General features: G+C 42.4%; 2 protein-coding genes across 5 annotated transcripts; one reads left to right on the top strand and one right to left on the bottom strand.

The window, feature by feature from the left end:
* Positions 1–5,586: 5,586 nt before the first annotated feature.
* SAR1B (secretion associated Ras related GTPase 1B) lies at positions 5,587–36,452 on the top strand. 2 transcript variants are annotated; one of them, XM_063120748.1, is made up of 7 exons: positions 5,587–5,686; positions 21,418–21,493; positions 24,282–24,401; positions 26,400–26,465; positions 27,648–27,751; positions 30,059–30,190; positions 31,744–36,452. In XM_063120748.1, the coding sequence occupies exons 2-7, from the start codon at positions 21,436–21,438 to the stop codon at positions 31,858–31,860; spliced, it is 597 nt and encodes a 198-aa protein (XP_062976818.1). In that variant the 5' UTR covers positions 5,587–5,686; positions 21,418–21,435; the 3' UTR covers positions 31,861–36,452. The 2 variants fall into 2 exon arrangements, with proteins under 2 accessions (XP_062976818.1, XP_062976817.1); XM_063120747.1 differs by lacking the exon at positions 5,587–5,686 and adding an exon at positions 10,491–10,640.
* Positions 36,453–89,124: 52,672 nt separating this feature from the next.
* Positions 89,125–275,767, bottom strand: JADE2 (jade family PHD finger 2). Of its 3 annotated transcripts, XM_063120745.1 has the most exons (13): positions 274,921–274,978; positions 273,879–274,297; positions 254,221–254,278; positions 247,912–247,997; positions 222,661–222,818; positions 175,832–176,001; positions 149,009–149,220; positions 142,764–142,931; positions 142,017–142,133; positions 131,701–132,162; positions 115,374–115,491; positions 97,478–97,606; positions 89,125–95,080 (listed from the first exon to the last, which is right to left on the bottom strand). In XM_063120745.1, the coding sequence occupies exons 3-13, from the start codon at positions 254,276–254,278 to the stop codon at positions 94,191–94,193; spliced, it is 2,568 nt and encodes an 855-aa protein (XP_062976815.1). In that variant the 5' UTR covers positions 273,879–274,297; positions 274,921–274,978; the 3' UTR covers positions 89,125–94,190. The 3 variants fall into 3 exon arrangements, with proteins under 3 accessions (XP_062976815.1, XP_062976814.1, XP_062976816.1); XM_063120744.1 differs by lacking the exons at positions 273,879–274,297; positions 274,921–274,978 and adding an exon at positions 275,696–275,767; XM_063120746.1 differs by lacking the exon at positions 273,879–274,297 and having other exon boundaries at positions 274,921–274,972.
* Between the last annotated feature and the right edge of the window lie 260 nt (positions 275,768–276,027).

Raw genomic sequence — 276,027 nt, 5'->3', positions numbered from 1 at the left:
ATTTACCAACAGAGTGTTTACCTGTATGTGGAGATGAGGGCCAGCCCTGCCTATGAGAGACACTGCTGTTGGGATAGGGATAGTGGTGTAATAGAGCCAGGGCTCAGAGGGATGCCATGCTGGCACTTTTTTATTAGCAGGGATGCTGACATTATCTGCCTTTAGTGTTCCTGGTTCCCTCTGAGTTAGCTGCAGTCTTCACAGTAGCTGGGGGCGGAGGGGGGGGAGAGGAATTATTCTTCCCTCTTGGAATGCAAAGTATTTTGGGGTGGCTTGGTCTGGAATAGGCAATTAAGACCCATCAGCTTTACAAAAAGACCTGCTCCTGGTGGAGATGCAAACTGCTAGAACTACTTTGTCGATATGGATCAACAGAGCTGCCTGAATATTTGGATTCTCCTTGTGGGGAGGGGTACTGTCATGATGAACACCTGCACTTCAACATTTACCACTGCAAACGTGGATGGGTGTATAGGGTAGAGAGATGAGTATTAGAGCAATACAATTCAGACAAGGCACATATGGCAAAAGGGATGGTGGTGGGGAGATATGGGACATAGTTGCAGCAGCTGTGCCCCCCCCCTCAATTGCTTGTCTGTGTGGGGTGCTCTGTTCTGCCAACCTCAGTTGTTGGCATGGTGTGGGCATGGGTGTTTGTGTCTGATGCCCCAAACAAAAGTGCCTGTTGTTAGTTGTTAATCTTTAAGGTGCCACAAGACTGGTTTTGATTGTACATGTGGGATTAAACCAACACGCTCTGAAAACGGAAGTCTTTGCTTTTCTAAAATATCAGATTGGATTAAACATGTGTTCCTGCAACAAATATTTGGCAAAGACAAAAATATAAAAAAACCACTTAAAAAAAAGCAAAGGTTTTCATTTTGATACAACTGCATTTTAAAAAATAGTATTGGAGGTCTATACTTGCATTTCCCGAAAATCTAGATCTCATTGAGTTTGGTGTCCAAACATTCAGTAGAACTTGCGAATATGTATGCTCTGAAGATATGAAAATACAAATTGCTTGTACATGTTTTTTATAATTGTGCAGTTTAACGCCCTGCCAAAGGTAAAGCACGAACGGGTTTTGAAATTCAACTCACATTTTTCAAAACTTCTGCTCTAAAGGCATGCAAATGTAGACCAATGTAGCCTAAGAATTCCTTCTTCTTTTTAAGAAATGAAAGCTACTTCTAGAGGGGGTGATCAGGAGTATAGAAATGATAGGGTGGAAAATGTTTACCATTTTATCCACCCCTATTTCCCTGCTCCATTATATTCACATACCTGAAGTGGCTTCCACTCCAGGAATTCAAAAAGACGTTTGCTTCTGTTTTCTCAGTAAGATCACAGCAAAGGTCATAAATAGATCTATATTGCAAATCACACCAAAAATGGATCTCTCCACAGAGGGCAAGACCAAGCAAGAAGGAGAATTTATCTCCAAATCTGTGGATCAAGTCCAAGTATTTCCTCGCTCAGTGTATTCTGGTTAATAGCTCCCTTGTTTCATACTGACAACAAGAGGAGAAATTGTTTCTTTACATTGCTGCTTGGGGAAAAAATGACTCTCACATTTACGTTAAATTCTAGATCTCTAATAATAAGAGAACAGTTTAGGACATTATTCTGAAAGCAGAATCACAAGACAAAGAACTAATGCAGACTACCACAGCACTAACAGGAACAACCTCAACATTTGAGCTCTTTGTCAACAAACTTTTTCATAATCAACTTACGTCTATTACAGAAAAAGTATCTAAACTACTACTAAGCAACTCGGAAGGTCTATACTGCTCCTTAGTTTTCTGAAATAAGGACATATACAGGCTGTTCGCATATCATGGCAAATTGTGGGTTATTTAACCCAAAATTTGCTGTGGCATCAAACAGGCACATTCTGCAGCCTTTTAAAATGTTGCTTCCCAATCAGGCTGATCATGAGTTGCTATGTGACATTGGAACCCAGACGCTATGGGCAAGTTCACATGATTTGGGAAGGAAAATTAAGTCACAGTGGTTTATTCCCCTGCCTTGCAAGTGCATGCCATGTAATTTCCATAACTACCCTCAATGGGTGTGGGATGCTGTGTCATCCGAACCTGGCGAGAGGGGGTGGAGGGGGGGGCTTACAAACCACCCTGCATCCCTAGAACAAGCCATGGGTTGTAAGGCACCCTTCTCCCGACACTCTGGGTTCAGACAACATGACAAGCTGTGACCAGCAAGGATAATTATGGAAATTAGGCGGCGCACAAACCCTGTCTATAGGTTAATCATGGATTAAACAACCCACAGTTAACCTAAGTACTAACTGTAGGTTAACTCTGACTTGTTTAACCCACAAATAAATTGAAGTGTCCTGGTTTGGATGTCATATAGCAACCCCATTATTTGTCCTAATACATCTGAAAACTCTCCTCTCCTCCACAAAATATTTTCATAAAAATTTTCACATTAAAAATCCATACGTCTTTATACCCAGTAGTGTACATCTTCAGATATAAAATTGTAATTGGGGCAGACACCTTCATATGCCAGATTCAGTGACCGATGCAAAGGATATAGAATACAACTAGCACATTTCTTATTACCAAATAACAATACCAGATAATGACCAGAACATAAGATCTATCTTAATACCAATAGTAATAAACATACTTAAAATTTGTTAATGCAACCATATTTCAAAGTAGAGATTTACAGACTGTTGTTCAACTACAAGTACGTTGTGAAACTGATAACAAATGTTATCAGATGTTTAGTTGCTGAACAAGTCCATATAATGAAACATTGTAGCTGCATTATAATTGCTACCCATACTATCTTCTAGAAGAAGCATAATTTTCTCAATTGTTATGTATCCTGATTTGCCAATAAAGACTAATATAATGGGCAATGCACAAACCTTGAGGGATATTTTCTATTCTTCTTTACCACTTCAAATACATTTACAAAGTTGACTCAAATGGGCGTTCTGTCCCAAATGGACCTATGAGGTCATAGAATTTGGAATGTTTTTATTTTTGGGTGAGTTCAATACTACCCTATTTCTTTGATTCTAAGACACACTTTTTCCCCATATAAACATCTCTAAAAATGGGGTGCATCTTAGAATCGCGGGTGTGTCTTAGGGTTTTATTTTCTGTTGGTGGTACTGAAATTAGTGTGCGTCTTACAATCGATGGTGTCTTACAATCAAAGAAATACGGTATATGCCACAGAACTACTCTCTATTACAGAACATCAATGCTTCATAGCACAACCAAGATAGCATCTGGTAATACCTTAGAATAACTCTTTACAACTGCTGATTTTTTTTATATGCAGATTGGTTTTTTTATAATCTGTAAAATGGCCAGACATCTTATTATTTTGCCTCTACTATATCTTCTATAGAAATATTTAACAATCCAAACCTTTCATTATTGTTCTGATCACAAAAATTATGCATATATTTATTCTGAGGTAAGATTTTGGCAGCCATTTTGGATTTTTAAATTTCTATTTTCTCAGGGCTCCATCTGACCAGTGTTTTATTACACGCTCATTACTGGGCACTCACGGATTTTTGCAGGTCCCTCACATGATGTTGTCTGCCTCCTGTGCCTTCCGCCCCTTCTGGCCTTCCTTACACAAGAAAAACCGCAGAAAGTCCAAAATATTTTTAAAACCGTAAGTTGCTGCTCATGCGGTGTGCAGGAGAAGTACCTTGATTAGAAGGCTCGACTGAATGGGCCTCGTGCTTGCTGTTTACTTCCTGTGTTTTTCCACGTGTGATTGAGCCCTCAGCATCACCGGGTCACAGAAGGCTGTTTTATACACCAGCTATGTGTCATTAATCCTTTACGACAAACACAATTGATTTCACAACATGTTTTGTACATATTTTGCTCAAAATGTATTTCAATTAGTTGCTATTTTGTATTTTTTCATCTTAGGCTTGGCCTCAACATTTCACCAAACTTGGCTAAACACTATGCCTGCAAAGCAGTTGACTTTAGCTGCTTCCCTTTGTTTTAGGGTAAATGCTGCATTTGGCAGGTGGAAAAACATAATAATAAAATAAGAACTGGTGAACTAATTATTTAATTTCATTTATTTCATTTCTATACTGCCCAATAGTCAAAACTCTCTGGGTAATTCACAAAAATGACAAAACAAAATATAAAAAACCTTAACACAAAAATGTAAAAATAATTTAAAACAGTTGTAAGACACTGGGACCTGTTAAAATTACCTTTCAATACACTCAAAAGTATGAAAATCTCCCAGACTAGACAAGCAAGTCATGAGGTGGCAAACAACCCTGTGTATGGATTAGTTCAATTGCAGAGGTGGCCAACCTCTTTGACAAGTGTGCCCCATAAGAGATAGCAGAACTTCAGTATATGCCACATTATGTATTTAATTATGGCATAGATGTCTGTGGGCGAGAGCACATGAAATCTTTTAAGAAATCTGTCTGAGGTGCTTTTGCTGCAACAGGCTAATTTGACTATCCTAGAATGTAGGTATGATTACTTGCTTTGCTATAGAGCTATATAAAAAAAGTAAAGCCCATTTCATTCATAAGAATAATATGAGTTGGGAGTAAGAGTGGCCAGTAGGACACCATTTAAAAAAAAGAGAAAAGATGGAGCTGATTTGCATATGCTAATTTATGTATTTATTATTTATTTATTAATTACATTAATGTAATGGTGCTATATAAATAATAATAATAATAATAATAATAATAATAATAATAATAATAATAATTTCTATACCGCCCAATAGCCGGAGCTCTCTGGGCAGTTCACAAAAATTAAAAACAAAGTATAAAACAACAGTATAAAACCATAATATAAAATACAATATAAAAAGTACAGATACAAATTTAGAACTAATTACTACAATTTAAAGACATTGTGTTCCTGCTCATTCTGCTGTCCAAGAGCTAACTCTTAATGGGTAACTTTTAGGGTCATGTGCTCCTGTCTTAGTTTTTTAATCTTTAAATCAGACTTGGACAGGTGAGCTCTTCAAATAAAGGACTGTCCTCTGTAAAGTAGGGCACCTGGCCACTTTAGGAATATACGATTTTACCACTCAAGTCATCACGATGATCATGCCTGAAGCAGTTAATAGACGTTAAGCGTTGCTTCTGGGGCCTTGGTGTAACATACCGGGGGTGAAGCAGGTAGGCCCTGAAACTCCCACCATAAAGGAGCAAGTGTGTAAGGTGGGCACACACAACCCAATATGGGACGGGGGCGAGGGTGGGGTCTGAAGGCGCCTCAGCAGTGATTTTGAGATCGAGATCTGGGGTGGGGAGGAGGGAGAAGGCATCCACAAAGACTATGTTGAGGCGACTAAGAAGCGCGTCGTGGTGTGTTCTTCCGCCCACTGGGCTACTGGAGTGGGCTGGGGGTGGCGGGGGGAGGCAACCACCCTCAATGGCGGATCGGCCTGGGCGCCCTGAGAGTCCGCCGCAGAAAACCCCGCCGCTCCGCTAGCTGCTCTCAGCGCGCGTGTGCCACGCTGCTGCCACTGGCCGGCCGGGCAGCAGGGCCCGGAAGGAAGGAGCCGGGGAGGGGCGGAGCGGAGGAGAAGCCGAGCAGAGCGGAGCGGCCTCCGGGCTCCTGTGTTGGTGCCGGGCGGAGTTGAGGACGGAGCGGCCCGGATCTCAGGCACTTAACAGCGGGTGAGTGGCGCTGGCCGTGGCGCTGGCCCGGGAGCGGGGGAGGGCTTGTGGGCAACGGCGGGCTAGAGCCCTCTTTCCGTCTCCCTCCCGGCCTTTCTTCTTTGCTTCTCCCTCTCTTCCCATAGCTTCCCATGGATCCTTCTGACTGTCTCTCTCTCCCCTATCTGCCCTTCTGTACCATGAACCAGACTCTTCTCCAACGTTTGCTTCTCCCTCCCCATTCCTCTGCCTCCTTCGTAGGCAGCCCACCCACCCCTGGTCCGGCACCTTTACTTTACTTCTTTCCCTGTATCACCTTAAAAATTTGGCTCCCCCCCCCCCCAAATGAAATTCTTTCTTTTCCCACTGATTTCTCACATCTCATGTTTTTTCTCCCTTTTGTCACTTGCCCGCAGTACACCTTCCCTGGCTTTCTCCCCATTGCCTGCCTGTCCCTAGATGTCTTTCTTCATCTCCCCAGCCCCTGCTTTGTTTGGTGGTAGGGTGTTTGTGTGTGTGTATTTAACTCCTATAGGCACTAGTGAATACATGATTTATCAGTCCTGCTTATAACCTTACCTAAGTAAATGATAGCCCTAATTTAGAAAGGAAACTAGAAATTAAGTGACTTGGCCAATTGTCACACCATGAGTCACTTGACAGGTAGTCAAGAGAGCTCAAAGGGTGAAACTAGGTTGGCGGGTTGACCTTTGTTGCTTTTACAATTCCCTATGCCATTATAAGTCACTGCTATAGCACATTTAAGCTGTAATCATTTATTTATTTATTTATTACGTTTCTGTACTGCCCCATAGCCAAAGCTCTCTATACCCACTTACCTGGGAATAAGCCACATTCATATCAGTAGGCTGATTTCTGAGCAGACATTGCACTGTTCATGTGCTAAATGCTTCACAGTTTGTCTTTTCCGTTCTTGCAACAGTCCTGTGAGGTAGGTTGTTACACCTTCCTTCTACACAAGGGGAAAACCCAAAGTGACTTGGCCATGATCACCTAATGAGTTCCCACATAAAATAGGATTTGTATATAGATTCAAGACAAGCATTCTACTTCTGGCCAAGCTGGATATGGACATTCTCATGGAAAACATAAAGTTCTCAATTACTTAAAATGTCTGTTGGCAACTCCTTCTGGTTCATCATTATTAAGAAATGTGTTTAATAGTCGTGACTTCTCAGTGGTGGAAAGCTGAGAACAGATATTATTGGTTGTATGGGAGGAGCATGGATTAGTTGAAAACTAGAAATTGCTGCCTGGTTGCTGGAGGACTATTATAATGTAATTGTATATTTTGGGTGAGGTGGGAACGAAAGTTCACTTCATGCTTTCTGTTGTACTTCCTTGTCTAAGACAGCAGATTTATAGTAGAATTCAATATGTACTTGAAGTAATAAATATCCCTTTGCCTTAGGTAACTCTACTGAAACTCTCTTAAGCAATGAAGGTTTTTTATTATTCTCTTTGGCTTGCTATGTCACTTATAGGGGCATCTGAAGTGACTAGGGACAAGTGTAAGTTGCAAATGGGCTGTAATCTTAAAACTACTTACACCAGGAAATCAAATCAAACCTGATGATAGTTGCTTCTAGTAAATATGCTTATAATCAAGCTACTAATATATGCCTCCATTGAAATGTCGTACTACATTTAGTGTTAAAAAACCTTTTGAATTCCTAAGGCATATATTTAAAATGTTCTCTTCTCATAAATATGAAAGTGGAACAAGGTCTGTTATTCCCCTTTTTTTTTTAAAAAAAGTGTGGGTATTAAAGATTGTTTAATACAAATTAGTTCTCCTGGAACCATGCTTTAACTACGTTGTCGCTATCAGGGTTTAGCGGATTTTTGCCTCTTATGTTTATCAGTGAAGTGGGGATGCAGATGCCACATTAGTGGGAGCGAATGCAGAATCCGATGTTGGTGTAATAATATTATTATTATAAATAAATAAATAATAATAATAATAATAATAATGGTGGTATGTATTTATTTATTGCATTTTTATACCGCCCAATAAGCTCTCTGGACGGTTTACAGTTTCGGATTAATGCATTTAGAACAAACAAATGTGAGCTTATGTATGTAGCATAAAGGTCTAAAAAGGAGTTAGGTCTTTCTGGATATGGGAAAACCAGAAGGTAGATTTAAAAATATTCACTGATTTTATCAAGTTTTATGCATTTCTTAGAGACTTACATACTGTACTTTGTGTGGAAAAGGAAACAGGCAGTGGGTTGTATTCAATGCTAATCTATCTTGTCCCATTTATTTCAATGGGTTTACTAAGAATGGATATAACAGCATTGCGTCATGCTGGTAGAATGAACAACAAACGTAAACAAGAATTTTCTGTTTGGTAACTTGTAGAATGTAATACCTACAAAATGAGTACGGTACCATTTAAATGAACTCCAGAGTGCACTAGGTGTTAACCTTGGCTCTATTTAAATGTATAAATTCTGTTTTGGGGATTTTAAAAATGATGTTGGCTGGAATTTGTAAAATGGGCCCTTTCTACACCTAAGGATTATCCCAGGAAAATGGAGGGATCATCCCAGCCTGCTCCCGGGATCCCCTGTGTGTCATTTGGATGTACAGGGATGATCCTGGGGGAAAAGGCAGGTGTAGAAAGGGGCTTAGTTAAAGTAGGAATTCTAGGACTATTGCAAGCACTGCAGGTCAGGCGTGGAAGTTTCACTTTGATTGCCTAACCTTCAAGAATTTGATGATGTACTTCACTGCAGATTGTTTTGTACTGCTAACTCCGCCTTTTGCGGGGATTACCCCCCAGGTGAAAATTCACTAAAACAGCAACAGAAGTTGAAATTCAGCAAAGCTGAATAGAAACAATGTTGTTCCTACTGTTCTAAATTATTTTTTGTCTCTTGAGCTCACCCCCCTCTTCACATAAGAAACACAGAAAGGACACTATTTGTTCCAAAAGATTTGTGATATCAAATGTAACTACATTATAATCATCATGTTTTATCTATTACAGGTATAAACAAATACAAGCTTCTTTGAAGTCAATAGGTGTGTGTAATCTAATTTAAGTCCCATTCATTTAAGTAGGTCCACTCTAAATTGAATTAATATTGGAGACAACCCAGGAAGTGTACAAAAGAGGCTGTGTCACACAAATGCTTATGCACTTGCTCAGTTTTAGAATTAGACTTCCAATTTAAATGAATGACGCTGCTTACATGACGAAAGATAGGCATGCAGTTGTGTTAAAGGTTAGGGCAAAGATGATAGCTTTGCCCAGGGCTGTTAACCAAGGCAGTCAAGCAATTGCAACACCACTCACAAGGTATCCCTAAAACCTCAGATTGCTCAAAACTGTTGAGTGAATGGTAGGGATTGGATTACTTTGTAATTGCCCTGAGACTTCTGGTATGTTCTAAATCATCCAGGACTAACCAATGTCCAAAAGGGACTATAGAAAGTAAACATGCCATTCAGATCAATGGGAATTAAGAGGTTTGAAATGAGACTTGGATTTGAAATACATATTTGTTGGGTTGTGTGACTCTTTCTAACCTTCCAAACAAATTTTCATAAGAACATAAGTGCCATGCTTGATCAGTCCAAGGATCCTTCTAGTCCAGCACTCTGTTACCACAAGTGGCCAACCAGCTGTTGACCAGGAATCTGCAAGCGGAACACGGTGCAACAGCACCCTCCCATCCATGCTCCCTAGTAACTGGTCTACATAAGCTCACTGCCTCTGATACTGGTAGACTCTCCTACCATACTACTTGGTATCACCTAATATAGATAGGCTCCTAATTTGTTTATACTGCGATCCTGTATCTATTTACCTGGATGTGAGCTCAATCGGATTTACTTTTGAGCAGACATGGATAGGAGTGCAGGCTTAGAAGCTTTTTTTAAAAAACTGTATTGAGAGTGAATGGAGAGAGATGTATACAATAGCAAGTCCAAAGTAAGGTCTTTAGTAATGTCCTCCCCCACCCCTCAGCAACATGGTCTCACAATAGGTTACATAATAAAATATAGTAAATAGATAAATTGAATTTACAGTGCAGCAGATTCACCCAACAGACTGGTATCCTCAGTGAACTGAGCCAAATCGAAATAAATACTGAAAGAAAATATCTTTGAGCTTTGAAGCCCTTAGGTGATAGGTTATCATGAGTTGACAATTTCCATTGTGTTATCACAATATTAAGAAGGAATGCTAATCTGTGGCCTTAGCTAGACCTAAGGATTATCCCAGGCAAATGGAGGGGTCATCCCTGCCTGCTCCCGGGATCCCCTATGTGTCATTTGGATGCACAGGGATGATCCCGGGACAATCCCTGGATATAGGCCTGGTCTAGCCATGGCCTATAAATAGTGGAAACAATGAGAATGCAAATAGAGGAGGTAAGAATGCATCTACCACATTTTAAAAGGAATCTTAAATTTAAAAGGCGTAAACTTGTGCTGCGTCCAGGCCTTGAAACTTATCTTCTAACAAAATGGGAAACTCATGACACCATCAGCTCAAATATCTAACTTGATACAGTGCGTCACATCATTACTCCCTCCTGTATATCACACCTTTATGTTTCTGTGCTTTTCATTATGAAAGATCTTTATCAAGCAATAGGCGTCTAACCATAGGACCTTTTTGATGAAGACCGGGGTGGGTGGGATGTGTCTTCACTGCGGTGGGTTGGCGCCACGTCCCTCACCCCCCCTCATGCTTTCCCTACCCCGGGGTGGTATCAGCTAACCTCGATGCTGACGAAGGAGCATTGGGTTTTAGGGCAGCCATCTGGAGACCAGAGCCACCCCCACCATCTTCCTGGTGGAAAGTGACCAGTTGCAGGTCGCCCTCCATTAGGGGCCACCCAGCTGAGCCTCCACTGCAACTCCAGAGTGATGCAAGGGGCTGCCTTGATGCCAATTTGTGTCTTCTCACCTCACTCTGGAGAAACAAGTCAGGGTAAGTCCCCGATTCCCACCCCCACCCCTGCAGCTTTGGCAGAAAGCCCCGAGGTGGGTGCGGGATTGCAGCAGCAGCAGCGTATAATCGACGTCTTGCCACTGTGCACCCACCCCGGGGCTTTTCAGTGTACCTTTTTGGATTGTAATTTTATTTGCCTGGCTGTAAGATTTAATTAAGCAGGAATAGTCCTACAGAGTAATCTCTTTGTTTCTTTTTCTTACTACCAAAATGAGAATTAACCACAACTATTAGAAGAAATGGGCAGCCTTTTTAGACTGTTTGACTCGTTATAATAAAGTATGGGGAACTGGCTGGTTTTGGATCGTGAATCAATTGCTGCTCAGGATTTAATGTGACTACAACATCACAATTTCCTAGTATTTTTAGTTACTAAGAGTAAGCCCAGAGTTTAGTTATTAAGTTCAAATGGGTTGTTGCAGATTGCAGGACATGAAGAAATTATAGTTTTGATTTGATAGGACTTTCAAATTGTGTTCCATAGAGCCCTGGAGTTCCACAAAACCAGAGTATAGGTTGTCATTGAATTGTATGCTGTTATTATGTGTGAACCCTACACTATGGTTTAACTATGGGTTGTTAAGCATGAACTATGCAGAAAAAGAACCCATGATTTGTTGTTGGATTGTGAACTCAAGAGTTATTTGTGGTGAACAACTCTTAGTTAAACCATAGTGCAGGGTTCACACATAACAACACACGATTTCACAGTACCCCATATTCATTTCATTTCATTTATTGCATTTTTATACCGCCCAATAGCCGAAGCTCTCTGGACGGTTTACAAAAATTAAAAACTACAACAATATTTAACAATGTACAAATCAACAATATCACAATAATATTCAAAATATACTAAATACGCATGTACAGCAAAACAAACCAGGTAAGGGGGAAAAAAGCCTTCAGCTCCAGTCTTGCTTTAATGTCTCCAGGTGGGGGGGGGGAGCAGGTGGAATAGCTCACCCTTGATGGTCCAGCATTTCTCCCCCAGAAGCAGCACTTGAATATGCTTTGACCAGCATATTCAACCCATATGTGTGAACCATGTCATTGTTATTGAATCAGCCTATACTGTCAAAGGAACATTCAGTTACAGAAGTCAGGTAAAGATGCCTGACTGAGTTCTGTTGCATTAAAAATTTACAAACTCTGACTGACACAAGCTGATCTAATAATAGTGCTCCATAGAACCAGATAGAAGTAGAATTTTACAGTTCATAAAAGTTAGCATTTAGATGTTTACATTTTTTTTAAGGGGGGAAAGTTTTCATGTATGTGGCTTGGTTCATCTGGAAACATTTGCTGATTCTCATAAGCGATCAGACAGTATTTTGCTGACACGGACCATCATACTTTTCTGCTTTACTTGTGAATGGAATTTACTGAGGAATAGAATTCTATCACACATAGAAAATTGTTTAAAGTACAAACAGTTCTTTGAAGTATTAAGTGAGGGCTAAGTTAAATAAAGCTGATCTGAATTTCGCAGAGTCACATAGTAGACTTTAAACTTTCATTTGCCAAGCTGTTTCTAGGAGAGTGTTGACCTAGAATTACAAAAATTCAAAGTACAAGGGTTAAAGTGCACTCAGGTTGTATGTTATCTCTTCCAGCAGTTTTCTTACAAGAGTTTCTACTTGTTATTCCAGCATATAAAGTTGGCATTTTTCTTGAATGAAATCTCTCCTCCTAGTTATTTCTGTGTCTTCTAAATTATGCCTCAGTAGAAAAATAGCAATAATCGGAACAGTTATAAAAGGTAGCAATTAATAAAATCATTACTTTAGAAATTACCTTCCTGTATAATGTTCTACATTAATTAGCAAGTCTGGCTATCTTCAACTTCAGAAACATTTTACCAGTGAAGGTAGGAAAGGTACATTGTTAAGCTGATCTCTGCACCCTAGGAATTGCAGTGTGTGTGTGGAGGGGAGACCCATAGCAAGGCTGCCTATGCATGCAGCAGACCAATCCCTTCCCTTCTCTCACACATTTGCACATTTACTCTGAGTTAATTCGAGTTGTATCAATCAAAGTGGCCCTCTCTTCAAATTTATCTGCTGACTTGCTTGGTTGAGCATTATGAGCCCTGCCTAAACCTGTAGGTGCTTTCCCAGAGGACTAATATAGGGTATTTAGAATTAAAACCACTGATTAAAATGTATACAAAATCTTGTAGACTCGAGGCAGCTGAAATCTAAAACATTGCCTCCAGTTCTGATTGTGGAAGGCCAGGAGAAGGGAAAGACATTGGGTACATCTAGACCAAGGAAAGCCAAGTGTGTGTGCGTGCGCATATAGACAGCGCATAACAGCTGTGAATTTGTGGGACTGGATAGAAAACAAGAAGGCCCTGCATACAGGAGAAAGGGATGTTGGCTACTCTTGCACAATATTACTTTCTCTCCCCCCCCCCTTTTTTTTTTTTGCTGGGCAGAGTAGTAGCAGCAACAATAGCAAAAGGCATTTTCTGCAGGCCTCACCTGTTCCTAGGTTACATTTACATACCCTTTGCCACTTTTTAGTGGCCATCCTCATTGCTATCATACCATGTTCTACACCCATAGCTATAGGTGTTTAGGCAGGGGTGTATTAGCTGCATCAATTTCCTTGGCCTGAAATGAGACATTTTAAAACCGACATTTTAGAAAGGATGGTGATATCTTGATTTGTCTCTGGCAAAACCACGTAATTCTGAAACGAAGGACATCAGCTATGTTTTGTGGGATTTTGATACTCTAGAGCAGGGGTGGGGAACTTCAGGCTCGGGGGCCAGATCCATGTGTCCCTCTGAAGTTCCCCAAATGGCCCCACCTCCTTTCCCACAGATACCAATCATTTGATGCTTTTCCAGCTTCTGTGCAGTTTGTTGAAATGCCTATCTGAAGGCTTAGTAACTAACAGTTTGAACTTTAAGCTACATGCTGGTATTTTTGGCCCCACCCCTTTTGCTTTTGGCTCCACCCACCACTGGAATATGGTCCTCAAGAGTATCCCTGAAATTGATTCCAGCCCTCAGGCTGAAAGAGGTTCCTCACCCCTGCTCTAGAGTAAGTGACGTCCATCATTTCTACCTGGGTAAGCTCTGTTAATTTTATTTATTTGTTATGGGCAGTATCCAATGCTGCCTGCATGCCAGCAGGACCCACCGCGAGTGCAATGGGTAGCTAGGGGCTTCTTAAGCAAATGGAAATGAGCAGAAACGCTTATTTCTGGAACTGAGTAGACCAGTGGAGTTGGTAGAAGAGAGCTCTGTTGACATGTCTGATTTTGGAAACAAGTGTTTCTGCTCATTTGTGAGGTTGCTTTCGAAAGTTCCTGCAGCAGTAGAGGTAGGCAACAGAAACAGTAGGAGAGCAGCAGCATTATGAGATACTGCCTTATGTTTTTAATCCACCCAAACATTAAAAGGAAGAGTGTAGCTATGTTGGATCAGACTGATTAATTTCTTTGGCTGATCTCAATCCCTACTGAGTCAGAGAAGGAGACAATAATTTACCTGGATTCATTTTTCCCACAATGTTTATAACTTTTATTGAATCTCTATATTGTCCCCATCTGATAATGTTAATGTATATGTTCCGGCCACCATGTGGAGGAAGTTTCATATAGTAATGTAGCCATGTGCAATAAAAAGTTAGCCTTGGCTTTTTCTGACATGAGCGGTGGTGTGGTTTAGTTTGCCACACGGAGCGATCTGAAACAGCCTCCATATGGCAACCATACTATCTAAATTGACCTTCAGTTGCTTTCCTGCTTTTAAGTAAAGGCCAGAGCTATTTAAGCTCTGTCTTCATTGGAAAGATGTTCCATCTTCTGGATCGATTTTAATTGCCCTTTTCTATAACTCCTTTAGTTCTACAATATTCTTCTTGAGATGCTGTGTATCCAGAACCGCACTCAGAATTCCCTAACAGAAGTTCACTGTAGTGATATATGTGGCTTGCTAATAATTTCAGTTTTATTTTCTGTCTCTTCATTAATAACTGAGCTGTCCTTTTTTTTGCAACTGGGCTGGCAATTTGCAAAATATGGATTGGACATCTAGACCAAGACTCCAAGTCCCTAAAGCTCATCTCTAGGCCACGTTGCACCAAATGCATAATAATGGGCATAGGGATGATTATGTGGCTAGCAATCGATTTTGTAGTGAAGTGTGCCATAGGTACTAGACAGTGAAATAGGGGATGGTAGTGGTAGTGGCCGGAGTGATCGAGTGACCCATCCCACTCCCTGTCCTTGAAGCATGGAAGATTCCTCATCTTTCAGGCCCGCCCATTCTCCTTGTTTAATCTACTGTAGCTTGGATAACCAAATGATAGAGTGGTGGCCGAGAGCTCTCAACCTGTACTGCAGGCTGTCTGTCTCTGTACATGTTGGAAACTCCGCCGTGGGCCATCGGTGTGCCTCTTCTCACAGCTGCAGCTGCCTCCCCGTTGTTTGGGATACACTTGAGTGTCTCTGTGATGGAAGTCCTAAGCAGGCTTTTGTATAAAGATTCCTGATAGTAAACCTCTAGCTCTTACATGACAATAGTCATATAATAACAGCACACACTTTAGTGAAGCCCTCTGAATAAGCCCACAAAACTTACTAGCCTGCCAAAAAATGTATTAGCCTCCTCCAGCAGCCTGCTGCATTTCTATGCTAAGTAAGGAGAAGGAAACTTCAGTCCTTTGGCAGGGCACTTGGTTTTTGTACTGGGTACTGGGCACAGAGCAGGGCTGCAGCGCTCGGCTCCTCTTCTGCCAAGCTGCTCTTTCACTTGTATGCAGTTCTTTCCTTGCTTACAACTACCAAGCGAGTATTTAAAAGCAAGGCTGCCATAAGATTCTCTGTACTTCCTTCCCCCAGTACGTTCACCATTGCAGTCACAGAGCATTATTACTATCATGAAGCGAGTGCAGAACTATTGGGATTGGAAAGAGTAGATGTTATTATTCCCTGCTGAGTATCACATCAGGTATTTCCCCCTTCTATAGTATGTAAATCCTATATATTAACGTTGTTTTTCATGTCATTGTAAAGAAAATCTCCAGATGCCTATGTTTTGGTCCATGGGTCTGCTTAACCTTAAAGGATCCCTCCAGCTTAATATGACTAGGCTTTAAGAAGTTGTTTTCACCTCTGAAATCTGAGCAGTTATTTTGCCTCATGCTCTGTGCACTGATTTGCCTGTTACATGAGTAGATAGGTTTTCTAAGCCTCCTGGAAGCTTTTCCTGACTGGTATTTTGTTCAAGCAATAAATAAACCTGATGACGTGTCTGTACTGCTGTGTTTGCTTGTTCATGACCTTTGCATTTCAAACGTGTAAGTGACAGCTTCTACACATGATGTTGTGTAACCTAGAGTTCATGTGACAAGTGTGTTCTGTCTTCTTTCATCATATGTCTTATATCTGATCTGTTGTTTAGTGGACCAACTTACCCCTTGACAGCATGATCCTGTATCCACTTACTTGGGAGTAAATCCTACTGAAGTCAGTGGGACTTACGAGTTAGTCTCTTCTTCTGATGGGAGGCAAATGTTAACATCACACATCCTAATCTTTCTTTTTCTGGACTTCATGTCACAAATCTCTGCTTTTATGTTAACACCTGAAGATTCTGCAGTCTTTGGACGCTAAGTAAAAGTCTTCAGAAGGCTAGAAAAACATCACCACCCACACCCCACCACCCATGGATATAGCTGAACAGTAGTTGTAGGCTTTGATTAGTTGTTGAAATGTACTTGGCTGCTCTGGTGAAAATGTTATTCCAGGTTAGAGACACTTGCTAGATCACCTGTGGCAGCTTTTCCCGACCTGGTGCCCTCCAAATGTGTCAGGCTGCACATGGGAGTTGAAGTCCCATACATCTGGAAGGCATCAGGTTGGGGAAGATTAAGCTGTGGTGACTATTCTTTGTTTCCAGGTGAACAGGGAGGAAGTTCTTGTAAATGGTCCTCCTTTTGTTCTGGCTGTTAATGATCACAGATTGCTAATTTATATCAATCAAGTGGGATACCAATATGCTTGTTGCAAATAACTATTGTGGCAAGTCTGTGTTATCCTAAAACTGGAGTACCCTGCCATATGAAGGGCCATCAGGCTAAAGGGCAATCTCCTACCGACTTTAGGACCAAGTGACATATTATGGAGGACCCACGGCAGCTGCTGAAACAGCCTCCCCATGCAATGTTCACACTTTTCTGCTTAGTTGTGGGATACATTTCTATACTACCCCCATTTCACATTATTGGGTGCCACTCGCAGGAACAGGAGGCGACAGAGAAATTTTCAACATAATGGCATTATGTCATAAGTAAGTGAAATGGCTTGGGGACAAGGTTCACATATCACTTTACATCAGATACCACTCGCTTGTTTAAGCTGCAGCATATGCCAGGTGCTATTTGCATAATCACCTGCTTGGGCGTGGTTTGTTGTGTCATCTGAACCCAGGTGGCAGGGCTTGTTGGAGGAGGAAACAACCCTCTAATAACCCAACAACAGCCTATGGTTATTCTTGACAGCTACTCAGTGACCAGGTTTGCACAATCACAGATGGAAACTGGACCACGATGGCTTATTTTCCCTCCCTGTGTGTGCCGGTCATGAGCTGCATAATTACCCTCGGTGGGCACGTGTTGTTGTGACATCCAAACCTGGCGAGGGTGGCTGGCTGGGGTGATTTAGAAATCATCCTGAAACCCATGACTTGTTCTAGGGTTTCAGGGAGAATTGCAAATAGCCCCCTCCTCCCACCTCGCTGGGTTTGGAAGACAACCTATTCCAGCAAGAGTAATCATGCTAATTAGGCAGCTCATGACTGGCACATGCAGGGAGGGCAAATAAACCACCATGGCTTATTTTCCCTCTGTAATCATGTGAACCTGCCCACTCCCTGATGTAATGTACCTTGGTGCTAAGATCCCAATATATTGCTGGGAGTGAAAGGATGTGACTGACACCTTTGCAAATTCTTTTTTGGTAATATAAAGTACTGTGTAAGTGCAAAGTGTGTCCTGAATACATTTGCAGTATCCCTGTGTTCTAGTTAGAGCGTTGCAGTGATTTAGAGAGACTCCATGAGCTCAAGAGACTTGCGTAAGACAAAGCAGCAAGTCAGAAGCAGTTGTTCTCTCCTATCACAATCGTTTTCACGCATCGTGCACAATACTGAGCGCTGCAATCCTCACAAAAGAAAATACGGGTAGTGGCCCTGTGAGCTAGGTAGAGTTTCTAGCTGCCTTGGAAAAGCTATTGACCACCTCCATGTTGCGAGAATCTGTTAGGTAACAGGTAATAGAAGGGTTTCAGGCTTTTCTTGTGCAGCTTAAAAGTTTTATTGTGCATTACAAAGATGAGGTTATTTGAGCCAAGGGCGTCTTCTCTGAGGTCTTGACCACAGCGTAGCAACGTGCAGGGCATTGAACTGGTGTCCTTCAACCTGCAGAGCATCCCTTATCCATTCGGTCTTCATTAAGGATGTTACTCTCAAGTGGTAGCCAGACTCTTGTGTTCTCCAAGGAGCCTAGAGAATGCTGATCAGTAGCCATCTTGTTGGTGTTGCAGCCTGTTTCCAAGCCACATATGCAGCATTTTAACTAGCAGGAGACAAGTTTGATCTTAACTGGAGGTAAGGCAGTGCAGTGATAAGGAAATAGGATTTGTTCTATAAGAGCTCTAGAGTCCAAGTCTTTGAATCCACCACATGTTTCCATAGACATGTTCCTGGTCAACCAGTCAACCAGTGCTCCCAGCACTGGTGCTCATAATAGGCATTCAAATTGACAAGAATGGGCGACTGATGCTTCGTGCTGATGAGCATAGCTTGAGCACTGTGTCTTGCTATTAGATTGTAAGCCTATGCGGCAGGGTCTTGCTATTTACTGTTTTACTCTGTACAGCACCATGTACATTGATGGTGCTATATAAATAAATAATAATAATAACAATAATAATAATAATGGGTGCCAGAGTTTTCCAGGAAGAAAGGGACTTTTGCTCTGGTCTTCCTCCTGTGCAGACATGCACTTAAACTCCACAGCCCTATTCACGTAAGCACACCAATCCCAGGCAATCTAAACCGTTAAAACCTATGACTGCATAGTAAATTTTGTCCATCAGATAATTGTGAGCTACAGTTTTGCTTGGGGCTTACCTTGTGCAACAGCAGAACTTGCTTTGTGAGTGATGATGTATTCTATTCTACTTACTAGCATAACAAACATCATCATCATCAATTTATTTGTTACCCGCCTCTCCCTCTGGTTCGAGGCAGGGTACAACCCAAATGCAAACGCCATAAAAAACATATGACTGATTAAAACATTTAAATCTAATACATTATTAAAAGCAGCACATTATTAAAAAGGCATCTTAAAATTCAACTGGGTAGGCCTGCTGGAAGAGATCAGACTTTATGGCTTTCTTAAATTCTGGAAGACTGTTAAGTTGATGAATCTTTCCTGGCAAGCCATTCCACAAACTGGGAGGGTTAGAAGAAAAGGTCCTCTGGGTAATGGTTGTCAACCTTGTTTTTGTTGGCTGGAGTAAATTCTTCCCAGAGGACCTGAGTGTGCGGGGCGGATTATACGGGAGAAGGCCATCCCGCAGGTAGCCTGGACCCAAACCATGTAGGGCTTTAAAGGTGATAACCAACACTTTATACTTTGCCCAGAAACTAATTGGCAGCCAATGAAGAGATGTTAAAATTGGTGTAATGTGGTCAATAAATTGAATCAACCAGCAACTGAACCGAAGAGTACAGGTACCACTAACAAAGGAAGAATCAAAATGTTTGCTGGCCAGTAGATAAGAATCTTTAAGTCCTGTAGGCTTCCTGAGGAAAGGAAAGGAACCTCTCATGCAAGCACTTGAGTCATTGCTGACTCCTATTTATTTATTTATTTATTTATTACATTTCTATACCACCCAATAGCCGGAGCTCTCTGGGCGGTTCACTCCTAGAGGGACGCCTGCTTTCGATGACTTTTTTTGGCAGACTTGGTAGTGGAGTAGTTTGCCATTGCTTTCCCCAGTCGCAGTTACCTTTCCCCCAGCTAGCTGGGTACTCATTTTACCAACCTCGGAAGGATGGAAGGCTGAGTTGACCTGAGCTGGCTGCCTGAGAACCAGCTTCCACTGGGATCGAACTCAGGCCGTGGGGAGAGTATCTTAATTTGCTTGAAGGACATGCTCTTTGCTCAAAACTATGCACAACTTGATTACATACATACTGCAACAAATGTTCTGGTTTTTTTTGGGGGGGGGTTAAAAAGGGGTTTTGGGGGGAGCTGAAATTTTTATTAAAAGATGCCAAACATGTCTATTTTGACTGTATACTCATTCCCATAGTGATTGTGATGCCACTACATTGTGGTGGCTACACCATGTAGCCAATTAAAGTTGGCTATTGGGTGATGTCATGGAGGGCAAACAAAGCCCTTGCTTTGCTGCCATATTGAATGGAAGGGAAGAAGAGGGTACCTATGTTGGCTGGGAATGATGGGAGTTGCAATCCAACTGATCTGGAGGGCAATATGTTGGGGAAGGCTGGGATACACATTGACTATATATCTACTGTATACTGGGATACACATTGACTGTATATATATCTACTATATATCTACACGCTTCTACTGTGAATACTTTTGTGCCCTTACAAAGGTCCTCCAAAAGGGTTCTTTTTTTCAGTGGGTCTGAAAATGTTAATGAAACTCTCCCACCCACCCCACCCTTCACTTATGCTCTCCACTGTTAGCTTTCTGAGAACCTTCAGAGGGCATATCACTGCTGTAACCTCTGGATTTTATTTGAACAATATGGTATGCCTTCTGTTCTGTTACCTGAACAGCTGGAAAAGACCACTTTGCTAATCTTTTAAGATGAAGGTGTCCCCCACAAAATGGCATGAATTCCAGTTCTGGAAGAGCTAATTTATATATTTTGCTAGCATTGTGAGCTTGTTTTCCCCACCTCTACCCTCCCATTATGCTGTTCCTTCACATGTCATGACTACTCTGTTTTTGTTCTGTTTTAAACCCTGGGTGTAGTTGTAAATGAGCTGGAGTGCTGGCTGAGCTAAAAAATGCAGGGATGCTCTGCCTTGGGTTGCTTATTGCGACATCTGAACATAGAACTATGGATTGTCGGGACAGAGACAACCCAGAGTTGGAACCCATGGTTAAGCCATTCTCTCTCCCCCAACAACCCAGATTACTGCATTTGGATATCACAATAAACATCCCCAAGATGGAGCTTCCTAGGGTTGTTTAGCTTCTCCCATTTGTATTGGGAGCCATCAGGGTAGCTGGAAGCCAGCATGCTCCCTCCCTCTCGCTTGTTCACAACTACCCTGGGTAGTGGTGACGTGTGAAGCAGGCATGTGTATATGAGCAGGTTGTGTCTTCCAGCCCCCATTCCAACAACTGGAAGGTTGGGAGAAGTATATAGTGAGTTTCCGAAGCAGCACAGGAGAACTGATCTCTGAGAAAAACCCACTTCAAATACTGTTAGTCATGAAGAGCTGGTTATATGGTTGTTTTGAAGTTGGCCTGAGCTTTTTTTAAAGCATTAAAATAATTGCTTGTCTAGGATAGTCTTTAAGATTTCAGTCAATCACAGTTTCGGTGGTTTCACAACATAAGAGCTCAAGTGATGCACCTGTGGATAGGTTGGGGTTCCCCTGCTCCCCCTGACTCCGTATGCTATTTCAGTAGAATTTAAATGCCATTTCATGCGTATAATTTCTTCTGCTTTCTTTCAGAACCAGTAAGGTTTGGACATGTCCTTTATATTTGACTGGATTTACAGTGGTTTCAGTAGTGTATTGCAGTTTTTAGGTAAGACACTTACAGTTCCACACTGATGCTCTCATTTCCATTCATCCTTCAGTGTTTTCTGTAAAGATCCTCTTAACAAGCTTCACATATTTCTGCTACTAAAAGCTCTTTTTATGACATAGCTTCAGCACTCTTCTCCCCTTTCAGTACCCTACACTAATACTCATTGTATCTCTGAAGTTCCTCATATCATACAGTGTTTACCAGAGAAGTATGACTTTAGTTTATACTGTCATCCATTGTATACTTAAATGCCCAGCAATAGAGGCATTATTATACTGGGCCTGGATATCCCTGAGTAGTTGTTATTTATATTGAAGTGTTTGAAATGTGGTCTCCTAACCCAACACTTATGGCAGTACAGGAGATACTTGGACACACGTTTGTGATTGGCATAGATTTTTTTTTCATATATCCTCACCTAGTAGTTGACTGTAGTATTACTAGCTAGGAAGTCGCTTGTTAGTGAGTTTGTATCACTGAGTAATCTCTCTTCCCGCCACTCCCGCCACCACAAAAGTACTATCGTCAGCGCTAGGCATTTGGGACTGCCAAAAAGTACTCATCCCTTCCATTACCATCACACTGTTGAGGTATACCTTTGGCGAGTCCACTTCACTAGCTCCCCAAGCCTGGCTTAATTTTTCTGTATGTTTTGCGGTGCCATGCAAGCCATGTTTCCTAACGATTCTCCCCTTTCCCTTGCATTCCTGTCTGTTGCATTAGTAAATAAATAAGCCTGCTTCTGGCAGTTGCAGTGAAGGATGAACTGCAGGAACTTTGGGGTTTGTTGTAACATCATGTGTCAGGGATTTCTTTCTTGCTCTGCAAGAAAAGGAAGCTGCTAAGTCAATGGCAGCTGGTAGAGTGGGTAGGCGAGCAGAAGAGTATATCCAGTGGGTAATGTGAGGAAGTTGCTTGATAGTTGCCAAAATCAGGCAGCAACCTTCAGAGGGTTGACATCTTTTTCTGAAAAATCCCAAGTGCCATATCATTAATGTTTCATGTACACACTCAAAATGGTACCCATTATTGCCACTAATTAATGTTTCATCCATTACAGCCTGACTCCTGGCTCACTAGCTTTTGTGTTACTACAAAAATAAATCTTGAATTGGGAGTATTAATAAAGCCCTTATTAGAAAGCTTAAATGTAGTGGCATTTTAATTCAAGTTGATAAAATGGCGAAACAGGCATCCCACTTAGCAATCACATGTTAGTTTTAAGGCCTCGTCAATGTACTTTATCATCAGGTCTCCCTGGAGGGAGAGCACTGCTCTTCTAATTTATTGAAACTGTCACTGATTCTTGCAAAACCTTGTTATCCCCACTGAATTGTCTGCAAATGACTTCTTGTCCAATTGTCCAATTGGAAGCAATAAAGGCACTTTTGTAGAAGGGATGAAGAACTCAAGGGATGCTCAGCCAGCCCTGCTCCGGGATCCAGCCTAGCTGAGTGCTCAGTGAAACACCTCTGGAGGGCCTTAAAGGCCACGATTGGCATCAGGGGACACACACATGATTTCCCCCCTCCATTCTAAAAGCGTCCACCGCCATTAGAGTGGAGGGGGAAAATACGTGATTTCCCCCTTCCGCAGAGATGTATGAAAAGCATAATTTGTGAATTAGGATCCACCTTCAGAGCACCCTGGGATGGCCCACCACTGACTCTTGGCAACCTGGTGCTGAAGAGGAACATTAGTAGCTGCTACCACCTGCCCCTGTTTTTTGTTATCCATGTTTAGGAGGATTGGGTCCCCTTTGGTGGGATCTCCCCTCCTCAGCCCCAGTTGCTGCTTCTGGTCGTGGTGTCTCCTCTGCCCTCTTCTCCACCAAGCACTTACCCGAGTGAGCAAGTAACAGTGGCAGCTAGGAGCATCAGCCATTTGCCCTCTGCCTCTGCCTGGTAATGGCAGGCGCTGCTCTTAACTGCCATTGCAGCTTGCCTGCCTGTGTAGGTGCACAGGCAGTGATGGCAGCAGCAGCAGCAGCAGCAGCAACCACCAGTGCCTGCCCTGTGCCTCTGTGCAGCAGATGGAGGAGAGAAGAGGAGCTAGTGGCACTTAGCGGGGCTGGGGGTCACCTGCCAGCACTCATCTTGCCAAGGGCTCCCATAACCTGGAGCCTGCCATATGCTATTGGATACTTAAGGGGGTCAAAAAGCTGTTCCCGAGGACTTGCCCAGCAAAATTTCTGAGTACCCACTCTAGTCCACCTTGGTGTCCAGTGGCAGAATTTACCATTACTGAGTAACCTGTTGCAGCAACCCTTGCCTTGAAATATTTTAATATATTAAATAAAGCATGTGTTTGGGGATGGGGGGGTTTAGAATGTATTCCTTGTAATCCTAAAATACATGCTTGCATTTTCTATTATTTCTGAGATTACTCATACTAATGGAAAGTGTTTTTCTGTTTTTGTTTTAAAGCCTTTTGGGTTGCATTTTGTTACTATGAGTAGGGGAAATCTTACTCCAAACTGACTTACTGTAGACCTGATTTGCATGTAACAACAATGAGAATCTGGGTTGAGTCTGGGTTGTCTTTGAATTGTGAGTTGTTGTCGTTACATGCAAACCCTGTGGTAAGGTTTAATTCTGGGTTGTTTGTGGTTTGTTGCATTTGCATGTTTAAGATGTTTTCAGATCATGTGGTAATACAGCCATTGGTCTGTTGTGTCGTAAATGTTTTCTCGTGTAGCAAATTTTAGCATCAGTCTTACCACTCTAGCATTATTACATTTGTGGAAAATAGTCCTTATTGACCAAAAAGTTTTATCCTTTTTCAGGACTGTACAAGAAAACTGGGAAACTAGTATTTCTTGGATTGGATAATGCTGGGAAAACTACGCTCCTGCACATGCTTAAAAATGACAGACTGGGGCAACATGTCCCCACACTACATGCAAGTAAGTCTATGTTCCCTGTCTCTGCTATACGCTTAGTGAACTTCAAAGCTCTGATGTGTTTCATTAACTTCTGTGCCATGCAATTGCTTGTGGAGAAGGAGATGAGTTAGAAGCACAACATTTCTCAAACTCTGCGATGGGCTCCCCATGTGAGTTGATGAGAGACAGTGTAAAGCTGCAAGGACAGGTGTCTTCCTATTCCAACAGCCCAGATCTGAGTAGACTGAATGCTCCCAGGCAATAGACGCTCGCCTTAATGCCCCAGAAGTCTGACGTGATTTGAGAAGAAGGAAGTTCAGAAGAGCAGCTGCTTTGTTCTTATGTTTGCCTGTGTGTGGCTTTAGGAGAGGATCAGAGAGAACTATTTCTTTTAAGAACATTAAGATGTTTGATAAAGTTTGATTGGAGGCAAAGGCTATCAATAGCTACTAGCCCTGATGGTTGTGTTCTATCTCCAGTAAGCCTGTGTGTACCAGTTGCTGGGGAACATGGGTGGGAGGGTGCTGTTTCACCATGTCCTGCTTGTTCATCCCTGGCCGATGGCTGGTTGGCCACTGTGTGAACAGAGTGCTGGACTAGATGGACCCTTGGTCTGATCCAGCATGGCCCTTCTTATTTTCTTATGTCCATCTAGTCCAGCTTGATAAGGTCCATCTAGTCCAGCAGAATTGTGTTCCCACAGTGGCCAACCAGATGTGCATGGGAAGCCCACAAGCAGGACATGAGTACAGCAGCACCCTTCTTGTAACCTTAAACATACCTTAGACTCTATGGTCGTGTTTGGACATCCCTTTAAGCCATGATGGATTCATAAGCTACTTTTTGAAAATAAGCTATTGTTATCCCCCACATGGTCAGACAAATAGGCTACTGTGAGTAGCTTATTAAGCTACTGTGTGTAATTTGACTCAGCCTCTCTGTCTTGCTGTAGCCCTCCCACTTGAACAGTGGCGCTGTTTCACTTCTGAAGCACTTGAGGTTTGCAGGATTGGAACCAAACTCCACATACAGCATCTCCTAGATAGGAGGCACTGAGAGGAGTGAAATCCCAAGTACCCCCAAAAGGGGGAAGTGGCTAGAAAACTTTGGCGGGTTGCAGGGTTGGGACTGAACCTCATAGCCAGCCTCCTCTACTAAAGAGGCACTAGATGCACTATGAAAACCCAGCACCTAACTCTAAAAGCAGTGAAAATCCCAACTGCACCAAAAAGGGGGAGATGCTTATAACATCTTGGGGGCAGGGGTTGCAGGATTGGGTCCAAACCTCATACCCTGCCTCGTCTACTAAGGAAGCACTCACAGTGCACTATGAAAACCCAGCACTAACTGTGAAAGCAGCGAAAATCCTAGGTACGCCAAAAAGTGGGAGATGTCTATAACACTTTGAGGGGTTGCAGGATCAGGACCAGATCTCGTAACCTGCCTCCTCTACACTGCTGGCTTGTTCCCTTTAACATGTTTCTAATCAGTAAGCCAGTGAACAATAGAGCGGCAGCTGTTTTGGCACACAGTTCTATAGCATAAATAACCCATTGTGACCACCGCACAACACAATAACCCATGGTGGATTAAATAACCCACTCTGTAGACTGTGAATTATCAGAATGGGTTATTTTGGACAAATAAGCCATCAGGAGTTTTTTAAAAAACTCCAGACCACATGATAACTCATGATAGGTTAATTAAGCCAGGTTAATATGAGCTATCGTGTCCTCCCAACCCAGTCTATAGCTCTAAAATGGCCAACATTTACAGGGCCATTAAAGTAAAATAATCTGATCGAGCTCTTGAGTTCAATAGGAGTATGGTTTCAGTTCTGTGCAGGTGTACTTGAGAAGTCCCACTGACATCAGTTGATTTTACTTCTGAGGAAGCATGCTTAGGGTGAAGAGAATTAGTTCAATTCCAAACTTTCTATAATGAAATATGAATGTTTGTTAAGTTCATGGTTTGCTGCAAGAGTTGTATTTTTAAAAAATCTATTTTCGGTTTCTGCAGCTGCGGAAGAGCTGACAATTGCTGGTATGACTTTCACTACCTTTGACCTAGGTGGACATGAACAAGGTAAGTGATGGCCATAAACAGGCGGGTTGTTTTGCTCATATGGTCACAATAACATGGATGGGTTAAATGAACATTTTAATCTTTTTTTGCTGCATGTCAAAAGTGGGATACTGCAAGTGGGGTATTTTTACCCCCAGTGTTGAAAATCTTCCTAATTTCATTGGGCAGTAGACATCCCTGCCCATGCACGAGCAGGACCCACCTCAAATGCAAAGGGGAAGTAGCGGTTTTAAAAGAAGCCCAGTGGAGCGTGCAGGGACTACGGGGGTACTTTTTGATCCACTCCGTTTCTGTTGAGTGAGCAGTGGGTCATGCTTGTGCAATAAATTGAATGGAGCATTAGATGCTACCCATTGTAATTTGACAGTAATCTTTGGTCTAAAGATGTAAACCTCTGCTACTTTTTAAATATAAAATGTACATATAACTGTGACTGAAAGGATGCTTAAGCCATTGTATTTGCACTTAATGGGATGATAGCAAGTTAAATATTATATCACATTAAGACCCAGTTCGTACATCATCGCAACAATTCCTGGGTTGTTTAACACAGGAATTGTGGGGATGAGTGGAGTGTGCAAGGTGCACACTTGTCATTTCCACTTTTAATTAATACCTGAGGAAGTCCCCATTCTTGAGTTGTTTTGTGATTTGCAAACCCAGAAACAGCCCTAACCTAACCCAACAACAATCATGGGCAATCATGGGCAAATCATGGACAATCACAAAACAATCCAGAAATGGGGCAGTAGAAACAATGAGCGTGCAGCTTGCACATTCCTCTTGTCCCACAATTCCTAGGTTAAACCCAGAAATTGCTGCCATGACATGTGAAACACAGGTGGTTTTTTTTGAAGTTCCACCTCTAAATGTAATAATTGCTTCTTTTTTTAAGTTGCAAGCTGTTTTCCTCTAAATGTCATGTGCTATAGCATAGGTTTAGAAATGGATGTATGAGACTGTTCCTTCTAGTAAAAATAAAATAGTTTTTAGTTTTAGACCCAGTAGTTCAAGCTGTGGAAGGAAAGAGAGTGGGCTTTTAAAAAGCTTTTTAAATATAGCTCCAATTGCCCTTTTTAGAGTTTTTGCTGCTTAATGAGATGCTATTAGCGCCTATGAATAGAGCCATGAGGGTAACAGATGATTTCCTCTTGCAGTTTCTTTATAACCTTCTTTTGTTAGCTCGCAGGGTTTGGAAAAACTATCTGCCTGCCATCAATGGCATTGTCTTTCTGGTGGATTGTGCGGATCATGAAAGATTGGGTGAATCTAAGAAAGAACTTGATGTGAGTTTATAACGTATTTGGTGTCTATTAAAATACTAACAAAATGTATGACATTCTGATGCGTAGAAGGAAGGCCTGGGACTTGCAGGGATGCTAGGAGGGTGGAAGGCACGAAACTCTCATGGGCTCCTTGTTGCTTGTTAAGGTCCAAGTTTCCTCCTACCACAGTTGTGTCCTCAACTACATCTTTTGCCATATTAGTAGATATTAGTATAAATATGAATGATAAATATAAAAACATTAATACAAGATGTTAAAGATGTGCTGATACCTTGGGCTTAAGTTCTGCCATGTTCTAAGGTGATGTTGGCCTGGCTTATTCTGGAGCACTTTGGGAAACTCGTGCATAATAGAGCCTAATAAACAAACAAAGATACTATAGCTGTGCTGGTCACCAGTTGCTGGGGAACATGGGCAGGAGGGTGCTGTTGCACTGATCTCTTCCTTGTGGATTTTCCGTGAGCAGCTGGTTGGCCACTTTGTGAACAGAATGCTGGACTAGATGGGCACTTGGTCTGATCCCGCAAGGCTCCTCTTATGATCTTATGGGCCACGAGAAGAAGATAAATCCACAGTTGATCAATACTTTAATACTCCTAATACAGGTACTGCTCACCTGTGGATTTTGAGTAATAGATCCATGGTTCCATTATTTGTTAGCCAACCTAAGAGAAATCTTCATGAAAATCAGGGTATATACATTTCATAACATAAGAAGTTAAGTTTGACTTAAAAAAAACACCTCTTCCTTCACTTTACTCTGGACAGTGTCTACATAAATCAAACAAATTTTCACTAATTCAATGGAAAAATAAAATTAAAGCTTTAGAGAATTGAATATGTAAAGAACCAGAAAAGTGTCAATTCCATTAAGGCATCTGAGGTAAATTAGGTAGATATCCTGCTCACTTCTTTTACTTCCTCTTTAGTTTATGGCAGGGCCATCCATTCAGTGATTTTTGGAATTTTATCTAAATTTGTGTTTCATAGAAGTGCAGAATCTCCTGGAGATATTTTATGGATTCATACAGAAAAGAAGCAATATTCATAATCAGTATCAAATTAATTTATTGTAAGTCTGTTTTCACAGGAGACACTGCTGAGTGTTAGCCTTGCAGAAAATGTGGGCTTATTTGGGTCTTTGCAGTGTAGGTGCAACTAACATTTATTTGCGTGCAGGAGGAAAAATGTTTTAACATGCCCTTTGAATCTTTGGAGGAAACTGTCACATCTGAGGAATTGATTAATTATTGATTATACAAATTATCACTGCTTTTTTTGTATGAGTCTACTAAGTGCCTCCATAATTAAAGAACAATTCAAATACAGCTGAATGGATTGGCTTGGTGTGAAATGAAGAGGGAATATGATAACATTTACAAAATATTATCTTTTCAACTTGAAGTACCCAAGCGTATGAATTTGGGCTATTGATGGTATTACTTTAAGTTGATTCAATTATTTCTGTACTCATTTTATCTTTGTATCCTAGTGATAAACTTAATAAAAAGTATTATAATAAAAAAAGTACAATGGTGTGATAACATGATTGTTTTGGTACTTCTCTTGCATATCTAGTGTATTTTACAGATCTATATAATGCTTTAATGGTATGACACTTTTACTGGTTTTATTATTTGTTTCTTACATACACTGTTATCTAAAGTCTTTTTTGGGGTGGGTGGGGGAGTTGGTCCTAATCCCAAGATCTGCTAGCTAGAGGGGGCTAGGATGAGGCAGTAGCGTCCTTTTAGCAGTGGAAAACTCTGTGGGCATAGATCTGCCGCCAGTGGTGTTTCCACTGTTCCAGGGCAACCTTGGGTTCACTAGCTCCAAGGCCACGTCATTCCTCAGGAACAGCCAATCACCTACGGTAGCCTAAGATATCCCAGGAACTATGCTAGCCTGGAGTTGCTGTAGGTATTTTCCTTCCATCAAAACCAGCAGAAGGGGAAACAATTCAGTGCTGGAGAAGAGAACATGCAAGACTTGTTGCCCTGACCTGTTGAAGCCCTCCACCCCTGTGAGCCCTCATTGGATATTTATTTAGTGTTTTAGGTTCATAGTATCCTCTTTTATTCTTGTTTAGTTTCATAACATGTAACTTGAAAGAAAGCCACATTGTGGTTAATGACACGTGATGTTCTTTGTATTTTGATTTTGCAATGCAAAAGAGAGGTTGTGCTGTAAATATGGTGATTTAGGTTTCTCTCTTCTGTAGTGGACTTCTGGAGTCTCTTTGTTTGGCAGTATCTGTCTGTGGCTGTATAAAATCTAAAATATGTATCTTTCCTCCTCTCTTCATAGGGACTAATGACTGATGAAACTATTGCTAATGTGCCTATCCTAATTCTTGGTAACAAGATTGACAGACCAGAAGCCATCAGTGAAGAAAGGTTACGAGAGATGTTTGGTTTGTATGGCCAGACAACAGGAAAGGTATTAATGCTTTTGTTTGCATTTGTCCCAACTACCTATCTCCACTGTGTAGGTCATTTTCTTGCTCAAGAGTTTGAGTTCTGCTTTACTCCTAGGTTACATAAAATTCTGGAACAGTTCCATATTTAGTGGTGCCTTTGTTCACAGAGTTACCTTGTTTTGTCAATTTCCTTGTATGTTATCTACTCCACTTTGCTGCTCCCTTTGACAGCTGGAACATAGAAGGAAATTGACCAGGTAAGAAGACTGCACATATAGGACTTGTGAAAGACCCTTAAAAAATTAGAAAAAACATTACAGCTTCAATTACATATTTTTGAGGCTCTAATTTTTTTTTTAAAGCCAGGGGATGAGTGGCGATCTTTCCAAAATGTCGTTTCAGCATCAGTGGAAAGGCAGTCACTGGCAAGATTGAGACAAGCGAGTGGCACAAGATTTTTTTCCCATCTTGCCGAGTGGCTCTGTAGCCAGTCACCACAAGCCATGATAAAATTGTTCTCCTGGGTTTAGACAACACAGCATCCTATCATGGGCAAGAACAACCCTACAACAAGCCATACCTGGGTTCTTGATGTGGCTTGTTCCTGAAAACTAAGTCACCCCACAGAAGATACTCCCCAAGTTTGGATGACACGATAACCCATTGGCTGCCAATGGTGGATTGTCAAGTTATGTGAACCCATTCAATAAGAAATACAATAATATGAAGTATACAAACTAATACTAAAACAGCAACAGACTATTCAAACAGATGATAAAATAAAAAATGTTGTAAATGAAGGATGCGGCTGGTAGAAGTTCTTAAAATCTGGGAAAGCAAATGTTCTTACCTAGTACCTTAAAGTAAGTAATGATTGTGCCATGCAGACCATCCTGGGGAGGGCATTCCAAAGCTGAAGAGCCACCATTGTAAAGGCCCTCTCTCCAGTTGCCATCCACCAAATGTCCAATGGTTGGGGCACCTGGAGAAAGGACTCAGGTGACTATCTTAGTGGATGGGGAGACAGTTGGGGGAGAAGGTGGTCCAACAGGTATTTGGGTCCTAAGCCTTGTAGGGCTTTAAAGGTTAAGTCAAACAATTGACTTGAATGTGGAAACGTACTGGGAGCCATTTGAGTTCAACACAGGCAAGAGATTATCTCCTCACCTGGTCTTTGTTAATGGTCTAGCTGCTGTGTTCTGGACTGGTTTAAATTTCTGAACTGTCTTTAATGGCAGCCCTACGTAAAGCGAATTGCAGTAATCCAGGCTAGAAGTTCATCAGGGAATGGATAATTGTGTCTAGGCCATCTCTGTCCAGGAGGGGGCACTGTTGGCATATCAGGCTCAATTGATTGAAGAGGCTGTATCCCATCCAGGCTCCTTGAGCCTCAAGTGACAGAGATGGATAATAGCACTCACAAACTGTGCATCTGGTCCTTCAGGGAGAATACAATCCCCTCCAGAATTCCCGGAAGCCCTCCTCCCTGTGCAGACAAACCTTCCACCAACAGCACCTCTGTCTTGTTAGGGTTGAATTTCAGTGTTTATCCTCATTCTTATCTCATTTTCAGGGGAATGTTGCAGTGAAGGAACTGAACACCCGACCTTTAGAAGTCTTCATGTGCAGTGTGTTAAAGAGGCAAGGCTATGGTGAAGGATTTCGTTGGATAGCACAATACATTGATTAATGCCAAAATCACATTAGTACATACTATCCAAACTTGTTCATTATTTGATCACTCAGTGTACATAACTTGAACTCAATAGACTTTGGTTACAAAAGTGTATTTTTTTTATTATTGTATCAATTGTGTTAAATTTTAAGTGTAAAGACTGAATACAGATTTTAAGCAAGTTTGTCAATTTGGATCTTGTAACATTAGTCTCTAGTCCTATAGAAACCACTTTCTTTTGAGATTTATAGCTTGTCTGTTGTCTGCAGCCCCCTTCTTTTCTTTTGTTATTTCCCAGCTCAGTATGTTTTTTGAATGCACTTTTTAACAGCTCAGCCCTACAGACTTGTTGGTCATATTTAATGCTCATCATGTTAAATTTTTATGTACTTTTTTCAAAACTGGTTTTATAAACGTAGAGTGTAGAACCGCCTCTCAAAGAATAGTAATGAATCAGCTTATGGATAATTGCATGATGCCTTACAGTTTTCAATAATATACTTTCTTATGCAACGTCATGCAATAAAACTAAATCCCGTTTCTTGGCATCTTTAATGGGAAATGTTTCATTTTAATGTGTCTTAACCTAGTAAAGATGTTTCAAGATGTGAATATGTGGGGTAGTTTTCTGAAATGCAGTATAATTTCAGTGCACTGTAGACTTTTTAAATTATTTATCTGATTACCTTTATGCTGGGAATGAATCATATTAATGTTAACCATGTTTTCTGAATATTAATATTCACTCACAGTTCATGTTGTACAGTAAGAGTTACCATGGTCCCACCATGTAATATACCCCATAGTGTTGATGAATGCCTGATGCATTAATTTGGAGAACCTCCAGGTCAACAACAGGCTTTGCATCCCCTACTGCAGGGGTGGGATAGATGTCGCCCTCCCGATGTTGTTGGACTGCAACTCCCATCAGCCCTAGCCAGCATAGCCAAGGCAAGGGGTGATGGGGGTTGTAGTCCAACAACATCTTGGAGGCCGTGCATCAGCAGTGCATTTTGCACAAGCTTGTGTGCAGGGCAGACTGCCTTATTGGGATTCCTTGGGTAGGAGTGAAGGACAAGACACATAATTGCCATAATTCTGGAGGCAGTTTGTCCTAAGCAGAGCAGGCTTTTATGTACTCAGTATTGCAAATATTCAGTTAGAACTCCAGTTCCCATGTAGCTTGGTTCTCTGTAGGTGGCCAGCTAGTATGCCCATTGCTCTGAGCAGTTGTCACTCCTCTTAGCATTCATGCATTCTGTAAGGGTTAGCAAAATGGTGCATAGAAAGCCTCAATCACTGCCTTCCAAAGGTTACTTAGAAAAGGCCAATTCCTAATTTCCTTTTTGGGCTACAATATGATACTTTTTTATTGCCCCTGTGTTAGTGAAGTGATAGCAGTGACAAAGAGAAGGAGCCTTGCAGTTGCCTTGTCCAAGTGTTTTCATTCAGCAGTGCCACGAGGTACCACACTGTGATTCTGAAACCGGTTTAGCAAATAAAATAGTTTAAATAACTTGATTCTGCCAAGATGCTTAATGTAGAGCTTCGGCTATTGGGCGGTATAGAAATGTAATAAATAAATAAAAAAGTAACCAGGTATTGTTATCTCCTTTGCAAGCCAAGCTTTAACATGGCCCAAGGAAACTTTTTGGGACTTGGTTTGAAACTCCTTTCCCTTCTGATCACTGAGATTCATGTGCAAAGTTAACATTCGGTGAACTCAGTTGAGGCCTTGTGTAGGGTTGGTTCATTTGTTTTGTTTCTAGCCAACAATGTCATGTAATGCCTTGGATATAGAGTGTGCTTGTTTTTTGAGGTATGATTTGGAATTGTGATATGGGATTATGAGGATGTCAAAACTCTGAGTGTAGCTTTCCCATGTATATGCATTCATATTCTTTCAGAAGAAGAGTAAATTAAGACAGCTGGCATATTTTGGCGTGGCAGCTGCTAGCTGCTACCAACTTTTGAGTCTTTGGATAACACTACATACTATAAAAGTAAAACATTTTAAAACTTGTTCAACTGTATGGCTTCTAGGCAAACCTATGAATTATACTTTTGTGAGGGTGCTAAGAATTTAGGTTTCCCCCAACTTCAACACACACTTTAGAGTTTCTGCAGCTCCCGAAAGGGCTATTACCAATTTCCTTATACTGCCCATAATCTCCATTGTGCTTACCTGATTTGAGCTTCTTCAGTAGCCTTGATCAAAGTGAGTGTTCCAGTTTGCTTTGTATGCAAAGAGGAATTGCAGCTCATTCGGCATGTTTTCAGAACTTGAAGACAGCTTTCTCTCTCTCTCTCTCTCTCTCTCTCTCTCTCTCTCTCCAAGCTGTTTCAAAAAGGCCGTTGCTGAAATCAAGTGAGGACTGAAGTAGTGTTTCTTACAGAAAAACAGGTGTCTGAACATTTGTTGTTGTTGCAGAAGAACTGGAAATATGGTCCATCACTGTTAAGTGTGTTCTAAATTTTTCTTTCTTGGTTTGTCATTTAAAATTTAACAGTGCCAGGTTCGTAAAGGAGAGGCACAGTAATTCTTTCCATTACTTGGACTTGTATTACCCATCTCGAGAGTTCCAGTATCATACTCATAAGGTTAATTTTGGGCTTTGGATGCAGTAGTACAGTTTATTATTAATACTTTTTCTGAATGTCCTGACTTTGTAGGAAGCCTATTTCCAAAGTCAAAGCATTGTATACACACAGTCTGTCTTAGATGTGTGTTTACAGGAACAAGGAAGGGGGGCACTTATCAACAGTGCTTCAGTCTCCTCAGGACCATAGTGAATTTGGCACAGTTTTCCATCTTCCAATTTACTACCCAACCTAGATAGGTTTTGTTTTCCTTGTAAATTAAATGGATTAGTGTGAATAATTGTACATCACTTTTCATACTGCTGGACAAGATACCCTAGCAATTTGTCTGCTGACCTTTCACTTTCAGCCAGGGCAGGCATAGCGAACTGGTGGCCTTCCAGATGGCATTGTTAAATTTAAAATGTTTTACTCCAGTTGCCATCAGCCCTAGCCTCCATGGGTCAGGGATGTCATTCAACCACATCTGGAAGATCACAGCTTCCCCGCCCTTGAGCCAGGGAGCACATGCAGAACGTCCCTCTTGGCTGAGACATTGGGTAGGACTTAAAATTTAAGTGGGTGCTTGACACAAGGTATTTCAAGCATTTGCAAGGAAATGCAACAACTCAGAGTTGTCAGTTCTTGATCCATTTTTTTTATAGGATCTTAAAAATAGCTGCATAGCTTCAAGAGGTTCAGAGAAGACAGATTCGTCATGTCTGACAGAAATATTCGGCCCTCTCAGAAGACATCTTAAACCCTGGCTTTAACCCTGGTGGTTAAGCCAGAAAGCAAGGCCATGTTCAGAAGACACCTTAAACCACAGTTATAACCACAGTGAATAACACTTTTTGCTTTATTCACCATGGTTAAAGCCGTGGTTTAAGATGTCTTCTGAACACAGCCCAGCTTTCTGGCTTAACCACCGTGGTTAAAGCCAGGGTTTAAGGTGTCTTCTGAACGGGGCCATTGTTAATGCACAGGAACACCCTACAAGACTAGCGGTTACCAGAAAGTAGAAGCACTATAATTTTATGTATTATATTTTATTTAGTGTTGTTCCCTGCCTAGATCCAGAGGGAGAGGCGAATAATAAATTATTATTATTATTATTATTATTATTATTATTATTATTATTATTATATTCAGAATTAAAGCAATAGGGTTTTCATTTTCAGAAGCATTTTGTAGAACAGCCTTCCCCAACCTGGTGTCCTCCAGATGTGTTGGAGTACACTTTGGCCATGCTGGCTGGAGATGAGATGATGGGGATTGTAGTGCAACACATCCAGGCGCCAAGTTGGGAAAGGCTGCTGTAGTATTTTGAAAATAGGACCATTTTGTGCTTCATAACCTGTTTCGCACAAGATGGTAATTTCCTATACAGATTTCTCTTCACATAGGAAACTGCAAGGAATCCCATATGTGGAGGATGTACATGGATCCACAACTGGCAGCAATGTGGGCCTTTGTTACGTGGGGTGCAATAAAAAAGAGAGACAAAATTATCCAGAATTCATATAAATTCCTACTCAGAAGTGACTCCTGTATAAGAAATTCATGTTGCAGCTCTAAATCCTTATTGTTATTCGGGCATGCACATTATACAGATCTTCTTCTTTCTTTTATCCCTTAGGTATTTACAGTCATCTCTGTCAGGGTAACTTACCAGTATTAATAGACAGAGAAATTAAGACACACTCTCCTGTTACAAAAGTACAACAGTACTTTTATGTGGCTTAGATGGGAATGCCTATGTGATGGGAAGAAATCCCCCCTCTTTTTCTTCCTTTAGCATGGGACAATTTTAGTTGATTTCACAAGTTAAGCGTTGAATTTCAGGAAGCAGTCAGTTCCTGAAGTTATTCAGACATTAATTTTCTGTGTGTGGGGATGTGAGCGTGTGTGGCAGTATTTCACATTTTGTTTCCCCACTCTGAGGGGTGGCTTGCTAAATAACGTTCATTTAAAAGAACCCTAACGATGACTTGTGTGCTGAAAAAATAAAATTCACTAATAAATAAGTCCATATGAAGTGTGTCTAACTTTAATGTCTACTATAAGAATTTCATGTTTCCATACTTGCTAGGACCTGTTATTGAGGCCAAGGCGTACACACTTTGGAGCCATAATTTGGATTTAAAATGTAATTGCACAGTGCTGATGTATTTAATTCTGTTCTAATACCTTAATATCAGCCTTGGATTAAGGAATTCTAGGTAGAAAAAGTGACTGGGTGGCCATTAGATTTTTAAGAGTTAGGAGTGCTTCTCACAAGACCCCACACTTGAGGCTAACGTTTAGAAACCGAGCACTTGTACATTAGAAATTGTGTTAGGAACTTGTGTGTTTCCAATGTATGCATTTATTTATTTATTATAACATTTATATCCCACCTTTTTCCTCTTGCAAAGAACCCAAGGCAGCTTATATGGTTCTCCTCCTCTTCATTTTATCCTCACAACAACCCTGTGAGGTAGGTTAGACTGAGAGTCAGTGATTGGCCCAAAATAACCTAGTGTGAGCTTCATGGGTGAATGTGAGCTAGAACCCTGATCTCCTGAGTTCCTGACTAGCACTCTAGTCACTGCACCTCACTGGGTCTCCAGATACGCAGATTTCTGTAGAAAAGACAAGAAAATTCCTGGAAGAGAAGGCTATCAGTGGCTACAGGTCCTGATGGCTATGTGCTACCTCCAGTACCAGAGGCAATAAGGTGGCAAGTTCTTAATCTAGGGCCAAGTCCTTTCCCCTTCACCCCTTCAAAGTATTTTGTGAGAAGTAGTCCCCAACCATCTTTAATCCAGATCACTAATAAGCCTGTGTTACATGTGGAAAAATGAAGCAGAGAAATCCTCTAAATCAACCTTCCCTAACAGGGTACCTCGATTCATGGCTGGCTAGAGGATGCTGGAAGTTGTAGTCCAACACATCTGGAGGGTGCCACATTGGGGAAGGCTGCCTTAAATTCATGAGCTGCCATTTGCACTTAGGTTTCCAACACTTAACACTATCCATGGTGCCTCTCCATTGAATCAAGTGTTGGCTGCTGCCAAGATTCTCCAGCATTTTGAGACTGAGGAGGTATCCTCAAAGCTGTGTGTGCTCTGAAGCAAAAGTAGCATTCCACACATTGCCCTAGGAAACCCCGGAGCAAGTGTCATGCTCTAAATGTCATGCAAATGATGTGAATTTGCACACGATTCTACTCTTCTAAGGCTTCTAAGGCTTCTACTCTTCTAAGGGTGTGGCATTATTTACCAAAGACTGTAGTGATGGTAGAAACACAGTCTGAAAGGTAGGGCAAGAGCACTAAGATGAACGGCTTGGGAACTGTAGCTATTTAAGAGAGAGAGCAGTGTGTTAATGCGCCACTCACCAAATAGAAATTCTGCAGGCCCCCATTTAGGTTCTGAAACATTTCCTTCTCCAGACACCACTCACAAGCATCCATTTTGCAACGCCAGGCAGGTGTTCCACTTGTATAGGCTTAATGTGCAGCTATAGCAATGAAGAAACAGAGCCTGTTGAGTGTTTGTGTGACCAGAAGCATAGCAGAAACAGAAGGGACTCCTATACATGAGAGGTATATTTTAATTGCTTTCAGAAGAGTTTTTGCCCCCTTGGCTTGTCCTGTGTTTGCATACTTCCTTTGGATCCTCCTATGAGGCCAGGTGGGGAGTTAGTGTGCTATGCCATTAACAACCCGAGAGAACTCTTGCCTCTGTCTAATGGAGAACTTTTAAAGTCGGGTTGTTGTTTAAGCTGGTGTTTGGAACTGTGACAGAACAATCCTGCTAGACAGAAGAAAAACCAAGTTCTGCAAAATCAGCTATAGCACAGAGTATTTGCCTGTAAAGAACACCTTCTTGATTTACATATCCTTCTCTAACCTTGTGCTTCTATTCCTGCTCCTCTTCAGCTGTGTAACGTAAAGATGTTCAAAGTTGTTTTTCAGGACCTTGGCGATTCAGCCCTTTTCTCACATTGGGAAATGCTAGCAGTGAAAGAACCTACTATCTGCAATTTATTGCAAGGTAGGGTATATGGGAGACCATCAAACAGATGATTCTAGATCTGGAAATATAGGTGTAGTCCTTGATTTAGAAAAAAATCAATGCTGATAAAATCATCGCCTGATGGCTGCACTGTCATTCATACTTAGTAACTTTCAAAAGCAGCAGTAAGTATATGTTAAACATTGTGGGAATGAGATTTGCCTGCTATTCCAAGAATATGAAGCTGATCTTTTCCCATGTGACAGCAGCATCAGATCTATTTATATGTCTGTAAACATGAAATCATCCATGGAGATTTACTGGAGACCTGACCTGACCTGGCTCAACTATTACGAAGGTTGTCTTTCAAAATACAGTGTACAAAGAGTTCACCTAGATAGTAGAGTTGCAATAAACAGTAATTCACTGTAAATATTATTTCCAATATATTCCTGGAAAAAAGGTTAAAGGCTATGTGCTTTGGACTTGGCTCTAGCTACAGATTTGACTGTTCAATCAAAAGCTTCAGAATGGCCTGGTTCACACATAGCCCTAACCCATGGCATGGGTTATTGAATTCTGAGTTGTCGTGATGTTGGTTCACAAACCATGGTTTGTTAACACAACAACCCAGAAAGAGAAGTCATGGGTTGTTGTTGGGCTGTGAATTCAGAGTTGTCATTCTGTGTGAACCCAGGACCATGGATTGTTCATGGGTTATTTCACCAGGCTACAGAGGTGGCAGGCAAGAGTGTTAAACAAACACAGTTGCTCTACATGCCAGTGCTACAAAGACATTTGGGATATTAGGAGGGAGTGGGCAAAGGAGGAGGGAAACAATCCAGGGATTGTCTGACAGACAAATCCGGGATAGGGCAACAAGCTATGGTTAAATAAACTGTGAGTTAACATTATGTATGAACCAGGCCACTGACAATAAATGGCTCCAAGTTTTACTAAAGGTCAATTCTTGTAGACCTAATTTTATTGTAGTTTTGTCTCAAATTGGTTGAGAATTATCTAACTTTGTTGTTTTGTCTTGTAACATTTTTTATGCAAACCAACTTGACAGTAAATAACAGAGAACCTGGTGGCTTTTGCCTTGGTTGTGGTTTTTAAATAAAGCATGCTTCCATGGCTCCAGGTAGCAGTTTGAAAAACTATACAGTAAAAGACCCAATAAAAGTTGTGAAATTAGGCATACTCTACAAAAGTAACAATGGAGTTTTCCCCCCAGCAGAAACCTCATTTCTAAAACCTAGATTTTCAAGCACAGGTTTTATCTCTTAAGTTTGATTACAAACAAAAGATAACCAGGTTATCTATGGGTAAACTGAACTATCTTCCTGTAACTTCCTAAAGAGTTAAACTTGAGCATTTTCCAATTTCCTAGACAGTTTTTGCTTTAATTTATGCTAAAGATTTTTAACTAGCCTTTCAGGCTGCACTACCCTTACAAAGCAATTTACAATATTACAAAAACATGAACATACAAATTACAATTAAGTGTGCAGGCACACCTCAGTAGCTGCAAGTGCTAATGATTTTTAGGCACCAAATGCACACTGGATTAAATATATCTTCAGGCTTTTTTTAAAAAAAGAAGCCTGCAGTGATGAGACCATGTGTCTCTGCTTGGAGATGGCATTCCAGTGGGCCACCACTGAGAAAGCCCTATCCCTCATAACTGCTAGCCTAATGGCTCTTGAAACATTGTGATTCTCTTAAGATGACCATTCTGGTGTTTAAAGAAGCCAAAATTATGCTCTGGCTTTTAAAGATGCATATTATACAAAATTATTCAATTGAGCCTTTCCCCTACAAGTGCATTTTGATGTATTTTTCATTGTCAAGGGCGGGACCTAGATGATAAATATCATGAAACGTGCATGGCTAAGAGCCAGGAAGTCTATCCCCTAGGAGGAAAGGAAAGGAACCTCTCGTGCAAGCACTGAGTCATTACTGACTCTTGGAGGGACACCAGCTTTCGCTGATGTTTTCTTGGCAGGCCTTATAGCGGGGTGGTTTGCCATTGCCTTCCCTGGCTGTTATTACCTTTCCCCCAGCTAGCTGGGTACTCATTTTACTGACCTCGGGAGGATGGAAGGCTGAGTCGACCCGAGCCGGCTGCCTGAAACCAGCTTCCGCTGGGATCGAACTCAGGCCATGGGGAGAGTTTCAGCTGCAGAAACTGCTGCTTTACCGCTCTGCGCCACACGAGGCTCTCTATCCCCTAAGACGAAGGCAAAACTGAAGGCAATTTAGTCCCTCTAGAGCAGCTTCCAGACCCCATTCCTTCCAGATGTTTTGGCCTACAACACCCATCATCCCATGCTGGCTGGGCCTGATGGGAGTTGTAGGCCAAAACATTTGGAGGCAGCAAGATTGAGAAGGGTTGACCTAGAGCAAGACGCAAAGTGAATCAAGAGTGAGCCTGGATTGTTAATCAGGGAATCTGTGCTAAGGTGGCTGGCAAGGAAGACAAAGTAAAGCCTAGGCCTACCTTGGGGGTGAATCCAAGCTAAGTGCTGACATGGCTTGCCAGGCATGTAGCTCAGAACAGTGGATCCCATGGCAGTCTCTGTTTCAGAGTCAAGGTTCCCAGTCTAAGCCCCTGTATTCTGGTTGCTGAAAATTATGGGCTGATACATATGGAAGCAACCTTTTGGATATTGTCCCCACAAATCATATAGGGATCTGTCTTCCAGGATGGGGCATAATTGATGCACCAGCCAAAATGTGGCTTGGGCACTCCTAGCTACAGCAACCACTTGCCCTCCAGGAGCAATGCTGGGTCCAGAAGCACTCCAAAACTGCAAACCAGACCATTCAAAGGAAGTCCACCCCATCCAGAACAGACTGTACCCCCAATCCTGAATTGGTTTATTGACTGACCAACAGAGTCTCTGTCTTGCTTGGGATGAGACTCAAGTTGTTCACCCACCTCCAGTATGCAGATCATGGTTATTCCAAGCTACGTGCCTAACCCATGGTACATTCCCACTTATTGATTGAATATATTTCTATACCACTTATATAGGCTCTCTGAGTAGCACATGGCCGCACCTCACCACAGGACTCCCCCACTTGTTACTGACCATATCAAATAATGCAGGTGAAGATATTTAAAGACCTTTTCAGGTTGTTATTATTTCCCATCTTTAGGTGGCAGCAACCCATAAATACTGTGGCCTTTTTTCTCCTTTCCTTTCCCTGTAGCTTACTTCAGCTAGTCATCAATTATCAGAAAATAAGTGTATAGCTTCCAAAGTATTTTCTGATCATTATTTTTTTGTTTCCATAGATAAAAGAAAATATGCTCATGTCGAGATTACAGATATATAGCAGCATGTTTTTGAAGTTTGATGAGTCATTAGAAGGATAGATCCCTACTTTCCATACAACTGTTCTTGCTGCTATCCCTCTGCAAATGGGAATAAAGCATAATTAGCATATTCTGGATCCAATCCAGTGTATATTTCACCAACTAGCCATAGTCCTAGAAGTAGCAGATATCATAAGGTTGGATCCAAATCTGCTGTTCTGCTGGCAGAAAGATAACACTTGCAGACTGCAACTTCTGCATCCTCCCTCCTGCAGCCCATCTCCCTTGATCCCACCCAAATCTGCTCCGGAGGGATTGCAAGGGGGTGGGGAGGATGTGGAAGCCCCATTCTGCAAGCAGTACCCATTTGCTGGTGGAACGACAGACCTGGATCCAACCCATCATTTTTGGTACCACAACGAAAATCTAAACCAACTCTCCCTTCCTTTGAAGCCGTACAGCAATCTGGCAGCCAGCGGATCCCTAGGCCCATTGACTGCCTGCAGGGTTGCAAGACACAGCATGGAGCTGGCTTCTCCTCCAATTTAAATAATTCTTTATTGCGTTGTTAAAGGCAGAACTGTAATATTATCTGGTGTCCCTCATTAAAGATCGATACTTTGCACTTCACTGTATATTATAGGTAATAGCTACGTTTAATTACTTACTGACCAAAACAGATTGATTTGAAAAATCAGCACCCAAACAAATATTGAGTAAACTTCAGGCAAGCAAAATATTTAGTTGTGTGTTAATGGTATTTTCAAACTAATTGCACCGTGACATGAAAGACACCCCTTACGGGCATTCTGCAACCCAGGATCACTGAGGCTCATTCTCATAGTGATAAGTCATAGTTTAGCAAGATGTTCAAACTTCTCTAAAGAGTCAGAAAAGTTGGTGTGATTCTTAACCATTTTTTCTTAACCATGATGTGGAAGAAGGGAGGGTGTTAGAAAAAATTGTTCAAATGAGTCACTTTGTACATGTGAATAAATAGCTGCACCATTAGTGAGGAATCTAACCCATGTAATGGCTTGGGTTAATACATGTTGCCTTGGCCAATTACAAGGATGCCTGATCTAAAAGTTCACCTAGCACAGTAAAATGACAGACACAGTTTGAACATCAGCACCTATCACAAGACATAGATGTCTCATTGAAGCTTGGTGGTCCCTGAAAAGTTCATGAATTACAACATGTTCTGTCTAATTGCCATAAGACTCACCTATTACAACAGCTGCACCAGCTTCCAGTCTGTTTCTGAGCACAATTCAAAGTGCTGGTTGTGACCTATAAAGTCCTATATGGCTCGAGGCCAGGTTATCTATATTCTCCCATATGACCCTGCCCATGCAGTGAGATCTTCAGGGAAGGCCTTTCTCTTGGTCCCACCATCATCTCAGGCACACCTGATAGGAACGCAGGAGAGGGCCTTCACAGTGGCTGCTCCAAGGCACTGGAACTCCCTTCCCAGGGAGGCTAGACTGGCTCCTTTCTTGTTACACTCTCAGAGGCAGGCTAAAACCTTTTTATTCTGGCAGTTACCCTCCTCAATCTTTTTGCCACCCAACAATTCCACACACCCAGTGCTTGTACTTCTGTTTCCTTCTCCAATCCCAGACCAGCAGACCCTGCCAAGCTTCCAGTTCCAAAGGCCGGGGAAAACTGCCACCTTGTACTTTATAAACAAATTACTCTAATTGTCTTAATGTGCACAATATTGATTAGTTAAGTTTTTTTTTAGGGCATTAACATGGAATTGTTGGTGACCCGGGCCTCCCTACTATTTTCTGTTATGTGGTGAATAGGCTATTCCTGTTGCACTCAAATATGCTTCTTATGTTACATATGAGCTCTGCTGGATCAGACCAAAGACCCATCTACAGTTATTTCCTCATGGTTTCCTCTTATCTTGAGGAAATCACCCAAGAGGGAGGCACGTCAGCAGCTACTGGGCTACAGAGAATGACAGTAAAGTTTACTCATGGTAGCAACAGTGTTGGCTCCACGTTTCTGAGAGTCCTTGGGCAGCTCCTCACCGCCACTGTCATCAATTACCATTGCTCATCTCTTTTTTTCCTCATCACTCTACCACGTATTTGCATGACGGGCAGAGAGCCAGGGAGCAAGTAGGCAGAGGCATCTGATGCTCCTCCTTCTCACCACCGCCATTTTCTGGGCCAGACAGAGCAAGAGGCAGGGGAACAAGCAAGTTGCAATGCTCAAGAGGAGGAGCCAGTCCAGTGGGCTTTTGCCAGTGGGCCCCTGCTGGGGTGTGGGCCCTCAGCAAGTGGGCTTAGGCACTCACTATCCCCCTCTTCTCCTGCAGTGCAACAACTTTTGCTTTTAGATTAACCACACTTCGATGCAGCCTTCTCCGTCCTTGTGCTCTCCAGATGTGTTGGACATAACTCCCAGCATTCCCAGTGCATCCGCCTATTGGCGCCAGGTTGGGGAAGGCTGCTTTAGTGCATCATACAAAACCTAAACGCTACGTGATCTTAATTGTGGCTAGCTGAAGCATGCCAACTTGATAAACTGTGGTTTGAAATTCATTTGTTTCAATACCACATAGTTAAGATTAACCAGAGTTTGTCCAGATCCAGATGACACACAACACGCTGGTTAATCGAAAGCAGAAGCAAAAGCTTCTGAACTCATTGTGGATGTACCAAATTGCAAGGCGAAACCGAGGCTTATTCTTGTAATGCTAAACCACAGTTTAGCATTATAACCCAACGAACCCACTGAGTGGTTGTATGTGGCAACACAGTGATGTCAACCCAGTGATGAACCTAATTGGCTAATTCTGCCATTGATATTTATTTATTTATTACATTTCTATACCGTCCTCTATCCCCCTCCCCCAAAAGGCATTTTGCAATACCTTTTAACTCAGGACCAGCACTGGCAGAATGTGATGGCAGCAGAGTTAATGGGCAGCTATATGGATAGTGCTGCTCCATCACTTCTGGAATGGCAGACTCTTCCGTTAAGATTTGCAGGTAGAACTAAAAATAACAAGAAAATGTCGCACAGTTCTGATAGCTTCTATGAAGTCCTCCTCTGCTCTTAAAGACACACTTGAATGGGGTGAATATGGATGGGCATCTGAATCCACGTAAGTTGTGAATACAAAGGTCAGTGCCCACATCTGCTGCTAGAACCTACCCTTCCTGTGCATCTGCATAAAATGTGCACACAGAAGCTGGCACGTGGATGGAGATCTCTTTTGTTGGAGTGGGATATAAAAGATTTTCTGCACATTTGCTTACACCTATTTACGTATTACATTATTTTTATGCATAGGATACTCTACTTTGGTGCTAAGGAGCTACAGTAATCTGACTCTGGCCAACAGATACCAACCTGTGAAGAGAACAATTTTTCCTAAGGTTGTTAAACAACTTCGGCAGTATCCAGTTCTGCTGTTGCACCTGCGGGACCAACCACTATTGCAACAGGAACTAGTGTTTCCTAAAGCAACCTGGAAACCAGCAGAAACGTTAATTTTGGAATGCAATAGGACAGTGGAGCTCCCTTCTGCAAGGTCCACTGACCTGCCTTTACATTTTTATACTGCCGATCAGCCAAAGCTCTCTGGGCAGCGCACAATTAAAAACCATAAAATATAACCAGAACAGATAAATTTAAAACCTAAATATTTTAGTCATGCTCATAATGGAGTCATACGTGCCCTGCTTTGGTCAGAAGTATAATCTTTTCCCCTCGATCAAGTTGTGTTTCTTGCCCAAGCCAACGGTTCGCAGCACTGATTGGATGGGAATGGATGAGATTACTAATTCACCTTTTTGTTGCTCCACAGAGCCATTCTTCAACATTTTAAAATTTGATTCTGCTCTTTAAAAACAAGCAGTGGATGGTGAATTTGCATTTAATCGAATGCTAGTACATACGGTGCTTTCAAAATAAGAAGGGGACAGGCTGCCTGAAGGATGGGGCAAGACGGTATAAGGCATCAGCATGGCTGTCTAATGGGTTGCAAAGGCAGAGTGAAGCTGGGCTGGAATTAGGTGAGGGAAAAATCATAGTGGGTCGTGATTTCTACATACATCTCTCTAGGCAAACTTAATGTTTAGGTTGATCCATCACCCACAAGTTGCTGTCCAAGGCATCTGGCTCTCCAATGAAGCCCGGCCTATTTGCTACATAAGGAAAGAGCACCTTGCTGATGCCTAGCCAGTGTGCAGACTTCCTTTCCTTGTCACAATTAATTCACTTACAACTGTCAGCTTCCAGAAGATGGCATCTTAGTACATAACTTGCATGCTGCAGTCTGTTAGCAGAGTGTGAAAAACAGCCGGCAAGAAAGAGCAAATGTCTCTGCCTTCCTTGGCTGAACTCAAAGTCCTGGGTTAGCAGCGGCTGCTGCTGCCAACAGGACGTGGAGCAAATGAAATGGGATGACTCGACAATCATCCCTCTCCCACCCCTTTTACTTTTCTTCTGCTGACTATGCAAAGCAGAAACAGACCGGGATATCAATGCAATCCATGGGAGAACGCCTCCTGGTGCCCTTTGGATGTTTTGGACTGCAGCTCCCAGCAGCCCCAGTCAGCATGGCCAACAGTCAGGGTTTATGGGAGCTGTAGTCCAGAAATCGAAATGAGAGCCACTAAGGCAGGGGTGGGCAGAAGGTGCTTGTCCATATATTTTGGACTTCAACTCCCAGACTCCCCTGCCAGCATGGACAATGGTCAGGGATGCTGGGAATGGAAACTCAAAGCATCTGGAGATCTACCTTCTGCCCACCCCTGTATTAAGAGATGCTCATAGCTCCACATCTCTGGTGAAGTGGGCTCTAGCCCACAAAAATGGACTTATGGGGCTAAATCCAATGCTATGTGAGTAGACTTCCCTTCCTCTCCTCTCCTGGCAGCCAGACTGACAATTTCTGGACCCACTAGAATTCTGTAAATGAGGCAGATCGATTTCACAACAAAAGCTTTGTCCAGAAACATCCTGAGTCATCACTGGGATCTCAGGGCAGCATACAGATAAAATCAGAACAATGTAAACATAAATAACATACACAGCTAAAAACGTATTAAATCGCTAACAAATTAAAACCAATTTTAAAAAAACACCAATAAAAACAATAAAAAAATTGAAACTATATGTAACCATGGAGAATTTAGCCCACAAAGGCTTTGATAAAGAGCCATGTTTTAACTTGGCGCTGAAATGAAGCCAGAGTCAGTGCCAGTCAGGCCTCCAAGGGGAGGGCATTCCACAGCTGGGGTGCCACGACATAGCGTATGTCTCACATCGGTGGGACACAGAGGAGGGCTCCCCCAACAGATCTCAAATCTCAGGTAGAGAGAGAGAGAGGCGCTCCCTCAAGTACTGAGGTCCCAAGCCAATTAGTATGTGGTGGTAGATTCCATACCAGTGTTTTAATGGATGTTTAATGGCCCAACAGTCACATGGACAAGGGCCAATCATGCAGGTCCTTACTACTCAATGGTTGCCTGAATCCTTTTAGAGCAGGATCCTGTACACCAGGTCTGGAGAACCCCTTTCAGCTGAAGTATCGAATTCAATTTCAGAGAAGTTCCCAGCTGCATTCCAGTAGTGGGCAGGATCAAAGACAAAGGACATGGGGCAAGAATGAAAAAGAAAAATGCCAGCATATTTTCGTGTAAAGCTCTCACTGTTAGTAATTTAGCTATAGGAGAGGAATTCCAACCTTCTATAACGGAGAAAGAATTGTACAGAAGCCAGGAAATTGACAAACTATTGGTCATTGGAAGACAGGGGGTAGAGCTAAGGGAAGGGGGTCGGCCATCTGGAAACCCATAATCAGGACATGAGTCCAAGCGCACCCTCCCGCCTAAGTTCTTCAGAGACACCAGAGGGTTGGACTGGGGTTCCAAGTGAGCCAAATTTGACCTGGAGGCCTGTGGTTCAACACCACCCATCTAGCCCAATATTGTCTACTCTGGCTGGCATTAACACCCCCAGGGTCTCCGGTAGAGGTATTTCCCTGGCAATTTAACTGGTGATGCCAGGAAATGAAGGTGGGACCTTCTGCATGGAGAGCAGGTGCTTTACCTCTCAGCTATGGACCAGACGTTACGTTGCACTCATTTCCCTCATTGACTGTTGTGTCCTGATGTTTGGTGTTTCCTTTTTGAGAATGGAATTGAGTGCAACTGGGCTATCATATGATGTAGCCTTTCCCACACATTTTTCTAATTAAATTATGAGAAATGTCTATCTAATTGGTTTGTACATTTCCTAGGAATAAAACTCACATTAAGATTTAATAAGACTCTGCTACAGTCACCCCAGAGCAAGTATCCAAGATGATTGCCTCTCCTAATGTTCTCCCCTGTTTCCTCAAGAGCCAATTGAAATGATCATTAAGAAATAAAGGCCCTTCCACTGGGTATTAAATATACCTCTGTGCACCTGGTTCCTTGCAAATGATCTACAACGATGCAGTACCTAAGGAATAATAATAACAAGGAAGCTAATTACCCTGTGGCTGCTCCTGCATCCAGAGAAATGGTGTCATTGATGCTTGTGGGAGGAGGCTCAAATGGTAGCATTTTAAAGAAAGGAGCCACACTGAAACGTTGCTCTTTCCAAGTAGCTCAGGCACATGCATGCATCCTATCGTTCTTGTGAACCTGCCCTGGGTGGCATCTACTCCTGTTCTCTGCCACATACATGTACTGTATGAATATCCAGTCATTGTTCATATAAAAGAAAAAATGAATGATCCAAGGCAATAATGCAAATGGGCATTCTGGCCAATGTAGGATTTAGATCTGCATTACAAACTGATTTAAGCAAGAATTTCCCTTGCGTTTCATGAGTTAAAATGCCTTAAATTGTGATCTGTGTCGTAACTGCCAATCACTTTCTTTTCTTATGCACAACCCCCAGCAGAGCATTGGTCTCAGACTGCACACTGCAGGAGAAGTGCCCATTCATGAAAAAATAATTGTTATCTCCCTTTGGGAAAATGTCAACTGCTTTCAGCTACCTAGATTTCGATTAAATATAAGAAAAAACTTCCTGATGGTAAGATCTGCACAACACCTACGGAGTTTGTGGGTTCTCCATCTCTGGAGGTTTTTAAGAAGAGTCTGGACAGCCACATCTCACAGATGGTTTAACTGGTTTTCCTGCACATTGGACTAGATGATCCTTGTAGTGCTTTCCGACTCCACAATTCTATGATTATCTCCCATTATTAGCAAGCAATCTCAGTTCAGCAAAGTATGGTCATCCACAGGATCCACCTAGAGAGTTTATAGGTCCTGGGGCAGTTGTGATGTTGGGGTCCTGCCACTGCCCCCATGAAGGATCTGTGCCTGGAGGGGGCTCTAGTGAGGGATCTAGCAGGGCCAGGGCAGGGCCAGCAGTATACACAGGAGTCGATGTGGGAATCCGTAGTTTGCAGGGGGCCAGGGCAAATTGTCCCAGTTCCTTCCCCAGCAGCCGAGGTCATCTAAGCAGTCAACACTACTTCCCCAGGAAGCCTTACCTTGCATGATAAATTGGCTTAAAAGGCTTGTGGCTGAATCTTCTGATAAAAGACAACTGAATATGGTAAGAACATGGAGGATCATACATAGTTAAGTATTTAACAAATATGTTTTCTTCCAGCTATGCACTTCATTATTTCCCTAATCAGTAAATGTGTTTTCTCACCTCTAAACTAAACTATTTGCATTACAGACAGCATTTTCCAAAAAGTTGCTCCTTAGGCAAAGCTACTGATCCCGATCTGAGGTTCACAATTGTTTATGTGAAGATAGATGTCCCTTTAGCTTCTCTGTCTCCCAATAAGTAAACCAATTTTCTAAGACAAAATGGAGTTTCAACAAGAGTAGGCAAGGACAAAATCTGCCTAAGTCATAAAACTATATAAATATACCAAAATATTAACACCCCAAACATATAAGACTTTAATTCCCAAAGATCTCAAAATAGCCCCATCTCTTTGCTGTAGGAAAGTTACCCAAACACTTTGCTCCAAACAACGACACATCTCACTGCAAGATAGGTTAGGGCCAAATCAGCTATTATTTTAAATCTGTATCTAGCAACTTACTTTTACTCTAGAGTAGAAGCATGGGACCCAATCTGGATCTTAAAAGCCTTCCACCTTATCCTCATGTTAGGGCCCAAACAATATTATGCTCCCTGCACCTACTCTTGAGTAAAAATTTTTTTTAAAATAGTATGTTTTGGCTCTCACTCTCTGTTGGCACATGTGAACATTTATCCTGCTCCACAAAAAGTTAACAGTAATCACCTATGGCCAATCTGTGTTAATTCACCCTTTTTGTGTGTTCCAATCATTAAAGTCTTTCCAATCTCAGTTATCAGACATTGCATTAGATCATAGCATATCCCAGTCAAATTGCACAGACACACACACACACACACACACACTTAGTGCCATTACCTTAACAAGCTGTGTTCTCTTTCGCCTGGCTCGCACATAACGACAACCCAGTGCGGGTTGAGTATCATCTGGTTTGCACATGACAGTGGCAAATCATGGGTTAATTAAAGGCCCAATCTAATTGTCCCTCAATGAAGTGGTCCTTTGCTGAGATTTCCTGCCTTGCATCAATTTCAGTATGCCCAGCTTACAAGTCTTTTCAAATATGCTGCCATTTCTTTAGAGGGGGCCTCTTCTCTTCTCTCCCCCTCCCCCATTATATTTATTCTGGTTTTGGAAAGAACCAATACCATCATCAAACACAGTCAAATTGAGAAGTAAAACATAAACATAGAGAAAATAATCAACCCCATCTAAAACACATTATTCAACATTATCAGTAGAGGTGCAGCTATCCGAACTGATCAGGGTACAAAAGAGAAAAACATAAAGCATGTATTGGGGGAAATAATCACACCTATTTTCCTGATAGTGCTTCCAGATTCAACAGCCAAGTTTGAACCATGAGCATCCATATTTTATTAATCTATCTCTTCGCTGTGGAATCACTATGTTTTTCCACATGTCCACTCTCAAAGTTTTAGTAGCAAGGAAAACATTAAGGAGCAAATGAGAGTTAGGATTATCTCCATGATATGCATGGAGATAAATTTTGAATCTTTTTCTAACACAGAGAATACCTTCAAATTTCCTTTATATTATGACCCAAGTTTCCTGCACCTTCAGGGATTCCCACCAAACATGACAGAGAGCCAACCTGTCCATAGAGTTCCCAGCATTGGGGAAATACGTTGCATTAATTCTGTGTATTTTAATTGATGTGATATACCACCAGGACATTAATTTATTTGGAGTTTCTCCAAAATTACTATGAACTGTTCACTCCAAAATATTTTGCCATGCCCTTTCACATGCCTCAGTTTCTATTTGCTTGTCCAGATCCAGATCCTAACCAAGGTTCCTCCTTCTCCTTGTCACACTTATGCTTGTTCCTGGTCCAAACTGCTGACCAAGGGTATGTATCATGTCTTTGAACGGGTTCATACAATCACTGCAGCCCACTGTGGCTTATTGTCCATGGTGGATTGCAGCTGACACTGCAGCTTTTCATTACATGTGAACACAGTGAAGATGGGTTGTTGGGGTGGTTGTCAGACCACTCAGAACTCAAGGGTCGTTTTAGGGTTGTGGGTGGCTTGTCAACCCACACACCCCAACAACCCCACCCCATGCCCCAAATATTTAAAATGGTGGCAGCCACCAGATCAAGAAGCTCCATGGGGAAATTCACCCACTATGGCCTCTAATTGCACGAGAACATTTATTCTTAATGCATTCTATTAACCATTTTGTGGTTAAGCAGCATGGTTTAGCATGTTGTCTGAACCAGGCCAATGTGAGCTACCACTCTTGCTTCTATTCCTGCCCCCTTTCAGCAGTGGATACACATGGGTAAAATAGTCTGAAATGCATCTTTCTTTCCACTGGGGTAGCCCATGTACGTCCAGGAAACGTTTCCTGGGTCTTTTCCTCCTGTCACTCTTGGCAGGCTCTAAGACAGCAAAGCCTGTTTATCCTCAGCTCCTAACTACCGTACTCCACAGTCCAAGCTCTCCAGCTGCTCATCTGCTTCATAGGTTTCCTCAGCCAATCTCAGTTGGGTGCTCTGCAGCTGAGCTTCAGTCAGCTTTGACCCATCTTCCCACTCGTTTGCTGCTGAAGGGGAACTACTCTCACTTCACTTTTAAAGCTTTTGCACATCGTTGCTGTTATTCTATCATTCTTTGCTGGAATACTCTGATTTCTATCAGGATCGCTAATTTCACCAGCTCACTCGCCAGCGCACATTTTCTCCCCAAATCCCACTCTTGACATACGTTAAGTGCATCCCACACATCCCTATCCAGTGGAAATCCAGGGGCATCATTACAAGCACTTATGATGCTTTTGTAATCTGTTTATTTACAAATGTACAGGCAGAGCCGAACAGAAACAACTGGGTTCCTAAAAATAGGTAGCACAATTGCTATTCTTGCTTTGAGATCCCACAAGCATAGACCGCCCCACCCCCATCACTGAGCTGTTTTCAGTCCAGTTAACAACAGCTGTAAATATTCAGTTCTCTCGGCTTTTGTCTGTATCTTAATTCAAACCACCGACCTGTTTCTTTTCTCACCCTACGCCTACCCCAGCCAAGCGCTGGTCTCAGACCCCATACTGCAGGTAAATTGTCCATTCATGAAAAAAATCTCCCCAACCCTTCACTCCCACTGAGGAAATACCGAACGATCATTCTTGAAAGGTAAGAAGCAATCATCTTAACAAAAATGGGTCTCTAGTGCCCCTGTGTGTCTCTATGCCAAGGGCAATACCTCTTTGCCTTCCACTGCTTTGTAGCGGCAGCCGAGCAAGGCTTGTTGAACTTTCCATGCCAAGAGCCAATGGTCTTACCATTTTGTTTATTTTTGGTTGGTCTTAATAAAGGTGTTGCCTGACTGTGGATTTTGGAATTGTTTTCTCATGGACCACGATGGCTTACTTTGTTTTATGTGTCTTTACTTGGACTCTCATGCTTAGCAATGCAGAAGCTTGCAAACGTCCATTGCCCCTGGCTCTGCAGACTTCACCAGCTGCTCAGTAAAAAAAAACTGGAGAGGAGACAGCTCAATCTCTTTCCCTTAGTGTGCTGACTCATCCGTCTACATTTGCCTGTGTGGGTGGGGGAGGCCAGATAGAAATTGGTGGCAGGGTGAGGTGGCAGAGGGATATTATTCTTTTCTCAATCCTCAGAGCAGGGAGAAAATGTCCTTCATCCTTGCCTTTTCTGAAGCCAGTTGAGCCAAGAATTGCTCAGAGCTTTGCAGCTGCAGTAACTGCAACTAAAGAAGTTTAGCTTGATTTTGCACACACACCCTTTTAATGTAGTCTAACAAGCAGGCTCTTTTTAATTTAATAATAACAACAATAATTTAGGCCCTACATGTGTCAGGCCTTTAAAAGGCACAAAGAACCTCTCCCTTGAATTGATTAGTTTAAACCAAAAGCGAACATCATCTAATATGTAGGCTATATGAGTCTTTGAGAAAAGCTTCTGGCCATACAAATAAAAGAAGCGGCACAGTTATTGGGAGGGAGATGGAGTGGTGGGGGGAGGAAGGAATGGCTGTGCTGTCGAATTGATGCACATTTGGGCTGCTTCCTCAGGCAGGGAAATGGGACCCTGTGTCTGTGGCTGACAGAGGCAAAGTGCGTTGCAGAGATGACTCATTCATTTCACAGGGAAGATGATGCTATCTGCTGCGAGAGATCAGTTCTCCCTCTTTGCTTCCATCCTCCTCCCCCGCCCCCTCAAGTGAACTTGCTACAGCATTTGCTTTCAGCAGTTATGAGCAGACAGATAACAGGGAGGAGGTGGGTAAGGGGTTGAGATTTAAGATTTGAGCAGGGAACTCTAAATGTTGTTAATCTTTATTAACAAGAAAACTGTGCTCTCTCACTCTCTCTCTCTCTCTCTTTCTGGAGAGCAGCATAAAAATGCAAACATTACTGAAAATAAAACACAGAGAAATGCATTACTATAGGGAAAATAGTTTGCCCAAAAGGCACAGATTAGCAAAACGTGCACACAAAAATGTGTATATTAGAAGTCTGAATGAAAATACATATGAATTGTCATGCAGACTTTAAAAACAAAAAAGTACCGTGGTGCTGAATCCGGTCAAACCTTACAGTGAGATAAATGAGAAAATCAATGGCACTGAAGCAAACAGATTTGTCCATCCTTAGTTGAGTGCACCGGCTTTCATTTTATAAGTGTTGACATCTCGAAGGGCATAGGAAAGAGGGAGAGCCCATCTCTCCCACATCCATCTCTCTCCCTATTTCCCACCGATCCCCACCACAAAGTACCCCCAATTTCTTTATGTCTGTCTGTCTCTGTGCTCCTAACTCAGGGGCAGGGTTTGGAAAATTACTTAGGCTGCTGGGCCCAAAGCCAAAGTGACAGAACGTCTGTCAAAGACACAACTAAGAACAGGGACAAGAGCCAGCATGCCAATACAAACAAGCCCACTTCCTGCTTCTCCAGTTGGCCCCACCAGAAGAGACCCCTCCTACTCAATGTCAGTAGATTTGAACATGGTTCTACATTGGGGCCTACAGAAATGACCCTTCTCATCCTTTCTTCCTGGAGTGGCAGAGGAAAAAGCTGCCGCCCATTCTTTATTCCTTTTCGCTTTCTCCGAATGCTTTGCTAGCAGAGCCGGTGCCAGACTATTTTGTGCCCTAGGCAAGGCAAGCTACTTGCACACACACACACCCCAAAAAATTGCCAACTTCGATTCAGCTGTTCAAGAAGAGTTTCTGAACTATTAGATTTCCTTTTATTATGTTTTTTTCTTAAAACTGCTAATTTGTATAAAACTGTGACCCTTAAAAGGCAGTACTGCGCCCCTCTGAGGTCTATGCTCCAGGCAGCTGCCTAGTTGGCCTAATGGTAGCGCCGGCCCTGTTTGTCAGAGTCAAGCGGATCAAAAAGGGGTGCCTCAGGGCAAGTTATGTGTTATATGGTTGTCATCTGGAAGCTACTTTAAATTGCTTTATGTCTCATTATGACCCATGTGTAGCTTCTCATGTGACCTAGTGTTCCCTCCCCCTCCCCTCCCCTCCCCTCCCCATGCAAATATATCAATATGCATGGGAGGCGAACGGGAAATAGAGAAGTAATTCATCAGCATGGAGAAATCTAACATTTTTTCTTTATCTAGGCCCCTCCTTACTGGTCTGATTCTTTACTGATAATATCAGGGTTTGTTCACCTGCTAGTCTTCCAGTGCAATATATGCAGTGATTATCTGTTAGCAATGCCCTTCTGCATTCTACCTAGGACAAATGGGCCAATATCTATGCAAAAGAACTAACAGACACAATTGTGATATCAGAAAGGACAATTCTGTAACTAGCAGCAGAACATCTCAACTTCCCAAGATACTATTGGTGACCTTAAAAGTGATCGTTCTTGAATAAATGAACTTGAAAGCGAGACTTCAGTGTGAAACATATGAATTATAACTTACCAAGAAATTCAATTCTATCCCCTGTAACCTGAATTGAGATAATGGGTTTTTACCCCACTACATGTGTTTGTTAGCTTACTCATGCCAGAACATTTCTGTTATTATCAACACTGCTCACTGTAGTTAACTTACATACATTTATGCTTTAACTTAATTGACACAGTCTGTACTTTTTTGTATCTCATTTCAAGGGCTGGGCCAAGACTTTTTGCTGCCTGAGGCAAAGGACAAGATGGTGCCATTCCACATACTGAAGCTGAATGGACTGCCAGTTGAATCTTATTGAATGCGAGAGCACTCCGCTCAGTGGTGATGGAATAGCATCCTCCACCAAACATGAAGGCAGCAGCAGGTCTGTAGACAATCAGGACTGTTCATGGGGCACACACAGCTTTGTCCTCCAACAGAAGTGGAACACCCAGGAACTACCGTTGCTGTCCCACAGCACCTGCTGCCTGAGGCAACTGCATGATTCGGCTTAATGGTAGTACCATCCCTGTTCTTATCCCTGCATTCTCACTGCTCATAATCTCCCCCCTCCCCACAACTATGTGTATATGCCAATTTAGATTAACACTTCATGAAATGGATTTTAGTCCACGAAAGCTTGGTCTTTAAAGTACCACAAAACTCTTTGCTGCAACAGATTAACATGGCTACTCCTCTGGAATGTGTTGCGTACAACTATCAATACAGAATATCAACAGAACTGAAAGTATCCCATTGAGATACTGTTGTTTTCTGTAATTCTAAAACATCTGAAGTATCGGGGAATAATAATCACATGTTTTTACTCTCGGAGTAAATGTAAATATTGCAGCCCCCACATGGAAGCTATAAAAAGAAAGCTGTGATTATACAGTGTTCAGTACCTGTTACAAATTACAGCACCAGCCATTCTTTTGTGGGATGAATGGGTGTCACTGATGTCATGTTTAAAGGCCCCACAGGCACATGGATAGGTGGATGTTCTTATCACCCAATAGCTGCCCCAATCCCATTGCAGCTGTACCTACAGAATACCATCACCATTTTTGTGAACTGCCCAGAGATAGGGTGACCATATTTTGGAAACCAAAAAGGAGGACAACATGGTCGCCCCCCAAGGGGGCGTGTCCAGCACCAAGGGGGCGTGCCCACCCAAACATAGCTTTGGTCACATGTCTGATTTTACAGCACACATTTAAGACAAATCTGTTCTACATAGCATCTTAATGTTAAAGATTTAATGTATCTGAAATTAACTTCATTCACTCCTACTTTTGTAGGTTTTGCTGTACTTTGAAGCTTTTGCTATGCTTTGTGTGATACAGTCTCCCCTTCCCTCAAATATCTTTTCTGACTGTGTCTTCACTCATTGCAAGCTGCCGTTGTTGTTTACAGGGTTTGCTACTGACCGGCCGGTTGGCTGGCTTTTTTAAATTTCAATTTTTTAAAAAAGCTTGTGTATAATTGTCACAAGTTTCTATACTCTAACATTAGGGTGGGTGTTGTGGCAGTTTACCTAAAGACTGGAGATCCCCTTAATGCCAAGGGCTGAAACTGCTCAATATGCAAAACCCCAAAGAGGAGGTTTGACAACCTGAGTTTGAAGGATATGGCTCCAGCAGTTTTAAAACACAATAATTTTAAAACTTTGAACTTTTAAAAAAATCCTAAAAAAACAATGGATGAACAGATCTGATTCAATCCTGGCATGGTTAAATCTCTCCTTAAGAGATATCATGGTGCCAACTTTCAGCCCTTTATCTTTTAAAAATGTCATTTTTAAAAAATAATTTTAAAACCTCAAACTTTTTTTAAAAATCCTAAAACTCAATGGATGGACAGATCTGTTTCAAACTTGGCATAGCTAAAGTCCTTGTTAAGAGCAATCATGGTGCCAAGTTTCATCTCTTTATCTTTAAAAATAATGTTTTTTTAAAAAAATTAAATCCTCAAATTTTAAAAAATTCCTAAAAATCAGTGGATGAACAGATCTGTTTCAAATTTGGTATGGCTAAAGCTCTACCTAAAAGCTATCATATTGCCAACTTTCAGCTCTTTATCTTTAGAAATGACAGTTTAAAAATAATAATTTATAAACCTCAATTTTAAAAAACTTCCTAAAAAATCAATGGATAAACAGATCTGTTTCAAATTTGGTGTGGCTAAAGCTCTACCTAAATCCTATAATGGTGCGAAGTTTCATCTCTTTATCTTTAAAAATGACGATTTTAAAAATAATAATTTTAAAACCTCAATTTAAAAAAAAATCCTAAAAAATCAATGGATGAACGGATCTGTTTCAAATTTGGTATGACTAAAGCCCTCCCTAAGAGCTTCCGTCGTGCCATGTTTCATGTCTTTATATTAAAAAATGACGGAGTTATAAACATTGTTGTTAATTCCCATTAGAGCTGCTCTTTGGAAAAATCCAGATTTCCCCTCCCGGATTTGTCATCAAACCCCCGGACAAATCCAGGCAAATCCGGTCATATGGTCACCCTACCAGAGAGCTTCGGCTATTGAGCGGTATAGAAATGCAATAAATAAATAAATAAATCCCTGTACACCAGGACCGAGGCACCTCTTTCAGCCCGAGGGCTGAATTCAATTTTGGAAAAGCTCTCGTGGGCTGCACTCTAGTAGTGGGTGGGGCTAAAGGCAAAAGGGGCAGAGCCAACATATTAAAAATGCTAGCATGTTTTAGTTTGAAGCTCAGACTGCCAATATCTAAGCCTTTGGAGAGGCATCCCAACCTTTTAGAATGGGGAACAACTGCACAAAAGCAGGGAAACCACCAATCAGTGGTTGTTGGAGGAAAGGGAGTAGGGGGCTCTACACATGGGGAAAGCCCTGCAGTGGCTATGGATCTGTGCCCCATCGATTAGACAACACAGGTGCAGGATTGCAGCCACCACATGGCTTCCCTGCGATGGTGTGTTTTGAAAAAGTTACGAATTTACCCCAATTTTTTGTAACTTTGCTCCGTGGCCAATCTGGGGCCAATCCAGGGGCAGAGCCTGGTGGAAGGCAACCAGCAATTGGTCATCTTCCACCAGGAAGAGGGGTGGCGGCTCTGGGACCTGGATGTCCGCCCAGAAACCCCACACTCCTTCCTCAGCATTGGGCTTAGCCGACACAGACCCAGAAGAGAGAAAGTGAAGAGGGAGGTGGTGCCAGCCCAATCCCGTGAAGACAGCCCCTAGGCCCGATTGGGACCTCAGGCCTGAGATTCTCCATCCCTGCTGTACGCCCTACTGTAATGTGGAAAAAGGTAACTTAGACAAAAGATGAAATGCATTTTGATGCTGAATATTCTTCAGAAGTCCCCCAACTGTATAATATCCCATGTCTCTATGTCTTGGATTTTGTGAGAGGAATAGACAACTATAGTATAGAAATACATATATATATATACACACACACACCCCTCCTGGAATCCAGATTGCCTCTCAAGAAGTTGCTTTTCTTGTTTATAAAAGTTTGTGGTAAGCATATTGTTGTTTAATGTCAATAATAATAATAATAATAATAATAATAATAATAATAATAATAATAATAATAATTTATTTCTTACCCGCCTCTCCATTCTGATCAAGGTGGGGAACAATAGTAAATATAAAATACATAAAACTGAATTAAAACATAATATACATTGTTTAAAAACATCCTAAAAACATTCTAAAATATCTTAAAATCCCACTGGATAGGCCTGCCAGAAGAGATCAGTCTTTATAGCTTTCTTAAATGCTAATAGACTGTTAAGTTGACGTGTCTCCTCCAGCAGGCTATTCCACAGTCTGGGAGCAGCAGAAGAAAAGGTCCTCTGGGTTATACCTGTCAGCCTAACTTTGACTGACTGAAGTAGAATCTTCCCAGAGGACCTGAGTGTGTGAGGCGGATTGTACGGGAGAAGGTGATCCTATTATTATTATTATTATTATTATTGTCCCTACATGGACCCAAACCATGTAGGGCTTTAAAGGTGATAACCAGCATTTTATACTTTGCCTGGAAACTAACTGGCAGCCAGTGAAAAGATTTTAAAACTGGATTATGGGGTGAAAATACAGGTGATACTGTGGCACCGGGATCCTCACATACAATCCCCACTTGCTGTATGTATATAGAGAGAAACGTGTCCAGAGTAGGCTTCCAGGCCTGTTATGAAAAGGCAACAACTGCTTGCCTTCTGTGTGTCAACCAGACATAAGACTTCCAACCTTCCATGTCCCACCACAATGTATGTGCCCCTTCCATCAAGGTAGGGAACAAGCGCTTGGAAGTCCAACAGACCACAGCAGAGACCACTGCCATTTCACCCGCCACTCTGCCCTCTGTTTCAAAAGGCAACAAGAAGGGAGACTGAAACCTCACTCACTTCATGGACTGCTTGTGCATACTTATAACTTAATCAAGGTCTTTCCTCTAATCTAAAGTTAGATTAGATTAATCTAATTATTAGATATCCGGTAAGTTATGCTAATGAGTGTCACCACACTGGGAAAATTGTGTTAGCTTACCATCGCTTCTCTGCCTGCACGTTTGTCCCTCCTTACTTCCTCTTTTGAAAGAGGAAGTAAACAACATGCTCATAAGCCCATTCAGTGGGCCATTCTGATCGTGCTGCTTCTATTGCACACAGCAAGAAATAGCGACTACTTCCATCTTTAAAAATAAGTCTGACTTACTGGGGTGTCTTTTGGAGCGCAAAGAAGGTTAGAAGGGGAGGGAGGCGTGCAGGAGGCAGACAACGTCGTGAGAGGGACCTGCAAAAATCCATGCGTGCTCAGTAACCTGTGCAATAAAATGCTCATCTGACAGAACTCCATGAAACAGACTTTGTGGGTGTGGAGGGCCCCTGAATGTTTTTTCCTACTACTGCAAACCTTAGGGTTCCCTCAAGCACACTGATACCTCCCTCTCAGTAGTCCTGTTTTGGATACCTAGTAGCCATCATAACTCACTACCTGAGTTTGCTAAGAGCACAAGCACAAAGGTGAAGTGTACATCACATGTGTCAATACACAGGTGATACTACCAAACATACACCTCGATCCTATCCTCCTCTTGAACTGCTCTTAGCACAGGCAGAAATCTTATGTGTGAGAAGTACAAACATCCAAGCTTGTAAAGCCCTGTTTCATACTAAGTCGGATTAACAGTCAATCCAGCATATTACTGACTATTTTAATTGGTAAAGCTGACTAAATTCTTTTCCAGATCTGCTGATTAGGAGATCCAGCAGGTACTGAAGTTAAGATCACATATATGCATATATGCAAAGTGCAGCTGCCAAAGACAAAGGGTTGGATCTCCAGTATCTGTCTTCTGTGTGATGAAGGGACCTTCTGCAACAGGAAGGGCTCCACTCATGGAAGGTCCCTCTGCTTGATTTTGGGGGATCCCCACACCACAGCTCACCCTCTAACAGAGTCTCCTGACTGTGCAGCATTTTCATGGAGCTGGAGAGGCCAGAGAAGTCCACTTCCACCAACGCAATTGATCCAGCGTAAATGTAGATCCAACACCAACAATGCTTGATGCCAGGCATTAGACATAATAACTTCTAATATTGAAAGTGATGTGCAAGAATCATCTTTCCACTGTTTTTTTAAGGTGACCAACCAAAACTAGGAGACTTCAGTTCTATTTTATGACAGTAGAAATTGAAAACATAGTCCTGGAAATCAAGGGATACTGACTTTGCCAAGGGAAAAAGTATTTTGCAACCCTTACCCACATTACATGATTGGAGCCAAGAATGAAAGGTCAATTCTGAGATCAAGTGCTTGCTATGGTTTTATTACACAGATCTCACACTGTTCAAGAATTTCTGATATAATTAAGAGAGCTATCATAGGTCTACAACAAAGCAGCTCATTGGATTTCATACTTAACAAACTATTTAATCTGATTAAACAAAGGAAGTGTTTCCAAGGCAATTTAAGAACTTGAGATCTAAGGTTGCAAGATTAAATGAAAATTAAACTCAGACTAAAAAGACTGTCAGCTAGAATAATAGCCAGTATGGGAATAGTTATTGTTTTTTAAGGGTCTCCCTCTGGTTTGTTCCCAGAGCAGCAGACATGGGGTAGACGACAGGGGCGTTGTGGAGGAATCCCTGAAGAAGCCACCCAACGGAGAGGCAAAGGGGAAGGTTGTTAGTGGGAAGGTCCTAGAGCACTATGAAGCAGTTGTTCCCAAAGGCTTCCCTTACCCATTGCCTCTCCCGCATATTGGGAAATGCAGGAATATGGGAAGCCTTCAGAGCCACCACCTCAAGGCACTCCAGGCCCTTCCTGATGGAAAAAGCAAGGGCCACGGGAAACCCGCTCCCTCTCCCCTATTGCTCAGCTATTTCCCCCTCCCCTGCTCAGCTGAGCAGTGAGGAAAGTACCCCCCCTTTCCTCATCCTTCAGCTGTATTTGTTGCAATCAGCTGAGGACCTGTGTGTGTTATTTATTAGCATTTATACACCACATCATTTGGTAAAATCAATCAATTTAAACCAATAAAACTATAAGACAGCAAGAATATTAAAGGTGGTAAAATGTTAAAATATTGAACTACACAGTTTAAAAGGCTGAATTGAAATTCTAAAAGCAAAGGGAGTAGGGCCAATTATAGTTCATGAGGGAGCACGTCCTAACATTTGGGAGCCATACAGGAGGAAGGCTTTTCACATGTGTCCAATAAACAGGCCTCTGTGGGTAACAGGCACCCTCAAAAGTGTCTTTGCTACAGATCCTAATAGCTGTACCAGTTCATCGCAAAAATAGGCAGTCCTTTAGATAGCAAGGCCCTAAGATGTTTAGGGCTTTAAAGGTTAACACCAACACCTTGAATTGCACCGGGAAAGCAATTAGCAACCGGTAGAGGTCTTCCAGCTCAGGTGTGATATGGTTGCAATACTTTACACCGGTTAACAAATTAACTGCTGTATTTTGTAACAATTGAAGCTTTTGGACACTCTTCAGGGGTAGCCCCATGTAGAGTGCATTGTAATAGTCTAAATGTGATGTCATCAAGGCATGAATAACTGTCACAGACTGATTCAGGTAGGATCACAGCTGGCACCCCAAGCGTAATTGCAAATGCATTTCTTGCTGCCGCCGCCGCCCCCACCTAAAGATCCAAGGGGAGCACAGGATTAAGGAACGGTGAAGAGTGCATGAAACTTTAAATTAAAAGGACTTCTTTAATCCCCACCACCACAATGCTTCATGCTAGTCTGAGGTGTACGTCATTTCTACACCTAAGGATTATCCCAGGCAAATCGAGGGATCGTCCCTGCCTGCTCCTGGGAACCCCTTTGTGTTATTTGCATGCGCAGGGATGATCCCGGGACGATCCCTGGAAAAAAGGCAGGTGTAGAAACTGAGAGAGAGAGAGAGAGAGAGAGAGAGAGAGAGAGAGAGAGAGAGAGAGAGAGAGGCAGGCACCCTGTTCAGAAGATACCTTAAACCACAGTGAATAAGGCAGGGCCAGAGAATGTTTGCCTGCCTGGTTTTGCCTCTGGCCTGGCCTATTTTTGCTGCTTCTACTTACCGTTAGCTGTCCTGTCTTTTGTGCCATCAATCACAACCGGCACCAGCTGCTGCAGGAGCCTGTTTGATGTACTGAAATCTGTATGAGAGAGTTTGGATGATGACATTTTAGTCAACAGAGGGGGGGGGGGGAATAGGCAACTCACAGTACGTTATTTTGCCACTACTGGCCAGAAGACATGTTGCCTCACCCCCGTCGAACTGCTGAAAATCCCATTAAGTTAACATGGTGGTTGAGTGATGTTCTGGCCCCCTGTTGCTGCACCCTCTCTCCTCCCAGTGCTATCCCAGCAACCATTGCAAGTTCTGCCAGCTGTAGAGGAGTGGCTGGGGTGCTTTTGGCCACTCTTGCCAGAGGACTCTACGGGCAGCCGAAATAGCGCACTCGACACATGAACCTAAGCAATGGAGCCCACAAGATGACATGGGAAGCAGCAGTTCTGTGGATAAGCAACAGAGCAGCTGATTGTTTTTCTCCATTGCTTATTTCATTAAAATAGACTACTGTGAGTTGTGTGCCACCCCCAGATGACACAACAAGCAATGCAACATCTAAACCCAGACAATGAGTCCAAATTGTGACCTGGCACATCCTAAAGAAATTTGGAGACCAAGTTGAGCCAGGTTGCAGTCTGGGATCATGAGGGAGTTATCACAAACCTGATTCAGCTTGCCAAAATACTGAAAATGCCAACTTGTGTTGACTTCAGCTCCTAAATAATGGTCCTCTATCAAAGAACTTGCAGCTGGTTCCACTCACCAAAATCCACTGAAAAACTCAGCCTCTGTGGATGGACATAAAATAGCAATATAAATTGATCCCAAAGTTCCCTCTCTCACTAAGATCACTGTGTTGCTATATTCAACCTGGAGGGGATCTACACTACTGCTTTAAAGCGCTTTATAACAGTTTTGACAACTGTTGGGGCCCGGGACACACTGCATATACAGTTTTCAAAACATTTTCAAAGTGCTTTAAAGCACTTTAAAAGCAGTAGTGTAGATCCCCCCCTGATCCAGCTAATTACTAAAGGGCCCAATTCATACATTACTCTTGTATTACAGTTGGTGTCATAAAGCTGCTGCTCTGTGGCTCACTCCCACATTGCATAGATAACATGTGAATATTTGGATTACATGGGTAAGGCAGATTATATGTAATTTTTACCTTTCAAAGCAAACACCAACAAATAAGTCATGGTTACAGTGAAATGCCTCTCCAGTCTCTAGATTATTCCAAGTTGGTTTATTTTGGTTTCTTGCATCTTTTTCTAAAGCATAATTGTTGATCAAGCACTTAATTTGATCTTTTGTAATGTTCTCCCTTAGCTATTTTAACTGGATGCTGGGAGTCTTTATGCAGAACTGAACGGTATTATTTTGTTTGGTCCAGAGAAGATCAGTTTGTTACACAGGAAACGAATGCCTTCTCATTTGTAATGCACCACGCCCTAAGTACCAACATTCCTGTAACGAAACTCGGGTACCTGGAGTAAATGAAGTGAGAAATGGAGGGTTTCGAAAAGTGTGATTGGTTTTGTTTCTGCAATCAAGTTGCAAGTGTTTGGTGGACCAGAGAGCTTTCTATGTACCTTAACTTGACACTATCAAGTGGCCCAAATTAACTCTTGCATTTATGTGTGTACAGTAGGATTTAGAAGTACTGAGATGGTGCACTGAAGGGGTCCCTGAAATCAGAGATACCAATTCATGCTTCTAAATTAACCTGGATCCTAATATTATGAGATGGGGAAAGATATGCAATGGAAAGCATTCTTACATCCCCCCACAAAACCCTCTTTGTTCCCCTCTACCCTCAAAAAAAAAAAATCTGTTTACTTTATTAACGATAGTAGGTCAAGTTTTAAAATGCTATCATCACAGTGGAAAAAATCAGCAAAAGCCACTTCCATTTCTGTATTTTCATGTGCTTATTTTTATTATATGATGGTAAACTAGTCTTTGGAAAGTTTAAAGAGATTCTAGAGAAGTAGCCATGTTAGTCTGACTGCCGGTAGCAAAAACTACAAAGAGCCTTTAGTTGCCACAGAGCTTTGTTGCTCTTAAAAGAAACTGGGACAAATAAGCCTTTCAATGACCTCACCAAATTCCTTTTCATTTGACAAGGAGCCTGGTATCAAAACGGCGACTTGGATGTGAAGATTCCCTCCCCACCTTGCAATATGATGTTGAAAGCTTGGAGGGGCAACATGGGCGCACAACAACGGGAAGCAGCCCTCGGGTTTTTAAATGTCAGTGCTGTCTTGACTGTAGCTCTGGCTGATGGATTGGTCTCCTTGGCAGTGGGAAGGCCTTGGCACTGCTAGGGCCCGATGAGTATTAATGGAGCAGTGGCGTTACTCAGCCGTTTGCTGACTCATAGACAGAAATTGACAGACAGCAGCTGCCAGAAACTTGTTTTCCAGTCCAATTTTCCCTCAGCATGTTACTTCTAAAATTTTACCTTTTAAGGATGAGTAATTTTACCTTTTAAGGATGAGTAATAAAGTGTGTGTGTATGTGTGTGTGTGTGAGAGAGAGAGACCCTGACAAGAGCAAGGTGATAAAAAAAAAGGTAATCCAAAGCAACTTAATGGCATTTCAGGTTAGACAACTGTAAATATCCAGAGGGAAGTCTTTCCCTATGTAAACTTCATATCCATGTTGCATACGAACCTAGATGGGCGTCTGCCACTTGAACTCATGATTTAATTTGTCTGGGAATCTATGGGTGGGAATTGTGAGTGAAGTATGAAGAATTGTATTTAAAGTACCACAGCTGCTGCTCATTCATGTTCAGGTAGGGTGACCATATGAAAAGGAGGACAGTGCTCCTGTATCTTTAACAGTTGTATTGAAAAGGGAATTTCAGCAAGTGTCATTCATATATATGGAGAACCTGGTGAAATTCCCTCTTCATCACAACAGTTAAAGCTGCAGGTGCCCTGCCCTCTTTTAAATTTGTTCACTCTAGTATAGCTCCTGAACTTTAACTGTTGTGATGAAGAGGAAATTTCACCAGGTTCTTTATATATACAAATGACTCCTGCTGAAATTCCCTTTTCTATGCAACTGTAAAAGATACAGGAGCCCTGTCCTCCTTCCCATATGGTCACCCTAGTTCAGGTCAATATGATCCTGTCATCAAGGGCTTCAATATTATTATATTTACGTATATTAATGCATTCAGTTATCGAGTTTTTTTGGTTATGGAACTATTTATTTCACCACCATTGTTCATGGTTCTTATGCCAGTGTAAGAGCCTTGCCCGTTCCTATTCTATCGTTCCTTATTCTGACAGCCTAGCCAATATCAACAAGCCTTTTCAAGTGAAGGCCTTTTGCTTTATTTATTTATTTATTTTTGCCACGTCTAACCCGCCTTTCATCCTGATAGATTAGAATAATAAAAATATAATATAAAAAGAATACAACACATTATCAGGACACCGCTGGACACCTTTCTTGGAACTCACCAAGGTGCCCTACCCCGCCCACTTAAACACACATGCACGCACAAGCACACACACATACTCACACTCTTATCAGCAGCTGGGTTTGCTGTGAAAAAGGTTTCTGTTGGTGCTGTAAACTGTGGTTTCTAAGGAGTTGTTTACAGTGTTGGGGCTCAGACTGCATCACTGCCTTGTATTCAGTCTTTTGGGAAGGTTACTTGTCCTTTGCCATCTTTCCCATAGAAGCCATTTTGTGTTGGTGCCCAAGACAGTTTCTCAAATTGTCAAATGTCCCTACAGCCTAAAAAGCTTGCATTATTTATTTATTTATTTATTACATTTTTATACCGCCCAATAGCTGAAGCTCTCTGTGCCCAATTGGGCTTACTTCTAAGGATTATATCTACCTTCATATAACAATCAAACTGAAAAGCAATCAGACCACTCTTTACTGGTGCTAGCTGTGTCCAGCAGTATCCTCTGCAGCTGTCCGGAGCCTTCCCATGCTGCTGCTTCTGGAACCAAAATGGATTCTTGACCCAAAAGGTAAAATCCAACGCAAGTCCTACTTAGAGTGGACCCATTAAAATGAATAGGATTTAAGTTAGTAATGACTAACTTAAGACCCATTCATTTCAATGAGTCTACTATAAGTAGGACTTATGTAGGAGTTTACCCAGAGTGTTAGGATAATGTCAGTGAAAGGCACAACACAATATATATAAGTTCAGAGAGCCAGGATATCTGAGCAACTCTGTCTCAGCGTTGGGGTGAGGTAGTAGTTTTAAACTGAAAGGATATTCAATGCCGCATGGAGAAGGGTCTTGTTGTGATGGGCCTCTCAGAAGTTAAAAAGGATTATGTAGATTCTCTGTGTGACAAAGGCAGATTTGCTTCTTGGTCAAGCCATATATTTTGTGTCCACCATGGTCAAGTGTAGATCAGTCAAAGCTGTGGTTCTTTTCCAAATGCAGACCTACACTGTGGGAAGATAATATTTTTGACTTCACAGGCAATTATCCAGGACTGAAACATAGGTAGCATGCACCAGCTACTACCTTCTCTGCATCAACACCAAAACTCACTTTTACAAGGCTGGAAAGACAAGCAATTGTTCAAGTATACTACAGAGTGCTGCTCCTTTATAAGGATTAAAACTTATAAAAACTAAAAGTTAAGCAACGGGTTGCATTGCAACCAGCAGTAGGTTGCACAGCGAGTCAAACGGCTTTGTTACCCCAGGTCATTAGCGTGTGCCTCTAGCTATTCTGTGGGTAAGAGAAAGTGAAGCATTCATGAAGAGTCATTTTTAATCTAGACAGATCGTGGCACAAAAGGGAATTTATCATAACGTACATGGCTCAGCTCACAACCATGCAGTTGTAATTGTACCAATTTAGTTCCCTTGGACTCTGTGGCTTATATCAAAGCTCTACTTAACTAGGTTATGAATTAGCATGGAAGAAGCTATCCTCCAGTTTGTATATGGAAAAGGAGTAGTAAAAAAGCAAAGTGGCCAGCGGCAAGGTAGATACAATCACCATCATTTTTTGACAGCAGTAATAATGCTTTCAGTATGACGGAATTCTGTTAAGAGTATCTACTTGAACAAAAATTGCCACTTCACAAATGATGGTTTTCCTCTGTGGCAATTTTGCTGTGCGGAAGCAATGTGCGGAAGCCAAAGACAATGACCCTGTTCAGGTGACATGCTAAGACGTGATGGTTAAGCATTGGTTAAGCATTCTGGTTTAGCATGTCGTGTGAACCATTCCTAACTGTGGTTGCTACATAACCACAGTTTAAACAAGCACACTATCCATTTGCTGCAAAAGGGTTAGCAGCCTAAACATGGCTTAGCGTGTCATCTGAACAGGCCCAATGGTAGCTTTTCACTGAATGGCCACTCAATGAAAAAGATATTGGAGCATTCCTCACATATTACTCATCCATTTATATTTAGGGTGACCATATGGAAAGGAGGACAGGGCTCCTGTATCTTTAACAGTTGTATTGAAAAGGGAATTTCAGCAGGTGTCATTTGTATATATGGAGAACCTGGTGAAATTTCTTCTTCATTACACCAGTTAAAGCTGCAGGTGCCCTGCCCTCTTTTAAATCTGGTCACTCTAGTATAGCTCCTGCAGCTTTAACTGTTGTGATGAAGAAGGAATTTCACCATATTCCCCATATATATAAATGACACCTAGTGAAATTCCCTTTTCTATGCAGCTGTTAAAGATACAGCAGCCCTGTCCTCCTTTTCATATGGTCACCCTATTTATATTCCCCCCTCCTACATAGCCCTGTTGGAAAATATACATATATGAAACAGCCCTTGGAAAAAATATTCACAATGATAGGCTCATATGTAAATCCCAATACTCTGTTGGATAATGAAATCGTTACAAAATATTAGGCTGCTGCAATCCTTAGAAGTCAGCCCAATTGGGCACAGTGGGATTTACTTCTGAGTAAATATACTCAGGATTGTGCTTTTAGTTTGTTTACTTCCACTGGCAATGAAAAACACAAGCAAGCTGCATTAATAGTGTGGATGGAGATAAAATCTTGCTGATTGTGTGAATCCTTAAAAACAGCCTATAAATCAAGAGTGGGCAGAAGATAGATTTCCTTCCCACATATACACATCTCAGCATGCCCACTGAGAGCTAGGGATCACTGGAGACTCTTCAGAGGTGATTTGGAAGGTATGTGGGGGCTGCAGTGGAGAGGAGAGGCCACGGGAACTTCAGTTCCACAAGCAGTAGCCTTCTGCTTGTGGAAGAACATTTCTGGATCTAAACCATTGTTAAGGGCCTTTTCGTTGTCCTTTTCAGTGGTGGCACCCCAGTGGTGGAATGCCTCAGGGAAGCTCACCTGGAACCTGCTGTGGTCCTTTTGGTGCTGGCTGAAGACCTTTTTTTATTTTCCTCAGGCTTTTTAGTCCTTCAGTTTTAAAAATGGTATTCGTGCATTTTTAGTTCTGCTGCTGGATTTTATTCTATTTTCTTTTTACATTGGTTCTGCTCTTTCTTTTTTAAAAACTTAAGGCTTTTATATTATGTTTTTACTGTGTTGTTGTGTTTTATGATTTTGAGTTTTGCTTTGTGAGCCACCCAGAGGCTGTGGCTTTTGGGTGGAATAGAAATGTAATAAATAAATAAGAACTAGTTCAGTGAAGAGAGAAGAGCAACTAAGCCACCATCAATCTGTTGAGCATATTCAGTCATTTGATTTCACTTGTAACACCAGCAAATACTTAGACCAACTGCAGTGTGAGCACTGATGATTTAGGGGGAATGACTTCAGAGCACCAGCTAATTTCTCATAGGCTAATAAAATAGTTTCCGGACAATTAATCTCCACTAACCTAGGATGGACCTGAATCAGCCATCAAAAATTAAATTGCTCTACAAAGATTACAGCTTTAAAAGGAAAGGATTGATGTTCCTGTGCTGCTTGCTGGGTTTTTGTGTTGCTGTTTTTAAACGTTTTGGATGTTTGAACATAATCAAGTGATTCCTAATTTGAATATATTTTAGGCGTACCTTGGTATTTTGTGTCAGATCAAATCTTATATTTTCACTTTTGTTGATTTGTTTTGTTAATATGGAATGGTACTTACATTGTGCTATTTATATATGACACTTTGAATGTACAAAGTATCTTTGTTTTTATTTGTCCTCAGAAATATCTTGTGGTCACTGACATGCCCATTATACAGATACTCAGCTGTCCTCACCAAGTATATGAACACAACATGCTAACCCACCATGGGTTAGTGCGTTGTCTGAATGCAGTGCTTTTTCTGTAGGGTGGCTTATTAAACATGCAGTTTGGTTCATTTTTCTTGAACAAGCCACCTTGAGAATCCATGGCTTGTTGTTGGGTTGTTCAGGGTGGTTAACAAGCCACACTGCATGGTTAATGAACAACCTTGCAGAAAACACGCTATGTTCAGACTACATGATAACCCATGGTTCAACAACAACTCACACTGGGTGGGTTAGCATGTTGTGTGAATCCAGACTGGCGAAAGGAATGGGGCAGCAGGTTCCACCTGCCTTGCTCTCCCTTCGGGACAGTCGTGTGGATTGGGACCAGAGGGAGAGGTATAAAAGGGGCAGTGGTGAAAGTAGCAAGGAGGAGAGCTCAGTTCAAGAGGACAGCATCTTGCAGAAAGGCTTCACAAAACCTGGAGCTAGTGTAGCATTATTTTCCCTTACCCAACCACATTTTTTTAACCATATGCTCAAGAGCAATGGAGCACCTTCAGAACTACAAAATGAAGCATAGTTTCCTTTTTCTGACAACATCTCCTGTGAAATTTCATTAATGACCAAGTTCTACACCTAGAAAAAAGACACCAAACACGCAATTACAAAATGGGGGACACTTGGCTCAGCAATACTACAAGCGAGAAGGATCTTGGAATTATTGTAGATCACAAGCTGAATGTGAGCCAACAGTGTGATATGGTTGCAAAAAAGCTGGGCTGCATTAATAGAAGTATAGCTTCCAAATCTCATGAAGTACTGGTTCCCCTCTATTCGGCACTGGTTAGACCTCATCTTGAGTATTGTGACCAGTTCTGGGCACCACACTTCAAAAAGGATGCAGACAAGCTGGAGCATGTTCAGAGGAGGGCAACCAGGATGATCAGGGGTCTGGAAACAAAGCCCTATGAGGAGAGACTGAAAGAACTGGACATGTTTAGCTTGGAGGAGAGAAGATTGAGGGGAGACATGATAGCACTCTTCAAATACCTGAAAGGTTGTCACACAGTTGAGGGCCAGGATCTCTTCTCAATCACCCCAGAGTGCAGGACACAGAATAATGGGCTCAAGTTAAAGGAAGCCAGATTCCGGTTAGACATCAGGAAAAACGTCCTGACTGTTAGAGCAGTATGACAATGGAACCAATTACCCAGGGAAGTCGCGGGCTCTCCAACCCTAAAGGCATTGAAGAGGCAGCTGGACAGCCATCTGTCAGTTATGTTTCAAGGTGGATTCCTGCATTGAGCAGGGGATTGGACTCGATGGCCTCATAGGCCCCTTCCAACTCTACTATTCTATGATTCTATGCTTTTATGATTATACTGATGTGCCTATTGGAATCCATTTACAGAGAGTCAAAAGGTCATGTAGTTTTTTCCTGCACCTAAATGCTGTTTCAAGACACTGGAAATTCTAAAGATCTCCTTTGAGTCAACTCCAGATGTGTTTCTTCCTGAAAGAAGAAAGTCAGGGCATATCTTTCCCTGATTCCTATATGGGATTGCTAAAAACTTAAGCTTTGATCAGCTTCAGTTTTTAGGATGTTCTAAGTGTGATCAGGAAATACATTTATTTCTATTTCTTTATAGTGCTAACGGTATAATACTTATATGCTTACTCAGAAGTAGGTCCTATTGTGTACTCATTGGTGTGTTTAGGATTGCTGCCTAAACTAAAATGCCAGCTTCTATTAGACAAACTATCTAGGTTTCCTGGTCTACCAGCATCACTTGGAACCACAATTTCAAAATAGGCATTTTCCTATAAAGATAGAGCCAAAATTGCTTCAAGCTGTCCTTAGTGGAAACTAGACTGGCAGAATGACTGTGTAGGATTTGGCAGAGGCAGACAGCAAGGGCTGACTGCGTTGTGACACCCATCAGGCCAGTTCCAAGGGGGAGGGATACTAATTGATCCAGTAGGTATGAGAATCAAACGTGACCTTGGATCCTGGCTCTTTATCTTCCTTCACTCTATTTGAAGCTCTAGCAATTGGGAACACTGTTGGATAGCCCTTAACGAGGGATAATGAATTGCTTGGGTACATTTGGATCAACGTCTCATTTATGTCCAGATGGATTTGCCGAGGGAAGCTCTGAAAGCCGTTATCTTGTGTATCTTTTTGGCAGGAGTTGCAACATTATAGGCATGTGTTGTTTTGCTACTTAACTTGATTGACTTTCAGGGAAAATTCCATTTTATTGATCCGACAATTTCAACCTCAAGAGCAAAGCTGCTAATGGCCAATCTGCATGAGTGCTCTTTTAACCTCCGTCTTTTTGGAGTGTTTGTTTCCCTAGTACCTGTTATAATGGTGGCAGGATAATTCATTCTTTCAAAAGTGAAGCACATCTGGCTGGCTATTATGTCATCATTAAAACCCAGTGTACAACAATAATTCTCCTCTTTAAAAGCTATGCCTTCCTTATGGGGTTTCTTTTTAAATTTCCTTTAAATTTCCTCCTTGGAGCCAACCCCAACGCTGACTCACAAATATAAGATTTATTGATGTGAAGTCATACTGTACCTTGATCGGATTTTTTCTTTGATCATAGCATGTTAGTGTTAGATATCTGTCTCAAAACCAAACTCTCCAGTGAGCACGAACAGAACCTGCCACAAACAGCCCTAAGAAACATAGTAACCACAAGTAATTCATTGCCAATGGGGTCTACCAAATAGAGTTACACATTTGCATATCACCACATTTGAGCCTTTCTTGCCCTATTTATGTTAATGTTTGATTGTGAAGGAGAGGCATTCATCATGAAAATAGCGCTGTGGACAAGGTTAGCTCAACATTCACATTATGAACCCAATTGAATTAAGAGCCCCTTTAAGCCAGTGGTGGGCAAAGGCCAGGTTTGAAGGATTTAAATTATTTACTTTAAAAAACAGAACCCCAAGATACACAAGTTGGACCTACAATAAAATGTTACACTTCCATCCATGCACTGTGTATCCAAGGCACAATTCTTCTTCTTCTCTTCACTCTGATTTAACCTTATCTCCAGCCTCACAGTTCAGCAGATCTTCCCCCAGTCCTTCCTATTGGCCAGTTTCAAAGCACTTTTCTGCCCCACAGCTACTGCCCTCCAGGCTCTGTAGCCCCTTCTCAGATCCAGCAGACTAAGGGTTAGGGTTGTATCTAATGTTTAGAGTAGAGGCTGAAATGAATGGGACTTCAGGCTAATATTGGATGCAACCTATTGGATATTACTCCTTAATTTATGGTTTCAGCCCCACCTTCCTAGTTCCCATTTAGAAAAGTACACTGTCAATACTGTCAACTACACACACACGCGCGCGCGCACACACACACACAGGGCTGCCTTTGGAATTTGCTCAGAAACTTCAGCTGATCCAGAATGTTGTGGCCAGACTGTTGACCTGTGTTGGTTACAGGGAGCATGTGACTCCCTTGTCATGATAGCTTTGGTGGCTACTGGTCTGTTATTGGGCAGAATTCAAAGTGCTGCTTATATCTATAAAGCCCAATATGGTTTGTGGCCAGGCTACCTGAAAGACTGCCTTCTCCCATGTGTCTGCCCAGTCCTTAAAATCGGAAGAGGCCCTTCTTTCTAGACCGGCACCATCAGAGGCACGTTTGGTGCCTATGTGGGAGGGGGCTTTTTCAGTGGCTGCTCCCAGGTTGTGGCGCTCCCTCCCAAGAGAGGCCAGGTTCACCCCCTCTCCATTATTCTTCCGACAGCAGGCAAAGAACGCCCTATTCAAGAAGGCATTTGGCCGGTCTTGTGGGTCTGTGGGCTGGGTGCTGTTTTCATTCTGTTGTTGTTGTTGTTGTTGTTGTTGTTGTTGTTGTTGTTGTTATTTAGAATATTTATATACTGCTCCCCATTGAAAAATTTTGGAGCGGTGTACAAGGAAAAATGAAAATAAAAACAGAATAAAACAGTTAAAACAAAATTTAAAAGAAGCAAAAATCAGAAATCCAAGGCTGCATGTTAGAGAAAGGCTTCTTGGAATAAAGATGTTTTCAGGAGGCGCCGAAAGGAGTACAAGGTTGGCGCCTGCCTGACCTCCAGAGGCAGGGAATTCCACAGGAGGGGCGCCACCACGCTGAAGGCTCTTCCCCTGGTGGATTCCAATCGGAGGATGGATCTAGGTGGAACCACCAGGAGCAGGCCCTCGGATGACCTCAGTGACCGGGCAGGTTGGTAAGGGAGAAGGCGCTCTCTCAGGTATCCTGGTCCCAAGTTGTTTAGGGCTTTGTACACAAGTACAAGAACCTTAAACCTGGCCCGGTAGCGAATAGGCAGCCAGTGCAGTTCCCTCAGCAGAGGAGTTACATGCTGGAAAGGGGCAGCTCCAGACAACAGCCGAGCTGCAGCATTCTGCACTAGCTCCAGCTTCCGGAGCAGCTTCAAGGGCAGCCCCACATAGAGCGCATTGCAGTAATCCAATCTTGAGGTTACCAATGCCTATACCAACGTGGTCAAGCTATCCCTGTCCAGGAGAGGCCGTAGTTGGCGAACCAACCGAAGATGGTAAAAGGCACTCCAAGCCGTGGCGGCTACTTGAGCCTCCAATGACAGAAATGGGTCTAAGAGTACACCCAAACTACAAACCTGTTCTTTCAGAGGCAGTGCAACCCCATCCAGAACAGGCAATGAGCCTGTCTCCCGGACTCGGGAACCACTCACCCACAGGGCTTCCATCTTGCCAGGATTCAGTCTCAGTTTATTGGCCCTCATACAGCCCATTACTGAGTCTAGGCACTGGTCCAGGACCTGCACAGCCTCACCTGATTCAGTTGTCACAGGGAGATAGAGCTGCGTGTCATCAGCGTATTGATGGCATTTAGCTCCAAATCCCCTAATGACCGCTCCCAACGGCTTCATATAGATGTTAAATAACATTGGGGACAAGATGGTGCCCTGCGGCACTCCATAGCTCAATTGCCAGGAGGCCGAGGACTGGTCACCCAATGCTACTGTCTGTGTGATATGTGGATGTATATACCTTTAAGAGGCCTGTATCCCTATGCCTGAGGGATACTACAGTCTGAAAATGACCCCGTGGGTGGGATCGGAACCACTGTAACACAGTGCCTCCGATGCCAATCCCACGGAGTCGATCCAGGAGGATACCATGGTCGATGGTATCAAAAGCCGCTGAGAGATCGAGCAGGATTAACAGGGTTGCATTCCCCCTGTCCCTCTCTCGATAAAGGTCATCCATCAGGGCGACCAAGGCTGAGTCAGTCCCGGAACCAGATCGGAACCCAGACTGGAATGGATCTAGATAATCAGTATCCTCCAAGAGTGCCTGCAGTTGCTCTGCCACAACCCTCTCAAGTACCTTCCCTAAAAAAGGAGTGTTAGCAACTGGGCGGTAGTTGCCTAATACCATCGGGTCCAGGGTGGGCTTCTTCAGGAGTGGTCACACTACTGCCTCCTTAAGGACAGCAGGGACCACCCCTTCCCTGAGAGAAGCATTTATCACCCCCTGGACCCACCCAGTCAGACCCCCTCGGCTTGCTTTTATAAGCCAGGAGGGACAGGGATCGAGAGGGCAAGTGGTCGGTCGCACTGCTGCAAGCACCTTGTCCACATCATCAGGCCGCAATAACTGGAACTGATCCCACAAAATTGGGCAGATGGTGGCATCGGACACCTCAACTGGAGCTGCACTAAAAACAACGTCAAGCTCGCTGCGGAGAGAAGCGATCTTGTCCTCAAAGTGTGATGCAAAAAGGTCACAGCGGGTCCTTGATGGAGCCAGGGCCCCATTTGCTGGGGAGGATGTTAGCAGCCCCCGGACCACCCGAAAGAGCTCCGCTGGACGGCTACTCGAGGACGCAATGGAGGCAGCAAAATAAGCCTTCTTTGCTGCCCGCACTGCCACGCAATAGGCACGATTATGCGCTCTACAGCGTGCTCGGTCATCTTCGCTTCGAGTCTTGCACCATTTACGCTCCAGCCGACGTCCAGCCTGTTTCATTGACCGCAACGCAGGTGCAATCAAGTCAATGGCCCTCCGCATCTCACCATTCCACAGTGAGGCTTGGGCCTCGGCTGGATCACCAGCTCTCTCCACTGGAAAATCCCCAAGAGCATTCAGAAATCCATTGGATTCCATTAGTCTCCTGGGGCGGACCATCCGAATGGGTCCCTCACCCTTGCAGGAGGGTAGTAACGCCGTGAGTTCAAATCTCATCAGGAAATGGTCCGACTATGACAATGGGGTTACTTGGACCCCCCCAATCTTCAGACTACCCATCTCACAGCTTGGAGCAAAAACCAAATCAAGGGTATGCCCTGCTTCATGTGTTGGGCCAATGACAAACTGAGACAGCCCCATGGTTGTCATGGAGGCCATAAAGTCCCGAGCCGGAGCCCCAGAGACAGCCTCAGCGTGAAAGTTGAAGTCGCCCAGAACCACCATCCTGGGTTCCTCCAACACCACACTTGAGACTGTTATGACTGATAACTGATTGTTATGCATTTATTGTATTTTAATGTGTTTTGTTGTTTTGATCTATTTTAAATTGTTTTGAAAGTTGCCTTGAGTGCCATTTTTTTAATAGAAAGGCAGGGTATCAATCAATCAATCAGTCAAATAAGTAACTAAATAAATAAATCTGCTACCGGCATGGCAGGGAACTGTTGTGCCTCCTGCTTGCACCTTAAGCCCTTTGAGCCTGGAGGGCCAGTGGCTGTCATTCTTCATGCTGGGGTTTGGGAATGTCAGCCCTTTCTCTTTCTGTGATGTTCTGTCAGGCTGGTCTAGCTGACTGAAGGGAAATATGCACTGAAATTGAGCCCCACACACAGTCTAGAGAATTCCCAGAATTCAGGGAGCAGAAACGATAATCAAAGAAGACAGTCAGGCTGTCACATTCATGCATATTAAGCTATTTCCATTGGATGGTTTGTTTTGCCCCCTGCCTCTGTTCATAGGGCTTTGTTTCCAGACCCTTGATCATCCTGGTTGCCCTCCTCTGAACCCCCTCAAGCTTGTCTGCGTCTTTCTTGAAGTGTGGTGCCCAGAACTGGACGCAATACTCAAGATGAGGCCTAACCAGTGCCAAATAGAGGGGAACCAGTAATTCGCGTGATTTGGACACTATACTTCTATTAATGCAGCCCCAAATAGCATTTGCTTTTTTTGCAGCCACATCACACTGTTGGCTCATATTCAGCTTGTGATCTACAATAATTCCAAGATCCTTCTCGCTTGTAGTATTGCTGAGTGAAGTATTCCCCGATCTTGTAACTGTGCATTTGGTTTCTTTTTCCTAGATGTAGAATTTGGCATTTAACCCTATTAAATTTCATTCTGTTGTTTTCAGCCCAGCACTCCAGCCTAGCAAGATCTCTTTGAAGTTTGTTTCTGTCTTCCAGGGTATTAGCTATTCCACCCAATTTTGTGTCATCTGCAAATCTGATAAGCGTTCCCTGCACCTTGTCATCCAAATCATTAATAAAAATGTTGAAGAGCACTGGGCCCTGGACTGAGCCCTGCAGTACCCCACTCGTTACCTCCCCCTAGTTTGAGAAGGTACCGTTGATAAGCACTCTTTGAATCTGATTCTGTAGCCAACTGTGGATCCACTTAATAGTTGTTCCATTTAGTCCATTTTTAGCTAATTTGTAAATCAGAATATCATGGGCACTTTGTCAAAAGCTTTGCTGAAGTCAAGATATATTATGTCCACAGCATTCCCACAGTCCACAAGGGAGGTTTCCTGATCAAAAAATGAGATCAGATTAGTCTGACAGGATTTGTTCTTGACAAATCCATGCTGGCTTCTAGTAATCACTGCATTGTTTTCAAGGTGCTTACAGATTGACTTCTTTATAATCTGCTCCAAAATTTTCCCAGGGATAGATTTCAGACTGACTTGTGTGTAGTTCCCAGCTTCCTCCTTTTGCCCTTTTTGAAGATAGGGACAATGTTAGCCCTCTCAGTTGTCCAGCACCTCACCCGTCTTCCATGATTTTGCAAAGATAATGGACAAAGGTTCTGAGAGTTCTTCCGCTAGCTCCTTCATTACTCTTGGATGCAGTTCATTGGGCCCTGGAGATTTGAACTCATTCAAAGAAATTAGGTGTTCCTTGACCATTTGTTTATCAATCTCAAACTGCAATCCTGCCTCCTCAACTTGTGCTTAATTTTTTTCCAGGGGTGTGTGTGTCATAGACCCACTTTTGGGGGAAGACTGAGCCAAAGTAGGAATTGAGCACTTTGGCCTTTCTTTGTAATCTGTTAACAATTTGCCATCCTCATTAATACTTTCCTCTTGTTTTACAGTGATCACATTTTGGCAATAAAGCCATTGGTATAGGCCAGGTTCAGCATTAGAAGAAGTGATGACGATGTTACACACAACTCTTTCTGAACCATTCACTTGCACGGGAAAAGACCCACACCTGAAAGTTGCTTTCCTTCCATCTTGTCACTGTAATCAAGGACAAATAATCCTTTGGGTTATAACCAGGGATGGATTGCAATCCACTCTATGGGGTCAATTCCCTGGGAAGTTCTCCTGCATAAGCCCCATTGACATGAATAGGAGCTTGCATCGGAGAACTTGGCTGTGGGTTGGAATGACTACTTGTGTCCCCCAAAATAATGTTTTGGCTACCTAGTAGTCTTAATTCATTTCATCAGTAAGGCAAACAAGACACAAGGCTGCTCATGCATTCAGGCATCCTATGCAGCCTTTTCTCTCCTCTGGATTATGGGTTTGTCATGAAATGCAGTTGCCAAGAGAGTGAGGATACTTTTCCCAATAGTGCCATTTAGAATCATAGAATCATAGAATAGCAGAGTTGGAAGGGGCCTATAAGACCATCGAGTCCAAACCCCTGCTCAATGTAGGAATCCACCTTAAAGCATACATGACAGATGGTTGTCCAGGTGCCTCTTGAATGCCTCTAGTGTGGGAGAGCCCACAATCTTCCTAGGTAACTGGTTCCATTGTCGTACTGCTCTAACAGGAAGTTTTTCCTGATGTCCAGTCGGAATCTTTCTTCCTTGAGCCCGTTATTCCGTGTCCTGCACTCTGGGAGGATCGAGAAGAGATCCTGGCCCTCCTCTGTGTGACAACCATTCAAGTATTTGAAGAGTGCTATCATGTCTCTCCTCAATCTTCTCTTCTCCAGGCTAAACATGCCCAGTTCTTTCAGTCTCTCTTCATTGGGCTTTGTTTCCAGACCCCTGATCATCCTGGTTGCCCTCCTCTGAACACGCTCCAGCTTGTCTGCGTCCTTCTTGAAGTGTGGTGCCCAGAACTGGACGCAATACTCAAGATGAGGCTTAACCAGGGCCGAATAGCATGGATCTTTGGCATACAGATCTCAGGTCTGTGGTCCTCCTTGTTGTTGCTTCTGGCTGTGTCTAGTTAATTAAACAGCTAAGGGTGTGCCTTGTATCCCTGGATACAACTTCTCTTTCATTCTTTAGCACAAGCCACCTTTCTTCCTTGTTTGTGAGTGAAGCTAGGGCTAATCCCCCTCAAGAGCCCTCTGTGTGTGTGTTCAGGCCTTCTTGCAGGTGATGTGCCTGAGTGACAAGAACTTTGCTTGCTGAGTCACTCTGTACAAACAGCAGGAATAAGCAAAAAGGCTGCTGTCTGATTTCCGTCTCAAGATTATTACAGTCCCAAACATAGCCACTGGCTGACTTCCCTAACATTCTTTTGCTGTAGATAACCCTAGCATTTCTCTCTCTCTCTCTCTCTCTCTCTCTCTCTCTCTCTCTCTCTCTCTCTCTCTCTCTCTCTCTCTCTCTCTCTGTGAAAGAGAACACATCAGTGCCTGCCATGAATGGGAGATTTCACTCCTGTGCACTCATTCTTATTTGTCCTTGTTGCTTTCCCATCTGATGATATCTACATGCACTTACTAAAATATTCCAAAGTACGCACCTGGGTTTCATTTTGAAATGCTGCCCTCCATTGATAAACAGCAAGTGCATTAAGCTTGTTCCTCCAGAGATTATAAAGACTTGCAAATTGTCACATTCAGAAAGGGACTGCTGAAAACTTGCATGCAATCACAACACGATTCCTTCCTGTTGCTACTGGCAGAATTGGCAGACTCGACAAAAGCTTAAGTTGCAACACATGTATGTGAGCCAGGGTCTTTGCTTTCCCCAGACAGAGATATTTCCTTTGGTTCTGTGCCGGTTAATAGTAGATTTGTTTTCAAATCATCTCTTGCAAATTGCGGCAGGTGCACATCATTTTATAGCCCTACATGGACATCTAAGAGAAAGATGCTATTTTAGTACCCAGCATGGCTGCCCTAAATGGATTAACTTGGGAAGACTAAATCTTAAATACATACTCATCAAATTAGAAGCATTTATGCACAAGAGCAGCACCATCTTTTAATATTTAGGGAACATGTTGCTACAACACTCACATTTAATAAATCATGCTATAAAAGATCCTATACTACTCATTTTAAGATGTGTTGAGGACACATTAATTAATGTTCATTTTTTTGTCAGTTGCATCTTCCTGAAACTGAACTGAACCATGTTTACCCCCCTAGGGTTTATTCTAACATTTCCGTTCCAGAAGCATTAACAGGAGCTGAGTATCTTTTTTCCCCCCTGGCTACTCTTAAATTAGTAAATGTAGCAATATGCACAATCCAGCCGGTTGCTGTATGCAAAATCACTGCCAGACACATAGAAACTGTAAACATAACAACTGTTGTCTGGATTTTGTTTGCTTTCTTTACAGCAGGGGAACTCTCCTGCAAGACAGCATTTCACGAAACATTCCTGGTTGTATTTTAGAAGCCTTCCAAAATCTAAAAATGCAGTAGTGAATGATGCACATAGGGATGGAGGGAGAAACAGAGGGGGGGGATCTTTCCTTATGTCTGGATAGTTAGGTGATTTTCTTATGATAATATTTTGTTGTGACAGGGCCATCTCCCAGTTGTAACTTCAGTATCAAAAAGCCTGTGATTATGACATGTGGTTGGTGTGTGTGTGTGTGTGTGTGTGTGTGTGTGTGTGTGTAGGCAGGGCCTGTATATAGCAAGCACATAAGTGTACATATGAAGCAGCCTCATATTAAGCCCAATATGGTTTAATCAGGAGTAGGCAACTTGGTGCTCTCCAGATGTTTTGGAATACAGCCCCATCATTTTTTATCTTTGGCCATGTTGGCTGGGGCTGATGGGAGTTATAGTCCAAAACATGTGGTGGGCACCATGTTGCCTACTCCTGTTCTACCCTGATAAGCAGGGTCTCAGGAAGAGGCTCTTTCTCAGCACTTGCCACCACTTTTCAATGGTAGACGCCAGAGACTGACTGCATGCGAAGCATGTGCTCAACCCTGGTGCAATGCATCTCTTTGTACTCTGCCCGGCCTGGTGCCATGGTCAGTGGAGGCTGGGCCTTCCATGACCAGGCGTAGTTGGGGCTTTGCCCCACCCCCCACTGCAACATTGTTCCCAATTACAGAACTGTAGTCTAGGGCCACAGTGATTTCCTTCCCTGTATGTACATAGCAGCCATTCACTGATATGGGAGAAAGTAAAAGGTTAACTGTGGGTTAACTGCAGCCCCTGCCCCTGCCCCTATTGCCTTTGAAGTTTGGGGAAAGTTGATCACCCTCTCACTTATGGTCCAAATTGTAGTCTGCTCACTTCCAAGAAAACACCAACCACTTTCTTCACAGCCTCACTCCTCATGTGTCACTTTCCAACCCCAGGTTCTGCTTCTTGGTATGATAGTGAAAAGTGAGGCTACAGTATATGTAATGTAACCCAGGTAACGGGATGATATTGACACTGGTGATGCATGAAAATTTTTATTGATGCACATTCTGATAGATCCCTCTTCTAATCACCCTGTGCATACTCCAGAGCTAACAACATATAACATGTGTGCAACTGAACCTGAGTATTCCCTACACACACACAGACACACAGACACAGACACAGACACACACCCCGTTCAGGGAAGGAAAGGGCCAATTTTTGAGTAGCGAACAACAGGGGGATGCTTGGATAACCATTTCCCTATTTTATTTTTTAACAATTATTCTTTTAAATTGTAAATTTCAACTATTCAATAAACTGGTTTGCGGTTGTCATGTTGCGTTTCGTATATTTGTTGCTATTTCTATTGCTGGTTTTGTTGTTGGTTTTGATTGCTATTTGGGTTGTGTTCTTACTGTTTTTATGGTACTTTTATCAGTCTTAATATTGGACTAGTTTTGTGGATTTATTGCTGTACGTCACCTTGGGAGGGCTTCAGCCCAGAACAGCGGCCAAGAAACCCCCCACTCTCCAAACTCTGCTCAGGGGTTGTCATGTTGTGCAAACTTACATGAGTTATGTGAGGATAGAGTAGACCTACTGAAAACAGTTGGATTGACTAACTTAAATCCTATTGCAATCGATGTGTCTTCTTTAAGCATCACTTAGCCTAGAACCAACCCACTGTTTGTTCAGTGGTATTTGTCTTTTAGGTATTATTTATACCTTTATTGTTAGTGCTGCTTTCATGTAAAATCAGACCGAAATTATTTTGCTGATGCTTGAAGAGTTGGAGCCAGACTTAGTCAGGCTTATAGCAAGTCCTTAAAAGAGTTAGTTGTAATGAATTGATTTTAATGGTTTTATTTGAAGCATAACTAAGTATGGATCTAACTCATTATATTTTGGAATTGAGATGCTTATTGTGATATGCACATTTTTAAAATTGAATTTGTATTTTTGTCTCTGCGTGTTGTGAACTACTTTGGAAACATCACAAGTATTCCTTGTGAAATACGTAGTAGCATATACATATATAACTTAAAGGCCCAGCTCGTAGTAGGTTAAATTCTAATCTACCAGGAGCAGGGTCTTTACAATGGTGGCTCTGGCATTGGGAAACACACTTGTATTCTCTCCTGGTCTGCTTTCATACGCAAATAACTGCTGGGCATTTGTGGATTAGGGGAGAACATATATATATATATATATATATATATATATATATATATATATATATATTCATTCATTCTCTGGTGTTGTTATTTGCATGGGTTGTTTTTCATTTTTAAATTATTATAAACCACCTTTAGCTTTCTGTTGAAAGGTAGTCTATAAATATTATCAATCCAGAATATTTGCCAGAAATAAATCATTCAATATTTTTCATGTTTGTTTTATTCAGTTTCAGTTTTTAGATGAACAGATATTTCCTGCTGCTTGTAATTAGAAATAACATAGTTACATGTATAGCAGGGGTAGGGAAGCTCTTTCAGCCCAAGAGACAAATTTAATTGGGGGCTGCATTTCAGGGCTAGGCAGGGCCAAATGTAAAGGGGGCAGAGCTAAAGGCAAAAGGTATGGGCCCAACCCCCCTCCCGCCAATTCTAGCATATTTCAGCTAAAAGCGCTTACTGCCTGTACCTGAGCCTTTGGAGAGACATTTCAACCTTTTAAAACATGGGGGAAAGCTGCACAGAAATCCAGGATATTGCCAAATGTTAGGTGGTTGTGGGAAAGGGGGTGGGACTGTGGGAAGGGGGCATGGCCATCTGGAGACCCCCTAGGGCCAGATTGGGACCCCAGGAGGGCAGATTTTGTTCCTGCGCCTGATGTTCCCCTCCCTGATATATAGGGAACTATAGGACTATTCCATTAGCCACGTTTGGGAATCAAGTCCTAGAATGTGTCTGCGACCCTTCCACCGTGATTGTTCTCCAAATCTATAATGCTGTTATTGTTGTCTTTTTGTTAACCAGTTGATGATGCAGTTATCACAATGCAGCATCTATTATGAGAGTGCTGGTCCAGAAAAACGATACAAAGGTGTGCAGGGTTAGTAGGGAACCAAGATTAGCAACTGGTGGGAATATTTCCTAAAGTCTGACACTATCAAAGGCTGCCTATATGTTTTAAAAGACCTGCAGTGGCTGTGGGGTAGCACTGTGTCGGTTATACAACGCAGCAGCCACCTTGAAGCCACAGTGGGACTTTCCTGCAAAGTTCCACATTTAATAAGTTGGGGACTTACCCCAACTTTTTAGGCTGGAGTGAAGTTTATACAGCTCTTCTGTCGTCTAACCTTGCTTCAGCATAGATGTAGAGGTGTTCCTGGGTGGAAGGGACCCCTGATTGGTCGCTGGAAGCCTGGGCAGAGGTCAGGGGGTGGGTGGAAAGTGAGAGCACGAGTGAGGAAGGGAAGGGCGCATGTCAGCATCAGTAAGGAAACCAAACCAAACCAGGCCTCATGCATCACACAAAGGACAAAAGCCAAGGTATGTTAACTGCTAACCCCGCATCCTCCCTCTGTGTTGGGATTAGCGTCCACCACCCCGGAGCGGAGATTGTTGTTTTTAAAGGTGGAGACAACCTGGCGCTGTCAAGGCAGGGCCTCAGGTGATCTTCTTGTGACCTGATGAAACAAACACAAGCTTGGCAGATTATCCTTAGCCCATGTGACATTTGATTTCTGTTATGAATGGAAACCATATAACTGCTGATAGATGGCCATTTATCACTTTTTTAAAAATACACTGAAAGAAGACAGCAATTGTCTTATGAACATTATTTATGTTTTCAGCAGGAGTACCCAATATTTCATCTCCAATATGAGAGTGTGATTGTATTGTTATTTTCTTTGGCTTCTGAGCAACACTGACAACAATTTACATGTTGCAGCTGTTTTGTTTTGCATTTGAGTATTAGATTAGCAAAATGTTACTATTTAACAGATTTTGTTCCATTTGCCCTGCTGTGTAGCTTCAAAAGAAGGTGACAGGATGGAGATGGGGTGGAGAATATTTTTCTTTTTAAATAAAAAGCTTATTTGATCTGGTTGCTAAGGCGCAAGAATGTGAAAGATGAGCAATGTGCTGTTGAATTCAGAAGTACATGGGTCTAGCTATGAGCTCAATCAGTGTAATTCCCTTTAACATCTACAGACATACATTCTAAATATGGTAGAAATAGTTTGAACACATATTTGCTGCTTACAGGTTAAAGAATGTCCAGTTCCTCCACACTTAAAATTGTATGTCTGTCTTTATCCAAAGATACCCCAGTGGCCACTTAGATTAATTACAGGGCCATTTTAACCTGGCCCCCATCTATATGACAATGGGATTGCTCCTCATTAAATATAAACCCGAATTTTCATTAATTCGAATGTAGGTAAAAAGCGTCACTCTGCAGCAGCAATAGTGATTTATTTCCTGAATGTGCACATGCGCATTATCGCATACAGGAAGCTATGGAGGAGAGAGTTGCGAAGCTATACATTTTATATGGGGAGCTCCGCAGATTCGTAGAACAGACAAACTGGGAGCAGGGGGGGGGGAGGAAAGATGCAGCACAAGGAAAGGAATGAGGCCACAGAGGAAAAGGAACGAGGCAGCAGAACATGTCTCTTTTGTCTGGCTCCCCGTTTCCCCCTCTTTGTTTTTGTGAACTTCCCAGAGGTTCACATATTGGGCAGTACAGAAATGCACTAAATATATAAATACATAAATAAATTTGTTTTAATAAGCTTTCTCTGCGGAGCTTGGCAGAGAAACTTCAAACTAAAATCGGTGTGAACTAACAAGGCAGTCGATTGGTGTGAAATCATGTTGTCCTACCCTCAAAGCTCTGCCCACATGTCAAAATCTGATTTAACTCCCCCAAAGACACATAGCCATAACACGGTGCAAACTCAGACGTGATCTAAAAGTCGCAGTAAATTGTGAATGCGAAAATGTGCATTATCGCAGTTAAAACCCATCACTGCGGCGAATGGACGGCTGCATCTTGTAACCTAAAACATGAATATGCGCCTTTAGGTCGGGGTAAACAAGCCATATAGACAAGCCCCTGGTTCACATGTCTCAGCCAATTCCTGGGGTGTTTAATGCCGGACTTGTGTGTGTGTGTGAGAGAGAGAGAGCTTGCTTACCTCTTTTTTCAATTAAGAACTCAGAATGGGGTGTTCCTGGGTGGTTTTGTGATGTTCAAATTTGAAAACTCTGGGTTGTTCATGGATTAAACAACCCAGAGTTAACCCAACAGCAAACCCGGGGCAATCATTCTTGAATTGTTAATTGAATATGGAAGTGGTGAGCCGCGTGCTTACTCACTCCCATGCACTCCCAGTAATTCCTGAATTTAAAAACTCTGGAATTGGCTATGATGTGTGAAGTGGGTCACAGTGATGGTTTCTCTAGAACTGGGGTTGGCAAACTTTTTCTGTTGAGGGCCGCACTCCCTCTGGGTAATCTGTCAACAGCCACATGTCAGTGGTAAGCAGGACTGAAGCCAGCGGTGAGCAAGGCCAGAGCCAAAAGTGGGTGTCACCCCTTTTCTTTCTCCCCCTCTTCCTTCTCATGCTGCACGCTGCCAGGGAAATGTTAGATTGCTCTTGCCAGAGGTCTCTTGCACCCAGGCTCATGTTCTGTACCAGGAGATGTGAATTGGGTAAATGCTGGTCAAAAACCAACTGAAATAAATTTCTCCGACATCCTATTCCATGTAACTAAACTTAAGATCAGGACACTCCGTTTACCTGTCGTTATATATGTGACACACCCAAAACTATTTGTGTATAGCCAGTATTTGAATAGTATATTTCTGGATCCAAAGTCTTATTTTTCACTCATTGGATGCTACTCCTGAAACTTGAAAGTCAAAAGGCATACAAGAGAACATATAAATTCAACTATTATAAATGACTATGATTTAATGCCTCAGGGTTTTTGGTATAAATAGGGAGTGAAGAGCTATGCCCTTCAACTTTTGTTATTTTGCTTTTTCTGTTTTATAAGCCTTTGTCAAATGAAAGTCTTCTCCTTTGCAACATACTCCACCTTGCTTTTGACTGGCTTTCATAGTGCAATATTAGAATATTTTGTTGACGTGCCAAGTTATATGTTCAAACTATATTCATGCACATTTGTGAGAATTTGCGTCTTTCCTGTTTAGCACAGGAAGATGACAAAGGTATGTTTATGTCTCCAAGGGAAATGGATCCAACTGGGAATTCAAAGATAGCACAAAACCTACTAACATAATTCTGGGTTTTTATAGAGATTGATGTAACCGGTTGAATCAGACAATGAAACAACAATTCACAAACAGAGTGGTGCATTTTATAATAGTACCTTTTCTAGAGATAAATCAGTAAAAGGATACATCAGAACTCACTTTTCTTGGTTATAAACACTTTTCTCCAGTGCTTAATTAACTTGCTGCGATTGTTATAATCAGCTATTTCACTGTGTGTATATATACACAGGCAGGGAAACGGTATATATAAGCACAAGTGAAATCAAACTGAGTGTACTGGCCCATCAAGATGAATGTCACTGAATATCAGTTGCTGGGGAGCAGCAGCAGCAGTACTTTTCCAAAAGCATCGGCCACTGTAGGAAACAGGATCCTGAGTATTATGGACTTTTGGCTTGATTCAGCAGACCTTTTCTTATGATGTACAATATGTGAATTTCCAGTTTGTTTCCTAGTGATCTGCTTTCTGCATAGGAATTTGAGTCCTCAAGCATATGGTTAATAAACAACTTATTGCATTTTATCCTCTTAGTTTGTACAAGGTTATTGAGCGCTTTTCAGGTGTACAGCACCCAAGCTCTGCAATGCACACACACAATATTTTTGGCTTGCATTGCTCCCTGCCAGCCTGTACTAGGGTATAGGCTGTGAGTGGAAATATTATGGAGAACAAAGTTCACACAGCAATTCCCTACCCTCTTGGTTCTGGTTATAGGCTCAATTGGGGGAATGTGAAACCACTCAAGTGTCCCTTGACCTAGGGAACTGATGAAATATATATATATATATATATATATATATATATATATATATATATATATATCTCCCCACCTTGTAATGGCCTGCTGCCTAAAGTTTTTGTTCAGCAACTCCTCTGGCTTCTGGAATTTCAGCAGGAAACAGTACTCACATGCTTCCAGGTATACCTATATATGTAAGAGCTTGTAACTTATTCCAAAAAAAGAATACAGTCCTTTATATTCCTAGAATACTGAATTCTACAGCTAATACCACGTTGATCATTTTTGTACTTTCATAGAATTGTAGCAAATGCACAGCTCCACTATTATGGGATTAAAATCGAATTATGCTCCCCAATCTTGATGGAAACGAATATTGCATAGATGCTAACAAGTCACAGGCCCTTTTCAGACAATACACTAAACCATGCTGCTTAACCACAAAACGGTTAATGGAATGCTTAACCATGATTAATGGTGTCTGACACACGTTTTCCCTAACCATCTGCCCCTGCACTAACCATGGCTAAAAGTGTTGTCTGACACGTGACTGTGGTTAAGGGTTTAAGGCAAAGAGCTTCCAATATAGAGTTGCCTAATTAGGCAGGGCCGCTCTAGCCAGCGGGCTCTATGGCTGCTCTGGACTGCTGATGGATACGCTTGCTGTGACTGCCATTTCGTGTTTTGCATTAGTTTTTTGGAGTGATTTTGCTCTTCTTAGCAGAGCATGCTTACAGTAGAGCTTTTCAAATACCCACTTGCAATTTCCCCATATGAAGCATCCATTTCTCCCTCCTTTTTGAAGCACCATTACACCCCTCAGGTTCTGATTACTGTGGCAGCACTGCCTGATGATGCAGCTAGTGCAGCCGTCCAGGAAGGCTTTCGCCTCCCCTGTGATGACTGTAGATGTATAGCAGGCATAGCAATGCAGAAAGCAAAGGAACTGCTCACTAAACGAGGCAATGCATGCATAGAATTGCAGATTTCCTTGGTGCCTGCTCTAAAATGACGGCCATAACTGCCAGGGCTCCTAGCGCTAGGGCTGCTGAGATACAGGGTGATGAGTTGGAGGAATCAGGTGTTCCACTAACAACTTTGTGGTTAAAGAAAACTTAACCACAAAAGGGTTAAAAGTGTTGTCTGCAAGTATTCCGCATGTGGTTTGCATTAACTACAGCAGAACATGGTTAAGCTAACCACAAAGCCCAGAGTGTCGTCTGAACCAGGCCTAAGGCTCAGTGTTTCTGAGGACTTATGAAAGTATGAAAAAATGGCTCCTCTTGATGCGGAGGTGAATTAGTTCTACTGAGTACTCAATATTCAGGCAAACATACACAGAAAACACGGCTTTATTGACTGCATTTGCCAACACATTGAAGAATGCAAAGGTATTTCTTTTTTCATAAGCAAATGGGCCATGGTCCCAATGTGTATTAAAGCATACACTGAATCGAAACATGATGAAAATTATGGCAGACAGACCTAGTCCAAGGCAACACAAACAGCATGCATAATACAGCTTTCACACAGAACAACTTTGATACATTATATTGCTTTAAGGATTAACTAACATGAAAATGTACAAAAAGGAGAAATAGGTTTTTGCCTTAATGAAAAATACATTTTTCTCTACAAAGGAATTTCTAATACAAGAAAATAAATATTGCAACATAAGCCAAAAATAATTTAAAATTGCTCTTTTCAATATATTTTCAATATTTCTCTTTTATATTAACAAATGGCACATCACTTTCTTTGAAACAAAGAAAACCAGAAGGGCTTTGCCTCCTGTGACATTCATATCGTTTCCTGTAACTGATATGTGGAGTGGGCCTGTTTTGTGTCTGTGTGGAATGGCGCAAAGTATAAATGAGTTTCCTTAAAGAACAACCAAATGAGCACACCTACCTGGTAACAGGAGATGGAGTCTTTTTGTGACTGGTTGCAAGACTTGATTTTGAGGAGTTGAGGGAAAAAGAATAGGCGGGATTAAACTCCTTCCCTTTCCCTTCTGTAGAAATGGCTAATTCCCCATTGTGCTTTGAAGAAAAGCACTACCAAATATTTGTTTCATTTTAAAATAATAATCATCACATCAATTTACAAACGATTCAAAATGTATGCCACGAAACAGCTACCTCAGAAAACCTAAGAAGGCAAAGTGAGTGTGGAAAATCCAAATTGTCTCTAGGAAATTCCATTCAACATTGAGGCTTTAAAAGCAAAGTGATTTTTACTGATGAACCAAAAAGGAGTATCATTATTACCATGTTAATACCTAAGCATGATGCTGCTTCCCAAAGGAAATGGGATTCACCCTTTACAGTGCAAATGTCAATGCTTGAAGTTCACACATCTTCTTAAAGACCTTTGTTTAATAAAATAGACCATTTATGCTTTTTTCTGTTCATCTCAAAATACATTTACAGTGCATCAAAAATACTTTCCATGTACAATTTCTTCTTCTTTTATGCAAATCTTTCTTGTTGTTTCTGAAGGAAAAATATCAGGTGCTAAACAGCAAAAGAAGATTGGAGTTATTCTTAAAAGAATTTTGATTAATATTCACATAACTGGCCACTGAGCACAAGCTAATATCCAGGATCATAGTGACACTATTGGAAACCGTATAAAAGAATCAGTGATGGAAATTATTTAAAATAAACCAGAGGCGGATTTTCACTATCAGAACATAGTCCCTTTTCATTAGAAATGCCATTTGCGTAGAGCAACCTGTTAGCGTAGTCAGCCAGGTATACCAAAACTCAGGTGCTGGAGAGGAGCTTGAACTAACCCCAGATCTGGAGCACTTGCTTCACTACACAGTTGCACCACATTACACTAGTGAAGTGGCAGCTTGCAGGGCTTCTTCTACAACTCCAGAGACTGTAGCTTGGATCCAAGGCACTCGCTGTCCTTCAACATATCGGTAGAGACCAATTGTCAAATTAGGAACAGTCTTGATAGTACAAGCACATTGAAGAATCCAAATCAAGACATTCCTTAGCAGTTATGCAAAAATATCATCACTTTATCATAGCAACAAGGTAAAAGGCGTATGTATCCTATTGTATGGTTGTCCACGGGTTGGATCCAATGGGGCTTCAATGACTAGATGTGTGTGTGTGTGTGATTTTTACTGATTCACCCCTCACACAAAATCTGAAGAATAGGAGGTGCACAGCTGTAGAGGGAATCAGCAAAACTCCCCTCCCCTGACTTTTGTTTGTGGAAGCCTCCTCTGGATCCAAGCCATTTCAGTGAACAGAGGTACCTTTGGATACAAATAGAGATAATTAGACATTCTAGTTAGAACTAATGCTGAATTCCTGTTTCCTAGTAATTCTAGTGAAGTCTTTTGTATCCTTTTCTTCCATTTTCAGCTTTAACTCCCCATACAATAAAGCCCCACCCAATAAATGTGGCTCCCTTTTTATATTCTGATTGCAAAATCATGATAGCTATGAACATAAGCATGACATACAAAGTGTGTGATCCAAAATTCCATTGAGCTCTGTAGTTCCATGTGAGCAGTAGTTCCATCCTTCTCCTCAGTTCTGAAGAATGCTCCAGGTATGAAGCTCCATGGTGTGTACGGAGCAGTTCATGAGACTTTATGAACAGAGCCCTATGAATGCAGTGAAGATTCTACAGCAGGGTAAAGTATTTCTTCTTTTTCATCTTTTAAATTTTTTAGTTTTGGTTCACAATTACTTATTCACAGTAACAATGGAGTGTCTTATAGTTCTACATATGATCCAAATAAAGAAGATAGGTGCTGGTTTAGTTTGGTTGTTCTTTAAAGTTTGCCATAAAGTTTGTCCCTTTTGCTGTCCTGTACTAAGTGAGCAGGCAAGTAATGCAGTAGCTGATGAATGAAGCTGTGTACAGTGAGATTTCTGATTTTTTTCTCTTTTTTTAAGCTATAGTTGAACTGAAGCACACGGAAGCAAGATCCATTAAAAGGCAGCATATTGATTATTTGTATGACATAACTAGGATATTGTAGCTAAAGCCTAGCAAGCTTGATAAGATAAAACTAAGTCCTATTTACTGTATTCAACATTATCTGAACATACCAAGCCTTAATTAAAAGTAGAATTTACTTACCAACCCATATGGGTTAGGCTAATATCGAATTGTTCAATTTCAGTCAGTGTTTTTGAAAAATAATTTAGCAAATTAAACTTCACAAATCATGGGGAAAACCACGTGTATTTGGCTCTTGATTTTGGTTTCTTTTCAGAATAAAGATTTTCCAAATTGTAGCTCAACTGGAGTGATATTAAGGACTTGGAAGGCTTGTAAAATGACTTGATTCTCAAAAACAAAAACAAAAACAAGGAGAGCCAGTATTTGGCATCAAAGAACATAAAACCAATATTGCTCAGATTGGAATGAGCAAAGAGCATCAGAAATCAAAATAGTGGAAGGTGGTCCAAATGATAAAAGCATCATCTTCAGCAAGCTTGCAATCTAATGCCTCAGCTGTGTCATGAACACGGATTTAGTCCTTTTGTAGTTAAACAACTTTCATTCATTTTTTTGTTTTCAAATAACAAGTTTCCTGTTTCTGGCTGTGCTATTTTATTCTCAAAATATTCTTTGGCATCCATAAAAGAATTTGACTGATTCATCTGAACAACTGCAAGGTCTTCGTCTCCCCCAGTTTGACAGTGATGGGTTAACAAGCAGAAGTGTCCCAGTATATAGATATAGATATAGATACACACACACATATTTAAAACAACATACCAACAACAAAAAGTATTAGTGAACTTCACTTTTCTTTTTGTTTTTGTTCCCTGAGCTCACACTGGGGTCACTCCCATAAAGCATGTAGCAAACCTTAACTGTGACCTTTGAAGCCAAAATTGAAGTAATGGTGTAATTAAGTGCAAACATGGAGATCTGTGTGACTCATAGGTAACATGGGCTTTTGAACGACACTTAAGGCTTATTAAAGACAATTTCTGCACAACATTACTGAAATATTTAGAATGCGGAATTCTGTGAATCACCCTCCTATGATGAGTCAACGGCTTGCTTTTAGGATTTTACTTTTGAAATGGAAAGATAGAAAGGGGAGAAGCTCATCAATTTAGTTACAACGTTTAGAGAAAGAAACAAAGTGGCAAAGGCAAATAGCCTCTCAAGGATGTCTACAACCAAATGACCATTTCTGTACAGAGGAAGCTTATATGTTTTGCTCCCAGAACAGGTAGAGCCATTATTTGCCTGTTTATGCTGAAAGTACAGACTTGACCTCTTTTTCAAGGTTGGGAACTGAACCCAGTTGGTGACGATTTTTGAAAACTTTGAACTATTTCCCTATCTGGTTTATGTCCCCCGCTGATCTCTATTTTGGCCCAAGTGTTTTGGTAAAAGGCTACTTTAATCAACCTGAGGAAATTATGGGAATTGCTTCAAATAACCAAAGGTTTATGTTTTACCAATAAATAATATCCAAAGTTACTCAGGAGAGATACTGATAGACAATAGAGCAGCTTTAACAAAGATATGCAATTCTTTTATCTACTGTGAGCCTTGGATGAGTGTTTATAGTGCTGCCCAGCTGATAGTTGGAGTGATAGGGCTAAATCTTGGTTCTTGGCCCTTTGGACGGACTCTGATTGAACTGGAGAGGTGAGAAAGAAAAATCAAGGATTTAATAGACCATAAATACAATGTTGTTTTCCTCCACCTATTAAGTGCTTTCTTCAAATAAGCTTGTTGTGCTTCTTTAAAAAAAATTCGCTTATTTTACTTCATAGTTGCTAACACAGAGACATACATACATGCTGACAAATCCTACAGACAAGCGTGTGCGTGCAAACACACACACGCATACACACACACACACACACACACACTTACTTTTCCATTAAGTTCTGTGTATATAGTTGGCTACCTTAGTAGTACTCCCATTCTGTACCCTGCCAAACAGAGGCAATAACACCAGGCAGACCATGAAATCTATTCGCTTGGTTTAAATAATGCCCATAAAGCTGTCATCCCTGCATGAACAACAGGTACTGGCAATCTCACACCTCCTCATTAAAATTCTAAGATGTCCTGCTCACTACCAGCAAGCGATAAGTCCCTAATAATGCACATGCTTGCGTTTTGTTTAACCAGGAAATGCAAGATTTGACTAAGAAGGGCTAGCTACTGTTACAGTATATAAGTCTATGTTGGTGGTGCTTTGAGCTGTGTCTCAGGCATATAGAGAAGAGGAAAAACAACAGTGCTCATTTTTGAACTATATATACAAATTAAAAACAAACAAATAAACAAACTGAAAACCTCTGTTATGCTACCAGGCGGAAATTGGACATGGCAGTTGTAACTGTATTTAGGCCTCACAAGAGCTGTCACAATTGGTCCGACTGGCGTATTACGATGCCAAAATACTCATTCTGAAATTATCCTCATTTCCTGAATCTAACTGGCTATGGTGCCCTCTGCCACTACCAGATTCTGTGTCAGAGTCACTCATTTCTGCATCCGAAAAGTAACCATCAGTCTCATTGTCAAAATGGTGTAAGATAACCTTTGATTTTTCACTTCCTGGAGGTCCATTAACCATCTCAGGCTTCTCGTTCTGTGATCTCCGTGTCCCTCTGCCGTCTTTTGGTAATTTGAATCTCACTACTGTTTTCGGACAACCTAATGAATCAGGCACTTTAACCAGGGAATTGGGATCAGAAGCAGCGTATTTCACTGGTTCCCCATCATTGCTTAGGTTAGTTATCAGACTCTGGGAGGCTTGAGAATCATTTGCTTTTGGAAGAGGAGGTGAAAGATGAGAACAGCTCTTCCTAGTTGTCCTTTTGACTTCACACATCACTTTGTGTTCTGGCTGAAGTTTGTCCATACCCTTCTCTGCTTTGCTGTTCCTTAAATCGTGGGATGACGTTTTTGTGGTGTTATCTGACACGTAGCTCACATTAGTCCACTGATTTGAATCCTCTTCCTGGTGTCGCTTAAATACATTCAAGCCATTTCTTGCAGGTTTCTTCTTAGTGTGTGTTCTCATTTTGCTCTTTGCTTTCTTTGTTGCGTCACCCTGCTTCAATGGAGACTTCAAGGAATGATCCATCATAAAACTTAACAAGGTCTCTTCATCTTGTAAAAGTTCCTCAGAAAGGCCTGGAGTGGTATCTTCGTGATGGCCATTGTTCAAGGACCACTCACTCATTGCCATATTCTCTGTGGTAATCTGTACAGATTGAGCCAGCCAGTTGTTGAAGAAGGTCCCATCAATGGGGAAGGAAGTTGACAAACCTATAAAAATAACGGTAGAAAAGGCACAAAATGCATTGTAAGTCAGACATTCAAACGTTTTTTCCTATAAATATAACCACAGTTTTAATGGGGAGCTAAATATTTGGGGAGTTAATTAGGCAGGCAGAGGTTGAAGAAATATGTAGCATTACGTTTTATTTAAGACTGATTAGTCTGGGAAACCCTGAATGTGAATTACACTGCCACCTACTTGCATCAAATACTTCATAATGCCTAAATACAGAAACCTAATATAGTAAGTTAAATGGCAGGGGGTCAACAAAATATTGCTTGAACTAACTAATGAGCCTAGTGCCCCACACAAACCCACATTTCTATGTGTCTCCTTTCCCTTCCCCACATGTCATTCCTCTTCCTCTCTCCCTGCTTGGTCTCCCATTTTACATGTCTCCTTTTTCCCTCCTGGAATTTTCCCCTCTCCATCTCTGTTCTCACCTGGTCTTCACTGATTATTCACCTATTTACTTATTTATCAGATATAAATATCACTTACCATATTTAAAAGTTATCTCTAAATGGTTAAAGTCTCATTCAGCTTCCAGTTCTGTTTTCTGCTTTCATTGTCCTTCCCTTCCCCTGAGCTTCCTCTGTTCCACCTCCTTCCATCTTGTGTCTCTCTGTTATTTGTTCATCTCCCCCCTTGTCCTGTTCCTCCTCCTGTTTCCTTCTCCCAACACACTCAGCCAGGATCCTGGGCAATGGCTTTTGAAGGTCTGCTGCGTGAACCCTGGAGCCATTTCTCTTCATGACAAGGGACCTGGGTGAGTCAGTCATGTGCTGCATGCACGCACAGTCGCATTTTAGCTTTGGTGGTGGTTGACTCATTCGGGGGTTTTCTTCTCTAACTTTTTTTTTTTTTTGGTACTTCTGCAAACCTCAGGGCACAGCCAAGCCTGCTGATCCCTCCCTTTTGTTTGTGGGCAGTGCCAGTTTTGCTATGTAAATACTGGCACTCCATGCTGAGCATCAGAAATAGGGGAAATGATGAAGTTCTACAGTTTGGGCAAGGTGAACAAGAGGAGAATCAGAAACTCTACATGGACGGGAGGGGCCGTAGCTCAGTGGGATAGAGCACACGCTTTGCATGCAGGAGGTCCCAGGTTCAATCCCTAGCTTCTCCAGATAGGAAAGGAATCCTGCCTGAAATCTTGGGAGAGCCACTGTCAGTCAGTGTCGACAATACTGGGCTAGATAGACCAATGGTCTGACTCAGTATAAAGCAGCTTCCTATGTGCCTATGGCAACATAGAGTGACCTGGTTTGCATGAGCAAAACAGCTGGGCAGGATTTGTATATTCAATGCCCAGCCACAGCTTGTGGTATCATGCAAACCCAGGGATTGCGGGTTATGTGAGGTTTAAACAAGCCTCACATAACCCAACAACAGACAATGGGTTATATGAGGGTTGTTTAACCCTTGCATAACCAGCGGTCACTGGGTTTGCATAACAAGACAAGCTGCGGCCAGGCACTGAATATTCAAAATGGTCTCCCATATGTGCTGCTGCCATGGTGGGCTGTTCGACTCTATGAGCTGGCTCAATGACTTGGGAGGGTAGGTGATGATCAAAATAACCAACCAACATAAAGTAAATGGAAGTTCACAATTATGCTAGTAATTCCTCATCCTCATAATGTATCCTTTTTGTATAATGTATTAGTAGATTTGAGGCTCAGAATTCAATAAACGCTATGTCAGGGTCAGCAGCAGCAAGAAATGCCTGTATCAGTTTTTAGGGCCTCTATGTCACAACCTGACAGGCAGTCCTGCTAAAAAAAAAAAATCCTTTATTACAGAGTGAAGAAGACTTCACCAAGCAGTAGAGGATTTCTTTCTTTCATAATTTCAAGCATTATTTTGTTCTGTAATACATAGTATTCCTAAGGTAGTTAAACAGTACTAAAAACACATAATCATTAAAACACATAAAAATAATACAAAAGACTACAATAATAAAACCCGCATCATAAAAAGCACCAGTACCCAATGTAGTGGTCGATACACTACTGAGATATGCTCCCACTACAGTTAGCCCCAGTTAGTAGCTTAGTGACTGTGCTTTGAACTGCCGTTTCCAAACAGTCTTTGGGGGGAAAATACATTTCCCAAGTCCAACCTGGAGGTTATAGAGCAAGGATAACTGTGGGCAGGCTTTTCCTGTCCAAAGAGTCATCAGTTGAGCCTCCAATCACAAACCTGGATCATCAAAGACCTGAAAAGGCCCTAAAATAAAGTGGAATGAGACTGCAGAACTACATTTATTGTTAATTCCCCCTGACCGCCCCCCACCCCCACCCCAAAAGCTCTTCGGAAACATCTGAACACTTTAAACAACTTTATGGTTTTTTAAGATGTATTTTTGAAGCCTAACTTACCTAGCTGTCCCAATACCAATTCATTTGCTGGTTTCCTTTTTTCTTTCTTGTCAGTACTGCTTTTCCTGTCATCGCTTCCTTTTCTTTTTGGGTCTTTTCTCCTTCCCTTTGTTCTCTTCCCAGTTTGCTCTGTTCAAGTTAAAATAAAAATAATAACATAATAAATTAGGAAAATAATCTACAGGTAGATGTTGGAAGACAGATTAAACTAATAGAAAATTTGGAAGACCGACAAAACTAATAGAAACAAAGAACACAATCCTTAATAAAATATTACAGTGGTTCTTGGTAGAGTATGATGTTCTGTGGAGATGGTTTACCACCCATTTAGGCAAATGGACAGTGCAAATTCAGTCTCAGATCCTATGAGCTGTATAAATTGCAGGCTGCAATTCTATGTATACAAATAATGGAACCTTCTTCTGAGAAACATGCATACGATCACTAGCACTTTGGTTGACCTGAATATTTAAGATTTAAGCCAATTTAGTACCCTTGAAATAATTATATTATTATTATTATTGTTATTATTATTATTATTATTATTATTTACATTTATATACCGCCCCATAGCTGAAGCTCTCTGTGTGGTTTACAAAAGTTAAAAACTGTAAACATTAAAAAGAAATATACAAAATTTAAAACCATAAAAAGCATAAAATACAAACAAAAACAGATAATATCCATTTAAAAACAACTATTCTGGGGTCAGTTAAAAAACTCTGCATATGCCGTTAAATGCCTGGGAGAAGAGAAAAGTCTTGACCTGGCGCTGAAAAGATAATGTTGGCGCCAGGCGAGCCTCATCAGGGAGATCATTCCATATTGAGCGGCCACCACTGAAATCAAGGAAATACTTGGTTAAAAACCAATATAACCTAATTTCAGTTTGGCTTAAATTCAAGTGTTCCTCCTATACTGAGTTAAGAATCCGAGTATCAGTCTGAGACTCTCAAGCCAGTTTGCTGCTATCAGCTTTGTGGATTTCTAATAAAGACAGGTTAGTAAAGGATTTCAGTTTTTGGAAGACAGTGCCTTGTGGTTCTTATCCCATAAAACGCTTGCTTACCTTTAGTCCCATTCAAAACATTCCAGTCAAATCTTAGCATGTGTGTAAACATTTCCTGGGCAGAGATTTGGGGTAATCAAGGACCAAGGTAAGGGAGATATGCATCGTACAAAGCTTCACAGGGAATGCAGTGGGGAAGGTCCATAGCTCAAGACTAGAGCACATGTTTTACCTGTGGACAGTCCCAGGTCCAATGCCTGACATGTCCAGTTAGAAGGATCAGGTAGCAGATGGTGTGAAAGACCTCAGCAAGTCAGAGCAGACAATACTAAGGGGCAAACAGTCTGACCTGGTATAAGGCAGCTACCTAGGAATAGGAGCTGCCTTACACCGAGTGGAACCCTGGGTCCATCTAGCCTAGGATTGTCGACACTGACTAGCAGTGGCTCTGCAGGGTTTCAAGACAGAAGATTTCCTGCGGGCAGAAGCTGGGGAAACTGCATGCAAAGTAGCTGCTCTACCCACTGATCTATGACTCCTCCTGAGTTTTAATCTGTTTTGATGTCATTGGCTAACAGTGCATGTGGCCACCATGTTATCTTATAAATTAAATTTGGGAAACACGTTTGCCAAGGTAACATTGCGATCAGTTTAAGACCAGCATTCTGGACCAAAGTATATAGAAAGGGCAGATTTATTATTCTTATATCCCATCACATGGCTTGAATGGGCCCTCAGGACAGCTTACAACATTAAATAACAAAATAATTGAAATCAAATTTTAAACTGTCACCAAATATCAATAAGTGCTTAAAAATTAATTTTAAATACCAACCTAATAAATCTACAAAGCACCACAGAACTAGAAAGCAATAAAACAGGTCAATTTAAAATAACAATCTGCCCTGGTCTCCAGCTGCCTACTGGAACAGAAATGTTTTGGCTTATTTTCGGAATGTGAAGGCAGAGTCAGCCTGCTGGTTTTCCCTGAAAAGGGAATTCAAGAAGCTATTCTCATTCCTGCCAATCTATATAAAGACAGGAATGGATTCTCCACCAGAAAGTAGGGAGGTAGGCAAGAGGATGCATCACCTTAGTTAATTGGGACCCAGAGTATTTGGGGCTTTAAAGGTCAAAAATAGCACTTCAGTTCGTGTCCAGAAACAAATAGAGAGCCAAGACAATTGTTCTGGCAGCACTTTAATGTGCTCCCTTTGGCTCATTGCCATCATTAACTGTGCAGACACATTATTAGCTAATTGAAGATTGCAGTGTACGTATTACAGTTGTCCAGCCTGGAACTTACAAAGGCATGTACCAGTGCTAGGTTGTTCTACTCTAACAGTGCAATGCTATACATGTCTACTCAAAAGTAATTCCTGTTCATTTCAATTGGTCTTACTTCTAAGCAGTCATAGGATTGCAGTCAAAGAGTGACTACTGCTGATGAACCAGCCTAAGCAAGTAAAAGGCACTTTGGCCCATGGCCACCAGATTGGAAATGTGACCCCATCCAGGACAGGGCCAACTCTCAGCTAATCAAATTCCCCTACCATTAAAGCAGACTTCCAAAACCTGGTGTCCTCCAGATGTCAGAGTAGCCACAATGATGGGATTTGTAGTCCAACCCATCTGGAGGGCACCGGTTTGGGAATGGCTGCATATCTGTTTTCTTTGTTTTGAACTTCAGTTTATTTACCTTTATCTAGTCTATCATTGCCCTCAGATAACTGTTCAGAACTTGACTGCCTCACCTGGCTCCACCAACAAGGAGAAATACAGCTGAATGTTAACAGTATACTGATGATCCCTCATTCCAGATCTCCAAACCACCTCTCCCAGGGATTGAAAAGTACAACGTCCAAAAGCATGGGAGACAAGATGGATCCTTGTGGAGTGCCAAAGCCCATAGGATGGAGCAGTCCAGTCCAGTTTCTCTTTCTAGGATCTAGCTGACAGCCAGGAGTGGAATTGCTGCAACGTTGTGCCTCCAAATAGTAATCACACACTAATCGGACTGTCCCCTTCCCCTGTCACACAACCCAAACTGTAACACCTGGACGATATAACTACACTGAATCTGATTCACAGGGAGTAACTGAGCATACATGGACAACTGAAATCCTAGAACATAATTCCAAGTCCTTTCTGGAAATATATTTAAAGTTAAATGTATACAAAATAATGTGAATTATCTATTGGATTTAATTCTCTTGGATGAGTCATGTAACGTAAAGACATACTTCGTTAAAATATTGCTGTTTCTATTAGCAGAACAACTACTCCAAGCTTTTAACTTAATCATTGGGAGGCTGAGCCTTCTCACTGAAGTCCTGTTAACTTTAATGGGTGCACCAGGAAGAAGGATGCTTGATGAGGTTAAAAACAGAGCGTGAAACTTTTAACACCTAGGACTGTATTAGGGTGCCAGGGTGGGACTTGAAATACAAATATGAATGCTTGATTCTGCCCTTGGTCATTGTAGGAAGATCAATAGCATTAGGGGAATGCAAACATGCTGTGGTTTTGTGTCATTTACACCAAGGGGCCTCTACCTGTTTTGATATTATGCTGGGGGTAGCAATTTGCAAATTGCTTACTTTTAGGCCTTTTTGTGGGTGCTTAATGTAAGTGAATTACCTGAAGCTACTGCTTTGTGGTTTGAGCTACCAAGAGGAAAACACAGCAGTTGCCCCACGGTACACTGTACAATGGCTCATGTCATTATTAACAGATTCCCAAGCCTCCAGAACTGGCTGCTGTTAGAGAAGGAATACTGGGGGTTACACGCACTATTGGCTTAAACCAATTAGGCTGTTCTTGGTAGCCACTTAATAAACCACTACTATAGTTTTATAGAGGATTTAGATTTCCAGGCATGCCAATCAAATATTTTTCTCCCAAGGACTGAACTGACTTCCAGGAAGAAAGAAAGGCAAAATTGATGTTTGCTCAATTCCTGCCAGCTAACTGGAGAAGGGCAGACACATTTTTCACTTGACTTAACAAATAAAATATATGGCTTTGTTTAGATGGTGCAATGCTTCCAAACAGCCATATGAATGTTAGACTTTTTGACAAAGAAGCCTGTCAAAAGGAACAGCTGCATTTCAAAGCCTGACAACTAGAGGGTAGCTTTTCGGTTCACAGAAGAGAGAGAGAGAAAAGTCCCACTTTAAACTGGCAGCCCCTTCCAGCTCTAAGAGACATTTGCCTGCCTAAATGATTATTCGTCAGTTGCAAAATAAATCACCAAGCTCAAGTTTACGAAGAAATCCCTCCAAAAGTAGAAGTGCATGCCAAGTGTATTCTACCAAGGTTTTGTATATTAACTGCCACGGCATGCAGTAATTAATAACTGGACTGGGCCAGTGATGGATGGGTAAGATGTTTTCCTTTTTCTCTGTGTGTGGAAAGAAAAGAGAACGGAGGACAAAGACATCTTGGGTCAAGCATTTTATACGGAAAGCATGCTGTTCTGTGCAGTGATACTACTACTAAATGGATATTGTTGTTTTTATGCTTTTGATGGTTTAAAAATTTTATATTTGTTTTTAATGTTCACTGTTTTTAACTTTTGTAAACCGCCCAGAGAGCTTCGGCTATGGGGCTGTATATAACTGTAATAAATAAATAAATAAATACTACTGTGGGATTATCCAAGCCACTGATTCTTGTACATGGGGCTGATGTCAAGGGTAGGCATGGTTGGGCACCTACCCAGGCCCCACACCCAGGCAGGGGCCCACAGACAAGATCCCCCTGGACTTGCTCCTGCTCTTCACCATTGCCACCTGCTTGTTCACCTGCCTCTTGCTGTGTTCTGAACTGTGGTGGTGGTGAGGAGGAGGAGCAGGCGATGCCACTGCCTGCGTGCCCCCTGGCTCTCTGCCAAGCAAGCAAGTGGTGGCAATGATGAGAAAGAGGAGGGCAGGCAATAGCAGCCAGTGTCAATGGTGGTGAGAAGGTAGGCTCACTGAGGGAGGGAACTCATTGAGGGTGCCTTGCCCAAGTCCCCTCAAACAACACGACCCGGCATGCTTGTACACTATTAAAATCAGTTGGAGTTGAGGATGCTCAGCCAATTTCCAAAGGCTACCAACACGATGCAGGCTTGCAATTCCAAACAATGCTGTCTGGCAAGGTTATATTCCAACAACTTGCTGATGAAATGGCTACTAGTCCTGATGGCTATGAGCTGCTACCTCCAGTATCAGAGGCAGTATACCTATGTACAACAGTTGCTGGGGAGCATGGGAGGGAGGGTGCCCTGCTTGTGGGTCTCTGGTTAGCAGCTTGTTGGCCACTGTGCAAACAGAGTGCTGGACTAGATGGATCCCTGGTCTGATCCAGCATGACACTTCTGTTTTTGACTAACTGACCATGATAAGAAAGCAAACCTCTTCTGTCCCTTGTCCCCAGGAATTGGTTCAGACATAAAGATATTGTGAAATACAGTGAGCAACATATGGCCCACAGCACTTCTTCTTCCAGTCCATTAGACTCCTATCAGGGGCCCTTTATAGAACCTGTCAATTACTGGTTTCAAACTTGACCTGCTCTGGAAATCAGAATGCAAGTAGCAATTCCTTGATCTAGTCCCTGGAGCCAGTAGCTCCTAAACTTTGTGCCCATAATTATTAGAGTAGGGACTTGGTTATTTTGTGTATCTGAGGGCCAAACTAGACACAATAGCGAAGCTTCATGACTGGATCTACATTTTGGCAAATAGCATCTGGCGTGAGGGGTGGTGGTGGAGGCTGACACAGATCAGGGCTATGGTACTGGGGGACATTTCTCCCAGAGCCATATTTCTGATGAAAATCATCCCTGCACGCTTCTGCTTGTCCCACTAGTGAAAATGTATATAAGCAGGGTGGGTGTATACACACAGGTTCTCCCTTATGTGATTAATAGCAGCTTTGGGGAGTGGCAATTTTCTTTGGGAAAATGGCATGGGGGTGGAGAGAGGAAGGTTACCCCGCCCTTTAACATGAAATATGTGGCAGGGATCCATTGGAATCATCCAGATTCCACTTCTTTCCTTCTAGGACAGTCTTCCACAACTTGGGTCTCTCCAAAAATTGTTGGATTACAACTCCCATTATTGCTGACCATTGGCTGGGGCTGATTGGATCCTGTAGGCCAAACACATCTGGACAGACTCAGGTTGGGGAAGACTTCTCTCTAGGGTTTCTAGATGACACACCTCCCACTCTCCCACCCATGTTGCTGGGGAACATGGGTGGGAGAGTGCTGTTGCACCATGTCCTGCCTTGTTGGTCCCTGGCCGATGGATGGTTGGCCACTGTGTGAACAGAGTGCTGGACGAGATGGACCCTCGCTCTGATCCAGCAGGGCTCTTCTTATGTTCTTATCCAGTCTATCCTGGATCCAATATAGTCTCCCACCCCTGCCATAAAGCCTAATATTTTCCTGTTTGTACCAGCTTGAACTGTTGGATTATCTAAATTTGTTTTCAGTTTTTTGTGAGCCTCCTTCGGAAAGTATAATGGAAAGGCAGGATATAAAACTCTTTCTAAATAACTCTTTCTTTTGCTTGCAAAGTGGAGGAGGCAGGGAGGGCTGGCCAGTAGCAAGGGAAAAGCCTATTATGAGCCAGTATAGACTGAAATGGTGTTTGTATTCTGAACTCCCCCAATTCCACATTTTCCCCCATCGCTAGCTCTTAGTAGCTGCCAGCCCGTCTTAAGAGTATCACGTAAACATATAACCTACACTGTAGTATATAGGACAAACTCAAAAAAATTCCATAACTTCATATTTCACAAGCCAAACTTCCAAAGTGACCACAAGTGACAGTAAGAAAGGCCACTTTAAGCACATTTCCAAGAAAGCAGATTTGTTTTGGAAGTAAAGGCTTCTGGGCTACAGATCAAAAGAGCAAAATGTAAGTCTCATGCATTTCTTGGGGTTATTTAATAGCCTCTGTGACCGCTGGGATTACAGAATGATATGCAAAAATGAAACTCCCAAGGCGAAAGCTGTTATTTAGCCAAAGACATTGTAAATAGTAAGTAAATATGAAAATAATTTTCATAGGCCCATCTAACGAATGCCAAAGCAGGTTGATGTATATCTGAATTAACTGCTTATCTGTCTCAGGAAACAGAAGAGAACAAAACCTATCCAATGTGATTCCTACACCATTTAAACAGAAGCTTTTAAGGAGTACCTTCAGATCTGTAAAAATATAAAAGTGAAGATCAGAATGAGAAATAAAATACAAGTTCTGCCAACAGATTTATAATCTGACGTAACTACTGTAAATAAAGATATAATATCATGGCTGTGTTCATTGCTGCATTTTTTTTTCTTGAATCACAGGAAATGATATTTGTGGTTTAGTTCCGTTTCCAAATTTGTCACTGGGAAAGCTCCACTTGACTTATCAGGAAGCCACAATGAGCTTCTTCAGTGTCAAGTCTCTCTTTCCCACTAGCACTATCCCTTTTGTGGAAGTCTGTATTACCTGAGGCTAGCAGTCAAACCTAGGGTGACCATATGGAAAGGAGGACAGGGCTCCTGTATCTTTAACAGTTGCATAGAACAGGGAATTTCAGCAGGTGTCATTTGTATATATGGAGAACCTGGTGAAATTCCCTCTTCATCACCACAGTTAAAGCTGCAGGAGCTATACTAGAGTGACCAGAGTTAAAAGAGGGCAGGGCACCTGCAGCTTTAACTGTGGTGATGAAGAGGAAATTTCACCAGGTTCTCCATATACACAAATGGCACCTACTGAAATTCCCTTTTCTATGCAACTGTTAAAGATACAGGAGCCCTGTCCTCCTTTCCATATGGTCACCCTAGTCAAATCTCAACTTCAACTGAAACAGAAAAGATAACTCAGCTCCAGTCAGTTTAGTTCCTGTAAAAAATAAGCTGGCAAACGTGAAGCATTTGGAGTAGGAGGCCAAAACAAGACACCTGCACCAAAACATCCTGGCTAATTATGAAACCAGCATGGAAGCTGCCATGTGAATCAAATGAGTAGCTGCAATATTCTTCTTGATGGGTTATTTTGGCAGAAAGAGCCGCTACACTAGCAAGTGGGGACATTCTTTCCCAAATATACCCATAATATTCATACACACAGAACACTGTTAATTCAAATGTGGCTTATGCATAATACACTTTGCTTAAAATCACAAGGTTACTCGAAACAACAGCCCCTTTTATCTGGTGTCTCAATACATGCAGCACTGTGTATATACCCTGTGCAAAAAAACCCAAGAAGACAGAAACACCAATCCAAATTCTGCAACCAGGACAGGAAAGACCAGTAGAGAGATGAGTCACAGACTGGATAAGGGCTCTCTGTCTAGTTGTGGGTGCACAGGCCAAGTGCAGAAGAAGTAGGACTAAAGGGATGCTGTGAACTCCGTGGTGCATGCATATTTAACAGGTGCCATATATTCCTTATATAAGAACATACATTGTTGACATATATTTAATGCACAGAGCAATTTCAGGCAAATCCCTGTTGGTTCCCAGGGTATTCTACACAGTATTTGTACTGCAGTTACTACCTAAGGCTCCAAGAGGCTCAAAGAACTTGGACACATCCTCTACATTACTGAGAAACTGCAGCCTTTAGCTCTAGGTGGCTGTGTTTTGAAAGTCTTTCTTGTGATGGCTAGAGATGGATCAGATAAACCTCCCACCCCCACGATAAATGGTCAAATTTTCCCTACCAGGCTGGTCGATCCTGCCCATGGGGTCTCAGGTGAGGCCCCTCCCCAAAGCCCTGTCCCCTAAGAGGGGAGAGGGGGTGGGAGGTTTTGCTCCTCCAGCAAGCTCTTCATGTGGGAAAGGCAACGGAGCAGCAAAGCTGGCGCCTCGGCAGGCTTTAGTCCGCCTGGCCTTTTCCCCAAGCTGGGAAAAGCCCACAAGGAGCAACGGAGACTCCCTGACTGAGGTGCAGCTGGAAGAGATCAATGATGTCAGGCCAGGGTACTGCCCATCAGCTCAGTTGGTGTCAATGAATTCAGGAATTTATTGAAGAGATTTAAGAAAAGTACAGGGTTGGACTTCATCTGCTGAGTTTTAGAACAGACGGTATCACATTAACTTCTTGACAGATTGTAATCTTTATTTTAAAAGGTTAAAGTACGTATTTATAGCAGTTCCCTTCCATTTACATTACATTTGTGTATTTACTGAAAATTCTGCATGCCATGAGAATATTCTAAATGGGGAGGAGTGTTGAGACGATACTGCATTAAAAATTTATGTAGTAGCTTAAGCTATTGGCATTCTGTAAGTGCACATGGTCCTTTCATCTCTTCTTTTTGGTGGCAACCCCCCAGTGCTCCTGAAGGTTGGAAGAGGCTGATGCCAAAAGCAAAAAACAGCCGTACGTGTGCGTAAGGGCTTTGCATGAATCCTTGGGCATCTCTAGATCCCAGCCATCTTTTGTTTTTATTATGATATAGGAAATTCAAGACTTGCCAGAGCGACTGCATAAAAAGTGCATTTTTAATATACATTTCATACAGCCATAGAACATATTCACAAAGAGGGACTGTAAATTAATCAGCACGGAATACATTTGTATTCCTGAAGTCATGGGTTCTCAACAAGGGGGAAATTCCTCCCGGGGGGGGGAATTTTAGGATTCCAGGGGGGGGAATTTGGACCACTATTCAGCAAAGTATGATGTCCTGTAGATTATGTCTTCCTACACGTTATTAAAAATGTCCCAGAAAAGTGTCATGTCGTCTGCAAAAGCCAGGCCTTTGCTCTCTTTTCCCTCCCTCCCTCGCAATCCTAGAAGTTTCAAGCTTCCCATTTAAAGGAGCAATGCAAAGCACAGGAGCTGAGAATGTAAAAGGGGCCATGCTTTGCGTTGCCCCTTTAAATGGGACTAATATAGGAAAAAATAAAACATTTTCAATATTATATGCATATTATTTGGAATGCACATTTTGAGTTAGACTATCTTGGGAAGGGAGGAATTATATTCTGAACAATGGTGAAAGGGGGAATGGAGCAAAAAAGGTTAAGAACCACTGCCTTAAGTCATAGTGAAACCTACTAGGGACAAGCAGCATTCTTGAAAACACTGGACATTTTTATGGCCACTCCTGCTGTCTCCCTGCAGATTTTGTCCTTCCTCCCCACCTGCAACAATTCCTCTACTGGTATTATCCTCTGGACTGAGAATGTCCAAACCCCAGCCCTCTCTGGAATCCCTCCCATATCTTGTTAATTGAGCTACTATATTTCCCCTAAACAATCTGGAAAAAAAAATCAAACATAAACAGAACTCCTTTTTCTGTTATGCATTCTCCACATTTGACACCTGGTCCCAATCTATTCTGCAAAGCTACATAAATTTGTTGAACTGAAATATTAGTTGGTGACAACGTAGCCTCCTAGCAAATTAATCTGTGATTGAGTTTGGACCATCAGCAGAGGAAAAGAAGTCACTGTGGTTTCTTTTCCCCACCCCGTACCCGCATCTTGCATGCCTGCCTGCTTGCCAATATTTGTAATTAGCCGTGTTGCAACATGGTTCCCATGTCATCCAAACTTGACAAGTGGCTTCCAACCCCCCTAGCCTTGCTAAATCTATATAGAGGACTAGATTGTAACTTGCCAAGTAAGAAATTAATAAGCCATCTACTGCTAGCAGCTAGATGGTTGATAGCCAAGCATTGGAAAGATGGTAAAGGGCTCCAAATTGATAACTGGTACCACAGGGTATTGCACATTGCTGTTAGAAAAACTGATGCAAAAATAAGGATAATACGAGGACAAATAAGCGAAGGCAAATTTGAAGGGGTATGGAGGAAATTTATGGACTTTGTGAATAAAGAAGAAGATGGGAGAAGACCTCCATTGGCATATACAGAATTATGGAAAGTATAGGTGGGGGGGGGGAGAAGGAAATTAAATATATTAAGTAAATTAATGGCTAATAATCCTAAATCCAGGCGGAGCTGTATTGAAATCTGTATTGAAACTGAATGTTCATGTATGATGTAATATTCGACTTATGAAAGCATCATCATCATCATCATCGGCTTCTTTTCCCCTCCTCGTACCTGCCTCTTGCATGCCTGCCTGCTTGCCATTTTTGTAATTAGCTGTGATGCAACATGGTTCCCATGTCATCTGAACTTGACGAGTCAGTGGCTTCCAAACCACCCCATAAACCCTACAACAAGCCATGGGTTACAAAGTGGTTTGGAAGCCACTCCGCCACGCACCTTGCCCAGTGCGGATGACACCGCAACTTGCGCCATGGCAAGGTCAATTAGGGAAAGTATGGTGGGCACACAAGTGGCACGTGCGGGACAGGGACAAGAAGTCATAGTGGCTTTTCCCTGGTGACTGTCCAAACCTGGTCTCTGAAATGTATGACCCCACAGACGGTTCCAGCAATATCATGACCTGTACCATTAATGATGGGGAAATACATTGGCCACAATTATTATTATTAATAATAATAAGGAAGGAACGCCTCCTCCCATATGTACCTACCCGGACCTTAAGATCATCTACAGGTGGCTACTAGGAGGAGGGCTTTCTCCGCTGTGGCACCCCGGTTGTGGAACGAGCTCCCCAGAGAGGTCCGCCTGGCGCCTACACTGTACTGCTTTCGTCGCCAGCTGAAGACCTTTTTATTCACTCAGTATTTTAATACTTAATTTTAACTTAAATTTAAATTTTACTGTTTTAACTCTGTATTTTAATCTTATATCAACTTTGCTGTGTGGTTTTATCCTGGTTGCGCTTTTTATACTGTATTTCGTAATTGTGTTTTAACCTGTTGGGTGTTTTACTGTGGTTTTAATTTTTGTGAACCGCCCAGAGAGCTTCGGCTATTGGGCGGTATAAAAATGTAATAAATAAATAAATAAAATAAATAAATAAATAGCACCATCAAGGCACATGGTGCTGTACAGAGTAAAACAGTAAATAGCAAGGCCCTGCGCATAGGCTTACATTCTAATAAAATCATAGTAAAGCAATAAGGAGGGGAAGAGAATGGAAACAGGCACAGGGTAGGGTAAACAGGCACAGGGTAGGGTAAAACTAACAGTATAACAGTATAACTAACAGTCTAAAGTCTGAGCAACATCAAGTTTTAAAAGCTTTAGGAAAAAGAAAAGTTTTTAGCTGAGTTTTAGAAGCTGTGATTGAAGTTGTAGATCTCAAATGTTCTGGGAGAGCATTCCAGGCGTAAGGGGCAGCAGAAGAGAATGGACGAAGCCGAGCAAGGGAAGTAGAGACCCTTGGGCAGGCGAGAAACATGGCATCAGAGGAGCGAAGAGCACGAGTGGGGCAATAGTTTCAGATGAGAGAGGAGAGATAGGGCGGAGCTAAACCGTGGAAAGCTTTGAAGGTCAACAGGAGAAGTTTATATTGGATTCTGAAGTGAATTGGAAGCCAATGAAGAGATTTCAGAAGTGGAGTAACATGGTCAGAGTGGTGAGCCAAGAAGATGACCTTAGCGGCAGCGTGGTGGACAGAAACCAACGGACTGATGTGAGAAGAAGGAAGGCCAGAGAGAAGAAGGTTGCAGTAGTCCAACCGAGAAATAACCAGTGCACAAGCCAGCACAGAATTAGGTACACTTAAACTCACAGCAACCCTTGAAGCTTACTTAACTCAGGGTTGTACTGTGACCATTCTCTTTTGGTAAGAAATGCAGGGTAGTGAAAAGAACACTCTTGAATTTTGATTTATTATTAATAGGAGCACCCTCTTTTGGTAGAAGGGGAAAAAAGAATCTTGTGGCAGTTTACCACCTAACAGATTACTTGTGGCATAATTTTTTCTGGGCTAAAGTCCATTAGATGCGCAAACATATGATCCTCAGTTGGCAGAAAGATATATGTATGTGAGTTCTGAGGAAATTGTAAACAGCAGGGCAAAAAGCTCATGAATTGCAAGGTTAGCAGTAGGGCTCTGACATTTCTGTGTAGATCCCAAATGTATACAATAGAAGAACAGAGTGATTCATTCACAACAGCAGTCACTATGATAATACTATCTTTCCAGATATGTTATTCTAATTTAACAATTTTAAAGTGTGTCAAACTAGAACAGTATAGCTAGAAAGATAGTATTATCACAGTGACTGTTGTTATGTTTGGTGACTCTGCTCTTATCTTGTATACATTTGGGATCTACACAGAAATGTCACAGGCCCCCTTTTTATATCCCCCCTGTACTTGTGTGTTTGTGTTTCAGTGCATATGCTCCTCCATCTGAAGATAAACTCTAGACCACAAAAGCTTATGTCACAAAGGTGCCACAAAGATGCTACAAGAGTCATTTTTGATTTTTCTGCAACATCTTTCAACTAAGTTGAGCAAAACTATAGATATCTGCCTTGTGATGAAATTACATTCTCTCTGTTTCATCAATGACAATAAAATCATTTCTAAGTTTGGATGTTGATTTAATTACAGGAGGAAAACCTTGTCCTCTTCACTGGAGCAGCTTTCAGTTCTGAAACCAAATCCAGAGTTCCTAAGAGAATCGTTTTAATTCAGCCCTTCCCAGCACGGCCAATGCTAGCTGGGAATGATGGGAGTTGCAGTTCAACACATCTGCAGGGCACCAGGTTGGGGAAGTTTGCCTAATTCATGTTGAAGCTAGGACAGGAATGGGTTTACTATCTAAAATGTGAATGTACACTGAATTCGCAGAGACTTAAGGGCACAAGGATTACAAGGATTCTCTAGGATTACAATATTGAAGCATTGGATGATGTATTCTGCTGCTACCATCCCACTGTAAGGAAGAATGCAGAATATGCAAACTCAAGTTCTCACATACCAGTATTTTGGGTGTATCAACTTTGCAGCCCATGGGTTATTTTTCCACAAGGTGATTTTTTAACTTATCATTTTAAGCAAGAAGGACAAAAGGCAAATGCTGGGCCTGTTCAGATGATACACTAAGCCATGGTTAGGCCATTAACCCCTTTGCAGCAAATGGTTAGTGAGCATGTTTAAACCATAGTTAGGTAGCCGCCATAAAATTTAGCTCAAAGTGCTTAACCACCATGGGCTTAGAGTGTTGTCTGAACAGGATCAATATTTACAAACTGAAAAGGCTGCATTTGTTTCAGCTCTGCCTGTAGTATAACCAAACCAACACACAGTAAGCTTAAATGGCTTGGTAACTTTGAAGGATCTTTGATCCAAATCTAAACTTTTAATGTGAACTCTGAGATGTTGCTTTACGCAGTGAGTGATGAGATTTTTCTAAACTAATTTTGCCTGCCTCTGATTTGGGCATAATAAATGTGGTTATAGGATTTTCCTTTCTGTGCATTAAGGAAGTCTGTATCATGATCAACACCTTCAAAGCCACACATTTTTCAATATACACATTTCATAGGCCCTCAAATTTCAACGCAAGCAAAAGCTTTCAGCAAAAGAGAATGCGGTCCAGACAGTCCTAAGGAAACCCTAACCATGTGATGGATTCTGAGGAGGCTCCAAAGCCACAAACACAACTGACTGAAAACTCTGCCAAATAGGCAGATGCTCCTTCTGGAGAAAATGTTACACAGCTCTGAGTTTCAATTTCTGTATTTTTGTTGCAAAAAACACACAATTTTTTTTCAGAAGATGTGGATTCAATTGTGTGCTTTTAGTTTTTAAATAAAATAAAATAAAATAAAGGAAAGCTATTGAGACCATGTTCACTTAAAACCATCTTCAGATTTTTTTTTATGCATTATAAGCCACACACACTTTATTAAGAAGCACAGCAACTTATTTTGCAGATAAAGCTAAAAGCACAGAAGCGCAAAAGATTGTTTGGCAGCAGTTTAACCTTTGATCCTTAACAGAGCCAAAGGCAATTGCCAAGTTGCTAATGCAACTGCTACTAAGCAATGCAAGCGAGCCAGATGTGCCCATAAAAAACCCTAACATTGTAGAGCCTTAAGGGTAAAGATTAGCAATAAGAATGCCTAGAAGGTGGGAGTAAACAGCATGCTTCTGCAAAAAGATTTCATTACAGGCTAAACAAAAATTTACTATCAACAAATGTGTTAATAGTGAATTTCTAGTTAATTTCCTACTTGGAGGAAATTATATTGTTTGCACAAGGTCAGCAGAAGCCACATATCAGGTTCTCATGTGAACTATGAAATTAAAGGAGTTGCCCTGATATCTTGCTAACAATTATAGGATTATTTAGTGCATGTTCAGAAGGAACAATTACCACCTACGACAAAGATAAGATTGCATATTTGTTTCCATTAACAGATGGGAGATGAAGGCACAAATCCCATACTGGTTCTCTTTTTAAACAGCCATGGCTTTTGAAGTGGCAGTTAAGAGATGGTCTTCTTTGTGGCGGCATCCCAACTTTGGAACCCTCCTGAGGAAGACATGATTGTCACTGACTCTGTATTCTTTTTGACACCAAATTAAAACATTTGTGTTTGCCCACACGTTTTACATTTTAAATTCAGCCTATATGGATTTTAGATTGATTGTTTCTTGGCTGAATAGATTTTATGCCTCTCACTGTAATGTTATTGCTGTTGTTATAGTTTATTTGTTTTTATAATTTTATGTATACTGCCCTAGGATCTATTAGAGATGAAGGAATAGTTTAGAATTTTAAAAAATTAAATTTAAAAATAGTGAACTGCAGACAATTTAGTCCAGAGCAGTCCCTTTGCAGCATCACCCCACAGTTACAGGACTGGAGTTATAAATAAATATTAATTAATTATATGAGCTGACTTAAGTGATAGTGCCCCATTATAACACAAGGTGTTTTATATTGTGATGTCATAAGTAATATCATGCCATAATGTCAATAAAACTAGGCCGTGAGACAACCAAATGTGGAGTTGAATGCATGGTGACTACACATTAGTCAACCTCTGATTACTGGATGGTATAGAAATGTAATAAATAAATATCTGTAGAATGCTAAGTCTCAAGATTTTGGAATTCATATAACCACAAAAGCATATGTAGATTCAGCAGTAGCTGTTGCAATTTTTCACACAGAAACTTGCAGAACACTTATAAAGAAAGGTGTCCCTTTAAACATGTGCAGAATGCCTTGGTCTTTTCACTGAGAAACTTCAAGTATTTCCCTCAAATCTGTAGAAAGGGGAATAGTTTCCATAAAAGAGGGAATGAACATGACATCCAATAGAGCTGATCTCCAAGATGTCTTATTTAGAAATTAAGCTATGCCACATGGTACAAGTTCTTGAATTCATTAGGATTTATGAGAACACATACACATGCATTGTCAAAAGCAAAACAAAACATCAAATACATCAAAGCTTTTAAAATTCCAAGGAACACTTGTTTCTGGTTGCACATAGTTTTCTCAACTCATTCAACCTCTTAATGACTGTGGAAGGGGAGGGGAATAGGATATTTGTCAAAGTGAGCTACAATTTTCATTTTAGAAATTCACTGACAAATTGTCCCTCAGATCTGGAAGAAATCCAGCCAACGCAAAGCAAGCTGCAAAGTACATGCCTTGTGTGACACTTAAAAAATACAACTCAGTTTGTCGTTCACAGGGGCTTGGAGGAGTTGCGACACCACTCCTTGCATCACACTTGGGAGTTTCAAGGCCGAACTAACATTACGTTAAATGTGTTTAGAACGTCTGATTTTTCTAAAGAGAAATAATTATAATTGAGGTGGGGAATTTCATTTGGGACTGTGGCAAACGGTGAGGGAGAGTTTAATCCTGTCCCCTGCTGTGATCCTGATGGCCCCATCCCACCCCACCCCACTATTTGCATCAGGAGACAAATAAACAAGAGGATGAGTTGTTTTTTTAATGTCATTTTGATTTCTTTGATTACTTCTGGGATCTGCCCTTCATCCCATTATGGTGGAGCTGTCCTTGTTTAACATCTGAATTAGTTCTCACTGAGGCCATAGCTAGACCTAAGGTTTATCCCAGGATCATCCCGGGTTCGTCCTTGCCTGAGCGCTGGTTGCCCTGTGTGGCACTTAGATGAACAGGTTTGACCCCAGGACAACCCTGGGATAAACCTTAGTTCTAGCTACGGCCTGAGTCTAAATTGGGAAGTCCTAGCTCTGCATGCTATTTTGTTGATATCTCACTGCCCTACTAAGGGCAGGGATAATGCATGTTAAGCAAACTCCCTCCCCAAGTCAGATGAACCTTACCAATACATTTTTAACTGTAAGAAGAAAAGAAAATATATATTTGGATATCCACCTGTGCAGCCCAATACACCTTTTCTGAACAGATTTAGGGAGTAATCCTAAGGCCCCTAGACAACCTCTGGGAGGCCATAGGATAGTTTGGATTCCTGGATCTGAGGCTGGAGACAACACTCCAACCTTAGACCCAGGAGTCCAGCACAGAGAGAACGGCATCGGCTGCCTCTCCAAGGTCACAAAGCTGACCAAGGAGGAAGGGAAAGAGGGCGTCCCCTGGGCAGAGAGGACAGGAGAGGGCTTATGCTGTATCCCCAGGCCTCCCCGGTCTCCTTCCCCCACCCCGATACCATAGCTAAATGTGTGAAAGCCCAACTAGCGAAAATACAGAGTGGGAGGCGTACAGAAGCAACAGTTGCCTTCTCCACACCTCCCACTTTGCTTTGGATGGCTGTAAGCCTCCAAGTTTAGAGGCTTACGGCCAACCCTATAGGATTCAACCCTTAGTGATGTTGGAGCCAACAGAGTTGAAGGGCTGTATTTCTTTCCAAGTCCCACCCAACTATTGTATGTGTGTGCATGTGTGTGTATAAGAAAACAAGTAATTGGGAAAAAAATGGCTTGGCTCTTAAACTTTTACAACCTACAGCAGAATCAGGAAGATGCAATAATCATGTTTATGGCAGCTGGTTTTCTAAGCCCCAGCAGGACCACTTACCTGGGTAAAGATCCTTCTCAATAAGTTTCATCTGGAGATGGAAGATCTGTTCCTGGAGTTTGCAAATGGAGTGCTTCATTTTCTCTCGCCTTGTCACCATGTAACAAAGATTTCTAACCTGCAAAACAGAATAAGAAGAGTCTCCATTTTAATAGTGAATTCTTAAGAGATCCACTGGTAGATCAGCTTCTCAAAGTACTTTATAAATTTCCTGCTTATCTTTACCCTCTTACTTGACTTCATCAGATCTTTCCATTCCCATCTGTCATGCTGCAGTACCCAAGTATTCCAGAGGCAGTACAAATAATAAAAAGACTGCAGGCTAGAAACCCCCAATAACCACATTCCTTTTGGCTCAGATGTCATGCTGACTATTATGATTATGACCAACAATAAGCTACAGAAAAATGTGCAAAGGTCTGAAGAGGAGCCCACTCATGCTGGGATGTTGGGAGTGGGTTTTGTGTGTGCCCCCTCCCACTTTATCCTTTACATGTTCAGGTAAACAACTGAATGTGTTCTCTCAAGTACGTCTCTGTACCTTCTTGTAAGTTCATAAATTTACACCTTCAATACATAACTTACAATTCCAAGTTATGCTAACTGCAGTTCTGGATGGATGCTATCACAAGGTTCCATTTCAATGCAGATTATGCATCTGTGGCCAACATCAAGTGTAAGACATTGTTCACTACACGTTAATTTGCCCTCTGTACAGGGACCCAAGAGAGAGATTCCAGAAACACTTGTTAACACATGGATATAGGAATGCCCTTGCAGAAACGGTTCATTTTCTTTTGAGTGATAACAACAGTTGTGTGACATATAAAGTGGCTTCATTTGCTCTGGCAGCAAAAAAGATTAGGAAGAGAGAACTAGACAAAATTGCCATAAACTGCCATGGAGATTCAGATTGCTGAGTGAAAGCTGAGTTTCAGTTATGGTAAATTCTAAGTTATCTGTATAATTTTCTACTGTTCGAAATATTTATATTACTGTATATATGTATAAATATTTTCCTTTGATGTATTTGTCATAGCCTTTGGTTAGTACAATAATCTTTGAACTACTAAAAAAATAATATAAAAAACACTTTTACAATCTATCTCTCATCTTTTTTCATTACAACTTCTGGATGTAGTTCACTGTTCCCATTTTAGAGACAAGGGACAAAAGTCACTGGGAAATTCTCTTGTGCGAACCTCATGGAAATTAATAGGAACTGCACAAGAGAACATCCTGATTAATTGTATCCAAGGAAATGGAAGCTGAGAGACAACGGGTGCTTCCAGATGACAGAACAGTTGGGAGACAAGACTCAATTCAGTTAAAAGCATTTGTCAGGATAGAGGAATGAGTTTAGAGGAGAAACAAGAGAAAGATAAACCTTATTAAGATCTTAGCTATACATGCAGGGAGAGGGCTCCACCAAGCATCTCTAAATGTCGCATGTGCCATTTAGCCCCTCTCCGGCATTTGTGCATACAGTATGAACATCTGCAGGGCAGAGGCCTTCACATGTGAAGCTCTATGTGCAAAGGCCCCACCCTGCAGATGTCTGCGTTGTACTCTTGGACATTAGGGGGAGGGGCTTGTCATGTCAGGGGGTGGAGCTACTCAGTGTGGCCCCTGTCCTCGCTTCTGTGTGAGCTAGCTACTTTAATTAATGCCTCAATAGGGCTATAGAAACAGAGATTCTCTTTAGTTGTAAGTTTAGAAGTTACTGTTAGCAAATATTAATGAGTCATGGATTAGTGGTCTAAAAAATAAAGCTTGTGTAATTTGTTGCTTGTTTAATCTTGTGGCAATTATTGACTATAGAATCATAAGTGTTGGAAGGGGCCATTTAGGCCATCAAATTCAACCTCCTGTTCAGGGCACGAAACCGGTTTAAAGCATCCTTGACAGGTGTAGTTCCCAGTTTCTACTTGAATACCACCAGCAAGGGAGAGCCCACCATTTCCTAGGCAGTTGTTTCCAGTTACATTGCCAGTTACTTTACAGTGGTCTCTACCTCTTCTATAAGGGTAAAATTTCTACCTGAGTAAAATTTCTACCTTGTTGGGTATGTGAAAGCTCTCTAGCCTGAAAGACATGAGGTTGACTTACGTTATTCTCCTGATAACAACTCTTGTGTTGTAAGTATGGTTGAGAAATAATGATCTGCCGAAGGCCAGCAAATAAATGCCAAGGGTCAACATGGATTTGAACCTGGGTTTTTCACATCCGAATACCAAATCTAACCACCACTGCAGAAAGGTTTTCAAGCAGAGAAACCATTTGCACCTTTAGCCATTAGAGGCAACTTAGTTTTTTCCCCTCAAGCCAAGATGCAGCTACCAACACAGTTGTATTTTCATTTTTTTGGTGAGAGTGATGGGACTAATCATTAAAATCACAACTTTCGTAGGATATACTTAATATCATTCAAGCCTATAGCTTAGTTCAGGTGTTAATGTCTATAAAAAGAGTTATTTTATGGAGCACTGTAAGAGTACTACAAAGTGTTTCTTTATTTTAGGGACCTCTGTTGCTTTGTAAATTGGAAGAGAACTATATGGTAAAGGCCCAGTTTGCCTATATTTCTTAAGTGCATGGTGTATAAAGTCTAGGTGCACTTACAAATGCCCAAAAGATACAGTACCTAAAATATGCAGAAGGGCTCGTAATCAGGAGACACTACTGAAGTCGCCAAGATACCATAAATGACTTCAGTGATTAAATCTTTCTTTTTCTTTTTTCACAACTATTTCTTTTTATTTTCCAATAATAATAATAATGATGATGATGATGATGATGATGATGATGATGATCAGGCAGGATTACAACCACCACAAGAGACACAACTAATGATGCTGCATAACAGTATTTGAGAACTCAGAAACCAAATCAAGCAGGCTTGCAAAGCCAGTATTTGTAACACAATACATTTTATCTGGAATCTAAGCTATGATTTTAAGGGATTGTTCCTTAATGTTTGCACTAACAGAGATTTTTGGTCTTGTTTGTCCCACCAGAGCTCTGCCATGGAATTTTCCAAGTTCTTGCATCAAGGCTGAGTGTGGTTTCTATTCTGGAGAAGGACCATTGTGGCTTAAAGCAACAGCTTGTGTAACTCAGAAATAAGACTCCTTTCTGGCACAAGCTTTGAACAAAGTAGCATTTCAAAACGCATTAAACCCCCTAGTCAGCTTTTTAAAGTTGGATATGAATCCATAAAGTTTATATTTGACGGTACTGAAACCCATGAACAAGAATATCTCCTAATTTATTTATTTATTTATTTTCACTGTAGCATAGCGTTAAGCTGACGTTGAACATCATCCATGTTGACCTGGTAACAGCATCAAATTTGCCAGGGCACGCACACACATTAGCCACTTCTCCTTTGCATTATCAGTTAGTTTATACTTTAACTAAAATTAACTCTTAGATTAAGTTTGGGTTGTTTAACCAATGAATAATCCATAGTATCCAGGCTTGCATGTCACGCAACAACCTACAATCAGGTTAACTGGAGGTTGATTATACAAAGTGGAAGTGGACGTGATTTAATTAACCCATGATTTCCTTCCGTTACATGTGAACAGGGCCAATATCAATAAACCTATGCATTCTTCCAGAGCAGGGCAGGGACCAAAGTGTAAATACATTTGATCTCTACCAAAATATGAAGGATGGATAAATGAGGTAAGAGAAGAAACTCCAGAAGTTCATTTGCCTTTCCAATGATCCCAAATTTTCCTGGTTAAAGTGTGAAAATATTGTACTTTACGGTTGTGGATCAATCTTTAGCAAGTAGAACTGTTATCACTTTGCATGAATAATGAAATCCTGCATATTTCACCTGGATCCATCCTGGAACTCTAATCAGAATAATTATGTGGCCTAACTGAATGACTCAGTAATACAATGATAAATCTGGACCTGCAAGTGCACTTTCCTTAATCAGGATTCCCTGTGAGTTCTAAAAAAACCTTTTAAAATTGTTGATTAGCCTATCAAGTGAATTTATCCAATGTATTTTCTCAATCACCTGCTTTCCTAGAATTTCTATGAGCAACACTGGAAATAAGTATAACTACTTAGGGAATCATTTTGATTATTGTATCCTGACCATTAAGGAGAGTTTATGATTACTCCAAATGAACCAACTGTTTGAAGTTTAGACAGTGAGACTACAATCCTATGCATGCTTAACTGGGAATAAAACCCACTGAACTCATTTAGACTTACTTCTGAATAAATATGAATAGTATTATACTGTAAAGAGACTAATTATTTCTCTTTCAGATCCTGTAGCTAAGTTGTGAGTTGAACCCGAATAAACTTTTGCTGGTCATGCACGTCTGTAAAAGAAAAGTTATTTTAAGCTCTTATTAAGTTTCTGGTATTACATTTTGTGTTACTAATTCTGATGAGTCGTGATGTCATTTCAAGTTGTTTTGATGCAATGGCTTGACCACTTAATATTTGCTTTTCATGGCTGGGTTGTTCTGTCCAATAAGAAGGACTTCTGCTTTAAAAACAACACCTTTCTGCCTGGCAGGTGTACAGCAAATGACAATACTTCTGAAATAAACCCAGTCATCCAAAGGTCACTTCTGTCTTGCTTCCTTCAGGGGAGCTGCTGTTTTACCAGTGACTGATGACCCAGTTGCAAGAAATTCCCCTCAGAGAAAAGCTCCATTCAGCATAAATACTGTATGCAGTGGGAATGTCAGTGGTAAAAGAAAACCTTGTACCAGTCGGCTATCCTGTTTCGACAGCATAGCCATTCAAGAGAGAGCAAAGCTAGACACAGATGAGGGAGACTAAAAAGGGCTGTTCAAGTGTCAAGTTACTTCCTGACACATTATCATACTGAGGCAACGACAGGAGTCTGAGAGCACAACCCCTGACCCCTGAAGTTCAAGATCAGTCCTTAAGCGCAAGAGCTGCCAATTTCTATCATTTGTTTTTTCAAATCTTGTGCAGGGATAAGAAAAGCCTGCTACTAATCTCTAGTATGACTTCAATGATGGTTTTAAGCCTACCTATCACACACACTCAGAGACATGGTGTGAGGTAAATATAGACTTAGCAGGTGTCTAAATATACCCATCCTCTGGACTTGAGTCCACCCTGGTTCATTCATATACTAAATAGGCCAAATTTTGCAGTGCCACTACAGTAATACCTAAGGACAATACTAGCAGTTGCTATGAAAACAAAGCTTTATTTACATAATGAAAATCTCTGCATATCCCATTCCTACCTATATAAAATTGTCCTGTCAGAAATCATATATAAACAGTTGTGTACATTCTGCACTTCAAACGAAGTTAAAATTCTGTACCAATTTAACAGATCCTCTGACCTGTATAAGTGATTTACCATCTCTTTGTTTTGCTTTGTTTATTGGACTATTGCTTATTGTTAGTCATCAGGAGGTTAACAGTTATACAGGATATTCACAGAGTTTGATTGCTGATCCCACAACAAGTCAAGAAACATTGCACACAGTTTTCAAGCAGGACAACTCCAGGCACTCTTGAATGAAACGGATTATCTAGATCCATTTCAATCGGGTTTCAGGCCTGGTTTTGGAACGGAAACTGCCTTGGTCGCCCTGTGGGATGATCTCTGTTGGGAGAGAGACAAGGGGAGTGCGACCCTGTTGGTTCTCCTGGACCTCTCAGCGGCCTTTGCTACCATCGACCATGGTATCCTTCTGGATAGGTTGTCTGAGCTGGGAGTTGGAGGTACTGCGTTGCAGTGGTTCCGCTCCTACTTGGATGGCCGATTCCAGAAGGTGGTGCTGGGGGATTATTGCTCTGTGCTGTGGCTTCTAAGCCATGGGGTTCCACAGGGCTCTATTTTATCCCCTATGCTGTTTAACATATACATGAAGCCGCTGGGGGAGGTTATCCTGAGATGTGGACTCAGGTGTCATCAATATGCGGATGATACCCAGCTCTACCTTTCCTTTTCATCAAACCCAGGTGAGGCAGTGACTGTTCTGAACCAGTGCCTGGGCACGGTATTGGACTGGATGAGGGCTAACAAACTGAGACTCAATCTACACAAGACAAAGGTACTGTTAGCGGGTGGTTCATCTGTCTGGCGAGGTGATGTTTGCCCTGTCCTGGACGGGTTTGCACTCTCCATAAAGGATCGGGTCCGTAGTTTGGGGGTGCTCTTCGATCCAGAACTGTCACTTGAGGCACAGGTGAACTCAGTGGCAAAGAGCACCTTTTATCAGCTTAGGTTGATATACCAACTATACCCTTACCTGGACAGAGATAGCCTAGCTACAGTTATCCATGCTCTGATAACCTCTCGCTTGGATTACTGCAATGCGTTATACGTGGGGCTGCCTTTGAAAACGGTCTGGAAGCTTCAGCTGGTACAAAACAGGGCAGCCCGTTTACTAACAGGGACTGGCTGGCGAGATCACATTACGCCAGTCCTTTTCCAGCTTCATTGGCTGCCAGTCCAGGTCCGGGGCCGATTCAAAGTGCTGGTATTGACATTGACGCCTCCTCCCATATGTACCTGCCCGGACCTTAAGATCATCTACAAGAGCACTTCTCCGTGAGCCCCTGCCAAAGGAAGTGAGGCAGGTGGCTACTAGAAGGGCTTTCTCCGCTGTGGCACCCTGGTTGTGGAATGAGCTCCCCAGAGAGGTCCGCCTGGCGCCTACACTGTACTGCTTTCGTCGCCAGCTGAAGACCTTTTTATTCTCTCAATATTTTAACACTTAATTTTAACTTAAATTTAAATTTTACTGTTCTAACTCTGTATTTTAATCTTATATCAATTTTGCTGTGTGGTTTTATCCTGGTTGTGCTTTTTATACTGTATTTTGTAATTGTGCTTTTAACCTGTTGGTTGTTTTATTGTGGTTTTAATTTTTGTGAACCGCCCAGAGAGCTTCGGCTATTGGGCGGTATAAAAATGTATTAAATAAATAAATAAGTCTACACTTGCAGCTAGGGACCCAATGAATAGCCTGAGAAGAACCCATATTAAAAATTTTTGATGTAATGGTTTTGACCTAAGAAGCTCTACATACTGTAGCTTGGGACCTTGGTATCTGATAGAAAGCCTCCTCCCATCTGAAAGTCCTGACCATGGCGTGGATGCAGTAATGGATTGGATGAGGGTTAACAAGCTGAGGCTCTCAATGCAGACAAGACAGAGGTACTGTTAAGTGAGTAGAAAAGATAATCTAGGAACAGAGGTACAGCCTGTCCTGGGTGGGTCGCATCCTCTGGACGATCAGTTTCATAGCTTGGGGGTACTTCTGGACTCAGATTTGTTCCTGGAGGGTAAGGCTGCTGCTGTGGCCAGGAGCACTTATCTCCTTTATCATCTCCCATTTAGACTATTGCAACATGCTCTACACAGGGCTGTCCTTGAAGAATGCTTGGAAACTGCAGCTAGTGCAAATGGCAACAGCCAGAATGTTTTCTGGTGCGTGCTTTGTTGACCATATCACACCACATTGTACCAACTACAATGGATGCCAACCTGTTTCCAGATACAATTCATGGTGCTGGTGCTTACCTATATAGCCCTAAAATGGCTTGTTTAGGACTTTGTATGTTCATGTTGCTTTTAATGCTTTTAAATTGCTTTACATTTTCATTGTAAGTTGCTTTGTGGGTCCTATTTGGACTGAAAAGCGACTCATAAATGTATACAAAACATAAATAAAGTAACAATATATATGTGCCTAGGCTAGGGCTTCCTAGGGGTGGTAGACAGGGATTGGTAGACAGGGTCAGCCAACTCATTGCTCAGGTAGGCTGCTACAGATGCCTTCAAGGTACAGAGTTCAGTCTGCCAAGGTTGTAGTGGAGAGAGAGATCTGATGGCACAGGAGGAGGGAGGGTACCAGACCCTGACTGCTGGGAGTCAAGATGTGAGAACTTCCCTGGTGCATCACAGACAAGGCAGTGAAAATGGCTAAATGAACCCTACGTCGAACACTTCATTGGGGCTACTGCCAATTTTCTAATAGGTTTATGCATGCACAACTCTGGGAACTGAATCGCATATGCACATAGCACCTACTTCTGTGCAAGGCTCTTCATCCAAGTAGGGATGTGCATGTTGAAGCCTGATTCCAGGGATGCATGGTAATGGTTGGATTAGAAAGTGTCTATAAAATAATAAAATTAAAATAAACAAACAAACTCTCCTTGATATCTTAAAAACCATAATGGTATTATACGCAAAACGGTATTATGTGAGAAGAAAATATGGGGTGGGTGGGGGTGGGGAACGAATCACATTAGGAGGAAAAGTTACTTCTTTAGAAGGCACCTCAAAGTGGCCTCAAGGATATTTCTAGTCATTTATACTGACACACCACAATACTAACATCACTCTTTTCTTTTCAATCTCCCCTCAACCCTCATCTCTTTCTGCCATTACTGTATTGCCCTATGATCCACTTCTTTAATCCCTTTAGAAAAAGAAACAGCATGGGTGTTTAGAAGTGTATGTATCTTTAACATCACATTTGACTTCCCACCCCCATGCTTCATTAATCTCTACTACCAAAATTATAACAGAATTGTTGCTTGTCAAAGGCTCTTTCTCAAAGCTGCATTGTCCCTAGCAACAGAGACATCATGTATTTACACTTACCCAATTATCTGGGTTTATGCCATCTTTACTGATGAATTAATGTGAGTGAGGTTTTACATGGACAGCGAGCTTCCAGGATCTGAATGGTAAATAACCAGCTAGACAAATAAATACAACGGCTTATAACTGATATCATTTATTCTTTTCCAAAGCTCTGTGTGTCTTGAGACAACTACGTGACCATTTGCTGAAGGCATATTGTTTTTAAAAATGTGAGAGAACAGAATCAAAGAAACAAGACAATTACATGCTTTAAAATGATCATATTTGTGAACAGGCTCTTGGTTCATTAAAAAGGGGCTTCCTGGACTATCATATTATGCAAATAAGTGTCCAGTCAGCCAAAAACAAAAGGCTGATAACCATTACCCAGAGGACCTTCTCTTCTCCTGCTTCCAGACTGTGGAACGGCCTGCTGGGAGAGATTCACCAACTTAACAGTTTTTCTGAATTTAAGTGAGCCAGGCAGTCTGATCTCTTCTGGCAGGCCTACCCAGTCAAATTTGAAGATGTCTGGCTGTTATTTTAATAATGTATTAGCTTTATATGTTTTTAATCAGTTTTATGTATTTTATAGTATTTTTGTATTTAATGTTGTTCCCCGCCTCAATCCAGAGAGAGAGGTGGTTAATAAATTATTTATTATTATTATTATTATTATAATTATTATATTATTATTATTATTTGCAAGGTGCTGCACTTCCATCTAAAAAAGATGACTCTCTCACTATTTTCTAACTCTTGTGAGAGTTATGAGGATAAAATAATGGAAAGAGATATAAAGAAATCCAAGTAGTTTTCATTTGCTTCTTTGCTCCTTCACTGAGGTTTCTATTATTTATTATTTTGGAGAGACCAACCATTGTTTAAATAGTTTTTGGTGACATGCATGCTTCCTGGTATCTTCCCTCCTTTAAAATGTTTTGGTTGATTCCAGAGCCAAGTAAGTAGACTAAAATATTTTATTCTACTAGTAAGAATTGCACATTCTACTAGCACATTGTTTTAAGCTGCCTGGGAAAAGCTACCAAGGAATAACATGTTGTCTATTTAAGGGGCAATTTCCTCAATGGTTATTCCATTAACTTCATGGGGAATGCATTAAGCTGAACTTTCCCTTTACATAGTACACTTTTGTGGCTGCGCTAAACATTTATGTTCAAATCTGGATTATTATTATTATACAAACGCACTTCCCCCAGGCCAGCCTGGAAAAACAACAACGTGGAAATTCTAATTGGTGGACTTCTGGCAATATGATCTTTCACAGCACTGACAGCTGTAGCAGAGGTGACATGACAATATGTTCAGGGTGGGTGAGACAACATGCTACCTCTTCCAGTCCAAAACATGCTGCCCAACCTCCCTCTCCAGAAAGTTACTTTTTTTTTTAAATCAAGTCCTTGCCTCATGGACATCTTCTTGTCCTCTGTAGAGGCTTGGAATCCTCCTAACTTCCAAGATGAATACTGAGCATGTGCTGAGTCTGCACATGTTCACAGCGTTCTCCTATTCACTGTTCTTGCCCTCTGTTGTGTCCTGCTATCCTCCAAGTTTCTTTGGTAAATACGGAGCACCTGCAAGTTTTGCACCTGCTCAGAACATTCCTACAGATACAATTTAGCCAGTGGAGGGGAGAGGGGGAGAAGGGAAGCAAGGTATGGCAGGCAGGAGTGGGGAAGAGAGAAACGCCCTGCCTGCCTAATATGGGCATTAGTAGTTCTTCTGCACCTGAGCAGGAGCAAACTTTTCTTTTTGGAAAATGGGTGTCCTATAGGACACTTAGCCAATAGGAGTCTGTTAGTTTTATTTTTTTAAATGCACATGCTCAAACCTCTTCTTTCTGTCATATTGAGACAGAAGGCAGACAAGAACAGGGAAAGAACACTGAGCCCTTGGCCTCTATTCCTTCCTTTGAAGAGCAGCAATAGCAGGAGCAAGAAAGAAAGGAAGTGATTGACTCTGTGTGCGTGTATCTAAAAAAGGGCAAGCCTTTTTTAGACACAGATACAAAAGGGGGCAGGGCTCCTGCAGCTTTAACTGTTGTGATGAAGAGGGAACTTCACTAGGTGCTGCATGCATACAAAGGACACCTGCTGAAATCCCTTTTCTATACAACTGTCAAAGATACAGGAGCCTTGTCCTCCTTTCCATATGGTCACCCTAGTGGAGCTGGAACATGGCTGCAGAGAGTCAGGCCTTAGCTAGACCTAAGGTCTAGCTAGACCTAAGGTTTATCCCGGGATTGTCCTGGGGTCGTCCCTGCCTGTTCCCAGGATCCCCTGTGTGTCATTTAGATGCGCAGGGATGACTCCGGGATGATCCCTGGATAAACCTTAGGTCTAGCTAAAGCCTCAGTCTCTCTCTTTTTCTCTCCTTCCAGCTATTTGGTGCCAAGCCCAAGTCCCTTTGCATCCCAAAAGGAGATTTCCATCCATCTATCTAGTGATTGCAGGGATACTCACGAGAAAGGGTGAATTTTGGATGCTATCAGAAGTTACTGCCCTTCCTTACTCCAGAGTAATCCAGTCCTTCTTACTTCTGAGCAGACACGAACATGATTGATTTTGTACTGTACTGCTTTTCACTGCTACTTCTGAATAAAAATGCAAAGAGGTAGTACTGGCAATGTTCTGTGGGTATGGAAAAGGGTGGTTTTTGGATGCTCTCTGATGTTCAGTTTCTCCTTTCTATGGTATGAGTTTCTGGCTGCTGGGGATTTAAAAGACTGTGATGTTGTATGGATTTATTTCCACCCAACCCACATATCTTACTTTAAAAGCATGATGTTAAATTTAATGTACGTCAGGCCATAGCTAGACCTAAGGTTTATCCCAGGATCATCCCGGGTTCGTCCCTGCCTGAGCGCTGGATGCCCTGTGTGGCACTTAAATGAACAGGTTTGACCCCAGGACAATCCTGGGATAAACCTTATGTCTAGCTATGGCCTCAGTTTCCATTTTTATAATGGGTTACTGCTGGGTTCAAAAGAATGCTTTTCTGTGTTACTGTGTACAGTGACCCCCTTGGTTCTGCCTGTGGTGATCCTACCTCAGCCCCACCAGTCTCAGTGGGCACCAGTTCCTATTGGTTGTGGAGAAAATCTCAAGCCATGATTGCACTTTGCAAACCTCTGATACTTCTCTCAACACCTATAACCACAGAAAGCCACCAGGGGACTCCTCAGGTAGCTTCCAATGCAATCCTGCTCCAACACTGGAAGACAAAGCAAACCGAGCCCCTGAACTGAACAGATCGGACTCATATAATCAAAATTCAATGGTGAAAATGGGCTGTGGAAAGTAGGAAAAATTCAAATATTTAAGGGGTCAGGGGAAAGATTAAGTGGACAATTCAGTGTGAGAGGTGGGATACCAGAAGTCAACAGAGGACAAAGGGGGCTTGTGCTCAAAACGGAGAATATTGTAGAAACTCGGTGGCACTACAGCAGGAGCTGTAGATGTCATTCAGTGAGGAATCTTCACATTTATTGCATTTGGGAGGCTGTATTAGAAAAACGTTCCTTCTTATTTGTAAGCACTCCATCAATCCCTCATCTTCTTTTTTAATGGCCACAGGGTGATGTTCTTAATCATTCCTTTATTTGGTTTTCTATGCTCGTGTTCCAATACACTGAACATGCCTTTAGTCCTACCATGAAACTAGTGGGGTAAACGGAATAAGATGTTGAAAGGCAGAGCAGGCAACTCCTAGTCATTGGTGGGAGGAAATATCGCCTACATAAACTAGCAGTGAAAGTCATTCTAGTAGCAATGTTCTTTCCTGTCCAGCTCACCATGCTGTGGTCTACAAAATCGTTTAAGACCATCTATTAACCTAGGGATGTTAGTATTAACACAAGAAAATTTGGAAGCGCTTGTTTTGGGGGGGTGGAAATTCTTTTTGCTTTTTTTAAAAAACAAACCAACAGACGAATATTTTTTTTAAAAAAGTGCTATGTATTTTAATGGGCACCTTTTTATTTGGGTTTGAAGTGAACATCAGACTCTTTAAAAGGAAACAAATATGTCTGGGAAGATATATGTTAAATGTTTGGCATTATCTTTCAATTTCTTAATTTATATGTTTTTCAAAAAATGCTTTTCACTCTCTATTATTATTATTATTATTATTATTATTATTTATTTATATAGCACCATCAATGTACATGGTGCTGTACAAATAACACAGTAAATAGCAAGACCCTGCCGCATAGGCTTACAATCTAATAAGTTGTAGTAAACAATAAAGAGGGAAGGAGAATGCAAACAGGCACAGGGAAGTGTAAACAGGCACCGGGTAGGGAGAAGCTAACAGTATAGAGTCAGAACAAACTCAATATTTGAAGGCTATAGGAACTACTTAGATCTCCACAGCTAAAAGCACATACAATGCTTCCTTATCAATGATAGTTGCCTGATAGTTTGATAGTTTGCCTCTCTTCAAAATTATCAAACTTTGTTGAAGTTAATTAAAGCAAATGAATGTTTATAATAATGTTGCTCTGTATCTAATGCATCTTAGATAACCCAAAGCGGTGGCTTTTTATTGGAGGACTGTTTGCTAAAAACGACATGTCAGCATCTTAGAACTAGATGCATGTAAGACATTTATGTTCCTATGTTACAGGAACAAAAATAAGGGGGAAAGGTATGTGCATAGCTGGCCAGAGATTTTTGAATCCAGCTGAAAATGTACATGGGAGGCGCCTGGGAATAAATCTGACTCAAGACTACTGAAATATATTCAGTATGGGCTTGCCCCAGTGACAATTCAGAGGCAGAGAGGACCTTACAATTCCTCACTAGATATTAAGTTGTATACTTTCATTATGCAAGACAGGATCCATGCTATACCAAAAAGAATCAACATCTAATCACCTCTGCAGCTTTCAGTTTAAGTAGACAAGATTTTTAAGTCTTGGAAAAGGTGTCCATACAGCTAACCCTATTTCAGAATTCTTCCTATGACAGTTCCACAAGATCATAGAATAGTAGAGCTGAAAAGAGCCTATAAGGCCATCGAGTCCAACCTCCTGATCAAAGCAGAAATCCACCTTAAAGTATACCTGAAAGGTGACAGTCCAGCTGCCTCTTGAATGTCTCTAGTATGGGAGAGCCCACTACCTCCCTAGGTAATTGGTTCTATTGTCATACTGCTCTAACAGTCAGGCAGTTTTTCCTGATGTTCAGCTGGAATCTGGCATCTTGTAACTTGAGCCTGTAACTTGAGCTCCATCTGGACAGCCCAAGAGATAAAATGCTGACTTAACTTCATCTTTCACCTATCTCCCAGTCAGTGCCAGAAAAGTGACTGCATGGTGTATTCACTTCTGGTGTTTTGATGTTCCTCAATGGTACTTCAAATGGTAAACATCAGGGCAACTTTCCATTATGTTGTATTTTAATAGATAACTTATTTTTTATTGGATTGTGGCATTTGCCCTCCGGTGAGCCATTGGATTTTCTTTTGATCTTTCCACAACTTGAGCCTAGAATAGGATGAGGAATATCAGTTGACCCATTTGTCATTATTTTGTCTCAGTTCATATACTTGAAAGAGCTTAATGAGGCTTTTCCTTAGTTTGGAAGGCTCACTGTGACAAAATTAGAGAGATATCTTGCAAAATACACACAGAAATGGATTCAAGAAAATGCTTGATTTAAATATTAGCTTCTACATTTCTAGTTGGGAGAAAGCTTAATAATATAAGCTGTCAAAAGACACAGAAAAGTAGCAGGGTGATTGGAGTACAAGTCTCCACGCAAAGAATTGTGTATGGTTGGCATTATTTTACATTATTATATTCAAGCACAGGCTCATCTATGACTGGAGGGATGCACATGGAAATCCATTATATCATAAGAACTGGCCTAAAGTGGACAGCATTTTTGTTTTGTTTTGATCACAATGCTGGTTTCAAGCCTGTTGTTAAGAGCGGAGCAACAGCTGGCGCAGAAGTACTAGTAATGCATTGGAAGAAAGGTCCAAGGCCAATGTAATCTTAACAACACTAGTGTTTATTTTGTTTGTAGAAAGCTTTTCTTCTAAGGCATTAAAAGCCTCGAAGAAAAACTTTTTCCTCTGACAGCTTCGGCTCCTACACACAGCATTTTCTCTGGCTCTAATGCCATTTCTATCCGGAACCCCCACCCCCAGCCCTGCCCTATTTCGGACGGTAGAAATAGGGAACTGTCTTATGATCCTTGCAAAGCACCATGTACACTGATGCCTATAAAAATTGGTTCGGCTGAACAGCTTTCTGTAGAAAGGCAAGCTATTCATTATGATATAAATACATGCATAAACGCAGATGTATAAAACAAAAGAAATGGTGAATACATTGTTTTTATAATGTGCTTGGAATCTTCACCTCACTCTGCTCTGGACAAACAAAAGCATTTCACATTTTATCTAAAAACACTGTGCAAATCTTCCACAGCTTTAGCCTTGAATTTGGCACAACCCCATCGCATCTGAAATATTCTCTATCAGGGCTTATCCTTTGCATATTTATTCCCATGACTATTATCTCCCCCTGCTTCCCACCTCCAACTTTTCCTTTCTGCTTCTCTGTATTTTCCTTTCCCAGAGATCTTCACTGGGCAATTTGTTTTGCTTCTTACATTTCCTGAGTTGTTTGTGCTGTGCCAGCTCTGTCCCCCTCTCTCCTCTGCTTTCCATAGCTTCATGATTGGTTCTGCCAGTGTTTTTGTGTGTGTGCATAGCTAATAAAAGAGAAATTTACAAGAATCCAAGAGTACTGGCAGTGTGGCACTTCAGAGAGCAGGACTCTAATAAATCTCCTTTTACTCTCTTGCATGCATCAGCACAGCCTGCACTAGACACAGCAGGGGGAAAGCAAGAGGAAAGCAAGCAGAGGAAGCTCTGCCATGGTAATTTGTTATTGTGAGCGACTTCAGTAACTTCGACCATTCCTTTAAAAAGATGATGTCAAAGCATTCCCTGGCCTCACCTACAAACTCATCCCTGCAATAAAAATTAATTACAAAAGAAGCAGCAGAGAATAGCTTTAATGAGAACACATATCCTTCCACACCTTCCTCCCAAAGTGCTTTTAATTTGTTCAGGCGAAACAAATGTGTGGTGAGATGCTTCCATTTCACAAGAAGGGATGAGAGAATTCCATGGGCATTCTTTGCCTTCCCAAGAGGTATTACCAGCATGAAGGACACCCTTCATCATGGACTGAACCAATGACTATTAACCTACAACAGACAGCAGATCACCCTTTTGCTCGCACTTTAAAAGAAAAATCAGTCACTTAAACACTGGGGAAATGAAATAGAGGCAGAATGTTTGCATTTTTATATTTAATATTTGTGACTGTTTTAAACAGCCACGGGCGGGGATCTTTTCCAACTTTCTGTTGAGCTCCCCAAAGCTTCCTGTTCCCTTCCCATTTCCACGCTAAGGGAACAGGCTGCGGCTCCTCTCATCCCCCTCACTAGACAGCGAAATCCAGAACTCCATGGATAACCATCATAACAAAAAATGAATACACAGGTAATGATCGCAAGACAAGCTATGCCTGGGCACTGCAAAATTTAAGTGACCTTCAGGAAAATCGGATTAGACCAACCGAGCTAAAGAGTTACTGGCACAACTGTTAAATTCATCTTGGAAGAGCAGCAGAGGATTTTGCTAAACCAGTAATTCTACTCACCCTTTCAAGATCCTGCCTGAGATGTGTGAAGAGCTTCAAGCGTCGATACAGAACGTCCTGCTCTTGCTGAGCCAAGTTGTCCACCTCATCTGTTTTGGGTATCATCAGGGGCTTGTTGTAATTGGCTTTCCTTTTCATCTTCCAGTACTGATAGACGAAATCAACCAGCCACTCAGTCAAGTCAAGGTTCTCAGCCACCTCGGAGGGCTTCACCAGATCATAGAAGTCTTCCTCCAATTGCTGGAGCTTCTGCTTCCTCAGTGTTACCTTTTCCAAGTCTAGCTTGCCTTGATCTGCATCCGCCCGGGCTTCATCTGGGGGCTTAGTGGCTCCGCTGCTGTGCTCAAGACAGAATGACTTGAACTTCACTTCATCGTTCTCTGCTAAAAGTGTCCGCATGTCCAGATTGTGTTCAAAGGCGCATGTTACATGGAATGCCGTGATGCAGGAAGACATGGAACACTACAGGGAGCAGGAAAAACAAAACAAAGCAAAGGCTGAGTTTGGAACCCCATGGAGCCACAGCGCATAAAACACTGTCAAGTACGAGCACTTTTACAAGAGGATCGTAACTCAATTTTCTGACACAATTAAAAGCCAGTGGCAGAATTACTGGTGTGGGAGGGAAGGAACGGAAAGTATTATACATCCTTATTGCCTTCTGTTTCCTCAAGATCTACCCCCTCAAGACTTTTCGGGCACTGAGAAAGAACTTGCTTATATACATTGCTGTTCTTGCTACTTTTACAACATGTAAACCAGGGATGGGGAACTTCCAGCCCATGGGCCTCACCTGGCCCGCGGAGGTTCCCCAGCTGGCCAGAATGACCTGCTTGGATTCCTCCAGAGGGCCAGGCTTAGGATCCTACTATTCTCTCTGATTTGTGAACGGGGATTCCCCTATGTAAGAGAATCCCCGTTATTTCTGATATGTGAATCTGGGGACCTCTCTGACACTGGCAGGAGCCACTCTTCCTAGCACTAGAAGAGTCTTCCTTCAAACGTTTCTCGCCACCCCCAAGGGAAATGGCGACAGACATGCAAAAGAGGCGTCCCACCCAGCACTGGCCAAGTCTGTTTGTGTGCTGCTATCTATCTCCAAGCAGCACATGAAGCCAGGGGCTTGGTTGATGCTTGGAGGAGTCACTCTTTGTGAGTCTCTCACCATTCCAATGGGGACAGCAAGAGGTGCTTGACTTGGCTGGCCCACTTACATCATCCAACCCACAGAGGGTATCATTTGGCCAGCAGAAGGCCTGCTAAGGAGGGGCAATTCAGCCCCCCACCTTAAAAGAAATTCCTTACTCCTGGTGCAGATTATTCATGTTAAGAGTTATCTATTTGATTTTGCTGAGAAGAAATTAAATTATTCAGCTCATGTCCTGCCAAATTCACCCAATGGTCTTTTGTACAATCAGACAAGTGTTCCCAATTGTTTGATATATTTCTTGTAATACACCCACTAACCAAAAGAGTATTGAAAGCCCTATCCAGAAAGAGGTAGCTATATGTGGGTTCAGTTGGCTTGGTGTGGAATAGATATGCTGTTGTTTGCTCCATCTGGAGAGGGAGAGTGCACTGACTACACATTAACAAGAAAGTGCAGAGAATGCAAATAGTATGTAGTATGTCTCAAAGCTAAGGCGCGTAAGAAGTACATCACTATCCTGTAAAAAAAAAAACAAAAACAATTTAACCAATAATGATGGAGGAAATTTATTTTGACTTTTCATCTCGTTTCTCAGTTTTTCAGATCTCACACCAGACTGTGGCTTCCCAGTGGAAAACACAGGAGAAAAATCTTCATTACTCAGACATTACAAGAGACAAGCATTTTTTACATGAAAAGTAAGCTCCTGGTATAAGAAGTAAAGAGTTAAGGCCTTTGAGTAAAGCATGGCATCAAAAGAGATTGGCAGTATATGAAAAGAGCATGATTTGGAGAGGTTCTGATAAATGAGGTTTTTTTATTATTATTTTGCTCTTCAGTGACTGTTAGTAGCAAGGAAATGGACTTTAAAGAGCATCTTTGCCCCCTCCACTGAATTAGTCTGGTTGAGATTTTGCCTTTGCCTGTGAAACAGAGCAATACAAGTACTATTGACTTTCAAGGGTATGTTTGCTTTTCTGAAACCCTTATATTCTCATGTAGGGTGGAGGCGGGGGGGGGGGCGGGGGGGGAGAGAACTCCTATGGCATTGTTATATCCTATTCTTTTCAATCTTTAAACTACTTTGGCTAATTTGAGTTTTGCTCTGCAGATTGGGTCGTAAGTTTATGAATAAAGCTGTACTCTCAGGGGCTTCCAGTACTCCTGGAAGCAATGCATTTGTATCTTCCCTTTGATATACTAGTCTCTAATAAGCATCGTTAAAAAGAAAATAATAAAGTAGACCCCAGCTTCTGATCAGTCAGTATCATTAAAAAAACACTTACTAAAGCTCATTGCAGTGGTTAAATGGCTGTCAACAGTTATTTTAAAGGGGAAAAAATTAAACAATTTTATTAAAGCCCTCCCTGGTTAATTTGTTCTGTCAGGCCCTCCTCCCCCAGGCAGCAAAAACTAAAGCACCATTTCCCACTCAAGATAACACATTTCCCAGCTAGCTGTATGTAACTCTGCTGTCTCCTCATGGATTTCCCCACTATTCATTAACTGCTTTTAATGGCTCCGAGTGTCAGGTAATTATTTAAGCCATAACCCATAAGAAATCGGTCTATTCCAGCTGCTAATGACCAGTTAAACTGCAATAAGAAGCTATTCTGAAGGGCTTATTGCTGTAGGCACCACACTGAGCCGTTTACATAACATGGATCTTGTGGTTAAGAAGTACAGTAGCCCCAGCTTGAACGACCACATTAACACAAGGGGAGCTTTCCTGAAGGATATTGAGAAGTGATTCGGGATATTGCACATTCTCAATTGAGTGTGAGAACACTTGGTGATTCAGGGAAAAGGAAACACACACACACACACACGTATCTTCAATTTTAAATGACCACTATGTGTGGCTTTATCTTTGTCTACTGGTCCCCAAGATTTCTCTTCTGCTGAGATCTGAAAAACACCTGGTAAGGAGTACTGCTCACCTGAGACATCCCCCTTTTCTCTAAAAAACCCCCCAGACCTGCAGCCCTGCTTTATATGTGATATGGGCAGACAAGAGTTTACATGAAATCCATGCCTGCCCATCTCACCTGCTGCTGTCATGTCTAGTTTGGCCCTATTATGACAGGGTCTCGAGGAGGGCAGAGGGACCGCAATAGCACTGTGTGGTGGTTGAAAATCTTGAGCCAGCCTCCCTGTGGTTGAGCTACTAACAGGAACAGCACCTGCTCAAGGAGGTGATCTGGCAGCCCCTAACCAAATATTTAAAACCACGTTCAGTGCCAAGTGGCAGGAAAAAAGGAGGAATCTACAGTGCGGGAAGCTCTGATGCAGACATGGTTTAAAGATCGGAGTACTGAAGATCCAATATTTTTTTTTAACTGAACTTCCATTATTTTCGCTGCCCAGATTTATAAAGCAGAGCCGGTCTGTTATAATGTGGCTTTTCTGTGGGCATGCCTGATGTGAATACCTGGGGGTGGAAGGTGGAGAATGCCTGGGAAAAGATGCAATACATCTTACTGCATTTTGAGGTTACAGGCTTTTGCCGACAGTAAACAGCTTTGATTGAGTTTTCTTGTCCAGCAGCCAAAGCTGTAATTTTACTGCACACATAGCTAGATAGCTACTGATGGAGCCAATTGTGTTTATATTGGAGTAACATCTGGGGGTACTTTAAATGAGTGATTGGAAATATCCTTTGTGCTGTTATGCACATAACTAGCTACAGTATTGAGATAAAAGAAACTCTCTGGCTCTAGCACAGTAAGCAAGCTACTGAAATAAATGAAATCTGCCCCTCACCCCACCCACCCCCTGGCATCTTCCTATTTGCGTCACAAACAGTATTAATATCATTATCGAATTGTTTATGGCTTTTGCTAGAACAACAGCCTACACAGTGCCCTTTTACGCAGGAAAGATTATCCATGCTACCTTAGAGATAAAACAAATAGAATGCCACCCATCCTGGGTTTCTTCTGACAGATGGCAAGTAGCAGTTGTCAGGGTCTCTGCCCAAAATGCAAATAGGAAATAATTAGCAAGCTGAGCTGATGGGTCAACAACGAAGAGTACCTGTTCAGCAGCAGCTACCAAAGAATGTTGCATAAAGTGATAATGAAGACATTAATGATGCATAGTTTCCCCCCTCCCAGTGAGTTGAATGCAACCATAAAGCAAGGCGTGGAAGAATATATTTGAAAGGTGAAGGGAGCCTGGGACATCACAACAGGAAAAAGATTAACCCACGGATCTAATTATCCTGGGTTAAAACATGCTTAGCTGGATGCTCTAGTCCAGGAGTTGAGCAACTGGATGATAACAACACGCAGGTATGTTTACTCTAGCACATAGTTTAGGATAACAAACCCCTGAGATATTAGACTTTTCCATTCGCAGGAGTATTTGAAGTTCCAACAACTGCTTATGGCCATTCTTAAGAGTTATTTATTTATTGGAGGGCAGAGACACAATCGAGGCTTTTGCAAAATTCTTTTTGAATGCTATGAGAATAAGGTCTCTCCAGAATTGATTCTGCTGCATATTTCTCAAATTTGTATGTAACTTCACCCTACTCTTTTGTATGTGTAAATTTTGGTCGGTGACCATAATAAAGTTGTTGATGATGATTTATTTATTTACTAACTACATTCCTATACTACCCAATAGCTGGAGTTCTCTGGGAAATTCATAAAATTTAGAGGTAAAACCAGAAAATAAAAGAACAATAAAACATCTAACATCTAAAACAAATTAAAACAGTCCCAGAATAAAAACCAAAGTAAAATTACCAGCAGAGGATAAGGATCAGTGCAAGGATCTAAAAAGCCTATATTCCATTTACACTAACACCTTTTTAAAAATGAGGGAGTAAAAGGAAAGGATAATAAAAAGATTTTCACCAGGTGCCAGGCAAGTGCCAGGCAAGCCTCTCTGGGGAGGGCAGTTCACAATGGCAGTTCACCACCAAAAAGCCCTCTCTGTTATAGCCCTCTGCCTCAACTCAGAGTTTGTGAGATTAATCTAAGAATAATATTAGAATAATTCCTAGATGCTAGAAGGGTAATTCTTAGATGTTACCGTCTTTTGATGTCCTTGATCTTTGGGGGATGAACGGTTTAGAAATATTTTTTTTAAGAACTAGTCGGGTGATTTTCTGTAATCCTGTCAGCACCTGGAGGTAAGAAGACCTCACCACTTTTAATAGTAGTACTCCTGCCACCGGATAAATATTGGGTACCAAGGAATTGTTGTATGCAAATTAACCAATTATGCTATCAAAATCACAACTACTTATGCAAGAACAAATGATGTAATACTATGCATGATTTTTAGCTAGTAGAAATGTATTTCCTAAGAAAAACCATGGAAGGAAAGATCTCTTACAGTACAATCCTATGCCTGTCTGCTCATAATAAGCTCCACTACATTCATGTAAGTACGTACAGGTTTGCAGCTGCAATCCTGTTTCTCTTGAAAGAAGGAACTGTTCAGTGCTGAACACTTACAGGTTTTTCTCTCTCTTGGAGAACCAATAGCAGTGAAAACACTAGCCAACATATTGTGGTTTGTCCCCTGTGGGCTTTTCTACACTAGACATTTATCATGCACTTGTCATTCCCTTCTGACAGTTGTTTACAGATTCTTCTTCTTCTTCTTCTTCTTCTTCTTCTTCTTCTTCTTCTTCTTCTTCTTCTTCTTCTTTATTTATTTATATAGCACCATCAGTGTACATGGTGCTGTACAATGTACAGCAAAGGGTCAGACAATGTCGTGACCCTCCAGTTTTGCTTCTGTATCTAAAGAGCACTTTCAGTAAGTTTTTTTAAGAGCAGGGAAAGTGCAGTATTTAATTGCAAAACCAAATGAAAATGCTGTTTTAACTTGTGCATTTGTGCTATTCGGCTATACTTCATTGCCACCTAGAGGTTATGTAGTGGAAAAGCAGGAAAGGAAACACTCTTCATGTAGTGCTTTTAACTGAACACTTTTTTTTCTGGACCCTGCTGCATCCTAGTTTGCTCTCTAAGAGTTTTACAAGCTCACTGCAAACAAATGACCCAAATACAGTATATTATGAAACATTATGTGAACTGGAGAGGCCTCAATACACTTACATTTGCCCAATTCATTTGTTGCTATTTATAGATGCTGGAAATTCCATTAAGCTCTCTCTAGCTTTTCTGCCAATATGTCCAGATTTCTCTCTACAACGTAAGAACTCCAATGCCAGACAAGGGCCTATCTAGCCTAGCATTCTGTCTCCAACAGCATCCAATCAGATGCTGCCACAAGGCCTGGAGTCTTATTACTGTCTTATCATTGCACCGATTGGGTGGAACAGCAATGATAGAGAACACAAATTACAGCTAGTATGTTGACTTGTATGTTGGTTAGTGACAGGTAGAGCCATAAAGACTAGAATCTTGCTCTAAAAGCAAAACAAAAAAACATAAGTGAAAGAATAATGTCAAGAATAAAATCTGCAAGATTAATTTTATTTCTTTTCTGATAGGGCTCATAGATGAGAAGCTTGTTAAAGCTGTGGTGCAATTTATCTTGATTTCAGCAAAGCATCGGACATAGTTTCCCATGATACTTTGGCTAGCAAATGGTTAACTGCAGGCTGGTTGATAATACTATGCAATGGATTCACAGCTGATTGGGAAGCTGTACTCAAAAGATTGCTCATCAAAGTGGATAGAGGATTTGAGTGGGGTGCCACAGGAATAAAAGTAATATTAATAGAATGGAAACATGATCTGAAAGAACTCAATAGAGGCAATGAGTGGTGGTACCATAGCATTCTGTCCTGGGCCTCTCAGTTTTTAACCTTTTTCTTTTTAAATCAGTGATTTAGATAAAGAGGTAGAGGGAGTCTAACATCTTAAAAGCTGGGAATAAAATTCAAAATGACCTTTACAGAATGGGAAACTAGCCTGAGGCAAATAAAATAAAATTCAATTGAGACAAATGCAAAGTTCTGCATTTAGTGCCCCACCCCCCATACACAGGTATTTTGTAATTGTACATGAGAACAGGATCTTGTAGATGATCACAAGCTGCACATGAGTCAGCAATATGATATAGCTGCAAGAAAAGGCTAATGAGATTTTTGGCTACATTGAAAGAAATGATTGCATGAGAAGTAATCGTTCCACTTTATTCCACACTAATCAGACCTCATATGGAGTACTGTGTCTAGTTCTGGGAGCTGAATTTTTAGGATGTAAACAAATTTGAATGGGTTCAGAGGTGGGCAAAAAAAGATGGTCAGGAGTATGGAAAATAAGCCCTATGAGGAAAGGCTGAAGAACTATGTGCATTTAGCTTGGAGAAGAGAAGACTGAGGGAGGACAAGATAGCACTCTTCAATACTTGAAGAGGCCAAATACCTGTTCAGCAGAGAACAGGCAGGGCTACATCTCATGGGCTTATATTACCAAAGGGCAAATTTCAGTTGAATATTAGGGGAAATGTCTGAAGGGTAAGAACAGTTCAACTGCTGGAACCCATTACCTCAGGTGTATGGGTATGTTAAATTCTCCCTCAGTGAAGGTCTTTAAGCAGAGGATTGACAGACATCTGATGGAGACGCTCTAGCTCTAAATTTCCTACACTGAGCATCGATGGCTTATAAGGCTCCTGCTCCAACCCTATGATTTTTAATCCAAGTACTTCTTATTCTGAAAAGAACAGGATTCCACAGCAGCTATTAGATTATGTATATTCTACAACCTGCAGCATGATTATAGCTATACAAATTACCTGAAACCCCCTAGTATTGGAATAATCGAATTTAGGCTAATGACCAGTGGTGTCTCATCAGCTTTATACCCTTTTTCAAAGCTCCATGCTAGTTGCTGAAGCCCTTATTCAGCCACGTCAGCTTGATTTTGACAATTGCAGTGATTTCATTCTACTTCGGAAACTTTACCGACATTTTGGTCAAATGCAGGCTGGGATCTCTTTTTCTGGCATAGAACATTTGTGCATTTCTTTAAGTAAAATTCAGTACCTCTCCTCAGTGCATATTGAAGTACCACTAACCAGGCTACGACGTCATCTGGCCATGCTGCTCTTTCCGCAGTTAAACCCATTCTACTCCGTATCACTAAGAATTTGGGCACGACTGCTTTCACTGAGCTTCATGCATCTTGATCCCTCTTGCCAGGAAGGTGTCAGTAAAAAAAGATGTATTCTTTCTCAAAGCTGATTCATGAAGCTATTGAGGAGACCGGTATGCTAAAATTCACCGGCACAAGCAAACCCAGATGAAAATGCCATATCACCACAAATAGTGGGATTTGCAATCCTAATGTGACAGGGAGGGCAGGACTGAGATACCATTTATTTCTGAGTTTCACTTTGATGCTTAGTCACTGCTTAAATGTTTTAAACAAATGAATCATCTACATAATTCCTTCTTCTTCTTTTTTTAATAAAAATGTTCAAGCTCTTATGAGCCCAGCGCTGACAAAAGCCTGACTGTCAGTCTTACGAAGACTTAGAAAATGTGGGACGCCAGCAAAGGAGACAATAAAACCCTGTTTTCCATTTCAGGTGACCTTTCATGCAAATCCATTCAGTTCGGAGCATTTCAAAACTAACACGCGAGCCAGAGCTAAGAGGATGAAGTCTAGGAGAAAACTGAATTCTTTTTTTCCCCCTGCTGCCAAGTGTAGCTGACTCGTTTCCCTGCCCTTCCGTTCTTTGAAAGCAATTGCCATTATGACAGAGTATCTCCATCTGGCAGGGTGAATAAGCAGATCCACTCAGAGCCATCGCAAATGGAGTTGAATCAATGATGGGAAGATTTAAAAGAAATGTGTGTGAGCTTTCATTTCAGGCTGAAAAGGACTGCTTTAAAATTTCTCCCTCGGAATGCCCGAAACACTGTGGAAGCTTGGCGTTTTCGGTACACTTGACTTTTTTTCCACCAGATTAACTGTCTCTTGACACTTACACAGCATCACCATACATATAATCTTGCACAGATCCTCCCACTGGACCAAAGGTCAGCACTTCGGTTATCTTCCTTGTGATCCAAGCACACTTAGGATAGATTTGATAATGGGGAAGAACATTTTGCTGTATCTGATGGGAAGTCAGTATACCTGGGCACTAAAAGTGAAAAAGATTCTCACTCTGTTGCTCCTACAAACTCCTGTTGGAAGGGAGAGAATTCACCGCTCTCACTCCTCTATGAAGAAACTGTGTGAGAAAAGGGTGCATGGTTTCTTTCCTTTCCCTTTCTACCAAAATCAGCATATGAAAGAGAAATCACACCTTCTTTTCTCCGCCAAGTTCCCCATGGAGGAAAGGAGGGATGGTTTCATATCCGTGGCCATGACTTAGGCAACAAGCACAGCAGCATTCACCAGATGAGAGAAGGTGGTCACCACTAGCTACTGAGTGGGTGAGTGGATTTATTGATCTCTCACCATAATCTGTGCAAATTAATGGAATATGTCTATAATTTGTTCTGCTTGTCACGGGGAAGAGCTTCACCTCCTGACCATGGAAATCCCATTCAGCTGTGCCCCAGATCCTCATTTTCATCAGGCACTGCCCTCTTACTTCCAAACCTATCCTCATAGTCTTAAGGATTAGAAACTTGGTATGGTTGTTTTTCAAATGCAATATGGTCTTCCCAGAATGCTAAGCCCAGTACCAAAGACTATATGTCTATGGCACAATTGCAAAATTCCACGGAGTCCTGTTGAAGGGTGGGTTTGGAGTTGCATCCAAAGGTCTGATAACTAAGGATCTCATGGGGTTTGTTTTTCTGCCAGAGAGACAATTTCTAGTGGTGCTGAGACTTGCCAATAAATCCCTCTTAGTGAAGAGAGCCACATGCAGTGATGTAACAGATGGAATAAAGATGAAGTAACAACTGTTCTATCACTAAGCAAACAACAATTAAATAATCACTGCAGAACAGGGGACAGCTCTAGATGATGTCGCCTTCTAAGTTTTATGATGTCAACAAAGCCAAGCATAGGGACATTAATGAGTTAAGCAAAGGAAATAGCACTGATAGGTTTTTCTTCTTCTGGTTGTTTATATATATTACTTGCCAGTGACTCTCAATATACATTTCGATTATGCAAAATTGCAGGGCCATACCCTTATCTTTCTGATATTGGTGGTGCACAAAGCACAATGATCTAGTTCTGGGGTTTTCCGCAAGGTAATTGCTTACCTGAATACACGTCCCCGTGCATTCCTTGCAAAGACTGCATGACAAAGCCCATCTGCTTGCTGGGATATGTGAAATCTTTGTAATGGGTTCCATTTTTTCAGGGCATCCAATGCTAACCTGAGCACAACACAGAGCACACAAATGATTGGATAGCATGCATTTTCTTAAAGGATAATGAAATAACCCTGTCTCTTGAAGTGACTGTCATAAAATATAGATTTGTTATCCACACACACACACACACACACCCTCTCTCTCCCTCTCTCTCTCTCTCTCACACACACACACACTTATAAAACTATCTCCATCCTCCAAAGTGGTTTCCACACACAAAATATTACATTAGGGAAGAATAAAAATGCTGATCTTTCTCGGGCTCAGTTCTGGACATTTAAAAATCTTCTCCATGGGATGCACCTTGACTATTGCATTCATATAGGCAATACAACATGTGATCCAGAACTCAACTGTGGAAACTCCCACTAGGAAACTGCAGGAAGGCCTGATTTGCATATTATATTGTCAGTGTGAATATTCCTGGGCACAGTCATGACACATGCTATGGAGAAGATATTGAATGTCTGAATTGTCTTTTAATGATCAGATCGTTCTCAACAACAGTAAGCTTTGAAATTTCATGCCTCTACATTCAACCTAAACCCTGATACGATTCTAGACAGTATCTGGCACACTCAAAACCAAATTTATCATATCCAGATTCTATCCCTAAGTAATTTAGTATCTTACTTCAGGTATCCATAAGGCACAGCTAACGTGGACCCATTTTGTCCCACTCCGGGTGGGTTTCAGAGCTCCCCCTCTCTTCGGGCACAGTAAACACTTTGGCTGGACTCCCAGGGCACAGGTTCGGCAAAGCCAGTTTCCAATGGGAACTTTCAGGATTCCATAGCATGCCTAGGTACACACAAGGGCAAAGATGTAAGTTCCATGAAGTCCTAGTGAATGGACACAGCTTCACATGGGTTGGAATAACCCTTAGTTTGAAGCATCTAAGCTTTCAAGCAAACCTACATGGCTGTCAGAGTTGGATACATTATGCCCATGCTGCCAGAGTGAAGGCATGCCCCCTGGCAACAGTAGGCATGGCTCCTGTCACGGTGAACCCCTATAGTCTTCTAAGGGAGGGGTCCTACTAATCTCCCATGGCTTCAGATTGCATCGACTGCAAAGGTATGCACAAATTAGGGAGGTCTGGCCCTCGTGGCTGAAGATGTGACTACCGGCTTCAAACACATGGACACATTAAAATTAATTAATATGTTGTTGTTTTTAAAAAACTGAGATGCACATCCCTAAAGTTCTCTTAGTAAGTATGCCAAATTTCAGATGTCCATGCACAGTCTTGGCACTATGGTGCTGACGGGCGGGCGGACAGAAACACATCCTCTTTTATAATAGATGGATGGCAACACCGTAAAATACATCATGACTAAGAAGGCACAATATAATTTTTATATATTTAAATGCATGCAATTCCAAATGACAATTCATAGTTGGTAGATATACTGTACTTGTTACAGCCTACCTATAGGCTGCAATTCTATAGACACTTACCTGGAAGTGTCTATAGTACAATGGGACATATTTCTAAGTAATTTGTATTGGATTACACTGCACATAACTGAACTGTCAAAAATGGCATTAGCTTCTACATTTGGTTCATCGTACAAATCATACAGATGACGTACAATGTTTAACAGGGATATCACTACACAAATATGTCTGAATTGAATTTTAAATAGTTCATATTTGGGTATCCCTAAAATTAAATTGGTCCTCACCCATATTCTGATGATGGTCTTGTTTCAGAGCTTTTCCTTTCAGTTGTTCTGGTTTTATTATTTATTATTTGTACTTGTTAGATGTCTATAAAGCAAATTCCCTAGCATTGTACACAATCCCAAAGCTTGATGCTTTTGTTGATTTTGCTAGTAAGGGAGCCTATGGGAGCAAGACTAGAAAAACCTGAAACCTTCGAGAGACTTGCTGCCCGTCAGAGCGGACATTATTGAGCTAGAACAGGGGTCAGCAACTTGTAGCACTCAGCCAAATTTCAAAATCCCTCTGAATGAGATCAGTTAAGAACTCTGGCAAGAGCGATTTGTCCCTTCCCTGACTCCGCTGTATGGGAATGAAGAGGAAGAGAGATAAAAAGGGTGGCAAAAGAAAGAGAAAAAAGGGTGGCAGAAAGGGAAAAGGAGTGGCCCACCCATACACCCACACGTTTGGCTCTGGCCCCTCCCACCACTGGCTTCAGCTCCACACAATGCCCTCATTCGACCCATGACAGATTACCCATGAGGGCATGCAACCCATGATGGGAAAGAGGTTGCCTACCCTTGGGCTAGATGGATCAAACAGGCTCAGTATAAGGCAGTTCCATATGTCCATCTATGTTCAAGCTACGCTGAAAGTCTCCGAATCGCTCTTGGAAAAGTGTCAATTCAACACAGGCTCAGAATAACACCCCAAGTTTATTTAGTTTATTTATTCATTACATTTATATACCAACCCATAGCCGAAGCTCTCTGGGCAGTTTACAAAGGCTGATATCCACATAAGCTACAGGTCAGCTGCTACACCATCAAGCCCACCAATGTGGGCTACCAATATCTGAATGAATCCATTAGAGGTTAAAAGCTCAGTGTCTCATTAGTGGTTCTCTCTGTAGGTGGTAAGTTTTAAAGCCTAAAGGTAATCCAAAACCAGCTACTGACTTATTCACTTAGTTGGTCTGACATGTGTGGCATGACAGTAGATGATACACGGATAAGGCAGAATACGTCTCTTTCAGGCCACCTGCCTCCACCTCTGCTCTTTCACTCACTTGTTTGTGAGCTTTTAACTCTACATGCTTTAGAATTCACAGCGTCATAGATTACTGTGTTCTTCTTTTCAGGTGAAATCACTTGTAGGTTTGTATGTGAATCACTTTACGGACTTTCAAAGAAAATCCAATAAGTCTTTTCTTCGTTCTGAGCCTTGGAGGAACAGTCCTTAAACAGCTTTGATTTAACTGCACCAGAAAGAACAACCTTTTAGAAAAAAGAGGGATCTACAATCAATTGCTTTTAAATTCCCCTGTTGTTCCCACCACTATAGCAAGCTCAGAAGCAATGCCACAAAGGGGCAGGTGGCTTGCTTGTAACTGTGGTTGTTCAAGTCAAATGGTTTCCTGTGAACTCACACATGGATGATGCGCCTGGGCAGAACAGTCATTCAAAACACTCTAGTTATAAGTAGAGTTTTAGGCGGGAGTCCCACCTAGCTCCTTCTGTGCATACTCCAGGTGTAAGCAAGCTGGACTGTAAAGTACCTGGAGAAGAAACTGGTGGACTTTTGAGCAGGGGAGAGTTTTTCTATTGCGCCTTTGCTCAAAACGGTAGTGATTTCTTCCCTTAGAACCTGAGTGGAGTGTTTAGAATGGAAGATCCCCATAGGAGGGGTGTCTTCGAATTCAATGCAATAGCCTCGGCTAATGGTAAAACAGCCACTTGTCGGTGCTGATGGACCTCCAGATAGGAAGAAAGGTTCGAGTCTGTTCTGGTGAAGGGGAACTGGTTGTATGTCTCCTCTGTAGGAGTCAAAGGCAATGTTTAGTTTGGGGTCAGGTTTTTTTACCACATGTTGGCAGTATTTGCTTTGAAAGGATCACCTGGAGCAGGAGTATGTGTGTTGTTTGGAAGCTTGGTTTGGGCCTGAGTTGGATTGGTGCTGAGGTGGCCACTGGTATTGCCAGTACAGTTGGTGGAGGCCAATAAGGATTGGGATCCCATTCCATCTTTCAGGAAAATGTCTTCATTTTGTAGATGTTGTTAAGGGTGTCACTTAGTGATGCTCTGAAATGGCCTTTTCGATTGAATGGGAGGACCTTCACTCTTGATCTAGATTCCTGGTGGAGTCCTGCAATATGGAGCTGGGCATGATGTGTCAAAGAGAAATAATTATCGAGTAGTAGAGTTCGAAGGGGCCTATAAGGCCATCGAGTCCAATCTCCTGCTCAATGCAGGAATCCACCTTAAAGCATACCTGACAGATGGCTGTCCAGCTGCCTCTTGAATGCCTCTAGGGTGGGAGAGCCCATGACCTCCCTAGATAATTGGTTCCATTGTTGTACTACTCTAACAGTCAGGAAGTGTTTCCTGAAGTCCATTATTCCGTGTCCTGCATTCTGGGAGGATCGACAAGAAATCCTGGCCCTCCTCTGTGTGGCAACCTTTCAAGTATTTGAAGAGTGCTATCATGTCTCCCCTCAATCTTTTCTTCTCCAGACTAAACATGTCCAGTTCTTTCAGGCTTTCCTCATAGGGCTTTGTTTCCAGATCCCTGATCATCCTCGTTGCCCTCCTCTGAACCCCCTTCAGCTTGTCTGCATCCTTTTTGAAGTGTGGTGCCCAGAACCAGATACAATACTCAAGATGAGGCCTAACCAGTGCTAAAAAGAGGGGAACCAATTCCTTGCGTGATTTGGAAGCTATACTTCTATTAATGCATCCCAAAAAAGCATTTGCTTTTTTTGCAGCCACATCACACTGTTGGCTCATATTTAGCTTGTGATGTACAGCAATTCCAAGATCCTTCTCGCTTGTAGTATTGCTGAGCCAAGTATCCTCCATCTTGTAACTATGCATTTAGTTTCTTTTTCCTAGATGTAGAACTTGGCATGTATCCCTATTAAATTTCATTCTGTTGTTTTCAGCCCAGCACTACAGTCTATTGAAGTCACTTTGAAGTTTGTTTCTGTCTTCCAGGGTATTAGCAATCCCGCCCAATTTTGTGTCGTCTGAAAATCTTATAAGCATTCCCTGCACCTCCTTGTCCAAGAATTATGGTCCTGCGGAAGCTGTAGTTTCTCTAGGATTGGTTTCAGTCATCACACAAAACTGAGAGGACTATTTTGGCACCAGTAAGGTACAGGTTTTATGTCCTACAAGCTGTCTTTTTCTTTTTGTTTCGCAGTCCTGGATCTGGGGTTTATCCAGGTACTTGTTTTGGTACTTGGCCAATTTGAGCTGTTTGGGTTCAACCACCGGTACTGAAGGGCCTGTTTCAAGTTTTTGGTCCAAGATGATGGCCAAAGCAGTTGGTACTGCAAAGGCTGGTATTTCCGATTCCAGGGACAGTTGCCCTGCAGTGCCTTCCATGATGGTGTGTGCTAGAAGAAGCTGAGAGAGAGCTGGTGCTGGCTTCTTGGAGATGGACGCTGAGGCAGTATGGTTTAGTGCAGCTGTGTCTGCTGCCTTGTTCCCACACCAGATTGTGAAGGTGTGTCGTCCCATTTCTCTTGGCTTGCTTAGTAAAGGGCTGGCAGTGGGCATGGGGAGTCCACCTGTGTGCCTCTCCAAGGCAAAGAAAGCAGTAGCAGTGTCTATTTGCCAACGGTAGCTTCTCACCATAAGCAGGTGCAATTTTTTTAAAAAGGCCTTGGAAGCCATGTGCCCCTAAGGGGCAAGGGGATAAAGAGGAAGAAAAACTGTGATAAAATAGGAAAGGCAGAGAAAGGAAAGAGAAAGAAAATCCGAGGAGAGGACAGTAGAATTTGGGATTTGGGCATGAGGCAAGAGAACATTCCAAATGCTACTAGAAGCAGGTGGAAGCCATACCTGGAGTGTGCGCAGAGAAAGTGGGTGGGACCCTCACCTAAACTGCTGTTTAGCTCTAGAATGTCCTCAATGACAGTTCTACGCAGGCACACAGCCCGTGTGAGTCACAGAGACCACAAAGAATAGAGTTGTTTGTACCAAACATGCATCCAGGAGCTGTGCCCACAGAACTATCAAAGGGCACTAAGCTCACCAAATGAAAATATATTTCCCTCAAAGACTGAGGTGAAGTGCGTTTCATTACATGATGAGACAAACTGTCCTCTCAGCTTGTCTGTCCAGTATGATGGTGTCCACCCATCCCTAAACTCTTCTCGTTCCCCAGATGTTCTGGTGCAAATCTTACCAGCATGTGGCAGCACCAGTACTTGAGAGAGAGAGGTGGGGGGGACACAGGCGCTATTCTCTGAACAATCTGCCTAACGGAAGCTAAAGAAAGATCTACCTCTGATTATACTGAACACCCCAGACTCAGCTACTCAGTATTGATTGCTAATTGATGGCCTGACTTCAATGGAACTAAATTGATTTTCTTTCCTTCTAAAGGACAGCCTGGAAACCTGATGGCTAGTCTATACAGACTATTTGCTACCTACATCTCTATTAAATTCAACATGAGCAACTTATCAAAAATGCTCTCCATAGTCACAGCCATATTCTGCTCAGTCAAGGTCATTACATTTTCAACAAGTTACAAGAGATAGTGAAAATGGAGTGCTTAAAAACTCCCACACTCAGCTAAGTATGGGTAAAAAATGGGAAAGAAATCAAAACAAGAAAGAGGAAAACATTGATGAGCTTGGCACTGTGCCTCCCACCTGAGGTGTTCCTGTTTTTCCTGACTTCACAATCTTCCGGCCAACAGCCGAGCATAAAACAGGAGTGAGTGAACTGTGTCTAGAGCAAAATATATGGTGAAGAGGCACCAGGTGAAGATGCCCAACATTCCCTTGTCACATGCCCAATAACATAAAAGAGAACGCTGTTAAAACCAAGAAATTCACTGGTGTTACAACAGAGTATGTGACAAGCCACAGTAGTAAGGGCCAGAGGGTACCACTGTGTTGTATCCAAAGAGAGGCAGAGTAAAAATATAAATCCTTTATTTAGAAGTATCCATCACAAGGCTAGCAGCACTAGCAGTATGCCTGAGTAAGCCTCCCAATTATTATTCCCAATTTCCTTTTATAGGCTGCACCCTTCAGCTGGGTACATTAAAGATACAATGCCTATACAATCACCACACAGTGCCAACAGCATTGTTCTCTTGGTTGTGGCCTATCTCAAGAAGCTTAAGCTAAACTAAATCTTCTGAGGGTGAAGGTCACAACTACACACAGCCTCACCAAAGAGAGATACACTACTCACTTGATGCACACAGACATTGCATTTGTCACAGAAGACCATCTCATTGCCATCCTCTCCTTCTGGTGACCGGCACACGTCGCATACAACATCCTCATCATACTCTATCCCGAGACCTTCCTCTGTCTCAATGGCAATGTTCATATTCTCATAGCACAGTGTCTCTAACTCCTCCAGCACTCTTTCCAGGGTGAATTCATCCATTTCTGGCTTTTCTGAATGAATGAAAGAAAGAAAAAAAGAAGCAATTCTATGTTAAAGAGGCAGCTTTATCTTAAAGGCGGCGGAGCGGGTAGGGGGTGGGAGGCAATTCTTTGGTAATTCTATTCCACATTAAACAGTTCTCAAACTTTAAGGTATTCTTAACTAAGCAGTGGGGGGAGATCCCTTTTAAACCTAACATTCCAATAAGATCAACCCAGAGTTGGTCACTTTGGATGGTTATGCTTGATTCTAATCCTGACCTACAAAGACACAAATGAAAGGAAAATGTAAGAAAGAGGTTCATGATAAAATAAGTGCATACGATGCTGATCTGGTGTTTAATCAACACAACTAAAATTGAGGAGCACAACTTGGACCATCCAATATACAGACCAAAACTGGGCAAGGAGTACGCAAGTCAGGAAAGAACGTATGCCTCCTTTGTGCCTCCTTAGAGAACTACTCTGTTCCCTTGTGAGGTATACGTCTGCTGTGTATGCCTACACAGAAGCAAGTCCCATTATGTTTAATGGGATACACTCTCAGGTAAGTGTGTATGAGCTTTCAGCCTTAGTCGTCACCCAGTCTTGCTTTTAACGCAACAGAAGCCACTCACAGGAATGCCTGCAACTTAGGGCATAATCCTATGCATATTTAGACAGAAAAAAGTCCTACAACTCCCAGCATATCTCCAGCCAGCCATGCTAGCTGGGACATGCTGGGAATTGTAGGACTTTTTTCTGTCTAAACATGTAATAGAGGATTGTACCCTAAGCCACTTAGCAGATAAAGATTCATGGTTAACAACTTCTAAACGAAAGGGTCTATCACAATGCTATCTTTCATAAAAGAAGCACTTTCAGCTTTAAAAGACAAATTCATGGTTTTGAATGCTCAGGGTTTATGTATCATAGGCCATAAAACAAAAGGATGCAAAGAAGCAAGGCAGAGTGAAGTAAAGAGGGATGAGGCCAGCCAAACCAGGGCTAATAATATGTTTTGACAGTATCAACATTCTCAGCTTGCAAAGATGCTCTCTGGTGTTTGAACTTTTAACAAGAATGCTTTAATGTTGATAAAAATGAAAAACTGATCCATTTTCAAGGTAGTTAAATAGAACGCTAAAGGTGACACTGACTGCTTAGAAGGTGTTTATTAGTTTGCTTTCTTTCTGCATAAAATGCAAAAAGGCGAATGTCATTACAGTTATAAAAAGCATCAGCAGTGTGCGTACAGCGATTCTAAGGGTGCAAGAAAAACACATTTTTTGTATATATAAAGTAGCTGTCTATCAAACTGGTACTTTTATTTTAAGCAAAAAAATTCTTGTGCTCTTGAAATGTCTCCCCCTTTTTTCCGCCCCATGTCAGCTGAAGTGCTTAGTTCAGGAGAGCCGCTTACTTTTTGCATGACTTATTTTCTATTTTATTCTCATTATAACAGATTTTTCGGTAACAATAGCTAGCAATGCGATCTTGTCAGTGTCTGATCCATAGCAGGAATCATTACCTTAGTATTATACCAAACAAGCCTTATTAATGGAAGCAGCTTCTAGCTGTCACCTCAGTCACATCTACAGTGTTCATAATGATTATTATTGACTCATTTGTCACCCTTTTGTATAATAGTGCATAACGGTGTTAATTTTTAATCATTGTTGTTTGCATGTTTTATTAATATTTTGTTAAATGCCTTGGATGCTGATAATGGGAGAAAAGTAGTATATACATATTTAAAACATAAATGAATAGCTGTAAATCGGTAAATCTGCAAACACTAGAAATACACGGTCTTTATTCTCAGAGAACTCCTCCTTTGTGGGTTTTCTTTTTTTAATTGTGATACAATCCCAAAACCAAAGAGAATTTAATCCCACTGTTCCATGGAAGTATCTACCACCTACCCTTTAATGAGACTAGGTAGCACACCATAAGTCCACCTTTACCTTTAAAACACTGAACAAGCAGGGTGTCTCAGAACGATATTTTGAGAAGTGCTGTATTTGCAGACAGTCCTGCTGTTACACATTATATGTTGCTAAGGATATTTGCATGACATTTTCCTTCTGAAATCTAAACCAATCAATAAATAATGAATATGCAAAAGAAAACACATCAGGTGACCACAATTAAATCAAAATGACACAATTATCACTAGCTAACTAAACTACTAGAGTGATACAGTTTATCTCATTCAGGATCATAAAAGTGATTTTCAATTATGTTTCACACCTTATGTTATAATGGTTTGTGGTGCAGAATGATATTGTGGTTTATCTATAACATTCACACATTACATTCATTGTAAAACCTATGGTTTAAGCCATTTAGAGCCCTGTAGGGTGTATTCAGGGCCCAAACATAATTTATCTGAGCCCACTATAAACTGCAGTACAGGCCCTCTTCCTGCTATAAAAGGCCTTTTCTATTCTGAAAAATTAGAGGATTAATTGGTGACCTTTTGATTCTTTAGGTCTTTTTGTTTAAGCTTGTTATGTTTCTGGCTGCCTGACTTGTATTTATAGCCAGACATAGCAGTGAAGCATGTGTGCATATTAATTTTATACACATAACAAATGCCTTTTAGACATCACTCTGTCCCTGGGATCCATTCTTCTAATCTATGCATTTTTCCAGACTCTTCTATGCATTAATCCTAGCAGCAGCACTGGCTCCCACTGTCCCCAGGACCTCGATTTTCTCAATTATTATTGTCCTTGTTCAGCCCTCTTGCTCCCAGTTTGTTGCCAGACCCTGTTGGTGGCTGCTCTGTTTCCATGATCTGCCTAGCAAGCGATTGCTCTCACAGCCTGATCCCACCCTAACCCTTCTCTCGGTGGTGCGGTCTGCAAGCTCCCCAAGTTTTGCCCCAATCCAGCAAACTTTCAAGGGTTTATCTGTGACACCCCTTTTTTGGCACACCTGTCATTTTCACTCCTCTACAGATGATGGAGTTTCCTGTACAAACACGCTCCCCCTCTTTCTGATTCTACAGGAACAGGAGCTTGGTCTTCAGAACTCTCACACAATCTTACCAGCTGTAGATATTAGCGCAGGGCCAAATTATTTGGCCCAGATTTTTATTTTTATTTTTGTATTTTGTGGAGGTGGGACAAAAACTGAATCTATCTTTGCCTGTTCATTGGTGGATGGGCTGTAGATTAATGTGAGGTAGCTGAAGGTTTTTCCTCCTCTCTATTTCTCTTAATCTTAAATGGGAAAAGTCTCTGAAGAATTCTCCTGAGAACATAACACCGTTCCCATAGGCATTATATCCCCAGGAATGCTGCCAGGAGCTTAGAGCTGCCAGCTGAAGCAATGGCAAGCCTTTTTTTCCTTCCGCAAAAGAAACAAAATTAAGAGAAAATTCCTGGCCAATTTATATTTATCTAAGAATTCCCTATCATGAACAAAATCCGAATTTTGCCCACCTCCAAAAGTCCCTGAATATCCTGGGCCCCGCCCCCATTTCCATAGGGAGTGAACAGTTCTGCAAAAATTGGGTGTATCTGTGTGTAAGATATTCAGCACACCTCTCTACCTGACATTGATTCAGGAAATAAGTGTGCATAAACATTGTTAGGCGTGATCTACAACTTAGCCTTAGTTGCTTTCCTCATGATAATGGGCTTGCAGCCCAGGCTACACCCTTGAACACTCTCTCCCTCACCGCCCAGATTCAGGGTGTGATCATGGCATATAACCCATGACTTTATGATTAAAGCAATTCTGTGGGCATGAACTCCTGACTTTTGTATCCTCAAGTGAACCATTTTCAGTGATTGGGAGTATTGGCTCTGGCTCTTATCCTCTTTGTCCTATAGCTATTATTCCTGTATTTGGACTTCAGTCTCCATCCCTTCCCTCCTCCTTTCATTCATCTCCTCTCATTCCTCCCTTTATCCTCTCCATTCATTCTCTCTCTTCATCCCCAATTCTTGCCAAGAATATTCAACTCTGAAAATCTTAAGACTGGAAGGAGAATCAATTATTGAAGATAATCCATAAATCTACATTGTTTGCGTAAGTGATGGGCTAAGGGTCTGCAGGTGGGTGGGATATATTAAAAGAAACATAGAGAAGGGAGAGTTAAATGAGGTAGAGATAAGTTGGCATATGCAATTTGCACACTTAATTATTCAGATAGCAGCGTCTGGATTTTCTTGGTGAAAGAATTTGGATTTGGCTCAGAAGACATGCTATGTGCTTGGACACTTAGGCAACATAAGAGCTTCTCAAAGAGCCATCTCTATTCACAATGTTTGCCTTAGCTTGACAAGTTTAGGCAAGGATCTGGATTGGCATTTTACTTGTCTGTGTCAGTCTGGGATTCAGCCAGCCAGACAACACAATTCCTTACCAAGAGCTCTTTTCAAATGCTAGAATTGTTAAGCCAGATCATGCAGAGAAACCTGACGGTACTGGTTTTATTGTTGGCAAACCTGATGGATGACTACAGGATACTTTTGGAAACCAATTTGGTATACAGTAGCTCATGGTGTTTGGAGCAGTGCAGGCAGTCACCTTTTTGAAATAGGCTTAACTAGTCATCTGCTATAGCAAACCTCATGCTTCTGCTCCTCCTAAATATAGCTACTGGCCTTTATTGGAGTGGCAGAGACAAGGCACTGAGGTGCACCATGCAGTATCCATAAAAAGAAAAAAGACATGTGTTGACCCTGTACAAGCTGGCCTTTAATGTGGGCTACCAGCTTCTCAGCATCACCTTTAGGTGAGAAAATCAATGGCTACCTGGATTTTTTTTGAGGAAAGATAGCCTGCAGTATCAATGACCTGTATTTGGAGGATGTGATTAAATGAGGATGAGAGAAAGTCATACAGGGTTTCCATGAACTGGAGCTTCCCAGGCAGGAGGGTGGGGGCTCTGGATTCCTCTCATATCCATATTTTGGCCTCTGAATCCCATGAGTTTAGAATACTATAGCCAAAAATACTTCTACATCATGGTATTTTCAGGCAAAGCCAAGATGCAGCCATCTTCTGGACTTCTGTCCTGGCTGACAGGTGGTGGGTATCTACTTTTCCTCATCAGTGATGTTCCAGAGCATCTGGTCATTCATGTGGACCAGGTTTTCTGGTTCCTTGGCTCATGGCACCTTCTGTGCTCCAAGTATGGTCATAGGTAAGAACTTCAACTACTGCCAAAGTAGGACCAGGCTGCCTATGGTGAAAGCCCTCTGGCAGCCAAAGTTGACGTGGAGGTCCCCATATACTATGCTGGATGCTGAAGAAGACCTGGTTGTTGATGTGATTGAAGCAGGTTGCATCTACACAACATCTCTGAGACGAGCAGGAACATCCTCTTGGGGAATACACTGATCTCCCTGGATGCAGTGTCAAGTGAACACCTTGATCATGTGCCTAACCTTTTGAACCCTTGGACTGAAGCAACCAAACTTTGTCAGAAGCATTTTATGGCCTAGCTTCCTGAGACCTATGCTAAAAGCAGTCACCCTAAACAGTCATTTTACACTTAACTCTATTTCTAGCACCTCCCCTCCAGGCCACTGTCATAGCCTAACAAAAAGTTTTGTTTTCACCTGTTCATCTCATTGCTAACCAGTAACATTTCCTAGGGTACTTCAAGATGGAGGGCTCCTAGTGCTAACAATCATGTTGCAATGCACACCTTATATTGTATTTTATATTATGGTTTTATACTGCTGTTTTATACTTTGAATGGTTTTAATTTTTGTGAACCGCCCAGAGAGCTCCGGCTATTGGGCGGTATAGAAATGCAATAAATAAATAAATAAATAAACAATCTGTTTTTCCTTCCTTAACATTTTTTTCCTGTTAAGACAGAAGAAGTGGTGAGAAAGCATGGGAGAGTTAGACATTGAATATGAAGTCACCTAAAACCCCTGTAAAATTCCATGAATAGGCCAATGTAATTGCACAATTAAAAGCCTTGTTTGGAAGCACCCTCAGTGAACCATAAGTTTGTGTTTTTGTTCAATGCGTACAGGTGATGAGGAAAAGACTGAGAAGTATGGGAGTAATTCAAACAACATGATAACCACTGGTGGTTTTAGTTGTCAGTGGAATGGTCAATGGGTGGTATTTGTGTTGTCTGTCAGGCAAAAAACACCCCACAGTTTACTTTCTCATAAAAAAATAAAATAAACCCCACTGGAGAAACAACTGCCTGCGGAATTTATTTATTTATTAAATTTATATACTGCCCCATAGCCAAAGCTCTTCTTGCACAACCAGTGGTTATTGTGTTGTCCGAACTGAGTTGTTTTGTGGCGAGTACCCACAAAATAACCAACTGTAAGTTGACTATTAATCCACCATTGACTAAAGAGTTGTCTGAATGCAGCCATGGATTGGTCCTCAGTGCTAACTTCAGTTGGGTTGCAGATGCTGATATTTGTAGGTACAAACATGTCAATGGAAAGAGTTCCCAATACATGACTGGGGAGTTGGTGCTAATTCACAGATTAGAGGTCCTTTATCAAAGCAGAAATGGGTTAAGAACTGCCTGGGTTTGCTGGGTGCCAAGTAAGGCTGGAAGGTGTGGGAATTTCCCTCAGATTGTTTCAGTGTCCAATGGAGAATTTTCACAGATTTGTTCACTGCTGTTCAGTAACCTTTTCAGACTACTAGCAAATTTCATTTAAAAAACCTATAGGACTGCAGCTATGGGAATTTTGCTTTGACAGTTTCCTTTGTTCAGGAGGGTTGAAAGGAAAAAGTTAAGAAATAATGGCAGTAGGGTTCTGTGGGGTGCGTCCAGGAAGGGAGGGAAACTTATTTGGCTCAGGACGTGCTGAAAGTGGCCAAAGATCTCCGATGAGGAGAGCATTGTGTATTTATTTATTTATTACATTTTTATACCGCCCAATAGCCGAAGCTCTCTGGGTGGTTCACAAAAGTTAAAACCATAATAAAACAACCAACATGTTAAAAGCACAATTACAAAATACAGTATAAAAAGTGTTCTTTGCCCTGAATCTACAGCTGGCTAATGGTAAGAGTACTGCTGACAGAGTTAGGCTCTATCCGTCCTTGACTGCCATAAAGGAATTCTGGATAGCAGCCAGGTATTCACAGAAGAGGCGAGGGGACAGTGAACCAACATGAGGTGAAACAAACCACTGTTTCTTTACTTGCATTCAAGTCAGATCCTGGTTTGTTTAACTTTGGTTAAAACAAACTATGAACTGGTTCACATGTAATGCCAATTCATGGGTTGTTTAACCCATGAATTGGCAGGACTACACCTGTTTGAGCAAGCTGCTTCCTGCTTCCTGACCATTTCTGCTTTGCATCCAGTTTCTCAAACAACTCAGGAACACCTTGTTCCTGGGTTGTATTCTGTGATGTCCAAACCTGACACATGGTTGTTGAGGGACAAACAATCCAGCGTTTTAACCAAACTACAAACTGTGGGTTTCTGGGCTGTATGACAAACCAGATGCAAAGTGGAAATGGTGAGTGGGTGTGAGGCACCATGCTCGTCCCCTCACAGCCCAAACAATCCATGGTTTAAACAACCCATGAGCTGTCATTATGTGCAAACTGGGACTATGGCTTAGGCTTCATATTACATCTAAATGCAGAAGTCGAACTGTTTTTATTCATGATGCAGGACAAAGGTGAATACTTGGGAAGGTACAGAGAGGAGTTCCAAAGGAAACATAAAACCAACGTATGTCAATTGTAGAGATGACAAAAGCACTAGAAGAGTGCCTATTTCATTCTAAGTGAAACAAATCTCATTCCTGCAACTGTATCCTACCCCTACACCTTGTGTTACAGCCTATTTCCCCAGGCTAGGGAAGGTTGTAAATTTTTCATTGTTAGTGATACTGCCAGTTGAATCCACATGAAAGGGGACAGAGATGATGAAAAACCTCTTCCATCGCCTAGTTTCACTTAGTTCTGAAAGCGAGTTTTTCTTCAGCAGAAGACCTGATTGCCATGCCATTGGATTTTTAAGCAGTAAACAAGAATTATATGTGAGGCCTGCATGAATGGGAATTGTGCTCACCAATTGTGTCTTGTTGCTAATATGGCCAAACTCTTTTCAACATCTTTTACACATAGACTCACATTCCATTTATGTGTAATTACATTACTGTAATTAGTTTGCCAGGCTCCACTCACAAGTACCCCGGAGCCTATTTGAGTGACAAATGTACTTGATGGGTACGAGGCGATTAATGGCTTCTGAATCGCTAAACAATGAGGCCTGAGGGTAAAGTTCTTTCCCCATTTATGCTCCATTTATCTTCCTCAGCATCATATAAAGTTATCGCTATTCATAAAGATGTTTTATTTTTAACAACTGAGCAGAACTGCTGCCTTTTGACAGTGTTCAAGAGAGGCTGTGGAGCATTCTCCCAGCCATTGTGTCCTGTCCTTCACTCACGTCACAGGACTTGCTTTAGAAAGAAACAAAGTGCCATTTCTAGACAGCAGGGGGAAAGTAATATACAAGTGGCCCTCAAAAGGACTCTTGAAACACAATTCGATTCACTACAGTAGAAGTGAAATAATCATCCCTGCTACACTACTAAGGGGGCGGTGGTGTAACTGGATTAATACTAATATGAAAGTACTGCCACAGAATAATAGGCATGGCACTCCATAGGAAAGCAGTCATCTGCCTGGTAGTGACAGGAAACTAGCCAATGTAAAATTCCTTCTGTAAAATGAGGCATGATGGAAATGCTTGCTAAGTTTGCCAACTTTTTTTTTAAAGGACTCCTGTGCCTTTAACAGCTGCATGCCAAGCAGAAATACAACAGGCAGTGGGGGGCACATGAGAAAAGTGGGTGTGTCCAGAACCAAAAGTGAGCATACCCAGAGATGAAAGCTTCCTCTCCAAAATGGTAATTTAATTTCCCATGTTCTATACTGCTATTTGTACTTTTCCATGTTAATTGCACTGAATTCTCACAGACCCCCTAATTTCTTATAAATAAAATTCTATTTAGAGATATACAGTACATTTACATTGGTAAATCCCTCCAATTTTTTACAATTTATATTCATGTCCACCCGCACCCCATCCACTCCATCACAGTGAGCCTATTCAGACATGGCTGGGTCAAGGGTGGTTGGGCTAACTATGGAGCAGGGAGTTATAGTGTAACCATGATGCACGTGCCCGTCACACAACTGTGGAACCATGAAGCATCGCATGGTTGCCTTCCCTCTCCCCGCTCCATGGTTACTCTGTCGTCCTCCTCTGCTGTGGCTACATAACTCAGCGGCCACTATGGCGGGAATTGGGTCACACCGGACACAGTAGCCAATGCGTGGCAATCTCAACTACTAAGGAAGTTCATGCCAGCTAGAGCATTGCTGGAAGTTGTAGCCGCTCTAGGAAGCTGACTCTATGATCGCTGCATTTATTTTCACAGAGCAGCCATTTTTAACCATGGGGAGCCTGACAGATGACACAGTAAGCCCCGCCTGGGCCCCTTAACTCCACTGCAGGGGGTAGTTACCCAGGGTGGTTTATTAGCTATCGTCAGGTTTTACTCCCCCTTCCCCCGCCGCCCCTCAATACCACTGTAGCTCCCTTCTTAACGCTAACTGCAGTAACTTAGCATTATGTGTGAACAGGCCCAGTAAGTTTTCATCTTAGTTCTCTTACTTTGGTGCTGGGGAGGGAACAGGTGGAGGGGGGATGGAGAAGGGGAATGGAGTGGCAGCAACATCGGCAACAGCACCACAGAATACTTGGCACAGTATTTGAAGTGTGGTGTGATGGTGTTTTTATGGCCGTAGCAGTGAATAGGATCTTATGAGAGTGCACAAGGGGCCATGGGGGATGCAGGCTGTGCACCCTGAGCTATATACTGAGGAATCACAGTACTTGAAGGATCACTTATCCCTGTATGAATCTGCCCAAGCACCAAGATCTCTGGCCCACCAACAAGAACCTTTACAACGGCAGGTACCAGGGATAGGGCTTTCTCCATGGTGGCCTCACGCCTTTGGAGCTCCTTTCCTAGGCACAAATGTATGGCTTCATCACTGAGGCCTTAAAAAGAAAGAAAGACTGAAGACACATTTAGTCCAGTCTGCATTAAAAATCAGTAGCCACTGCTGGTACTGGGTGTGTGTGTGTGTTTCATTGTCATTTGTACATTCATCTTTTTGTAATATTGTAAGCTGCCTTGTTAGGGCACTGCAGACCGAAAGGAGGGCTAAAAATCTTATAAATAAACAAAATCCTGAGGAAAGTTGCACTTATTGAATGTTTGCCTGTTATGCAGCTGTTAAAGGCATAAGAGTCATGCCACAGGAAAAGTTGTCAATGTTATTACTTGTTGCAGGTTTTGTGGGAAAAAGGAATGAAAGGCTGAGGAAATGCACCAACACCTCCCAAGGGTCAGAGTAAAGTAGACACACTCTGAAGGCTTGCAATTTTATTTACTTAGTAGGCTTGCTTGTTTTACATTTTTCTAACCTGCCCTACAGTATTTCTACTCTTAGGGAAGTACTAAAAACAAAACAGTTTTGTGACCCCACTTGGCATTATTAATGACATTTCAGCCAAGTCATTATTCATCGCACAAGTATGAGGCTTCCTTCGTAACTGAAGCTGTCATTAATTCTCTTTCTCTGGAGTCATATCAACCATTTTTCTATACTTATGCTACCTGGTGAAGGTGTGAGGTTGGCGTACATATTACTACCCTAGCAAGACAATTAACACTTTCCTATTAAATACACATTTCCTGCTTTCTAAGTGTTCTGATAATGAACTGCTTAATAAGCCAGGGAGTAATATTAACAGATGAACCACCTTGTGCAATAACTGAGACTTATTTCCAGCTAAACAGCGCTTCAGCTGAAATCAATTTACTGAAACCAGAACTCCTTTCACCCTGCAGAGCATATTGGAGAGGATGATAGAATTGCTCATGAGCAACAATTTTAAGACCACTAGCTGTGCCATTAGTTGAGTCACCATGTGCAAACCTGATTGTTTCTTCACACACACACACACACACACACACACACACACACACAGTCACTGTTTGATACAGGTTTCAGAAATATTGCTACAATCCTACAAGTATATATATAATCTCCCCAAAGCCTTTTGTGTTCCTTTTCTTTCCTTCTCTTTGGAAAATTACAACAAGTGTGTGAGCAACCTTTGGTGGTATTCAGATCAGTCAGAATTTCCTAGGCACTAAACATTACTCTTATTTTTAATACCTTTTCTGTCTACATTTTTAAGAAAGGCATTTAGAATCAGTCTACTTTGTTTTCTCTAAATCTGAGATAATGTTCCTTACCTACCTCACAGGGATGCTGTGAGGTATCAGAATGAGAAATGTGCTTTCAAAGTAGAAATAGGATAAATCTCCCACACCTACACCCACACACACCTTTATCTGGATTTGGAGCAAAGATTCTTGGCATTCAATGCTTTGCTTCTGCAATCATGATAATGACACCAAATATTTTCAAATCTTACAGAGGGAATTAGAGATCTAATTCTTGTAAAGATAATTCCTGCTTTCTGCATACAGTGCCCACATGGTTAGGACATTATGAGTTAGAAGGTTTTTGCCAACAGTTTAACATGAACATTTAATTAATGTCACATTTTCCAAACTGCCTTCTAAACGTACAACAAAACCTGAATTGAAAATAAACTGATTATCAAAGTCAGGCTTCAACAAATCCACTCACAACTCTTGCAGTAGTGAGTGTGGTGCTACCCTCTGGTGCACATGATAAGTGCCCAGCCATGCTCTAGGAGGGCAGCAGTCTATTGGGCAACTCTAGATGGAGGCACTTGAGGCTTGTTCAAGCAGAATTGCCTCAACCTGTCATGCCCCCCTTCCATCAGGTAAGGCTGGGGAGGGTGTCCAGATTTTTTTTGGGGGGGGGGAACTACAATTTTTCATGGTTGCTAATGATAGCCAAAAGTGGTAGAATTCTGATCAAAGTTCATTATTAGTGAAATGACCTGAGGAAATGCAAGTAGAGCACATTAAGGATGTGACACATGGTTTTCTGTGCTACAATCTATCTGTAGGATTACTTAAGAGTAAGTATGTGATTTAAAGAGCTGCAAAGCTTCTAAGCATCAGAGTGAATTAAAAAGTGGGTGCCCAAGGCCCCTATCATAAACACGTTAAACCTCATCCATCAAGTGGGTGATGTGGATGTGCATTTCCATGCTCGGACCTCCCCCATAATGTGCTAACATGGGAGGCAAAAATCTCCCAACATAGAATCATAGAATAGTAGAGTTGGAAAGGGGCTATAAGGCCATTGATTCCAACCCCATGCTCAATGCAAGAATCCACCTTAAAGCATACCTGGCAGATGGTTGTCCAGCTGCCTCTTGCCCACTCCGTCCTCACCCCAATTCACAAATCAAGGAGTGCAAGAGAAGAACACACAGCTACTATTATACATACGGAGCCCTCTCCCCAAATCCCAAGGTTATCCTTCTCTGCAGTTCCTTATCCTAAATCATCCTTCCCTAAACCTGATGCCTTCCAGATGAGTTGGACTACAACTCCCCAGAATACCCCTACCAGCCATTTTTGGAATTGTAGTCCAACATGTGTGGAGGGTACCAGTTTGGGGAAGGCTATCCTAAACTGATGGTCTTCAACTGGTGGGTCACAACCCAAAGGTGGGTCGCAAGATCACTCCAGATGGGTCGTAGCAAAGCTGTTGATGCCATGTTGGGGAAAATTGTGAAAGTGGGCCGCACATTGCAGGTTGGGAGTCAGGAGACGGGTCTTGAGTTGGACCAGTTGAAGACCACTATCCTAAACCAAGTGAGTAACCCATTTTGTCAGTGGATACGAGGATCTCTATTCAACTACATGGAAGTACTTTCCTCTGAAATCAATAAGACTTGCTTTCTATTAGGATCAGGGTGTAAAATTGCAATTTATAAACCACCTACCCTGGATTAGTGCCATTAAGGACAAATGGATTTTTTAGAACTAGATGGGACCCTTCCATGCTTCCCTCCTTTCTAATTTTTTACCTCCAACTCTAATAATTTTGCTTCCTTTATTTATTTATTTATTTATTTAAGGATTTTTATGCCGCCATTCAGCCAAAAAAGGCTCTCATGGCGGCTTACAAAAGTATTTCTTGACAGTCCCTGCCCACAGGCTTACAATCTAAAAGACATGACACAAAAGGAAAGGGGATTGGGAGGGAGGAGGAGGAGGGGGGAAAGGAAAGCAAATTCAGGCACTACAATCTTAGTTGGAAAGTTCAGCAGTTACAGGTGACAGCAAGAGGGAGGGGGGAAGGAACAACAATGCTTTCTGTTCAGAGTGATGTTTGGAGATGCTCAGGTGATACCACAACCACTGCTACAGAAACAAAATACAACTAGAATATGAGCCAGAAGTATGCTGTGAATCTCCCAGATATTTCATTATGGATCTATCCCGCTAATGCACTTAAAAGATTTACAGGAACCAATTATCACCCTTTATGCCACCCACCAACATCAATTATTGCTTAAATTCAAGATAATGGCAAAATGTTTTCAGAAGCCACTTTATAATCAGCTCTCTCTCTCTCTCTGCAATAATGCTTTGTTCTCACAGAGCTGTCCTGGGGGCAATTCTTATTAAGAGGCAACTCAGTTTTAAGAATCACTTGGAATCTGAATGCAGGGCTGGCCCAGGTGTGAGGGGGTGCTGTGTAATGTGTCTCTCTGTGGAGCCTCCCCCCAATGGCTCTGGGGAACTTACTGGGTGACATGGACAGGGCAAGTGATAGTGATGCAGGTGGTAGAAGCCATAGTGGCACAGCTGCAGTAAGGCATTATTATTATTATTATTATTATTATTATTATTATTATTATTATTATTATTAGCATTTTTATACCGCCCAACAGCCAAAGCTCCCAGATAGCCATCATTTTAACCCTTTCTAAGTGACCTAATGTAGCAGTGCTATGTCTGAGACATTGAGGAGGAGCTGAACTGCTGCTCTTTTGGTCTCTGCAGCCATTTGGCTGTTCATCTACCTCAACTGGGCTGAATGGGCCACTTCAATTTACCCTCCCCCCCCCCCGCCACACATGCCCCTTTTGTTCAGTGTTGGAAAGAGCTCCAAAAAGCTGCAGTGAGCAAGGACTTAACTATTTAAATTCTTCCCACTGAAGCACTGTCTCTCCTATGCAAGTCTTCTCTGAAGAAACTTTCACTGAGTTCAGTGGCACTTACTAAGATAACATTTGCAAAGGATTGCCAGTTCAGACGAAGCAAGATATCAAAATATCAAACACCTGGCTTTGTCATTCTTGCTAGCATTCCATGTTTTGCAAAAGCAATGTTCCAAGCAGCAGTGGCGGGCAATTCTACCACTCGAGGTCAGTTACAGGGAGCACAGGACTCCTTTGTTGCAAAGGTTTCACTGAGCACCAGTTTGTTTTCAGGCACAATTCAGAGTGCTGCTTATGACCTATAAAGCCCTATACGGCTTGGGACTGGCTACCTGAAAGACTACCTTCTCTCACATAAGTCTGTCCAGGTGTTAAGGTCTTCAGGAGAGGCCCTTCTCTCAGAACTGCCACTATCAGAGGCAAGTTTGGTGAAGATGCAAGGAAGAGCCTTCTTGGTGGTTGCTCCCAGGTTTGGAACTCTCTGCCAAGGTTGGTTAGGTTGACTTCTGATGGCATGCAAAGATGTTTTTATTCAAGCAGGCCTTGGGCATGTAAGCCATTTTATGATTGCTTTAATTAAATTTTATTTTAAATTTCAATTTTTACTATTCCCAGCTACTTTGAGTGCCATTTCCTTAATAGAAATGTGGGATAGAAATGAAATAAATACTATAATGATGGCAATATGCTCTCTTTACCAGATAAGATGTTTAATTAGATATTTACTAGTTCCAGTTACATCAAAATGGGTAAACCTTATTTATTTTTCAGGAATGACTGGATTCTTATCTGGAGTGGTCCCAGAGAGATCTTCATGATGCTGAATTGTGTTATAACATTTTCCCCAAGCATGTTTCTGTGCTCCTGTGGAGGCAAATATTACATTGGGAAAGACCGTGGGTCTATGTCGTTATAAAGCCCTTATTAGTATTGATCATTTGAAGGCTTTTAAGCACTTCATATCATGAACTTAATAATACATCCCATAGCTGCATACATTAAAAGAATCAATTTTATTTTCAATATTACACATGTTCTGTAAGAAGTAATAAAATATTTAATGAAGCTCTGGTATATCCAACGGAGTTTCTTCAAATTGACACTGGAGAAAAACTGTGGGATGTACCCCCAAATCTGTTTCCAAGGCTCCTACAGCTGTTACCTTACATCTAATTCCAATGATTGACTGCATATTCCATTAAAATATGTTAACACACTGTTAAATGGCAGAGAGGTGACTGATTTTGCAGTTCATGCAACAACAAAATGATTACTTGTACAATAAGCTTATTCTCCACAAGCGAGAACAAAGCGTCCAGCCTTCGCTTGAACGTTTCTTATGTAACATGTTGGTTACATACACACAAAAGAGAGTCCCAAATACATGAGACCTGAATCGGTAATGGGGAATAAGCCTTCTGAACTGATTAAATATATTTCCTACAAGCTTTGGCCTAACAAAGAGTTGAACTCCCTATAAAATCACATTAATGCACGTGGAAATCAAAGGGGTGAAATGGTTCTTAATGGCTGCCTCTTTCTGTTTAGGATAAATGAATCGCAGTTTATAGTGAGACAGGATCTCTACAGGAGGGGATGGTGGGTAGGATTTTGGAAGAAGTGGGTCCGACAATTATAGGAAGTAGAACTCATGCTTAAAAGGACATGGCTTCCCGCATCCCATCCACAATTGAATAAACTATGTAGTTCAAAGGAGATGGGAGTTGTAGTTCAGAGGAGATGGCGAAGAGCTGTAGCCCAGTGGTAGAGCACATGCCTTGCATGCAAAAGGTCTCCGATTCGATCCCTGGTTTCACCAGTTAATGGACGGGAGTTCCAAAAGGCCAGTGCCTGAACACTTGAAGAGCCACTTGCCTTCCAGAGTAGACCAGGGATAGACAGAAGATAGCTATCCAGATGTTTTGGATTTCAACTCCCAGGACCCGCTGCCAGGAATGGTCAGGACCGCTGGGAAGTCCAAAACATCTGGAGATTATTTTCTGCCCACCCCTGGAGTAGACAATACTAAGCCAGGTGGACTAATATTTTGATTGGGTATAACCCAGCTTCCGATGTACTGTATCCCTAAAACTGAGTTTGCAGCATGAATAATTGAATACTGAAGATCTTGCTTAAATTGATCATAAGCCCAAGGGTGAGCTATACACATTTGTAGGTCAACGAAATAGGCAAGACAATGATATATTTAAAAATAAAGTACTGTTTTGTATGAGACCAATATCCAAGGCTAGCAATGAATTTATACAGGAAACATGTCCGATTCTTTCATCTACAAGGATATCCTAAATCTCCCTACCCCTTCCCCCATCAGGGGAAGGGATAGACTAACACAGATATATTATTGACAGCGCCTCTAATCAGTTGTTACTGGCAGTACAAACAGACTGATCAGGAAATCAACTGCTCGTGAGCAGAGCTTTGCTCCCACGCACCCAAGCTCAATTTAATAACTGCTTTCCTTCCTCCCCAGGAGATAAATAGACCATAATTACGCCTTACTGGAGACTGTGCATTACATCAGTACTTCTCAAACCGAGGGGTACACGTGCTGCCCCACTTCACCAAAGGGCACAAGGGACCCTTGAAGAAGCATGACGGATTGCTAGCTGGGCCATCAGTGGCTGGGTAGCTCCAGCTTTTTCTCAGTTGAGTGGCTACCCTGGGCTATACTAGCCTTCCTTGCAGGAAAACCACTCAGAGAAGGAGGGCCGTGGCTTAGCAGTGCAGGAGCTACTTTGCTTTAATCCCTGGCATCTCCAGGTAGAGCTAGGAAAGAATCCTGCCTGAAACTCTGGAGAGCTGCTGCTGTTGCCAGTCAGTGTCAACAATACTAGGCTGGATGGATCAAGGGTCTGATTCAGTCTAAGGCAGCTTCCCATGTCCTGAGAAGTAAAAATGCCCCAGCCTATCCCAAGCCTTCCCTTAAGGCTGCCCCTATCATTGTGTGGCAGACTTTCCTTGGCCTCAGGCTCCAGCACAACACATGAAATAGTGACACAATGAGGAGACATTTGGAAGCATTCAGAGCCGAGAGAAGTTGGAGATTTCTAAAGGGCTGCAGGGGGAAGGAAGTGTGGGGAAGCTTAGACCCTGAGCTCCACGTGCAGCGCTTTGGATCCCCCATCCTGGATAGGGGACTCCAGAAAGTAAGGGCCTTGCTAGACCTACCTTTAAATCCCGGCATGTAGAGGGGCCAGCCCACGCTAGACGTAGTGCGGGCTGTCGCCCCTGTCCACACGTGACACGCGACATCGCGTTGGCCATTTTTTTTACCTTAAAGGGGCCACGTGCGCAGGAGCGCACCAACGACAAGGTAGGCCTTAAAAAAAAAGGGGGGGTCCCCTGCTCCCCCCGATTTCCCCCCCGCCCGCCTGCCCGCGATGTCCAACCCCCCCGCCCGCGATGTCCGATCCTCCGCAATCGCCCCTGGGCTGCAATTCCCCCCCCCAATCGCCCCTGGCTCCACTCTTCCCCCCCATCTCTCCTGCTGGGTCCGCTCTTCCCCCCCCCCCCGGCCCTCATCTCCACTTCCCCGCGATTCCCCACCACGGCCTGATGGGCACAGCGCTCCTGTGCCCATCAGGCCGTGAGTAAGCCGCGTAGCCGGGAAAAGCCACAGAACCGGCTAGACCTTCCGCAGCTCCAGGCGCAGCCCAGGGCTGCGGAAATAACGGGCCACAACTGGTGCCAGTTATCCCAAGCCACATGAGGGTTTAGCCCGGGCTGACCCCGGGATCCCCTGCGCGTCATCTGGACGCACAGTGTTGAGCCCGGGTATCAGCCCGGGCTAAACCCTCATCTAGTAACGGCCTAAGAGTACATTCAGAAGGCAACTCAAGGTTCAAAAAGTCTGAAAAACACTGTTTTAGATGAGTACATGAAGTTATGCTGGCCCACTGTATAGCAAACACATGCTAGGTGTGCTGGTTACCTTTGGTGATATTTGAGCCACAGGTAAATCCAGGATAAAGACAAGACAACATAATAAGGCATGCCTATGAAGTGTCGTGTGCATGCAGTGATTCCTTAGCAGCGCCAAACAAGAGTACATTCCTAGTCCTTATGGCTTTAAATGTACACTTGAAAGCATGCATTCATGCCAAAATCTTAGAAGTCAGGTGGGTGATTTAATGGTTGGAGGGGGCAGGCAGTGCCCTTTCCTTGCCCTTTTATTACTAAATTACACAAATTCGGTAGGTTGCAAAATCGGTTGCGCAAAGTTGTTCAATTTGCAGAGATTATACGAATCATAGAACCTAGCTTTTAACTGTAATGAGACCTGGATTGCCTGGGCATGGTATTATTTTAGTGTGGAGATGAACTCAATTCTGTATATGTGTATTGAAAATCAATCACTCGTAGGACTTGATACAATTTTACTAGGCAATGGGCAGGTTCACGTGTCACTTTAAGCCATGTTGGTTTATAAACTACTCACAGTAGCTTATTCTGAAAACTGTGGCGCATAGCTTATTTTCTCCGCCCTCACCCCAACCCCATCTACAGTGCTCCCACTTGGCTGGGATGATATCTTGGCTTCCTTTGCGTTGGAAACCAAATCCCAGCAGCTACAGCACCCGCATCTCTCCCGCTTGCCTGCCTCACGCTAGGGGTGCGTTCTTCTGTCTCACCTGGATCCTCACCGTTCTCATTAGCCACTTTCCCGCTCCCTCCTGCCCTACCCGACTAGCAGTGCTCCAATTCTCAAGCCGTTCCTTCTCACTCACTCCGCCTCCGCCCACTGCTGCCACCCACTTCCCAGTCATTTTTCAAAACCATTGCCTTATCCCCAGCAGTGTACACCACAAGGAGGGTGGGGGCTCCACCTCCTTGACAGTTTGCTGGAATTGGGCAAAATTTTATACATGGGGCGGTCTCCTCATGTGAAGCCTCCAAAGGCTGTACTGGATAACCGCATGACTTTCCTTTTTCACGGAAAAATGACCAAAACCCAACCGCTTACTACTCTTTCATTCTCTTCACTTCCCCTCCGCTTCAATTTTAAGATTTTTGACTGTTATTTTAATAATGTATTTGTTTTATACGTTTTTAATCAGTTTTATGTAGTTTTGTATTCAATGTTGTTGCCCACCTCAATCCAGAGGAAGAGGCGGGTAATAAGAGGGCTAGTGTGGTGTAGTGGCTAAAGCGTTGGACTGGGAGTCAGGAGAGCCGGGTTCTAGTCCCCACTCGGCCATGGAAACCCACTGGGTGACTTTGAGTCATCTCAGCGCAACCTACCTCACAGGGTTGTTGTTGTGAGGATAAAATGGGGATGATGATGATTAGGTATGCCATCTTGGGTTCCTTGGAGGAAAAAAGGCAGGATATGAATGAAATAATAAATAAAATATTATTATTATTATTTATTCATATCACCCCTCCCCAACCTCTTATTCCTATCCTGCGGCCCCAATGTCCTAGACTCCCCAGCCAGCAGCAAAGTAACAACATAGAAATAAAAGGGAGCTGTTTATTGGCACAAAAAGTGGCTTGTTTGGTTTCTTTTGCTTGCACGGAACTGGGCTTGCTTACTATTGCATTGAAGTTACTAAGACACTTTGGTTTGATTAAACATGCACAGCTAAATACTGCTTCAGAGATACTAAGGCACACGCTGTTTTACCTCACTGGTGGGATAGGGGGCGGGGGCTCCTTCATCTCTTGGGCAGCAATGGGGGAGGATAGATTCAGGACCTGTTTTGACCCATGGGAACTTTCAACCTACAAGAAGGGGGTAGCGTAATCCCCAATGCCTGTTCACAGGGCAGGGATGAGGTACACAAGTAAGCAGGATGGGGGAGCAACCAAAACAATCCTTGGCAACCCATTATTTTTGGGTTCGGTGCAGTACTGGCTAAACGTTTGGTACTGGGTTCCCGTTGCCACGTTTGAGGAAATGTTTGGAAGGGGAATGATGGAAAAGCCTCAGTCGCAGATACAGGTGAATACGACAGAGAAACAAGCCTGCTCAAGGTCACTGATTACAGGGCTGCAAGAGAAAGGGGCTGGGGGCTGTAAGGCCACAGAACTTGGGCCAACTGGAGCCAAAATTCACACACTGGTGTCCCTCGTGGGGATGCACACAATGCATGGTGAAAATCCTGCATGGCTGCTGCCACCCAGTGTTTGACACTTAGGAGTATGAGAAACGCACCGCTGGGGGAAGGGTTGGGGCGGAGTCTGGCGGCAAGCGCAGTATGTCGTTAGGCAGATTTTGGAAATCACAGAATCATAGAATAGTAGAGTCGGAAGGGGCCTAAAAGGTCATCGAGTCCAACCCCCTGCTCAATGCAGGAATCCACCCTACAGCATACTTGACAGATGGTTGTCCAGCTGCCTCTTGAATGCCTCTAGTATGGGAGAGCTCACAACCTCCCTAGGTAACTGGTTCCATTGTCGTACTGCTCTAACAGTCAGGAAGTTTTTCCTGATGTCCAGCTGGAATCTGACTTCTTGGAACTTGAGCCCATTATTCCGTGTCCTGCACTCTGGGATGATCGAGAAGAGATTCTGGCCCTCCTCTGTGTGACAACCTTTTAAGTATTTGAAGAGTGCTATCATGTCTCCCCTCCAGGCTAAACATGCCCAGTTCTTTCAGTCTCTCTTCATAGGGCTTTATTTCCAGACTCCTGATCATCCCGGTTGCCCTCCTCTGAACACGCTCCAGCTTGTCTGCATCCTTCTTGAAGTGTGGAGCCCAGAACTGGATGCAATACTCTAGATGAGGCCTAACCAGGGCCGAATAGAGAGGAACCAGTACCTCACGTGATTTGGAAGCTATACTTCTATTAATGCAGCCCAAAATAGCATTTGCCTTTCTTGCAGCCATATCGCACTGTTGGCTCATATTCAGCTTGTGATCTACACCAATTCCAAGATCCTTCTCAATTGTAGTATTGCTGAGCCAAGTATCCCCCATCTTGTAACTGTGCATTTGGTTTCTATTTCCTAGATGCAGAATAGAGACCTGCTGACTGCAGCAGAGTGGCAGTATTGACGGCTCTTGCCAAGTGACTCTGTAGGCGATCTTTAAGCCACTATGGAGCATCAGAATACGATAAGCCACGATAATTTAAATAAACCTCATTGCAGACCATGGCTTATCAGAGTGGCTTGTTTTGGCCAAATTAGCCACCATGATTGGGGAAAACTGCTTGCAAATGATATGATAAACCATCATGACTTATTCAGAAAAATAAACGATTGTGGCTTATTGTGATGTGCAAACCCAGTCAATGACGTGCCTGGATGACACACAACAAATCCTATTAAACTTCCCTTTCGATGGCCCTCTACTCCCCTCTGTTTGCCCTGTTGTTCTTGAAACCACTGGTTGATCTTATCTCATGTTACTGTCGGCCTGTTACTTTTGCATGTGAAAGAGGTGCCTGATCCTAAAGATGAAACGCCCTTTATCTCATCAAATACTTGAAGAAGGTCCCAGGTATCATAAACCTCTGGCTGCCATTGGCTTAGTATCTCTGATGGCACAGCAGGCTTTCCCAGCCTCTGGCCACCAGCTGATTATTTAGATGGTGAAGCCTTTGATTTTTCATTCCAGAATACATAGACAACTTTGAGCTAAAGTGAATGATTCTAGTGTTTATGTATAGAATAGGTTTTTGAAATAACAGACTGTGGTCTCAGAGCCTTTCACTAGAAATAGACAACAGCTTCTTATAAAGACAGATTGGTAACTGGATATTGGTAACTGCAGGGTTATTGCCTGCAGGTCAATAGCCTGAAATCTGCACATGCACACCTGCATCCTGCTAATTGCAGCACCATGATTAATTGATTATGGAAGGATATATTCAGACAATCCTTAATATATAATATCATGCTTTTTTACAACCCAATGCCTTTTTTTTAGATAAAGGTGGCTTTTTAAGCAAGAAGCACCTACCTAGCCTGCTTGATGGTTTCCTGTATTAGAATCCGCCAAGACACCTACAATAAATCTTTTGCTGAATCTATGGCCCAGTTATTTTATTGCCATCAAACAAACCACACAGGACTTTCTGGTTTTCCCTTCATCAGCACTGCTGTGGTTTATTTATGTGTATTTAGCTCTTAAAGTTCCTTTAGACAGTTGTCCATTTTTAAAGAGCCTCCTTTGGAGACTCTGCATTCTAGGGCAAGCTTCTGTTTGTGTTTTCAGACTCTGGGCTCCCTGGAATTTTCATGTTGGTTGTTTTCTTATTACTTTCATCTTGCAACAGTAGATTATAGAGGAGGGAGGCAATTGTGCAGTTACACCCTTAATTAATCTAAATTCAGATGAAATTTTTTTTAATCTTATGAGCATTCCTCTGGAACTATTTTATATCCACTTCTTCTCCAGTGACGAACAATATCATCTTTTGTTTCCAGATCCATCCAATAACCAATTAACAAAAATATCTTATGCATATTTTAATGGGTCTATGTTAAGTAGGAGTACCACTGGATACTACCCATAGTGTCCTCCAGATGTTTTGGACTACAATCCCTCTCAGCCCCCAGCAGCATGTCAGAGTTTACAGGAGTTGTAGTCTAAAACATCTAAAGAGTGCCCTGTAGCCTGCCCCCAGTGAATAGGATTGCAGGCAAAGACTACTAGAGTGGACTAGAGCTTTCAATATGCAGGTCAGGCACACTTGTAGTAAGGCTGTGTTAGGATTTGAACAGCAGGATTGTTGGGAAAAGCTGGACTTGCAGAATTCCTGACCACCATGCAATAGATAAAAGGGCCTCTTGTCATAAAAGAAGGTGGGGGAAAGTGTAAATCGGTGATGATCCTATCCCCTCTTTTAGCTTTTGCAGCACAAGAAGAGGCTTCCTCCAGAGTCGATGCCATGGCATCATCCTTGAGGGTTGCCAACTTTACAACCAACCCTAGCAGGCAGGGCAGAGCCTTCGAGTTGCCCTGCTTGTCCATAAAACCCAAGCAGAAATCTTCTTACTATGGCTTTTCGCTGGTGAAAGACTTTGCTAGCATCCTCACGTACATTAGGATAGTGCTGTGTCGTTTCTCTGCCTCTTGGGGGGGGGGGGGAGATCCTGGTGTGATCCTCTTGTGAAGTAAGAAAGGCTTTCCCCCTGTGCTAAAGCGGCTAGCTCCCCATGACAAAACAAGGGAGCTGGAGTCCCATACTGCCAGCACAGGGAGCCCAAACCCAATTTTACATGTAGGTATGTAGCATGGCTCATGTCAAAGGGATACTTGGAAAAACTGAGAAGGTCTTGAGAAAGAATGAGTAGGGGATTCATTTTCTTTAGGCAATTTGTCTGAGAATATTTTTGTGACAGAGAGGAAGAGAGTGAGCTCAGTGTGTGAGATAGGAGGACAGTGTGTGTGTGTGTGTGTGTGTGTGTGTGTGTGTGTGTGAGAGAGAGAGAGAGAGAGAGAGAGAGAGAGAGAGAGAGAGAGAGAGAGAGAGAGAGAGAGATGGCTGCCTAGCAGTGAAGGGACTTTTCTTTTCAAGCCTTTGAAGTCTCACTAGTCACCATCATACAATAGCTTTGGATTAAACGGAGATCACAATATATGGCGTGAAATCTTAATAAAAACATAAATGAAGATTTGTGGCCCAGCTTCTGCTTAAAAGGAAAAAGGACTTGTGCTGCCTACATGTGAATGTAGTTCAATGTTTGATCCAAATTACTTTAGACCAACTTTCTTTATTATCGCACACAACAGCAGCAGCAACCAATAAAACCTTCAGACACAGTTAAATGTTCATCATATTATCAGCTGGCAGCTCTTTACATTAAATATTTCTACTGAGTAGGGTCGCTGATCACAAGCATGTGATGGCGACAAAGGAAGGGGTATTTCCCCTCTTTTCTGAGTGATGAATTAATTACACGTTTTATTTGTACTGGAAAGATGCCTATTTTATTTTGAATGCATTGGGGAGAAAGAGGAATATCTGTTTACTCTTGGGAGGTAATCAGAACAGTTAAAATCCCATTTCTAGGGACCTACAAACTGGCCTGGAAAAGACATTAGGAAATGTACTTTATGGGGGAATTTTGTGCAGCCAGAGGAATGAGCTCCAAGTTCTTATAGATGTTTCTCTCTTTTTCCTATGAAGCAGTAAGTTTGTGTGCACTTGTGTACAGTGTAGTTGGCAGCAACAACAACAAAAAACAAGTATGCAAGTTAAGGAATGGGCAACAGCTGGTGCATTGTCCGCCATAAGCTAAAACAAGTATGCTTTTAAAACAAGTCTGTACTACTTTCCCAATCTGCTGCCCTCCAAATGGGTTGGACTAAAACTCCCATCACCCCACCAGCATGGCCTGACTGGGGCTGATGAGAAGTGTATTCCAGGGTACCAGGTTGGGGAAAGTTGCAACATTATTTCTTTGGTATTTCTCATTTTTCAGATCAACCTGATAACAACTTTGTATTCCCTTGTCCTCCCCTTTGTTCCAGCATGGAATTCTGGAACTAGTAATGGAAGGGAGAGTACTAATGTGAGGCTTTGGACTCTACTGAGCAGAAACTTCCCGCTTTCCCAGATGGCGCTTTACAATCCTATTTATGTTTATGTTGAAGTCATTCACTGTCTTCGGAAGCATTGCAGGATTGCAGCCTTTGTACAGGGAGCAGAAATGTAGGGTAAATGTGTTAGAAATTTTATCACACCTATACATCCAAGTGTGCTCATTGTGGCATCCACTTCAACCCAGTCTTTCCTAGGAGTGTGATTGTGGGGGGAGTGGGGGGCGCTACATTGGTACTGTGGTTTTAGTGTACTGAATAAATATAGATGAATCCTGGGGGGTGGAACTCTGTGAAGGATGTATGTGGTAACTTGCCCGCTTTGCAACATATTTCCTTTGACATGTTTGGTCAATGGCTGAGTCAACGTTACAAAAACTGGAGGCCACAGTACTGTTCTACTTCACAGATGCGTGAGTAAATACACTGAAGACTGTGCAGAGCTCAGATAGGACATCGCTGAGGTGCCCTCACAAATCTGCCCATTCTCCAGAATGTAGGGAGGCTAAAGGGTTTTCCAAAGCCAGTCTGATGTCTACTTTACATGTTTGGTAGCTGCTTAAATAAACAGTTCCCTGTGATTTGGAGCCATATTGTTTTGGATAATATGGCGTTCTATTCACATGGGACTGTGCTGATCATGCTATTCCTTACCAGAACAAAAGCCTTATTCATCCATTTCACTCAGTTACTCATTTCAAGCAGCAAGGAGGATAAAGGGAAGCTGTGAGACCATGCGTATTGATCCATTCTCAAAGTCATGTGATTCTTCCCAGGTCCTCTCATATGTTGAAGGCCTTTTAAGAATATAAGAAGAGCCCTGCTGGATCAGACCAAGGGTCAATCTAGCCCAGCATTCTGTTCAAACAGTGGCCAACCAGCTGCCCATGGGAGACCCACAAGCAAGGCATGAGTGCAACAGCACCCTTCTCCTGCTCGTTTTCCCCAGCAAGTGGTGTGCGAAGCATACTGCCTCTTATAGACACCCTGACTAACAGCCATTGATCACCTTATCCTCCATGAATTTGTCTAATCTATTTGTGGAAGCTTCCCGCACAATTTAGAACCCTGATTTTCCAGAGTTGTAAATTGTGGGAGGAGCACCCACAGATACAAAGGGCTCCCCCACTTCTGAACAACTGAACTCATGAGGAATCCAGAAAAAAATGTGCAACCTTTGGGGCAGGACTAAATACACAGCCCCGCTGTATCCATGTTGCTGCTTGGGATGAGTAACATTTGAATAGGGCTAAAGTGATTAACACAACCACAGACCTTAATAAAGCAATGCGGGATTGAATCATGGGAAAGTGGTTGTTCTGAGGCTTCCACATCATCTACAATTGGGGCATAGTACGGAGGGCATCTAGGCAAGATTTTAAGTATATGCGGTTTTGTTTCCTTGGCTAAAGAGGAAACTGTTGTTTCACATGGAGAGAATAGGTATTCCAATCAGAATGGAACAGCATACAACTACGCCTATTATTTAACCAAAAAATATTTAATAAATGTAGAAACTTTGTTCTCCTAAGCAAATAGGAAAACAGCTGAAGTAAGACTGTGTCAACTCCTTTTTATTCTGCAGAACCCATCTTTCCTCTGTTTCTTTGGAAAACAAGAATATACATGTTCCTACACTGGTTACATAACGCCCCACCACCACACACACGGTCTAGATGTAGGCTGCCCATTTCATCTTGGAATACCTATTCTCCCCATCCTTTTTTTCTTATATAATTTCCAGAAAATTCCTGGATATGCAAGATGAGTAATGGTACAGAACCACAATGATACCATAGTAATATATACCATTGAGCCAGAAGTTGCTATACAACAGCAGTATAGTAGAAAGCCTGTTTGCTGTGAGCCTTCAACTTTACTTTCAGACTGAAAAGATGGAAACCTCCACTGAGTGTGCAAACAAGTTAGAAATAAAAGGGGCCATAAACACTCACCCATTTCCTTGAGCTCCATGTTGAAGAGTTCCAACCAGCAAGCATCAATTTCGTCCAGGTCATAGCGACTTACTCTTTGTGAGTATGTCCTGGTGACATCTAAACTGTCAGAGCTGGAAAGATTGCTTGGTGAGGTCTGTGGTGAAGAATCCTCTAGCAGAGGAATTATCCTAGGGAAGAAAAGTATGGACGTAAAAGAAGGGTACAGGTACAGAACAGTTTGTTATTAGAAGTATGGGCATTTGTATGCTAAAAGTAAGCATAGCCATAAGTGTTTGGGGCAACAAGCAAACAGCAAAGTAATAAATTCTCTTAGTGTGCTTGTAACCATTTTGGAGTGGGACAATTTACACCTATACCTACGCAATAAGCATAATCTTACCATTTCCCTACTGTGAACGCTGGAGTTACTTTTTGTTAGAAGAACTAACACCTTTAGGTTTGAAGGCTTGAACCTGGGGTGTGTTTGGGGTGGGGGGCCTTTCTCAGTGCGGCTTGTTTCTTGTTACCTGATAGTTGAGTAGTAACTGCATGTGAATGTCTTCCTGAGTGAGAGAAAGAAGCTGCACCTCCCATGGTGTCCACACAGTAGAAGTGTTTGTTGTAATAGGGTGAGGTGTTTCCCTGGGATTGTTTGCCAATCACTTGAACAGTGAGGATTTCCAGCAAAGGTCAGGGGTGAAGTACTTAGAGCTTTGCCTCAGTGCAGAAGATTTAACCTTCCTTGTCACTCAGAAAGCCTTTCTTCTTGATACAGCTGATTATTACACCGGTATGTAGCCTTTAATACTTATATTTACTCCAAATTTCCCAGTGAGACCTCAAAAGCGGGTTGTCTATACTTTCTACCCATTTTCCCCCCCTAAAAAATACATTTTCCAGATTAATCTCTATATTACTTGTAGTTTTATCCTCCATCCAATCTAATTCTCCTATTCCTGTAATTGCCTCCACAATATGTCTTAATCTGTTAGCTACATAATATAGTTTAATATTTTGGGAGACCCAATCCTCCCTTTTTTTGACTTAAATACCATTTACTTTTATTTACCCTCGCTTTCTTATCACCATTACAATAATTATTTATAATACTTTGCCAACTTTTTATCTCTAATTCTGAAATTTTTATTGGTAGCATCCTAAACACAAAATTAATCTTTGCTAAAATCTTCATTTTTATTAATGCTATTCTTCCAAACCAGGATAAGTTTAATCTTTTATATTTTTCCAATTTTGCTAAATTCTCTTTTTTTAACACATTTAAATTCGCTTTCTCTAAACTCTCTAACTTCTGCGTAATTTTTATTCCCAAATATCTAATCTGATTCCTAACTCTCATTTCTCTTCCCTTTCCTTCCCAATCCTTCTCTTCCTTTTTAGTATAGTTAAACAACATCATTTCTGATTTGGACCAATTTATTCTTAACCCAGTAACATCCTCAAATTCTCTCAGTTGCTGTTTAATTCTCCCCATCTTTCCTATTGGATTTTTAATAGTCAGCAACGTGTCATCTGCAAACATATTCAGTTTAATTTTTTTCATACTACCTATTCCTTCAATCTCCTCATCTTCTCGTATTGCATTCACCAATAATTCCATTATCATTACAAATAGGACCGGCGAGAGTGGACATCCTTGCCTAGTCCCTCTGGCTAGTCGTATCTTATCCATCACACCATCATTCACTACCACTACGGCTGTATTTTGAGAGTACAACTGTTCTATTATAGCTTTAAATTTATTTCCGAATCCCATTTTATTTAAAACCATCTTTAGAGCTTGCCAGCTCAAACAGTCAAAAGCCTTGAAAATATCCAATGCCAGAATTCCCGCTTTAACCCTAGACTTATTTATCACCTGTATTACATTTAGAACTCTTCCCACTAAATTAGGCATCTGTCTACCTGCTACAAATCCACATTGATCCTCCCCTATATATTCCTCTATAAATTTATTCAACAGCTCTAAGTACTTCACCCCTGACCTTTGCTGGAAATCCTCACTGTTCAAGTGATTGGCAAACAATCCCAGGGAAACACCTCACCCTATTACAACAAACACTTCTACTGTGTGGGCACCATGGGAGGTGCAGCTTCTTTCTCTCACTCAGGAAGACATTCACATGCAGTTACTACTCAACTATCAGGTAACAAGAAACAAGCCGCACTGAGAAAGGCCCCCCACCCCAAACACACCCCAGGTTCAAGCCTTCAAACCTAAAGGTGTTAGTTCTTCTAACAAAAAGTAACTCCAGCGTTCACAGTGAGGAAATGGTAAGATTATCTCCAAGCACCGGCCAGAGGTCAGAGATGGCCCAATTGCTTCCAGAGGTAGGAAATCCTAATTGTGCCCCCTGTAATGACCACATCAACCTTCTCCTATATGTTCCTGCCTGACTGCAAAGATCATCTTTGGAGGTTCTTCTCAGGTGGTGCCGCCCACAATGGTGGGACGGATGGCTACCAGGGTAAGAACCTTCTCTGTAGTGGCCTCCCATCTGTCCCAAGGAGATCTACCTGGTGTATTCACTATACACATCTAGATGCCAGGTTAAGAATGTCTTCTTCTAGCAGGCTTTTAACTTCTAGTTTTACAGCCAGGTTATTAAACTGACTGTGTTTTTCTTTTCTTTTTTAATATTGTTAATCCTTTAATATTTTGACATTTTCATTGTTGCATTTGTTTTATTTTATTGTTGTTTCAATAATTGTAAACTGCATCTACCTGTTGGGCGGATTGGTAATTTGATTCCCTTTAATGGGACCCTAATGCCTGCCTTCTGAGGTAGGCCAGCTCACTCTGCTTAATCATAGGACAATACCCTCAAGGCAATACCCTCAAGGCAATAAATTTGGGTAATCTAATTGCACCTTACCTCTAACATTATATAGTTACAGATGACAACCACTCCTTGTTGAAAATATCTTGAAGTACATGCCATAGAAACTTAATGCTTACAATTGCCCTAAGCCTAGAGGTGTAGAAGGAAGACATATGGAGCTGACTATTTATAAATAGGTTTTGGAAATAAGAAGCCCTTCTAAAAATGCCACCATTATCCTACTAGAGGTACACAGTTCTGAAAGATCTCTCCAGAACAGATGTGGGAGCAATGAACCTCCCTGTCTGCTTAAGAGAGAGATAACATTAAGAAAGGCCATTCTGTGATTTTCTGTTCTAGTGTCTCATTTGTGGCCCAGCAGGGGAAGGGGATTTTGTTGTGTGTGTGCTTTTTAATCTACCTAGAGTCATACACTTTTAACAGTTTTCCTCTGGAACATCCGGGGCTTCCCACAAACATGAACAGGGTGTTTAGTGTGCCGTGGACCTATGTTCCCATAACATTTCCTCTTATTTAGTGACGAGCTTGGCTCATCCTCAAGCACTGAGAGACTGCCCAAATCAGATCAGGACGAGTATCCCTAGGGGTTTGCTGTCCTTCACCCTCCATAACAACAGCCATATGAAGTCAGAGCGAAGGACCATATCATCCAGGATTCTGTTCCCTGAAGAACACAACCAGGGCATGATGCCACTAACTCTTCTCCAGACATTTTACTCCAGAATCTGGTACTCAAAGACAGATTCCATTTGGATTATATCCACTGAAAGACTTACCCTCCATGAATATGCAAATATATTTAAAAGCTACCTTCTCATGTAGGGGTTAAAGCGAGATAGCAATTTTGTCCCAGTTGCTGTCTTCACACTTGTTAATTTTATATGCCCCTAACATGTTCTCCCTTTCCTTGGTTGTCTTCTTCCTAAATTGGAGGCCCTGTGTGGCAGTGGATTAGATGCCTTTTGTCCTCTCCTGCTCCTACAGGTTCTACTCCTATAATTCTAGAGTTCTGTGTGTGGCCCTCAAAGTGCCCAGGTGGCCAGGCACTATGAACTGAGAAATGCGAAGAACAACCTCCTTGTTTCTTTCTGTAATCAATTTAGGAGGTGATTCAATCCCACTGCTTCCCTTCCACTATCTCCTGTGGGCATGCACTGCCACATTCAAGGCACAGTCAGATCATGCCCTTCATTTTTTACTTCATGATCTGTGGAAAAAAACCCATTGGGCGCCATCAATGCCAGAAACTTGTATACCTAGGTCCATAGATTCTTTGAAACTTAAATACTTCCTCCTCACGCCACAAGGAATTAAACCAATCACCCTCACCCACTCAACCCACTAGATGCAATTCTTTTATTTCCTTTTTTGCCTTGCCAGTCTTACTATAAGCCTGCCGGCAACTACCTCCCATACGTTTTGATTCTGATGTCAAACAAATAACCCTACCTACGGCTAAATCTGCCGGCATCAATCTTCTCATAATGTTTTCCTATGACACTAGAGGCTTTCTTTCCCCCTTGAGCTTACCGAGGGTATCACTCAGAGTAATCACATGTATAAACCAACACTTCATGAGGAGGGGGAAAAAATAACCATTCTGGATTTGTGTATATGATACGAATGATAAATGAATACAGGCTGGTTGAGCCTCAGCTGAAGTAGTGAAGGCCAAGCTAAGGCAGCTATGAGTCATTTACTTTGAGGGCTTCCAGAAGCGAACAATAAGCCCTAGGAACTCTGCTGCTTCTAGTGTATAAAAGCTAAAAACTGTCAAATGTGCTTGTTAACGACAAAGCATTTTTATGGCCCTCTGCAAAAGGTGGGAAAGCTCAGGAGTTTTTTGCATTTCTTTCAAGAAATTATTACTTCCATGTTATTCAGTATCTACGTAGATGAGTGGTCAAAAAGGTAACTGGATTGCCCATGATCTTTAATGGCATCAAGGCATTCTGGTCCGCGATTCATGATCCCATTAACATGATTATCTCTCAGCAGCAACAGTAACAGCATATACTAATGGTGGCTACGTAGCCAAAATGGGACTGCTGAGAAAGCAAGAGGAAGGTATCAAAGGGCAAACCCAATGTTTATAGAAGTAGAAAAAGTCGGGGGGGGGGAACTCCCTCCCCCACAAAATACCAAAGCCCAATGAGGAACGAGTATGCTCAGTGGCCACAGAATGCTGTGTGTATATAGGTTTACTACCTCATCCGAGGCAGTAAGTTTGTATATCCAGTATCCATGGCAGTAAGCCAATATATGCAGTATACAGTATACAATAGTTGCTGGGGAACATGGGTGGTAGGGTGCTCTTGCACCTATGTCGTGCTTATAGGTTCCTTGTTGCCAGCTGGTTGGCCACTGTGTGAACAGAGTGCTGGACTAGAGGGACCCTTGGTCTGATCCAGCAACAGAGCTTTCCTTATGTTCTTTTCGGGGGAGGGTGGGAATGGGTGTAGATGTAATGGATTATCCCAAAAGAAGTTTCCAGGCCAACTGGAATTCCAAAGACTTCACACTGCAACAAATTTGCCTTATTCCCAAACTTGGATAGTCCCATGTCTGGCCTCGAGGCTATTGAGAGCTTGGGGGAGAGGGGCGGGGGAGAAGAACACCCTTGTTATTTCTTAGTGCACAGCTACCCAAAGGAAGGGGTGGCTGTGCATTAAGTGCTGAACACTCAGCCAGAGCTTGGAGGGAAGTCCAGGTGGTAGCGGGTGGGGGTTTGGAGCTCAGTGTGCTTCGTCCAATCATCCTTTTCCCAAGAAAGTTGTGGAGGAGGGGACCTGGTGACTATAATTTTTGGCTTGGCCAGCAATGACAGCAAAAAAAGTGTGGATTCTTGATTGTGCAAATGTATGTAGAAAAGTTAAAAACCATTGATAAATGGACAAAGTTTAGGAGACAGGAAAGGAAGAAGACACAGATCTATAGCAGCAAAGCATAAAGGCTTGGGGCCGTCAGCCTGTCCTGAACCCAAATCCTTCAAAAGCAAATATCACAATGGATAGTGGTTTCAGGAAAGTATGGCAAAAAGTCCCTCTATGGCCGTAGCTAGACCTAAGGTTTATCTCAGGATCAGACTGGTTCATCCCTGCCTGAGCGCTGGTTGCCCTGTGTGGCACTTAGATGAACAGGTTTGATCCCAGGACAATCCTGGGATAAACCTTAGGTCTAGCTACGGCCTCTGTAAATCCCTCACAGTGTAATACCAATACAAAGCAATAAAGTGCTCAGATTTAGGGTTCTATATCCCAGATGGTGATCCACCATCTCTATTCCCCATTAGCTTATGTATTTCAATTTCTCTTTCCAGTTTCTTTTTCAAATTTCAACTTTGGGGTATATTTTGGTAACTGTAACAGTCAGCTCTGCCATTATGCATTTTCTGGCTACAGCATATGAAAATTTTAATGCTGTGTTCTAGACCTTCTGGGGTGTGGTACTTCAAGGAGCATTAGCTTGCCTGAAGTTCCACTGAAATCATCAGGACTTATCCCAAGTTAAAGTCAAGTCTTACTGATTTCAATGGGATTTAAGCACATGTTATTTTGTCTGGACTGTACCCTGGCCAGGACTATCCCATCTGGGTAAAGAGGACAAAACTGCTAAACCAGACAGGAGACAAAACAGATAGGAGAGGTAAAAGAACAGTGGAGGTCTTCATACATTCTGTTTTGCCCATGTACCCCAATCTCATATACCTGATCCAAGTACTGCTGCCAAGCAGCCAAACAAACCCTGAAAACTGGGAAGCAACTTTAAGCCATGGCTGTGTTCTTGCAGCAGCTAATACACTGCTAATAGTAATGTTTAATAGTAGCAGAATCTGTGCTAGACTTGCTCAAGCTGCTCCAAACTTGTTATAACTCAGACACATGTTTTTATTTTCCGCTGGAGGCTTGCTTCACTCTCACACCAAAAAAATGTTTAGTGCAAGAACTATCTGAGGTCTGGCTGCAGTTCCTCTGAAGAGCTGCCAATCCTGCTCTGTCTCTGAACTGGGAACAACGGAATAATCCAATTACACCCCCGTACAGACATGCAGCAGAAATACCTCCCCACAGAGACTGGCTGGAAGAAGGCAAGGTTAAAAGCAGCTAATCACTCAGAGATGCATCAGGCAGGCTCCTCTGTGTTTGACTAGAAAAGGAAAGACTGAAGCAGCAAATCATTCAGAGATGCAACAGACAGCCTCCTCTGTGGCTGATTGTAAAACTAGGCTAAACTAGTCAATCAGTCAGAAATTCAACGTACAGCTTTCTCTGTGGCTGATTGTAAGATTGCAAGGATTATGCAGCAAATCATTCAGAGATGCAACAGGCAGCTTCCTCTACAGGCAGGCAGTTTCGGCTCATGGAAACCTTTGATTAATCGTTAATTCCTTTTTCACTGCATACGAGCAGCTCATTAAAATGCTCCATTACAAAGCTTGGGAATTCCTATCCTACGTACTATGTGTCTCATACTGGAACTACAGGCATTTATGCAGACAATGTGGATAGCAGCCCAGATGGCAACTGCTTTTCAGTAGCGCTCTGTGTAGGATTGATGTCCTATATACACACACTGGAGATGGTGGGATGTGTGGGATGCTTTGCAAGGGAAGGTGTCACACATCACTCATAAAGATTGGCCTTGAGCATGGAGAAATAAGGATGAGGGAGAGAGAACAGTCCTTGTCTGCCCATATAGTTTCTGGGTGGGAATTGAACAGGCATTTGCTGTCAATTCTCCCGCCGCTCTCCAACAGCTCTGCACCATTACGCATGACACTTGCCACGCACACAACGACAGTGTCACACATAATGATATACCATCACAGGAAGAGCTCAGCCTGAGAAGCAGGGTGTGATGCCAACTCTGACAGCTCTTGGCACACTCAAGAGCTGAAGCTTGCCATGGTATTTGCAAAGATCACATTTCCCCCTTGAAATATCACATTGTGACACAAATGCCAATATACACTGATGCCGACAAAAACAAGCAAAGAAAGAGCAACATCCTCTATGTCCTTCAGGAAATAATTTGAGCCTGGGACGTTCGTGATCATTCAGTTCGCTTCACGCCTACATTTTCAAGAGACCAAATTATGCACACAGGCAGAAAGGGGGCTGGAGGATGTCGCTGAACATCTTCATTGAGAGAATAAGAGAAGCCCTGCTGGATCAGTCTAAGGATCCATCTACATCCCCATGCTGTTAGCAACACTGGCTCACTAGATGTTTGTGGGAAGCCCCGAAGGAGGACAAAAGGCCTATAGCTCTCATGTAGTTTGTCCACAACACCTAAGGTGCGTTAGGATGACTGCAATGGGGGAAGAAGCCATCGCGGCTGCTCCCCCTATCCCCATGCGTACCACGTGCGACCACCATTTGCATTATTCCTCATGCTCCAGTGTGGGTTGGTGTGTCGTCTGAACCCGGCGTGCAGTGCAGCAGGAGGGGAATTTGTACCCACCCTACAACCTCTATTGCACATCGTGGGTTGTAAGGTGGGCATGAAGTTTCCCCCACTGCACCATGCGCCGGGTTCAAATGATACATCAACCCGAACTTCAGCACGAGGAACCATACAAATGGCACCATGTGCAGCACACACAGGGGTGGAGAGTGTAGTCACACTGGCTTCTTCCCCCACTGCAATTGTCTGAACCCAGTCCTTAACTTTAGAGGTATAATGCTCCTGGACTTGGAGGCTTCACTGGGTTCTTATGGCTTGGAGGCTTCACTGGGCTTTTATATCAACAGACTTATCAGACACTAATTTCTCTCTCTCTCTTTAAAAGCTTCTTGAGCTAGTGACCATCAGTACATCTTACGCTGGTGAATTCTGAAAGTTAATATCCACTTAGAGAACAATAGTTACTGGCAGATTAGAAATGTAATAAATAAATAAATAAATAAATAAATAAATGTATTAAATACTACTTAATTTTGCCTCTTCTGAACCTGCCACCTGCAAGGAGATGACTGACATATTGTCAATCAATTTCACTGGGGTACCGAGTTCTTATGGAAGAAAGGAAAAAAGTCTTGATCTACTATCTCCTCACCATTAATAATTACATAAATTTCTATCATGACCTCCATTTGCCAGCTTTTCCCCCACTAAAAGGCACCACTCATTAATCTTTCCTCATATGGACTGTGCTCCAGCCCCATGATAGATAGATAGGGCCTTTTTAGCTGTGGCTCCACATCTGTGGTACTCTGTTCCCGTTGAAATAATGATGTCCCAATCATTGCAGATATTCAAATGGACTCTAAAGACTCACTTGTTTACAACTGCTTTCTATTGAACAAGAATCTTCTTGGGTTGCTGTATATGTAATACTACTGTACTTAAGAACATAGGAAGAGCCATACTGTATCAGACCAAATGTCCATCTACACCAGAATTCTGTTCACTCAGTGGCCAATCAGATGCCCAAGGGAAACCCACAAGCAGAACATGAATCCAACAGCACCCTCCTGCCCATGTTCCCCAGCAACTGGAGTATATAGGCTTACTGCCTCTACTTCTGGAGGTAGCACATAACTAACAGGTCTAATAGCCGTTGATAACCTTCATGAATTTATCTAACCCCCTTTAAAAGCCATCTTGTGGTAACAAATCCCCATAGTGTAACTGTCAGAACATACTGTAATTTAGAACTATTTTATTTTACTGTCCTTATTGAGCTGAATGCTGCTTGTGATTAATATTATTGTTGATTCTTATTTTTTATTCAATTGTATGATATATTATAGTTTTAAACTTGTATTGATTTTCTGTTGTAAGTGTATATGTGAGAAGATGCCTTGGGAGAGTGGGACTCTAAAATGCTCTGCCGGTCAGAGGCAGGCTGAGCAGCAGACACTTTTCAGCCCCCTATTCCTCTGTTTTGCTACATAGAGCCAAATGGTCTCACTCACTCACCTGAGGGCAGGGGCAGGAGACAGAGAACCTTGCCAGTCTTGTAGATCCACATCTCTCCATCACCCTCCCCTGTTACTGGAAAGCACCCTTTCTCCCTCCCTGACTTCTTCTGTTATGTCCTTGGGAGAAAAGTCACCCTGGTGCTTTCTGTGGTGGCTGGAGGGGAAGGGGGATCCCCATTTGGATGGGGGGGAATCCCCACTTGGATTCCCCCTATGATGTCATAGCTGTTTCTGTACCCTTGGTTGGGAAAATCCTCCCTATTCTATGGTTCCTGGAATGTTTCCCAGGGACCATAAGATTGTTCTCTACATAATAAATATATAAACCTTATCAGCTGCTTTTTTAAACAGTAGGTGTATACGATTATGTTTAAAGTAAGTTTGGTGTAGGTTGCCTTTTTATGACTTAGATATTTAAAACTTAAAGGTGGATAGGGTTTTATATGTAACAACTGTGATCTGGAAAAGGTTTAAATGTGTATAAAGTATGTTATGTAATACATTGACTGGGTTCACATAACACGCTAACCCACCCCGTGTGAGTTGTTGTTGAACTGTGGGTTATCATGGCATGAGGTGGGGCAAGGGGCAGCTGCAATGGGACAGAGGAATCAGTTAAAGGTGTGGGGGGGGGGCTGCCTTGTGTGCAGGGAAATGCCGTACTGCTCATGAAAGACACCTTCAGATCCGGGCCATTATGTATTGCTGTTGGGAATGCCCTAGGAATGACATAGATTATTGGCATGTTGGTTGGGATTGCTCAATGGTGCCAAGTACTGGGATTTGCTGAGTGGTAATTTAAGTATCAAGTAGTATCAAGTCACAGAATTAGAAAAGAACGGAAAGTTATTCTGAGGGACTAACACAGGAAGTAAATGTAAAAGAAAGAATGTTTTGATGATTTCCCTAGTAGCTGCTAAAATTGTTTATGTTACACACTGGAAAGCAAATACAACACCAGATTTGAAAGAGTGATTATTTAATGTCTGACGGGTCAACGAAATGGAAAAACTGACATATTCAGCAAGCTAGGGAAATAAGCAGGGAATGCGATTTGTCAGGCTTTATGGAATATTGGTCAAAAGACTGCAATGTACTAGAATAGGAAATTTGGACACATTCCCGAGCATATTTTTAACATTTTGTGATTATTTTCTACACTTTCTTATCTAAACAGTTGGGTAAAACTAAGTTACTCATTGATGTTACTGTAGCACTAAAGCTTTCATTTTCTACATTCAGTGTTATAATGAAATATTATTTTCAATATTAAAAGTCGCTGGTGAGGCAGGACCTTCCCTTAGAGGAATAGTGCTGATGACCCTCAGCAAGGCTTGTTCTTCTATGTTTAATTCTTCTAGCTTTAATTATGCTTCCAACCATCAGAAATGAGACAGATATAATTTCCCTGCTGTCTTTCTTTCTCTTTCTGTCTTTTTTTAAAAGTTGGTTTCCTTCCTATTTGTCAGCAAAGAGGCCAGTTTTAGTGGGGGGAAAGCATTTTTTTCAAGAAGGTCACCAATATCACATTAGTGTTCCTTGAGAATTTCAGGTGTATGTATCTAATCTGCTGACTTGTTAATTTTTAACTTGTCAGTTAGTGTTAGAACTTCACCTCTACCTCTTGTCAACTTGATTTACTTAGTTTTTAAGAGCCATCCCCTGCCTTCTGAAAAATGTGTCAAGCATGGGCTTCAACACCTTCCACAATGAAGAGTCAAGAGACCAATGCAAAAAAACACATTACGGCTGCAATCCTATGCACACTTACCTTTGATTTTAAGTAACTTCTGAGTACATATTCAGAGGATTGCACTTTTAAGAACCAATTACCTAGGGAGGTCATGGGCTCTAGAAGCCTTCAAGAGGCAGCTGGACAACCATCTATCAGGGATGCTTTAAGGTGAATTCCTGCATTGAACAGGGGGTTGGACTTGATGGCCTTATAGGCCCCTTCCAGCTCTACCCTTCTATGATTCCATGGTTCAAAGAAAGCCCCCTTTCCTCTTTCAAGTAATCCTTTTGCACTATTTCATGTAATGGTCCAACCACTTCTTTGGCTGATTTCCTGCTTCTGATGTATTTAATGAAATTATCGTTGTTTATGATAATGTTCTTAGAAATATGTTTCTCAATTTTTAATTTCTGCATACCTTATACCCAGTTTGTATTTGTTTTGTCAGAGTTCAGTCCTTCTTGTTTTCCTCATTTCCTTATAGTTTCTCCTAATCAGTTTTTTATTTGAAGCTTTTAAATTCTATTTGAAACTTCAGATTGCATATCTGAAGAAGTATCTTCCACGAAGCCCTCTATATTTGGAATACCATCTATTCATTCTCTACAGAACTGATTTGCCCCCCAAAGTATATTGGATTAAAGAGAAACAACTCCTTACAAATCAGCAGGCCCAACGCAATCCTAAAGGGCTTTAAAAAGGCCATTATTGTTGATTTCAACCCTAAACACTGCTACTTTCTTGACATCATGGTATGAGTACACCCTACGTCTGTGTTAAATCATGAGGCAGCTGCTTTAAATAGAAAGCTTAGTGGTCTTTCACAAATTGATCAAGCCACAATAAATGTGTTTCTTTTTCACTGCCGCTAAGAACGCCTGAACTGATCCAGCTACACAGCATGATCAGGCTTTAAGCCTCTATTAATCCTACTTACATAACTTGCTTACAGAACAGCCAGCTTGCAACAGGTGATCGTCTGAAATGCGTCCAACTGATGATGCTCAAAAAGCACTGGGCTTTGAACCTCATTGGAAAGAAGATTTTATTTTTAGCCTGGCATAAAAGCACAAATATCATTCTGTATACATATCCAAGGCTGCATTCACATGAATAAAAAACGAAGAGCAACAGGTATTTCTGTAGAGTTATTTAGGAACAACTGCCTGATTTTTATCCCATTTGTACACTCTAGATTCCTTCTTCACTTTTTTCCAACGAAGAAGGGGTGTGTGTGCGCTTAATGAAGTTAAGTGACAAGAACTAGGGGAAAAGGAATGAAGATAGACAGAGAGGAGTCCCAAGAACGAATGCAGAGGTCCCTCTCTGCAATAGTTCTTATAAAGCAGAGGTGGGCAGCTTGCAGGCCACGTGGCGTCTCTGGTGTTTCTGTTCCTTCAACTCTGAGGTGTTCTGGTGAGTTAAGGCCGTTTAAGAGTTTGTTCAATCCAATGCAGTTGTTAGTAGGAATATTGCCAACAGGCCAGCTGATGTAGGCCACTGAGACCTTGTGAGATTTGGTAAATCTGATACTGTTACAAATGCAGTCTACAGGTGGCTGGGGAAGCCCTGGATATTGTCCATCCATGTAACATTTTACCACCATAACTGTTCAAAGCACAGAGAGCTGGGCGTACACCACTCTCGAGTGATTAATAGGGTGTGTATGTTCCTGAGGGTTTCTGTCCGAAACAATCACTTTGTGGAAGGGAATCTGAAATGAAGCACTGCTGAAGCCAGAGGTGAGATGCTTTCCAATGGAGAGAAATAAATCTTCATCCAGTCTAGCCATCACCTGTCTAGTTGATAATGGCTACAAGCACCTAAAGACCTGAGGATACAGAATAACTGCATCGAACGCGTTGCACTGTAAAGAGCTAAAAATATAATCACAGAAGAGAAGAGGCTGACTGAAACGTAATAGTTCTGGCAGCCCAGTCTTGAGGAGCTACTTTAATTGCAAGAAGGGATTTCTGCCACGGCAGCTGAAGTCGTATCCTAAGCATGGCAAGTGGGACAGAGCTACATGGCTGTTCCTGAATTGCCATTGAAAAGGTACAAGCCCTGCTAGATCCAGATTTTGTGCCTGTGCAAGAGACAGAGGACTGCTATGACAGTCCTTATGGTCTGGGGAAAGGCGCTGCTGGCAATGGCGCCATGGCTTGAGTAGGCGCCATGCATGGCTCTGCTGAGATGCAAGAGGGTAAAAACCCCGTGAAAGAGAAAAGGTGGGAGTACTTATGCCAGTTCCTGGATGACTGTGATCAGTTCTCTGAGCTGGGCTTGTGCCAATGTGCCATGCCTCCCAGGGTCAGGCTGTCAGTCGCTCTCCCTCGTAAATTACTAAATTACAGTCTCTGACATTTCTATATTCAAATTAAAACGACTTTTCTTAAAATGAAAATGAACTGGAATTTGTGGAGGGCTATGAAATGCCAATTTAAGCAAAGATGTTTATATTTTAACTTAAGGGTTATGACCATCTCATTAATGGATTGTGTCTCCCCGCCCAACCATCTTCTCAAATCTGTGAAGCATCTCACTTTGTTAATCACCCATTTTCCACAAGCTGCCCACATAGCCCTCTGTCTTGACTGATTAAATAAAGGCCCCATGCAGCTTCAGCCATGAAGCCTGCTCTGAGGGCATTCACATCTGAAGGAGGAAGGAAAGGAAGTGATTTACATATATCAATGGCAACATGAAAGCATTTGCACTGTGAAAGCAAACGAGATAGGCAGTAAGCCTATATACACAGTTGCTGGGGAACATGGGTGGAGTGCTGCTGTTGCACTGTGTCCTGCTTGTGGGTCTCTGGTCGACAACTAGTTGGCCACTGCGTGACCAGAGTGTGGACTGGATGGACCCTTGGTCTGATCCCACATGGCTCTTCTTATGTTCTTAACTGTGGGAGGTCCAAGGACCATTCTTACCCACCCTGCCATCGGGCCACAGTGGGAGGAAAAATATTTTTAAAAAAATCAATGGCCAACTTCTCTGTAGCACTCAGTTTTACTAAAAGTGTTACATTTAGCTTGCTTGCAAGCTACGTTTGACCCTTTTAGTGTTTCATAGGAACTACAGACTGCCTTTTCGCTAGTATTTTTTTTCTTAATTGGGGGAGCATGGCGGGAATGCACAGACGGGCAGCAGGGGCCTCATGCAGCCTCTGTGTTGTCCACCCCTGCTTTAGAGTTTCACAAGTCTTTGTGTTGTTTTTCCTACATCGTGAGTTATACACATGTGGCTGCTGTAATGTATAGAATGAATGGGCTGTCAAGTGGATCACCCTGATTGTATGGAGAATTTCCATATCATTGTTAAATGGTACCAGGAACATCTGCCAGAATCATGGAGTCACAATGCATCTGCTCCACTTGGCATGATTCTCTATATTAGTCAATTCTCTATGACAGCCAATGACCATGCTTGCTGGGGGTGATGGGAATTGTAGTCCAACTCATGTAGAAGACATCAGATTGGGGAAGGCTGAGGTATAGTAAAAGCATCTCACAGCTATAAAGCTAAAGAAGCGCTCACATTCATGTTGACTCAGTCCAGAAATGTGGGGGAAAGATTGTTGTATCAACAATATACAAACATTTTGAAACACAATTTTTTCCCCCCCTCTACAGCCCCCCTACAGTGTTCTCCCATACACATCCTGGAGTTTCTGTGTGCCTGCATCCACTGATGTCAATGGATGGAACAAATCCACACCAAGAAAGGAACATAATTTCCAAAGCTTCTTTCAGTCCAAGAAAACTCTACATCCATACTGGAGTTCCTATGCCCACAAGACATGGCTAGATCGGCGCAAAAGATGTCAAAAATGTTTTATTTCTCATGCTGTTTCTTTTCCATATGTCAAGCCACAGGGTAGAGCTAGGGTGTCATGGCTTGCTATTAATAGCTTAATTAAGACATCAGCCTCCTATCTAACAGTAATAAATAATACACTGCACCTAATTTACAAATGTACACGAATCAAGCCTCTTGACGCCCTCTTAGAATAAATATCACAGTGTCCGTTTGATAGCTGAAAACATAAGTAATTGAACTGCTAGTCATAAAATGGGTAGAACTAAAAACAGCCCTTGTCTTCAAGCTCCCAGAATCCCATTGCAGTCGTTTATACTGCAAACACAGCAGAAGGTTTCCAGTGTTGACACAAAGCTGATGGGAGGCTACAAAAAAAGGAGGAAAGTATTTTTCATTTCCAAGGAAGTCTCCTGAAGTGTGCAGAATTTCACAATGTCCATGTAATAGGTGTAAAGCTGTTCCCATTAGCCCCAGGAAAGAAGGGGGAAAACACTGCTACGATGAGAGTAATGGATTCTGTTAAGTGCTGAGCTGAACTCTTTGCAGCCTTACTGTGTGGCTAGCTTCTCCACTGTGACTGAGACCGGGTTTTTTTTGGGGGGGGGGCGAGAACACAACCCAGGGCCAGATCCCAATCATTCTTACACTGGGCATTGCAATCCTGATTTCTAGAGTTTTTCAACTGGATTTGATCTTGGTGTAAGAGAAATCCACAGCTGTTGAGAGGTAGCCCTGTCCTTGCGCTTGCTCTCAAAGATCTCAAGTGTTTCTCATTTGGCAAAATGCATTTGAGTTATTCTATACTTGCATTCTCGTTGTTTAGGAAAGCTATGCACTTCATGGAAGCGCGTAGCTGTGCTGAAGCCTGGCTGAGATGAAATGGATAGCACACCTACCCACACCCACCGCAACACACACACGCACACACCTCACAGGAGGAACCAAGGTTAAATGGATGGGCTTCTCCCACATAGGTTGTTGAAAAGTACACTAGGTGTCATGAGACCTGGACCCACACTTTGGAAAGGAACCTTAGGCATATACCTTGTGTCACTTGGCTAGCTGGCTCAGCTAATTCACCACCACCCTCTGTTGACAAAACAGGGACTTGTAGTCATTCCACCCTAGTATAAACTGCAAAAACCTGGAAATGCTGTTATCACTTGCTACTTATAGTGCCTCTCACTCCGCAGGGTACAGGATAGCATCTCCACCTAGTAAGGGCAGTAGCACCATTACCACCGGACTTCTGGGTAAAGGTCTGGGTTCTTGCAGCCCTGTAGCAGTCTGGAGGTCTCCCAAACAATACCAGAGTAGTGGCAGCACTGGTAAGCCTCAGCACACCAAAAGAACTGCTGCCCTGGGCAACTGAGGTTGCAGCCACACAACATTTTAATTGAAATAATTTCCACAAATCAGTTCAACTTCAGCCAATTGGGTGCCACCTTCAGTGTCATGCAACAAGTGAGGGCATTGAAGCAGCAGGGGGGGCAGAGCTCCCTCACCTTACCTCTTGTCGCTTCAGTGTCCACAATGGTTGCAGGCCCAAAAAGGTGGTGCCTGATTGAGCTGAGGTCCCTGCTACTGTCACTCTGGGGAAAGCTGTTTAAAGTAAAACGGCACGAGACTGCAGCCTTGGAGTCTATTGGTGCAGCGGGTCAGCAGGCAGCAGCCTTGCCAACCTGGGAGGAAGAAAAATACCACCTCCACTGCAAACAATGAAAAAACAGGGAGCAGGGGCAGGTAAGCAGTGAGTGAGAAGTACGGTCCTGCTTCCTCAAAAGGTAAAAACAAACAGGCAGGCAATATAGGTGTGGGTGTCCCCCCCGTGCAGGTGTGTCCGTGTCCTCACAGAAAATACCTTGGCCGGGGGGTCATGTAATGTGGCAATGCCCTCCCATATGCACCTGCCCGGACCTTAAGATCATCTACAGGAGCCCTTCTCCATGAGCCCCTGCCAAAGGAAGTGAGGCACCTGGCTACTAGAAGGAGGGCTTTCTCCACTGTGGCATCCCGGTTGTGGAATGAGCTCCCCAGGGAGGTCCGCCTGGCGCCTACACTGTACTGCTTTCATCGCCAGCTGAAGACCTTTTTATTCTCTCAATATTTTAACACTTAATTTTAACTTAAATTTAAATCTTACTGTTTTAACTCTGTATTTTAATCTTATATCAATTTTGCTGTGTGGTTTTATCCTGGTTGTGCTTTTTATACTGTATTTTGTAATTGTGCTTTTAACCTGTTGGTTGTTTTATTGTAGTTTTAATTTTTGTGAACCGCCAAGAGAGCTTCGGCTATTGGGCGGTATAAAAATGTAATAAATAAATAAATAAGGGCATTTGCCAATGTTATCTCAGCAGTTTGAGAGCAACTGCAACATGTCATCTTCCTGTGCCATACAGTAACGCCAAAAACCTAAAGCCACATGGCAAGTGCCAGCAACATGATATTGTGACACAGCCCCCTACAATCCACTAATAGTCATGTCTCCAAGGGTCGGCACGGTTGGGCACCTACTGAGGGCCCACACCTCAGCAGGGGGCCTACTGGCAAGAGCCCCTTGGACTTGCTTCTCCACTTCACCTTTGCAACCTGCTTGTTCACCCTCTTCTCACTCTGGTCCAGACATGGGTGGTGATGGTTGTGTGCTATCTCCAGTATTCGAGGCAGTGCGCCTGTGTACACCATTTGCTGGGTAACATGGGTGGGAGGGTGCTGTTGCACCATGTCCTGCTTGTTGGTCCTTGGCTAATGGCTGGTTGGTCACTGTGTGAACAGAGTGCTGGACTAGATGGACCCTTGGTTATTACTGATACAAGATGGGAACATGTGGCTTCTTGGCCCCACTCTGGCCATTTCTGAACGAGGAAACTCCTTTGTACCTGCTGATACAAAGCATAACCAAAGCATGTTGCAGTCGTTCTCAAACTTGGAAGCACAACCGGAAGGCTTCTGCATTGTCCCTGTGTCTCAGACCTGGCTTGCATTCAACACCACTGTTTTTATACTGTTTTACCCTTGATGCTATACACTAGTAAGGCAGGCAGTAGCATGGCTCCTAGCATTGGGCTGCAATTTTGTTTTTATGGACCTCCATTCTTGTTGTTCTTTATTCCCTTTGGAAGCACCCTTCCTAAAATGGTACTTGGATTTACTACTCTAAAAAAGTACATTTGCACCTGGGTAGCGTGAGTGTGAAGTAAAAAGGGCAGCCTATGAAATCTATTTGCTTAGATGCCTGCAGTACTTACTCTACCACAGAAGCAAAGCACTCCACAGAACTGGAGAGGACAGGAGAATTATGGGTTCTCCCTTCATCTCCAGGCCTGCATTCTGGAAAGGAAATGTCACCTCATGTTGTTCAGCACCTACACCCTTCCTGTTTTTGTATGTTCAGTGCTGGCTGCTTATCTCACTGCTGTTCCAAGACAGGTGGCAAGCTTGGATGCTAAAATGTCTTGAGTCCTGCTCCCAAATCTAGATACTCATCCAGGTCAGGTCAAAGTAAACCTAAACAATCCTCCTTTGGTTAAGGACAACAAGCAACTATGGATGCATGGCACTTATATAATTCTGTATTTCTAATACATGGCAGATATGTTTGAAATATGGCATGGGTTTCTCTTAAATGCTCCATGAGGGGAGGGAGAAAGAGACGAAAGCTCAAAAACTCATCACAGGAAGGACTTGTCACAGGCTGGCTAGAAACTGAACTGTGTGCAGGAAAGAAATCAGGGGACTACTTCACTGTAGTTTCAACAGCCAGTGCACATTGTGTAGTTCTCATTTCACCCTGCAAAAGAATTGGTGTGAATCTACCCATAGATGGGGTGTACAACTGTATTAGAAGATTTTACTTTATTGTTTTTAATTTTTACAGAAGTCAAGAAAGCAAGAAAAACACAACGGGGAGGGAAGAAAGTAATTTAGTTAAAAGAAGACAAAAATCGCTGTGGCAACTAATTAATTGACTCTGACAGTTGCTTTTCTATCCATTACCTTCACCATCAGAAGCATAGGATAGACTGAGTTTCTATAGAGATGATGTCCTAGGCCAGTCTTCCCCTATTTGGTGCTTTGGACTACAATTCCCAGGATTCCTAACGACTGGCCATGCTAGCTGGGACTGATGGGAGTGCAGGGCACTAGGCTGTGGAAGGCTGGACTCTAGGGTGTGGCAAGAGAATATGGCAGGGACTAGCTCCCTGCTGAAAGGCAGGGATCTGTTCCTCTTTAGAAGTAGTTCACCTCCAAGCTGGAGAACAAGACTGGAACTTTGTGTTTTGGTGCTGAGCTTCTGAGGCACCCCAAGCCTCAGCAGTTTCGGTGCTAGAAAGTCTCAGCAGTGCCAAAACAAGCACCACCTCTAATTTCCAGCACCAGAAAGGAAAGCCGGTGGATGCGGCCACTTTGGCATTAGGGCTACACAGGCAAAGCCTGGTGCCAAAATATACATGAGTCTCCTTGAAATCGAAAACTCATCAATATCCTATGGGATGATGATGATGATGATTTCCTGCCTTCTTTTTTCTATTGCTAGGAACCCAAGGCAACTTACATGGTCCTCCTCCTCTCCATATTATCCTTACAACAACCCCGTGAGATAGACTAGGCTGAGTGTGAGTGACTGGCCTAAGGTCACCCAGTGAACTTCCTGGGGACTAGAACCCAGGTCTCCTGAGCCCCAGTCCACCCCTCTAACCACTACACCGCACTGGATATGTATTCCTTATCATCACCTATGAATAAGCACCAAAGAGCCCTGAAAGATTTTGTTTTATGGTTTAATACTGTGAATCCATTTAAGGCTTAAAAAAACCTATCAAAATGAGTGCTGCCTACTATAAATATGTTAACAATGGACATAAAAGAGAGCCATAAATGGCAGACTTAGGCACTACAATTTAGGTGAGAATCATCGTCTGGAAAGAAGAAAGATGGATAGTTTAGTCCAGGGTGCTAACCAGAGGCCCAAGTTCTTTTTATTATCAGCATCAGTCATCTCTATAGCATTTTCAGCATGTGAAATGCTATGTTACTTTGAACAAAATTACTATGAATAAAATTACTTTGTTCGCCCTCACAATAACACCTTGAGGTAGGTCAGAGTATTCGCAGTTTGGTTGTGCATGTGTAACTAATGTGTAACTGCTACAGGTAAGGGTGGCCTTAGGCACTTTAGTTATCAAAGTGTCCTGCCCACCTTCAGCCCAAACACACACATACTTTGTGAGGACTTTCATTTCTTCAGCTTTCTGTTCCCCAATCTCTAGTAGAGGTTAAATTCCTTTCCCTTTCTTCTAACCATGTTCAGTTAACTGATGGTTACAGGAGACTCGCCTTCTTTCATGGGCCTGCTTTTTAGGAAACATACTGCAAGTTTGCTCTCTCACTTTTTAAAATCTGTCTACCTTTGGTGAGGCAAGAGATGGCATAGCAAGTTCAAGGGTGATTAAGGAATGAATCATACCTCCAGATACAAGTTCTGTTATCTCTGTTTGTCTAGAAGAGACGGGCTGTTATGACAATCACTTTTGATAGTTCTGAAGAAACCCTGTGTAGAATCTAGCATTCCCATACTTACAAGATCTTGTGTACGTGTTTTAAAAATGAAGATCACTAATTAGCATACCTGTACGAAAATTATAAATTGTTACCACTTCCTTAGCAGTACAAAAGCCCCAATGGTCAAGAGAGATTAAAAACCATAAACTCAATATCCCTAACATGAAAATTCCCCTTGATGAACATCATGCACAGATCTATCAAGTTATGACTAACACAAAGCTAGTGAGCACACAATGTTCCCGATCGTCTAACCATGGTTAGATCAGAATTAGCTTGTATATTCCCTCCCCTCCTTACTTCTCTCTCCCACATGAGTTCTATCATTTCCTTTAGAATTATACCATTATATCTGCAATGATACTAATCAACCCTAATCAGATTCCCTCATTACCAGGATTTGCAAATCCACTTCAAGCTCCAATTTTGAATTCTGATTATGAGGGCAATCCTGGTTAGTGATAACCACGTTTAGTACTTGTGCAGATGTAATGCTATGCCGTAATTGAAACAAACCATGGAAGGAAGGAGAAAAACTTGTACATGAATAAGATATGAGCCTGTGAGCCCGTAGCATGTCCCAGATTTCTCAACCATGGTTAAGAGTTTGGTATCATTACATCTTCATGAAGCCACTGACAACAGATCTGCATAGGCACAACTGTAGAAACCCCCTCCCTGATGTGACATAAGCCTCACTTTTAAGCTACAAGTGCAAACAGCAAATTATGGAAAGACATGTATGGAGGTTCAAATCCTGTCATGTAAAGCCTTGGAAACAGGTCTTTCCATCCTCCAAGACGATGGTAATGGCTATGTTCACTACAGGGCATCAAGAGGCACTCCGGGTTCCTACTGTTAAGATCTCACTTCAGTTTTGATCTGACTGGTCCAATTTTACACTGCCCCCAAATCTTAGCTGTATCTGTCAGGGGGTGGGGGTGGGTGGGAAATAGAAATCATCCTGATTCATAATAAAAAAAGGAGAGGAATTTAATGTGAAACACCAAAAATGGCCATCAAAATCCCCTGAATAGGAGGAAGGAACAATAGGAGCTCAAAACAACTTTATGTCGAGATAAACCTGCCACCAAGAGAACAAGATAACACTTTTGAACTTTAAAGGCTCTGCATGATATATACAGGGAGATAAGAGAACAGAAAGAATTGATCATAACCATTGGAGGGGGTAGAAAATGTCACAGGAACTGAGTGACTCATCCCTATGTACGGAGGGAATCTTTTCAAATGGGCTAAAAGAGGAAGGTGGGCAGGGGATAAATGTAGTAAAAGGGAAAACATTTAAGGAATACATGCATTATTAATTTAAAAGTGTCTAAGTAAAATACAGGAGTATTGGGGAAATCATTACTCGGTTTAAATAGTGCAATTCTGCTTTTAAATGTGAAGTATCTACTCAGAGTCCAACGGAAAGAAATGTTTCTCCCCACCCCTATTTTTATCTTTGTTCCGAGGTAAAAATGTGCAGGTTTGATGGCACCCTGTTTAAACCCTTCACATCTCTGTCATTACCATGGAAGAGAAGAACTACAGAATTGCTGATACTGCAGATTCATATGTGGAAAGTTTTGTACCTGCAAAAATTAAGCAATAGCCAGGAGATGCTCCTTCACTACTACAACCTCATATGCTGATATCCTCCATTTGAAGCTGTTTGAAGTTCATGCCAGAAGTGGGAGTAACAAGACAAACGAAAGGCAGAGATGAATCATCTCTCGATGATGTTAATAAGTGAAGTTAGAACAGGAAACCTCTGAGAGCTCATCTCAGGGTGTGCAGCAAGCTGCCCTTGTTAAAAGCTTTCATTTCTATCAGGGCAGGCTCCCTGAGATTACAGCCAGAGGCACTGAGGTTCCTTATTTTGCAAGCAGAGCTTTCTGAGAATGGGAAAGCTGCACCAGAAGTGCAAATCCATTCGTTCACATGTAGTGCAGCCACATTCATCGGAACGGCCCAGATGGAAGCTACTCAGAAGCTTAGATAAACACGTGACTGTCTCATAGACACAGGCATGTCCTGAGAAAGAAGAGGTGCACATTTGTAGAACTACCAGGCTGAGATCTGGTTCACACACACATGTTCATCACTTGATGACCACAACATCAGGAGCAATGACCTGCATGTAGAATGACGTGCACCACAGCTACACCACCATAGGTGGAACTTTTATATCACCTCACATGGGGCAAAGCCAAGAAATAGAGTTTCCCCCCCTTTTAAGATACTGGATTATTCAGGGTGGGCCGGGACTCCAGAAGAGTCTGGGCCTGATTCTAAATGGACCCGGAGGTCTGGCATTTCAGATCTGCTTCATCGCAACCATTCAGAATTAGATCTAGTTCTCTCTGGAGTCGAGAACCGACCCAGGTTTATCTGCTTTGTGCCTTTCCAACTTTTCATTCCCAAACATATTTTGCCACAGCAGTAGAGAGAATTTTTTCTTCCTATTGGGGCTGGGGGCATTTTCATTTCCTTTTGTTTTTAAGCTAGGGGATTTGGGGCTAGATAGAATGGGCAAAGCAATCCTATGCAAGCCTATGCAGAAGTAAGTCCCACTGAGTTCAATGGAACTTACTGCCATGTAAGCATGCACGGGATTGCAACCTTGGAAAGAAGGATGAAGTGAATTGATGAGGGCAGGAACTGGGGATGTTGAGGGAGGTGGGAGGGTGAGTCTCCGGCAAAAGGTAGATGAACTCTCAGCCTCACCAGTTTGCCTTCTATGAAATGGGCATTCTGTTGTGCTATGTGGGGTCAAATATATGGTCTAGTACTTGGGACTGAGTCCCAGCTGCTTCCTATATAAAAATAATTAAAATCACATTAAAAAACACACAATTCATATACATCAATAGAATCGCTATCAGCAACTACTGTCATAGTCTCAATCTATCCATCTCCATTAATAGACGCTAACAGTCTTGACAAACAAAACCATTTTTACCTGGCGCTCTAGAGCTATTAAAGGGGCTGCAAACGGGACAGGGAAGGGGAGGAGGGTTTACAAACAGGACAGGGCTCCTGTATCTTATCCAGTGGAATTTTAAGAGGTTTTTAAGAAGTTTTTAATGTTTCTAGGAAGTTTTAGGATGTTTTTAACAATGTATATTATGTTTTAATTGAGTATTATGTATTTTATCGTTATTGTTGTTCCCTGCCTCGATCAGAATGGAGAGGCGGGTAAGGAATAAAATAATAATGATAATAATAATAATAATAATAATCTTTAACAGTTGAATAGAAAAGGAAATTTCAGCAGGTGTCTTTTGTATGCATGCAGCAACTGATGAAATAACCTCCATACAAAAGAGGACAGGGCTCCTGCAGCTTTAACTGTTGTGATAAAGAGGGGATTTCACTAGGTTCTTCATATATACAAATGACATCTGCTGAAATTCCCTTTTCTGTGTAACTGTTAAAGATACAGGAGGGCTGTCCTCCTTTCCATAGGGTCACCTTAGTTCCCAACAGCCACCCACCTAACCTTGGGAGTCGGTGCCACTCTGCTGAGGATATTAACAGTTGGAGCAGATTCACATGGTTCCTGCTGGCCCTTCTGTACCCAGATCTCAAGCAATTCAAGGCTTTATAAGTAGGGTGACCAGATGTAAAAGAGGATAGAGTTCCTATCTCTTTAAACGAGTATTGTCTGTTTTGTTTGTATTTTATGCTTTTTATGGTTTCAAATTTTGTATATTTGTTTTTAATGTCTACTGTTTTAACTTTTGTAAACCGCCCAGAGAGCTTCGGCTATGGGGCAGTATATACATGTAAATAATAATAATAATAATAATAATAATAATAATAATAATAAAAGCTGGACAGAAGACAAAATTTCAGCAGTTATCATGACAAGATACATGTGCTAACATTCCCTCTTCTGGACAGCCCTGTCTTCTTCTGCATCTGGTAGCCCCGTGTACGGCAAAATCACCTTGAGCTCCATAGAGGAATGGATGTGAGAAACAATGTATTATTGCTGCATCATAAATGGGATACCAACGTACAGTGAGGAAAGGTGACTTGTCTAGTGCAGCAAGAGTGACAAAGAGCAACTTAGGCCTCTTGGCACTGCTCTTGAAATGTTAGGGAAGTCTAAGTAGCTGTACAGGCCTCTGGGGAATGGTAAATGAATGAGTGTCTTGCCAGTTCAGTCAACAAGAAGGCTGCAGTCCTATGTGTACTTACTTTGGAGTAAGCCCAATTGAACTCAATGGGACTTACTTCTGAATAAACAAGCTTAGGATTGTGTTATACTGAAGATGAGATATACTTGGGAACCTGACACAGAAGAGATTCTCAGATAATTATGGTCCCAAAACAGGTTACAACAAGTTTATTGTATATATTATTCATCGAAGAAACAAAACACTTGTCATGGCTAGCCTTTCTGCCAGGATTGAAAGCAGCATCACTTAAGTAGTAACTTGGGTCATGCTCAGATATCACTTCTCCCCATGATTCTATATAGTTGGCAACCTGGTGTTCTTCAGATGTTTTGATCTACAATTCCCATGGCCAATGTCAGGAGTTCTGAAAGTTATTGCCCAAAACATCCAGAGGGCCTTGGATTCACTAGTTAATTGTTATCTGCAGTAAGGAGGGCAGGAGAGTCAATATGAACAGCAGTTCTAAACATCTGATTGTTTGACTATAACTGATGTATTCCAAGATATACAGATAAATTGGATTCGATTCCACACTGGCTGCTTATTGTCATAATTACAAATTAAGGGAAGAACTGGAGAATCCATGGCTGAACAACCATGCTTACACTGTGCTCTAGAGAGCTGTCGGTATACCTGGGAGCCATAATGGACATATGGAGATGGGTAGATTGGGAACACAGGAGTGTTATGTATGTCCAGTGATCCCAGAAACAGTAGTATTCGGGGTTAATAATCTAACATGCTACATTCCTTTCAGAAATTAAGTCCTTAAATAATAAATAGAAATTGTTTTCACTACACAACTATCCTACATGGGGAATGTGTTTTGTTTACAGAATGAAAGATATGGCCCAAGAAATGCACAAATACATATAAAGATTCCAAGTGGTGATTGATGCCTTAGGTGCAACACATTTTCAATTGCTGCAATTACAATAATCACTTCTGGTTAGCTGTAGCTATTTGTGGACAGTGCTTGTCACACATTACATTAGGGCCAGTCAGGGCACATCACATAAAGAAAACTGTGAATAGATGAAGACTCAAGAATATTCCCAGAAGCATTACAAACTCAGACTATCCTAATAGGTGGTGGGACAGTGTACTTATATTTTGGGGGTGTCACCCAAGATATGGTGTGTATTTAACAATATAAAGTATGAATGTAACAAACACACATTTGCAAGTAGATTTCATAGAGGTACACCTGCCAGGGAATTATGAATGGCCAGAGCTCCTTTTACTTCCGTGACGTTTGCACATCACAACAATCCATGGTTTGTTAAACCGTGGATTGTTATAAGTAAAACATGCTGGGCTCCTGGCTGTCTAGCCATTCCCACTGAGTTGTGATGTCCAATCCCCAAATTGTGGGTTGCTGGGAGGGGAACAAGCCATGGATTACAAGTGTACTGTCCTTCCTCCCACACACACATTCTGGGTTTGTATGACATGGTCAACAACCCAGGGATGGAGCTCAGAAGGAGAGGGTGCCTGGCCAGGAGCCAGCATGCTTGCTTGCTCCTATTCATCTATGGCTCCCCAAGGTTTATTTCAATCCTGGGTTGCTGTGCTGTATGAACTGGGTCTTAGAACAAGCCAGGAGAATGATAGGTAAACTATGAAGCTGATACCTGGCTAAAATATTATTCAGTGAGCTCCAGGGTGTTATCATTTCCATATCCTGGATGCTATCTGGAAGAAACAAATGCATTTTCTTTTCTTGTTTTATATCCCAAAGTTGTGTCAGATCAGCATAATATATCACCCAATATAGCAATTTCCTTATGCAAATCCTTAATTTTATTATGGCAAGGGCTTTAGTCAATCATCTTCTCTTTACCTAGATTCCAGTCTAAAGTATTCTCGGCCAGTGTCCATAAATAAATCAGCTTATGAAAGTCAGTGGGAAGATAATTCTGCCAGCATCCTTCAGTGGATGTTCACATTGTTATTACTGCCACCTTGATTCACTGGGGAGTTCTTCTACAAAAATACCACAAGTTAAAAAAAAGCACATACTGCAATTTAAAATGGATGTTTTTCATTTTCTGATAGCTACAGCTATTTATTAAAAACAAAAACAAAAATGGTAAAGCTATTTACAGCATCCACCAAGTCTTACAAATTTAAGAACATAAGATTTCAGTCTTTATTTACAAACCACTGAAAATATTGGGGCATGGGAAGGAGGGTGGTGGAGAGGGACTAGTAATATTATTATGAAAGGTAAAGGATGAAATTCCAGGAAAAAGTGAAAATCCTAGAATCATAGAATAGTAGAGTTTGAAGGAGCCTATAAGGCCATCAAGTCCAAGCCCCTGCTCAATGCAAGAATCCACCTTAAAGCATATCTGACAGATGGTTGTCCAACTGACTCTTGAATGCCTCTGGGAGGGAGAGCCCACAACCTCCCTAGGTAACTGGTTCCGTCGTTGTACTGCTCTAACAGTCAGGAAGTTTTTCCTGATGTCCAGCCAGAATCTGGCTTCCTATAACTTGAGCCCATTATTCTGTGTTCTGCATCCTCTTAAAATCCTGCTCATGGTAGACCCACATCAAGTAACTCTATGAAAGCAAATAGTCCAATCCTATTCTGAAGTTACACACTCTGGATCAGGCTTCCTCAACCTAGTGCCCTCCAGATGTTTAGAACAGTATCTTCCAGGATTTTTGGCATTTCACCGTGCTCAGACTGACTGGAGTTGAAATCCAAAACATCTGGAGGGCACCAGGTTGGGAAGGCTGCTCTGAATGAAGATGAGAAACATAACAGAGCAGATGCACTATGATTGTGTCAGTATGTTACAGTAGTGTGATATCACCAGCCCAAGGGGCAAAAATTGGCAGCGTGAGGAGAGTGACAGGGGAGAAATGAAGCTAAATTAGAATCCTATGCTTTCTCAGAGATCGGACCCAACTCCTGACAATGGTGTAATGCTGTTCCTTCAAAAGAATTGGTAATAAGTTCAAACTCTCCCAATGAAGTCAATAGACATCTGGAAATGAACACTCCAGATGAAAGTCAAACTCCATGGGTAATGGATGGGCTTTTCCTTATGCATACAGAACCCTTCTATGCAGGACAGACAAAATGTCAACCCACATACAGAACCCGTTTCTGTGCAAGAATTACATCTGCTGGATCACTGTGATTATGGCTTTGCATATTTTAAATTCAAGCATGGCAGCACTGAGCAATATATTGTTTAGTTTAATGGGCCTTCCCAGGAGGTCCACCAATCGTTTGGTGGTCATTCAGAGCCATTGGTCTATTAACATTACAGCCGATGCTATATGGGCTCTGCCATGTACAAACGGGATATTGTTGTCCTTCACTGGCTGCCATCTCTGCCACTCTTTATTTTTTGGGCAACAATGTCGTTAAGATATGCATTATATCAGAAAGTGAATTATTCTATCATGTCAGGGCAACACTTTTCACATTGCCCTTTTAATGGATGGGGTGTGCAAATGGAAATGTATTTTTTTATTATTATTATTATTATTATTATTATTATTATTTATTTATTTATTTATTTATATAGCACCATCATTTACTCATTTATTTTATCCCACCTTTTTTCCTCCAAGGAACCCAAGGCAGCATACATAATCCTCCTCCTCTCCATGTTATCCTCACAACAACAACAACCCTGTGAGGTAGGTTGAGCTAAGAGCCTGTGACTGGCCTAAAGTCACCCAGTGGGTTTCCATGGCCGAGTGGGGTCTAGAACCCAGATCTCCCTACTCCCAGTCCAACACCTTAGCCACTACACCACACTGGCTCACCACATGAAAATGTATCTGTTTTCATTGCTGAAACAATTCTGAAAATGATACGTGGCTTTGATAAGCAGATAAATAATTCCAGATGCTTTCATGTCTGAAATTTGGATCCAGTGATAGTATTGCTCAATCCTTCCCTTTTTCCAAGCCTATATTCATACAGTTTTGGTATCACTCATACCACTTCTCAAATATGAGCTAGCTCATTAAATTGAAATTAACGTGTTAGCAACCTTATCCCTCTTTTAGAAGAGAGAAAGAGCTGGCATCTAATCTCCTCTGCCAGAGAAGTACCACTTGGCTTGGGATGCTTGCAGATTTACCAAGACCCACATCTATGGTGAGATTTTTCAGTCGGTGGTATGTTTGAGGCACTTCAGATGACATACTGCTGCTGAGCTCTACATCCAATGAGCAGGCACTGATCACAGGCATTCCTAGCGGAGACTGGTGATTCCAATATCAATGGGGCAGTGAATCTGCTCTAGGTTTTAGTCAGAATTCTAAAGGAGCTATTCAAGGTGCAAACCCCTATAGGTTTCTGACTGGGTCTGACTGAAACCTGAAGCAGATTCACTGCTCACTGACATTGGCGCCGCCAGCCTCTGCTGGGCTTACCCACTTCCCCTGCCATTCTTCATTCATTCATTCATTCATTCATTCATTCATTCTATTTCTGTACTGCCCCATAGCTGAAGCTCTCTGGGAAGTTCACAAAAATTAAAAACGATTAAAATACATTATAAAAAGCAATGGAGTCGGGAAACTTCGATTTCGGCAGGGGCTGTGACTCCATTCTGTGGTTCAGTCAGAACCAGCCAGAACTCTAAAGGAGCTATCCAAGGTGCTGAACCTATCTGGGGGGTGTTAGGCTTCAGGACCTTGGATAGAACCTTTAGAGATTGGGCTGGTTCTGACGAAAACCCAGAATGGATTCATAGCCCCACCAAATCCACAGCTACCAGCCTCCACTGATATAAAGTATAAAACCATTCACGTAAGGACACAAAACACACAGGACACACAATAATATATATCTAAAACAATTTAAAACCACCACATGAGAGCTCCCACTTTGGGTGTTACTTTCTATGCCCCGTGAGGAGAGGAGAGAGTGGGGAGGAGGCGGAAGCACACAAACCAGAGACCTGTTCTTGTTATGCAATTGGAGAAGTATTGTGCCAATAGCCCTGCCCGTCACTTCCTTCCTTCTTTCCCGCCACACGGCAGGTCAAAAGAATCCGCAGGACAACGTCACAGCCCAGGAATCCTAAGCGGAGAGACATGGCTTGGCCCTGGGCCACCCAGTGAGCTTTTTAGCTCAGGAGGGATTTCAGTCTGGATCTCTCACATTCAGCCACAGCACTTTATCTGCAGCTTCACCGGAATGAAACTTAAAACCCGACCATGATTGTTTACAGTCCACCCTAGCCACCGTGAACAATGCCTACGGCAATGAGTCAAGGGAGGGGGGGGGGAAGGGTTCCTATTTTGCTTTTCCTGGCTTCAATTCTATGCTGTTCTGCTACTTTCTGCCAGTGTGCCACAGGCTCACCCTAGACCAGGGAAGTTTTCATCGTTGTATCACAGGCTTCGTTTATTCTTGCGGCAGATATATTATCCTATTTTAAATCAATTGTGCCAAATGACATATCCGCGTGGGATGGTTTTAAGTTGTTTGCATGAAACTCTTTCCGATCATCTCACCATACCACCAGCAGCAAAGGAGTGGGATGAGGGGCAGTGTCATCTCTCCGCCCCACCCTCCAACATTCCCTTTATTCTTGAGAAGTCCAACCGACCCTCAAGTAGGCCTGCCTGGAACCCCACGCTTGCTGAGAGTGGCCGAGACTATTGTGCCTGCCCCCCAACTTGGAGGAAGTGTGGCATCGGTGCCTTGTGAGTATGCGCCAGGCTGGGCTATATTAAGTCACCACCACCGCTGGAGGCCATTCCTCCAGTGTATGAGAGTAATGTAGGCATAAAAGTAATGAGAGTAACACTACCCCCACCCTATCCCCTGCCCTTTTCTCCCTCTGAATTAACTTGCAGTGAAGAGAACAGATGTGTTTCAGGATTTGGTTGCTCTCTATATGCTGTTCAATTCTTATATAAGTATGTAATCCTATCGGGATGGCCATAAGCCTGTGAACTTTATTTATTTCATTTCTATACCGCCCAATAGCTGAAGCTCTCTGGGTGGTTCACAAAAATTAAAACCATGAAGAGCATAATAAAACAACCAACAATTTAAAAACACAAATACAAAATACAATATAAAAAGAACTTGGAGGCAAAAGGAGGCTGGGGAGGTTGTAAGCTGGCCTGCCCAGTCCCCTCCCCTCTTCAGAGAGAGGAGAGGCAGCTGGCATGGTTCTGTGTGCACTGGGAGCAAGGGGGAGGGGGCAAGAAGCTTGGATTCCTGGCTCTGAAGTCAGAGAGCTTTCTGCGACCACGGATCCAGGAATCCAAACTATCCTAAGCACATACACCCCGACTCTATCTAGGGGCCATAGGATTCCTCCCTTAATTGGTCTTGCCTAGTTTTTCTTTTAGTTTCTCCTGGCTGCAGAGTAGATTTGTCTCTTTTAACAATACATCCAAATGGTTTAATATATTGGCTGCTGAAGTGTAGTATAAGTGTGCATTTTTGGTTAAAATGTGGCTTGTATTTTATTTATTTATTTAATTTGTATGCTGCCCCATAGCCGAAGCTCTCTTTTATTATCCCTTGGTTTGTTTGATCCATTTATGAATTTTGTATTTATTAACATACTTGTTAAGTCTTGAATTGAAAGTTTGTTTATAGGTTTATTGTAGTATATTTGTCAGAAAATGTTTTGTACAGTTCTCTTTGATGATGATGATGACGACGACAATACTGCACCACATTGCCTCTTCTGCAAAGAGCTGTTTAAATATTTGAACTTCCATGCCATAAGTCTATTCTGATGAGAAGTACAGAAGATTCTGAAGCTGCTGCAAACCATGTGATGTGCCTAGTTGATCGACTGCAACCTACTCCCACTGACTATGTGCCCCTACTCCCTTTGAACAACGAACACTACAAAGCACTACAAAATACATTGCATCTTCACAACAAATTTGAAGATGCGTACAGTTCTGCCACTTTCTATTCAGATCTAAAAATTCCATAGAAAATCTTATCTGGGGGAGGTGTCTGAAGATCCATTCTTTGATGGATTTAAAAGAAAATGACAATTTAAAAATGAGGAAGACTAAACAGACATCCAGTAGATCACCTTTCTAAAATAGATCCTAATCTGTTTATCACAGTATTAAAGAAGACTGATACTCAACTCACTAGTTAAGTCTAGAGTGTTGATGTTCATGCCTTTCTCACTTTTAATACTTCTAGCAAAATTTGACAGGCTGAGCAAATGAATTATGTAAGTCTGAAATCCAGCCCAACATCCAGAAGATAACTGCCATGTAGACTAAAACAGAGACCTTGAGGATGCAAGCACTCATGACTCACAATTGACATCAATGTCTTCCAGCAATAATTATTAAAACATAAGCGATTAAAAGAAATTTTCCAGTATTTTATGAAGTGGTTTATGGACACAAATTGAATCAAGACAAAAAGCAACAATTAAAGATTGGGGGAGGCTGTTTTAAAGCAACAAAGTGATGTTAGATCTGTAAAGAGCGCTATAAAAAAATATGTATTGCTTATTTATTTATACTTCCCAACAACAAAACAACAGAAAAAAGCCTGAAACATTTCCAGAAAGTTTACATCTCTAGCCACAACAGAGAGAGACCTGCCTATTGAAAGAAACAACCTGCCTTTCATTGGGAGGAACTTAAGAAGAGGCTACTTTGATCCCCTCTACACTGTGGGCAAAACTGATAAATGCCAGGTTGGTTAATGGGGGAAAATATTTTATTATAAAAAAGCATTCTGATCTGGCCTGTATCAGTAAGAACTGGTTGGACAAAATGGGAGGAGTTAACCTCTCCCAAATGTGTTCATCAGGATTTCTTGTCCTGCATCATGCTCAACCTGAGTGGAAGGAAGGGGATTAGCTTTGGTCTACAGAGGCTCCATCTCCCTGTTCAGCTATCCTTTCCAACAGTCATCCAGCTTGAGTGTCAGTACCTGATGTTGGGAACCTGAGACAGGACTGAGATGGCCATAGATCCTTTGGTTTTGGATAATTATTGCCTGGTGTCTAATGTACCATTCCTCGGCAAGGTTTTGGAGAGGAGAATGACTTCTCAACTCCAGGCAGTGCTGGATGGTGCTGATGATTAGATATATTCCAATCCAAGTTTAAGACCTGGTTATGAGATAGAAACAGCGCTGGATGCCTTGGTGGATGACTTATTCCAGGGAATGGATGGGAGAAATTTAACCCTATTAGTTCTCCTAGAGTTCTCAACCAGCTTTCGAACCCATTGACCATGACATCCCTCTCGATATCACAAGGTTCCATCTTGTCTCCCATGCTTTTTAACAACTACATAAAAACTGTTGGGGGAAGCCATCCAGAAGTTTGGGCTGAAATGTAAACGTGGATGTCATCAGTAACAGTTCTACCTCCCATTTCTATCTACAGGTAGATTGTGGAACTCAAATCAGTGCCTGGAGTCAGTTTGGGGGCTTGTTCGCATGAGGGGGAACAAGATCAGATTTAATCCAGACATGATGAAACTGACTATTTTGGATAGAAGTTTACAACAGGTCGTAGATAGGAGTTGCCCTCTCCCTGAAAGACCAAGTACATAGTTTGGGACTTCTCCTGGACTCTATGTTAACTGGAGAAGCTCAAGTAGCAGCAGTAGCCTGGAGTAGGAGGAGAGGACAGACTTTGTCTCAATTAGCCATGCAGTAGCGATATTCCAGACCAAAACCCTGATTTTCCAGGGTTCTTAATTGTGTGGAGTGCCTCCACAGTTACAAGGGATCATCCTGTCCAAACTGTCCTCCTACACAAGTACAGGGTGATGGAAATGAGCAAAAAACAGGCACAGCTAGGGCACTACTGCTCCCGGCGTGCTGATTCTACATAGATTGTGAATGCCGGAATAGGCCTTCGGTTGTTTTATTACAATGATTTGTGATTTTATATCAATTTTTGGAATCTACCTTGAGAGGGTGTTTTCCTTAAAGGCAGCCTACAAATACATGCTATTAAATAAATGCATAAATAAATATTGTTCAGAAAAAACAGCTAGTGTGAAAGGCTCCTCTGACTCACAGGAATGTATTTGGCACTAGGAAGAGCTGAATATTCTCAACTTCTGGGTTCAAGGAGAACCCATAAAACCCCAGAAGTTACATGACTTCGCCATGACTGTTTCTCTAAATGGTCCCTCCCACAAAGAACTTAACAGTTAGGATAAACAAGAGACATTAAAACTGTTGAGGGGTTTTCAGGAAAATGTTACACAATATGCCTGGAGTCCGATGGAAGCTTTGGAATGGGTCCAGGAAAAGAAGAATACATCTCTTCTAATGATCTAGCCCTGAGTAATTCTCAGGTTTTCAAGAACTTGTTTTCCAAGCAAAAGTAGACAAAACCTTTTCACAGCTGCAATAAGTTCAAACCTCTTCTCTCTTCAATTTCTCATGCTTTTTTTTGCTGGCTATCAACACCCCCACTTCTATTCATGATGGAGAACTTCGAATATGACAGATGAAATAAGGCAGTCTAAAAACATGTCCAGGGGTCTTACATACTTCTCTACCGTTGCAGTCTAAGGCCTTAGCTAGACCTAAGGTTTATCCCGGGGTCGTCCTGCCTGCTCCCGGGACCCCCTATGTGTCATTTACATGACCAGGGATGACGCTGGGACGATCCCGGGATAAACCTTAGGTCTAGCTAAGGCCTCTGCGGTGGCACTGAACCCGAGATAAACTGATCCATGCAGCGAGTTTGGACCATTTAGAAAGAATGGTAAGTTCCCTTTGGGGGTAAGGAAAGGGTTGATACAGACCCACCAACAGAACCAACTTTCACAGGACAGAGCTCTCTCCTGGCAAAAATATATTGACAGCATTTGTTTGAACACAGAGGGCAGGTTGCTAACATTTCAATTAGATGAAGCCATTCATAATTGGGAATTGAAAAACTCCCTAAATGAATGCTTTTCCTAGACAGAAAAGCAGTGGGCAGGAGAGGAAGCAATGTTGTACTGTTAAAGCTAGTGCAGGCCTGTGCAACGTAAGGTCCGCCCGGCCCACCGGTTGAGCACTTGGATCTGACAGGTGCTTGACAGCCGCCACCCCCCAATCCTAGGCAAGCATCCTGTTCTTAAATTACTGAGGCCCTGGTGGCCCGACATGCATGGCTGGTGGCCTCAGTTTAGCATGGTGGATCACAAGTTTGGTGTATAGGCTTGAACAAGAGCAGTCACTAACACTAAATCGACTGGGATTAATTATCTAAGCAGCATAATGTTTCCAGAATTAGTTCAATAATGAAAACAGATTTTCATTCATTTGCAACCACCTATTAAAGCACAATAGGAACTCTGTCTCTGTGTGTGTATTTGTTTGCACACTCATGCATCTGCTATGTGCTTCAAGGCCTGTACAGCTGGTCAGAAATCTGCCAAATCTGACCTATAAAAATATTAATGAAGCTACAGAGAGAGAAAAAGAGAGCTGAATTTAGGCAAGAAGTTTATATTACCATTAAAAATGTGGTTCTGTTTGTACAGCTCTATGGAGAAGAGGAATTTCTAGAAATAATTCAAACTAATATGCTACAGGGTGGGAGAAGGAGAGCAAACCAGAGTCCGCATGTAAGCAGATTTACTGGGGAGTAAGTCTCACTTAATTCAATGGGATTTGCTTCTGAATAAACATGCTTAAGATTGAGCTGAATACTAAAATTATGATCTAAGTAAACTTGAACAATTTTTTTTTTTTTAAAAAAACTTCTCCCTGTGTGTGCATATTTTAACCACAAGAATTTGAACTAGTACTACCAATAAGTAGTGTTCAACTATCAATGCTGGACATAAGCCTTTGGTTTCAATATGAAAGTTAGGCCTGCTCTTTCAGTAGGAAATAGTAAAAATAGTTCAACAACAAACTGTGTTTAAGCAAGATCAGAAGCAAAAGCTGAACTCCTCCCCATGGACGCACCAGGAGAGGAGGGAAGCATGTGAGCCTGAGAATGCTGTTCATTCTCATCGTGATAAATTATGCTTAATAGTGTTAGCCAAATGAGATCGCAGTATACTAATGGAAGATCCAAGAATTGCAGAGGACACTAATTTCAAATCCTGTCACTCTCAGATAGAAAGGTCACATCAAGCATCACTGTTTAGAATGTACATTAACACAGAGACTTTGAAACTATTGTAATACATTGTCTAGTGTGAGTATTCATCAAGCACTGTTGCTCAGTGACCTAAAATGCACTTACCAACAGATTCGTATGACACACATATTATACAGAGAAAAAGCACTGCCAAATGTTACAGCAGTGTTTGCAAAGCATTTTGAAATCTTTCAATATTTTCCTCAAAAAAGAGAAATATGGATATCATCACCTGTTTCTGCAAAACCTGTTTTGCTTCCTATTGAACAGAAAGAAGTTTCTAATTGAACATTTCCTTCCCGTGTTCACATGGAATAGCATTGCACTGAGTAAGACCAATGATCCATCTAGTTCGCTGAAGCCTTAAGCAGAGGTCTTTCTCAGCACTGCTACTGGGACTCTTTTTAACTAAAGACGCCAGGGACTGACACTGGGGTTCAAGCATGCAAGCTTTAGGTTCTCCTCTTTGATTCAAGGAATTCCATTTGATTCAAATTGTAACCACTTGAACAGCAAAATATTGCCATATGCTCTTCTCAGGGAGAGGCGGGTTATTATTATTATTATTATTATTATTATTATTATTATTATTATTAGTTCTGATTCTGTCAGGTCCCAGTCAGATTAGATTCTTGTGATTACCACAATGAAATAAAGCTACTTATGCAAAAAGATGACATTTACTGACAGAAAATGTATGCAGAATATATATGCAAAGAAAGTTCACACCTCTCTCCAGCTAATGAAGCTATCTCAGCTGGATTTGTCTATCTGGGCCCCCAAAAATAGACGAGAAGTCGTTCGCCCAGAGCCACAAAAGTCCTCCAAGCTAGTTGTGCGCACATTGCCCTTTGGAGCAAGACCAAAGCAAAAAGCCAGCAGACTTTATCTTATAAGCTTCTCTGCTCCCTCCAGCTCATGAGCTGACAGACAACTCACACACATTCAGAAGCAGGGGGGCTCCAAATTCAGAAGCAGGTTTCAAAGCATCCCAACCTGAGAAACTAATTGCCTTTTGTGTGAGCAAGACAGGTCCCAACATTCTAGCATGGAAAGCGAAACCTATCTAATCTTAAAGGATAACATAAACTAGCTGGCATAAATAGCTTCAAGGCAAGCTATGAACTACCAGCCTGTGCAAAGGGGCTTCTTAATTAATGGTAAAGTTGCTGGTTAAGACAAACAACACAGGCCTCTAAGAAGCTACCCACCAGCATATAAGAATGCTGTGAAGGCCACTTTTTTCTCACCAACCAACTCACTACAACCTGAAACAGAGATGGATAAACAAGTGGTTGGTAGCACGAACAGCAGAGTGCTGGGGCCAGCAGTTTGGAGGCAAGCAGATGCCACCTTAGGCAAGTCGCTAAGGTGTGAAACAGGCCAGCTCATAAGATGGGACAGGCAGCTCTGTTTATGCCTGAGTGACAAGTTGCTTAGAGTTAGGATCCAGGCCAGAGTCAGAAGCTCTCCTGCAGCCTTCCCCAACCTGCAACCTTCTAGATGTATTGGACTACAACTTCCATCAGCCCCATGGCAATGACCCTGTTGCCTGGGGATGTTGGGAGTTGTAATCCAACACATCTAGAGGGCACCAGGTAGGGGAAAGCTGCTTTATCTGATCAGGTGGAACTGTATTGGCTCTTTATGTCACCTGACCCCTGCAGAGCTAGGAGGTACAATACCACTCCCTGGCCTTTCAGCGTGATGGTGCCAACATGCAATGGAGAGCACGTCAGCAGCTCCCTCCTTCTGGAAAGCACAGTGGCGCAGAAAGCAAGGAACTTGAATCCTGCTTTTCAAAGTTCCTGGTGCGCGTGCACCCCCACACCCACCCAATGCTAAAACATTGCCAGGTCAGAGTAGTAAGGCTAAGGAAGAACAATGAAATTCATCCACAGAATCAAGCAGCCTTGAAATGTGGGCAGTCGTTACCAGATCAGAAAGGGACAGATCTAATCAAACCATCAAGAAAGCACCTCTTCCCTTGCATTCTGGGGAATAGGCATTCAGTACATCTTTTCTGCCTTTCTTACTCTGGGGTTTGTTATTCATGAGCACCAGAAAACATTCGACAACATAATTTTCAGCTTGGGACATGCACACCTAGAGACATTAAGGAAGTAGGATATTAGTTTACAATACTACAGTTGGAAAATGAAAGGCAAAAAAAAAAAATCTTCCCCTTCAGCACTCAAAGACTTCATTGCTAGGAGAGCAGAGAAAGGCGGGGATATTATCTTGCTTCCGGCTTCCCCTCCCAGAAAAAAACCTATCTAAACATTTGCTAACTACAGGAAGATGATTTGTCTACGGCATGCAATGGAATGATTTCCTAAATGTGTCATGATGTGCTGTTGCCTCCATTTGTGGCTTCCAGACCTTTGTACAGATCTTTTCCCCTCTAGGAATTTCAAATGCAAATCACTGTCAAGAGTGACAGCATTAGCGCAATAGAGTACAGGAGCATTAATCTCCTTGCCGGCTAAAACCCCACTGCCTTCGTTTTCGCGCTCACAGAGGCATTTATGCTGCTCTGTTATAAACAGACCTTAAAGAGGGTGCAATTGCCAGTTTCATTTGAGCAAGTATTGTGTTGCCTACCTGAGCACGTTAAAACATACATAATAAGAGGAAGACGATCACCACAGTCTGAAATTCCAAATATTGCACTGGAAATACCTGGTAACAGGTTCCTTACTCTGTTCATTTACAAGTGCCACAAATCACTTCCTCTTACTTACCTCCCCACTTGCCTCCTCAGTGACTATGAGGCCCTCCCCAGCTGCTTATAATATATGGGTGGGAGGGGACACCACGGGGAAAGGGAAGTCATTGCTTGGATATATGAGGATTTATCCTTAGGAACGTCAGAAGCTTAGGGTGACCATATGAAAAGGAGGACAGGACTCCTGTATTTTTAACAGTTGTATTGAAAAGGGAATTTCTGCAGGTATCATTCGTATACTGTATATGGAGAACCTGGTGAAATCCCCTCTTCATCACAACAGTTAAAGCTGCCAGTGCCCTGCCCTCTTTTAAATCTGGTCACTCTAGTATAGCTCCTGCAGCTTTAACTGTTGTGATGAAGAGGGAATTTCACCCCGTTGTCCATATATACAAATGACACCTGCTGAAATTCCCTTTTCTATGCAACTGTTAAAGATACAAGAGCCCTGTCCTCCTTTTCATATGGTCACCCTACAGAAGCTGCAGTTATACAGAGTCAGAGCACTGGTCCATCCAGCCCAACAATTACTGCTAGCAGCTCTCTCAGGTTTCACGCAGGATTCTTTGCTAGACCTACCTGGAGAAGCTGGGGATTGAACCTGGGACCGTCTGCATGCAAAACATGGGCTTCATCACACTGAGCTATAGCCCCTCCTTCCCTTATGAGAGGGCAAGTCTCTCCTTTTCAAGACTTGTTTGTCTTGAGGGTTTTGTGACTACTTTCAGAGGGCACAAAATCAATCCAAATAATTTAGCCTTTTATTAAACACGGAGAGCTTAGCGAAGCCTTGAAGCACTTGCTCCATCCTTAACATGGAGTCCTTATTCAATTGGCCGGGGATAGTCACTCTTGGGGCGGGGCGGTGTGGGTGGGATGGAATGATTGTTCAAGGGCCAACTAGGTAGCTGCTTCATCTTTATGGGGTGGGGAGTGGTTTCAGATATCACAAAGTCTGCTTAGAAGCAGTTTTAACGTCAGCTCCTATGGCTGATTTTGTAACATCTGAAAGAATCTTTCGGAAGCGTTTGATATCCCTGCACGCTCCCTCCACCCCCAAGTAAGCAGTTATATTTGAAGCAGGAACATATTGCCAGTCTCACATGTACAGAACATTGAGAGTGCATGCTTTTGCCACAAGGCAAAATGCGCCAAATGCTGGTTGTTTGCAGCCTGAGGTCACAGACTTTGTATCTGAAATCTGCCTTGCCCTTTTGAATGGGACTAGCAAACAGAAAGTGGAAAAACACCTGGACAAATGGTTGTGCCCCTGGGGAACTCAGAGAAGGAACAATGCATGCATACATCTCCGGTTCCTCCTTCCTGTTTGCTGCCATAAAGACATCCAACAGTGTGGCTATTTATAGTCCACACTCCAGATTTTCTATTGCCCTGCACTAACTACAGTCATTTATGCCAGGGCAAAGTGGCTAGTTCATCCATTCTTAAAATGTGACCACAACTGAGATACAACTGAGCAGTATCTTAACAGAGACTTGCAAGGAGATTGACTCTCTTGAAAGCTCACTCCTAGTTTTGAAAGCTGAATGGGAGACGAGCTGCAGTAAAGCATTTCTGTGGAGTGAGAAACTAAAATGGTCACATAACAGGAAGTTCTGGGCACATTAGATGCACCTGCTTTACTGACACAGGAAACTGTGGTTTCCATCTCTATTTACTGGTTTAGAATGAAGTCTTGCTCCCACTGTGCAGATGGCTGAGTAAGGATGAATACAAGGAGGGGAAGGGAGAAAAGTACAGATGTATCCTACTGGAACCCTATCCACATGACCTGCAGAATTCATGAGATGTTCAGATCCAAGAGCTTACAAAAACTGGGAGCAAATAATCTGATGAGGGGAAGGGATTCCAGAAGCCTCCCTCAGTGACAAGCTGACCAGACTGAAGAAATGCAGCAAATCTGGGAGTTTTGTAGAAGGCAGTGGAACATGATTGGCTCTCTGGAATCACCTGATTCCCAAGAGCAGGAGAATAGTTGTTTATGTTGCTGGTGTCCTACATCAACTCCTTTTATTTTCCTCCTCTGATAGGGAGGGGGCACAGAACACGTGCTGCCACTAACTCTGCCTCCACTGAGTCCCACTACCACATTGCTCACCACCACCTACTGTCTGGCTTGCACTGAGGTACCTCTCAGCTCGAGACAGAGAGCGGGCAGGCAGGCTCTCTGGAGAGCCACGTCAGCTGGAGGAAGCAGCCAACATGGCTCTTCAGAGAACTAGCTGAAAAGCCTGGCTCTGAGGAATTTCTTCCTCAGAGCCAGGAATGGGAGGGATGTCCCAGGAGATTGCTTGTATGGGCAATCTCTTAGGACAACCCTCTCACAACGCCTAGCCCTGAGGAAGGACCCCTTCAGAGCCAGAGCTTTTGGCCTGGCCAGCTGTCTAAAGAGCTGTGCCAGTCGCTTCTTTGGCCAACCTGCTCTCCAGAAAGCCCACCGACCTTCTGGCTCATACGGAGAGGATTCTTAGAGAGAAACAGAGGGTGGGCTGCTGCTCTGGACAGCCCCGCTGAACATTCTCTCACTGTAGCATTTGCCGCAGCAGGTGAGCAAGACCGCTGGTGCTTACTGGAGCACCTGCCTGCATCGCTGAGCGGGGGGCTGCTCCAGAGAGCCTTGCTGGTCACACTCTCCCACCACAGCAAATGTCACAGTGGGAGAACGGCTGGCGGGGCTCTCTGGAGCACCCACTGGATGAGGCGGTGTCAGGTCCTCCTGGCAGTGGGGAATGAGTGTGCAATTCACTATTCCTCCCACTCCACAACCTGTGGATAGATCACTGATAGATCACTGGATGCTTTGCAATGGACTGAAAAGCATCTCTAACACCCAGTTATTTAACAAGAGCAATGAAATGACTACCTTCTTCACCCCTTAATTAGCTGAGATTCCTGATCTGTACTAACACAGATGTAAATTTATATTTGCTTATGTAGATTATCCAGGTGGATGGCTCACAAAGTGAAGTAGATTATTAGCTCCACCTGTTGAACAACCATTTTGCTTCTGGCTTTGCTCCTCTGAATCACAATTTTGCACCTGGTTTTGGTCGGTGGATCTCAGGCTTCTAGTAAAAAACAAGGCACAATCCATTTACCTTAGGTCTGCCTACATCTGATGTATGGAATTAGTGCCTGACCTACAGGACTCATGGCTTAAGCCCCTCAGCACCTCACAAGTAGAAGAGTAGCCCAACAGGCCAGAGAACAGATAGGGCAGAGCGAACAGTTTTAGCAAAACTCTTTCCCAAGAGTCAAGATTTATTTATTTATTTAAACATTTATATCACACCTTATATCACTAGGATCTCAGCGTGGCATACAGACAAAATCACACAATCAGTATAAAACAATAAATATACATAGCTAAAAACAAATTAAACCATTAATCAAGCTAATAAACCAGTACAGAACTTTAAAACAATAAAAACTATTAAAACTATATGCAACCTCTTGGTGAATTTAGATTGGATTCAGATGGTATCAAAGGCTGCCGCAAATGGAGTGGGCAGCGTAATTCATTCCTGGGTTCAGAAAACAGGACAGAATCATGAAGACCTAAACTTCTACAGTCCTAGGAAAGTATACATTTCCTTACCCAAACCAACACTTTTGGTAATGCAAGAGGATTCCTCCCCCCGAAACAATGTCCAGCCAAGCACCCCTTCAAGAACTCTATGTAGCACACTGAGCCAAGGTTCTGCTGCAACTCCAACATGGAGTTAGGCATGATTAAGCCTGGATTTCTTTGGATTTATGGGTGCCTCCGTCTGTGCTGGACAGTGACCAGAGTTTTCAGCAGCCTCCTTACTGGGGTGAAAGAGCAGATAACGTTAAACAAACTGCCTGCCTGCAAAGCCTACTTGCAAAAATGTGAATCCGTTTAGTCTGGCTTTAAATAGGCACCTCCGGCCCAGGCAGCGCCAAGCTATCACTTTTCATCTTGACACGGCACCAAAATCAACCTTCAGCTCTGGAGCAGGGCATTTATGACTAGAGACTGTGGTTGTGTATCAAAGTTGGTAAAAATAGATATTCCACCCAGCATTTCTTCAAGAATTAAACTCAACTTGAAACCCCCCTTTTTATGGTTTCCATTCTGCACCGTTCAGATTCCTCATTAAAGTTTTGTTGTCTTCCCATTACTTTTCTTCCCCTGTCCTTATGGAAGGGAGATGAGCACACAAAAGTTTATTTCATAACTTTCCTCCACCAACAGCTGTTGCTGCTGTCACTGCTGGACAAGCTGTGCTTCAGGCAGTTATTGACTTTACTGAAGTATTTCCATCCTTTGAAGGGGGGAGGGTGGAATTTCCTGCATGAAATCTGAAAACACCTTAATGTGCTTAAAACTCTCCTGAGTTCTGCCAGTGCACTGATTTTTGCAAATTAACAGTGGCCTCCAGAACAACATGTAACATCTTTTAAGTTCAGAAAGCCCCCAAGATCTTTGCTATTCTTATCAAAGTCGACTTGAAAACCACAAGAAAGAAAGAAAGAAAGAAAGAAAGAAAGAAAGAAAGAAGTAAAAAGCACAGGCAGGAATATTATGAGCCAAAGTCTGTTTGAATGCAGTCAGTCACTTTTGCAGTATGTTATGTGCAAGAGCTGCTCTGTATTCATTAAAATAGGAAACGCTCTAAAATAGGAAACTCAGGTTCAGCATATAATAAGAAGAAGCTGATATAGATGCTAAGAAATGGGAGATTTGGGGTTGAGTCCTTCTTTTGCCACCTTTTTGTATCCCGCCTTTTGCCCAATACTGGGCCTCAAGGCGGCCTTACAAAATTTAAACATATACATTTTAAAACCTATGAACAGAAATATACAAACGTTTAAAATATATTCCAATATTAAAACATTTAAAATACATGGCAATTTTAAAAGACATTAGCACAGACGGAAGCCCAGATTATTCCACAAAGGCCCGCTGGAACAAAAAAGTTTTTGCCTGCCTCCAAAAGCACATCAGTCTAGCTTCCCTGGGAAGAGACTTCCAGAGCACTGGAGCAGCCACCGAGAATGCTCTCTCCCATGTTCCCACCAGGACTGAAAGAAGGGCTTCCCCAGAAGGTCTCAAAGCACAGGCAGGCTCTTAAGGAAGAATACGGTATTTCAGATAACCTGGACCCGAGCTGTATAGGGCTTTATAGATCATTACGAGCACTTTGAATTGTGGCCGGAAACAGACTGGAAGCCAGTGGAGCTGTTTTAACAGGGGAGTTGTGTGCTCCCTGTGACCAGCCCCGGTCAACACTCTGGCTGCAGCTCTTTGAACAAGCTGAAGTTTCCGAACAGTCTTCAAAGGCAGCCCCATGTAGAGCATGTTGCAGTAATCCAAACGGGGTGTAACTAAGGCATGTGTCACCATGGCCAGGTCTGACATCTCCAGGAACTGGCGCAGCTGGCGCACTAGCTTTAACTGTGCAAATGCACTCCTGGCTGCTGCTGGAACCTGTGCATCCAGGCTCAGGGCTAAATCCAGGAGTACACCCAAACTGCGAACCTGTGTCTTCAGGGGGAGTATAACCCCATCCAGCACAAGTTGAATCCCTATTCCCTGCTCTGCCTTTCAGTTGACTAAGACCACCTCTGTCTTGTCTGGATTAAGCTTCAATTTGTTCGCCCTCATCCAGTCCATTACTGCCGACAGACACCGGCTTAGCACAGAAACCACTTCCTTGGAATTGGGTAGAAAGGAGTAGTAGAGTTGGATGTCATCAGCGTACTGGTGGCACCACACCCCAAAACTTTGGATAGAATCACCATTTTATTCTGACAACAACCCAGAGGTAGGTAAGTTAGGCTGAGAGTCAGTAACTGGCCCAAAGTCATCCAGTGAGCTTCATGGTTGAGTGGGGACTAGAACCTGGATCTCCCAGGTTCCAGTCCAATACTCTAACCACTGCACCACATTGGCCTTCTCAGGCTAGGTTGTCACAGCACCAATCTATGAAAATCTACTCTAAGGATATACCAGAGAAAAAGGAAAACAAGACTACGGTGCATCCCATACTATGCATCCCTCACTGGCAGCCACTCACTTTAAATGTGTCAGTATCTACATCAGCCTTCCCCAATCTGGTGTCCTCTATATGTTTTTGCCAACAACTCAAAGCATTCCTGACCACTGGCCATGGTGGCTGGAGCTGATGGGAGTTTGAGCCCAAAACATCAGGAGGGCACCGTGTTTGAGAAGGCTGATCTACATGGTATCATTGGGCAAACAGTCCTTCTCAGGGTGTCTCATATCAAGCCTCAACAGTCCCCAGAAATTTGTTCATGTGGAGCAGCTTTCCCTAACCTGGTACCCTCCAGATGTTTTTACTACAGCTCCCACCAGCCCCAGCCAGCATGGCCAATGGGCCAGGGATGATGGGAGTTGTCATCCAAAAGATCTAGAGGGCACCAGGCTGGGGAAGACTGGTATGGAGAATAGGCAGTGCAACTCACTGTCCATGGAGGCAGCCGCGGAGTCCCAGTGGTGGTTCCTGCCCTTGTGGCAGCAGGCTGCCATGGGAATCATCACTTCCAGGACGCTGCAGCTGTACCCATGGATCACTTCCACATTTTCCATGAGGTTGCATCCTTGTGGATGCTCAGAGTGAAAACCATTTTGAGGGTTTCAACTGGCTCTATACAATGTTCAGAAACTATGAGAACAGGGAGGTTGGAAGTTTCATACGCAGAATGTGGTTCTGTCTGATTTTCTATGAACTTTGGATAACAGACCTTGGTGGAATGGGGGTGGGGGCAATTGCCTGGTGTTCAAACTCTCGTCAAACTTAACAACTTTGACTTTCCTATTCTCCTGTTATCATCCATGCAAGTCATGTGGATAGGCAGGAGAAGGGTGAAAAATATAACCCTGGAAACAAGTACCCCTCAACGGCTCCAATGCAATACAGCCTGCAACCTTTAAGTAATACAGAAGGCTTTTACCTAACTGTCAGCTGGCTTCTGGGTACCTAAATCCACTCAGATTATCTGGAATAAGGGATATGCTTGTGTCCTTCACACACAGGGTACATTTTCAGGTGCACATAACACTCGCTCATTAAGCCCCAACACCTTTGATCCATCAAGTCATACTTGCAAGGCCATCTTTGTGGCAGCCATGGCTATAGCAGGGTTGGTCCCATCCTGAGTGGCACAGACAGCTGGTTCCACCTTCCAGCTTAGAGTCCAAGGCAGCCAAAACACCAGTTAGACTTATTCAGCCTCCTCAAAGAGCCCTGAACTAGATGTTTTGGGAAGGAAGCGAACAGTTCTCCCTGGAGCCTGCAAGCAGGGGTTCAGTCTTCTGTATTTACTTTTCCAGGGTTGGTGCCCTATGGTGGCCCTGTTCTTATACCACTCCCTTCCTCCTAAAAACAAGCTTCCCAGTGGCAACGCTGCTCTGATCAGCCTTTGATTAGTGCTGAGCATCAGCCATTTTAATTTCCCATGATGCCTTGGAGCAATACTCTGTCAGGAGTATTCTGAGAAATTAAAATAGCAACTTCCCAGCCACTGAGCACTAGGAACGTGTGTGTTGCTTAAAAAGGGTCCAGGAGAAGTGTTGGTTGTAGGCCCTGCAGGATTCCTGTAACCACAGCAGCTGCCTAAGGATGTTGCTTGGCATTTCAGATCCGGACTCTTTTTACAGCCCGATAGGAAGTGTTAGCTCCCTCACATCTCGCTGTACAACAAGACCAGCGTTTTTATTATCATGTTCCACCTTTTTAACCAAGCTGAAATTCCAGGCTTAATTATTTATTCGCCTTAATTACTGGGTAGACATTTATTCATTTTAAAATGATTTTTGAAGCTCCTTTGTGAAACATAGAGGCAGAATATGGCCCTGGGCTCTGTCCTACTGAGGAAAAAGAAATGACTGTATCTCGCTACCAGGATCAGGCTTACTTACCTAACCATTGGTTCCGGGATTGCTTCCGTATTGGCTGGCACCTGAACCCCTTTCTCCCACTCTTGCCTCCAGGGATCAGCAAGAATGTAGTATTCATCTGGGCTCAACTGGTAAGAATCTGGAATCTTCATAGCTGTTATCAGATCGGTACGGAAAACCTGAAGAAGAAAACGCCCGTGGGACTGTGAGAGGCAGGACAAATCACTGACATATAAAGCCTTTGGAAGCTGATGCTCAGGTTTCCCACTGGCTTCAGCAATGTATCAAAGGAAAACTTTGCCAAGCTTTAAATCAAGGGAATGTATCTAGGGAAAAACCTTGTTAAGTTTGTCAGCCACTCCAACAACACCCCCTCACTGTTCACACGAAACAAGAAGTTATGGTCCGTCCCCACCAGGCCCCAAATATTCAAAATGGCAGCTGCAACAAGACCATCTACAGGGAAATTCACCCATGGTGGCTTCTTGTTATGTGCGAACCAGGTCATTGTCAGGCAAACACGGAGTCAATTCAGCACAATTGACCCCGAAGAAACATTTTGGGTGAGAAAAGGAAGATAGCTGCATCTGAAGTTATTCCACAAGGAACCCATTTGTTAGCACAAATGGGAAGAACTACTGGAATTTCTACAGGGTGGCTTCACTGAATCCTAGTCAGAGTTTCAGTTTGTTTGCTTTCCTTATTTTCTTGAATTTTCCTAGCTATTCACACTAATTCATGAAGACCTGACTGATTGAATCTGTTTTGTGTGATGAATTCTCCTCCTCTCTAGGTTATGCATACTATGAACTGTCCCAGGACACCTCTTTTTCATGCCAGAGAAGAGTTGGGTTGCTTCCCAAAAGATGGATACTCTTAGCTCTGAAGCACAAATGATTTTGATATTGCTAACTCCAATAGTGGTGGTGGTGGTGGTGGTAGTAGTAGTAGTGTTATTACTGATGATACTTTAAAGTACTACATTATATTTTGTCAGATTATTTATTACTGTCATTATATATGGCCATCAATGTACATGCTGATTATCAATATAAATGGTGTTCGTACCATTGCACAAAAGGTCCGGTCCCTGCTTTGAGGAGCTTACAATCTAAAAATGAATGGTGGGAAGCCAACAAAGGGAATGCCAAAGATTATAACGGATTTTCATCCTGCTCATCCTCTGAGGCATTCAGAGGGATGTTTTAGCCTCATAAGGACCCTGTGGGTTAGGCTAAACTGAAGGAGAATATTTTCCTCAAGGCCACTCAGTGAGCTTCAGGACTGAGTGGGGGTTCCCAGTGTCCTAGCCCAACATTCCTACAAAAAAAATACAATGCTTTTAACTGGATACACAAAACACAATGGATCTACTAACTAGACAACACTGCTCATCATACAGTCTTCCAAAGTCAAGGGCATACTGGGAGTTGTAGGGTTTTTTTCTGTATAAACATGTACAGTATTGCGTCCGAAGCCACTTAGCTTTAGAGCAAGAAGCTAAATGCTGTCTTTCCTTCAGACAACGGATGGACTTAGCACAGCCGCAAAAACATTTAATTTAAACTAATTTAGCCACTGAAATGACTCAGGTTTTCCACTCTGCCAGCCTCTCCTAGAACATGTCAATGTTTTCTTGTACTTGAACGTCTTGGACATCTGCACATTCACCTGATTCTCATATGCATCTTTCGTTCTTAGATTATTGCAGGCAATTCTGCAAAAACCCCAAACAAAAACAACTCTTCTGCACCTGACCTTTAGAAGCTTTCAGGGCACAACACTATTCAGCATCAACAATACTGGATTTTTAAGTGCAAGGATTCAAATAAACCCACACCCACACAGAGTTCTTGTTGTTGAAATGAAAAGGTGGTCTTGCCTTGCTTTCAGAGCTCCACACAACACTAGCAGCAAGCTTCATGGCTTCCCACTGGGGTTATTCCAAAAGTGCAGCGGAAATGGATCAGACTGCATGTAGTATTAGTAAGGAAAATGGCAACTAAGTTGTTAGTGATGGCCAAAGACCCCAACCACGTTCACTATAGGTCAGAAACTTATCTGGCTCTTGTCATGGAGATGAATATTAGCAAGGAAGCACTAATGGTTTATTTTTTAATCTCAGTTTTGTACCCCACAGTTAGGTTATGAGGAAGAAACTCCAAACCTTACAGCAATTTGGACATAGCTGTTATCTGAACAGGACTATAGTGCAAATATCCGTGACTATATTGCCTAGAAGCGAAGGGATGCTTGGGTTTGCTCTCATTTTCCAACAAAATTTATTATGGGAAAGCAACAGAGTGTGCTTGCGTCTAATCTCTGAGCTGAAGTGTGAACACATACATTCTTAACAGTTGTTTTTTTATCACCAGTTGTTTGAAGAACTAGAAAGGTCACCGTTGAACCTGCAAAAGGTCTGTTTACTTTTGTTCTGGAGGTCACCAAGTGGCAGGAGTTGTGTTTGGCCTGGGACAGTCTGGCAAGAAGCATTATTAATCTTCACTAAACTGCTGCCAGGTGATTTTTCAGCTGAGATGTTTGCAATTCACCCAGCTGTATGTAGTGTGTGGCAGCTGGATGTTAGCAGAGAACCAGGCAAGCCTCTCTGGCCTGAGCAACTCCATTCCCTCACCTCTCTTTCAGAAGGTTCAAAAGAACCTTATATTGTTTCCTTAAATAATCATTCCTCAATTGTTTTCCTTAAGATTGCTTTAAGGCCATCATTCTCAAAAATAATAAAAAGTGGGGGGAAGAAGGTTAGCCTCACTACCGAGGTACAGATGGTTGCCAGGAGGAGGAGAAGTTTCTTTTCTTTCTGATTTTTCCCACCTTTACTTTTGTGCATGATTTCATTGGTCAAGAGAGAAAGTGCGTACATGCATCAGTGAAAGATTAGTTCTAAAGACAGTCCTGCTCATACACTTATCTATCTGGAAATCCCATGTAAGGTGTAGAATGCAGGTGGCCACAAGATCCCACCACTGTACCACTTGCCTTATGCCAAGTCAGACCATGGGTCCATCGAGCCCAGTATTGTCAACACTGACTGGCAGTGGGACTCCAGGGTTTCAGGCAGGAGTTTTTCCAGCCTTATGTGGAGATGCCAGGTACTGAACCTGGGACTTTCTGCATGCAAAGCAGGTGCTCTACCCCTCAGCTATGGCCCTTCCTCCCACATGACATAATGTTTGTATGGGGCGTACTCGTGTACCAATGTTGCTGTGTATACACATACCACTCAATTTCCTTGAAATTCCCAGAGTTCTCAAACTGGAAGAATCATGGGGACTAGATGCATGCACATACTGTAGCAGTAAGCATGCACATGGAGTCACGCTTCACCATGTGCAGGGGATCTGCAGACTGGTGAGTGTATGAACTAACACTGCGTGGGGACTTTGTCACCTATCCCAGAAGTGAGGTTTCTCAATACGCTGCAATTAAAACAAAAAACAAAGAAAACTGCTTCCGGTTCTGAGTGATAATAACCAGAGACAATCTCCAGATGCTGGGCACATTGGAAGCGCTCCTACCTATGCGGAAGCTCAAACAGATATTTTTTGGCACAGGGAACCTTGTTTTGACAAAGGGCTACTTCACACATTACCTTTTATAAGTGAATCATGCAAGTACACTTGTCAGGAAACTGGGATGTCCTGCAGCCCCAATTGATTATATACTTGGTGGCAAACTTGGGTTGGCCTCTGTGTCATGTGTGATGATAGGTGTAGATGAGGCCTGTGTTTCATTTTCTCCCTCCTCTAAAAAGAACTTGTTCTTTTGTATCATCTTCTCTATCATTTCATCCTCAAAATGCCGCCCAGCAGAATTATTCCGAGTGGTGAAGAGCATGTTGGGAAGAAGCTTGGGCTCAGAGAAACTGGGATTGGAACCCTCAGTCATCTGCTGTAATAAATTCGCTAGGCACTTCGAGGAGAAAGTAGTTCGTCTTCGTTCAGAACTTGATGTCACAGTTACCGCAGAGCCTGGGGAGGTGTCCAGTGCCCCGCCTGGTCATATTTTCTAGGATCACTTCCAGTTGTTTTAGCCTGATGACGTGGACAAGATGCTTGAATCAGTCCATCCTACCACATACAAGGTTGACCCTTGCCCATCTTCGCTAATATGATCCAGCAGAAGTGGTTTGATTGGGTGGGTCCAGGGGGTGGTAAAGGCCTCACTCTGTCAGGGGATGGTGCCTGCTGCCTTGAAAGAGGTTTTAGTGCACCCTCTCCTGAAGTGGACCGCCCTGGACCCAGAGGTATGTGAGAAGTACCACCCCATTGCTAATATCCCCTTTTGGGGCAAGGTGCTTGCGCATGTGGTGGCTGGGCAGCTTGGAGGAAACTGATTATTTGGACCCATTTCAGTCTGGTTTCAGGTCAGGGCACAGCACTGAAACAGCCTTGGTTGCTCTGACCAACGACCTACTCCGGGTGAAAGACAGAGGGTGTGCTACCTTGTTGATCTTCCTGGATCTCTCAGCGGCTTTTGATACCATTGATCATGGTATCTTACTGGATCTGTTCTGCGAGATGGGGGTAGGAGGCACTGTGTTACAGTGGTTCCGCTCCTACTTGCAGCGCCGATTCCAGAGAGGGGATTCCAGAGAGGGGATTGGGGGATTCCTGTTCCACCCCATGGCTATTAAGTTGTGGGGTGCCACAGGGCTCTATTCTATCCCATGCTGTTCAACATCTATATGAAGCCACTGGGTGTGGTCATTAGGGGTTTTGGGGTTGGGTGTCATCAGTATGCTGATGATACTCAGCTCTACTTCTCCTTGTTGTCAGAATCAGCTGGGGCAGTGAAGGTGCTGGACCAGGGCCTGGAGGCTGTAATGGGCTGGATGGAAGGCCAATAAACTGATGCTGAATCCTGATAAGATGGAAGCTCTGTGGATTGGTGGTTCCCGAGTCCAGGAATTGGGTAAGTGACCTGCTCTGGATGGGGTTGCACTCCCTCTGAAGGAGCAGGAGCATAGCTTGGGAGTACTCCTAGATCCATCTTTGTCACTGGAGGCCCAGGTGGACTCAGTGGCCCAGAGTACTCGGGGCCAGCTTCAGCTGATCCGCCAGCTATGGACTTTCCGGGACAGGGATAACCTAGCCACAGTAATGCATGCACTGGTAACTTCCAGATTAGACTACTGCAATGCACTCTACGTGGGGCTGCCCTTGAAGAAGATTCAGAAGTTGCAGCTAGTGCAAAATGCAGCAGCTGGACTGCTGACAGGTACATCCCATAAAGACCATTTAACACCAGGCTTAAAAGAATTGCACTGGCTGCCTATATGCTTCCACCCTCTCTGCTGTGGCATGTGCCCCCCTTGGAGGCCCAACTGGCACCAACGCTGACTTTTATTCCAACACCAAGTAAAGCCATGGCTTTTTAACAAAGCCTTTGATGGCTAAATTCACCAAGCTTTCACACTATTTTAACTGCTTTAATTGGTTTTACTGTTTTAAAATTCTATACTGGTTTTAGCTTGATTAATGGTTTGATTTATTTTTAGCTGTGTATATTTATTGTGTTATATTGATGTATAACTTTATCTGTATGCTGCCCTGAGATCCTAGTGATATAGGGCGGGATACAAATGTTTAAATAAATAAATAAATAAATAAATAAATAAATGTTTTGGGAGGGGACAGAAGCAGAAAAGAAAATACTTGTTTAGAGAAAAGGGGGAAATGGTAAGCCAAATGGTAGTATATATCTTTGCCTAAAGCCCTTAGCCAAACACGAGCAGATTCTCAGTGACCCATGAAACTGCTACACCAACATCTATGTGGAATCTTGCCATTATGAGAATATTGCAGCCCAATGGAAACTAACTGAGCTCATCTTTTCCATCCCATTCTCCTTCTCGACATCCCCTAAATGTACACTATGATAGTAAAAGAAATAACTCCCTATCAAAAACAACATTTCTATCATGGTAAATAAAGCTTTTCTACCAGGAAATTGCCTGAGAACTATGATTTGACTAAAGCAATCCGTCCTCTCAGGGAATAAAGGGTCATTTGTAAATGAAAATGGATGATTTCTCCTTCCTTCTGCCATCTGTTTTTATCAGAAACAATAATCTACAAAACCAGCAATCATACTCAGATACCACCTAGCTCTAATCAGTCCGTCTCTGGAGACTTCTCTGCTATCTTACCTGAAGATGGGAGATGGATCAGGTGTTCTCTTCAGATGCCATTTAATTTGTTTTCAGAGCTTATTCTGAACAACCTAACTACTGCTCAGCATGAACTGTAATAAATGATTTAAAGGCAGTGTTTTACACTTCCAATACAAAGCTAAAATGCTCCAAAAGGTATTTTGGAAGCCAAATCTTTATACGAAGGGGGATATTTAACCCCAGCAGAGACCTCATATTTAGGTCAGTTCGTTTAATCCTTGAAACTTCAGCTGATAACCCAATTAAAGTGAACATACAAAAACATAAGCAACCTTTTTTTACACTGTCAGGGCCCCTCTCTGAACACCAGCAGTTCTTTCTGTACACCACATTTCTTCAGAGAATGTGTCTAACCCCATCTAAACTGAGCAAAGCTGAATTGCCCAGACATAGCTGGGATGCATCTTCCAATAAAAACATAATTAACAGCCGACTCTTTATAAGTCTGGGCTTGAGAAAGGTCAGCTTCCTTGAAGTCTCTATCCGCCAATATAACGTAATTGTTGAAAATGCCGCAGTAGCATTTGATTATGCTGCTGGTGTGAAAAAATTAAAATGAGATTAAGATAAATGCTAATTAAACTTCAGACAGGATCTGCAAAAGATGTCAGAATCCTTGCCGTTTTGCATATCTGGTTATCAAGCAATAAGAATGATATTTTTTTTAAAAAAACCACCCAATGCTAATCTAGGACCTTTTTGACAACATAATGAACACTGTTGCCCTTTTAGAAATACATTCCATGTGTTTGCTGTTCTCTGTCAGTGTATCAGGCTAGAGGCTGTTTTGAGTTACTCAATATTGCCAAGCGACTATCTCCTAAAGGGAGAGAGCAAACAAGATAAAGTAAAGCCTTTTACTTCGCCTATAGAGCTTCTACCAGATACCTAGTTTGCAAAGTACTGTGTATCTATCAGCATTGGTGACCATGACAATCTGCCCAACATATATTGGATGTAGTTTAATGACAACATTTAAGGTCCCTCTAAATCACCTGTCTCTCTGTCTTTGGCAATCCTCATGCAGTGATGGCAGGACTCAGCTTTATGTCCCTCACCCAGGCAAATGAGGCAAAACGAGTGTCCGTCAGTGGGGGGAGCTTCCCCCCCCCCCCGCACCTAACACACTTCCTGAAAGGAGCCTTCATGGCCATATGCCCGTGGGGCGAATCACTATAGAGATTTTGTCTTGAAAGTTGAAGACGACGAACAAGTTTTCCTATAAATTGAAGAATTAACTAACGTAAGTCCCTCAAACAATGTTGCCGCAATGGCAGTCGAAGAAGAACTAGGGTTTGGGTGGGAACTGCTGCGCTTGCGCAATAGGAGGGGGGAGGGGTTCCCGCTCAAAAATGTTTCCCTTAGCTTTGAAGTACCTGAAACGAGCTCTGCGCAGGCGCAAAGCTCATATCTGTGATGCATAGAGACCACGAAGAAGAAGACAAAGTATCTCTAAGTGACAGAAAAATAGTACGGAGGATGGATCTACCGAAAAGATCAGGAACGTTGCCTTGGCTGTATTAAACTTCACAGTCAGTGTGTCATACAGGAGGAGCTGACTCTGGGACGGTTAGAACAGAGCCAGTGTGGTGTAGTGGCTAGAGTGTTGGACTGGAAGTCAGGAAATCCGGGTTCTACTCCCCACTCGGCCATGAAAACCCACTGGCCAGTCACAGACTCTCAGCCCAATCTACCTCACAGGGTTGCTGTTGTGAGGATAAAATGGAGAAGAGGATTATGTATGCCGCCTTAGGTTCCTTGGAGGGAAAAAAGCAGGAAATAAATGTAATAAATAAATATAAAAGAATACAGACCTATACAGAAGGTGCATTTGTCTCCACAGCTTTGTTTGATGTTTTTGCATGAGTACTTCCCTCAGCTGAACAGTCAAGCTGTTACTCAGTTTTAAAAGCAGCTTGTCTCTTCAGCAGTGGAAACTTATGCAGTAAAAACAACAGGCAAAGCACTGGCAACATGTTCCCACAATCACATTTCTGGATTTCAGCCATAAACGTGGACAGGTGAGAGACCAGAGATGGAAAAGAAGATTTGAGGTTTTTCAGCCTAAAGGGAGAAGCTGAAAATATGAAAATAAAGTACATTGATGGTGCTATATAAATAAATAAATAAATAAATAAATAATAATAATAATAATAATAATAATCTAGAGAGGAATGTGTAGAGTGGAAAGAACAGAGGATCAAATACCAAGTTCTGTAGAACTCCCACGGGGAATGACAGGAGAAAGTGTAAGCGACTACAGAAAGGGCAGCCAGAGGGACAGGGGGAGGTCTGGGAGAGGACAGCCCAAAGATGATGGTGTGGTTGAGAGAATCAGATTGACCCAGAAAAAAGACCCTGGAGACCTCAACAAGAGCAACTTCAGTAAATTGCCGTGGGCAAAAACAATGTTGGAATGGGATAGGAATTAAACACAACACCTTCAGAAAGCAAGTTTAAAATTAATATTGGAAATACCCCTTCAGTACAGAGAATAAGCAGCAGGTGTCAATGCTTCAGAGCAAGCTGCAATAGCCTGAAGAAAACCATGTTACAACACCATTACCTGGTTCAACACAGCATCCCCAACAGCAACCAGTCATAGAATTGAAGGAGACACAGAAGCAAGGCTTGCCAGGGATTCTGCAGGCACTCTGCCCGTGCTGTTGTTTGTTCTCAGCATCTGATAATAGGTACACTGCCTCTGAATATGGAGGTTCCATTTTTAGCTATCATGCCTGATAGCCATTGACCTATCTCTTTGCATTTGTCTAATTCAGTTTTAAAGCACACCAGTTGAGAACCACATGCTGCAGCTAGAAGATAGGTAGGAAGGAAATGCTGAGCGATACAGCTTGAATTCTACCCCCCTCTGCTTTCAAGAAGGGATTGCTTGCTGAGATCCAAAATGTTTTGGTTTTCTGCTTTAAATATGAAGCCTGCATCATGGGCAAGTATCCCCTTTGCCCTCTGCTCTTATGCTTCGTAAGTAACAAGGAGACTATTTGCAAAATTTTGCTTTGGCCAAGGAGTTCTTAATGCTGATATAAACAAAATGAGGTGGAAATTGGGGTGGGAGAGTGTGTTATGTTCTCCAATCTGAATCCCACCTCTGGCTCAAAGCAGGGGTCAGATGTGGGGGACGCTTCATCCAGCAATCCATCATCTACTACTCTGGAACCTTCCAGGCTAAAGAATGTGGCTTTACCAGACTCCTCGGACTCAGAAGGCACCCTTCCGATACAGTTCTCACCACCTTCATGCCATAGGAGTCAGCGGCTGAAGAATCAGACAATGGCCCTTTAAGAAGTAGGCAGCTCTCCACTCGGGGAGGGGTTAATAACAGTCCAGCCTTCCAAAGGCATCTGCATGTTGCTGAGCCAACAGCTCTTCCTGAGTGAGTTCCAGTCAGCATAGATGGATCCAGGGTAGGATGTACGAGAAATTTGTTCCAGGACATTTTTGATCAGGATTTTACCAAGTTCACACTTTTGGGACCGAACAAGGACTCCAATGCGCTCTGTGGACAAAGTCTGTACATTTCCAACCTTGCAATATGATTTGCTGAGACAAAAAAATGTTCGACAGCATCCGTACATGTGAAAAACACACATGAAAAATACACACTTTTTTCATGCAAAACAACAAAGCTCCCTATCTCAATTTAGATTTGGGTTGAAACATGTTTCAAAACGGAATACGGAGAACTTTGGTGAGCTCACATTTTGCTGATTTGCACATAAGAACAACCATGCCGGATCATACCAAGGGTGTATCTAACCTGGCGTTCTGTTCACACAGTGGCCAACCAGCTGCCCATGGGAGACCCACAAGCAGGACATGAGTGCAACAGCACCCCCCTGCCCATACTCCCTAGCAACTGGTGTACATAGACACACTGCCTCTGATACCGGAGAAAGCACAGAGCCATTGGGACTAGTAGCCACTGATAGCTTTCTCCTCCAGGAATTTGTTTAACCCTCTTTTAAATCCATCCAAATTGGTAGCCATCACTACATCTTGTGGTAGAGAATTCCACAGTTTAACCATCCACTGTGTGAAGAAGTAATTTCTTTTATCTGTTCTGAATCTCCTACAAATCCTCTTCGTGGGATGACTCCAGGTTCTAGTATTATGAGAGAGGGAGAAAAATTTCTCCCTATCCACATTCTCTACACCACATATAATTTTGCACACCTCTATCATGTCCTGAAAGAGCCTAGCCATCCTGCCATGCCCTGCTCAGCCCAGGTGGACTTGACTTGACTATGCCTCACCTTTCTAATTAGTCCAACTCCTTCATATTGGCTCCCCTAGGAACCTTGAGTCAAGACAGACAGGACAGGATGTCACCTACAGAAAGATTGGATACAAGTGTTTCTAGTCTGCCATGAAAGAATTATTAGCACACTAGCCATCATCCCGAAACCACTACAGATAGTCCTGCCGGCTCAAGAATGGTGTATTGTGTCCCTAGTTCTGCCAAAAATCAAGTTCTTAAGCCCAGCATCACAAATGGCTTCAAGTATTCACTTGGATAACTGACCCTAGCACATTTTCTTATCAGCAATGGTAGAAAATTTGAATCTGGTACTGATAAACTCAATCAAAACCAAAGTATTATCAGATAAGTAGTGGGTAGGTGTTTTTGTTGAGCAAAGTTATACATGCCTATAATCAGAGCTGTTAGTAAATCTGAGTCTGCAACTGCTGGATTCTTACCAATACATTCTGCAGGTGGAGAAATACTGGGGGGAAAGGGGCCTGACCTAAGATAAGATGGAAAGAAACAGCAAACCAAAGCCAGGGACCCATCCAACCAATAACATGCTTTAGCCTGCAGGCATGACTACAGAGGGGTGCACAACAAAAATTAGAAAATTTGTCAATGGAACTAACTGGCAAGCTGTTGGAAGACAATCTATAATACGTTAGTGTTCAGGGATGATGCTGTTTGCTGAGTCCATGTTTAAAAAAAAGGCACAGATGGGAATCTCCAATGGCGTGAATCACCCAAATAGTTTTAATAAGGGATCAGGAGATAAAAAGCTAACTCTCTCTAATCTGGCTGTCTATCTGCTTATATATTGTCCCATCCAAGCAGCGTCTGAACTCCTGCCCAATGAACCCCTACAAAGGGGGAGATTCTCATTCACAGACCAAATGTCACCAAAGTGAAGCGTGCCTCTGTAATCTCTGTTATTGTTGCAGTAAAGTGCTTTCCCTCCCCGCCCTCCCCACCATCTGGAGGCCTTTCGGCAGAGGGTGGGCCGACGAGAGGGCATGAATGAAGAGCAGCAGCTTGCCTAATGGACGGTCAGCTACCTGACTGCTTGTGGCTCTCACTCCATTCACCCTCCCTCTGTGCTTCCCCCCCCCTCCATCCCATCCTTCCATGTTGTACACACAGGCGGGAAGACTCAGCAGTAAACATCAATCCCACTGGGGTTCTTTTTGTAGCAGCAGGTGACCCATCTTCTTTTTCGACATATGCTTCGGGAAGAATGGGAATCGCCTTGTGTTGCAGTGCAGCTCAGCTCCTTGCTGTGAAAACGGAATATGGTTTGTTTGTTTGTTTGTTTCCTTTCCACCTGCTCCCTTGAGCCCTTTATTTCATTCATTCTAAGCCACCAGGATGGCTTGACGGGGGGTCGGGGTGGTGGTGGTGGTGGTGGTGGTGGTGGCTTCTCTGTATTTGAACACATATTCAACCTGCCGCAGCCACTGGTGGCATCTCCTTTGCAGAGGGAGTTCACCCACTGAGCGGAGAGCGTGAGACTTTGATCACCTCGTAAGCCAAAGCTGATGCTGCAAATGGTTCACAACGTTTTGAATGGGAACACGTGACATTGGCAGTGAATAAAAGCACACGGGGGCTGTGGAGCAATCTTTGGTACCGTTTCTCACCGATGTATCCACATACAGGTTAGAGGCTTGCATCTTCCCTCCACTGCATCTTTCCCCTTCATGCCTCCCCCCCACCCCCACCCGATTTCTCCTACCACCCTCCAAGCTGCCCCTTCTAGCTTTTCAGATCAGGGCTGGGATAGCAGATTAGTCCTAATTTTATGCCAAATAGCTATGATTACATCTATTTCCCTGAAGATGATAAAGCATGCTGCAGCTTGGATTTGCAATATTACCACCTCCCTTGTTTAGTCCCCCTTGAAGAGATAAGCCTCTCGATTCAAAGGCAAGGAAATGTGTCAACCTTCTCTTTTGCGACAGTAATGCTTTGTGTGCAGAACTGGAAATGCAACAAAAATTATGAACTATCAAAACCGGGACACTTTAGAAGTGATAGCAAGCTGCAGAAATTTTCTAAAAGAAACCAGAACACTTGACTGGAAAGCTACCAACAGCTAATATACTTGGACTGTAATCTGAACATTTCCCCCCTTTAGTTTTGAATTATCTGGGATTAGGGTTTAGGAAAAGACTCAATTATTCTACTCAAGCTCTTCTGAATTATTTATAGAAGATAAATAAAGAATAAATTGGGCAATGATGAACTGAAGACCTGATGGTGGAGAGGAAGTTTCATACTGGAAAACAAGCAATTTTCTCTCAATAGGACTGTTTATTATTTTCTTCCTTCTGCAGAAATTGACAAATTATCTTTAAAGGTCTGCTGCTTAGCAACACCAGTTCCAATGATCTGCTTGGAAGATGTTAATTGCTTCTCCAAACAATGAGAACTGTTTAAAGGGATATACCTCTAATTTAATGGCAAGAGAAATTAGTCAGAAAAAATATGATAGGCCAAGACGGTAGCACACAGTCACAATGTAATGAACTGAAATCAATACTGCTCACATTTCACCACCGTGTCGGGGAAGGCATAGCTGTCTGTTTACATTTATAGTACAATGTACATATCCTGACAAGGAACCTGCTTTAGGGATCTAGTTTATTTGGCCTTTCTTCAATCACTGGGTAAGAAGCAATTAATGACAGGGGTGTGTGTGGATCCTTCCAACCCTTGTGCAAATGGAAGCCCGCTGGTGCAACAGGACTTCTAGACATACAAGGGGGCTTCCCTGTCCTCTCCCCTACAGCCCCATATGTGCCAATATGTTGGTTGTTTTATGATGGTTTTAATTTTTGTGAACCGCCCAGAGAGCTTCGGCTATTGGACGGTATAAAAATGTAATAAATAAATAAATAAATAAATAAATAAGAATCTGCCCTAGAGGGTCCCCCCAACCTCCCAGAGTGGATTCAGGGGGCATCTGCTCAGCCAGCCGTTCCCTCCCATTATCGAAACAATACCATCGGTTACAATCCAGGACATCCCAAGCAAAATTCCTGAGGAAGAGGATGGCCTCATATCTTTCTCCCTTCATCTAGAGAAGATAGTAGAGTATGAAAAGGAAGGAAAGTGGAAGCAGCTGGAGACATTGCTGGCCCTACCACACAGCAAGGCGAAGAGGCCTGCCTTAGGAAACACCATAACAGGGAGGGGGGCATGAAAGCAGAAATTAAGGGTCCAAATAGTGCAGCAAGGATGTTTTGTTGGCCCCAGTTGTGTAGGGATAGGGGGATGGGAGCCCTCTGGGCGTTGTTTTGGGCAGAACATGTCTTATGCTGGCATTATTTAGAGAAGAGGTGGCCTGGAATGTGGGGTAACAATTTGAAACTTAGCAAATAGCCTTATCCTAGTGTGTCACAAACTTCCTTTTTGAGCTTAGCTAAGGACTCATAAAGGGCTAACCACCCTTCTAATAGTGAACTCAGATGGTAAGTGCCACCAGGATTGTAGACAAAACAAGGCCACTGAGAAACAAGATGAAAGTGTTAAGATACTTGAGGGGGAAGCTGATGTTTGCAGAAGTATAAAAAATATTTTTTGGGGGAAGAAAAAGCTAAGTGAATTAATACCACACACAAAAAAGGCCAATGATGACTGAGCAGGCTCAGTAGTCACAGAATAGAGCGCGACAATTGGAAAAGTAAAACAAGTTGGAATGGCAGAAGAGTCTAAAGCCTTCTCTAGAGGGAACAGATGGCTGAAACTCTGAACAGGAGCCATTCCTTTTAGGAAGGAGGTTCCACTGCAACATTTTGTTGCAAGTCCCATTGGTTTCCACCGATTTTCAGTTTTTGCCATTCCATCCCACTGAAAGCAAAGGGACTTAAGTAACTCAACAATGTTGCTTCGCTGGCTTCAACACGAGTTCAGCACAACTAACTTTAGCTGGATTAAGGCTTTTGTATTGACTGACAGATAAATTACCAACTGGCTGCTCGGATAACATGTGTGCTCTTCCAACTCATTTGCTTTGCGGAATCATTGCGGAACTCTTCCTGCCTGAGGCAGCTTGTGAATAGAGAATCCTTTTACCCAGAGAAGAGGAGAGTTCCTGCTCACTGAGCAGCCTTCCCCAACCGGTTGTTCACGAGATGTGTTGAACTACAGTTCCCAGCATTCCCCATGCAGATGGGGGATGCTGGGAGTTGTAGTCCAACACATGTCAGGAGGGCAACGGGTTAGGCAGGCCTGCCCCTGAGAAATTATGTCAATCATCTGGATCTGCCAAGGCCAGCCAGAATCCCTGCCGTCGGAAGCTCAAGCAAGTCTGCGGGTGTCGGACTGGTAGCCTCTCCTTCAGAGTTATTGGTTCTGCCTCAGCTCCTGCTTTAACATGATAAATACCGTCATTAAAAATCAGCCCAATGAAAATATATGTCATTCCCACTCCCTCGGAGCTCCTGAGACTGGCAGCGGCTGAATCAAATCGCCACAAGCACGTTTCAATGTGCTCTGGGCAAGGTTCTTATTTACGGTCTGCTCAAGAATGTGGGCTGGTATTCTTTTTAAACACATCCGAAGAATTAAAAGCCTCAAATCAATAGGAAGCAATAGTCACATGTATCGGCCACAGAGGTTTTTTTTTTAAAAAAGAGAAAAGCAACTAACATGACTGTATTCATACACCGTAGAGCGCAAACAACCAATCGCAGCTTTCAGCTCAAAGAAAAATCAGTTTGAATATGAAATCAGAAGAATAACGCTAAATAAATATTGTGGAGCAAAATAACTAAAAATGTGTTTCTGTGCAGAAGCTGCCAGGGGTTTGCAATAAACCTATCTCTTAGCTGCAACTAATGTCTGGCATATCTTCTGAAGATGCAAGAGCCACATATATGCCCTGGCAACTAACGACAGGATGAAGAGTCAAGGGGTCATGAAGGCTGCTATCTTGCTTCCAGAGCCATTCAGTAGCACTGGTGGGGCAGCTCAGGGACACAGAGATGCCAAAGCTGTATGTTCTGTGAGCAGCCTAATCCGTTATCTCCTCGTCCCTGTAGTTGCTGTGGCACAAGCCAAGGGTCTCTGAAGCAAGCGGAGGACAGCAGGACTGTTCCCCCTCCCTGCACCTTCTTATGGCTGCTGCTCCTTGCTGCGTGGGATGGGGCAAGAGTCCAACGCCAAAGCAATGAGGCAGGGATACCCTTGCCCCACACCAGCACTCCTAAGCCCAGCCCTGCGTTCTGAGGAGGAGGGAAGAGTATCACATTCACTGAGATGCTACCAAGCAGGGCTGGCCTATCAGGCAAAATGGGGGAAGTGGATTGGTGGGGTGCCTGGGGAAGGGGTCATATACATTCAAAGCAGATCCAAATGCATTAGGGAGAGGGTGGGATTGCCAACTCTATAATGATACACATTTCCTTTTCCAAAAACAGGGCAATTCTGTGATTTGAAAAAATGCTAGTTTAAGGTTATCACTCTCTCGTGTTGGCTCAAACTCCACAAAGCCAGGAAATAGGAAGCTTAGGCTCATGCCTTGACCGATGTGCCCCGTGATCAGTGATTGTGATCAGTGATTGTGATCAGCGCCAGCCAGCTTGATCAACCTGCTGCCCCACGGTGTGTCATTTTAAAGGGTCTTTTTGGTAACTTTGAGTAGCAGCAAACTCAACCTATCAGACACTGCCATTGGAGGGGCACAGCCAGTGAGGTCATAGGAGTACCAAAAAGCTCCCTCATTGGTCGCACGCCCACAAAGTAGCAGTTCAGCTCACTGCTACTTAGAGTTATAACAAAGGAAAGAAAATACTTTTATTTAAAATGGTGTCCTTGGGGGTGCAGCTTTAACCAGCTGGCTGCTGCAGCACTTCCTTTTGGCAGCGGGCTGAGAAGAAGAGAAGAAGCCAAGCTGAGCCACACAGCTGCCCCAAGATTTAAAAATAAAATAAAATAGGAGGGCTGGAGGTGGGCAGGTAAGGTGTTTTTCCGGGCCTCTCTCAAGCCTTTTGTTCCCTCTGTTCCCTGAAAAACCAAAGTAAAGAATCTGTGATTTCCATTTATTTCTTTGGGCACTGCTACCAAGATTACAGTCAAGTCACTTTACCATCCTTGTTTCAGAGCCTTTCACCATATCATTAATTCATATATTTCTTGCCTTTGGCAAGTAGATAGGCACAAAATCAAATTTGGTTGGTCTGGTCCAATTAATCCAAGATAGTTCCCTGTGGCTACATCCTCCCAGAAATGAGCAGGTTAGAAAAAATATTCCATTCTTTAGGGCATGTTTCTAAAAGTCCAAGTTGTTTTTGCATTGGTTTTATGGGCGTGGAAAAGGTAAATCCAGAACATTAAAGATCCAGTGGAGTTTAGCCAATGAATTCAATAGAATAGTGGACTGCGCCCTCGAATTGCCAAGCTAGAGTCTAGCCTCTGAATACTAGCCACTGGAAACAACAGTAGGAGACGTCTATTGTCCTCCAGTGCTGCTTGCTTATGGGCTTCCCATGGGCATCTGGTCGGCCACTGTGGGAAACAGGCTGCTGAATTAAATAGGCCTTTGGTCTGATCCAGCGTGGCTTTTCTTATGCTCTAGGTTCTATTTAAATCAGTACAATTTCCTTTCAAGCAAATCTGTTTAGGACTTGGGATGTTTCTCGCTTTAGACATCTTAACTAAACCAAAGGAAATTATGCTTAGAACTGCTTTTAATTAGCAGATCAGGCATTTCTAAAGTAATTTGCTTATTTGAATATGTTATCAGCTGCAGACCCATAAAGGAACAATCTGACAGCAATGTAGGTTGTGTAGTGCTCACACTGAGAGGGTTCAGATACGTGTTGGAACAATTGCTTATGCTCAATTTATGCTGTTGCAAAAGTATTAAAGTGAACCTTAGGCTATGATGTGAGGAATCTTTAGTTTGGTGTGCTTATACTGAAGTTGCTGAGATTACTCCAAAGTAACTGACCACCGCATAATGCTCCAGTCTGATTAATCTGCCCTCAAGGCCAGTATAACACCCCTGCAGTTTAAACATAAAATTATGGTTCATACTGCTGCATCGGGATATTCCATACAAAACACTTAATTTTTCTGGATTGTAAATTTTAAGATCAAGCTCTAACTGGCAGTGCAATCTTATACATGTTTACTCATAAGTAAACCCCACATATTTCAATGGGATTGTCTCCCAGCTAAGTGTGTACAGAATTGTGACCTGCATTTGACAGGCTATTAACCTACAGGCCTCAAAGTATGAATGGTGGCAGATAATTTATATTTTGGAGAAAACTACAATTTACACTCCTGCAAAACATTTGCTTATGGACCAAGTGGTGGAAAGGCAGAATGAAAATGGGATGAATATACCATGTATGATTCTACATATTTGCATTCTGTACTTGGGAATCCATTTCAAAGTACAAATGGTTAATGTCTGGATCTGCTGTTAAAGACAGGAGGAACAAATGCTATCTGCCACTCTCTTCCTCAACTGTCAGATGATGATAATGCTTCCCTGGTTCACATGTTACATTCGTAAGACAAGACCCTCATCTCTGTGGTGAGACAGCTGCCTGGACTGCAATTGAAAACCCAGCCCAGGGGTTTACAAAACATTTGAACCAACAGAAACAGAAAGGAACAGACAAAAGAAAATCACTGTGGTTGCAATTCTGCAAACAGTTAAGCTGCTTAAAATCCACAGAAGTCAATGGGATTTAAGCAGCTCAGATGTAGCCATAGGGCCTGTTCAGGCAACATGCTAAGCCATGGTAGGCCGCTAACCCTTTTGCAGAAAATGGTCAGTGAGCATCTTTAAACGATGGTTATGTAGCCACCATGGTAAGGAATGGTTCACATGATGCACTAAATCATGGTTCACATGACACGCTAAGCCATAATGTTTACCTCAAAATGCTTAACCACCATAGCTTAGCATGTTGTCTAACAGGGTCAAAGTTTGCAGTCTATAACTATGTGCAGCAGCCCACTAAAATTAGAATTACACATATACTCCATGAAGCATTCAAACATGCTGGACTACATCCCTGTAAGGAGATTTTCAATGAAGATTAATTTAGAGCAAGGGTGGGAAGAAGCTAGATCTCCAGATGTTTGGGATTTCAACTCCGAGAAGCCCCTGCCAGCATGGCCAATGGTCAGGAATGCTGGGAGCAGAAACACAAAATTATCTGGAGAACTACTTTCTGCCCACCCCTAATTTAGAGAAAGCAAGGTAATTTGATGAGTTGCCTTGAGGCTCAACCCTACTACCACTGTGACACAAAGACAGTCAAGGATGATGATGGTGTTGTCAGGTCTCTGCACAGCTGTTCCAATTCCCTAGTTCCCAGAACGTGCTGTCTTTCATTGGCTTTACAAAAAAACCACTTCTTGCTTCACATCTTATCAACTCACATTTTTCTCTTCCCATCAGTCCCCTCTTTCAAACCTCCTCACTCGCTTTCCTATGAAATTTCTATATTGATTTTGAGTCTCTTTTTAGTCACCTGCAAAAGCTCTTAATAAGAGCGACGTAGCCACTGCTCACTGGAATTCACGGGAGAATGCTACTGCAAATCCTCCATCAAGAGTTCCGCTTTCAAAAAACAGCTCCAGAGTGATAACACCAGTGCTGCTAGTTGCCTTGTTTGTCTTAAAGGGTCACTGGAAAACACTAGATCTCTTTCTAGTTTGATAACTAGTCTGTGTTTGTGCAAAATCTGCTTTTGGCTGACCTCTAAACCTTTTGATTCTGTTTTGGTCTTTTAAACTAAAACAAAGCATTAAAAGTGCTCTTAACCAGCAGATTAGGCCATTTTTCAAAAACACACTTAATGTGAATCACTATACTTTGCATACATTTCAAGACACGTTGGCAAAGAATAGAGATGCAAGTTCCAAGACCAGCACAGACGGCAACATGGGGGCTTTGAGCCATAGGACGGGACTGGCTTTGGTCTTTGAATTTTCACTTAACTGGGATGTGGACTGAAACCTTTACTTGGGAGAAAGTCTCACTGAACTCAGCAAGGCGTACTTCTGAGTAGACATGAATAGGATGACATTACAGACCTCATCTATGTATGTATTTCAGAATCCACCTCACTGTGAATGATTGTTTTGAATCCTGTGTCAGAAAGCAGCTGATGTTCCCAATGCCTTTTCTAAAAGCAACCAATATTGGCTCTTTCAGAGGGAAGTACAGACACTACTTTCCCTCTGTCCATGGAAGCCTTCTGTGACTGGAATGGGGAGGGATGCCGGTTTCCACTATTCTCCCTTCTCCTGTATCACTCTATTGTCCCCCCCCCCCCACCAAATCTGCTCCAAGGGTTGGGGAAACCTCCAGAGCAAATTTTGGGGGAAGCCCACGGACTGCAGGGGAAAGAGTATTTGTTTAAGAAGGACTTTACTCCTTCTTGTATTCACCTTCGATTTCTATATACCTCTATGATTCAGTTCTCCCTTTTACTATCCTCCTAAAGTCCCCCTCGTCTCTCTTGTCCACGTCTCTCATCAATTTATCTTCCTCTATACTTTTCCAAAGTTTGCTAAATTCGTCTCACAATGTAATAACCAGAATGGCACGTTTTATTCAAGAGGTAGGCACAATATAAATGTAAATCAGGCATGATTTATTCTTCACTATTGGTTCTTAACATGCCATTTGCCCTTAGGATGGTTGCATTAAGTTGATGGTTTTAGTAAACTATTTCTGGCAACTCCAAGATTTGCATAATCACAGCTAATATGGAGCCTAAACACGGTAAGGATGGGTCTAGCATAGGGTGACCCTATGGAAAGGAGGGCAGGGCTCCTGTATCTTTAACAGTTGCATTGAAAGGAGAATTTCTGTAGGTGTCATTTGCATGCAATTAATTAATTAATTAATTAATTAGAATGTTTATGCTGTCCAACAGCCTAGGCTCTCATGCAGTACCTGGTGAAATTCCCTCTTCATCACAACAGTTAAAAGCTGCAGAAGCTCCTACAGCTTTAACTGTTGTGATGAAGAAGGGATTTCACTAGGTGCTGCATGCATACAAAGGACACTTGCTGAAATCCCTGTTCAGTACAACTGTTAAAGTTACAGGAGACCTGTCCTCCTTTTGTTATGGTCACCCCAGTCTAGTGGCCCTGCTCAGAGGCCAAGAACTAGAAAACCAGGAAGCAACAGGAAGAGAGTAATGGAGATCTTGCTGGGATGGGAATAGCAAAGGGGTTTTCACACACAAGATCAAACAAGATCACTTAATCATAATAATTTTCAGGTACCAGTATTGTATCGCTTTAGCCAGTGCTGCTGGAGTCAAAGAAAAGACAATGAAAAGTTTTCTCCATGAGCAAATATCCTTGATGGTGCTTTCCTACACCATCAGTTGTGTTAATTGTTGTGTTTTTGAGGTTTGGATTTTACTACGCTGTTTTAGACATAAGTTTTGGCCACTCCAACATAGGTTCAGGAAGGCAAGAGAAATAATCATCGTTTTGACAAAGGAAGCAAGGCCTAGGTTAGTAAAACATATTGCTTAGCACATGCGGACCAATTCCTATACTGTCTTATGAGTCTCCATATTCTTACCATCTCCAAAGATACATGCAGCTACCTTGGGCACCTCTATTGGACCTCAGGCTTATGAGAGAATTCATCTTATCTTGCATAGAATAAATGTTCAGGCAAGGAGCAGAAAAGTTCAAGCCCAATGACCCTATAACACTGCATAATGGGACAGGGGGAAATCTGCAAGCAGCACCAATAATGAATTGTTGCTGGGTGTCCTGACAATGCCACATAATGACCTCAGTATTTACAAAGGGCTTAGTGTCTTTTTTTTCTCTGCAAAGAAGCTCGTTTTTCCAGTTGCACAGCAAATGAGGATAGCTAATCCCTTGTCACACAGTCTTTCATAATAAGCATCACCCTTGACTTCGCTAATGACTACATAGCACTAATGCCTTTGATTCCTTATCATTCCTGCTTGTGCTGCTAGACTGAATATGAAGGGCACCTCAGCATCACAAAAAGGGTAAGTGAAAGATGCCCTATATCAGCATTCCCCAACCTGGTGCTCCCCAGATGTACTGGACTATCGATCCCAGCATCCCCATCCAATATGTTTCTACACCATAACATTCAATGGGGCTTACTCCCAGATAAGTATCTATAGGACTGCAGCCAAGACTGAACTATAAATGATGAGTTCTCCCAGCTTAAGTATTGCCTCTGCCATACTAGTAGGTCTTAAGTAAGTAGTCTTAAGCTAGGGTGACCATATGAAAAGGAGGACAGGGCTCCTGTATCTTTAACAGTTGTAATGAAAAGGGAATTTCAGCAGGTGTCATTTGTTTATATGGAGAACCTGGTGAAATTCCCTCTTCATCACAACAGTTAAAGCTGCAGGTGCCCTGCCCTCTTTTAAATCTGGTCACTCTAGTATAGCTCCTGCACCTTTAACTGTTGTGATGAAGAGGGAATTTCACCAGGTTCTCCATATATACAAATGACACCTGCTGAAATTCCCTTTTCTATGCAACTGTTAAAGATACAGGAGCCCTGACCTCCTTTTCATATGGTCACCCTACTTAAGCCTAGTAGTCTTAAGTAAGCCCTTGCCCCTCAGTCTCAACTCCCCCATCAGCAACATGGGTCTAATACTACTGACTTGCCTTACAAGTTTGTTGTAAAGATTGCAAGAAAGTAGCTTGGAACCTAAGTTTTCTTCCATAAACAGAACAGAATTTACATTCATAGAATGAGGGTTTCACAACTCCCATTCCCTATGCAAAACCTCTGTGCTCCTATCCCCAAATCTTATTCCGGGGGGTGGGAATGGTAAAGGATATGCTACAGGAATTTGTAAACAAAGGGGGCATTGCCTGAAATTACCCCCTTCCTTACCAGAATCAAAGAGCAATTTAGGGTCTGAGTCAATGGTGTGGAACACGTGAATGTGCTGTTTAGTTCGTAGTAGTAGCAGCAGCAGTAGTAGTATTTAGAATGGAACAAATTATAACATTTAGAAATGATGATTTCTTAATGCTTACAGTTAATTACCAACAGTCATCAATGCTAGAAAAAAAGTTTGTGTGTTTATCTCAGTAACCATATATGTATATGAATCTGCAATAAATAAATGCGTTTAAAGCCCCTGTTAATTATTATTTTTGATATTCAACATGAACAGTCAGATCTTCCCATGTGTCTGCGAAATTGATGTTTTCAGTCTGGATTAAAATAAAAGAGTAGCAATAGTTCTATGTGTGCTGGGCTTGTGGAAAGACTTAATTCCTGAAACATGATACCTCGGAAGGGAACAGTATTTACCAGCGGAATGGAGAATGACACCTCAGGCAACCAAAGAGAACTGTTTTCCACCCTTGAGATGCCATTTGAAAAGGCCAAGCTGTTTCTCCTTCAGCTTGTGATAAGTGATTCACTTCATCTCTCTGGAGTCTGGTTCTTGTGTTGGGTGCTTATGTGTCATCCGCATCTTGGACGCCTGGAGGAATATGCATAACTAACCTTTCTTTTAAAATGAGCTGTCCGTGGCCACAAGTAACAAGGCAGGGACATTAAAGAAAGTAACTGCTTGCGCTCAAGATGAAACCAGCATGTACAATTTCTCACTTCATAGCACCAGGGCTGACTTAGATGCTGAACCTACCATGAAGCTATTAGCTCACTTTCAGTAACATCTTCAGTGAGGAATATGTGCGTCAACTGCATCTTTGAACTCATGTGCAAAGCTCCCCTTAGGCCAGGCCTGGGGCCCAAATGATGACCTCCAAAGGTCACCAAAAGGCAACGCCCATCCCCCTCCCCCCCCCGGCCCAGACCACTGATCGTCTGGTGGTTGCCTGGTTTGTGTGCGGTTTTCCTCCATTCTAAAAAGTAGAAATGCTTTTCCTAAGCATTAGTTATGGCAGTAAGAGTGTTAAGTTGAAATACAGTGGTATTTTGGCCCCACCCTTTTTTCCTTTGGCCCTGTCCAACACTGGAATGTGGGCCCTGAGAGCTCCTCCAAAATGGAATTTGACCCTTGGGTTGAAAGATGTTCTGCTCCTCTGTCTTAGACTACTGGCTCAATCCTAGTTTTTTAGCCACCGTTGAACAAATATAGCCTTGCAAGGCAACACATACATCAGCATCTTACATGTTGATCATGCCTATGAATTTTATATAAGCAGAACAGGCTTAAGGAAGTCTAAATTTCAAGGAACCCACTTAGTTCATCTTGTTACAGCAATTCAATTTTGAATCGGCAACAAACTCTGCTAGGCAGAACGCTGGCAGGATACCATGAGGGTGTCTGAATGATGCACAGCGAGGCTTTTTAAATGTTGTCTCTAGAGGGCGAGCAGCATTTGGGCTCCACTTCAGGCAGCAAAATATCGTGGGGCAGCATTGTCTGTTTGTGTACCTGAAGCTGATCCCACCAAGTAGCCCTTTTCCTCCCCACCCTTTCAGGAGGCAGGAGAACTTCCCTCTTAAAATGGGCATTTAAGCTGCAACCTGAATGTTGATCCTTGTGTCCGACTGTCAGGAACTGTTCTTTTGAGTTGTATTTTACTGTTTCATTGTTTTTAATTGACACATTTGAGTTTATTGTGTGCTGCCTTAGTCAGAGTTTTCTGTGGAAGGGCCACAGAAGTTTTAAAATAAACAAATACATATAAAGGGTAATATTGGTACCACCCACATCCACACATAAACCGCTTTGTGCTGAAGATGCAGGATAACTCTAAACTGTGGTCGGCTGCGGATGCTCGTCAGCCCGTCAAATTTAGCTATTGTCTTAAAATAGCTAAAGGAACTGGAAGCCATCAGGAAGTCTGTTGGAGTATTTCCCACTGTGTCAGGCTCATTCACGCATTAGACTGATCCATGAATACTGCAAGGTTGGTAACATTCCATCATCTACAAATAATTCTCTCAAGGCCAGCTCTAAATTTTAGGGAACTTTATGGAAAGCAACATATAAAACCATCCCAGAGTCTTTCTGCAGATGGACATCCATCACCCCAACACCAGATATCTCCTGTTTCCTCATAATCTCCACCAGTAGTTCCATGCCGATGTGCAAAATGAAAAATGATACAGGCATAGTAAAGATGTGCCAAAGGCAGGACCAGAGTACCCATTACAATGAATGAAAGCCTGCATGTTTTTTTTTTATTATTATTATTATGTGGAAAGCACTGATCTTGGGTTCAGGATGGGTCCTATGGGATTTATCTAGATCAGCAATGTCGCAGAAGTCAGCAGATATCAGATACTACAGCACCAAGGACAGCAACTAGAGAGCTCCAGCAAAGCTCAACGAGGCCCTTACGTATGGCTGCAATTCCTCGTACCAGTTCTAGCCCCATCCCAACTGCTAGTTGGGAAGAACAATTCCTCGTACTGGATCTAGACCCATCCTTGTACTCCAACGGTCCTGGGTAGTGTCTTGATGTACCTTCTGCCTCTTCAGGTAGAGGTTCACTAGAATCATGTGTGAGTTTCTAAGGAGGAAGGTGCAGACATGCTTCTAGTGTCACTGATCCATAGTGGGGGAGGGAAACCCTGGGATAGTTGCTCCTCAGACTCCAATGCTCAGGGATCCCGTGAAATCAGAGGCAACTCCTTCCTGACCCCCAGCAGTGGAGGGCCTCTGTGCATCTGCATCACTGCCCAAGGTCTGTGCCATGACAGCCTCTTGTGAACATAATGCTGGTCCTGCCCTCAGCTTTGGAAATACTATGTTTTGTCTTTACAACTGGATAGTCATAATAAGAAACCAAACAAAAGAGATGAATAGAGAGATGAACTGCAACGAACCTCTGAGGGCTTCTTCTCCTTCTGCCTTGACCAACCAGATTTTGTATTTGGAATTTTGGAGCATCTTGAAGCTGATGTTGTCTGACCTTTCGAAGAAAAACAAGGTAAGTTAAGGGAACGCAAGAATTAGATAAAGGAAATTCTAATCACAGCCTAACTGCTGTCTTGTGTGTAACAACACCCGGCACTTCAAAACTCCTGAATACCTACAGTTTCCATCCTAGAGCAGCTTAGATACACAGGCAACATTTTGTAGGCTAGACAAAATGTAGGCTTAAGATTTTTCAAATATGACACTAAGATTTAAAAGTAACAGAAACACGTAGTATCTAGCTTTTTTATCCGGGGTCCCCCCAAAGCTTCAGAAAGTTCTACCAAGATTAATGTGAACTTTTAACACCTGCCTTCATCACTGTTCTCACTCAGAATTAGGGGTTTATATATGTTGGCACTGGCAGCTCTGTCCCTGCCTCGAAATATGAATTCAAGAATGTTAGGCCTCCAGTCAGAAACTACCATAATCAGAATCATCATTCTATCAATTTCCTGTTTAGCGCCAACATTCAGAATATTCCTGGCAGGGGCAACACGTTTCACATTGAGGCCACAATCCTTTGCATGTTTAGACAGAAAAGAAGTCCTTCAACTCCCAGCATTCCCCCAGCCAGCATGGCTGGCATGTGAATGCTGGGAGTTGTACTATTTTTTTTCTGCCTAAACATGCAAAGGAGTGTGCCTTTAGTAAATTAAATCACACCACCAATCACACCCAATAGTTATTTGGGGAGCTTCATTCTTTCAAATGACCTTGGCATTTTTCGCCATGAAGCCCTATGTCAGTTTAACTCTAAATAGCTTTTAGTTCCAACCATTTGTTTGGAGATTTTTTTCCTGCTTCCCCAAGTGCAGATTCTTCATGGCCGCTGTGACTCAATCTATACTGTCTCAACACCCAGAAACTGTAGTGATCCCATAGTCCCATTCTGTTTGGGCTACTCTGATGGGGCCCATGAGTTAACTGATCTCTATCACAATCTCTATGCTAACAAACTCATAGGAAAGTATTAATGAAATGCTCAGAATGAACAAAGCTGGCTTTGTGGCAGGGGATGGGGAACTTCAGGCCTAGATGCAGCCCGGGGGATTTCCGATTTCAGCTGCAATATTCTTTTGGTGTTATCTTTGATCACAGAACAGAGATACGAAGGCATTTAAAGGCAATTGAACTTTGAATACCCTGCAAAGTATCGAGCTGTTGCAAAGTTTTGGAGCTGTGCCTTTTGCAGGCAGGATGGAGACCTGCATATTTGTGAATATTATTTATTATTTATTTATTAAATTTATATACTGCCCCATAGCCGAAGCTCTCTGGGCAGTTTACAAAAGTTAAAAACAGTGAATAGACATGGAGGCTTAGTATTTGGGATGCTATTTGAAAGTGCTGCTGAGTGATACGGCAGTCCTGCTTCGTTCTCAGTTGACATGCAGAAGCCTTGCCTTGCTTTCTTCTGAGTAGGCTTAGAATGGTCATGACCACATTTGTCCCCACCCGCTCTAATTTTGACCCTGCCAACAGACAGAATATGGTTTCCTGAGACCTTCCCCATTCTACTGGGGAGACATGAGAGGTGCAAAAAATTATGCATGGTGTGGAGACACTTTTCTCCCTCTCATAATACTAGAACCCGGGGTCATCCAACATTGCTGACTGGTGGGAGATCTGGACAAATAAAAGAAAGTACTCTTTACACAGAGCATAGTTAAACTATAGAATTCACTACCACAAGATGTAGTGATGGCCACCAACTTGGGTGGCTTTAAAAGGGGGGTTGGATAAATTCTTGGAGAAGGCTGTCAATGGCTACTAGTCCTGATGGCTATGAGCTACCTCCAGTATCAGAAGCAGTAAGCCTGTATATACCAGTTGTTGGGCGGGAGGGTGCTGTTGCACCGTGTCCTGCTTGTGGGTTCCTGGTTGACAGCTGGTTGGCCACTGTGTGAACAGAGTGCTGGACTAGATGGACCCTTGGTCTGATCCAGCAGGGCTCCTCTTATGTCGTTACAATTTGGCACTTCAGCTGAAAAATGTTCCCCACCCTGGGACATTTTAAAAAAACTCGTGTAACTCAATTTTACATTGGCTTTGCTATGCAATGCCTGTCTCTTTAAGCCTATGGAAAACAGCACTTCCAATGCTATCCACAGTGAAGAGCTGATATCTGTGTTGATATAATAACAATAGTAGTGGAGGCGGCGTTTTAATGGAGTCTTGCTAGAGATGCTTATCAAGTGACAACCATGACAATTTTTAGACATGGTGGAAAATGAGAGGTCTGTAGTGAAGTAGCCTGGCAAGAGCGCTTGTGGGATCTCAAGAGCCTTCAACAAGCCATTAATTTCATTGGGTCATTAAGAGTACTTCACAAGAGGTGCAGAGTACCACACAAGTGGTCATGGAATGAGCGGGTTTTACAGGTCCGAGACGTTCAAGGATTACACACTGTTGTGCTACTACCTTTTAATTTAATTTAGAGATGATACCACAGCATCTGAATAAAAACACACACCCATAAATTGATAGGCCACAGAAACTTATTTCTTTAGGTGTTGCTATAAATAGTTTATGTTCTTTTTCAGAGGCTCTACTCTGAATCATAGAATCATAGAATAGCAGAGTTGGAAGGGGCCTACAAGGCCATCGAGTCCAACCCCCTGCTCAATGCAGGAATCCACCCTAAAGCATCCCCAACAGATGCTTGTCCAGCTGCCTCTTGAAGGCCTCTAGTGTGGGAGAGCCTAGATCCTCTAGGCTCTAGGAGCCTAGAGAGGATCATACTAGATTCTCTCCAGTACTAGAGATCACACCTTTACAATTTTTGTAGATTCTCTCTCTCTCTCTCTCTCTCTCTCTAGCAAGACTAGAGAAAGCAGCTGTTAACTTCGGTTCTGCAAGCTTAACTTCTTTGCGGCAGGGTCTTGCTATTTACTGTGTAATCTGTACAGCACCATGTACATTGATGGTGCTATATAAATAAATAAATAAATAAATAAATAATAATCAATCCACTTGTGATGTGGAAAGGAGTAAAAGGGAGGTGTCATGGGCAGATTGTTATCTAATCAAATTTGACCTATTGGCCACTCTTAGTCCTTGCAGGAATAGTGGACCAATGTTAATGGTCAGCTTCAGGAGGCTGTTCGTTTCCTGAGATTTCCAGGGAAGTTTCCTGAGTTTTGAACCGATAGTTCTGCTGACATCCTGGTCTCTGCTTGGGCCATCCATACAATCATTCCCAAGTGTCATCGGCACATAGAGCCATATCAGAACCCTGGTGTTCAGAGGAGCTGAGGGTTATGAAGCAGGGTGGACAAGAAATGTAGCATAGGTGAAAAAAAATTGTGACTAGCACAGATGAGAGACCACCTTAGGGTTTACTCTGTGGCAATAAGGGAGGCAAAGAAATCTTACTACTCTACCCCCAGTGCCTGTACAATGTTAGCCACTAAAGCTTTCTGAAGTAGTGAAACGCCTCCTTTCTGTAAGATAGGTAGATCAGATGGAACTGTCAAAGGCTCACTGTGACCAATCTGCATTACATTTTGCAGTCAAAAATTGCTCACATTCGTTCCAACTTGGATGCCATCATTTTGATGGTCAAAGACGGATGCAGCCAGGGTTTCAACTAGTCACATTGTCTTAGGTTTCAGCTTCTGCACCCTGATTATGTGGACAAGTTACTTGGAGGTTTAAAACCCACCATCTGCTCTTTGGATCCATGCCTTTCCTGGATGCTAAGTCTGTGCTTATCATCTGGACCTCAGAGATGGTTAATGTCTCTCTTAACCAATTAAGGAGGCAGTGATTAAATCTTTGTTTAAAACTAAACAACAACAATGAATTTCAATCTCTTGATTCTGGATAATTATCATCCAGTATGTAATGTACCATTCTTGAGTAAGGTACTGCAAAAAGTGGTGGTTTCTCAACTCCAGATTCTCTTGGAGAATTGTTTGGATAATATTTATTTGGATCCATTCCAATCTGGTTTTCAGCCAGTTTTGAGGACAGAAACAGCCTTGGACAGCCTGGTAGGAGAATTATACTGAAAAAAGATGGGGGAGCAAAACCCTGATAGTTCTCCTGGACCTCTCAGTGGACCCTGATGCCATTCATCATGGTATTCTTCTGGGTCACCTAGCTGGGATAGGACTAGGGAGCATGCTGTTACGGTGGCTCCAGTCTGTTCTGGAGGGATATATCTAGAACAGGAGTGAGGAAAGTTGTGGCCCTCCAGATGTTATGGTCAGCAACTCCCATGATCCCTGACCACTGCCTATGCTGGCTAGGGCAGATGAGAGTTGAAAGCCAAAACATCTGAAGGTCCACAGTTGCTCGTCCCTGACCTAGAAGGTGATGCTGGAGGAGTCCTGTCCCACCACACCGACACTGGACTTTGGGGTGCCTCCGGGTTCTATCTTGTACTCCATGCTTTGTAACTTGTAGATTAAACCAGTGGGAGAAGTCATCTGGAGGTTTGGGATGAAGCGTCATCACCATGTGGATGACATGTAGCTCTGCCTCTTGTTCCTTCCAAATAATCCCAGAAATGCAGGGCAGAATGCAAAAGCATCAGGGCCAAAATGCCAGCATATTTTAGCTTAAACTTCTTATTGCCAGTAACTAAGCCTTAGAAGACGCATTTCAACCTTTTAGAATGGGGAGAAAACTGCAAATAAGCCAGGAAACCACCAAAAGATTGGTAGTGAGGAGAAAGGGCCACGGCTATCTGCAATACGGAACTAGAGATGCCCGAAATTGAACCTGAGACCATGTTCATACAAGGAATGTGTTCTACCAATAAGCTACATCCTCTCTGCCTCGGCAGCAGGCCTTCCAAGGAAACAACATGCCTCCGTGTCAAAGTAGCTTGGCCTAGTTGCTGACCGAAGGTTCAGTATCATCCCTTCCCTTTACCCCGAGGGAATCTACACGTCATTGTGAGGGCGCTTATATGCGCCCCCACAACGACTGTGTAGACCGAGAAAGAAGAGACGAAGGAAGAAGCGGAGGAGGCGGCGGCTGGGGAACTGGCCGCGTCCTTGCCGCCGCCTCCCCGCCGGCCTCCTGCTGCCGGGCTAAGAGCCACCCAGGTCGGAGAGCTCGGCGGAAGCGGAAGCCGAGCTCTCCGACCTGGGTGGCTCTTACCCCGGCAGCAGGAGGCCGGCGGGGAGGTGGCGGCGGCGGCAAGGACACGGACGTTTCCCCAGCCACCGCTTCCTCTTCCTCTGTCTCTTCTTTCTTGGTCTACACAGTCGTTGTGGGGGCGCACTGGGGGCGCATATAAGCGCCCTCACAATGACGTGTAGATTCCCTCCCCAACTCTGGAATATCGCTTCAGGGCTTTGGAGGGTTAAGGCATCGTTAATCAAGGTATTAAACAGCACAACCTTATCTCTGTTGGACTTTGGTATTTATGCAGCAGGTGATGTTTTTAGCTGTTGACAAATGCTCTCCCGCAGAGTAACTGTAAACACAACTATGACCTTCCTTTTCCAGGAACAGACAGTAGCTGCATATTGTCGTACCGTTTTTAAATGCCAGATCTTGTAGCTTGTTGAAAGGTAACTAAGGGTGGGAAAATTACTGACAAGATCTCATAGTATTTGCAAACTAAAGTACATAGTGTTCACGTTGCAGCTCCAAAATGGATTGCTTCAGTATATTTAGTGAGCCACATGAGGTTGCCTTTTTATTGCACTCATTCTGCCCTTGGCTTCTAAGTGCCCAAACCAGACATTTTACTAATGGTAGGTGAAGGCAGAAAGGTCCCATCTGTTACTTGTGGAATATAGGAAACCAAAATGTGGCAAAGCCTCAAAACAGAGCTTAGAAACCAAAGACTTCAACCGAAAGGTGCACCACAAAAAAAGGATGATGTCGCAATGGGTTGGACCTTGAGCATTCTCTCATGTAAGAAGGTGGTTTACAATGTGCTGTCTAATAAGGGCTTCGTCTGGGTCAAAGTTTTGTAATTAGTTTTCTTTTATGGCTTCCTCTTGCCCACACTGTTCACAGGAGGAGGAGGACACTTAGATCAGACAAAAGGCATCCCCTGCCAGATATGTAAGTGGATATTAACTTCTCATAGCATATTTTAGAAGCAATCCCCGAGTACAATTTATTGCTCAGGGACTACCCAGGAAAAAGTAGCTTTCCCGGCTGTCTGCAAAGTAATTATTCAAATGTTTTCCCTGCTGGAGGTGAATCGTTTAGTTATCTTGTCCTAAGCCTTGAATTAAAGGTCTTACTGTCAGTGGTGTCTGAGTTATCGCTGCTGATCGAGTACTTTCGCCGTTTCTCTTCCATCTGTAACAAAAGAAATTGAGCATTACACTTACTGTTCAGGAAACTCATTATGGCACCAAATCACTGTTATCTCAGGATATCCACACATCGCATTAACCCAACCAAACCAGCGAATACTTAGTCTAATGACAGAGAATTACCAGGGGGCTTAAAGAATGAAAAAGAACATCACTGAAGTTTAAGATTCAGCAACACTTCCCTTCTAAATCTCTCTGCTACTTGGATGTATAATGAGTGAGTGTATCTTATTTTGAGTCAGGCAGCATGCACGACAACTATAATATCCAAAACAATCCTAAAATATACACAAATTTAAGGAACTCCCATTACTGTGACATGGAGAATCCAAGCATATACAATGCATTTAAATATGAAATCAAGCGTTTCTGCACCTATTTGTTTCCACTTGTCTAATGGAATAAAAGAGTGGACCAAAGGTTTGGGTGAAACCCTTTGGAAAGCATCCAAGCAATAGCAGCATGGATCTTTAGCTTAAGTTCAAATACAAAACCAGGGTGGAAATGATTTCATTTTGTAGGGCTTTATTTTACGGATTAAAGAATCTCTGGAGATTAGGATACCTGGGATTGGATCCAGGATCTGTTTTCCACGAGAGAAAGAGATCTGCTGCAAAACAGAGGGCTCTGTTCATGGAAGGTCCTTCTGCACGATTTTTGGGGATCCCCTCTGTACAATTTTTGAGATCCCCATCTCCACAGTTTACCCCATTCAGCAAGGTCTCTTGATTCTCTGTGTAACATTTTCAGGGGGCGGGGGTGGGACTGTGAGAAGGAAGGGACAGGAGACTTCTCTTCCACCAGTGTAGCTGATCCAGAATAACTAAATCTGGATCCAACCCCAGTACTGTCACAGTGAGGGAAAACAAGAGCTTGGACAAACAAGTAGCCCCATGGCAACAGATTTGAAATCTTAGCCGTACGGCAAGCCATGACACGTAACTAATCGCCATGCAGATCTCGCAATTTCACCAAGCCAAAACGTTTCAAGAGATTGTCATCAGACATTTAGGACTAACACTCGAGTAAAGTCAATTCCTATTATGCGCACAATATACAATATGCTTCACCTCCCCCCCACCCCCCGGATTGTTGTGAGACACGTTCCCAGGAATTTATGCTCATGATTAAGTTTTCTGTATGAAACGGGTTAAGGGCCTGGCCTCCTGTTGAGTTTCTGTAATTACATATACTGTAATATATAATTGACTGTTGAGTTTGACTTCATTTTACAAATCTTTATAACTTTATCTGTTACATACTGCATTTGCAGCTTTATGCATCATAATTCTGTCATGCCTCATTGTGCATCAATTTATTTATATACAGCTATTTCTGGATTGCTTTCTTTTGTTCTATGATTTCAATGTGTCAATGTAGAGTCACACAAAAAGCTTACTGAACGGCATTAACTTATATGCAAATTTGGATTTCAACTGTCCACTACAGGTAATGACTTCTTGAGCCAGTTCATATGACACAACAGCCCATCCTGGGTTAGTTTTCCTACGAGGAGCTATGGTGTATCCCAGTTGCTATTATGAATATGTAAGCCCTGGCCAAGAGTTGCCATGCCTTGTTGTGTCATCTGAACCTGAGGGGAAAAGTTATTTGAGTGTTAACCCATGGCAATCACCAGCTGGGGCTTGCATATTCATAATGCCAGCCAACATGTGCCACAGCTCTTTGCAGGAAAATTAACCCACAATGGGCTGTCATGTCGTGTGAACCAGGTCCTTATGTTGGAACTCAACACCTGAGTATGTAAGAAAAAGTATTCACTGATATTTTAGTAAGTAACTGTTTTCTTTCTTTACAATGTGGATATACCACCTCCAAACAGAAGTGTTGTCAAAGTTGTGAAGATATTAACCTTTACTTCAGTTTGTAATGCCCATATGCTGCAAAACTCTTCAGAAATTCAGAATACCACTTGAATTTGACAGATCAGTTCCATGTTTTGCCTTAGTACATGAGCATGAACAAGTACCTCTGTGGTCAGAATTTATCATGAGTGGTATTAAGGGTGCTTTACTTACTTATTTACTTTTAAACGGCCCAATAACTGAAATTCTGTGGCGGTGTACAATATATTAAAACTTACTGTACAATTATTAAAACAAAAAATAAAAACATGAAGAATAAAACCGTTCCAACATCATAAAGCCAGACTAAAGCCAGCAATACAACAGACTACTATAAGTACTAAAAAGCCGTTTTTAAACAACCTGGGAGAATAAAAAGGCCCTCACCTAATGCCGAAGAGATTGTAATATAGGCGCCAGGTGAGCTTCTCTGGAAAAAACATGCCAAAAGCAAGGTGCCACTCTTATAGCCACCCACCTTGCCTCATTTGGCAGGAGCTCCTGGAAGAGGGCCCTAGATGATGATCTTAATGTCCAGGTAGGTAAATGCCTACCTGGAATTAGACTAGAAATATCTACAAGTCTTTCCTACCTATTTGTCTCATGTGTGAATGTTTTTGTAAAACAAATTATGCCTGAAGGCAAACATATGCCAGATGCAATGTTTCATATCAACCCATATGCCTATTTCAATATCTCCAAGCTACAGAGGAGATGGGTAGATGCACATCTATGCACAGCCCATAGATCAGATGAGCATGGAAATCAAATTGCTGAATACGCTGCACAGACTGGCCAAGGTAATTTCTAGGACTGGCAGCCAAGTTCCTAGTTTTATTTATTTAGAACCATATCATGGACTAATACTTTCCACTGATTCAAGTGATCAAGATATAGAGAGTGGAACAATATCCATAATTCAAAGGCAGCAGAGATTCACACACAAATCATACAGAAACATATAGCTATGAAGGTGCACACAGCAAATTGTGCGAATGTGAGTGGTAACCTGTGCAACACAAATGGGATAAGTCTTGCTTCCTATACCTCCTTTCAATTGTCCTTCCCTTATAGTCTGGCAACAGGTACACTCTCTCATCCACATTGCCTAGGTGGATGTGCGAAATGCAGCCGCCATTGTGCCCCTACTGAAAGCAGCTCAAAGAGGCACAAAATTCAAATCTGAGCCTTTATAAACAGCAGTAGTTACAAAATACCAAGCTCCGATTTTGAGAGATTCAAAGAAAACATCCTTAAATCAAGGCACCATATGTGTTTTTATTACATACGGTGCCTTAGCAGAGCTGTACATATGGTATTATGCCCATCTTTCCTTTGCATAGCTCTGAACTATAGGCATTATCTACAGAAATGAAATAAGTGGTGAAACTAAGACTCCGTTCTCATGAGACATGGGTTTCACAACCAGCTCTTCCCTTTAAGACACACTGCCAGTTTGCAACCTTGAGAAAGTACAAGTAGCTTTCTTTACCTTTCCAGATAAGTGGGAAATGATATTGTTATGGCTTCATCTGCCTATGCCTTCATCTCGTCCTATTCCTTACTTTCCCCCTCCAACCTTTCTGCCACCTGTTGTGTAGCACAGATCATGTCCCACTCCCCATGACACATTGAGGGAGGGGAGAGTGAATGCCAGGGCCAGAGAAGAAACAGGCAGAAGAACCCATGGCTGCCTCTCTCCCCATTGCATCAAGAAATTTAAAGATACACACAAAATCTCTGGGTTGTGACTTGGCAGCCCTTACAGCGAAAACCTGATTTCTTCCTGCTCAAATGCTTCTTCTGTGCATTCTTACAGGGGGAAGCCATTGCTGGGACATAACTGGTTTCTTCAAACTGAAGTGGTGCAAGTGCATTTTGGACCCAAGTACTAAATTACTTCACGAGAATCCACTATCTTAATCCTCTGGGCTGGGCTTGTCTATGATACCAGTGCTTAGATACCCTTTACCCCACTTTTTCTAGGATCCGGATTGGAAAGAGCAACAACACTGTGGAAAATAGTTTTGTTGGTGATTTAATCACAAGAGCTATTAGGAGAAAATTGCACTTGATGACAAGACCACAGGATGCTATTATCCCTTGGAGAAGATGACAATCTGCAAAGGAATTCCCATAAATACTCAATCATAAAACATTAAGCACTGCCTTCATTTCTAGCACATATGCAATGTTTTACCATACCGCTATGAAGGATAATAACGGCAAAGTAACATAAACATTTTTACTGACAACGCTGTGGTAAAGAATTGCCCTGTCAAAACATGATTAAAATTACTTCTTGACAATATGGCTATATCAATACTTCTCTCCAGTAATTCAGGGGGAACAGATGTTATTAAACCAGCCTTGCACGTCAAGGCCATTAGATTTCAGGGAGAGAAAAAGATACTGCAGATGGATGGAAGACAGTTTATGAAGCTGAAATTCCGAGTGAACATTTTCCTACTGGTTTTTGCTGACCAGGTCAGTTTTTGGGAGATATATTATAGAGCAATTCCTGCTGCTTGGAATGAAGGATGGATGGAGGAAAGATTTGATTGAGGCCTGAAGATTTGTGTCCTCCAAGTTCTCTTGGAATACAATACCAGTGGGTCAAACTTAATGCCAGTGCAGAGTCCTGTTTGCTGCATCTAGGGAACAAGATTTCTATGCATGAATACCTAAAGGCTACTTCGTCCAATGAAATGAATGGGTCCACCTTTTCAGGCTGGGGAGTGCCAAAAGTATAAATTGCACCCTGGAGCCCTTGTACCAGCATCAGATCACTGGATTGGGTAATTAATAAATGACCTAGCAGGTATTACCAGGCTTTCTTAGACTTCATTTTCTCACTTGTAAAAGGATGCTATCAAAACCTGGTCTGTCTCTCCTCCTTTGCACCAAACTAGCTAAGAGGCTAACATTCTTTCATGCTTGTGCATTGTGAATGAAACTATAGTGAAGCCCTTTTCAGGTGGACAAATAACAGAATCATAGTTATAATGCCTTAGTGTTCAAAGAGCACCACATACATTATCCCTGAAAACAACAACCCTGAAAGGAAGGTCAGTGTTATTATCCTCATAATGTTGCAAATGAGGGTCTGAGGCTGATTAATGGTGGTTTAACTAAAGCCACCTAGCAAGTTCATTGCTAAAAGTAAGTTACAGAAAGGAACCAACAGTACTGTGACACTTTAAACACTAATACATCTGTTGTGATATGTGCTATCCTAGCCAAGCACTGTCTTCACCAGATTGAGTAACTGTCAGAATCAGAGAATTGTAGAGTTACACAAGTCATTGGAGGTCTTCTAGTCCAACCCCCTTCTGGATACAAGATCTACAATGCAGCATCCTTGACAGATGGCCAGCCATTGAAGGACTAAAGAGGAAGGATGATGAAGAGTCTAAAAATGTCTTTACAGCTGCCCCATCACACTCTTCAAAATCCATGATACAGAACGGCAATTATGTTTCCCCTTTGTGTATATTGTACATCATATCTGTTGGAAATTCTAAGGATCTTTCCCATCACAAGATGAATGCGTTAAGACAAGACGCATTCTAAATAGCAGACATTTGGTTATTTAACCCACCCTTGGTTAAAAAAAATCCCTCCACACAACATGATAACCAACAGTTGGGTATTTGGCCAAAATAACCAATGCAAATAACCAACACCAGTTATCATGTTGTGCGGAGGGCACCTCTGGTTATTTCCTCAGCCACTATTGGTTATTTCCTCAACCGCAGAGTCACAAGGAAAGAGCAGTCAAAGCAGCGGCTGCTGTTCTAGTCCAGTCGACAGGATAGATTTTCAGCAGGAATGGCTGATGGGATACCAGCAGAAGGACTGAGGAAGGGGAGAGAGGGCCGGCGATGAGTGAATCAACTCAACGTGGACAAATAGTAAATTCAACGCTGATCCTAATCCACACCACGGTTGATTATTATCATGTCATGTGGGGACTACCCCCAGGATAAACAAGTGTTGAGTTGATTATTACCTCACTGTTGACTATTGTGCTGTCCGAATACAGCTGCTGGCACACTATGAAGCAAAATCACGGGGGATCCTTGCATAGCACAGGTGTCACATGGAAGGATAACTGATAGGGAAGTCCCAGTAGCTTGGTCCTTGCGTTCACAGCAGAAGGTAATCTCATTGGGCCTGGTGGATAACTTTCATTTTGCATGAGTTAAAGAAGGAACATGGCCTGAGGACCATCCTCTTCCACAAGGCATCTCCCCCACCCACCCACTCAAAAAGCCCTGAAGGTGCTTCCAGACAGAAGATTCATAGCGATAAAGATCAAATGGCACCGTGCGGCTATCCCCCCCCCTTTCCCCCACTTAAGAAACTTTTTTTGGTAAAAAGAAAAGACAGAAGAAGCAGTGAAAAAACATGGGAGAGCTACAAACTGAGGATGATGTTGTCTGGACCTCGTGGTATAATTCTGTGAATCAGGCAGTGCGATCGATCGCATAGTAAGAGCCTTGTGTGGATGCACCCAAAGGTAAGTGTCCTTCCAAGGCGCTTTTCAACAGCAAACTGTATTGCACTGTCTCCTTTTCACTTGAAAGAAGAATGGCTGAGTCAATCCTGGCAGGCTTTGAATGTTATATATGTGATTCCAGTGTCTCTAAATAACCACAACCTGCTGATTAGATTACTGTGTTACCCCATCCAGTCAGGGAAATGACATTCCCTACATTCTTTGCTCTGCTTTACGCATTAGCTGTGTCATTCTCTCAGGCAGAAAAAAATATAGACCTACAAAGGCCTGTTTCCTCAGAGACCTTATTTGAAAGCTTTCATTTCAGGGCAGAAGAATTCCCTGATCATGCCAAGGTCATCTAGCCCAGCATTCTGATTTCACTACTAGCCAGATGCCTCTGGATACTAATAAATCGCTTGATGTCTGTCCCCAGCATTTGCTATTTATTTATTGCTTTTTTATTTTTACATTATATTTCGCCTTCCCCCCACCTTTTACAAGGAATTCAAGGCTGTTTACACGGTTGTCCTCCTCTCTATTTTATCCCCACAACAACCCTGTGAGATAGAGTAGGCTAAGAGTCAGTGATAGATCCAAAGTCACCCAACGTGCTTCATGGCCGAGTTGGGACTAGAACCTGGATCTCCTGGGTCTAACACTCTAACCACTACACTACACTATGCTCCTTTTAAATTCCACTTTACTTTCATTGCTAAACTACTGATAGACCTATCCTGCACCTATATTTTCATCTATACTTACTAAAAAAAAATTGTGATAACAGTTTAAAATATATAAACAAACCATACACTCAAAAGGGCTAAGAAGCCTACTCCTGCAAAAGTGCACCTCAAGCTGAACAACTTTTCACAAGGCACAAAATTATTTTCCATGACATATTACATGGATGTGGCAGGATCCTGCATAACATCCTAGGCTAGCAATCCTCTGCGTTAAATGTTCCCCAAGCTAAGTGAGCTGTCCTACCCAGTATAGATAGAAGCTTTGTGGCAGCATTACAATTCAGAAAGCCATTGCCTATATATATATATATATATATATATATATATATATATATATATATATATATAAAGTTGACAACACAAACTGCAGGAGGCAGCTTCTGAGAGTTCCCCCTGTGGCAGGTCACTAAGAAGTTGAATAAAATGAGATGCTAATAAGATCTAATGTACTTTTGGCTGGGAAGTCTCTCCCAGAGCGGCACTCTTTTACATGAAAGGAAGAATTATACAGCAACCATAACGTGTAAATTCCTAAACCACTCCAACATGTGATTGGAATGTCTATCTTTAAAATCACAAATTTATTTAAATACCTTCTTAGTAGAGCAAATTGCAGGAAAGGAAAAATTATTTAGTCATCAAATAATTTGCCATTGGAATGTGTTAACTAACTGGGACTCTGCTTTGGGCTCTTATTTTTCCATCTCTAGTGACTTCTTATCCTATGGTGGTCAAGGAAAAAGCACACACTGAATTCTGTGTTCTTTCAGGTTGCACTGAGGCTGAAAGAAACCACTTTTCTATTTGTTCCTCCTACATACCTGATTTTTTTTTTAAAAAAAAAAAGAAAACAGCAGCCCCGGTGGCATTTCAGGAATCTTTTTTCCTGATTCAGTAGCTCTCTTCTACCAATCCATTTTCAGACATTTCAATTCTTATTTTGTCAACTAAAAGCATACAGATAGTTCAATGCCTCTTAGCTTTCATGTGAACTGTTTAGTAGTTTCTGAAAACACAGTGAATGTTTTCCTTAGGTAGGTAACATATTATTAAAATGCTTTGCTAGAAAAACAGTCACTCTAGTTTACATCTTTTTTGGAGATCTGATGACACATCCATCTAAGGTTCCCTTCAAACTTTGGGAATCAAACTTTACAAAAACTAGGCCCAACTCTCCCTGAGGCCGTAAACTTGAGACCAGGCTAGAGGTGGGAGATCATATAACTGAGTTCTCCTCAATACCAAATCATATACCCCCAGGTGACTTTTACAATCCCTTCTTTGTAGCGGCACCCACCCTCTGGAAAACCCTCCCTCATGTGGTTCGGGAGGCAGAAAATGTAATATCTTTTTAACGCCTCCTAAAAACATATCGCTTTAAACAAGCCTTCTCTGGACTGTAACTTATTCTGGTTTTATGTGTTTTTAAAGTTTTAAATTGGACTTTATGGTTTTAGTTACAAACTGCCCAGGCAGTTTACAACTAAAACTAGTTTATTTATGTAATAAATAAATAAATAATCCTTACACATAGGAAACTAGCATGTTAATAAGATACTTGGCTAGAAAGCATCCAATAGAGGCTACTGGTAGGGTGACCATATGGAAAGGAGGACAGGGATCCTGTATCTTTAACAGTTGTAGAGAAAAGGGAATTTCAGCAGGTGTCCTTTGTATGCATGCAGCACCTGGTGAAATCCCCTCTTCATAACAACAGTTAAAGCTGCAGGAGCCCTGCCCAAACATCTGGAGATCTACCACCTGCTAACCTTGTACTAACAAATAGAATGAAAGTTTAAGCTCTAAAGTCTTTCCCCTCCCTGCTGAGTTCTCTCCTTCCTTTGGAAAAAGCTAACAGTATGCCTTGCCCCCAAGTGGCTGAGCTTTCCTCAGCTTGACAGAGCCTGTGGGAAGGGCTTCAACCAGGGTTCAATTTGCTGCTGGCCTGTGTGACAGTTTAGATTTAAAGGGGCTTATAAGCTCAGTGCTACAGCATATGCATTCCATTCAAGACATATCAGGTTCAGTCCCTGGAATCTCCAAGTAAGGCTGGGAAAAACTCCTGTGTGAAGCCCTAAAGAGCTGTTGCCTGTCAATCTGTAGAGACAATACTGGGATAAATGGACCATTGATCTGACTCAATAGTAGAAGGCAGTTTCCTATATTCTAAGACTGACTCAAAGTACTTCTGTAAAACTTAACCTTGGCTCTCATTTTACCATATGCCATTCTTCAACCTCAGTTTGTTTCACAGGCTGCGTTCAGACAACATGATACTCAACAGTTGTTTATCCAGGGGGTAGTCCCCACACGACATGATAATAATCAACCGTGGTGTAGATTAGGATCAGCACTGAGTTGACTATTAGTCCATGCTGAGTTGACTCACTCATCTTCTGCCCTCTCTCCCCCACTCACTTTTCCCACTAATATTCCATCACCTATTGCTACCGAAAATCTATCCTGCCAGCTGGACTAGAGTGGCAGCCCGTTTTGTCCGCTCTTGCCTTGCAACTCTGTAGCTGACAAAATAACCAACAGCGGCCGAGGAAATAACCAGAGGTGCCCACAACACGATAGCCAACGGTGGTTCAAATAGCCAACTCTGCATTATTTGCATTGGTTATTTCAGCCAAATATCCAACCGTTGGTTTAAAAAACTCCTGTCACACAACATGACAACCCACAGTGGGTTATATAACCAACCGTCGATCACCGTGGGCTATCGTGTTGTCTAAACCCAGTCACAGATTGCTTCCAGATTGGTTTTTCTCAAAAACAAAAACTGAGATTGCCCCCACCCTGCCCATTCTGGCTTCCCACTTCAAAATATCCTACAGATTCTGCTATATTATCACAACATTTAGCACACAGTATAGGTTGCCATATAGCTAACATTGTGAGAAGGTTCAGTGTCTAGTTCCAAGTTTTCATTTTATTACAAGCAGGGTCTGGCTGACATCTGGAGAGGGACATGTCAAATGGTGGAAGTCACTATTCCTGGGGGAAATTTAATTGCTTTGAGCAGGATTATTTAAATCATAAGTCAACAGGACACTTGCTCTAGTAATGAGAAGAGGGTCAGAGGTATCAAGAGAAACGAAGCAGGGCAATCCCCAAACTATGCTGCAAATCCACCAAGATCTATCAAGGACTATATGTTGAAAAAGTTAAAATAAGGAGGGTTTTTTAAAAAAAACCTATCAAGGATCAGGATAGTGACTTGGGAGCTTCACTTCTGTTGTTTAGCACTAAATTGGAAGCACCCACCAAAAGGAAAAACAACGTGGAAGATCTCTTAAGACAGAATTGCACAACTGCCTCTTCTGCACCAAAATGGTCTCAAACATCAGCATTCTGGGGCTTTGGGGTGACAGATATAGTAAAAAAAAAAATGCACTGGATTCCTAGACAAGTCATCCATGGAGAGGCACTGTTGAGAGTCCCATTCTTTGACGCCATCAAAAGGCAAGAGTACTTGTAACTGTTGTGTAAGCAAGGTAATTTTTTATAAACATAGCACGCTGACCAAGCCAGCACAGGATTTATATAATAGCATTTAGTTATGCTTGGGCTCCGCAGTTTTCAAACTTCAGATACTGGGAAATAATCAAGCATCTAACTTTTTTCATTTTCCAATTATATTTACTGGCTTTATTCTCAAGAGTTCCTTCTATGGTCTAATAGCAAAGGATAGACACATTGTGAAAAGGGAAAGGAAAGAAATGACCTTTCGAAAATAATCTTGTTAGTTCTTATTAGTAAAAAGTTTGGGAGTCGTGTGTACTGAGTCCAACACCATGGAACACAGTGAGATTAAGTAAGCCAACAGTCAATAAAATATGGATAAAGTGCCCTTTACAACATCTATATGGGTCAATAAATATTTCATTCACCTGGAATTGACCTTGTACCCATTATTTGTTATGGTCTGCCCTTATTATTAAGGTGTTTTACTATACTAGGGCTGCAATCTTATGCACATTTACCTGCGAGTAAGAGCCTTTAAAATCGGTGGGGTTTAATTTTGAGTGGGCATGCGTAGGATTGTGCTGTAAATCTTCGTTCTCTGTTCTCTCCATGTACATCACTACCTCAGTTGTTTTCCATTCCACTTTCTCTTTGGGAATTTTCAATGTTATCAATCTATTTATTCCAGCATACAGCAGTTTCCAAGTTGAGAAGCAGGCCCTCTACTGGAAGTTACAAACATATTGAGAGGGGAAGAAAGTAGACCCAATAAAACTAAGGAATTGTATTTTACTGCATCCAAACTAAGAAACCAGCCCTCAGAGCTGCACAGAAGATGATTAAAGCATAATGGCTGGATATGCCAAATGACTTAGAAATTAAAGAGGCAGGTAAAAACAATATGGCTTTACATCCAACGACTTCTAATATCTGAGAATGACTTTCTCCATGATATAATGCACACTTCCTTGTCCTTTCTGAACATCTAAAGATAAATTCTCACACCTACACAGCTGAGCATACTGCATATGCACACCTCATATTAGTAGCTATCAATTACATATTGGCAGCTTGCACATCTAATGGTGGGATGGGATGGGGGGGGGAATGGTCCTGTTGCATAGCTGAAAAGCAAATGTGAACGTCTCAGTCCCATGCTGTATACACAAGGTGTTATTTTTTGTGCACACACATTATGAGTTTTTTGGAATCCTGAGAATTCCATTTTTCATTTTAAGGTGTATTATAGTCTTCATGGATAAATTTGCTTAAAAACATGATTGTGAAAATGCCCAAGTACTAGAAATAAAATGCTCTGATTATTTTTCAATTCCAGTGTCATCTTCAATATCAGACTCCAGTTTTACACATGTGAGACTAACAATACCAAAATAAGAATACAGTACAGTAAGTTTACCATAACCACAGACTGTGTGTGGGCATGAAAATAATATGTAAATCAGAAAATGTTGATGAAGCCAGAAAATGTTGATGAATTGCACTCTCCAGCTCCAGGTAAGTTTTCAATAAAGCCCTGGTGCCAAATAGGTTGCCACCCATTCCTGACTTAAATGATTTGACTACCGGTAAAACATAAGCAGTTTCCCTTAAAATGTACATTGTAGATTTGCATGCACCTGAATATGTAGTATGCCCTATGTATTTGAACATCTAAAAATATGATACATGATAGAATACAAATACAATAGAATACATGAGGAGGCAGCAACAAATTAAAGAGCACTTGAGTAGGATTTTTTTCTGAAATGTAAATCCCTGCACTTATTATATTTTTTATTTATATCCCACTTTTTCCCCAGCACTTATCTAAACCCTTGCTCTGTTGGATTGTCTGTAAACTAAATGTGGGATCAGCCTGAGAAAATTATGAATTATGTGTCTCTTGTTGATATTTTCCACTTATTAGGTCCTATTTAGAAAGACTCCAACGCCTCTGACTCCTCACTGATATAAAGAGCAACATCCTGTCTATTTCCCTTTTTATGCATTGTGCCCAGTTCCCGCCTACCAAGAATCTAGATTCATTTCAGTCTGGTTTCAGAGCTGTTTTGGGCACTGAAACAGCCTTGTTCATCCTAACCTATGCTGGAAAAGGACAGGTGGAGTGCAACCCCATTAATTCACCCAAAGCACTCAAGCCAATTTTGATATCGATCATGGTACAGGTGCTTGAGTTGGGATTGGAGGAACTGCATTACAGTGATTCCACCACTCCTATTTGGATGGCCATTTCAAAAATGTAGTTCTGGGAGGCTTGGTACTGTGACTTCTATATACTATGTGGTCCATCTGCTTCCCTGTGCTGTTTAACATCTACTAGTCTCTGCTGTTTAACATCTACTACTCTGAGTCTACAGAGATTTGTATTAAGGTGTTATCACTATGCTGATGACACCAAGTTCTATTTCTCATTTTCATCTAGTTCAGGTGAGGCTGAGGCTGAACTAATTTTGGAATCAGTAATACAATGGATGAGAGCTAATGAACTGAAACTCAATCCTGACAAGACAGAGGGGTCCGATGATAGATGATTTGTCTAACTGGCAAAGGGACATCCAAGCCACTTTGGGTATGCTTGCATTCCCCTTGAAGAATCAAATTTATGATTTGGGGATGCCAACATCCCCAAATCACTGGGTCCAGTGTTGTCATTGGAGGTCTCTATCATGCAAAGCACCTTTCATCAGCACCAACTGTCATCCCTCCTTGATAGAGATAGCATGGCCACAGTTATCCATGCTCAGGTAACCTCCAGATTAAATTACTGCAATACATTGTATGTGAGGCTGCCTTTGGAAACTTCTCAGAAACATTAATTTGAAATACAGCTGCTAGACTGCTAACTAGGAATGGCTGTAAGAACTACAAACTCCCAATCCATCAACAGCCATACTGGTTGCCAGTCAATTCAAAGTGATGAAACAAGTGACCTTTAAAACCCTAATTGACTTGGAAACTGGGTATATGAAGGACTGCCTCATTCTACATGAGTCTCCCCAATAGTTTAGGTTTGTCATCTGAGGCCCCTCTTCAAGTCCCCATCTTCTGAAGGTGACTAGAGAGAGGGCCTTTCCTGTTGTGGCACCCCACATTTGGAACCAGGAAGGCTTGCCAAATCTGGCACAAAACTTGATTCTGGTATTAGATGAGGATTTTATTAGGCCAGGTCTTCTAGCATGTTAGCTAGCTGGTTTTAATTTGGTGGCTTTTACTGCGCTCTGCTGGCTTTTGCTGTTCTGTATTTTAGTGCTCTGTGTAGTTTGTATGATAATTATTTACATTTTTATCGTTTTGGGATTTGTTTTATGATCTTGTAAGCCGTCCTGAGAGAGTTTGCTGGCTGAAGGGCAGGATATAAATCTTTAAATAAATAAATAAATAAATAAAGACTCACTGGATGGAAATGTCATTTTGAAAGGAAGGCATTGACTGGCCATTTTTAGAGCTCATTGAACAACCCATATTCCCTCTCCCCGCCCATGACTCATATAGCTTCCATCTGAAATCACTTTTGTCTTTCCTATCCCAAGAGCAGCTACTCCAAAGAAACTACTGCACAACCTCAGCAGAAATTATAAGATCCATCAAAGGCACGTCTGCTTTTATTGAGGGGTTAACTCAATAATTGTGTGCCATGATCTATATGGGTTGGGTTTTTTTTTGTGGGGGCTGGATTTGCTTTAGCCATGCTCACTATATTGGTTCCTGGAGCAACTTTTAATCTCTTCAAAGTTTAAAACAAAACTCTCTCCTGTTCACTTTGGCCACAGCTAGACCTAAGGTTTATCCTGGGATCATCCAGGGTTCGCTCCTGCCTGAGCACTGGATCCCCTGTGTGTCACCTAGATGAACAGGTTTGACCCCTGGATGATCCAGGGATAAACCTTAGGTCTAGCTATGGCCTTTGTTTATTTGATTCTACTTTCCCTTTCTGATTCTCTTTGGGGGTTTTAACCCTTTGGTTATCCAGAGTCATATCAATATCTGCTAATGAAAATTAAAGATATTAATCTAGATATGGGGAGGAGAGATGGGCACCACTAACATAGCAATGTCTAAACAAATAAAGATTAATAAAGAAAGACAAGTAAACTACTAGATTACTCCATTCAATACAGCAATGGTGGGCAGAGGGAAGAACTGGGTAGATCTCATGATTTTCAGTAGAGGCAAGAATTTCTGACTCCCAATTGTTTAACAATAGCTGCAACACAATCCCCTCTTGCCATAGTTACATGCTGAAATGTGGAAAGTTTGGGAATAACAAAGAGTAGGGTTTTGTGTGGAAGGACTATGAGCTACAAGACTCCTAGTACTAAAAAAAAATCCTGGAGTCAGAATTATTTAATTTTCCATGTGTCTTTTGCACTAAGCTCTAATTGGTGGATCTTTGGGAATCGAGTAAATAAGAAATTAAGATTCCACAGGCCTCATGTCTTTCCACCATTACTGTACAGAATTCAAAAGTTCCCTCTTGAAAGAGGGTAAATAGCCAAAAGATGACTGTGGATACTCCAGACCATGGTTTTGGATTCGTACATAAATCCATTTACAACTTGCCAATTACTCAGCAAGCAGCTTTCAAAGCAAGTTGTTAACTGCATTAACAGCAAAAGGAGCAAAATTAATTTCTGCTACCTGTCTACAACTTTTAGCTGAACTCACATAAGCCATTTACCCCTTAAAGGTTTGACTCAAGAATAGCCCTAGCAGTAAGTTGTGTTCTCCACAGAATTAGCAAGCTGTTGTGCAAAACTAGACCACATCTGGACAAAAACAGAAGCAGCTGTATCCCATGTTAGTCCTACTTAGAGTAGATCCATTGAAATGAATGGGATATAAATTAAGCTAACAGTGGATACAATCCAGCGGGTGAAATGCTGGCTGGGGAATGCTTGGAGTTGTAGGGCTTTTTGAGTTCTCAAAATACTAGAACCTGGGGTCATCCCATAAAGCTGATTGGTGGGAGATTCAGGATAAATAAAAGGAAAGACTTCTTCACACTGTGCATAGTTAAACTATGGAATTCATTACCACAAGATGCAGTGATAGCCACCAATTTGGATGGCTTTAAAAGGGGTTGGATAAATTCCTGGAGAAGGCTATCAATGGCTACTAGCCCTGATGGTTATGTGCTACCTCCAGTATCCAAGGCAGTAAGCCTGTGCACCAGTTGCTGGGATCATGGGTGGGAGGGTGCTGTTGCACCATGTTCTGCTTTGTTGGTCCCTGGTTGACAGATGGTTGGCCACTGTGTGAACAGAGTGCTGGACTAGATGGGCTCTCAGTCTGATCCAGCATGGCACTTCCGATGTTCTGTCTAAACATGCATAGGAATTGCACACTTAGGCCATAGCTAGACCTAAGGTTTATCCCTGGATCGTCCAGGGGTCAAACCTGTTCATCTAGGTGACACACAGGGGATCCAGTGCTCAGGCAGGGGCGAACCCTGGATGATCCCAGGATAAACCTTAGGTCTAGCTGTGGCCTTAGTCATACTTGTCTTCAATTTCCCCAACTTCTCACCCTCCATTTTCAAGAGTATTTTCCATTTCTGTTATAATTTAAACAAGGATTATATATAAAATCAGAAAGTTAATGAAAAGTATGGGCTACTGCCAAAGGAGCACCTGCAGCTCTATTCACAGAGATAGATGTGCCTACTACTGTGTGCTACTACTTTCTTCACTCATTTTAAGTTCACACAAGCAAATGCAAAAATAGCCAGGCTTTTGTTGGGAAACAGAACAGAAGCTGAAGAAACGTGAAGCAGTCCATATAGCCTATGATGCCCAGAGTCAAAAGAGCCCGCGTTTTCTATATCTTCAATAATTATGAAGGCAAGGCAATTTCAGCAGGTGTAGCTTTTAGGCTGCCCTGGCCAAAATTCCATCTTTCACATAACATTAAATCATTTGATCGCCCTAATGTGGCTATTCTAGAGCAGAGGTAGGTAACTTGGTGCTATTCAATGTTTTGGACTACAATTCTGATAATCCCTCCCTATTTCTTATGCTGGCTGGGACATATGGGACACATAGTTCAAAACAGCTGGAGTGTACCACGTTGCCTACTCCTGCTCTAGATACACCCCCAGTGGTGACAACCTTCGGGAAAATCTGAGTAAATACACCTCTATAAACAAGAAATAAGCTTACCCTCCTACTCTGTTTCAGCAGCCTGGACTGTCAAAACCCCAGTTGAATGTTTCTACGGAAAAGCAAACTTACTAGTTTTCATTCCATCTCAAATATGATTTAACTTCAGTGGCTAGCAAATATTTAAAGATCGAATGTAGTTCTTAAGGCCAAGATTGCTTAACTACAATGAGAATTTGAGTGAACTGCTGCCCTATCAGGAACCAATGCCTAATTTGCAAAGAACTGTCTGGTATTGTTTTGAATATAGCTTTACCAGTTGGAGAAAGAATCAATTACCTTTTGCAAACAGCATGCAGTTGCTGCTGTGCATAAGGTTCCCAGCACTGAGGAATCTATACAGCTGGATCTGAAATGCACTTGCTTTTTACAATGATCAGTTGCATTTCCATCTCCCAAGTTCAAACTTCATATATAGTTTTCTAAGAGGGCTTCTTGACAGACAGAAAAGGCAGTCAGACTAAAAGTCAATTAAAGTTCTTAAAATTAAAATGCTATTAAATGTATCATCAATGATGGACAATTGATTTGGGGGAAAATATGTTTAAAGTTGCAAGGCTGCAAAGAGATTAATTTATACCCCAGAGAGGCAGCTAGGAGGCCCCCAATACTTTGTCAAGCCATTTAAAGAAATCAAACTTCTGAAGATTCCCCCCCATAGATATGGGAAGGAAAACAGAGGATGCCCAAGAAGAGCTAGAGGAAGCTAGCAGGTGACTGAGGGAGAAACAGGCAGGGAGAAATTGACTGTCTTGAGATGCTAGTGGCAGTTTAACCAAAGGTTAACACATGCATTTCTGTTTACACATGAGTTTCTGGATGATATCCCAGAATGCACAAAGTAGTCTTGGAGTACTGCTAATGGAACCAATTACCTAGGGAGGTGGTGGGCTCTCCCACACTAGAGGCAGAGGCAGTTGGACACCCATCTGTCAGGGATGTTTTAAGGTGGATTCCTGCACTGAGCAGGGGGTTGGACTCGATGGCCTTATAGGCCCCTTCCAATTCTACTATGATCAGGGTTAACAAGAGATAAGCTGGATGGGAAGGGATTGGGTTTGGTTTTTTAAGGAGGTGATAATATTCTTAAATGACTATCCAACAAGGACTCATCTGATTCCCTTAGGGAACATAAGACAGAAAACATGTGTTTTGGGTGGGATGCCTGTGAGCATCTTCTAGGTCCCAAATTAGATTCCAACCCATTTTTATTTTTATTTAATTATAATGAGCGCTCAGAAGATTGAAGTTATCTCCGTCATACAGATGTCCTAGCCCTCAAGAACATCTGCTGGAAAAGACAGCTGGCCAGAGGGGAAAGTGTTCAGCATTTGTGGATAGGCGGCACCTGTGGCAGAAAAGAAGGTATGACTGAGGAGAGCCACAGGGCGTAATCTCAGCCAGGACTTCAGCCCTAGACCAAAGAATAATCAAGAGGAAGGTTCTTTGGCTTCCGCGAGAGGGAAGTATCTTGTCCTCGCCACCATGTCAGCCCACACACTTATGGAACGGGGGTGGGGGGAGGGAGCTCCACAGCAGAACCTGCCGGGCTTAAGCCTCGGAAGCGCGATTTCCTCGTCCTCGAGGAGACCAGAGCTGTGTGAGTGCAGCTATTTGGGGGGGGGGGGGGGAGAGAGAAGGATGAGAGACAAACAGCAGAGCAGGGATGATGATTCGCTTCGGGCAGGCATGCCTACCACAGGCAAAGTGCAAAGCCTGTAAGGGAATGCAGGGAAGGCGGCAGGCAAGCAGGGTGGGAGAGAACGCCTCCGGGAGGGGAGGAAAGAGGAGCCCGCGTATCCGCGGGCGAGCGAGAAGGGGTGGAGAGGGCGGGAGGGATTCAGTGGCAGAGATGGAAGACGAGATGAGACGCCCCCGGAGGAGCCCGTTGGGAGCCGGGAGAGTTTGAGAAGGTAAACAACAGCCACGCCCCCTACAGTCCTTATCCCTACCGCGCAGCTCAATTGCAGCCGTTGCCTGTACATTTCCATTCCCCAATCTCTCCATGCCCCCCAACGGCGTGACTCTCGCCCTTCCTTCCTTCCCCCACCCCCGCTATGATACAGCGCGGCTGCAAAAGCCATCAGCACCCCAGCAAAGCTTGTGCCATTTAAAGCCCAGCGGGGCTATCCCACCCTTGCGAAGGACGGCGCTTCTTTCTCCTCTGCCTCCTGGGCGCATTGTTTATGTCTGTTGCAGGAGCTGGCAGGGACCCTACAACCCCAGCACGTGAGAGGAGCCGATCATGTGGGTGCACCAGCTTCAAGGCATGCAAAGGCTCCAAAACGTGCTGCGTATCAACAAAAATGAAACTCGTGTCTCTCCTTATTGCCGCGCGATCCCCCTTTGCACAGACTTAACACGCTACATAACGCCCCCCACAACCATACACACACTTTTCGCCCCCTAACTCTTCTGGGTCCATACTCTCGCAACCCCTCCTTTTTTACCCCCATCTTTCTCCCCCCCCAATAAACTGTTTAGTCCCCTCTCTCACCCACCCCTTTCTTTGAGACCTTTTGGGGTTAGCTCTGCCGCAGTCATTAATTCGAGGAAACGTTTTCCGAAGCTCCCGATCCTTTAAAAAGTTGTTGTTTACATTCCTGCCACCTCCCTTTTAAAACATGACTGACCAACATGCGCAATCCATGCCTAAAAACGCTGCACACTTCCCCCCCCCATCCTCCTTTGCAGGCAGCACAGTCAGGGAGCGGTAAAACAAACGCAAGGAGGTTGGGGGGGGGGGAGAGAAATCAAGAGAAGCTGCACACACACACATATATATATATATTTAAAATGGAGCAATTTTCCACCCTTTTACCTTGGGCTGGGAAAGAGCGTCCTCCAAGAGTTGAGAATGTCCCTCGGGTTACAAGCGAGGTGTGGGGAGAGATGCTCCAGAAATGTAACCGCTCCTGGAATCTCCCTTTGCAAAAATTAATCCGGTACCATTGCGGAGGGGGAGAACCATCCCCCCCCTCGCAGGATCAGAAGATGATACCCTCCTTTTAGGAGTAGATACAAAGTAACTCCATGGATGCAAAAACGAAAACCCCACTAAAAAATCCCCCCCAAATTGCTTCCAGCTGAGATGGCCGCTAGGTGCAAAATCCAGCGAGCCCCTCCGTGCGTGTTTCTGTTTCTTTTTTAAATCCAGACTTCTTTTCCGATCTCTTTGCAATTGCCCGAAATTCTGCGACTGGCCTTTTTCTTTTTTCTCCCTCTTTCCTTTTTTTTCCCCTGCTGGCGAAGAAGGGACTTCTTCAAAGCAGTATATCAATTAGGATGATGCTGGGGAGAGTTCACCCCCACCTTCTTCCCCCGCCCCCTCGCCACCCTTCCCTCAATTTCTTCTTTTCTTGTTTGTTGTTTCTTCCTGACGAGCAGCAGGTCCAGGTGCAGCTGCAGACGTGGGTCCCATCCCTGATTGTGTTCGGCATGTGTTGCCTCCCACCCCTCGCCCACCCCTCCCTCGCTTTCACCTCCCTCCGATGCGCTGAGTCCCCATCGCTTTTCTCTTGTGCCCTGGGCAGCTGGAAAGGGGTCGGGTTGCACACACGGACTCGCTCTCCTTTTCTCTCTCTCTCTCTCCTTCTACAAGCCTGATCAGGTCACTTTCGCAATGATCTTCAGCCTGGCGCGCACACAACGGTGGCGGCAGTGAACACACATACACACACACACACAGATCACAGAGCTGCAACACTTTCTTTGCTTCCTCCCCTTCTCCTATACACACTCCCCCCCCCCGCTCTTTCACCTCCTCGGAGCTATGCACAGGCGTACACTAGCCTGCTGCTGCAACCTTACAAAAAATAAGCTTATACTTAACAAAATCTTTTGGCGCCATATTAATGACGTACTTCAAATTTGCCATTTCTTCCTGCGTCAAAAAGACGTTTCTTGCAAATAACAGATGAGGTGCAAACCGGAGAGGGAAAGGGAGGGGGGGGGAGAACCCAACGTAAAATAAATACAAAACCCACCCCTTCAGCTGGAAGGAGGAAGGGACCCTCGCGGCGAAAATCGCGCGTGGGGAGCACCGGGCGGGGGGGTTGTTTGTGGTGGCGGCGTCAACCAGAAGCGCACGAGGTGAAGGCGGGGAGGAAGAGGGCGAAGTGGCGGGGCAAACAGAAATCAGAGGCAAATTGCTCTCCTGTGGGTCACAAAGTTATGGGGCTGCCTCTGTGTTGAGGAGGGTGGCTTTTCAAATGCTACCACTTTGGGGGGAAAGAAAGAAAAACGTCTCTGATTCAAATCGTTCTCCAGATCATTCCTAGCCGGGAGCAAACTGGCGGTCAGCACTTGCTCCTTTTTAGCAGCCGTGCCAAGAGGGAGGAGAGACGGAGGCTAGTAGAGCTTCAACAGGACATTTTTTTTTCTTTCACATTTTGTCCCAATAAGCCGGTTTGTTTCGATCCGGGCCGACAGGGCTTTTCTCACTTTTTCTCCCCCCGCCCCCCAAACGCCCCAGATCAACGGCTTCTCGAAAGCAAAGAGAGAAAGAACTTTGCACAGTTTACACAGGAAGAAGAGGAGCCAGGTCCGCCCTCCTGTAGTTCTCGACTTGACCTTGTGATGCACAAACAATACATTTCAATCCGTTGCTGGAAGGGTGTTTGTTGCTGTTGCTCTCACCCGTCTGTTTTCTGTGGTGGTGGCGGCAGCCGCCGCCGCCGCCGAAAGCTGTTCCAACATCCAGTTGGCCACACCTACCGCTGCCTGCTTGAGGCAGGCACCTACTTCTGGTAGAAGAACAGTTATTTCAAGCAGGCAGAAATTGAAGGGGGAAGGAGGGCAGAGAGGGCCGCCTACCTGCTCGACTCTCGGCCACTCAAAGCACTGTCTTCTGTCTCCTAGATGCATCCTTCTGCCCACAGTACAGGAACAGGCTAGTGTCTTGCGTTTCTGCAACGCCCACCCCTCTCTCCCAGTGGGCCGGGTACATTTAATTCTGAGTGCCATGCATT

The sequence above is a fragment of the Elgaria multicarinata genome, chromosome 3 (assembly GCF_023053635.1).
Source record: "Elgaria multicarinata webbii isolate HBS135686 ecotype San Diego chromosome 3, rElgMul1.1.pri, whole genome shotgun sequence".
In the NCBI taxonomy this organism is placed as follows: domain Eukaryota; kingdom Metazoa; phylum Chordata; class Lepidosauria; order Squamata; family Anguidae; genus Elgaria; species Elgaria multicarinata.
Note: the sequence above shows the minus strand (reverse complement) of the source record. Positions and strands in the feature narration are given on the sequence as shown.

Excerpts from the sequence above, each read along its gene's own strand:
- SAR1B (XM_063120748.1), top strand. The coding sequence starts at position 21,436 with ATGTCCTTTATATTTGACTGGATTTACAGTGGTTTCAGTAGTGTATTG. Across the intron at positions 24,402-26,399 it reads TGTCCCCACACTACATGCAA|CTGCGGAAGAGCTGACAATT; the intron begins GTAAGTCTATGT and ends CGGTTTCTGCAG. Across the intron at positions 30,191-31,743 it reads ATGGCCAGACAACAGGAAAG|GGGAATGTTGCAGTGAAGGA; the intron begins GTATTAATGCTT and ends TCTCATTTTCAG.
- JADE2 (XM_063120744.1), bottom strand. The coding sequence starts at position 275,755 with ATGTTGGAACAGCTTTCGGCGGCGGCGGCGGCTGCCGCCACCACCACA. Across the intron at positions 254,279-275,695 it reads CCACCACAGAAAACAGACGG|ATGGAAGAGAAACGGCGAAA; the intron begins GTGAGAGCAACA and ends CTTTTGTTACAG. Across the intron at positions 176,002-222,660 it reads ATCCCGGAACCAATGGTTAG|GATAATTCCTCTGCTAGAGG; the intron begins GTAAGTAAGCCT and ends TTTCTTCCCTAG.